This window comes from Argentina anserina, chromosome 1 (assembly GCF_933775445.1).
Source record: "Argentina anserina chromosome 1, drPotAnse1.1, whole genome shotgun sequence".
Classification (NCBI taxonomy): Eukaryota; Viridiplantae; Streptophyta; class Magnoliopsida; order Rosales; family Rosaceae; genus Argentina; species Argentina anserina.
Genome location: NC_065872.1, coordinates 13,987,314 through 14,275,671, shown reverse-complemented (window position 1 = coordinate 14,275,671; position 288,358 = coordinate 13,987,314). Strand labels below are relative to the sequence as shown.

General features: G+C 38.5%; 23 protein-coding genes, 5 non-coding genes and 2 pseudogenes across 31 annotated transcripts; 15 read left to right on the top strand and 15 right to left on the bottom strand.

Annotated features, from left to right (window-relative positions):
- Positions 1–9,878: 9,878 nt before the first annotated feature.
- LOC126798027 (G-type lectin S-receptor-like serine/threonine-protein kinase LECRK3) lies at positions 9,879–12,575 on the bottom strand. The gene is made up of 2 exons (XM_050524848.1): positions 10,687–12,575; positions 9,879–10,557 (listed from the first exon to the last, which is right to left on the bottom strand). The coding sequence occupies exons 1-2, from the start codon at positions 12,569–12,571 to the stop codon at positions 10,178–10,180; spliced, it is 2,265 nt and encodes a 754-aa protein (XP_050380805.1). The 5' UTR covers positions 12,572–12,575; the 3' UTR covers positions 9,879–10,177.
- Positions 12,576–37,125: 24,550 nt separating this feature from the next.
- On the bottom strand, positions 37,126–39,724 carry LOC126802416 (G-type lectin S-receptor-like serine/threonine-protein kinase LECRK3). Its single transcript, XM_050530045.1, has one exon. It carries the CDS (start codon positions 39,722–39,724, stop codon positions 37,247–37,249), a length of 2,478 nt encoding a protein of 825 aa, XP_050386002.1. The 3' UTR covers positions 37,126–37,246.
- A 2,502-nt stretch (positions 39,725–42,226) lies between these two features.
- Positions 42,227–43,216, bottom strand: LOC126802405 (uncharacterized). The gene has a single exon (XM_050530034.1). The coding sequence runs from the start codon at positions 43,214–43,216 to the stop codon at positions 42,227–42,229; it is 990 nt and encodes a 329-aa protein (XP_050385991.1).
- Positions 43,217–113,813: 70,597 nt separating this feature from the next.
- LOC126798046 (G-type lectin S-receptor-like serine/threonine-protein kinase LECRK3) lies at positions 113,814–116,330 on the top strand. 2 transcript variants are annotated; one of them, XM_050524879.1, is made up of 2 exons: positions 113,814–114,229; positions 114,326–116,330. In XM_050524879.1, the coding sequence occupies exons 1-2, from the start codon at positions 113,863–113,865 to the stop codon at positions 116,179–116,181; spliced, it is 2,223 nt and encodes a 740-aa protein (XP_050380836.1). In that variant the 5' UTR covers positions 113,814–113,862; the 3' UTR covers positions 116,182–116,330. The 2 variants fall into 2 exon arrangements, with proteins under 2 accessions (XP_050380836.1, XP_050380828.1); XM_050524871.1 differs by having other exon boundaries at positions 113,814–116,329.
- Positions 116,331–116,731: 401 nt separating this feature from the next.
- Positions 116,732–119,467, bottom strand: LOC126798038 (G-type lectin S-receptor-like serine/threonine-protein kinase LECRK3). Its single transcript, XM_050524859.1, has one exon. The coding sequence runs from the start codon at positions 119,389–119,391 to the stop codon at positions 117,049–117,051; it is 2,343 nt and encodes a 780-aa protein (XP_050380816.1). The 5' UTR covers positions 119,392–119,467; the 3' UTR covers positions 116,732–117,048.
- Positions 119,468–121,483: 2,016 nt separating this feature from the next.
- Positions 121,484–123,625, bottom strand: LOC126798263 (uncharacterized). The gene is made up of 3 exons (XM_050525181.1): positions 123,417–123,625; positions 123,216–123,304; positions 121,484–121,917 (listed from the first exon to the last, which is right to left on the bottom strand). Exons 1-3 carry the CDS (start codon positions 123,586–123,588, stop codon positions 121,783–121,785), a joined length of 396 nt encoding a protein of 131 aa, XP_050381138.1. The 5' UTR covers positions 123,589–123,625; the 3' UTR covers positions 121,484–121,782.
- A 3,433-nt stretch (positions 123,626–127,058) lies between these two features.
- On the top strand, positions 127,059–129,190 carry LOC126798180 (ethylene-responsive transcription factor ABR1-like). Its single transcript, XM_050525056.1, has 2 exons — positions 127,059–127,898; positions 128,344–129,190. The coding sequence occupies exons 1-2, from the start codon at positions 127,424–127,426 to the stop codon at positions 129,039–129,041; spliced, it is 1,173 nt and encodes a 390-aa protein (XP_050381013.1). The 5' UTR covers positions 127,059–127,423; the 3' UTR covers positions 129,042–129,190.
- Positions 129,191–129,763: 573 nt separating this feature from the next.
- Positions 129,764–135,053, bottom strand: LOC126798164 (26S proteasome non-ATPase regulatory subunit 12 homolog A-like). The gene is made up of 12 exons (XM_050525030.1): positions 134,905–135,053; positions 134,490–134,533; positions 134,183–134,377; positions 133,286–133,393; positions 133,106–133,210; positions 132,978–133,034; positions 132,680–132,876; positions 131,867–131,966; positions 131,011–131,123; positions 130,759–130,912; positions 130,587–130,664; positions 129,764–130,233 (listed from the first exon to the last, which is right to left on the bottom strand). Exons 2-12 carry the CDS (start codon positions 134,490–134,492, stop codon positions 130,015–130,017), a joined length of 1,329 nt encoding a protein of 442 aa, XP_050380987.1. The 5' UTR covers positions 134,493–134,533; positions 134,905–135,053; the 3' UTR covers positions 129,764–130,014.
- Positions 135,054–139,673: 4,620 nt separating this feature from the next.
- On the top strand, positions 139,674–139,797 carry LOC126805322 (small nucleolar RNA SNORD14). Its single transcript, XR_007673996.1, has one exon. It is a non-coding gene; the product is annotated as a small nucleolar RNA SNORD14 (small nucleolar RNA).
- Positions 139,798–139,887: 90 nt separating this feature from the next.
- Positions 139,888–139,987, top strand: LOC126805372 (small nucleolar RNA Z103). Its single transcript, XR_007674042.1, has one exon. It is a non-coding gene; the product is annotated as a small nucleolar RNA Z103 (small nucleolar RNA).
- A 90-nt stretch (positions 139,988–140,077) lies between these two features.
- On the top strand, positions 140,078–140,201 carry LOC126805321 (small nucleolar RNA SNORD14). The gene has a single exon (XR_007673995.1). It is a non-coding gene; the product is annotated as a small nucleolar RNA SNORD14 (small nucleolar RNA).
- On the top strand, positions 140,086–146,396 carry LOC126802398 (uncharacterized). The gene is made up of 12 exons (XM_050530021.1): positions 140,086–140,191; positions 140,407–140,582; positions 140,678–140,752; positions 141,380–141,729; positions 141,811–141,912; positions 141,983–142,142; positions 142,236–142,415; positions 142,550–142,684; positions 142,903–142,985; positions 143,907–144,000; positions 144,104–144,203; positions 145,933–146,396. Exons 1-11 carry the CDS (start codon positions 140,086–140,088, stop codon positions 144,191–144,193), a joined length of 1,551 nt encoding a protein of 516 aa, XP_050385978.1. The 3' UTR covers positions 144,194–144,203; positions 145,933–146,396.
- Positions 140,272–140,373, top strand: LOC126805371 (small nucleolar RNA Z103). The gene has a single exon (XR_007674041.1). It is a non-coding gene; the product is annotated as a small nucleolar RNA Z103 (small nucleolar RNA).
- Positions 140,450–140,572, top strand: LOC126805323 (small nucleolar RNA SNORD14). The gene has a single exon (XR_007673997.1). It is a non-coding gene; the product is annotated as a small nucleolar RNA SNORD14 (small nucleolar RNA).
- LOC126798213 (uncharacterized) lies at positions 146,238–147,928 on the bottom strand. Its single transcript, XM_050525108.1, has 3 exons — positions 147,847–147,928; positions 147,191–147,736; positions 146,238–146,894 (listed from the first exon to the last, which is right to left on the bottom strand). Exons 2-3 carry the CDS (start codon positions 147,714–147,716, stop codon positions 146,425–146,427), a joined length of 996 nt encoding a protein of 331 aa, XP_050381065.1. The 5' UTR covers positions 147,717–147,736; positions 147,847–147,928; the 3' UTR covers positions 146,238–146,424.
- A 6,764-nt stretch (positions 147,929–154,692) lies between these two features.
- On the top strand, positions 154,693–159,540 carry LOC126798110 (ubiquitin carboxyl-terminal hydrolase 27). Its single transcript, XM_050524953.1, has 10 exons — positions 154,693–155,178; positions 155,331–155,457; positions 155,591–155,691; positions 155,776–156,006; positions 156,408–156,476; positions 156,629–156,757; positions 157,375–157,512; positions 158,445–158,507; positions 158,745–159,062; positions 159,167–159,540. Exons 1-10 carry the CDS (start codon positions 154,912–154,914, stop codon positions 159,428–159,430), a joined length of 1,707 nt encoding a protein of 568 aa, XP_050380910.1. The 5' UTR covers positions 154,693–154,911; the 3' UTR covers positions 159,431–159,540.
- Positions 159,541–162,698: 3,158 nt separating this feature from the next.
- On the bottom strand, positions 162,699–163,391 carry LOC126798316 (uncharacterized). The gene is made up of 2 exons (XM_050525245.1): positions 163,254–163,391; positions 162,699–163,134 (listed from the first exon to the last, which is right to left on the bottom strand). Exons 1-2 carry the CDS (start codon positions 163,333–163,335, stop codon positions 162,962–162,964), a joined length of 255 nt encoding a protein of 84 aa, XP_050381202.1. The 5' UTR covers positions 163,336–163,391; the 3' UTR covers positions 162,699–162,961.
- A 9,567-nt stretch (positions 163,392–172,958) lies between these two features.
- Positions 172,959–176,396, top strand: LOC126802388 (uncharacterized). Its single transcript, XM_050530011.1, has 7 exons — positions 172,959–173,117; positions 173,844–173,974; positions 174,152–174,628; positions 174,802–174,899; positions 174,974–175,366; positions 175,475–175,610; positions 176,240–176,396. Exons 1-7 carry the CDS (start codon positions 172,959–172,961, stop codon positions 176,394–176,396), a joined length of 1,551 nt encoding a protein of 516 aa, XP_050385968.1.
- LOC126798062 (ethylene receptor) lies at positions 176,364–182,678 on the top strand. The gene is made up of 7 exons (XM_050524891.1): positions 176,364–176,481; positions 176,551–177,537; positions 178,255–178,623; positions 178,722–178,988; positions 179,127–179,254; positions 179,633–179,830; positions 182,011–182,678. The coding sequence occupies exons 2-7, from the start codon at positions 176,632–176,634 to the stop codon at positions 182,366–182,368; spliced, it is 2,226 nt and encodes a 741-aa protein (XP_050380848.1). The 5' UTR covers positions 176,364–176,481; positions 176,551–176,631; the 3' UTR covers positions 182,369–182,678.
- A 1,261-nt stretch (positions 182,679–183,939) lies between these two features.
- LOC126798273 (uncharacterized) lies at positions 183,940–184,808 on the bottom strand. Its single transcript, XM_050525192.1, has 2 exons — positions 184,687–184,808; positions 183,940–184,411 (listed from the first exon to the last, which is right to left on the bottom strand). Exon 2 carries the CDS (start codon positions 184,407–184,409, stop codon positions 184,065–184,067), a length of 345 nt encoding a protein of 114 aa, XP_050381149.1. The 5' UTR covers positions 184,410–184,411; positions 184,687–184,808; the 3' UTR covers positions 183,940–184,064.
- A 2,681-nt stretch (positions 184,809–187,489) lies between these two features.
- On the bottom strand, positions 187,490–190,381 carry LOC126798100 (pentatricopeptide repeat-containing protein At2g36980, mitochondrial). The gene is made up of 2 exons (XM_050524944.1): positions 188,004–190,381; positions 187,490–187,704 (listed from the first exon to the last, which is right to left on the bottom strand). The coding sequence occupies exon 1, from the start codon at positions 190,256–190,258 to the stop codon at positions 188,381–188,383; it is 1,878 nt and encodes a 625-aa protein (XP_050380901.1). The 5' UTR covers positions 190,259–190,381; the 3' UTR covers positions 187,490–187,704; positions 188,004–188,380.
- A 330-nt stretch (positions 190,382–190,711) lies between these two features.
- LOC126798135 (bifunctional 3-dehydroquinate dehydratase/shikimate dehydrogenase, chloroplastic-like) lies at positions 190,712–195,941 on the bottom strand. Of its 2 annotated transcripts, none has more exons than XM_050524983.1 (11): positions 195,908–195,941; positions 195,408–195,640; positions 195,139–195,244; positions 194,632–194,859; positions 193,316–193,662; positions 193,166–193,229; positions 192,889–192,997; positions 192,638–192,781; positions 191,484–191,632; positions 191,196–191,358; positions 190,712–191,111 (listed from the first exon to the last, which is right to left on the bottom strand). In XM_050524983.1, the coding sequence occupies exons 1-11, from the start codon at positions 195,926–195,928 to the stop codon at positions 191,068–191,070; spliced, it is 1,608 nt and encodes a 535-aa protein (XP_050380940.1). In that variant the 5' UTR covers positions 195,929–195,941; the 3' UTR covers positions 190,712–191,067. The 2 variants fall into 2 exon arrangements, with proteins under 2 accessions (XP_050380940.1, XP_050380949.1); XM_050524992.1 differs by having other exon boundaries at positions 194,641–194,859.
- A 1,558-nt stretch (positions 195,942–197,499) lies between these two features.
- Positions 197,500–197,859, bottom strand: LOC126798323 (uncharacterized). Its single transcript, XM_050525257.1, has 2 exons — positions 197,783–197,859; positions 197,500–197,671 (listed from the first exon to the last, which is right to left on the bottom strand). The coding sequence occupies exons 1-2, from the start codon at positions 197,850–197,852 to the stop codon at positions 197,502–197,504; spliced, it is 240 nt and encodes a 79-aa protein (XP_050381214.1). The 5' UTR covers positions 197,853–197,859; the 3' UTR covers positions 197,500–197,501.
- A 6,324-nt stretch (positions 197,860–204,183) lies between these two features.
- On the bottom strand, positions 204,184–211,558 carry LOC126798121 (crossover junction endonuclease EME1B-like). Of its 2 annotated transcripts, none has more exons than XM_050524964.1 (13): positions 211,291–211,558; positions 210,895–211,050; positions 210,732–210,808; positions 209,785–209,964; positions 209,549–209,702; positions 209,337–209,446; positions 208,560–208,735; positions 207,733–207,796; positions 207,498–207,616; positions 206,988–207,077; positions 206,411–206,525; positions 205,262–205,487; positions 204,184–204,503 (listed from the first exon to the last, which is right to left on the bottom strand). In XM_050524964.1, the coding sequence occupies exons 1-12, from the start codon at positions 211,544–211,546 to the stop codon at positions 205,314–205,316; spliced, it is 1,671 nt and encodes a 556-aa protein (XP_050380921.1). In that variant the 5' UTR covers positions 211,547–211,558; the 3' UTR covers positions 204,184–204,503; positions 205,262–205,313. The 2 variants fall into 2 exon arrangements, with proteins under 2 accessions (XP_050380921.1, XP_050380928.1); XM_050524971.1 differs by having other exon boundaries at positions 210,732–210,805.
- A 3,461-nt stretch (positions 211,559–215,019) lies between these two features.
- On the top strand, positions 215,020–216,602 carry LOC126802381 (anthranilate N-methyltransferase-like; annotated as a pseudogene).
- Positions 216,603–220,120: 3,518 nt separating this feature from the next.
- Positions 220,121–225,227, bottom strand: LOC126798332 (probable serine/threonine-protein kinase At1g54610). Its single transcript, XM_050525268.1, has 7 exons — positions 224,534–225,227; positions 224,043–224,327; positions 223,420–223,737; positions 222,852–223,073; positions 222,128–222,222; positions 221,180–221,273; positions 220,121–220,489 (listed from the first exon to the last, which is right to left on the bottom strand). Exons 1-7 carry the CDS (start codon positions 224,927–224,929, stop codon positions 220,121–220,123), a joined length of 1,779 nt encoding a protein of 592 aa, XP_050381225.1. The 5' UTR covers positions 224,930–225,227.
- Positions 225,228–226,075: 848 nt separating this feature from the next.
- On the bottom strand, positions 226,076–230,135 carry LOC126798156 (TSL-kinase interacting protein 1). Its single transcript, XM_050525018.1, has 7 exons — positions 230,050–230,135; positions 228,924–229,080; positions 228,498–228,715; positions 228,145–228,383; positions 227,419–228,031; positions 226,561–226,680; positions 226,076–226,456 (listed from the first exon to the last, which is right to left on the bottom strand). Exons 2-7 carry the CDS (start codon positions 229,048–229,050, stop codon positions 226,364–226,366), a joined length of 1,410 nt encoding a protein of 469 aa, XP_050380975.1. The 5' UTR covers positions 229,051–229,080; positions 230,050–230,135; the 3' UTR covers positions 226,076–226,363.
- A 16,614-nt stretch (positions 230,136–246,749) lies between these two features.
- LOC126798205 (UDP-rhamnose/UDP-galactose transporter 4) lies at positions 246,750–251,117 on the top strand. The gene is made up of 6 exons (XM_050525095.1): positions 246,750–246,913; positions 247,480–247,663; positions 248,635–248,819; positions 248,911–249,111; positions 249,478–249,639; positions 250,534–251,117. Exons 2-6 carry the CDS (start codon positions 247,537–247,539, stop codon positions 250,852–250,854), a joined length of 996 nt encoding a protein of 331 aa, XP_050381052.1. The 5' UTR covers positions 246,750–246,913; positions 247,480–247,536; the 3' UTR covers positions 250,855–251,117.
- A 5,756-nt stretch (positions 251,118–256,873) lies between these two features.
- Positions 256,874–261,108, top strand: LOC126789417 (systemin receptor SR160). The gene has a single exon (XM_050515570.1). The coding sequence runs from the start codon at positions 257,232–257,234 to the stop codon at positions 260,799–260,801; it is 3,570 nt and encodes a 1,189-aa protein (XP_050371527.1). The 5' UTR covers positions 256,874–257,231; the 3' UTR covers positions 260,802–261,108.
- Positions 261,109–281,481: 20,373 nt separating this feature from the next.
- LOC126802373 (2-alkenal reductase (NADP(+)-dependent)-like) overlaps positions 281,482–288,358 on the top strand; it is a 7,872-nt pseudogene continuing 995 nt past the window's right edge.

Below are 288,358 nucleotides of genomic sequence, written 5' to 3'. Positions count from 1 at the left end.
TGCCTACTAGCATGTCGGGCGTTCACAACGTCTTCCACATTTCCATGCTGAGGAAGTATGTACCAGATGAGTCACATGTGATCAATCATAGCACCATTGAAGTGAAGGAAAATGCCACATTTGTTGTCGAGCCGGTTCGTATCCTGGATAGATCCACAAAGAAGCTACGGCGGAGAAAAGTTGAGCTAGTCAAGGTGCTGTGGAGTCACCATGATGAGGGTGATGCATCTTGGGAGCTAGAGTCAGACATGATGACCAGATATCCACAGTTGTTTGTTGAGTGAGCTTGAATTTCGGGACGAAATTCCTTTAAGGGGGGTAGATTGTAATAACCCCAATTTTTCAAAACGATATTTGATTTGAAGTAAATTCTATAAAGTTTTGAAATTCATTTAAATTGAATTTGATTGTTTGCAAGTGTTACGAAAACGGAAACGGAAACGTTCCGAGAACGTTTAATAAGAAAACGTTACGTTTCCGAACGAATTTATCGACTTTTATTCCGTCGATCGTTTTCGAAAACTTTCTTCACGAAAGTTGTAGAGCTGGTCGATACGAGTTCGTGGATATGTGACGCGTTCTAATCGGACGACGTACGTAAAAGTTATTAACGACGGAAGTTAGTTTCCGATTTTGCGAGGGGGTATAAATAGGATAGTTTTGTGAATTAGGGTTTCCAATTCAGGAAACCCTTCCCTATCGTTTCGCCCGCCTCCCTTTCTCTCTCCCTCCCTCGCGACTCTCTCTCCCCTACCTCTCCTTCCAAGCCGGCGATTTCCCTCCAACCGCCTCCGTGCTTGACACCGCCGGTGTCACTGAGACCGCGCGACCACGACGCAGCGACCGGTAGTAGCGGCGACGCACCCCGAGCGGGGATCGAGCAACACCGACGGAGCTTGACCTCGGGCTCGTCGAGTTCGACGTGGCCGGCATCGCAGGAGCTCGGCGCCACCACCACGACCTCGCTCCTTCCTCCGCGACACGAATCTACCCACGGGAGACTCACCTCGAGCAGCGACGCCATCGATCATCCTTCCTCCGAAACCGAGTCTCACGGCGACTTTTGGAGCTTCACCGAGGGAATCAGACGGTCCAAAACATCGATAGAGGTAATGAATAGCTTCGTGTAATTGTTGTGATGGTTGTTGATGATTGTTGGAACGTTTTGGTTGGATTTGAGGAGATTGGTGGGTTGATGAACGCCGCCGGCTTAGGCGGCGCGTGTGGGTGAGTGAGGTGGCCAGAAGGTGTCCTTGGGCCGTGTAGGGGCGGAGGAGAAGGTGAAGGGACGAAATGGGGCGGCGGTGGCGTGCTACGCGCCGGTTTTGGGCTCGGCGCGTGGGCCCCACGCGCTGCCACAGTGAGTGGCGCGTGAGCGCCACGCGCGGCCTGCCAGAGGTGGCGCGTGCACTCCACGCGCCGCCACGTGCGGCGGCGTGAACACTGATTCCGAGAAGGGTATTTTGGTAATTTACTTAAGTACGGTAAATGTAAATGTAAATTTTATTTACGTACGGTAAATGTAATTAAATTTTACCTACGGTAAATGTAAATATAAATTACTTTCAGTAAATGTAAAAGTAATTTGTAAAAGGGTAATTTAGTAAATTTTATTTACTGAGATTGTATTTACATTTAAACAATACGTATACGTACAAAAATACGTATATAGTATTTATACGTACAGAAATACGTATGTAGTATTTATACGTACAGAAATACGTATGTAGTATTTATACGTACAGAAATATGTATGTAGTATTTATACGTACAGAAATACGTGTTAATTGTATATTTGTACAGTAATACTGAACAGTAACTTCGTAAAACCGAAAATTGCTGAACAGTAACCGATTATTACTGTTTCGGCATTTAAGGGTTTACAAAACGATTCTAAATTCTTTTCTTATCTTTTCAAGGTGATCGTTAAATCGAGGAAAGGAATTATCTTCGGGAATTGTGGAATTACGCTCAAGTCAATTAGGTGAGTAAAATCTCACATATTTACTAATCTACCCTCGCGGTGATTCAAGATTTTTACAAGAGTATTTAATAATGAATTACAACATGTATACAATTTAGTGGAATATATATATACTGTATAATGGTAATAAGTGCATATATATATAGTTCATTATATTATATACTGTTATTAATACATTAGAAATGGTTATTTCGATGACGGAAGTTTGTGTATTGAGCATGTGTGGTGAAATATGACATGTATAAGATATAGTGGACTATATATGTGTTGTATAAATGGTAAATAAGTACGAATATATATAGTTTGCTATATAATATACTGTTATGATTTTATTGTGATTATATTGAGCATGTGATTTGAATTGTACAATATGATGTGAGATTATTGTACGTGTTTGGCAAGTCGAAACCTAGCCTTTGGCCGGGCGAAAGTTACGATACAGTTAGAGCTCTAGTCTGTCTGTCTTAGTACTGCATGTGAGGTAACGGGTGGTTATCTGCTCATGGGTACTCAGATTGTTTTGGATGTTGGGTAGCGGGTGGCTACCCAATATCGGCGGTGTATTACGAGAGGGGTAACAGATGTGTACCAGCGTTCTTGGTACCCGTATTATAAATGCATTTGGGTAACCAGAAGGGTTACTTAATTTCTCATGAGAGTTTCTTTTCATATTTCTTTGGGACAACCAGATGGGCCGTCCATTGACTCATGAGTGCATTTATATTTGTTTGATTTGTGGATTTTCGTATATGCATTAATATGCGAGTTTTATTTCATTTTACTCATACGAGCTGTAAAGCTTACCGGGTTTGTGTTTACAATCCCGGTGCACCAATCCGATGGTGTAGGGGATAACTCTGCATGTGCTGATTAGTGGAGATTGAGCGACGACTCCGGAGGCTCGAAGTCGTTCGTACCCTACTTGCGGTGAGGTTTTAGCATGGATTTGTGTGTGAGAAATGGTGTGATTTTATTTGTGAGATTTGTGAGTGATTTGTGAGGATTATTACATTTCCATTTTATGTATGGATTATAAATTTGGGTTGTAATAATTGGTTTGTCTGAGTTGTATTGAGAACTCAGAATTGATCCGCTGTGACACTTTAATGATTTCCATTTTATTGAGATTATTTTGTGTTTAACGACTTTAGAATTTTGAGTTTTTAAGCTCGAAATTTTGGGGTCGTTACGCTATTGCTGTTTACGCTTGCTTGAATTAAATTCCATAACTTTATCAGATGCAAAGCCAGTTTTCCGTCCACCTAATGAGCATAAATGTTGATTATCAGCACCTAACTCTGGAGACTGACCCCTATTGCAGTTATCCTCCATAATCTGCAGGAATGGATATAAATCACTAGTCACATGTTGCAGTTATGACATGATTATATTACACAATTAATCTGTTTGTCCAGTTTAGTGCCAACATTTTCAAGTCAGTTAGCTGACGAACCTATGACATTATTAAATTGTATCATCTGATTGAACATATAGTGGTTGGCTTTGTATCCTTGCTTTAGCTTCCTAGATGGAAGTGTGTGTGGGTTGGGAATATGGGATTGATGTTAGGCTTAAACAAAAGGGTGTCCACCTGAAACTTAATTTGTAATTGAATCCTAAATTAAAACTCTAACTGCTTACAGATTCATTTGTGGAACTTCCTTTTTTGTTGTTGCTCGGAGCAGTTTCAGTGTCTGCTTTCAGTAATGTCTCGTGACATAAACGGCTAATCCAGGATTTACATGCTAAATTTTAATATGCACTGCTATAAACAATAGAATTTGCTATTTCCCTTAATCCCTTTGCTGCCTTTCCTGGTGTCATATTCGACATAGTAGCTGCAAAACCAAAGTTTAATGTTGTTTGACATTGTGTATGAGTATTAATTTTGTTTTTTACACGGTTAAACTTTGTGTTTTGTTGGACTGCTGGATCACACCCTTAAATATTTCCTGGTGTCATAAGTTTTTGTTGTTTGACTGTGTTTTTCTTTTTAACGTGTGGTCAAAAGGATTAATACTATTCGTATTGCAGAGTGTAGACTTATATCAACTGAACAAGCCACTCATGCCGAACCAGGAAAGGAGAAGAAGAACACCGAATCTTCTATTTCAGTATTGAGAACACCAACTCGTTTGAGTTGCAAGTCTTCATGTGGACGGTGGACCTTTCTCCATTATTTCCAAGGTAACTCGATATATGTAAATCGTTTCTACTTCCTATTAATTGAAAAGTCAAGTGTTCATTAGTTGATGCTTAGTTTCATGGTGTTTTATTTTCCTCTGGTTCTATTCTAAACTCTGTTTGTAAATTAAATGGCACCAGTATCTTTCTACAATGAGCTAATAGTGGGTGGTAGGAAAATTTCGACATCGTAGACTAGGAGTTGATAGATGCAGCATTAATGTTTTAGTTCGAGATACATGTTCTGATAATGCATGCTCTTGACATCACCAGATTTGATGCTCAAAGTCATCACATGTGTGATTAAGCTTGATAGGACTGCACGACAGCTATTCATGTTTCATTCAGAATTTAGTGCAGAATAGGGACTGAAAATTGGACAAAATGATGGACAGAAAATTCTCGTCCCTTCGAGTGAGCATTGAAATGTTCAACCTGTGTACTGTTTGAATATTCTAAATTTTGACGCACAATTTGCAGTAACTTGAAAAAGATACTCGTAATTGTTCTAAGCAATTTCTTTCAATGACCAAGAACAGAGTCCAGAAACATTACTGATACAAACATGATAACACATTTTAGGGATAAAGAAATTTCAACTATAGCCTAGAAGAGACTAATCCATGAACACATCAAATTAGCATGAAATTAAGAGTCTAGATCGATTGATAGATCTAGGTTATTCCTATAAGATCTATGTACACATGTTGTTGTAAGACATCAGTTGGAAACACATTCATATGAAACAATCATATGAAATAAATGAAAGAAATAATCAAAACTTCTTGTCCGATTAGGCATTGGGTTTGGATGGTCCTTCTCCAACTACTAATAATCATATGAAACAAATGAAACTATCAGATCTTTTAGTCATTTGTCATCAAAACTTATGAATCTATGAATAAACCATGATAAAAAGAATCTATGAATAAACAATAATCCCATAAATATTACCTGAGGAGAAGATTCTTTACTTACACAATCGTTCTCTCAAACTCAAAAGAATCTTGAGCCACTGCAAGCTGATGCTTGAGATTAAGTTCCTGCAAATAAGACATCCAACAACCATTTAATCCCACAAAATTGTCACTCTTATTCGAAAAGAAAAACAAAGCCAGCCGCAAACAGAGCCAGCAGCACACAAAATATCAGGGAAAAAATCAACCTGGAGCACAGAAAACACCAAACACAAACCACAACCAACAAATTGATTCCACAAAAATGGCAAAACCAATCAACAAATGACCAAACTAAACATAACCAAAGAAGTTGGAAAACCCATTGAAATAACAAAAGAGACCTAAACTGAATTTTAATCATTGCAAAAAGTACTGTAGACATATACTAATAAGATACAGATTCTGGTGCTAATCATCAGAATTGCACAATTCAATATGGTTGATTTTGAGATAATATACCAGAATCTAACATAATGGTGCTAGCTACACACTTCACATAATTTCATTTCAAAAAACAAACACTCTTACTGATATGGAACTTAACATTATAGAAATATTTTGGGTACAATAATAAGTTTGAAATTGCAGTGGGAAGAATTTATAGTTATGAATATCAAACATGTAAGTGAATCATCTGAATCTCGTACCTTGTAATATGAGTAACCGTGACCAACAGAGAGAGAGAGAGAGAGAGAGAGAGAGGGAGAGGGATTCCAAACACTTAATTGTTTCATGTAGACCCAATTGAGCTTACTACAAGAGAGTCACATAAACAACTTAACCAAATAGCCATTAGTGAAAAGAACGTTGGGACCGTATCTAGTGACCATCTGGTACACACTAAACGCTTGGTAAGTTGTGGGTCTGAAACGAATAAGTGTCGCTGCATGCAACATCATTATATATCCCCATGCAAAAATGGCAGGTTAGTACCCATAACCAAGTCCGAGCTCTACTGGATCGTGCAATGAATGAACATGAGGAATAATATGTTCAACGACGATCCCAGTAGATATGCAAAACGAAATCATCAAAGTCGTGGAGGTGAACTCCCCAACGGTATCCAATCAAATAGATTTGAGAGGATGGGGAGGCCCTTAGTATGATTATCATAGCTAAAAACTTAGCAAATGCAGCGTTCCTTGTGGAAAGCAAAGGACGTGTGACCAATGCGTCGATGCTCTTAACCTATACCATAAAAATACCGAAAAATGTCCGCATTCGGTTGGATAAGGTCCACTAATGTCACCTTAAATACTTTGTAAGAATGGAATGTTCTCGGTTGGAGCCTTAGCAAATAAGGACTTCCTTGAAATCTAGTAAGAGAACAAGCTTTGCAAAATGAGCGATGGACATCCGAGATTTCCATGGAGGCATTAGAAAACACAGGAGGCATCACAAGCTCCTGTGAAGGAGGGGATGCCGCCACCGACGGCCGAAATGTCGTGGAGCCACCGAGAGGGACAAGCTCGGCCTCACCGTGTGGAGCACGGGTGAGGTGGTCCTCCAATCGCTTCGTGAACATGAAAGCTACTGTTGCAGGGAAGTAAAGCCATGTTTGCATGCTAACAAAACTATTGTCAATGAAATTTCAAAGAACTCGAATCATCATATCTCGTTCAAAGTGACCAAAAAATGATCATGTCAAAACCGAGGAGATAGCAAAACCAAACCCATGATTCAAAGAATCGTGAGCTACATAAAGCTACTATTGCAGGGAAGTAAAGCCATGTCTGCATGCAAACAAAACTTTTGTCAATGAAATTTAACAGATTTATTCCTCTCCATTCTCAACACAAATATCAAGATGAAAATGTATCATTGGCATAAATGGCCTTTTAGAACTTAGCAAGACACGAAGATATAGAACACAATCTCTGCACGAGATCCGTAAAACAACTACCTGCGCATGGACATTATGGGTGGTTACGCAATTAGCAAGACACTCGATTTCACGGTGGGACATTGTCAAAATAAAATTAAGAGAGTCAACGACGCGGTGAACTTCTCTAGACAATACGCCGTAGAATATTGTAAGAGGGGGGGGATTGAGACAAAGTGCAAGCCCATCGAATGTATCACATGGCAATAGAATGACATTCTTCAACTTAAGAGTTGGAAAAAACATGGTATTGGAGCAGTTGAATACCAAACAATTAGGGTGGTAAAAACCATCCAATTGGTGCGGGTGGTCACCAATAATAAGAAAATCGTTTGAGCTATGAAATGACTTGGAGAAAAACCGGAAAATGAATCGGAAAACCATGTCAAAATAACTCAAAACCGGGTGAAATTTGGACTGGAAAATGTGGAAGTAAAAACTGCTGGAAATATGTCGGAAAAATGACGAGAAACGATGAAAAAATCTCTAAAAACTCACCGAAAACCGGCGGCGCCGATTGCCAGAAAAACCGGCCGGATCTGACCGGAAAGGAGGCCGGGGCTGCATGTTCGACAGGGGACGCCTGCATGAACCGTATGGTGGCGCCAGAAATGTCGGCAAATGGCTGAAAAGTGGCCAAAACGCCGAAACAGTAACCGGAAAAAACGACGTCAATTTTGATGTTCCGAGGTCCGTTTTCCAAATTTCAAGGTCGAAATTCACAATGTAGTGCTATTGGGGTCCCATGTAACCCAAAAGCGGCCAATTTAAAAATCACGTAAGTTGAAAACGTTGACCATTCATGCTAGGTTTAATGCAATTAAATTCTCACAAATTCATCTTGTAAACAAGAAATATGAGAAATGTTGAATATGCCAATATTTAATTCAACACAAACAAGCTTCCAATTCCAATAGATGACTTAAGCTAAAGTCGAGCAAGAAACATGGCAATGCCAACGTCATACTTGAAAAATAGTAAGCAGAAAACATAGTCAAAATAGATTGACTAATCAAAAGTCCGTAGCAACAAAATCTTGCATATCGGATCGGGCGGAGCCTTAGCCTGAGGCTAAAAAATGTGCTTACTCAAGAATGGACGAATGTTACGTTTCCATCTCCAAAATTCCCTCAAGAAATAGATACAGGTGCCAAAAATGGCATGTGTTTCTCGGATGTGGAGCATGGTTCCAGGTCAACTCTGGTAATACAATGTCATAGACGTTTATTGAATCACTTTAAGTGTGTCCCATATAATTTTTTATTTTTGGGATCTTTTGTGAGCAAATAGTGCTGCTTCAGAATAATGAATTTCAACTCAAATTAATGAATTTCAACGCATCCATGAGAAACGAGGGTTGTATAGGTTTCGAATAATCGAAATTATTCAAGTATGTAACCGGAATTAGAAGGGTTCTGATGTATATGGTCACAAAATAATCGATGCATATCAGCGATTCTCATGATCGCACCCAAAACAACGGTGTACTCATATAACCACACGAAATCGATTTCTTTCTTTAAATAATAACATGACTCCCCCAGGACTGTCACACGAAAAACATCGACCAAGAGGGAAATCATATCCCTCTTTGGTCTTATCGGCGTTATAAGAAAAGCCGGAAAAGAGACATGAAGAAGGCTAATAACGCCCGATAATTTATATATATATGTTCAAAAACAACAACTTTAAGAAAAACATACTTGTTGGTCTGCAAAATAGACTGCATATAATTAAATTGTTCTGCAAATCGATCGTCATGCAGGAAGCTCCTTGATGAATTGCTTTTCGTTCTTCGTTCAATGACATAAAAATCTTGTGAGGATACGATCGAAATTGCATGTAGATGACAAAAGGTATCGTCCATCTCGGCATGAATGTCATCACCATAGTACGACGAGTGATCACTTTTCCTATGCAAGCACGTGAAATATAGTGAGAAAACTAGAACGTGCAAATAAACGATTTAATAAATCAATAGGAAAAGAAGAAAAAATATAGTGTAAAGGCCCAAAGGGCGCTTGGGCTCGAACAACCTAAGGCCCAAATAGGAGTTGTTGGGATCAGTAGAAGGCCAAGACCGGGGCCCGGGTCGGGTCATGGAAGCCGGGTCGAGGTCCGAGTTGCAAAACTAGGCGACTGTGACGGCAGGAAAACTGAGTCGGGGTTGACGAACTGACAAGAGCGGTGGCGCGGTGCTGCGACGACATAGAGGGTGAGCATGGCTCGATCGATCTGGCACCGAGTTGGGCTTGGATCTGCAAAATCGGGTTGCTCGTGGGGTAGCAACTTGGAGCCACGCCAGAGGATCATCGAATGAGTGACGGCGTCGAAGGCCGGAGTCGCCGGATTGCTCTCGATGCCACAAGGCCGCTGGGTTCTTGAGACTCGTCGTTGATCAAGCGCTACTGCCGGAGCCACGGTTGAAGTCGAGCATGGTCTCGATGATGAATTCTGTCGTAGGAGTTTGTGCGTGCGGTGGCGACGTCGGCGGAACAAGAGACGCCAGAGGAGCAGAGCTGGATGGCGGTGCTACAGGGACAAGACTCGACGAACGCCGACGGCATATCAAAGAGGATGATAGACTGGGTGCCCAGAGAAAATTTCTGGGTGTCCAAAGGAGAAAACGAGTTCCTCTAGACAAGTTATTGTCGGGGTGCCTAAAGGTTTTTTTTTCTGATGATTTAAAAGAAGGGAGGCTGCCGGGGGAAAATATTTTTGGATTTTCTATGGTTCTAAAATTTCTGGTGGCCTCGTCGCTTAGACACTTTAAAACAAAGTGCATGATAACGTGTTTGAGGAGGAATGAAACGATAACAATAACGACGTAATGGAACAGAATGTAACTGTTTATTGATAATGGGGCCTATATATAGGTATTACATAACCTGAACCCCGTAGGATTCAGAGTCCTAATCTATTACAGAGATGCAGATCTATCTCTAACAGAAAACCTAATAAGACTAAGACACACACAAGGATAGAATAATAATTCTCCCGGAACATTTATTTGTATCTTAAATTCTTGATTCCTTTACACAAGGCCAAGAAACCTAGAAATATTATATAGAACATACATGTCCCAGAGAATACTGGAGAGAAGTCTAGCTTTATTTCTATAACACAGAAATGAGTAACAGAAACGATACTTTTTAAGCTAATGACGAATTACATAGACATTGTGGTTGGACATGGAGGAATAGCTACTTCAGTAACCCCTTGTAACATCAAAACTACAGACTTCATTGATGGACGCAGAGCTGGTTCATCTTGTATACACCATAATCCCACCTTAACCATTGTCTCCAAGCTCTTCTTGTTCACTTCTTCGCCACCCACAATAAGTTTATGCAGCTCTCTATTGACAAAGCACTTATAGACCCACGTAGAAAGAACTATCTCATCTGCTCTAACACTGACGTCCAAGTTCCTTCTGCAACACACAATTTCAAGAAGCACTATACCAAAACTGTAGATATCTGCCTTCACTGAAATTGGAGTGTTTTTTTGCCATTCTGGTGCCAAGTACCCTCTTGTCCCTCTTATCCCTGTAAAGGTCCTTGTTTGATCGGGCATCAGCAGTTTTGCAAGTCCAAAATCAGAGATTTTCGCATTCCAAAATTCATCCATCAGAATGTTTTGGGGCTTTATGTCGCAATGAATGATAGGGGACTTACATTCTTCGTGTAGATAGAGGAGACCTCTCGCGACATCAACTGCAATTCTGACCCTTTCATCCCAAGCTGGGTGCCATTCTCTCTTGAAAAGAAGATCTGCAAGGGAGCCATTGCTCATATATTCATAGACCAAGAGTCTTTTGGAATCCTCAGCAGAGTAACCCAGCAATCGAACTAAGTTCTTGTGATGCGTTCTTCCAATTGCTTGCATCTCTGCTCGAAACTCCCTCTCACCTTCTTCCACCAACTTTTCTAGTCTCTTCACTGCAATGAGTTTTCTCCCTTTGTTTACAGCCCCTTTGTAGACTGCTCCGAAGGACCCCTTCCCCAGTTCTTGCTTGAAACCATTTGTGGCCCTTTTCAGCTCGTTGTATGAAAAAACTCTCATAGTGAGTTCCTCATCCGCCAGGCCCAGATTCATATCAATCTCTGACAGCCTTTTGTACCTTAGAACTCGGATTTTGAAAATGTAAAATCCCGATATTGCAAGTGCAGCACATGAGAAGAGGATTAGGCTTAATGTTAAAACAAGAACGTGTAAGATGATGCTATTGCTTCTGACAACTGTAGGGGGAATCTCTACAGTTTCAGTTACATTGTTCGTGCTTTCACTGCTTGCTGTTACCTTGAAGAAAGCTGCGGTTTGCTCATTTAGGTCTCTTCTCACGTATCTAAGTGGTGGCTTTTGTTTCTTACATGTATATGGTTTGAACAGAGCTGCACCGCAATTGCAGTCCTCTAGACAAGACTTCTTACATTCATCCATGGTCATTGTGGCTGTAAAGTCAGGAGTATCTGCCCAGGCCATATTTTCCATGGTGAATATCTCATAAAAACTTGTATTCTCTTTCCCACCAGCTGCACATGCAGGTTCTGAATAGTTTCTTAAGCAACCCATAGTCCTGAGGTTGAGATCAGCATAATCTGATCCAGGAAGGCAAAGACAGTCCGGTTGGTCATCACTGAGTGTGCAATAGCTGTTGAGGCCACACACCCCATTAACATCGCAAGGATCATCTGGTTTGTACCACATAATAACAGGTGTTTGGAGCTTGCGTGTGTCAGGATCCATCTGATGAGAATACACCCGTAATACTCCGTTGACGCTAACAGTAGCCCGATATATGGTGTCAATGGCTGAATCATCACTCTGCGAACTGATGAATTCGTAAACTCCCGAGCTGTTGATTAGAGCTAGACTACCATCTGTACTGTTAAGATAGAGGTCAAGCTTTAAGTTCCTCCAAGTATCTGTGCTGTAGTAGGCGTCTGTGGGAGAGTTTTCAGAGTTAGCTGGGTACAAAACAAGGTTTCCATCAGTCTGCATGTTGAGATGAAACCGTCCTGTGGAGTGGTCAGCATCAGACAGACTGGAGACTAATTGACCGCCAGCACGCAGAATCTGACCACCCAGGATCGTATCAGTAGGATGATTGAAACTCTCCCAGACCACTTCATGGTTTGCGTTGTAAAGAACAAAATTTCCTGAGTCAAGCATGGAGGCAGATGAAACAGAACCGTTTGTTGCACTTGCGATGACTACTTCATGACTTTGTTTACTTGTTAAAACAAGCCTACCATCAGTGGCTAACTGCAGCTGTACTGTATTATTTGGTGAGGGAATTAGTGGGGGATCATCACGGTTTGCTGTCCATACCGTTGTGTTTCGATCTAAACCCACCAACCAAATTCCAACTGCGAAGCCACTTCCTTGCTGATAGAAGCCGAATTTGAACTGGCCAGATGCAGAAGGCCATGAACTGGAGTTAGTTTCTGGAAAGAGTGAAAATCCCAGGAATATGTGGCTTTGTTGAGCTCCTTCACATGGTGAATACAGTGAGAAGAGAACGATGGCAATGCCAAAGGAAACAGTAATCCTATACATGCTAGTTTGGATCATTTCGAGAACTCTCTCTTTGCTCTTTTTTTTTTTTAACGTGTGGTCAAAAGGAATGATATTCTTCGTATTGCAGAGTGTAGACTTATATAACTGGAGTGGCTTCTCATCCCAAACCAGGAAATGAGAAGTATTACACCAACTCGCTTGACTTGCGTTGCCATAACCAAGGCCCAGAAGGCTATATACATTATGAATTGTGCCCTACGACATTACGTAGTGATCTAATATCACTCGGTACATTGCAATCTACGACAAGTAACTCTCATTATAAAATGAGCACAAAATAAACCTACAACTACCCGAGGATAAAACAAGTATTCCAATAAACTCCTATAGCAAATATTACACATCGCCTAGAGACCGCAATTGGTGTACGATACATAATACCCAGAGTAAAACAGAAAGATCTACCAGTCGGAATAATTTAGGTGACACGCCAAAAGTCTACGTGATCCCCTTGCCCTTACTAGGGCAAACCTCCACCCCATTAGACCTCATAGGCAATTTCACACATGGAGCCAAAGGACCCGGCTGTTTTTTTGGCTTTGGGGCTTTGTTCTTGCTACCCAGAGTCTCCCACCATTCTTCTTCTTAAACGAAGCAATACGCGGCTCCAAATCTTCCTCGGTAAGTCCCAAAACTCTAGAAACGAGCCATGTTTGATGAAAACGATTGATGAAAACTATCGGATCTATAGTACGCCATGTCAGAGGACGACCAAGAAGGAAAAACTTATTTGCTCAGCGAACAAAGCCACCACCAAGCTTTTCCAAATATGTAACAGGACCACCACTCTTTTCCGATGCAAAGGTGAGAGTCCGGGCAAAACTTGTTCCCATTGTCAAGACCCCAAAATTTCAAGTGATAAACTCGAAATCGAAGGCATGAAATACTCTAAAACAATCTCAAATATATTGAACTCATCTTATAGTCACAGTGTATCATAACTAAGATCATAGTACGTCTCAGTCGATTTGATTATTACAAAACCAATTTATAATTCAAGTATTATAACAAATGGAAATGTAAAATCCTCTCAATCCTCACCACAAATAGAAATAAAACTTCGAAATCTTCAGAGTAGCCCTCCAATTCAGCTAATCCACACCTGCAGAACTATCCCTTACACCATCGAATAGGTGCACCGGGATTGTAAACACAAACCCGGTAAGCTTTGCAGCTCGTATGAGTAATCAACAGTATAACACACATAGTATACAAAAGAAAATACATATGATATATAAATATAAATGCACTCATAAGACACAGGACAACTCATCTGGATGTCTAATAATATCTGAAAATATGTGTACTCATGAGACATTGGGCAACCATTCTGTTTACCCAAATTACATTTATAATGTAATAACCCTAGTTTTTCAAAACAATATTTAATTTGATTAAATTCTATAAAGTTGTGAAATTTAATTACAATGAATTGAATTGGTTGCGACTTTATGAAACGAAAACGGAAATGTTTTCGGAACGTTTTAATTAGAAAAACGTTACGTTTCCGAACTAATATATCGACTTTTATTCCGTTACTCGGTTGCGAAAACTTTCTTCACAAACGTTGTAGAGCTCGTCGATACGAGTTCGTGAGTATGTGACGCGTTCGAATCGGACGTTGTACGTAAAAGTTATTAACAACGGAAGTTAGTTTCCGATTTTAGAGGGGGGTATAAAAGGAAACGTTGTGCAGTAGGGTTTCCATTTTCAGAAACCCGCTTCCTTCATTCACCCCGCGCCTCCTTTCGCTCCCTCTCACCCGAGCTCTCTCCCTCTTCCACTCGGCTTCACCACCGATCTCCCTCCTCAGGGAGACGTGGCCCTCACCGCCGGTCTAGGAGGGGTCACACCACCCCGCACAGGCGACCCTGAGGTCGACTCTCTCTCTCACGCCACGCCGGAGCTCCACCAACGACGCTGATTTCTGCAAATTTTCCTCCGCCGTACCCGAGCCATCTCCGGTGGTTTTAAAGCACTATTGAGGTGAGGGTTAGCTTAATTAGGTTGTTGTGATGCCTTGTTGTTGTTTTGTGGTTGTTTGGTTTCGATATGGAGGAGATTGGAGGAGAATGGATTTGGGGAAGATGCCGCCTAAGGCGTGGGGGAGCGTGGGAGGCGTAAGAGATGGTCTGAGACCGTAGGAAGGAGGAGGAGGAGATGAGGGAGAGTTTTGGGGCGGCGGTGGCGTGCTACGCGCCGGTTTTGGGCTCGGCGCGTGGGCCCCACGCGCTGCCACAGTGAGTGGCGCGTGAGCGCCACGCGCGGCCTGCCGGAGGTGGCGCGTGTACCCCACGCGCCGCCACGTGCGGCGGCGTCAACAGTGTTTCCGGAAGGGTAATTTTGTAATTTACTTACGTACGGTAAATGTAAATGTAAATTTTATTTACGTACGGTAAATGTAAATTTTATTTACGTACGGTAATTGTAAATTTAAATTACTTTTAGTAAAGGTAAAAAATAATTTTGGAAGGGTAATTCGGTAATTATTATTTACTGAGACAGTACGTACATTTGAATAGTTTTTGTACGTACATAAATACGTAAACAGTATATACTCGTACAGAGATACGTATTGGATGTATATTGTACAGTAATACATAAATAGTAAATACGTGAACAGTGTTCCGTGAACAGTAACAGCATTGTGAATAGTAATAGTGAACAGTAATTTCGTAAAACCGAAAATTGCTGAACAGTAACCGATTATTACTGTTTCGACATTTAAAGGTTTACGAAATGTTTCTAAATTCTTTTCTTATCTTTTCAAGGTGATCGATAAATTAAGGAAATGAATTATCTTCGGAAATTGTGGAATTACGCTCGAGTTGATAAGGTGAGTAAAATCTCACATATTTACGAATCTACCCTTGTGGTGATTCCAAGATTTTTGCAAGAGTTTTAAATATTGAAATACGACATGTATACAATATAGTGGATTATATATATATTGTATAAATGGTAATAAGTACATATATATATGGTTTGCTATAATATATACTGTTATGAATTCATTTGAAATAGGTCATTTCGATGACGAGCATGTGATTTTAATATGGGGTTTGTTAAACGTTTTGTCTTCGGACGTATTTATAAATTATGACATGTATATGATATAGTGGATTATATATATGCATTGTATAAATGGTAAATAAATATATATATATATATATATATATATAGTTGCTATATAATATACTGTTATGATTTTATTGTGATAATGTCATTTTGATGACAAGATATATCGAGCAGGTGATTTTGATTTGTACAATATGATGTGAGATTATTGTACATGATGTTAACATTGAGATTGTTAAAATGTGATTTGTCTTCGGACCTGATGTTTGGTACAATATGATGTGAGATTATTGTACGTGTTGGGCAAGTCGAAACCTAGCCTTTGGCCGGGCGAAAGTTACGATACAGTTAGAGCTCTAGTCTATCTGCCGGACATCGGGTAGCGAGGAGGTTGCCCGATGTCGGACTTCGGGTAGCGAGGAGGTTGCCTGAAGTCGGACTTAGGGTAGCGAGGAGGTTGCCTGAAGTCGAACGTTGGGTAGCGAGGAGGTTACCTAATGTCGGGCGTTGGGTAGCGAGGAGGTTGCCCAATGCCGGCGGTGTACTACGTGAGGGGTAACAGAGGTGTACCAGCGCTCATTACTACCCGTATTATAAATGCATTTGGGTAAACAGAGGGGTTACCCAATTGCTCATGAGTACTTTCATTTTCATATTTTTGGGACAACCAAATGGGCCGTCCATTTACTCATGGGTGCATTTATATTTGTTGATTTGTGGATTCCCGTATATATTGATATGCGAGTTATGTTTTTATTTTACTCATACGAGCTGTAAAGCTTACCGGGTTTGTGTTTACAATCCCGGTGCACCAATTCGATGGTGTAGTGGATAACTCTGCAGGTGTGGATTAGCGGGAATTGACGGACTGCTCAGAGAACTTGAAGTTATATATTTCTAGCTGGTGCGAGGATGTTGTGTGACTATTTTGTGAGGTTGTTGTGAGGATTATACATTTCCATTTGTTATAATGTTGAATTATAATTTGGTTTGTAATAATCGGTTTGACTGAGTTGTATTTTGAACTCAGAGATGATCCGCTGTGGCATTTTAAAGGATTTCGATTTCGTCGAGATTGTTTGGTGTTCTAACGACTTTGAAATTTTGAGTTTTTAGGCTCGAAATTTTGGGGTCGTTACATATAATACGGGAACTCATGAGACCGAGGTACTCATATGTTACCCCTCATGCAGTACGCCGTCAGATACTGGGAAACCCATATGTTACCCAATATCACAAAAATATGGGTACTCTTGAGACCCAGGTAACCCATATGTTACCCCTCATGCAGTACTCCGGCAGACAGACTAGAGCTCTAACTGACTAGAGCTACCAACACGTTCGAAGACAGAAAAACGTTTTAGCAAGACTCAAAGTTAAAACCACGTACAATACAATCCTCACATGTTATCGTACAACAACCAAGCAACTCTTGCTCAAATAAAATAAATATTGTGCTATAATTAACCTCATTTGGAAATAAGAACGTGACAATATATAATATAGCAACTCATATATATATATATATATATCGTATTTACAATTTATACACATACACAACCCACTATATCATATACATGTCATAGTTCGATCTTTTAAATAAAACGTAAATATGAATCACCACTAAGAGTAGACTCGTCATAGTGAGAAACGTTAATACTTTCCTGAGCGTGATTTCCATAATACCGAAGCAAATCCTTCACTCGTTTTGTCGCTCACCTAATTGAATAATAAAGTGTTTAGAAACGTTACGTAAAACCTCAGATGCTGAATCAGTACCAATGTTTACTGTTCAGCATATTACGGTTTTTACGTAATTACTGTTCACGTTAATATTGTTCATGTATTACTGTTCATGTAAAACTATTCACGTAAATACTAATCACCGATTTACTATTCAGAAATTACTTTTACAATTACTGCTCAGAAATTACTTTCACAATTTACTGTACATAAATTACTTTTTACAAAATTAATGTTTAAATTTTACAAGATAGGGTTGCGGGGTGAGAGAGAGAGAGGGTTTCCTATTTTGGAAACCTAGGGTTTCCCGGGGTAGGGAGAGAGGGTTGCGGGGTGGGAGAGAGAGAGAGAGAGAGAGAGGGTTTCCTATTTTGGAAATCTAGGGTTTCCCAAAACCTCCTTTTATACATTTTCTAAAATCGGAAACCAACTTTCGTCAACAATAAATTTCACATACGACGTCCGATTAAGGTGTGTGATTTGTTCAAAAATTTGTATCGACGAGCTCTACAACTTCCGTGAAGGAAGTTTTCTGAAATGAGCGACGAAAATAAAAGTCAACTCTCAAGTCACAAAAACGTATCGTTTTTTTCAATTTAAAATTTCCGAAGATGGTTCCGTGTCGTTTGACGTCATCGAGAAGGTGAAAAATGCGATTTATTCAATTTTCCAAGTTGAATAATTTCCAAAAATTCATACAATTCGAACCCGAAAATTCGAGGTATTACATAAATTGAAACAAAAGTGGAGAAGAGACGACAAAATAATGTATGTAATTTTAAATGGGGATAAGCTTATTGATTTCGAATGATGTGAATATCTAAACGTAATTGTAGTTCATAATGTTTGGTTACTAGTCTACGCAAGAACTGAAATATCCATAATTTTTTAGGCTTATAGATATATCTGTTACATACTAAACATTTTTCGATGAAAATTTTCGAAATTTTCTGATATTTCCCAATATATCTGAAAACTTTCAAAATTTCCAAATATTTTCATAATATCGTCACGTGTCAAGCCAACTTCAAATAAAATAAAAAATCACTGGTTAGGAGAATCGAACCTCTGATCTATCCTTTTGTAAGCACAAAGTTATAGTCAACTATACTACACCAACTTATTGTTATATATGACTCTTTTTATTATATATTACATTCCATGTCTCAACATTCACCTAAAATTGAAATAAAACCGAACTAGTTGTTGAGGGGGATCGAACCTCTTTGGTCTAGGAGGAAGCAATGATGGACCTTTTCCTTATGGGGGAAATTCAACATGCCTTATTCACCATATTTATTCTCTAATGAGATGAATTAAGTGAAAACATATGGATACAATCTGATGCACAATCTTCACAAAGCTATGGTTATGGTTAAAGTCGAGAAATGCTTGATCCAAACGGGAACTACCAATACCACAACCCACAGTTAATAACACACGACCCCTATGGTTGACATATACGTCAGTATATGCAAAATTAGAAAGTGGTATTATTTAATGATTATTATGCACAATATACTCAAGATTTTACTCAAAGACATGATGAAAATAGTGAAAATTATGTTACTCATAATTATTTATGTGGTTCTAAATGACTCATGTAATTTCATGTTTAATATATCATATGTAAAAATAGCGTGATGAGCTAGCCTCCCTTTGGGTAAACATATATATATATATATATATATATATATTCTAAGTAGATTTTTAATAATGTTCGACGATTATTTCACCTCAAATTACTATAACTCACTATAAACTAATAGTTATATAATAATTTTTATAACATATAGTAAATAATTGATCAAATAAACATTTCTGAAAATTTCATTCAAAATTTACATATTTTTATATAAATTTTCATCCATTTACTTAATTAATTTTTTAAATCGAAATTTCCAATTTTCGAATTCTCGATCTTTCCGTTCTCGTCAAAATTTTAGTCCTTAAGTCTACGTACGTTTTTCGTTACAACAAGAGAAGAAATTAATTCTACTATAGCGATATTCATCGGAAGTCGTCATATGGTCTTTTCCACCTTTAATAACGTACAGGACCCAACACCCAACTAGGAGAGGAGAAATAATTGATCATATTAATTCATAATTGACAGGGTTCCACCTTTAATAACGTACAGGACCCAACGAAGACTTCCCCCATGTTATATAAATGCATATATATATATATATAAGTTATTATTCAGAATGAATTTTCACTCTGAAATTACAGAATTAAGTTCTAATTTTAGCATACTTTTCAGTCAAATTTTTTCATTACAAGTGATTCAATATTTAGGTATGCTATTCAAGATCATCTCTGTAAAATTTCATCCAATTCAGTTATCGTTAAAGTATTCAAATTATATTAAATCAATGAACGAATTAAATCTGTTCAACGTAAACCGTTTATGTAATTCTTAATTTTTAAAGCTCAAGCCATTGTCAAATTGAATGAAACTTTGTAGAGATGATCTTGAATAACATACATAAATATTGAATCATTTGTGATGAAAACATTTGACCGAAAAGTATGCTAAAATTGGAATTTTATTCTGAAATTACAGAGTGAAAGTTCATTTTGAATAAGGACTATATATATATATTATATATATATGCCCTCAATTTCTTAGTCTTCTTCTGGATTTTCATTGTCATTTCGGGAGCGAGGAGCTATTTGTTTCACACAAACAGAACTGTGAGTGTGGTAATTCATTCGAGAACTATTTTGTCTGGTTAATCAAAGTTGAGAGGAGTATTCCCCAAATAATACCAAATGTATTCGCAGCAACTTGGCTAGTCTGAGCAGTTCATCAGTTTTAGCTTCTCACCAAACACACACACCATCCACACCATTGTATTCATATTGCCTTTGGTTCCAATTACTGCTCAATGCAGCAACGACACACTTAGTTAGTTAGTAAGTTCTTGTGGTAACTTGCTTGCATGGCTCTACTTCATAAGAACGTACGTAGAGATCTGTAAATACATGAGAACCAAACATTCATATCCTTTGTATCTTAAATTAATTACAGGTTTCAGGTGATAGAAGAAATCAGATTTTAATTGATAGTCACTCTTTACAAAGTATTTTCGATATGCTGGAGTCTGGAGAAACTTTCAAAGTGCACCTCATAAGATTTTTCATTGTCGCTCTCTACTGATCAAGGGAAATCTCATCTGAATTATGAGAATTTTGCAGATGGAAACTTTGAAGTAGACATTTCCAGTTCATCATATTCCACCAACTCAAATAAAATCTTGAAAGCCTAATTATGTAGTTTACATTTGTATAATTTTAGAGTTCAAAAAATTTGAGAAAATTAGAGATATACCCAATATTAGAGTCTCTTTTTTAAATCAAACCCACAACCAAATGTTTTTTAATCTAAACCCAAATTATTTTTCTACAAGCCCTTGCCCTTTTGATAATTTTAGTTTCCTTAATCATAGCATCTATTTATTGTACATGTTTAATTCAATTATTCCATTGATTTTTCATTACTATAAATGACTGAAAGATTTGATTTCAAATTTTTCCTGAGAAAAAATTTTGTATATAGCTCATATGAGAGTTTCATAATACAAACATTACTAAGTTTTTGTAGATCATACGAGAGAAAACAAAGGTTTTATCCATGATATATATGTTTTCTCAAATCTTTTCTTTTCGTATCATCGTACCATGAATTTTCGTGTGGTAAACCTTTTGTTGTAGGTTTCAGCTTTTCATTTTTTCACTCTTTACAATTAACTTATAGACAGAAACATGCATATTAGTATAAATTTCAAATTCAACCTATGAAAGAGATCTTTGGAATGATAAAATACCTAACAAATAGGTTGAAGTAAAAATTCCTAATAGAGATGTTAGCTATATATATAAATACATACCTAATTTTTAGGTTGTAATTAAAAATAAAAAAACCTACTAAATAGGAATAAAAAACTTATATCTCTACCTCAAACTAAGATTGTAAATAAATTACTGAAGTGAATAAAAGCTACCTATGAAATATAAAATTTTAAATTATAAAAAAAAAGGAAAGTTCAAATCACCATAAAGCAATTACGATTTTGAATCGATTTTAATTTAAAAAGCTTATGAATTCTAGACATGTAATTAAGAAAATGCTCCATTATTTCTAAATTTATAATTAGTAAAAGAAAATCTATAATTAAGGTTGTTAATGAGAGAACAATTTATTGATTGACTAATCACTAATTTATATCAGCTTTTAATAGTGGCATTTTGTAATTTAGATATAAAATAATGGTTATAATTTAAACTTGGGATATGACACTAACGTCATTACCCTCAACATAATTAGGCCTAATGATCCTCATCGCCACATAGGAGTGATTAAGTGCCTAATGATCCTCTTCACCACATAGGAGGAATTAAGTGCCTAATGATTCATTTCGCCACATAGGAGGGATCAACGCTCATACCCCACACAAGAGAGACCGAAACCATCACACAACATATGTCTCATTCGCCACGCATGAGAGACTTTAACCTACAACTACAACGTTGGTTGCCAAACCAGCGTCCTCACCAAGTCACACATCTAACTCACACATACCACAACACACTGATCGTGAACACAAACCACACTACAACACCCACTCACACAAGAAAGAAATGCAAGAAACAAATAGTGAATTCTGCATGAAAGCATAGTTCAAAATATCACTTAAGTAAATATAAAATGTATAATCCATGTATAAGTTTTAGTTCAGGAGATTACACCTAAAAAAAACGCAGAATATTGATTAGTGATTCCTGCATAAAAACATAGTTCAAGAAATCACTAAACACATATAAGACAAACACAAATGAATAATTAGTGATTCCTGCATATTAATGTAGTTCAGGAAATCACTAAACATACAATAAGAACACATAAATGAGAAACCAATACTACAACCCACAACATCAACACAATGATAATCAACATTTAACATAGTCCTTGACCATAAACCTTTTAAAACCATTTTATAAAATTTCATTTACTTACCTATGAACCGTAGTCGACAAGTTCATATTTTTTAAAACAAAACATATTTTAAAATATTTATATTAGTTAATGATCTAAGGACTACATTAACACAACCAATGAAAAACAGTAAACATAATAACATCACAACATGCCACTAAGACCACACCACAAAATCATACAACCACAAACACATCAAGACACCCACAAACAAATCCATTTTACCTTAAGGTACCTCTCTTACTCTCCCGGTCCCTTCCTCCACCAACACAACTCAAGAAATCAATAAAACTCACAAACGCACAACAACATTGCCGGAAGGTACATTTTATTCCATTCCGGTCAAAACACAAACAAACACTTCAACTATACACTTATTCCATTCACAAGCACCCAATTTATCGAGAGGTACATTTTATTCCCTCTTGGTCTCATCCTACATAATCAATATAAATCAACCAAATGCGCACAACATCTCAAAAACATTAAATAAACATTATATATATAAGCGATAATATATATATATATATATGTTTATCCTTTTACCAATTAGATAACCACATATATATCACCGAATATATACACAATCTCCTTATAAATTAAAAGCAAGTAATTCAACGAAATTTGTCTAGTTACCGTAACTAATATAGACATGAGGTTTACTCACCTTAAATCGGCTTTGCGACTTTTGCAATCTTTAATTGAGATCACTCACTTGCTTCGACGAACTTATGCGACATAAACATCACTTAGTGACCAAAACTAAACAATAGTACTTTGACTAATAAACTCCATTTTACAAGAATTTGTGTCAGTCAAAAATTAAAAGAAACCACTCAACCATTTTCAAGCTTACTTGGTTTACCAAAACGCTCAACACCCACATCAAAAGCCAACCTCTCGGCCTCTCACCCAAACATAACAAAAAATTCGCCAAACTCACAGCCAAACACACTGGCAACTACTACCGGCCACCACTTCCTCAAATCTCTCAACAACAACACAAAACACAACAAGAATCCAATTTCCGACAACAAATAACAATCAACGAATTCATTTAACATAAGAAAATGACCTATGTAGACACTCATATCGACGAGTACATCATAATGGAGTAAACCATTACTCCAAAACATGTCCCAACAGACCACCACATGCCACTGACAGTGGTGGCACCGCCACTAGTTCTGGTGACAACCAATGGTCACCATATTTCACCACCACAACCTCAACACCATTTTCATTAACTTTCTAGTTGACACCAAAGTCTAAGTCAAAGCCTAAACAACCCAATCAACGAAGAACATAAAATCGGCACTATTCACATACCAAAGAAATTGAAATTATTGATTCGGGTACTTACATTTTGATTTGGCTCGATTCCTTTGTGGGAATGTTACTAGCACTAAGACAACAAAACCCTCCAAGAATCTCCAACAGTAACTTCCGGCGGTTGCTACATCGTGTTTGGTTGTCGCCATAGTGGAAGACGTAGCTCAAAAGATGGAAATTGTTGAGCCCATCAGTTTGATAGGTGGCACAACACAAGGCGACGTCGGACGGTAGAAAAATCAACCGGATAAGATTTTTTAGTCGGGTGAATAGTAACCGAGCAGATGTTGGGAAAATCTAATTTTCTGATTTCTAATCTCATCTCCTTCCTTTTACACTCCTTCCAAAATTGGAACCAAACTTTCGTTGCTAACAACTTCCACATACAACATCTGATTTAAGCGTCCTACGTGTCTACGAATTCGTAGTGATGAACTCTACGACATTTTGAAGGAAGTTTCCTGAAAAGAGTGATAAATTAAAATTAGGTGAAATAAATTTTATCAAATAATACACTTTTGGCTCTCGAAAGCTATTTCTACTTCAAACAACGACAAAATAATAGGCGTAAAATGTGAATTTAATCAAAGTACCATTCCCTTAATTTCTGATAAATTAAAGGAAATTGTATTGAAAATTCGGGTTATTACAACTTCTTTGTCATTCTGAAAGCAGATTAATTGTTGGCATTAGCGGTACGTTATTCTCTCTCTTGGGCCTCCTTCCCAACTCCGAACCCTACAATATTCAGACAATCTTACATTACCGAAAAGTAGCGGTCGTAGAGACTAAACCTTTGATGTATGAAAAACTTATCTTACTTTTGAAGCAAATAATTAGTTGTTGTGATAAGACTAATCCCTTGTTAATCTGCTCAATTCAGCAACCAAACACCATTAACTTGCTTGCATGAATGAACATGATAAGATGGTAGGGAGTTAGGGACTCCAGTAAACTTGAATACCTGATGTCATTTCCTTCTCAAACCAATTACAACTTTCACGTGTTAGAAGAAGACATATTCCTTAAAAAGGAGCTAGGGAAAGCTAGGTATACCGCGACCAATATTCTCGTAGCTGTCTCTCTAAAAGCCTCGACTTCTAGGGTTAGGGTTTTCTAGGTTTTCTTGGTTGTGTGGCGCGTATTTCTCCATGGCAATGAAGAATTCTTCCTATCTTTCTTCCATGGCTGCTCGGCGCAGCTTGCAGCCAAACTCTCTCTTTCTAATGATGAACTAATCAATTGTGGCAACATGAAGTGTCCAAAGGCGGGTTTTGTTGCTCCTCAATTTTATCTCGTTGGAAAGTTGAATACGGTGCGATCTGCACCTTTTAACTCCTTCAAAGGAGCTATAAAGTCTATGTGGCATTTGAGTGATTCGGTGGAGATCCAAGTCCGGGGTCATCGATATCTATTTACGTTTCGTAATATGAAGGATGTTAATTGTGTGAAACAAGGTGGTCCTTGGGATTTTCAGCTTACCATGATTCTCTTGAATGACTATGATGGTTCTTCGATATCATGGTTGTTCCTGTAATACCACGATTTTTCGGGTTTGATTCGTATAAATTCTTGTAGATTATTAAACTTGGAATTTGAGTAAAAATCGCATTTATCTTTAAATGTTAGCAGGATTTTCTTTTGTATGCGATGTTTGTTATACTTTTGGTTTACCCATACGAGCTGCAAAGCTTACCGGGTTTGTGTTTACAATCCCGGTGCAGCTATTCAATGGTGCAGAATTTGAGGGCTTTCTCTGAAATTATTAAAGTTTACTTATTCTATTTGTGGTGAGGATTGAGAGAATTTACATTTCTATTTTTTATAATACTTGAATTATAAATTGGTTATGTATTAATCAAGTCGACTGAGTTATACTATGAACTCAGTTTCGATACACTGTTACTATAAGATGATTTCAATATATTTGAGATTGTTTTAGAGTTTTCATGGCTACGATTTTGAGTTTTATTACTCGAAATTTCGGGGTTGTGACAGTTGGTATCAGAGCGTAGGTTACGTATTTGGTGATCTATCAATAGCATCCAGGAGTGATAGCCCGACTGCAGCGGATCCCCATCACATGCTCTTCGGTATTGATATGTCAATGGGTATGCAAGAGTGTTAGGAGTCACACCTTAAGTTTTGGTCCTCTAAATAGAAGTGTTGTGATAATACTTGGATGATCCATCTTTCTTTAAATATCTTGATTAATATTTGTTCGATCTATTTTATTTGGGTTCAAGATTTTACATGTATTGACTAAGTGTTTAAATGTTTCAAGGTGATGAATTTAGAGAATGGCCGTGCTCAAGGCCGAGGACGGGCGAGAGGCCGAGGCCGAGGGAGGGGTGGAGGCCGAGTCCGCAATATGAAGAACCTCTATGAGGAAGTGGCACCATCGGTTGAGCAGGTTGAACCCGAGGCCGTCGTTAGAGACGAGGGTCGTGTGCTGAAGCTGATCAAGGACATGAGTAGTCTGTCAGCGCCATTATTTCATGGGCTATGAATCATATGGTGGCGGATCATTGGGTCGAGAGTATAGAAACCTACTTTGAGATGGTGATGTGCTTGAAGATCGAGAATAGGATGATAGCCACATTCTTCTTAAAGGATGATGCTATGGATTGGTAAAAGAGTACAAGACGGACTGTGGATGTGTCCACTCTGACTTGGGAGGGTTTTGTGGCACTCTTTCGAGAAAAGTACTTTCCATTGACAGTGCAGGAGGAACTAGAACTTGAGTTCCTTGATCTGGTGCAGGGAGATATGACCGTCAGGGAGTATGAGGCTCGTTTTGCACAGTTGTATCGGTATGACTTCATTGGATCAGAAATTCCTACGGGGACTTAAGCAAGAGTACAAGACCATCATATCACCACTTTGTCTTTCTACCAAATAGCTGATGTATGAGAGTGCCCTGAATTTGGAACAGGTGAATAAGACTCTTGGAAGAGATGTGGAGGCTAGGGATACTAGAGGAAAAGGGAAGGCAATCAGTTCAGACAATGGGTTTGTGAGACCGAAAAGTGGATCTTGGAAGAGGCTGAGAACCTATTACCAGACTCCAGCTAAGGCAGCATCTCCATCTGTTAGGACCGCAACTATCAGGCAGTTGGCATCAGTAAAGTGTTTCGTTTGCGGTGCGTCAGCGGGACACTGGAGTGGAAGATACCTTATCTATTTTTGACTAGCTGGCTAGAGCATTGTTTGAGCTAGAGCATCACATTCTTTTATTGCTAGTTCAGTAGTGGAGATATTAGGTTTAATTCCTATATCTCTTGGAAGCTCTTTATGTGTCACTTCACCTCTTGGAGTGTCTCTCGAGCTAGAGACAATCTGCAAGGCTTGTCCTATTGTGATCGGAGATAGAGAATTTTTTGCTTCTTTGGTAGTGATTCCGGACTACACCTATGATGTGATCTTAGGAATTGATTGGTTGAGGCCACAACATGTGTTGATCGATTGCTTAGACATGATAGTGTTTTTCCATTGTCCCGGGGAGCCAGTTTTTCGTTATCGTTGCCTCAAGTCAGATAATGCCATGAGAGCAGGAGTCTTGGCACATGTGGAGTCTGCGGATCAGGAAATAGCTATCGCAGACATTGTTGTGGTATCTGAGTATAGTGAAGTGTTTCAAGAAATACCGGGTTTACCTTCTCGGAGAGTTGTTGATTTCTGCATTGATATTGCACCCGGTATAACATCTGTGTCGAAGGCACCTTATAGGATGGGGCAGAAAGAGCTTAAAGAGTTGAAAATACAGATAGATGGGCTACTAGACCAAGGGTTTATAAGACCTAGTGTCTCAGCTTAGGGTGTGCCGATGTTATTTGTGAAAAAGAGAGATGGTTCCCTGCGGTTGTGTGTGGACTATAGGGAATTGAATAAGGTGACCATCAAGAATAGGTATCCTTTGCCTATGATTGATGACTTGTTCGATAAGCTTAGACGGACTACAATATTCTCTAAGATTGATTTGAGATCCGCTTACCATCAATTCAGAGTGAAGGAGGAAGATATCTCAAAGACGGCTTTCAAGACCAAATAAGGACACTACGCGTTTTTTGTCATGCCTTTCGGTCTGACAAATGCACCTGCCGTTCTTATGAGTTTGATGCACCAAATCTTTAGCCAATACTTGGATAAGTTTGTCGTAGTGTTTGTTGATGACATCATGATATACTCCAAGTCCCAAGAGGAAGTACCAAGATGAGCATGTGGTACATCTGAGAATTGTGCTGCAAACTCTAAAGGAAGCAAGATTGTTTGCCAAGCTTGAGAAGTGTGAGTTTTGGAAGGAAGAAGTTAAGTTCCTTGGTCATGTAGTCTCAAAAGATGGCATATTAATGGACCCATCAAAGGTGGAGGCAGTGAAGAGTTGGAGTCGTCCAAAAACCCCTACCGAGATTCGTAGTTTCCTTAGTTTGGCAGGTTATTACCGGAGATTCATAACCAAGTTGACCAAGAAGGATGTTCAGTTTGTGTGGACATAAACATGTGAGGAGGCCTTCAACAAACTAAAGACTAGATTGACTATGGCTCTAGTGATGACAATTCCCACTAGTGTGGGTGGTTATGAAATTTATAGCGATACTTCACATCAAGGCTTAGGGTATGTGTTGATGCAGCATGGAGGGGTGGTTGCTTATGGCTCTAGACAGTTAAAGATTCATGAGAAGAACTACCCCACTCACGATCTAGAGCTCGTTGCAGTTGTTTTCGCCTTAAAGATTTGGAGGCATTACTTGTATGGTGAGATATTTCAACTCTTTTCTGATCATAAGATTTTGAAGTATCTGTTCTCACATAAGAAATTGAATATGAGGCAGAGGAGATTGATGAAACTCCTTAAGGATTATGACTTCACTCTGGAGTATCACCCTAGAAAAGCAAACGTGGTTGCTGATGCCTTGAGCAGGAAACCGAGGGGTATGGTAGCTTCTCTTATGGTTCAAGAATGGCACATGCTTGAGACTGCATTTGAGTTGGATATGGTACAATCAGGAAGAGAACCAATGGTATTTCTCGGTAGTGTCTCAGTGCAGCCTATATTAATCTTAAGGATCATTCAAGGTCAGGCACAAGATAGATTCTCACTTGCAAGGTTGGCAGATCTTGTGGTGGATTCGCTTGATGAATGTCCATCCGAGTGGAGAGTTGGATCTGATGGAGGTTTGAGGTTTGGGACAAGATTGTGTGGTCTAGATTGTGCAGATCTCAAAGAGCAGGTCCTTCATGTAGCACACCGATCTCTTTATACGGTACACCCGGGGAGCACCGAGATGTATAAAGACCTTTGTAGGCAATTTTGGTGGAACAAGATGAAGAAAGACATGGTAGAGTTCGTATCGAAGTACCTTACTTGTCAACAAGTGAAAACAGAGTATCAGCGGCCCACGGGCATGTTGAAGCCATTGACTATTCCTCTTTGGAAGTGGGAACAAATTTCTATGGACTTTGTGACATGATTGCCTAAGTCCAGGAAAGGTCACGATGCAATATGGGTAATTGTCGATCGATTGACGAAGTCGGCACACTTCTTCTAGTATCGTTGAAGTACTTAGTGGATGTGTTAGGAAAGTTATATGTGGATGAGATAGTGAGACTCCGTGGAGCTGTTATTTCTATTGATTCTGATCGAGATGCACGTTTTACTTCGAAGTTCTGGGCTAGCTTACATAAGGCTTTGGGTACTACCTTGGACATGAGTACAACATTTCATTGTCAAACTGATGGTCAGACAGAAAGGGTAAATCAGATGATGGAGGATATGTTGAGAGCTTGTATGCTTGATTTTAAAGGAAGTTAGGAGGATCACCTGAGGTTGATTGAGTTTGCCTACAACAATAGTTACCAGTCTAGCATTGCCATGACACCTTATGAGGCTCTTTATGGTAGACCATGTAGATTACCAATCTGTTGGACCGAAGTCAGTGATGAAGCAGTAATGGGTCCTGAGGTGGTTTAAGAAACCACGGAGAATATCTCGATTATTTGAGATAGGATCTGAACAGCACATAGTAGACAGAAGAGCTATGCAAATTTAAAGAGGAGACATGTCGAGTTTGAGATTGACGATCATGTGTTTCTAAAAGTCTCTTCTATGAAGGGCATCATGAGATTTGGCAAGAAGGGAAAGTTAGCTCCGAGATATGTTGGGCCCTTCGAGATTCTTGAGAAGGTAGGAGATTTGGCCTATCGACTAGCTTTACCAAAGAGCATGTCTGGTGTTCACAACATCTTCCACATTTCCATGTTGAGGAAGTATGTACCATATCCGTAATTATTTATTGAGTAAAACACTTGAATTTTAGGACAAAATTCCTTTAAGGGGGGTAGAATGTAATACCCCGATTTTTCGGGTTTGATTCGTATGAATTCTTGTACATTATTAAACTTGGAATTTGAGTGCAAATCGCATTTTTTCGTTTTCTCGTCGATCTAAAACGAAACGAAACCGATTACAAAAATTTAAATTAAAAAACGTTACGTTTTCTGTGACTCGATAATCAACTTTCATTCTGTCGCTCGTCTCTAAAAATATTTTTCACGAAAATTGTAGAGTTAGTCGATACGAGTACGTGGACGCTTGGCGCGTCTTAATTAGACGTCGTATGTGAAAGTTATTATCGATGGGAGTTGGTTTCCAATTATGGAAGGCTATAAAATGACCTTTTTTGGAAACTTTCCAAAAAAAATCAAAAACATGTCTCCGGTGTCTCTCTCCTCCCCCTGATTCTATCTCCCGTCGCCGCTCCCTCTCTCCGACGATCTCCTTCCTCCGGCCACCGTGCACGACACCGCCGGTGTCGTTGGGACCGCACGACCGAGCCACGACGATCTGTGGAACCGGCGAACTACCCCACGCCATGACGCGGTGCCACCGAGTGAGGACAGTCCCTGCATCGACGAACGTGGTGTCGCCAGCGACGCAGGAGCTCGGGGCCATGACGGCGAGTCTTCCTCCTTTCCCCTAGGCACGATTCCATCGACGGTGAGGCTCGAATCGAGCCGCTTCAACTCTGATCTCCTCTCCCGATCCGAGATCTTGCGGCGGTTTCCGGCCGGCTTTGGTTGAGCTGAAGGTATGGTTGTGTCTCTCTCTTTGTGATCTACATTTTTCATGTTGGAAGTTTGTTGATTTGAGGAGTTTTGGTCAGAGGTGGTGTATCGTAATCAGTTGTACTGAATCGACACTTGAGATTTTATGTATCGTTCTAAACTCATTATCATGGTATTACGTGACCGAATAAATGAGTGAGAGAATCGCTCTTGGTGTCGTGGAAATTGCATTCAGGAAATAAGGTGAGTAAATCTTACTATGACGAGTCTACCCTTAACGGTTACTCATATTTACGTTTTCTTAAAAAGATCGAACTATATTACGAATCGAAATTTCAAAGTCGTTAAACACCAAACAATCTCAACGAATCGAAATCATTTAAAATGCCACAGCGGATCATCTCTGAGTTCAAAATACAATTAAGTCAAACCGATTATTACAAACCAAATTATAATTCAACATTATAACAAATGGAAATGTATAATCCTCACAACAACCTCACAAAATAGTCACACATCATCCTCGCACCAGCTGGAAATATATAACTTCAAGTTCTCTGAGCAGTCCGTCAATTCCCGCAAATCCACACCTGCAGAGTTATCCACTACACCATCGAATTGGTGCACCGGGATTGTAAACACAAACCCGGTAAGCTTTACAGCTCGTATGAGTAAAATAAAAACATAACTCGCATATCAATATATACGGGAATCCACAAATCAACAAATATAAATGCACCCATGAGTAAATGGACGACCCATTTGGTTGTCCCAAAAATATGAAAATGAAAGTACTCATGAGCAATTGGGTAACCCCTCTGTTTACCTAAATGCATTTATAATACGGGTACTAATGAGCGCTGGTACACCTCTGTTACCCCTCACATAGCACACCGCCGGCGTTGGGCAACCTCCTCGCTACCCAACGCCCGACATTGGGTAACCTCCTCGCTACCCAACGTTCAGGCAACCTCCTCGCTACCCTAAGTCCGACTTCAGGCAACCTCCTCGCTACCCGAAGTCCGACATCGGGCAACCTCCTCGCTACCCGATGTCCGGCAGACAGACTAGAGCTCTAACTGTATCGTAACTTTCGCCCGGCCAAAGGCTAGGTTCCGACATGCCACACACGTCCGAAGACTGGTCCAAATACATAAACACGTACAATAATCTACTCATTATTGTACAAATTTCATCACACACTCAATATATAATTCTCATCACCACTGTGATCATAATTCACAACTGAAATCCTAACAGTATATAATATAGCAAACTACATATATATATATATGTACATATTTACCATTTATACAATATATATATATATAATCCACTTTATTATATACATGTCATATTTCATAAACACGTCCGAAGACAAAACGTTTTAACAATTCTCCACGTCAAAACCACGTACAATAATCTACTCATTATTGTACCAATCGCATCAATATGCTCAACATATAATCCTCATCACCACCGTGATCATTTTCACAAATGAAATCCTAACAGTATATAATATAGCAAACTATATATATATATGTACTTATTTACCATTTATACAATATATATATAATCCATTATATCATATACATGTCATATTTCATAAACACGTACGAAGACAAAACGTTTTAACAATTCTCCACGTCAAAACCACGTACAATAATCTACTCATTATTATACCAATCGCATCAATATCCTCAATTCGTAAATAAGTGAGATTTTACTCACCTTATCGACTCGAGCGAAATTCCACAATTTCCGAAGATAATTCATTTCCTTGATTTATCGATCACCTTGAAAAGATAAGAAAAGAATTTAGAAACATTTCGTAAACCTTTAAATGCCGAAACAGTAATAAACTGTTACTGTTCAGCAATTTTTGGTTTTTACGAAGTTACTGTTCATGTATTACTGTACAAATACACAAATAATACGTATTTCTGTACGTATACATACTATTCAAATGTAAATACAATCTCAGTAAATAAAATTTACTAAATTACCTTTTACAAATTACTTTTTACAATTACTGAAAGTAATTTATATTTACATTTACCGTACGTAAAATTTAATTTACATTTACCGTACGTAAATAAAATTTACATTTACATTTATCGTACGTAAGTAAATTACCAAAATACCCTTCTGGAATACTGTTCACGTCACCGCACGTGGCGGCGCGTGCGGTACACGCGCCACCTCCGGCAGGCCGCGCGTGGGGTCCACGCGCCGACACCCCCAACGGCGCGTATCACGCCACCGCCACCCCATTTCTCTCCTTTTCTTCCTCCTCTTCCTCCCCACGGCCTCACGCCGCCCCTAGACCCTCCCACGCGCCGCTTAAGGCGGCGGTACCTCTCCATCACCTCCAACCTCCTATATCCACCAAAACATCACAACTCCACACAAAAATTCAACAACAACATCACAACAACAAACCTAGGCTATCCTCACCTCGATTGGAACTCGAAAACCACCGGAGGCGAGCTTAGATGCGGCGGTGAGAAAAACAGAAACTTGGAGGGCATGGGCTGGCGAGCTGGAGGGTGGCTGTGGGAGTCCTTGCGATGACGTTGGGCTGGGCGGTGCACGTCACGACGGCTCGGAGGGAGGCAGATCGGCGAGAGGATTTTCGGAGGGTGAGAGAAAGAGAATCGGGGAGAGAGAAAGAAAAGGAGGCGGGGTGAGAGAGGGAAGAATGGGTTTCCAATTATGGGAACCCTAACTGAAAACATTTCCTTTCATACCCCCCTCCAAAATCGGAAACTAACTTCCGTCGTTAATAACTTTTACGTACGACGTACGATTCGAACGCGTCACATGTCCATGAAATCGTATCGACGAGCCCTACAACTTTCGTGAAGGAAGTTTTCGCAAATGAGCGACGGAATAAAATTTGATTTTTACGTCGCGGAAACGTAACGTTTTTCTAAATAAACGTTTCGATAACGTTTCCGTTTTCGATTTACCGCTTCGCTAGCAAACCAAATTCGTGTAAATAAATTTCACCAATTTATGAACTTAAAAATAAACCAACATTCGATCCGAAAAATCGGGTTATTACACATATATATGAGTTGCTATATTTTATACTCTTACGTTCTTATTTCCAAATGAGTTTGTATTGTGGCAACTATATTTATATTATTGAGCAAGAGTCACTTGGTTATAGTACAATAACATGTGTTGATTGTTATATTGTATGCGGTTTTAACATTGAGTCTTGTTAAAACGTTTTCTGGTCTTCGGACGTTGTTGGCAAGGGTCGGAACCGAGCCTTGGCCGGGTGTCTGTTATGATTCAATGAGAGCTCTAGTTTGTTTGCCGGTGTACTGCATGAGGGGTAACACATGGGTTTCTTGGGTCCCATGAGTACCTATATTTTCGTGTGATATTGGGTAATAGATGGGTTGTCTATTATCTTTCACGTACTGCATGAGGGGTAACAGATAAGTACCTATGTCTCATGAGTACCCGTATTTTAAGAGTAATTTGGGTAAACAGATGGGTTGCCCAATATTTCTTGAGTACCTATAATTTCAGATGTTATTGGATAATTAGATGGGTCGTCCAGTGTTTTACGAGTACATTTATCTCTAAATGTCAACATTATTTTCTTTTGTATGCGATGTGTGTTATAATTTTGGTTTACTTATACGAGCTGCAAAGCTTACCGTGTTTGTGTTTACAATCACGGTCAATGTTTTAAAAAACTCGCCTCAAGGCTCGCCTGAGGCTTAAAAAGCTCAATGCTTAGTCGAAAACGCCTCGCCTTTCTGAAAAAGGTGTAGAGGTGCAAAAAAAGTTCCACTAATGAGCAAAAAGCCAAAAAACGCTCACCAAGGCGCCAAAAAACAGAAGAGGAGCCGCATCACAGAACCCGAAGAGATCAAAACTTCATCAATTCGATAAACTAAGAACACAAACACGTAGATCACGAAGTGGAGATGAGAATCTATACCAGGAACAACCCAATCGGTGGTCGGAGACGTCGGAAAACGCTGCAAATTCGCCGGAAGAAAACCCAGAATAGTCTGTGATTCCCCTCTTCGATTCTCTCTTCTCCGGCGGCGGTAGGTCGAGGCATGACATGGGGAGGACGGCAGAGAGGAGGAGGTCACAACGCGACTGGTGCGCTGGCCGGAGACGGCCTGACGGCGGCATAATCATGTCGGGAAGTCGTGTAGTCGTTGGGTTGCAGAGGAATGAGGTCGGGACTCGGGAGCTCAATCTGTTTTTAGGATAAAATGAAGCTTTTTTTTTTCTTTCCAAAATTAATTATAGCCAATTTACTGATCCAATGGCTAGAATTTAATTGATCAATTTCTACGGCTAAGATCACACCGTAACTAATTCCCATTTTCCAAATACATTCCTTATATTTCCAAACCTTATTATATTAACTTTGGAACCCAGAAAATTCTCCGAAAATTTCTACGTTCTCGTCGTAACGTATACTTTAATATCATGCTCTTCGATCAACAGATTCACTTAATCAAAACTCACAAATAATATTTTCGAGCATTTACTAATCTAATCACCGAGATTGTAAAATAATCACCATACGATCTCAACTTAGCTCGTCAATAATTTCGGGGCTTACAGTAGATCAAGTTATGTTGGTAAACTTTTTGAATTGTATGGTTCTAGACTTTTGTTACTTTACTTAATATATGTATGCATGACAATTTTTGTGTTTTATAAACTATTCTTCAAGTAATATGTATAAGAATAATAATTACACTTAAATAAGTTTATTTATTATTTTTATGTCGCAAGGCTTACGCCTTTTACGCTTTACGCCTTAAGGCTCTATACTCTCGGAAAAACGCCTTGAGGTACGCCTTAGCGTTTTAAAACACTGATCACGGTGCACCTATTTGATGGTGTAGGGGATAGTTCTCCAGGTGTGGATTAGCAGAATTGGAGGGCTTTCTCTGAAATTGTTGAAGTTTATTTATTTTATTTGTGGTGAGGATTGAGAGGATTTTACATTTCAATTTGTTATAATACTTGAATTATAAACTCGTTATGTATTAATCAAGTCGACTGAGTCATACTATGAACTCAGTTTCGATACACTATTACTATAAGATGATTTCAATATATTTGAGATTGTTTTACAGTTTTCATGGCTTCGATTTCGAGTCATACTATGAACTCAGTTTTAGAGTCATACTATGAACTCAGTTTGAGTGTCTGCTTTCAGTAATGTCTCGTGACATAAACGGCTACTCCAGGATTTACATGCTAAATTTTAATATGCACTGCTATAAACAATAGACTTTTCTATTTCCCTTAATCCCTTTGCTGCCTTTCCTGGTGTCATATTGGACATAGTAGCTGCAAAACCAAAGTTTAATGTTGTTTGACATTGTGTATGAGTATTAAGTTTTGTTTTTTACACGGTTAAACTTTGTGTTTTGTTGGACTGCTGGATCACACCGTTAAATATTTCCTGGTGTTCATAAGTTTTTGTTGTTTGACTGTGTTTTACTTTTTAACGTGTGGTCGAAAGGATTAATACTATTCGTATTGCAGAGTGTAGACTTATATCAACTGAACAAGCCACTCATCCCGAACCAGGAAAGGAGAAGAAGAACACCGAATCTTCTATTTCATTATTGAGAACACCAACTTGCTTGAGTTGCAAGTCTTCATGTGGACGGTGGACCTTTCTCCATTATTTCCAAGGTAACTTGATATATGTAAATCGTTTCTACTTCCTATTAATTGAAAAGTCAAGTGTTCATTAGTTGATGCTTAGTTTCATGGTGTTTTATTTTCTTCTGGTTCTATTCTAAACTCTGTTGGTAAATTAAATGGCACCAGTATGTTTCTACAATGAGCTAATAGTGGGTGGTAGGAAAATTTCGACATCGTAGACTAGGAGTTGATAGATGCAGCATTAATGTTTTAGTGCGAGATACATGTTCTGATAATGCAAGCTCTTGACATCACCAGATTTGATGCTCAAGTCATCACATGTGTGATTAAGCTTGATAGGACTGCACGACAGCTATTCATGTTTCATTCAGAATTTATTGCAGAATAGGGACTGAAAATTGGACAAAATGATGGACAGAAAATGCTCGTCCCTTCGGGTGAGCATTGAAATGTTCAACCTGTGTACTGTTTGAATATTCTAAATTTTGACGCACAATTTGCAGTAACTTGAAAAAGATACTCGTAATTGTTCTAAGCAATTTCTTTCAATGACCAAGAACAGAGTCCAGAAACATTACTGATACAAACATGACAACACATTTTAGGGATAAAGAAGTTTCAGCTATAGCCTAGAAGAGACTAATCCATGAACACATCAAATTTAGCATAAAGTTAAGAGTCTAGATCGATTGATAGATCTAGGTTATTCCTATAAGATCTATGTACACATGTTGTTGTAAGACATCAGTTGGAAACACATTCCAACATCAAACAAGAGAGGGAAGCTTTGGACACGGTGGAACTGGTATGTCCATTGTCCCTTCCAACATCAGTATTACATTTCTCATGAAAGGTCGCAAAGCTGGATCATCTTGAACACACCATAAACCCACTTTCACCATTCTTTCTAGCGTCTTCAAATCTACATTTTCATCCTCCTCAACAAGCTTAGCTAATTCTCCAGCAGCAAAGCATTTACTTACCCAACTGGAAAGAATTATCTCATCTGGTGTCGAAATATTTACTTCTATGTTTCTTCTACAACACACAATCTCTAAAAGCACGATACCAAAGCTGTATATATCAGCTTTCACAGATATAAGAGCATTGTTCTGCCATTCAGGCGCCAGATAACCTCTTCTAACCTGTTCAGCTGAACTCATTCCTCCTCCAGTAGCCGAGCTGATTTTTGTTTCATTCGGCACCAGCCTGGCCAAACCGAAATCAGATATCTTAGCCGTCCAAGTATGATCCAAGAGTATGTTTTGGGGTTTCAAATTGGAGTGAATGATATGGACACTGCATTCGTCATGTAAATAGAGGACCCCTTTAGCCACATCGAATACAAGTCTTACCCTTTCATTCCAAGATGAGTGCATTGTTTTGGCCTTAAATAGAAGATCTGCAAGTGAGCCGTTGCTCATGTAGTCATAAACAAGAAGCTTTCTAGAACCCTCAATACAGAAACCAAGCAACTGGACCAAGTTTCTGTGGTGAGTTCGTCCAATGGTCGTAATTTCGGCTCTAAATTCTCTTACTCCTTCATCGACCACCTTTTCCAGTCTTTTTACAGCAACAGTTTTGCTGGAACTGCCCCCAGACAGAGTTCCTTTATAAACAGCTCCGAAAGTACCTCTTCCAATCTCTTCCTTGAAGCCATCTGTAGCTCTTTCGAGCTCAGCGTAAGAAAATGATTGTAAAGTGAAGTACTCTGGATCAGCTAGTGCCAAACTCGAATCTTTCAACAGCTTCTCATACCTATGAACTCGATGCATGTATGTGGTGAAACTTGAGATGGCGAAGACAAAACACAAGAATGCAATGGAACCCAGACTGATAGCAAGAATAAGAATCAGACTATTATTCTTGCTTTCAGTTACAGTTGGACTTTCGGGTAGGTCGGGAGTATTGAATGGAGTATCCTCCATGTTTCTCGGTTGAAGTAGTTTGATGTAACCTTTAGAGGGTTTACTTGAATTTCTTTTGCCATATAAAAGCGGAATCTTGTATTTTCTGCAATTAGCATCTGTACTATTATATAGCACAGCCCAACAATTGCAGTCTCCCAGGCAAGAGTCACTGCAATCTTCCTTGTTTTGAGAAGGTGTTACTGAATAAGGATGGTTTTTCCACCAGATATTGTCCAAGGCCTCCACCTTGTACCGCAGCCGTGGCTCTTCATCTTCGGTGCAGCCATCTACGGTGAAATTATGATAGCATCCCAGAGACTTCTGACTGGCGTTGTTGTAAACAAATCCAGGGTAACATTTGCACTCCACTTCATTCTGCATGATTATTTCGCAATAACTGTTGAAGCCACAAATGCCTTGAATATCACATGGATGAAAAGCAGACCAAATTATCGCAACACTAGCCATCAGAAAGCTATGCAAGTACAATCTGAAATTCCCATCAGCATCGAGTGTTGCGCGGTAGACTGTAGTTTGATTGTCTTGTAGGTGCGAGCCATTTGCCAAAATCTGAATGGCCTTGCCACCAAGCTCATTTTCTATAACGAGAAATCCCGACATGTTCAGACTGAGTTTGCAATATTCTGTCAACGAGGTCACAGCTGTAAGATAATAAGCAGCAGAGCTGTTTGGCGGGTAGGCCAGAAGGTTTCCATTACTATTCATTGTCAGGGAAAATGGCCCCCTGGAGTGATCTGATACAGATGCACTTGATACCAAAGACCTGCCTGCCTCCAAATCTTGACCTCCCAGTATTGTATCCGTAGGTAAACTAAAGCTCTCCCATATGACAAAAGAAGTGCCATTATACAGCACAAAATTTCCAGAGTCGAGCATAGCTGCAGCTGCAGTTGTCTCTACTTCTTCTGGCTCAAGTCCACTTGTACCTTCTTCTTCTGAACTTGAGCCAGAAGCAATAGTGACTTCTGGGCCTCCCTCAGTTTGAAGCAAGAGACCGCGTTTTGTTAGTTTCAGTGTAGAGTTTGAGGAGACAGGGGGGTCATCTCGATTTGCAGTCCACACAACTGTGTTTTGTGGTGGATTAAGGAGCTGTATACCAACAGCAAAGCCATTGCCTTGTGGATAGAAACCAAAGGCAAAGCGGCCAGAATATGACAACCATGAAGAATTACCGAGGGCATCGGGGGTCAGATTGGAGCCAATGCGGATTAAATTGGATGTGGAGTGGTTTTTTTTAGCTTCTACATTATTGGTGATCAAGGTAATCAAAAGTATGAATAAAACCAGTACAGAAGAAGAAGAAGAAGAAGCCATGATCGAGGGAGGAGCTGTATAACTAAACTCAATCAACACGGAAAATCTCTAGATTGAAGAACACTCCACAAAAGTGGATAAGAGAAGACGACAAAATAATGTATGTAAATTTAAATGGGGATGAGCTTTATTGATTTCGAATGATGTGAATATCTAAATGTCACTCAACTTTCCTTTAAATCCATTTTGTAGTTCATAATGTGTGGTTACAAGTCTACCGACTTTTTCGTTACAACAAGAGAACAAATTGATTCAACTGTAGCGATCTTCACCAGAAGTCATCCTATGCTCTTTTCCACCTCATATTCTTGAAGTGATTGTTTATATGGGCGAAAATTCTTGAGTGCTTTTGCGTATCAATACTCTGTTACATCATTTTTAATTGGGGACTATTAATTACATTTTGCGGTCCTCATGCTCCTCTTTTTTTAAAATAAAAATGTCACATGAAAATGGTTGTTACGACTCCGAAATTTCAAGTATGAAATCGAATTCGAAACCATGAAAAACTCTAAAACAATCTCAATAAATTGAAATCATCTTATCGTCACAGCGAATCATTACTTAGTTCATGATACAACTCAGTCGAATTGATTATTACAAACCAAAATTATAATTCAAGCATTATATCAAATGGAAATGTAAAAATCCTCTCAATCCTCACCACAAAATAAAATAAGGCAATTTCGAAGTCTTCAGAGTTGTCTGTCGATTCTGCTAAACCACATCTGCGGAACTATCCCTTACACCATCGAATAGGTGCACCGGGATTGCAAAACACAAACCCGGTAAGCTTTGCAACTCGTATGAGTAAAACAACAAAATAACATGCATAGTAATACGAGAATAAATATTGAAACATCTAATTATAAATGTACTCATGAGTCAAATGACGGCCCATCTGGTTGTCTAATAATATCTGAAAATATAAGTGCTCATGAGAAATCAGGCAACCCATTTGTTTACCCAACACGTCCGAAGACAACAAAAATGTTTTAACATAACTCAAGTTAAAACCACGTACAAAACAATCATCACATGTTATTGTACAAAACCAAGTGACATGCTCAATTAAATAAATATCAATGCTATAAATGAACTTATTTTGCAAACGGAAATATGACAGTATATAATATAGCAACTCATATATATGTATCGATTTTACCAATTATACACATACATAACCCATTATATCATATACATATCATATTTCAATGTTTTGAAATATATGTAATTATGAATCTCCGCTATGGGTAGATTCGTCATTGTGAGATTTTACTCACCTTAGTTTCCTGAGAGTATTTCCCACAATACTGAAAGTAATTCTTTCACTCGATTAATCGATCACCTAGATTGAAGAAGTGATTAGAAACGTTACGTAAAACCTCAAATGCCGAAACAGTATTAATATTTTACTGTTAAGCAATTTTCGGTTTTTACGAAATTACTATTCACATATTAATGTCATCCACAAACACTACAACAAACTCATCCAAGTACGGGCTAAAGATTTGGTTCATCAAACTCATAAAAACAGCTGGTGCATTTGTCAGGCCAAAGGGCATGACCACAAACTCATAGTGTCCATACGGGGTCCTGAAAGCTGTCTTCGATATATCTTCTTCCTTCACCCTGAGTTGATGGTATCCGGATCTCAAAAATCAATCTTAGAGAATACCGTAGCCCCTCTAAGATGATCGAACAAGTCATCAATCCTAGGCAAGGGATACCTATTCTTGATGGTCACCTTATTCAGTTACCTACCGCAGGGAACCATCTTTCTTCTTCACGAACAGAACCGGTGCACCCCAAGGTGAGATGCTAGGTCTAATGAACCCTTGGTCTAATAGTTCATCTATCTGCACCTTCAACTCTTTAAGTTTATTTTGTGCCATTATGTAAGGCGTCTTTGACACTGATGCCGGACCGCGTACCATATCTATGCAGAAATCTACAACTCTCCGAGGAGGTAACCCTGGTATCTCTTGGAACACCTTACTATACTCATATACACAATGTCTGCAATAGTTACTTTATGATCCACAGATTCCACATGTGCCAAAACTCATGTTCTCATGACATTATTTGATTTGAGACAACGATAACGAAACACTGGTTCTCCAGGCCTATGGAAGAATACTACCATGTCAAAGCAATCAATCAATGCATGATGCCGCCTCAACCAATCAATTCCTAGGATCACATCATAGTTGTGGTCCGAAATTACTATCAAAGAAGCAGAGAATTCTCTACCTCCAATCACAATAGGACAAGCCTTGTAGATTGTCTCTGGTTCGAGTGACACTCCCAGAGGTGAAGTGACACATATAGAGTTTCCAAGAGGTGTAGGAATCAATCCTAACATCTCCACTACCGAACTAGCAATAAATGAATGCGATGCTCCTGTATCAAATAGTACTCTAGCAAGGTAGTCAAAAATAGATAAAGTACCTTCCACCCATGTGTCACGCTGACCCAATACAAACACTCTAGCTTGGCCTGCTAGTAACTGTCTCTGCTGATGTTCCTGTCTACCCTACGGAGGTCGGGTGCAGTCTCTAGCATATGTCCCAGTTGCCCAAACTTAAAGCAGCATGCTCTCTTCGATTTCGGACAAGTTGTGGCGTAGTGCCACATTTCATTGCAAAAGAAACACCTTACATAAGCTAATTGTTTAACATGTGCAATCCTAGTAGATGGCGATGCCGCTTTAGCCGGAATCTGGTAATGGGGTCTCGGCCACTTCCAAGATCCACCTCTTGGTCTTGAGGACCCGTTGCCTGAACTGATTGCCTTGTCTTTTCCTCTAGTATCTCTATTTTCCACATCGCCTCTGCGAGTCTTATTCGCCTGTTCCAAATTCATAGCACTCTCATACATCAACTCTTTTGTAGACAGACAAAGTGCTGATCTGATGGTCTTGTACTCTTGCTTAAGTCCCCGTAGAAATTTCTGGACTAAGGAGGTTGCACCCATTGGTCTGACAAACCAATACAACTGTGCAAAACGAGCTTCATACTCCCTGATAGTCATATCTCCCTGTACTAGCTCAAGGAGCTCAAGTTCTAAATCCTCCTGCACTGTAGCTGCAAAGTACTTTTCTCGAAAGAGTGTCGTAAAATCATCCCAGGTCATAGTAGACACATTCACTGTCCGTCTTGTGCTCTTCCACCAATCCATAGCATCATCTTTTAAGAAGAATGTGGCTATCATCCTCTTCTCTATCCTAGAGCACACCATCATCTCAAAGTAGGTTTCCATACTCTCAATCCAGTGATCTTCTACCATATGATCCAGGCCCACATGAAATGACGGCGCTGACAGACTACTGATGTCCTTGATCAGCTTTAGCACACGACAATCGTCTCTAATGACTGTTGCGGGGTCAACCTGTTCTTCCTGTGGCGCCACCTCTTCATAGAGATTATTCACATTGCGGACTCGGCCTCGGCCTTGTGCACGCCCTTCTCCAAATTCATCACCTTGAAACATTTAAACACTTAGTCAATACATGTGAAGTCTTGAATCCGAATAAAATAGAACCAACATATATTAACTTAAGATTTCCAAAGTAGGTGAATCATCGAAGTAAGATTCACAATACTTTACTAGAGGACCAAACCATAAGGTGTGGCTCCTAACACTCATGCGTACCCAACAACATATCAATACCGAAGAGCATGTGATGGGGGTCCGCTGCAGTTGGGCCATCGCTCCTGCATGATATTGATAGATCACTAAATACTCAACCTATGCTCTAATACCAACACTCACGACCTCAAAATTTCAAGTATGAAACTCGAATTCGAACCCATGAAAAACTATAAAAGAATCTCAATAAATCGAAATCATCTTATCGTCACAGCGGATCATTACTGAGTTCATGGTACAACTCAGTCGAATTGATTATTACAAACCAAAATTATAATTCAAGCATTATATCAAATGGAAATGTAAAAATCCTCTCAATCCTCACCACAAAATAAAATAAGGCAACTTCGAAGTCTTTAGAGTTGTCCGTCGATTTTGCTAAACCACACCTGCGGAACTATCCCCTACATCATCGAATAGGTGCACCGAGATAGCAAAACACAAACTCGGTAAGCTTTGCAGCTTGTATGAGTAAAACAACAAAATAATATGCATAGTAATACGAGAATAAATATTGAAACATCCAATTATAAATGTACTCATAAGTTAAAGGACGGCCCATCTAGTTGTATAATAATATCTGAAAATATAAGTGCTCATGAGAAATCAGGCAACTAATCTGTTTACCCAATTACATTTATAATACGGGTACTCATAAGACCTAAGTACTCATATGTTACCCCTCATGCAGTACACCGCCGGGCATTTGGCAATCCATCTGTCACCCAATAATCCCAAAAATATGGGTACTCATAAGCCGGTAACCCATTTGTTACCTCTCATGTCAGTACACCGCCATACAGACTAGAGCTCTAACTGTATCGTAACTGTCGCCCGACCAAGGCTAGGTTCCAACATGCCAACACGTCTGAAGACAACAAAAACGTTTTAATATTACTCAAGTTAAAACCACGTACAAAACAATCATCACATGTTATTGTACAAAACCAAGTGACATGCTCAATTAAATAAATATCAATGCTATAAATGAACTTATTTTACAAACGGAAATATGACAGTATATAATATAGCAACTCATATATATGTATTGATTTTACCAATTATACACATACATAACCCACTATATCATATACATATCATAGTTCAATTTTTTAAAATATGTGTAATTATAAATCTCCGCTATGGGTAGATTCGTCAATGTGAGATTTTACTCACCTTAGTTTTCTGAGCGTATTTCCCACAATACTGAAAGCAATTCTTTCACTTGATTAATCGATCACCTAGATTGAAGAAGAACTGATTAGAAACGTTACGTAAAACCTCAAATACCGAAACAATATTAATGTTTTACTATTCAGCAATTTTCGGTTTTTGCGAAATTACTGTTCACGTAAATTACTGTTCATATATGTAATGTCTACGTATTTCTTTTCATATACGAATTGTTTACGTATTACTTTTCATATACGTACAGTTTACGTATTACTTATCGAGTAAATATAAGTTACTAATTTATCTTTCAGAAATAACTTTACTGTACGTAAAATAATTTTACATTTACTGAATGTAAATTAGTTTTTACATTCACCGTACAGAAATAACTTTTTACAAAAGTTACTGATTAAAAATTTACTGTTCACGCGCCGCCAGATTGAAGCTAAGAACCCATAAAAGGCTCAAGTTGTAGCGACGGCTTCACGGTGGCGAACGGAGGCGTGTCGAGCTCGGGGGTCACTGCGGTGGACTGTGCGAAGCTTTTGGGTGAGGTGGTGCGAGTCACGGAGGTCCGACTAGTGAGATCGCCAGAGGCGATTTGAGGGAGAGAGAGAGAGTCAGGTGAGAGAGAGGGGAGAGGCTGTGGGGTAAGAGAGAGAAGGGGTTTCCGAAAAATTGAAACCATAATTCCCAAAATTTCCTTTTTATACCTTTTTTTAAAATCGAAAACTAACTTCCGTCGTTAATAACTTTCACGTACGACGTCCGATGAGAATGCGTGACGTGTCCACGAAATCGTATCGACGAGATCTACAACTTCCGTGAACGAAGTTTTCGGAAACGAGCGACAGAGTAAAAGTCGACTCCCGCATCGCGGAAACGTAACATTTTTCCAATTTAGATTTCCGACGACGGTTCCTTTTTCGATTGACAACGTCGCGAAGCAAAACAAATGCGGTTTATTAATTTTACAAACTCTATTAATTTCTAAGAATTCAATTTATTTGATTCCGAAAAATCGGGTCATTACAATGGTATACCGGTGTTATCCACTCGGATTATTTAAAATCTACCCGAAGATTAAATTGTTTTTTTACTAATATGGTATGTAGATGAGGGTTAATTTTTCTATTTTTCATCTTTAAAAGTATTCCATTATTTTTTACTCTTTAAAGAAAATATTTATTATTTTGACGTCATATATATTTAATGAATATTGATAAATAAACGGTTAGAGTTGGACCACATGAACAATTTTGAATTTGTAACAGAATTTTAAATATTAAGATATCTAAAAAATTATAATTAATCCTTTAGGTATTCAAAAAATTCCACAAAAATACATACGTGTTGCTAGTACCGTGCTCTATCAACTCATGCAAAACATTTTAGATAATTGTGTTTGTTTAACATAGCTCTCCTTAGGAGGGTATAGGGTATAAAGAGCTAAATATGTGGATCGAGAACCGAACGCTACTAAAAATTAGTGAATTTTCCACAACGGCCATAGTACTTTAGCGACGATATCATACGGTCGATTTTTCTAAATTTTTATTTCTCAGTATAGTTAGTTTATAATCTGACGCATTTACATATAACTTAATATGTAAAACATTCTTACGCGTTTCTGCAAAAAATAGTCGATTTATAAACCATTTACATATCACAGGTGCCCGAAAAATTCCGCAAAAATTCTTACGCGTTTCCAGTACCATGTTCTATCAACTCATGCAAAACATTTTGGATAATTATGTTCATATAAGATACCTCTCCTGAGGAGGGTATTACGTACAAAGAGGTAAACGTGTGGATCGAGAACCAGATATTACCTAAAATTAGTGGATTTTCTATCACGGCCATAGTACACTATAGTGGATTTTTCCAAATTTTATTTCCTCAATATAGTTAGTTTATAAACGGACGCATTTAGATATAACATAATATGAATGTTATGCAACATTAGTAGGCACGTTATGATTTACATTACTAAATTTCACAAAATAAAAACTTTGACCATTGGATGTGATTAAATTACTGAGATATTGATGCGGTACGAAAATCACTAAATTTTGTAATAGTTTGTGTTTCGATCTATGCGGTCCAGCCTAATTAACACACTACCTCCCTAAGAGCAGTCGTATCGCGCAATTAGAATTATTTTAAAACTTTTACATGGGTAGATAGTGTTAAGTGTCCTGATTGTGTGGTAATTTGGTGAATTTTTAGAGGGTGAGAACTATTGTTTGTGATTTTGAGAAAATGTTAGATCCTTCATAATTAAGTAAAAGTCAAAAAAGGGACACGCGGTGCAATTTTAGCCGCTTATTTGGCCATGTCATTTTGTTTTGATTATTTTTCGTGATTTCGCAACTTCTAAAAACATTTTAAAATATCATAATTGCTCGAAACATTCTGCAAAAATTCCTACACATTACTCATAGCTCCCATTAAGAGGGTATAGGGTATAAAGAGCTAACCGTATGGATCGAGGAACCAAATGTTACCGAAAATTGGTGAATTTTCTACCTCAGCTATAGTACACTATAGCGATGATATTCTACAATCGATTTTTCCAAATATTATCTCCTCAATATAGTTAGTTTACAAACTGACGCATTCACTTATAACTAATATGAATGTTATATAACATTAGTAGACACGTTGTGATTCACATGAGTAAAAATTATAAAATAAAACTTCGACTGTTGGATGTAATAAGGTTTCTGAGATATTGATAATTTGATATGGTACAAAATTCACTGAATTTCGTAATCGTTTAGGTCTCGATTTACGTGGTCAACACTAAATCCTTAAGAGTAGTCGTGTTGCGGGTTTAAAATTATTTTAAAATTTTTACATGTGTAGATAGTGTCACAACCCCGAAATTCGAGTGATAAAACTCGAAATCGAAGTTATGAAAAACTCTAAAAACAACCTCAAAATATATTGAAATCATCTTATAGTCACAGTGTATCGAAACTGAGTTCCAATACAACTCAGTCGATTTGATTATTACAAAACCAGATTATAATTCAAGTATTATAACAAATGAAATGTAAAATCCGCTCACTCCTCACCACAAATATAATAAATAAACTTTGATAATCTTCAAAGAAAGCCCTCCAATTCTGCTTATCCAAAATTGCAGAACTATCCCCTATACCATCAAATAGGTGTACCGGGATTATAAACACAAACCCGGTAAACTTTGCAGCTCGTATGAGTAAACCAATAGTATAACACACATCGCATACTAAAGAAAATACCAATGACATTTAAAAATAAATGTACTCGTAAAACATTGGACGGCCCATTTGATTGTTCATTAACATCTCAAAATATAAGTGCTCATGACACATTGGGCAACCCATCTGTTTACCCAATTGCATTTAAAATACGGGTGCTCATGAGACCCAGGTACTCATCTATTACCCCTCATGCAGTACACCAACTAATAATGGGCAACCCATTTATTACCCAATATCACATAAAATATGAGTACTCATGAGACCCAGGCAACCCATCTGTTACCACTCAGACTAGAGCTCTAACTGAATCGTAACAGATACCCGGCCAAGGCTCGGTCTCAACCACTGCCAACAACGTCCGAAGACCAGAAAACATTTAACAAGACTCAATGTTAAAACCATGTACAATATAACAATCAACACATGTTTATTGTACTACAACCAAGCGACTCTTACTCAATAATATAAATATAGTTGCCACAGTACAAACTCATTTGGCAATAAGATCATAACAGTATAAAATATAGCAAGCCATATATATGTATCGTATTTACTATTTTATACACATACACAACACAATATATTATATACATGTTATAGTTCGATATTTTTAAGAAAACGGAAATATAAGTCACCACCAAAGGTAGACGCGTCATAGTGAGATTTACTCACCTTATTGCGTGAGTGTAATTTCCATGACACGAAGAGCAATTCCCTCACACATTTTGTCGGTCACCTAATTACATAATAAAATTGTTAGAAACGATACATAAAACCTCATGAAAATATTGTTCAACAAATTAAGGTTTTTACGTAAATATTGTTCATGTAAAACCTCAGAAATTACTTTTACTGGTCATAAATTTCTTTTTACAAAATTACTGTTCAGAATTTACTGTTTTGTGAGGTTCACGGGTCACACTCCGGCAGACGCGCGTGGCGCTCACGCGCCACCCACAGTATTTACATGTGGGGCTCACGCGTCGCCCAAACCGCCGCGCGTCACCTCATACGCAGCTTGCAAAACGTTTTAACAAGACTCAATGTTAAAACCGCGTATAATATAACAATCAACACATGTTTATTTTACTACAACTAAGCGACTCTTTCTCAATAATATAAATATAGTTGCCACAGTACAAACTCATTTGGCAATAAGAACATAACAGTATAAAATATAGCAACCCATATATATGTATCGTATTTACCATTTTATACACATACACAACACACTATATTATATACATGAGGTTCATGCTTGAACAGTGAGAGAAGGACATGACCAATTGTAACAGGCACTAGCCAGTAATTATATTTCCTGCAATTTCCAGCAGAATCCGGCAGAACATCTTTCCAAAGACACCCCGCCCCAACTTGTAACTAAGTGCGTTTCGTTCGAGCCTGCAACCTCGTCACCATCAGTACCATTGTCTGTTTGCAAGTTACTATTGCTGCTTACGCTTGCTTGAATTAAATTCCATGACTTTATCAGATGCAAAGCCAGTTTTCCATCCACCTAATGAGCGTAAATGTTGATTATCAGCACCTTACTCTGGAGACTGACCCCTTTTGCAGTTATCCTCCATAATCTGCAGGAATGGATATAAATCACTAGTCACATGTTGCAGTTATGACATGATTCTATTACACAATTAATTTGTTTGTCCAGTTTAGTGCCAACATTTTCAAGTCAGTTAGTTGACGAACCTGTGACATTATTAAATTGTATCATCTGATTGAACATATAGTGGTTGGCTTTGTATCCTTGCTTTAGCTTCCTAGATGGAAAGTGTGTGTGGGTTGGGAATATGGGATTGATGTTAGGCTTAAACAAAAGGGTGTGCACCTGAAACTTAATTTGTAATTGAATCCTAAATTAAAACTCTAACTGCTTACAGATTCATTTGTGGAACTTCCTTTTTTTTTTGTTGCTCGGAGCAGTTTGAGTGTCTGCTTTCAGTAATGTCTCGTGACATAAACGGCTACTCCAGGATTTACATGCTAAATTTTAATATGCACTGCTATAAACAATAGAATTTTCTATTTCCCTTAATCCCTTTGTTGCCTTTCCTGGTGTTTGGGCCTAGAATAATACCCCGGTATTATCTACTCTTTAGGCTCGTGGACCGGTTGTTTGGGGAAAATATATCACAGAGCAAGATTACCTACCGTATTGGAATAGATTTAGGGGACTAACGTTGTATAAAATCTTAGTCGAATAAGGAAGGTGAATCCAAATGAACTAGGAGGTTCTCAAGACTTGATTCGCAAGAAAGAACAAATTGTGTTCTCTATATAAGGGGGTCGAATGTGCAGAATAACGCACGCAACGTCAAACAAACTATCGCGCAACCGCATAGTCAAAATCTCCCCACTAAGTAAAAGTCTGATTCGCTTCGGCAACCAAGTCTCCCATCGGAGCGGAGCTACCCAGATGCACCCCTCGCGCTGCATGTAGCAACAAGTCCGATTAACTTCGGCAATTTGAGTCAAGTCCATCGAGTCGCTAGCCCAGCTTCTAGCAAACACAAAAGTCTGCACTAGTCAGCAAATCTCATTCGCGAGAGAGTTCTGCTATTAACGACACAGTAGCTTTGCTTTTCCCCAAGCGGTCAAAAGTAAGCTCGGCCATCTACTTGAGGTGGAGTGAAAGGTACCTCATTCGAACTTCAGCGGTTTATCAGCAACTGCGGAGCAATCGTTTGAGAAGAAGACAATACGTGAGCGCGATCATTGTCAAACAAAGCAACAGTTGTACCTAACTCAAAGGTATTGGCACCCCAACAACAACAGAGAACGAAGGGTCGAACCGTCTAGGGTTCGGCACCGGGGCTTGCTGATTGTTCTCTGAGGAGGATCCGTTTTCCCAGCTCGAACATTTGGCATGCCCAGTGGGACAGTGTCAAAGATAGCAAGCCGGAATCCTTACTCGTGAGGATATCCCTCTTGCTCGAAACCAGAGGTTATAAGGCTGACAAATCAGATGTTGAGCTTGTCAAACTTGCAAGGAGGAAGAAGGTGAAGACTAAGAAGGGAAAGTTCACGCTTGGAAGTTCCAAATGGTCGAACACACCCGAGGTTGAAGCTTTACAAAAAGCATTGGCACTTCTTCAACCAAGCGGAAGACAAGAGCGTCAATATCAGTTCCGTCGCGAGCGGCAAGAGGAACATCGAGAAGAGTCTGAGCAGGAAGTAGAAGAAGGTCAGAGCCTTACCAAGGAGCAGGTTCAGAATATAATCCAGGAAAGTGTGAGGACCATTCATGGTCATGCTACTCCGAACATATCATATACAAGCCCATTCCCAGAATGGGTGTCAGCGTGTCCTTGGCCTTCGGGCTATCGTCCAATCAAGTTCCAGACTTTCTCAGGAGAGGGTTCCGAGAATGCAGCGGAGCATATATCGTGTTTCCATAGCAATTGTGGGCCATATGCATCTGATCTAATCTTCAAGATGAGGGCTTTCGGTTCATCGTTGTCAGGACCGGCGCTATCTTGGTTCTCCAAGTTGGCGCCAAGGTCCATTTTAGATTGGTCCATGCTTGAGACAATGTTTAAAATGACTTTTGGAAGTGTTGAGCCTGAAGTGGATTTGTCATCTCTGACTTCCATGTATCAACAGCCAATGGAGTCGGCAGTGGAGTTCCTGAAGAGGTTCAAGGTGCAGCAAGCAAAGTGCAGAACACCGCTCGCGGAACAGGATGCCATTCGCATTGTTATAAAGGGTTTGGAGACCTGTCAGCGGGCCAAACATCATGATGCCTACTTTTCTAGTATGGCGGACTTAATGAACAAGGTAGGTTCCTACCAAGTGTTCCTTAGGGAGATGGAAGACAGTGCTACAGTTCCAAAAGGTCCACCTGTATCCTATCACCCTGGAACTTTGAAACCACGTTATGCAGTTCCATCTGGAACTAAGAGGGTTTCAACTATCTACTCGCATGTAGATCCTTTCTACACACCTTATCCATACGAAGAGCAGTGGGTCGAGGAGGTAGATGATGAAGTGGCTGCCGTAGAGATAGCTGGACTACATGCATTGAAGTCTATGGCTTTGAAGATGTCCAGGGACCCTATCAAGATCTCTACAGCAGTGTTTACCAAGCCCGAATACGACTCATATACCTACAATGCTCACAAGGCTCCAGAAATTCTGGATGAGTTGTTCGTGAATGGAAGAGTGAAGCATGATACTGCAATGCCTACCGTGGCGCAGGTTGAAGGAAAGAAGTACTGCAAGTTCTACAATTTGTTCAATCACCACACAGCTGATTGTGTTAAGCTCAAGGATCAATTGTAGACGTGGATTAACAAAGGCATGTTGGGGGTAGACACTAAAAGAGCGGCAGCTTGGGTCGATGTTGATCCATTCCCTACAGTGTCAGTGGTGGAAGTTACACCATTGACAACACCGTTGAAGACTCATCGCCCTTCCAAGTTTACTGAGTATACTTATGATGCGTCATTAGCTCATAAGATCTTGGACAAGCTTATTGCTGAGGGTCAAACCATTGTACCATGGACCAAGTTCCCGGTTGTGGAAGAAGTTAAATGTAAACGGTATTGTAAGTTTCACAACGTTTGGACTCATGATACTCGTATTTGCATACATCTCAAAGACCAGGTACAGTACTGGTTAGATGAGGGAGTGTTGTCTTTCGCGTCGGATCCCGATCCGGTTGTGGACACAACAGCGAAAGGAGTGCCCCGTGGCAGGGGAGGTTGCCAGAACCAAGCATTCTGAGCCGGGTAAACAAAAGAGCATTGTCCAGAACAAGGAACAGAATGTCGCAAAGGCAAAGACTTATGTCCTTTGTAATCCATGCAAGAAAGAGTGTTCCATAAACTGTGATAATGTTGACAGACACGAGGAGTCGCGAAGGCATCGGAGGCCTCGCTCGCCAACAAATTTTTCCGAGAGGAAGATTCCCAAGAAAGCTAGAGTTCAGATAGACAGTTATGCTCAAGTGTTGAAAAGGCCACACTCAGATCTTGGTGGGGTCGCGAACGTTCTTGGAAGGCAGCGAGTTGGGGCGAATGCGCTGGAAACTCAGGCTTCGGCCGAGGTGCTACAACGGTCATACATATTGCCTGCCCCGAGGTCGTTAAAGCCAGATGTCTGGTACGTTCAGGAGCATGGAAGGGCTCTGGAGGCTACGAAAACTCAGAAAAGGAATGTACAGAAAAGATGAAGAAGGGCAAAGCGAATGCTAGAGGCATATAACCAAGGAGAGCTCTCTCGCGACCAGCTAGAGCAGCCACCTTGGCTGTTGCGAGAGACAATTGATAAGCTTAGTTTCAAGCCATATGTGCACATTCGCCAGAATGATCGCCACAGGAAGGAGCCATACCCGAGGGAAAGCGTTCATAATAGAATTGAACGACCAATGGAAACTGCTCATACACAAAGAGTTTCAATCCATGATAGGTTGTCTTACGCGTCCACTGACGGCAGATCAACAAACAGGCAACACGCACAAGGTGTTTCTGCTGAGCAGAAACAACAACGAAGTAGTGTTGCGCAGCCTGCGCAATCGAAATGGATGCCAAAAAGGTCTGTAAGTAAGCCAAACCATCAGGAGCCAGTTCCAGAAAGAACCAAGCCACAGTTTGAATGGAAGCTGAAGATCAAAGAACCAGTACTAGTGGTTTCAATAGTGAGAGAACCAACACTTGTGGTTCCAGAGGAAGTTGAGGCTGCGGCAGTGGTTATTCCTCCCAAGGCTCAATCACTAACGGAGTATCTCAAGAGCAAGTTCCCCTCACGAACGCCAACTGGGTCCATGCCGGATGAGAATATGGAAGAGTCAGGCGGTAATGAGCAAGGGTTAGAGTTTTCTGATCCAGAGGACGAACTGGAGGAAGGTTATGATGAAGAAATGACCGCTACCCCAGACTGCAACATGTTTAACCTCTGTCATGGAGATAGCTTTGAGGAAGGAAAACCAAGGCTATACATTTTTCCTAGTTGCAACATGGTGTTCAATTTGTCCTCGAAGTATGCTCTTCTACGGCCAATGCCATCTCATCTATTCATTGGAGGTGAGACGCAGACCCAGGAGGTGGGTACAGTCGCAGAGTTGTCATCTACAAAGGTGCCAACTGGTGAAAAAGACACGAGGGGAGAGGGAGCTGATAAATCTCACACGATGACAGAGCTCCAACGGTTCTTCATGATGTTCACAAAGTCTACGGCGACTATGACTCAGCACATTAAACCTTTATACATATCAGCTGAGATGGAGGGCAAGAGAGTGAACAAAATCCTCGTTGACGGTGGTGCAGTAGTTAGCATTATCACGGTGAAGACAGTCGAGGCACTTGGTTTTGCAAAGGCAAAGGTTCTCAGTAGCAATCTTAAGGTCAGGAGTTTTGCTGACAACTTAACTAAGACCTTGGGAGTTTTGATCCTCAAAGTCAAAATAGGACTTTCTGAGCTGTTCCAGACATTCTTCGTTACGGATTGCACCGCTCCATACAGCATCATACTGGGTAGGGATTGGATACATCGAGCTTACTGCATACCTTCTACTCTACACCAAGAAATGTTGATGTGGGATCCCGCAACTGACAAGGCAGAACTAGTGAGAGCAGATGATCGACCATACTCAGTCGCTTCCTGCATTTTGGATGCAGAGTATTATTATGGTGATATGAGGTTTTTGGGAGTTGTCGGGATCGATATTAAGGGTCGTCTAGTTGGGGTGACTTCTACAAAATTGACGCGATGGGGTTTAGTATAGGTTAAAACAGATATAAATCGACCTGGCTTCATCGTGAAAACAAAAAGTAATCATCCATGAGTACATCACTGCCCAAGGAACGAGAGCAGGCCTACGTGTCCTTTATCCAATGCTTATCGATTTACAGAGAGGAACAGGAAGCCTGGGGGACAGTGGCACTAGTTGAGTGCATTGAGGATGATTTGACTGAGGTTCAAGCAGAGGAGGAGTTCAACCAGCACCAGCAGCTTTGGATGACAATCCACCTAAAGTGAAGGATCGAGTGGAAAAGATCAATCTTGGGACTACAGAAGAGCCCATGGAGGTCGGAATAAGTAAACACTTGGATGAGGAACTGAGACAACGTTTGGTGGAGTTGTTGCAGGAGTTCCGCAATTGCTTTGCTGAGAAATTTGAGGACATGCCGGGCTTGTCACCAGATTTAGTTTGTCATCGCTTGTCCATCATGGAAGGGTACAAGCCTGTACAACAAAGTCCACGACGAATGAGTGCAGACACAGCAGCAGCAGTCAAGAAAGAGGTTCAGAACATGTTCCAAGCCGGTATTATCCGACCACCTAAATATTCTCAGTGGTTGTCGAACATAGTACCGGTACGGAAGAAAAATGGCAAGATTCGCGTGTGTGTGGACTACATGAATCTGAATGCTGCGACACCGAAAGATGTTTATCCCATGCCCGTGGCGGATATGTTGGTCGATGCAGTCGCAGGGAATGAACTACTATCTTTTATGGACGGCACAGCTGGTTATCACCAGATTCTTGTTTATGAAACGGATAGACACAAAACAACATTTCGATGTCCAGAGTTCACTGGAGTGTTTGAATATAACAATATGCCATTTGGTCTGATCAACGCGGGGGCTACATACCAGCGAGCAATGAACCTGATTTTCCACGATGTGCTGGGGGGCATTCTCGAAGTATATATCGATGACATGGTGGTCAAGTCTAAGAAGAAAGAAGATCACATCGAGAATTTGAGGTCAGTGTTCACTAGGATGAGAAAGCACAAGCTCAGGATGAACCCGGCTAAATGCATTTTTGGGGTTCGAGCAGGAGACTTCTTGGGTTTCATAGTGCATGAAAGAGGTATTGAGGTCGCAGAGGATAAGGCAAAAGCAGTTCTAGACACGCCGGCACCAAGGAACAAGAAGGAACTTCAGAGTTTGCTTGGGAAAATAAACTTCCTTCGACGCTTCATTTCTAATTCCGCTGGCAAAACCGTTGTCTTCTCTCCTTTGCTGAAGCTTAAGGAGGATCAAGAGTTTCAATGGGGACCTGCGTAACAGGTAGCTTTTGATAAAATCAAAGAATACCTTACTCATCCACCTGTTCTTCGACCCCCACGGCCTGGAGTACCATTGAAGCTATACATCTTAACGTCCCCTTATTCAATCGCAAGACTCTTAGCACAAGATGGTGATGGAGAGGGGGGCAAGAAGATTGAGCACGTAAGTTACTACCTGAGTCGGACCTTATTGGAGGCTGAAACTAGGTACTCGCCAATTGAGAGGTTGTGTTTAGCTTTGTACTTCGCCGGTACTAAGCTCTGCCATTACATGTTGTCCTTCACTACAGTGGTGGTGGCGCAAACTGATTTAGTGAAGTATATGCTTACAAAACCTATGCTTAGGGGTCGGATTAGTAAGTGGATCTTGGCGTTATCAGAGTTTTCTTTACAGTATACACCCTTAAAAGCACTCACAGGACAGGCAGTGTCCGACTTTTGTTGCATCATCCTATTATGGAGGACATTGAAGACCAGAACATGGTTATTTCCTTCATTCACACTCAGCCTTGGGTTCTGTATTTTGATGGTAGCAACACTGATCATTTGTCCGGAGCGGGTGTTGCATTGGTTAATCCTTCCGGAGTAAGACATTGTTACTCTTTTCAGCTAGAATGGAAGTGCACTAACAGTCAGGCAGAATATGAGGCCATCATCATTGGCCAGGAGCTGTTGCTTGATCTGGATCACCGAGGTAGAGGTATTAGATGATTCACTCTTAGTTATTAACCAGCTCAAGGGTGTCTATAAGTGTAACAATTTTACATTACTTCCTTTTTGGGAGCGAGCATCGGAATTGTTAGACCAATTTGCAGACGTGGTGCTTGACTATATTCCTCGAGAACGAAATTGCGCTGCCAATGAACTAGCACAGTTGGCTACGGCCATTCACTTAGCAGATGGCGTTCGCGAGAGGATTTTGAAGGTTCAGAGACGCACATTACCTTCCTTTATGGTAAGGAAAGAGGTTAATGACGAATAGTTGATGGCTATTATCGACACTATTGATGTGGATTGGCGGCAACCGATTATCTAGTACCTCACTGATCCTTCTGCACCGGTGGACAAAAGGGTTAAATGTTTTGCTACCAACTACGTCCTTCGAAGCGGTGAACTATTGCGAAGGGCAGAAGACGGTTTGTACATGTGATGCATCTATGGGACTGAGGCCAAGACGTGGTTACGAGAGGTTCATTGTGGCAATTGTGGTTCTCACCAAGCTGGTCCAAAGATGCGATGGCTCCTTCGCCGATATGGATTTTATTGGCCTACCATGCTCAAGGACTGCATCAGTTTCGCGCAGGGTTGCATTGAATGTCAAATGCATGGACCAGTCCAGCATGTGCCTGACGTTCCTCTGCAACCAATAATTAAACCTTGGCCAGGTCGCGGATGGACTTTAGACTTTATCGGGGAGATTCATCCCAATTCTTCTTTATAGAACAAGCACATTCTACTGGCCACATATTTCTTCACTAAGTGGGTCGAGGCTATACCAGTCAGGACGACATCTTCAGAGGTGATCACTGATTTTATCTTTAAATATATTATCACTAGGTATGGCCTTCCAGAATGTTTGGTGGCAGACAGGGGGGCAGGTTTCATGGCTGAAAAGACTCAGAAATTCTTGGCTGGTTATGGGATCAAGTTTCTGCATTCCAGTCCTTATTATGCTCAAGGGAATGGCCAGGCAGAAGCTAGCAACCGCGTCATTGTGTCTATACTCAAACGAATATTGGATGCAAATCCGCGATCTTGGCACACAGAGTTGGATCACACGTTATGGGCTTATAGAACTTCCAAATGCACTCCAACTGGTACTACACCTTATGCTTTGATGTATGGACATGATGCGGTACTTTCTATGGAAGTTAATGTTCAGTCGCTGAGGGTTCGCGAGCAGCACCAGTTGATTGGTGAGGACTATATTCAAGCTATGTATCAAGAAAATAAGGACTTGGACTCTTGCCGGATGGAAGCTCTCAGCACGGCTTTATGACAAACGCACGAGAGGACGCAGCTTTGGAGTTGGGGACTTAGTTTGGAAAGCTTGTTTGCCTTATGGTGAACGAGTTGATTGTCGTAGTTAATGGTCTGCTAAATGGGAAGGTCCTTTTGTGATTGATCGAGTAATGGGCAAAGGCGCCTACTACCTTTGCGACACTGATAGGAATGTTCACAAAAATCCCATGAATGGTCGCCATCTTATGAAGTACTTCCCTAGTGTTTGGTAGTATGAAGATCTACCGACAGCGGTGCAAGCAAATTAACTGGTGTTCGGACTTGGTGTTTCCTTGGTTCCCATTCCTTCAACCAAGTAAACATGGGGGTAACACCATGGATACTCAGTGCGATCGCGAACTCAGGAAATTTTCTAGATTCGCGAACGTTACTGACGGCCGCGAACGTTCCTACCGGTCACGAGCCCAGAAATTTTTTCTGAAACTTTATGAGTTTCTTAATCATGCTCCAGTTAAAGGAGAGGTCGATGCTTTTCAAGATTCCTGCCGCTTCCCAGATGTCGAGATCGAGCAAGCGGCGACCTTCATACCATATTCGCATGGCTTCGGAAACAATGGGCCATGCTCCGACAGGGGTCCCATGGAGACTGCGTACTTGCCATCCCCTGAAGGTGGCTGGGGTGTTCCTAAAGGCAAGCGGAGGAGTTTGCGAGCGGTGGTGGTAGGCGGTGTTGATGCGCTTTGGGATTTCGGCAAGAGAAGGGCCCAAGAACACAGTGTTGTCGTCAATCACTCCGATGGTCGTGCGATTGGTGGGTTCGTTGTTTGGATAATCGCGAAGAAGTCTTGCACCTGCCTGGGCATCACGTTGGTTGGGTTTTAGTGCCATTGTTGTCAGAGATTAAGAATTTCAAAAGAGGGCTTTCTGGGTTTTCTGATGATAGAGCAATCGGGTTGGATGGATTTTTTGGGTTCGAGAGCGCGATTTATATACGAACTGAAGGGGTTTCTGAAATCGAAACTGACGGGTTCGAGAAAGAGTCGCGTTTGCTCGATTGGAACTGGTTTGAGTTTCCGAAACCGTAAGTGTTTCTCGCGTACTTTAGCTCGAAAGGTTGTAGTGGTTTGAGGTGAAGTCGCGCGTCAGTTAGTAACGGGGGAACGTAAAACGTTTCAGATTATTTTAAAAAGATAACCGTTTGGGTTTTTCTTTTAGCCCTTTTCAATTTCATGGGGTCTTCAATTTCAAGGCCTGGGGGGCAATGTTTGGGCCTAGAATAATACCCCGGTATAATCTACTCTTTAAGCTCATGGACCGGTTGTTTGGGAAAATATATCACAGAGCAAGATTACCTGCCGTATTGGAATAGATTTAGGGGACTAACGCTATATAGAATATGAGTCGAATAAGGAAGGTGAATCCAAATGAACTAGGAGGTTCTCAAGACTTGATTCGCAAGAAAGAACAAGTTGTGTTCTCTATATACGGGGGTCGAATGTGCAGAATAACGCACGCAACGTCAAACAAACTATCGCGCAACTGCATAGTCAAAATCTCCCCACAGAGTAAAAGTCCGATTCACTTCGGCAACCAAGTCTCCCATCGGAGCGGAGCTACCCAGATGCATGCCTCGCGCTGTATGTAGCAACAAGTCCAATTAACTTCGGCAATTTGAGTCAAGTCCATCGAGTCGCTAGCCCAGCTTCTAGCAAACACAAAAGTCTGCACTATTCAGCAAATCTCATTCGCGAGAGAGTCCTGCTATTAACGACACAGTATAAGCTCTGTTTTTCCCCAAGCGGTCAAAAGTAAGATCGGCCATCTACTTGAGGTGGAGTGAAAGGTACCTAGCAACTCCGGTTGTGTATAGGTCATTCGAACTTCAGCGGTTTATCAGCAACTGCGGAGCAATCGTTTGAGAAGAAGACAGTACGTGAGCGCGATCATTGTCAAATAAAGCAACAGTTGTACCTAACTCAAACGTACTGGCATGCCAACAACAACAGAGAACGATGGGTCGAACCGTCTAGGGTTCGGCACCGGGGCTTGCTGATTGTTCTCTGAGGAGGATCCGTTTTCCCAGCTCGAACACCTGGTGTCATATTCGACATAGTAGCTGCAAAAACAAAGTTTAATGTTGTTTGACTTTGTGTATGAGTATTATGTTTTGTTTTTTAGACGGTTAAACTTTGTGTTTTGTTGGACTGCTGGATCACACACTTAAATATTTTCGGGTGTCGTAAGTTTTTGTTGTTTGACTGTGTTTTTCTTTTAACGTGTGGTCAAAAGGATTGATACTATTCGTATTGCAGAGTGTAGACTTATATCAACTGAACAAGCCACTCATCCCGAACCAGGAAAGGAGAAGAAGAACACCGAATCTTCTATTTCATTATTGAGAACACCAACTTGCTTGAGTTGCAAGTCTTCATGTGGACGGTGGACCTTTCTCCATTATTTCCAAGGTAACTTTATATAGGTAAATCGTTTCTACTTCCTATTAATTGAAAAGTCAAGTGTTCATTAGTTGATGCTTAGTTTCATGGTGTTCAATTTTCCTCTGGTTCTATTCTAAACTCTGTTGGTAAATTAAATGGCACCAGTATCTTTCTACAATGAGCTAATAGTCGGTGGTAGGAAAACTTCGACATCGTAGACTAGGAGTTGATAGATGCAGCATTAATGGTTTAGTGCGAGATACATGTTCTGATAATGCAAGCTCTTGACATCACCAGATTTGATGCCCAAGTCATCACATGTGTTATTAAGCTTGATAGGACTGCACGACAGCTATTCATGTTTCATTCAGAATTTAGTGCAGAATAGGGACTGAAAATTGGACAAAATGATGGACAGAAAATGCTCGTCCCTTCGGGTGAGCATTGAAATGTTCAACCTGTGTACTGTTTGAATATTCTAAATTTTGACGCACAATTTGCAGTAACTTGAAAAAGATACTCGTAATTGTTCTAAGCAATTTCTTTCAATGACCAAGAACAGAGTCCAGAAACATTACTGATACAAACATGATAACACATTCTAGGGATAAAAAAAATTCAGCTATAGCCTAGAAGAGACTAATCCATGAACACATCAAATTCAGCATGAAATTAAGAGTCTAGATCGATTGATAGATCTAGGTTATTCCTATAAGATCTATGTACACATGTTGTTGTAAGTCATCAGTTGGAAACACATTCATATGAAACAATAATCATATGAAACAAATGAAACAAATAATCAAAACTTCTTGTCCGATTAGGCATTAGGCATTAGCTCTTAGATAATTTTCAGATATGTGCATACAAATTTAGTGTTTGAATGCAGTCCCTAAGATTGTATTTGAGTGCTATCTTCATCATCTATATTGACACAAATCGAATCATGCCCTAAGTAGATTCGGTTTGTGTTAATTAAAGTGAGAAATTATGGAAATTTACATGTACCTCATGGTGGGTGACGCCACCGTAAAACATGTCTCAAACAAAGATTTAGTGTTTCAATGTAATCTTGTTTGATTTCTACCCTAAGTGTTGTTAAACTTGATTGCATACAATTTAGGTGAGGCTCTAAGTCAACCTAAACGTCAATAAAAATCTTGCATGATTAGATGTTCTCCTAAGGCTCTAATTGTATTGATATCTAAAAGTATGTAATCAGATGGATTAAAATGCATGATATAACCAAACTTGTAATTATGTGGTGCATTGGTGAATTTGGTTTAGTTTGATAAAAAGAAGTCGATAATGTAAATAGTAATTTAGGTTTTTTTGTCACAGCCCCGAAATTCGAAGGATAAAAATTCGAATTCGAAGCCATGAAAACTCTAAAACAATCTTAAATATATTAAAATCATCTTATCATAACAGTGTATCGAAACTGAGTCCACAACATGACTTAGTCGACTTGAATAATACATAACTAGTCCCTCACTATTATAACCAATGGAAATGTAAAATTCACTCAAGCCTCACCACAAACAGAAGAAAGAAATCTTCAGAGTAAGCCCTCCAAATCTGGTAATCCCACCTATAGAACTATCTCATACACCATCGAATTGGTGCACCAAGATTGTAAACACAAACCCGGTAAGCTTTTTAGCCCGCATGAGTAAACTAAAAGTAAACATACAAAACATACAAAGGAAATATGTCAAATAACATTTAAAGACAAACTTACTCATGTGACACTGGGCAACCCAACTGTTACCCAACATCATTTAAAAACATGGGTACTCATGAGACTCAGGTAACCATATGTTACCCCTCATGCAGTACACCGACAGGACTGGGCAAGCCATCTGGTTACCTAAATTCATGTAAAACAAGGGTACTCATGAGACCCAGGTACTCATCTGTTACCGCTCATGCAGTACACCGACGGACACTGGACAGCCCATATGTACCCAATGCCACTAAAAAATATGGGTACTCATGAGACCCAGGCAACCCATCTGTTACCCCTCATGCAGTACATCGGCAGACAGATTAGAGCTCTAACTGAATCGTAACAGTCACCAGGCCAAGGCTTGGTTCTGATAATACCAACATGTCCGAATATAGAAAAACACGTCCGAATAAAGAAAAACACGTTCGAAGATAAAAAACACGTCCGAAGACAGAAAACACGTTCGAAGACAGAAAAAACACGTCCGAAAACAGAAAACGTTTTAACAAGACTCAATGTTAAAACCACGTACAATAACAATCCACCCATGTTATTGTACTACAACAAGCGACTCTTACTCAAATAAAATAAATATAGTTGCCACAATATAATTCATTTAGAAATAAGAACGTAACAGTATATAATATAGCAACTCATATATATATATATATATGTATCATATTTACCATTTAATACACATACACAACCCACTATATTATATACATGTTATAGTTCGATCTTTTTAAGAAAACGTAAATATGAGTCATCACCAAGGGTAGGCTCGTCATAGTTTGATTTACTCACATTCACCATAGTCTATAATCACTAAAATCTTTTTCAAATCATTTATTAAAATAGCGTTTCACTTATCCATGAACCATAGACGATCAAGTTCTTGTAATTTAAACCAAAACATATATATTTTTTAAAACAATTTTTATAAACTAGTGATGCAACGACTATGGTGAAAACTCAAACTAAATTCAATAATTGTAACACTACTTCGATCATGATGATCATTGTGAGGTTTACTCACCTTATTTCCTGCGTGCAACTTCCGCGACACCGAAAGCGATTCTCTCAGCCGTTTCGTCGGTCACCTAATAGCATGATAAAATGCTTAGAAAACGATACGTAAAATATCAAGTGACGATTTCATTACAGCTAAATGTTGTTCATAAAACATTGTTCACAGAACACTGTTCTTGTTCTACTGTTTACATAACACTGTTCATGTTTCACTGTTTATAAAACTGTTCATGGCACTATTCACGTAACTGTTTGTGGTTCACTGTTTACAAAAACATTGTTCATAAAATACTATTCACATAACATTGTTCGTGTTTCACTGTTTATAAAATAGTACATTTGAACAGTGTTTACTGAACAGTACATTTGAACAGTGTTTAGTAAAACAATAAAACATGCGCAGTGTTATGTGAATAGTGTTTTATAAACAACATTTAGTTGTACTGAAAATCGTCACCTGATATTTTACGTATCATTTTCTAAGCATTTTATCATGCTATTAGGTGACTGACCAAACGAGTGAGGAAACTACTTTCAGTGACGTGGAAGTTACACGTAGGAAAGAAGGTGAGTAAACCTCACAATGATCATCATGATCGAAGTAGTATTATACTTATGAATTTAGTTTGAGTTGTCACCATAGTCGTTGCATCACTAGTTTATAAAAATTATTTTAAAAAATATGTTTTGGTTTAAATTACATGAACTTGATCATCTACGGTTCATAGGTAAGTGAAACGCTATTTTAATAAATGATTTTGAAAAGGTTTTTATGATTATGGACTATGGTGAATGTGAGTAAATCAAACGATGACGAGCCTACCCTTGGTGATGACTCATATTTACGTTTTCTTAAAAAGATCGAACTATAACATGTATATAATATAGTGAGTTGTGTATGTGTATTAAATGGTAAATACGATACATATATATATATATATATATATATATATGAGTTGTTATATTATATACTATTACGTTCTTATTTCTAAATGAATTATATTGTGGTAACTATATTTATTTTATTTGAGCAAGAGTTGCTTGTTGTAGTACAATAACATGAGTGTATTGTTATTGTACATGGTTTTAACATTGAGATTTGTTAAAATGTTTTCTGTCTTCGGCCGTGTGTTATGTCTTCGGGCGTGTTGCCATGTCGAATCCTAGCCTTCGCCGGGTGAAAGTTACGATACAGTTAAAGCTCTAGTCTGTCTGCCGGTGTACTGGCATGAGAGATAACAAATGGGTTACCGGCTTATGAGTACCCATATTTTTGGATATTGGGTAGCAAGTGGTTGCCCAATGTCTGGCGGCATACTACATGAGGGGTAACATATGAGTACTTAGTGCTCATGAGTACCCGTATTATAAATGTATTTGGGTAAACAGATGGGTTGTCCGATTTCTCATGAGCACTTATATTTTCAGATATTATTGGACAACCAGATGGGTCGTCTAATGACTCATGAGTACATTTATAATTAAATTTTTTCAGTATTTTTCTTTTGAATTTATAAACGAGTTATATTGTTGTTTTACTCATACGAGCTGCAAAGCTTACCGGATTTGCGTTTACAATCCCGGTGCACCTATTCGATGATGTAGGGGATAGTTATGTATGTGTGGATTACCAGAAATAGAGGGCTTTCGCTGAAGATTGTCGGAGATTCCATTTGTGGTGCGGATTGAGTGAATTATTCATTTCCATTGGTTGTGTATTATTCAAGTCGACTGAGTCATGATGTGGACTTAGTTTCGATACACTGTTATGATAAGATGATTTCAATATACTTGATATTGTTTTAGAGTTTTCATGGCTTCGATTTTGTGTTTCATACTTGAAATTTCGGGGTCGTGACAGTTGGTATCAGAGCGTAGGTTGTGTATTTGGCAATCTATCAATATCATCCAGGAGCGATTTCCTGACTGCAACGGACCCCCATCACATGCTCTTCGGTATTGATATGTCACTGAATACGGAGCCAGACCTGAAGGTTTGGTCCTCTAAATAGAAGTGTTGTGATGATACTTCGGTGATTCATCTTCCTTCTAAATATCTTGGTTAATAGCGGAACACAGGAGTAGAAGGTATCTTATCTATTTTGGACTACCTTGCTAGAGTACTGTTTGATACGGGAGCATCACGCTCTTGTATTGCTAGTTTGGTAGTATACGTGTTAGGGTTGATTCCTACATCTCTTAGAAGCTCTTTATGTGTTACTTCACCTTTTGGAGTGTCTCTTGAGCTTGAGACAATCTGCAAGGCTTGTCCTATTGTGATTAGGGGTAGAGAATTCCATGCTTCCTTGATAGTGATTCCGGACCACACATCTGATGTGATCTTAAGAATTTATTAGTTGATGTCACATCATGCTTTGATCAATTGCTTGGACATGGTAGTGTTTTCCATAGTCCCGGGGAGCGAATTTTTCGTTATCGTTGCCTCAAGTCGGATAATGCCGTGAGAGCGGGAGTCTTGGCACATGTGGAGTTTGTGGATTAGGAAGTAGCTATCACAGACATTGTTGTGGTATCCAAGTATAGTGAGGTGTTTCAGGAGATATCGAATTTACCTCCTCGGAGAGTTGTCGATTTCTTTATTGATGTTGTACCTGGTATATTACCTGTGTCGAAGGCGCCTTATGGGATGGGGTAGAACGAGCTTAAAGAATTGAAAGTGCAAATAGATGGCCTATTGGACCAAGTGTTCATTAGACCTATTGTCTCACCTTGGGGTGCACCGGTGTTATTTGTGAAAAAGAAAAATGGTTTCATGCGGTTGTGTGTGGACTATAGGGAATTGAATAAGGTGACATCAAGAATATGTATCATTTTCCTAGGATTGATGACTTGTTCGATCAGCTTAGAGGGGCTACAGTATTCTCTAAGATTGACATGAGATCCAGTTACCATCAACTCAGGGTGAAGAAGTTACATGAATGCTAACTAGTTTGAGTAGATAGATTTCCATCAGGTTAGAGACCTATCAAGAAGTCTTGATGGAGAGTGTTGATCCTGCATTGAGGAATATTCAGTGTTTCAATGCTGAGGATTGGATTTTAGTTATGCAACTAATCCAAATTGAGGCCCAATGAGGTTGAAGTATTGTTTTTAAGGTAAGGGATGTGAAGACCATAGGTTGGAAGTGATTTAACGAAAATTTTCATGACAAGCATGTCAAACATTATTGGTAATGGAGGGGTAGGGTGTGTGATACATCCTTAATTAGGTGATGCAATTCTTGAGTTGATATTCAAATTAGGTCGATGTTGTGTTTCAAATTGTCTTGGTTGGGCCATAGACAATTGATGTTACTCATTCTTCTTGGTTGATCAAGAAATCTAAGCTGTTGGGGAAATTTCATTTATGGCATTATGATTTAATTATTTGCTAGATAAGCATTTAATTGAGAACGCTACTGTGTCGTGAAATTAATCATTTGTTTGGTGTTGAGAATTTGAAACATAGTTATGTCATTGATCCAAATGAGACGCAGTGGTAGTAAAGTAATTCTATTGAAGGTAAGGAATGAGATGACCTTAGCTTAGTGGGGTTTTAATGAATTTTCGTGACAAGCACCTTCTAGCTGGGGTAAAGGAGCAGTTGAGGAACGAATTCTTCTTTCGAGTACAAATGGTGTTTAGTGTTGGAGACTTGGAAACTTAGTTCTCTCCATACATCAGGTTGTTTATTGTGGATAAGGAGATGTTAACTCAAGAGTTCAACAAATGGCTAAATTTTACAATAAGGAAGTGATCCTTTATTGCTGCTTGCAGAACAGTTATTTTGGCCAAATGTTTTGGCAATTGAGCAGGAGCATTTGGATTCTCAAAATAATTAGTGGCCATTAGGGGATTTTCATGAAAGTAAAGAAACAATTGCTTAGAGTGGTAGTGCATCGATAATTCTGAGTGAGTCTGGAAGAGATGGTGGACCCAACATCATATTTCTGTAGAAGTGGTTACTGAACTTATTAGTACTACAACTGTGGGGAAACCAATACGTTAGATGGTGCCACTAGGGTGTTTGTGTGTGGCCATTTGTCATGCCTTTTAGGCATGCATGAAGCAGGGGAGTAGGGTATGTCTCAATTGTGGTCGTGTTAGAAATTGTGCTGGAAAGTCCACCTAATTTTCATGTTCCGCTATCGGGAGATAAATACCTTCTTTGTTTGTCCTGCAAATGATGGCATACCACTCATAGAAGCATGTAGTTGTAATTGATTTCCAACTATAAGAATTGGTGAGGGTAGTAGGGTGCGTGATGCATCTCTCTTGTGGTGGTGGTAGAGGTTCTGTATTGTCTTGTCTGTGTTAGTCAATTCTCTGGTGAACTGTTCGAGAGTAATTCTTAGTCAAAGGTGGTGTTATGCTATGGTCGTAGACTCGTTGAGTTAGGATTCTTATCGTGTTGGCTTTACGAATAAGGTGTTTGTGTGAGCATCATGCACGATAACTTTTGGGATTTATAATGAGAGGATCATGAAAGGAGATTGTTTTATTGATCGGAAGGAATGGTAGGTTTGTGATTCTAGCGATGCATTGTGGTGAAGTCATGAAGGTATTGTCGTGATAAAGCACGTTTATTTGAAAACCACTGTGTGTGACGTAAGTAGTAGGCATGTGTTAATCATTGATTTGACTCATGTTAGATTTCGAGAGTTTTTGACCATGCTTAGTGGTAGGGGCTAACTCATGATGTGTTAATCATAGCTTGTTAATCGCAAGGGATTGGTGAATTACACAAAGGGGTATTTTGACGTCTCGATGCGGAGAACATCATTAGATTTCGGGAGGATCATCTATCGATGGTCGGGTTCCATTACAAGCATGCTAACTTGGGTGGCACACATGTGACTATTAATGCTAGAACATGTGACAGATAGTCTGTTTGGAAGAAGTTGGAGGTATGGAGTAGTTGAATACTATAATGGTCAGAGAGACTTGGAAAGGTCGGTTTCTAAGACTTGAAAGCGACATAGTGTAAATAGAGTTTATGTAATGTTGATGTGGGAGACCACTTAATCTCGAAACCTCATTATTCAATAGCATAATGAGATCTGTCAAATAAGAGAAGTCACCTGTAAGATTCGTTGAACTTTTTCGAAAGTTGGTGACATTCAAGACAATGATGCCTAGCTTCTCTCCTAAATACCCTACTGTGCAATATGTTCCTTTAAACTTATCTTGCCCTTAAGAGAAGACTATTAGAGTGGCGCCGTGTGACCATTTAGTTGAAGAGCTCACCTATAGTGGGGTGGTGAGAGTGGGCAGGAAGAGAAGTTGACATCGAGGATACGCTGGACTATACGAAAGCAAAGTTGTAAATTTAGTATACCAACTTCATCATCTAGCAGGGTCAAATACTTATTGTATGTTATGTGCCTATGCTAAGGTTGTACATCCTTGCACTCAATGTGTGTTATATAAGTAAATGCGGTTATGACCTGTTGGAATTTGGTTGAATAGTGAAGTTCATTTTTAGACTCCCTTTATTTCTTAAGGGTCTTCTTCTGCGGAACATCTTATTTTGAGTTGTGGTTCTCCATGAGGGGTGTTATTATGCTCATGGTTAAATTTTATTTCAGACACGATGAAGTTGTATAACACCATGATTGAAAAAAAGTGAGCTGTGATTGCCTCGTGGAGGTATCATAAAGAGAAAAATTGTTGGGGAAGGTGAATCAAAATTTTAGGAAGAAGTTAAGAATTAGTGGCTGATTAGTGCGCTTAAATTTCGAGACGAAATTTCGAGACGAAATTTCTTTAAGGGGGGTGTAATGTCATAACCCCAATTAGTTATATAAATTTCATTGGATTACTGTTTTCTTTAACATTTTGAAGTAGACATTTAAAGAAATGTGTTTTTTTTTTCAAGTTTGGGGGCATATGCATATTAGCATATACATTACATTACTTACATGCATATTCTTGTGGAAACATCTGTAGCGACCCTAAATTCTGAACCATAACATTTTAAAATTTAGGATGCTAACACTCTAAAATAACTTTAATATAATTGAAATTACATTACAATAGCTGAATATCTAACATCGAGTTTAAACAACCAACTCGATTACAACTCAAATCCAAACTCACTGTTTACAAGAAAGTAAAAAGTACAGTTTGACAAATCTCACAAAACCTGACTAAAAGGAAAACTTGGATCAAAAACAGCTCTCAGTTGTCATGTTGCCCACCCGTTTTGTCACAGTTACTAAGAAGTACCTGCAACACTACCCACTGCACCATTGATTGGTACACCGGGATTATAAACACAACCCGATCAGTTTCACAGTTGGTATGAGTAAACCAATATATATACTCAACGACATCAGAACTTATTCAGCACTATGTAAACAACACCATTAATTCACAACAACATTTAGTTCATAGACAAACAACATCATCACATTATCACCACGACAATAACACGTACAACATCAATATCTCACTACACTCAAACTCCACAACACAAAAACACTAATCACTCAGACTCCATCAACAACCACAACACTAACCACAATAACATCAACACCCTCAACAAGCTAAGGAAAGTAAAAGGTAATGCACAATGTCATTACCCTCAACATACTTAGGCCTAATGATCCCCTTCGCCACATAGGAGGGATTAAGTGCCTAATGATCCCCTTCGCTACATAGGAGGGATCAACGCTCATACCCCACATAGGAGAGACTGAAATCATCACACAACATAGGTCTCCTTCGCCACGTATGAGAGACTTTAACCTACAACTACAACGTTGGTTGCCAAACCAACGTCCTCATCAAGTCATACATCTAACTCACATACCACACACACTGACCACGAACATAAACCACACTACAACACCCACTCACACAAGAAAGAAATCCAAGAAACAAATAGTGAATTTTGCATGAAAGCATAGTTCAAGATATCACTCAAATAAATATAGAAAGTATAATCCCTACATAAGATTTAGTTTAGGAGATTAGACCTAAAAAAAACACAATATTTTGATTAGTGATTCCTGCATAAAAACATAATTCAAGAAATCACTAAACACATATAAGACAAACATAAATGAATAATTAGTGATTCCTGCATATTAATGTAGTTTAAGAAATCACTAAACATACAATAAGAACAAAGAAATGAAAAACCAATACTACAACCCACAACATCAACACAATGATACTCAACATTTAACATAGTCCTTGTCCATAAACCTATTAAAACCATTTTATAAAATTTCATTTACATACCTATGAACCGTAGTCGACAAGTTCATATTTTTAAAACAAAACATATTTTAAAACGATTATATTGGTTAATGGTCCAAGGACTACGTTAACACAACCAATGAAAAACAGTAAACATAATAACATCACAACATGCCACTAAGACCACACCACAAAATCATACAACCACAAACAAATCAACACACCCACAAACAAATTACATTTTACCGGGAGGTACCTCTCTTACCCTCCCGATCCCTTCCTCCACCAACACAACTCAAGAAATCAATAAACTCACAAACGCACCGCAACATTATCAGAAGGTACATTTTATTCCATTTGGTCAAACAACACAAACAGACACTTCAACTATACAGTTATTCCATCCACAAACATCCAATTTACCAAGTGGTACATTTTATTCCCTCTCGGTCTCATCCTACACAATCAATATAAATCAACGAAATGCGCACAAAATATCTCAAATACATTAAATGAACATAAGCAATAATATATATATATGTTTATCCTTTTACCAATTAGATAACCACATATATATCACCGAATATATACACAATCTCCTTATAAATTAAAAGCAAGCAATTCAACGAAATGTGTATAGTTACCGCTAAGGGTAACTAGCATAGACGTGAGGTTTACTCACCTTAAATCCGCTTTGCCACTTTTGCAATCTTTAAGTGAGATCACTCATTTGTTTCGACAAACCTATGCGACATAAACATCACTTAGTGACCAAAACTAAACCATAGTATTTTGACTAATAAACTTCATCTTACAAGAATTTGTGTCAGTCAAAAACTAAAAGAAACCACTCAACCATTTTCAAGCTTACTTGGGTTACCAAAAAGCTCAACACCCACACCAAAAGCCAACCTCTCGGCCTCTCACTCAAACTTAACGAAAAAAAATCATCAAACTCACTGCCAAACACACTGGCAACTACTACCGGCCACCACTTCCTCCAATCTCTCAACAACAACACAAAACACAATAAGAATCCAACTTCCAACAACAAATAACAATCAACGAATTCATTTAACATAAGAAAATAACCTATCTAAACACTCGTATCGACGAGTACATCACAATAGAGTAAACCATTACTCCAGAATATGCCCCAACACACCACCACATGCCGCCGACAGTGGTGGCACCGCCACTAATTTCGGTGACCACCAATGGTCACCAAATTTCACCACTACAACCTAAACAACATTTCTATCAACTTTCTAGTTGACACCAAAGTCTAAATCGACGCCTAAACAACCCAATCGATGAAGAACATAAAATCAGAACTATTCACATACCAAAGAAATTGAAATTATTGATTCGGGTACTTACACTTTGATTTGGCTCGATTCCTTTTATGAGAATGTTGCTGGCATTGAGACAACAAAACCCTACAAGAATCTCGAGCTATGGTGGCCGGAAGAGGCAGCGCCAGAATGCAAGGTGTAGCTCAAAATATGGAGATTGTTGAACCCGTCAGTTTGATAGGTGGTACTACACGAGGCGACGTCGGACGGTGGAGAAATCAGCCGGAGAAGATTTTTTGGTCGGGTGAATAGTACCTGAACTCGGGTGAACAGTACCTGAGCTGATGTTGGGAAAAACTAATTTTCTGATTTCTAATTTGCTCTCCTCTCCATCCTTTTACACTCTTTCTAAAATCGGAAACCAAACTTCTGTTGCTAACAAATTCCACATACGACATCTGATTAAAGCGTCATGTGCGTCTATGAATTCGTATTGATGAACTCTACGACTTTCATGAAGAAAGTTTCCTAAAAAGAGTGATGGATTAAAAGTCAACTCCTGGGTTAAATGAACTTAATTAAATAACACACCTTTAGCTCTCGAAAGCAATTTCTACTTCAAACAACGACAAAATAATAGGCGTAAAATGTGAATTTAATCAAATTACCATTCCCTTAATTTCTGATAAATTAAAGAAAATCGTATTGAAAATTCGGGTTATTACAACTTCTTTGTCATTCTGAAAGCATATTAAAGTTGGCATTAGCGGTACATTATTCTCTCTCCTGGGCCTCCTTCCCAACTCCGAACCCTACAAATATTCAGACGATCTGACATTACCGGAAAGTAGCGATCGTAGAGACTAAACCCTTGATGTATGAAGACTTATCTTACTTTTGAAGCAAACAATTAGTTGCTGTGATAAGACTAATCCCTTGTTAATCTATTCAATTCAGCAACCAAACACCATTAACATGCTTGCATGAATGAACATGATACGATGGTAGGGAGTTAGGGACTCCAGTAAGGTAAATCAGGCTAGGTTAACTTGAATACCTGATGTCATTTCCTTCTCAAACCAATTACAACTTTCACGTGTTAGAAGAAGACATATTCCTTAAAAGGAGCTAGCGAAAGCTAGGAATACTGCGACCAATATTTTCGTAGCTCTCTCTCTAAAAGCCTCGGCTGCTAGAGTAGGGTTTTCTAGGTTTTCTTGGTTGTATGGCGCGTATTTCTCCATGGCAACGAAGAATTCTTCCTATGTTTCTTCCATGGCTGCTCGGCGGAGCTTGCAGCCAAATCTCTCTTTCTAATGATGAACCAATCGATTGGGGCAACATGAAGTGTCCAAAGTCGGGTTTTGTTGCTCCTCGGTTTTATCTCGTCGGAAAGTTGAATACGGTGCGATCTGCACCTTTCGACTCCTTCAAAGGAGCCATAAAGTCTATGTGGCATTTGAGTGCTCCGGTGGAGATCCAAGTCCGGGGTCATCGATATCTATTTACGTTTCGCAATATGAAGGATGTTAATTGTGTGAAACAAGGTGGTCCTTGGGATTTCTAGTGTGCCATGATTCTCTTGAATGATTATCATGGTTGTTCCGCTTGATTCTCTTCAATATCATGGTTGTTCCGCTTGATTTTTTGTGGATTTGGGTGGATGTGCAGAACTTGCCAACGGTCCTGCATACCTCGACAGCGATTTAGAGGGTGGGAGAGACTGTTGGCCCTGTGTTGAAGATAGATACCCACAATTTCCATAGTGGGGTGGTTAGGGTTAGGATTTCTCTCCCTCTACATAACCCTGTGCGAGTGGAGCGGCGTCTGCGCATCTCGCCGGAGGAAGGATATGTTATCACAGTGATCTTTCGATATGAAAGGATGCTAGGTCATTGCCGTACTTGCATGATGATCGACCATGGTGGTATGGAGTACCCCTTGGTGGCAAAGACTGAGGAAAAGGATATGGAAGTACCCCATATGGATCTAGTGGTTCATACCGAGCTGGCAATGGAGTTTAGGGCTTCAAGCTCTCAAACCCTAGCTCCGCCGACAATGCTAAATGGAGACCAGCCAAGTCATCAATCTCCAACAGCTAGACGTCCAATCTTGGTGTGTGAGATTCAATCACCATGGAGATTGAGTCCAGTTTCGGGGAGCAAGCGGTGCTGTGAGGATGAGGGTGGTCTGTCGGAGAAGCGTGGCCGCCATGGATTGAAGATTAGGCCGACTAATCTAACACCAGTGAAGCTAGGGCTTACTGCAACGGCTACATGGGTGATAGGTATACGTCAATCTCTGGCAACGATTGGTCGACCTCGTGGACATCGCAACAAGAAGGGCTTTGCACGCAGGCAGTTGGAGTTGGAAGACTCAGCGGAGATGGAGATGACATTGGCAGCCTTTGTGAGGACTGTATTCCAAATGGAGGGGGGAAGAGGCTGCTAAGTCCGTGGAAGAGATGAAGCCGGTGGAGGATAGTGCCGAGCTCGGAAGATGTTGATAATGCTAACCTCCAGGAGGAGGCGGAGGGCGAGTGATCTCCTAACAACACCATGAAAGATCCTCTCTCTTTACTTTACGTTGCTTAATCTTTCTTTCAATGAGAGTACGCAATTGATGCCCTTGGCTCAATTTGTTAGATTGATGTTACGTTTCGAGAGAGAGTTACGTGCTTTAGCTTTGTTTTAGTGTTTTTCCGCTTTTTTTTTTTTTTTTACTTTTTCAAACTTTGGTTGTATAATAAGCGCGTTTTACATAGTTTCATTAGCTTGCTTAGGTTTTAGCTTATATGAAAGGTGTCATGTCACCTCTTGTATTTAGTCCTTGTAGCCGTGCATGACGTTGTTGTTACAACCCGAACCTTGTTCACTTTCTCACAGTTTTACCCTTATCATTTACTCATATCGACAGTCGTTATGAGTGTGGAGACTCAAAAAGTTGACTTTTAATTCGTAAGTTATCTGTGAAAACTTTCTTCATGGAAATTGTTGAGCTCAACGATACAAGTTCATAGCACATGGCACGTTTAAAACAGTTGTCGTATGTAAGTTATTAGTAACCAAAGTTTAGCCTCAAATTTGGATTAAAGCTTCCGTAAGGGCAATATTGGAATTTCACATTGACACCCTAATCTTTAAACTCTCCTCCCTTCTCTCTTAGCCGCACCTTTCCTCTTTCTCTTCCAATCTCTTCCCGGAGACGAAAAAGGAAAGGCTGAGCTAACAGCTTTGACCACTCCCAAAAACCCAGCCCCGTTGCCGCTGCTTCTCATGCCGGCATATGGTTCCATTTGTATTCACCATGTGCTTGAATTACTTTCAAGTAATTTGGGTGTGGGGTGTCTCAGTTGTCGCCAAATGAAGTCAATTCATTCCCCTAAAAAAACAGATTCCTTTTGTTATAGCTCTCATTCAGTTTCAAAGTGTACCAGATGATAGAGTGAGAAAGTGAATTTGATCCTTCAATCAGGACTGTGGTGCGATTAGATAGTACCAAAAATGGGAGACTGCAACTTAATTCCACCAACATCATTTCCTGTTTATTGAATCTATTCCATTTTTGGTACTTCAAAACTGCTCTGTACATATCCTTGAACCCATGCCAGCCGAATCAGAAACAAATTCAAACTAAAACAATCTTTCCAATTTGTATGAACAAGTGCAAATTTACCGTTGAATCAAACAGGTTGATTTGAAATCCCTCATCTTGTTAGTGGAAGTGTAATGTGCGCAGGCATTAGTTAATGAGGTTCATGATTGAACTGTGAGAAAATGACATGACTAGTTGTAACACAGTCCAGCCAGTATTTATATCTCCTGCAATTTCCAGCAGGACATCTTTCCACAAACACCTCACCCCAACTTGTAACTAGGTGCGTTTCATTCGAACCTCCAACCTCGTCATCAAAATGAACCAGAAGTAGGACCAAACTGAGATGAATTAGGTCGGGGTGGCTGGTGGTTTCGCACCTCCTACGAGTCGTCCGGCGGAAAAGACTTTCTGAGATTTACTTTTAAGTATCTTTATTCGGCTTACACTCAAATTCGGTAAGTGAATCCAACCCGTAAGGTTATGAAATAAAGGAAGTTATGAAATGGATACTCATAAAAAAAAGTAAATTGATCCCGGTCGAAAATTTTTGCGAAAATGGCTGAGGTACTATGTCTGTTTGCAAGTTACTATTGCCGCTTCCGCTTGCTTGAATCAAATTCCATAGCTTTGTCTGGTGCAAAGCCAGTTTTTCACCCACCTAGGGAGCATAAATGTTGATTATCAGCACCTAACTCTTTGTCATTCTGAAATCAGATTAATTGTTGGCATTAGCGGTACGTTATTCTCTCTCCTGGGCCTCCTTCCCAACTCTGAACCCTACAAATATTCAGACGATCTGACATTACCGGAAAGTAGGGGTCGTAGAGACTAAACCCTTGATGTATGAAGACTTATCTTACTTTTGAAGCAAACAATTACTTGCTGTGATAAGACTAATCCCTTGTTAATCTACTCAATTCAGCAACCAAACACCATTAACATGCTTGCATGAATGAACATGATACGATGGTAGGGAGTTAGGGACTCCAGTAAGGTAAATCAGGCTAGGTTAACTTGAATACCTGATGTCATTTCCTTCTCAAACCAATTACAACTTTCACGTGTTAGAAGAAGACATATTCCTTAAAAGGAGCTAGGGAAAGCTAGAAATACCGCGACCAATATTCTCGTAGCTCTCTCTCTAAAAGCCTCGGCTGCTAGAGTATTGTTTTCTAGGTTTTCTTGGTTGTGTGGCGCGTATTTCTCCATGGCAACGAAGAATTCTTCCTATGTTTCTTCCATGGCTGCTCGGCACTGCTTGCAGCCAAACTCTCTCTTTCTAATGATGAACCAATCGATTGGGACAACATGAAGTGTCCAAAGGCGGGTTTTGTTGCTCCTCGGTTTTATCTCGTCAGAAAGTTGAATACGGTGCGATCTGCACCTTTCGACTCCTTCAAAGGAGCCATAAAGTCTATGTGGCATTTGAGTGCTCCGGTGGAGATCCAAGTCCGGGGTCATCGATATCTATTTACGTTTCGCAATATGAAGGATGTCAATTGTGTGAAACAAGGTGGTCCTTGGGATTTCTAGTGTGCCATGATTCTCTTGAATGATTATCATGGTTGTTCCGCTTGATTCTCTTCAATATCATGGTTGTTCAGCTTGATTTGTTGTGGATTTGGGTGGATGTGCAGAACTTGCCAACGGTCCTGCATACCTCGATAGCGATTTAGAGGGTGGGAGAGACTATTGGCCCTGTATTGAAGATAGATACCCACAATTTCCAAAGTGGGGTGGTTAGGGTTAGGGTTTCTCTCCCTCTGCATAACCCTGTGCGAGTGGAGCGGCGTCTGCGCATCTCGCCGGAGGAAGGATATGTTATCACAGTGATCTTTCGATATGAAAGGATGCTAGGTCATTGCCGTACTTGCATGATGATCAACCATGGTGGTATGGAGTACCCCTTGGTGGCAAAGACTGAGGAAAAGGATATGGAAGTACCCCATATGGATCCAGTGGTTCATACCGAGCTGGCGATGGAGTTTAGGGCTTCAAGCTCTCAAACCCTAGCTCCGCCGACAATGCTAAATGGAGACCAGCCAAGTCATCAATCTCCAACTGATAGACGTCCAATCTTGGTGTGTGAGATTCAATCACCATGGAGATTGAGTCCAGTTTCGGGGAGCAAGCGGTGCCGTGAGGATGAGGGTGGTCTGTCGGAGAAGCGTGGCCGCCATGGATTGAAGATTAGGCCAACTAATCTATCACCAACCAAGGTAGGGCTTACTGCAACGGCTACATGGGTGATAGGTATACGTCAATCTCTGGCAACGATTGGTCGACCTCGTGGATATCGCAACAAGAAGGGCTTTTCACGCAGGCAGTTGGAGTTGGAAGACTCAGCGGAGATGGAGATGACATTGGCAGCCTTTGTGAGGACTGTAATCCAAAGGCAGGGGGAAGAGGCTGCTAAGTCCGAGGAAGAGATGAAGCCGGTGGAGGATATAGTGCCGAGCTCGGAAGATGTTGATAATGCTAACCTCCAGGAGGAGGCGGAGGGCGAGTGATCTGCTAACAACACCATGAAAGATCCTCTCTCTTTTCTTTACGTTGCTTGATCTTTCTTTCAATGAGAGTACGCAATTGATGCCCTTGGCTCAATTTGTTAGATTGATGTTACGTTTCGAGAGAGAGTTACGTGCTTTAGCTTTGTTTTAGTGTTTTTCTGCTTTTTTTTTTTTTACTTTTTCAAACTTTGGTTGTATAATAAGCGCGTTTTACATAGTTTCATTAGCTTGCTTAGGTTTTAGCTTATATGAAAGGTGTCATGTCACCTCTTGTATTTAGTCCTTGTAGCCGTGCATGACGTTGTTGTTACAACCCGAACCTTGTTCACTTTCTCACAGTTTTACCCTTATCATTTACTCATATCGACAGTCGTTATGAGTGTGGAGACTCAAAAAGTTGACTTTTAATTCGTAAGTTATCTGTGAAAACTTTCTTCATGGAAATTGTTGAGCTCAACGATACAAGTTCATAGCACATGGCACGTTTAAAACAGTTGTCGTATGTAAGTTATTAGTAACCAAAGTTTAGCCTCAAATTTGGATTAAAGCTTCCGTAAGGGCAATATTGGAATTTCACATTGACACCCTAATCTTTAAACTCTCCTCCCTTCTCTCTTAGCCGCACCTTTCCTCTTTCTCTTCCAATCTCTTCCCGGAGACGAAAAAGGAAAGGCTGAGCTAACAGCTTTGACCACTCCCAAAAACCCAGCCCCGTTGCCGCTGCTTCTCATGCCGGCATATGGTTCCATTTGTATTCACCATGTGCTTGAATTACTTTCAAGTAATTTGGGTGTGGGGTGTCTCAGTTGTCGCCAAATGAAGTCAATTCATTCCCCTAAAAAAACATATTCCTTTTGTTGTAGCTCTCATTCAGTTTCAAAGTGTACCTGATGATAGAGTGAGAAAGTGAATTTGATCCTTCAATCAGAACTGTGGTGCGATTAGATAGTACCAAAAATGGGAGACTGCAACTTAATTCCACCAACATCATTTCCTGTTTATTGAATCTATTCCATTTTTGGTACTTCAAAACTGCTCTGTACATATCCTTGAACCCATGCCAGCCGAATCAGAAACAAATTCAAACTAAAACAATCTTTCCAATTTGTATGAACAAGTGCAAATTTACCGTTGAATCAAACAGGTTGATTTGAAATCCCTCATCTTGTTAGTGGAAGTGTAATGTGCGCAGGCATTAGTTAATGAGGTTCATGATTGAACTGTGAGAAAATGACATGACTAGTTGTAACCAATGTTTTAAAAAACTCGCCTCAAGGCTCGCCTGAGGCTTAAAAAGCTCAATGCTTAGTCGAAAACGCCTCGCCTTTCTGAAAAAGGTGTAGAGGTGCAAAAAAAGTTCCACTAATGAGCAAAAAGCCAAAAAACGCTCACCAAGGCGCCAAAAAACAGAAGAGGAGCCGCATCACAGAACCCGAAGAGATCAAAACTTCATCAATTCGATAAACTAAGAACACAAACACGTAGATCACGAAGTGGAGATGAGAATCTATACCAGGAACAACCCAATCGGTGGTCGGAGACGTCGGAAAACGCTGCAAATTCGCCGGAAGAAAACCCAGAATAGTCTGTGATTCCCCTCTTCGATTCTCTCTTCTCCGGCGGCGGTAGGTCGAGGCATGACATGGGGAGGACGGCAGAGAGGAGGAGGTCACAACGCGACTGGTGCGCTGGCCGGAGACGGCCTGACGGCGGCATAATCATGTCGGGAAGTCGTGTAGTCGTTGGGTTGCAGAGGAATGAGGTCGGGACTCGGGAGCTCAATCTGTTTTTAGGATAAAATGAAGCTTTTTTTTTTCTTTCCAAAATTAATTATAGCCAATTTACTGATCCAATGGCTAGAATTTAATTGATCAATTTCTACGGCTAAGATCACACCGTAACTAATTCCCATTTTCCAAATACATTCCTTATATTTCCAAACCTTATTATATTAACTTTGGAACCCAGAAAATTCTCCGAAAATTTCTACGTTCTCGTCGTAACGTATACTTTAATATCATGCTCTTCGATCAACAGATTCACTTAATCAAAACTCACAAATAATATTTTCGAGCATTTACTAATCTAATCACCGAGATTGTAAAATAATCACCATACGATCTCAACTTAGCTCGTCAATAATTTCGGGGCTTACAGTAGATCAAGTTATGTTGGTAAACTTTTTGAATTGTATGGTTCTAGACTTTTGTTACTTTACTTAATATATGTATGCATGACAATTTTTGTGTTTTATAAACTATTCTTCAAGTAATATGTATAAGAATAATAATTACACTTAAATAAGTTTATTTATTATTTTTATGTCGCAAGGCTTACGCCTTTTACGCTTTACGCCTTAAGGCTCTATACTCTCGGAAAAACGCCTTGAGGTACGCCTTAGCGTTTTAAAACACTGGTTGTAACACAGTCCAGCCAGTATTTATATCTCCTGCAATTTCCAGCAGGACATCTTTCCACAAACACCTCACCCCAACTTGTAACTAGGTGCGTTTCATTCGAACATCCCCCTCGTCATCATCAGTACTATGTCTGTTTGCAAGTTACTATTTCCGCTTCCGCTTGCTTGAATCAAATTCCATAGCTTTGTCTGGTGCAAAGCCAGTTTTCCACCCACCTAGGGAGCATCAATGTTGATTATCAGCACCTAACTCTGGAGACTCACCCCTATGGCAATTAAACTCCATAATCTGCAGGAATGGATATAAATCACTAGTCAAATGTTGCAGTTATGACATGACTATATTGCACAATTAATCTGTATACTCCAGTTTAGTGAAACATTTTCAATTCGCTTAGCTGTGACGAACCTGCGTTTTAGAATTCCCGCCAACCTCTTCGATGGTTCTGTACCTAAATTTATCTGCTGACTTGACCAATTCCAACTCTCGCCTACACTCAGCCTGCAACCATTTCCTTTGCATAGTGAGTTAAAATTTATGTTAAAGTCTTGTAATCAAAATAACGAATAAAATTTATTCATCTCACCAATTCCCTCTTCAGCACTTCGGCTTCAGCTTCCTTAGTCTTGAGCGCCAGCTTCTGTTATACCCAATGATAAATGTTACAATGTCAATGAAGTGGACTTAGGCAATATGGCTAATACAATGCAATCAATCCAAATGTATTTTGATCTCCTAATTTGAGGCAGAACCCTCAGACAGTCCCTCTTCAGCCGCAAAATATTGTCTCGCGCCTTTAGCGACTGCTCTGTTGCAATTGAAGTCAGATCAGCAATCTGCCGAAGCAGGGTGTTGACGCCGTGTCGGCACTAACCTGTGTATAGATCACATCTCGTCACCTACTTAATTACGAGACCTAATACTGTATCCCAAACTAGATAGGGAATTTTTCCCAACCTAAACTGCATGAGCCAATCCATTTCGTATTCTTATCTGAAAGATTACAAAAAGAATTCAGCCGCAATTACCGCTTTCACATGTGGCGACAAAGAGACAGAGCTATATGTTATGCCCTGAGATACATCAACGTGATCACATCTGTATTCATCCCCGATCCCTACTAGGTTAATACTCCAAGGCGGCATCGTAATATCGCTCACCTCAACTGTTGGTGCAGTTTCTTTCCCCTGCATAAACGATTGCCCTTTGTCATCATTGCAGGCTCAAACCAATTTATATTCATCCATTCACAATGATATTGTTCTTTAATATTCCATATATAGTCACCAGTTACAAAATGAGAGCATTCCTGACCCAGATATTACAGTAGTACCTTAAGGTACATCAGAGTATACCTGCTTAAGCAATTTGGCTCTTGGCTCCCTCCCAACCTTGTTGGATGCATCCTTATCAGTGTCTCCCACACACTCAAATCCCCCAGTGCTTTCCACCGTGTAGCCATCTGCCCTAGACGTGCTGACTGAATAAGTGTGCATTGCACTGAGGTGTCCCATGTCTGGATTGGAAACCAAACAATTGGAACAACATGTATGGCAACAACGTGGTTGTGTTCGGGTTTGAATTCAGTAATAACGTATGTTTGCCTATTCTTATTGAGACGGATACAAGATGCAGCTAGGCAATTGCATCTGGTCTCTCGCTTAGCATTGCAAACACAGTCCTCTTTCTCCAACCACTTTGCGTCTCTTTTTATTTTCTTTATTACAAACCAGTCTTTGCTTTGTTATCCTTCCTCCAAACCCTGTCGAAACCCTTTGCAACCTTGTCTGAAAACCGAGTGCAGTGGCATACATTCTATACCAAATTTCTGTATCATCCAGAGTGGCAAATTCTCTCCCTTCTACATCATCCGTTGTCAATTCCGCAAAACTTTTCCCATCATGATTCTTGGAGGTAATAATTTCATACCCATTACTAACCCTCTCTTCTTGTTGTGGTTCAACTGAGTCCTTGTCAGCAGATTGGACCTTAGTGTATTGGCAATCACTTAAACTGGGACGCTCAAAGGTCATCCTTGAATAAACCAAGATGTCTGAAAGCTCTGTTTTAAATTTAAAAAACAATGTCAGTAAACTAAGCATCTAGGTTGAAACTATTAAGACTACAAATTAAAAATCGGTAACAGACAAGATGCTTCGAGATCAAACATTTTTGTCTAACCGCCTATCTCATTTGTTAATCTAGCCACAATACCTGAACAACATGAAATTCAAAATGAGGTAAAGCGATATAAGGGTGCCTGAATAAACATGCCAGTCAAAAACCAACACAATTTTCCTATAAATGAAACTCTTGACAAGATTGTAACGACCCCAAAATTTCGAGCTTAAAAACTCAAAATTCTAAAGTCGTTAAACACCAAATAATCTCAAATAAATCGAAATCATTAAAGCGTAACAGCGGATCACATCTGAGTTTAAAATATAACTCAGTCAAGCCGATTATTACAAACCCAAATGATAGTTCAACATATAACAAATGGAATTGTATAATCCTCACAACAACCTCACAAATAAAATCACACCAAATCACACACACAATCCACGCTGGAACCTCACAACGACTGGATGCGATCGACTTCGAGTCTTCGGAGTCGTCACTCAATCACCACTACTCAGCACCTGCGGAAGTATCCCCTACACCATTGAAATTGGTGCACCGGGATTGCAACACAAACCCGGTAAGCTTTACAGCTCGTATGAGTAAAATATTAAAATAACTCTCGTCTCATAAAAGACACAACTCCACATCAACACAGTATAATGAAAATCATGAGAAAACGAGCAACCCATCTGGTTACTCTAATACTTTCACAAAATGGTAACTAATGAGCGCTGGTACACATCCGTTACCCCTCACTTAGTATACCGCTGATGTTGGGTAACCACCCGCCACCCAACATCCAAAACAAGCTGAGTACCCATGAGCAGATAACCACCCGTTACCTCCATGCAGTACTATGGCAGACAGACTAGAGCTCTAACTGTATCGTAACTTTCGCCCGGCCAAAGGCTAGGTTCCGACTTGCCTCACATGTACAATAATCTCACATCATATTGTACCACACATCTCGTCCGAAGACAAATCACAATATTTCACATTTTCCGTGATAAAATCACGTACAATAATCTCACATCATATCATACCATTAAAATCACACATGCACAATTTTTCTGTCACCGAAATGACTATTTTTAATGAATTAATAACAGTATGTAATTTAATGAACTATATATATATATGTATTTATTACCATTATACTGTATATACGTAGTCCACTAAGTTATATACATGTTATAATTCATTAAATAAACACACTTGCAAAAATGTTGAATCACCACGAGGGTAGATTCGTAATTCAGTGAGATTTTACTCACCTTATCGACTCAAGCGTAAATCCTCAATTCTCGATGATAATTCCTTTCCTCGATTAATGAACACCTTAAAAGAATAAGAAAAGAATTTAGAATCGTTTCGTAAACCTTTAAATGCCGTAACAGTATTAATTGGTTACTGTTCAGCAATTTTCGGTTTTACGAAATTACTGTTCACAGTTCACTATTCACGGTTACTGTGCAATACTCAATTAATACGTATTTCTGTACGTATAAGTACTATATACGTATTTCTGTACGTATAAATACTATATACGTATTTCTGTACGTATAAATATTAAATACGTATTTCTGTACGTATAAATATTAATATGTATTTCTGTACGTATAAATATTAATACGTATTTCTGTACGTATAAATATTAATACGTATTTCTGTACGTATACGTACGATTAAAATGTAATTACAACTCAGTAAATAAAATTTACTAAATTACCCTTTTACAAATTACTTTTTTACATTTACTGAAAGTAATTTATAATTACATTTACCGTAGGTAAAACTTAATTACATTTACCATAGTAAATAAAAATTACATTTACATTTATCGTAACACTGTAAATTACCAAAATACCCCTTCAGTCAAAACTAATTACACCGCCTCACACGGCGGCGCGTGTGGCACACGCGCCACCTCCGGCCGGCCGCGCGTGGGGCCCACGCGCCGAGGCTAACCACGGCGCGTATCACGCCACCGCCACCTCCAGAACCACCCTCTTCCTTCCCTCTGCCTTCCCACGGCCTCACACCGTGCCTAGCCCCGTCTACTCGCCCGCACGCGCCGCCTAAGGCGGCGGTGCTCACCAAATTCTCCCCTCCTCCGATCCTACTCCAAAATCATTCCAAAACATCCACAATTCATCAACAAACACACACAACCAGTAATCACATCCATCCATACCTTGATCGAAGCTAGAACCTCCGATTTGGCCTTGGAAAAGCTTGGATCGCCGGTGAAGTTCGAATCCTTGAAGAGAACTCGGATTGATAAAGTCTGGCCTCCAAGTTGAAAACCGAGAGTACCAAGGTGAGGATCGACGTCGTACCGCCCTCCTCCGTGCCCTAGCTCCGCTGGTGAGGACGCGAGTTGTGGCGAGCTTCGGGCTGTCTCGAGGAAGCTAACGGCGGCGAGGCGCGATGCGGCGAGCTCGAGGGTGGCTGGGAACGTCGACGCGAAGCTCCTTGGACCGGCGGTGAGAGACACGAAGGCCGGAGTCGCCGGATTGAATCTAGAAATTTCCGAAGGGAGAGGGGGAAGTTTCGGGGAGAGGGAGAGAGAAAGAGAGGGGGAGGCGGAGAGAAATAAAAGGGTTTCCTGTTATGGAAACCCTAGTTAAAAAAAATTCCTTTTTATACTAGTTTCCAAATCGGAAACTAACTTCCGACGTGAATAACTTTTACGTACGATGTCTGTTTCGAACGCGTCACATATCCACGAACTCGTATCGGCGAGCTCTACAACTTCCGTGAAGAAAGTTTTCACAACCGAGCGACGAAATAAAAGTCGATAAATTCGTTCGGAAACGTAACGTTTTCTTATTAAACGTTCTCGGAACGTTTCCGTTCCCGTTTCGTAACGTTTGCAAGCAATCATAATCGGTTTAAATCAAACTTCACAACTTAATAAAATTTAATTCAATTCAAATAATGTTTGAAAACGAGGGTTATTACAATCTACCCCCCTTAAAGGAATTTCGTCCCGAAATTCAAGCTCACTCAACAAACAAGTGTGGATATCTGGTCATCATGTCCGACTCTAGCTCCCATGATGCATCACCCTCATCATGGTGACTCCACAATACTTTGACTAGTCCAACTTCTCTCCTCCGAAGCTTCTTTGTGGATCTATCCAGGATACGAACCGGCTCGACAACAAAAGTGGCATTTTCCTTCACTTCAATGGTGCTATGATCGATCACATGTGACTCATCTGGTACATACTTCCTCAGCATGGAAATGTGGAAGACGTTGTGTACGCCCGACATGCTAGTAGGCAAGGCTAGTCGGTAAGCTAGTTCGCCCACCTTCTCAAGTATCTCAAAGGGCCCAACGTACCTCGGTGCCAACTTTCCTTTCTTGCCGAATCTCACTACACCTCTCATAGGTGAAACTTTCAAGAACACATGATCACCGACCTCAAATTCCACATGTCTCCTCTTCAAGTCTGCATAGCTCTTCTGTCTACTCTGAGCGGTCCGGATTTTATCTCGAATGATCGAGATCTTCTCCGTGGTTTCCTGAACCACCTCTGGACCCATCAGTGCCTCATCACCAACTTCGGCCCAACAGATCGGAGATCGACATGGTCTACCATAAAGTGCCTCATAAGGTGCCATGCCGATGCTAGAATGGTAGCTGTTGTTGTAGGCAAACTCAATCAATCTCAAATGATCTTCCCAGCTACCCTTGAAATCCAACACACATGCTCTCAACATGTCTTCCATCACCTGATTCACCCTCTCTGTCTGTCCATCCGTCTGAGGGTGAAAAGCTGTACTCATATCCAAGGTAGTGCCCATCGCCTTCTGCAAACCACCCCAGAACTTCGAAGTGAAACGTGCATCTCTATCGGAAACAATAGAAACTGGAGCACCATGAAGTCTCACTACCTCATCCACATATAGTTTCCCAAGCACGTCCACTGAGTACTTCATCGACACTGGAAGAAAATGTGCCGACTTCGTCAATCGATCGACAATCACCCATATGGCATCGTGACCCTTCTTCGACCTAGGCAATCCGGTCACAAAATCCATAGATATCTGCTCCCACTTCCAAAGAGGAATAGTCAGTGGTTTCAACATGCCAGCTGGTCGTTGATGTTCTGCTTTCACTTGCTGACATGTAAGGCACTTCGATACAAACTCTGCTACATCTTTCTTCATACCGTTCCACCAGAATTGTCTGCATAGGTCCTTGTACATCTTGGTGTTCCCTGGATGGACGGTATAGCGTGAACGATGTGCCGTACGAAGAACCTCCTCCCGAAGATCATCACAATCTGGGACACACAACCTTGCCCCAAACCTCAACCCTCCATCGGGTCCAACTCTCTACTCAGAAGGACACTCATCAAGCGTATCAACTACTAGATCCGCCAACTTAGCTCGTGAGTGTCTGTCCTGCGCCTGACCCTGTATGATCCTCGTGATCAATGTGGGTTGTACTGTGACACTACCAAGAAAGACCCTTGGTTCTCCTCCCGATGGCACCAAATCAAACTCTGATGCAGCTTCTAGCATGAACCATTCCTGGACCATAAGTGAAGCTACCACGCCTCTCGGTTTTCTGCTCAAGGCATCAGCCACCACATTTGCCTTCCCCGGGTGGTACTCTAATGTGAAGTCATAGTCCTTGAGGAGTTCCATCCATCTCCTCTGCCTCATATTCAGCTCCTTCTGTGAGAACAAGTACTTCAAACTCTTATGATCTGAAAAGAGTTGAAATTTCTCACCATACAAGTAATGTCTCCAAATCTTCAGGGCAAATACAACTGCCGCAAGCTCTAAGTCGTGTGTCGGATAATTCCTCTCATGAATCTTCAGTTGTCTCGAGCCATAAGCAACAACTCCTCCATGCTGCATCAACACACAACCCAAACCTTGGAGCGAAGCATCACTGTAAATGACATAACCACCACCACTAGAAGGAATCGTCAACACTGGAGCTGTGGTCAGTCTAGTCTTTAGTTTGCTGAATGCTTCCTCACATGCTTCCGTCCACACGAACGGAGTATCTTTCTTGGTCAACTTGGTCAATGAAGATGCAATACTAGAAAACCCCTCAATAAACCTCCTGTAGTATCCTGCCAAACCGAGGAAACTACGTATCTCTGTAGGGTTCTTTGGACGACTCCAATTCTTCACTGCATCTACCTTTGACGGGTCCACTAGTACTCCATCTTTTGAAACAACATGACCAAGGAATTTGACCTCTTCTTTCCAGAACTCACACTTCTCTAGCTTGGCATACAGTCTCGCCTCCTTCAAAGTCTGCAACACTGTTCTCAGGTGCACCACATGTTCTTCTTGTGTCTTGGAGTATATCAGAATGTCATCCACAAACACCACTACAAACTCATCCAAGTATGGACTAAATACTTGGTTCATCAAACTCATGAAGACAGCTGGTGCATTCGTTAGACCAAATGGCATGACGACAAACTCATAATGTCCATACCGGGTCCTGAAGGCTGTCTTCGATATATCTTCTTCCCTCACTCTGAGTTGATGATAACCAGATCTCAAATCAATCTTAGAGAACACTGTGGCACCCTTGAGCTGATCGAACAAGTCATCAATCCTAGGTAAGGGATACCTATTCTTGATGGTCACCTTGTTCAGTTCTCTGTAGTCCACACATAACCGCAGAGAACCATCTTTCTTCTTCACAAACAAAACAGGTGCTCCCCAAGGTGAAACGCTAGGTCTAATGAACCCTTGGTCTAATAGCTCATCGATCTGCACCTTCAGCTCCTTAAGTTCATTCTGCCCCATTCTATATGGCGCCTTTGACACAGGTGTTGTACCGGGTACTACATCAATGCAGAAATCTACCACTCTTCGAGGAGGTAGCCCCGGTATCTCTTGGAATACTTCACCAAACTCAGATACTACCACAATGTCTGCAATAGATACTTTCTGATCCACTGACTCCACATGTGCCAAAACTCCTGATCTCATGGCGTTGTCGGACTTGAGGCAACGATAACGACACACTGGCTCTCCAGGTCTATGAAAGGACACTACCATGTCAAAACAATCAATCACAGCATGCTGTGGTCTCAACCAATCAATCCCCAAGATCACATCATAAGTGTGGTCCGGAATCACAATCAACGAAGCAGAGAACTCTCTACTTCCAATCAATATAGGACAAGCTTTGCAGATTGTCTCTAACTCAAGTGACACTCCAAGGGGTGAAGTGACACATAAGGCGTCCCCGAGAGGTGTAGGAATTAATCCTAGCATCTCCACTACTGAACTAGCAATGAATGAATGCGATGCTCCCGTATCAAACAACACTCTAGCAAGGTAGTCAAAAAGTGATAATGTACCTTCCACTCCTGTGTCTCGCTGACCCACTGCGAACACTCTAGCTTGGCCTGCTGGTAGCTGTCTCTGCGGCCGTTCCTGTCTACCCGGAAGTGGTCGGGTACAATCTCGAGCTATGTGCCCCACCTGCCCGCACCGGTGGCACCCTCCTCTCTTCGGTTTCGGACATGCTGAGGCGTAATGTCCCATCTCATTGCATCTGTAACACCTCACTGCTGCTAATGGTCTGACTGGTGCTGCCCTGATAGCTAGGGGTGGTGCCCTTGTCGGGGCCTGATAGTGGGGTCTTGGCCTCTTCCATGACCTATCCTTCGGTCCTGAGTGCTCGCTGCCTGTATAGACTGCCTTGCCTTTCCCCTTCGCATCTCTGTTCCCCACATCACCTGCTCGAGTCTTCTCTGCTTGCTCCAAACTCATAGCACTCTCAAATATCTGCTCCCGTGAAGTCAGGCAAAGGACTGATATCATGGTCTTGTACTCTTGTTTCAGCCCACGTAGATACTTCTGAGCTAAAGCAGTCGCACCCATAGGCCTGACATACCGATACAGTTGCGAGAATCGAGCATCATACTCTCTAATGGTCATGTCTCCCTGTACCAATGTCAGAAACTCCAACTCTAAGTCCTCCTGTACTGAGGCTGGAAAATACTTCTCTTGGAATATGGTGGTGAAATCTCCCCATGTGAATGTAGACACATCCACAGTCTGTTTCATGCTCTTCCACCAATCTAGAGCATCACCCTTGAGAAAGAATGTAGCTATCTTTCTCTTCTCAATCTCTGTGCACTCCATCAACTCAAAATAAGTCTCCATACCCTCGATCCAATGGTCAGCTACCATGTGATCTAGTCCCCCATGAAATGTCGGAGCTGCCAGTGCACTAATATCCTTGATCAGCTTCAACACTCGACCGTCATCTCTAACCGCAGGAGCTGGCTCATCCTGCTCCTCCTGCGGAGCAGCCTCCTCATAGATGTTCTCCACGTTGCGGACTCGACCTGTGGCCCTACCTCGACCTCGGCCTACCCGCTCTACCTGTGGAGCAGCCTCCTCATAAAGGTTCTCCACGTTGCGGACTCGGCCCGCGGTCCTACCTCGACCACGTCCTCTCGCCCGTCCTCGGCCCTTATCAGCGTTCATCACCTTCAAACAACGAAACACTTAGTCAATACTTGTGAGATCTCGAATTCAACTAAAACAGATTCAATAGGTATTAACATGAAATTTCAGGATATGATGAATCATCGAAGTATCATCACGATACTTCTCGGAGGACCAAACCATTAGGTATGGCTCCTAAAACACTCTCGCGTACCGGACGACATATCAATACCGAGGAGCATGTGATGGGGGCCCGCCTGCAGTCGGATCATCGCTCCCGGATGATATTGATAATCGCCAAATACGCACTTAGGCTCTGATACCAACTGTAACGACCCCAAAATTTCGAGCTTAAAAACTCAAAATTCTAAAGTCGTTAAACACCAAATAATCTCAAATAAATCGAAATCATTAAAGCGTAACAGCGGATCACATCTGAGTTTAAAATATAACTCAGTCAAGCCGATTATTACAAACCCAAATGATAGTTCAACATATAACAAATGGAATTGTATAATCCTCACAACAACCTCACAAATAAAATCACACCAAATCACACACACAATCCACGCTGGAACCTCACAACGACTGGATGCGATCGACTTCGAGTCTTCGGAGTCGTCACTCAATCACCACTACTCAGCACCTGCGGAAGTATCCCCTACACCATTGAAATTGGTGCACCGGGATTGCAACACAAACCCGGTAAGCTTTACAGCTCGTATGAGTAAAATATTAAAATAACTCTCGTCTCATAAAAGACACAACTCCACATCAACACAGTATAATGAAAATCATGAGAAAACGAGCAACCCATCTGGTTACTCTAATACTTTCACAAAATGGTAACTAATGAGCGCTGGTACACATCCGTTACCCCTCACTTAGTATACCGCTGATGTTGGGTAACCACCCGCCACCCAACATCCAAAACAAGCTGAGTACCCATGAGCAGATAACCACCCGTTACCTCCATGCAGTACTATGGCAGACAGACTAGAGCTCTAACTGTATCGTAACTTTCGCCCGGCCAAAGGCTAGGTTCCGACTTGCCTCACATGTACAATAATCTCACATCATATTGTACCACACATCTCGTCCGAAGACAAATCACAATATTTCACATTTTCCGTGATAAAATCACGTACAATAATCTCACATCATATCATACCATTAAAATCACACATGCACAATTTTTCTGTCACCGAAATGACTATTTTTAATGAATTAATAACAGTATGTAATTTAATGAACTATATATATATATATGTATTTATTACCATTATACTGTATATACGTAGTCCACTAAGTTATATACATGTTATAATTCATTAAATAAACACACTTGCAAAAATGTTGAATCACCACGAGGGTAGATTCGTAATTCAGTGAGATTTTACTCACCTTATCGACTCAAGCGTAAATCCTCAATTCTCGATGATAATTACTTTCCTCGATTAATGAACACCTTAAAAGAATAAGAAAAGAATTTAGAATCGTTTCGTAAACCTTTAAATGCCGTAACAGTATTAATTGGTTACTGTTCAGCAATTTTCGGTTTTACGAAATTACTGTTCACGGTTCACTATTCACGGTTACTGTGCAATACTCAATTAATACGTATTTCTGTACGTATAAGTACTATATACGTATTTCTGTACGTATAAATACTATATACGTATTTCTGTACGTATAAATATTAAATACGTATTTCTGTACGTATAAATATTAATACGTATTTCTGTACGTATAAATATTAATACGTATTTCTGTACGTATACGTACGATTAAAATGTAATTACAACTCAGTAAATAAAATTTACTAAATTACCCTTTTACAAATTACTTTTTTACATTTACTGAAAGTAATTTATAATTACATTTACCGTAGGTAAAACTTAATTACATTTACCATAGTAAATAAAAATTACATTTACATTTACCGTAACACAGTAAATTACCAAAATACCCCTTCAGTCAAAACTAATTACACCGCCTCACACGGCGGCGCGTGTGGCACACGCGCCACCTCCGGCCGGCCGCGCGTGGGGCCCACGCGCCGAGGCTAACCACGGCGCGTATCACGCCACCGCCACCTCCAGAACCACCCTCTTCCTTCCCTCTGCCTTCCCACGGCCTCACACCGTGCCTAGCCCCGTCTACTCGCCCGCACGCGCCGCCTAAGGCGGCGGTGCTCACCAAATTCTCCCCTCCTCCGATCCTACTCCAAAATCATTCCAAAACATCCACAATTCATCAACAAACACACACAACCAGTAATCACATCCATCCATACCTTGATCGAAGCTAGAACCTCCGATTTGGCCTTGGAAAAGCTTGGATCGCCGGTGAAGTTCGAATCCTTGAAGAGAACTCGGATTGATAAAGTCTGGCCTCCAAGTTGAAAACCGAGAGTACCAAGGTGAGGATTGACGTCGTACCGCCCTCCTCCGTGCCCTAGCTCCGCTGGTGAGGACGCGAGTTGTGGCGAGCTTCGGGCTGTCTCGAGGAAGCTAACGGCGGCGAGGCGCGATGCGGCGAGCTCGAGGGTGGCTGGGAACGTCGACGCGAAGCTCCTTGGACCGGCGGTGAGAGACACGAAGGCCGGAGTCGCCGGATTGAATCTAGAAATTTCCGAAGGGAGAGGGGGAAGTTTCGGGGAGAGGGAGAGAGAAAGAGAGGGGGAGGCGGAGAGAAATAAAAGGGTTTCCTGTTATGGAAACCCTAGTTAAAAAAAATTCCTTTTTATACTAGTTTCCAAATCGGAAACTAACTTCCGACGTGAATAACTTTTACGTACGATGTCCGTTTCGAACGCGTCACATATCCACGAACTCATATCGGCGAGCTCTACAACTTCCGTGAAGAAAGTTTTCACAACCGAGCGACGAAATAAAAGTCGATAAATTCATTCGGAAACGTAACGTTTTCTTATTAAACGTTCTCGGAACGTTTCCGTTCCCGTTTCGTAACGTTTGCAAGCAATCATAATCGGTTTAAATCAAACTTCACAACTTAATAGAATTTAATTCAATTCAAATAATGTTTGAAAACGAGGGTTATTACAAAGATGCACTTCAAAAAGCAAGCAATATATAAAACTTCCCAACTAAGATTCCACCTCTCTTATCCCTTGCTGCTCGAATGTACAAAAGATACAACACAAGCCCGCCATGGTATGTTGATGTACTTGTAAAGAAAAATTAAATAAATGCTTCCAGTGAGACAAATGAATGCAACTGACTGAATCCAAAGAGATCATAACTTACATCTATTACCGTTCAGGAATATAACACATCAACTGACATTCCCTATTCCCCATGAACAGTTCAAAATCAAGGCAAAATATATACACAACATGAATTTGATAGTCTGCTATAGCTTTACCATTAGAATGGTGGGTATCTAATACTATGCCTACCTAAAGTTCAAAATGTCTTTGATAAGACTAGTGCATGATGTCTAAACTACCACTACATGTGTAATAACCCTAGATTTTTTTAAAACAATATTTGAATTGAATTGAATTCTATAAAGTTAAGAAATTCAATTAAAATGAAATTGGTTGTTTGCGATACTTTGAAACAAAAAATGGAAATGTTTTCGGAACGTTTAATAAGAAAAACGTTACGTTTCCGAACGATATTATCGACTTTTATTCCGTCGCTCGGTTGCGAAAACTTCCTTCACGAAAGTTGTAGAGCTCGTCGATACGAGTTCGTGAGTATGTGACGCGTCCTAATCGGACGATGTATGTAGAAGTTATTAATGTTGGAAGTTAGTTTCTGATTTGGGAACGAGTATAAATAGAGTATTTTGTGATTAGGGTTTTCCACATTTGGAAACCCTCACTCTCTCCGCCTCCCTCTTTCCCTCTCTCTCTCTCGGTTCTCTCTCTCCCTCCCCGATCTTCCTTCCCACCTGCGACCTCCGCCTCCAGCCCGGCGTGTCGTGCACCGCCGACCCAGAGAGCACCGTGCGGCCCTCCTTAGCCAACCCAGAGGTCGACGCACTCACGCACGCAGCGTCGGAGCTCCACCAACGGCGTCAAGGTTCTGCGATTTCCACCGAAGCCTTCGCGAGCTCTCCGACGATCCAAGAGCTTGATTGAGGTGAGGGTTAGCCTAGGATGATTGTTGTGATGACTTGTTGAGATTTTTGTGGTTGTTTGATTCGTATAGAGGGAGATCGGAGGATGACGTTTTGGGGGGAGATGTCGCCGCCTTAGGCGGCGCGTGTGGGCGTGTGGAGGGGGCTAGGCGCGGCGTGAGGCCGTGGCGGAGAAGAGGGGGGAAAAAGGGAGAGAAATGGGACGGCAGTGGCATGCAACGCGCCGTCCCTGGGCTCGGCGCGTGTGCCCCACGCGCCGCCACGTGCGGCGGCGTGAACAGTGATTCCGAGAAGGGTATTTTGGTAATTTACTTAAATGTAAATGTAAATTTTATTTACTTACGGTAAATGTAATTAAATTTTACCTACGGTAAATGTAAATATAAATTACTTTCAGTAAATGTAAAAAGTAATTTGTAAAAGGGTAATTTAGTAAATACTATTTACTGAGATTGTATTTACATTTAAACAGTACGTATACGTACATAAATACGTATATAATATTTATACGTACAAAAAATACGTATATAATATTTATACGTACAGAAATACGTATATAGTACTTATACGTACAGAAATACGTAAATAGTATTTATACGTACAGAAATACGTATTAATTGAATATTTGTACAGTAACCGTGAATAGTAACCGTGAACAGTAACTTCGTAAAACCGAAAATTTCTGAACAGTAACCGATTATTACTGTTTCGGCATTTAAAGGTTTACGAAACGATTCTAAATTCTTTTCTTATCTTTTCAAGGTGATCGTTAAATCGAGGAAAGGAATTATCTTCTGGAATTACGCTCAAGTCAATAAGGTGAGTAAAATCTCACATATTTACGAATCGACACTCGCGGTGATTCAAGATTTTCGCAAGAGTATTTAATAATGAATTACAACATGTATACAATTTGGTGGATTACATATATGCTGTATAATGGTAATAAATACATATATATATAATTCATTATATTATATACTGTTATTAATTCATTAGAAATGGTCATTTCGATGACGGAAGTTTGTGTATTGAGCATGTGTGGTGAAATATGACATGTATAAGATATAGTGGACTATATATGTATTGTATAAATGGTAAATAAGTACGAATATATATAGTTGCTATATAATATACTGTTATGATTTTATTGTGATTATATTGAGCATGTGATTTGAATTGTACAATATGATGTGAGATTATTGTACGTGATTTTTAACATTGAGATTGTTAAAATGTGAATTGTCTTCGGACCTGATTTTTGGTACAATATGATGTGAGATTATTGTACGTGTTTGGCAAGTCGAAACCTAGCCTTTGGCCGGGCGAAAGTTACGATACAGTTAGAGCTCTAGTCTGTCTGCCTTAGTACTGCATGTGAGGTAACGGGTGGTTATCTGCTCATGGGTACTCAGTTTATTTTGGATGTTGGGTAGCGGGTGGCTATCCAATATCAGCGTTGTATTACGAGAGGGGTAACAGATGTGTACCAGCGTTCTTGGTACCCGTATTATAAATGCATTGGGTAACCAGAAGGGTTACTTAATTTTCTCATGAGCGTTTCATTTCATATTTCTTTGGGACAACCAGATGGGCTGTCCATTGACTCATGAGGGCATTTATATTTGTTGTTTTGTGATCTTTCGTATATTTTGATATGCGAATTATATTCTGATTTTTACTCATACGAGCTATAAGCTTACCGGGTTGTGTTTACAATCCCGGTGCACCAATTCGATGGTGTAGGGGATAATTTCGCAGGTGCTGATTAGTGGAGGTTGAGTGACGACTACAGAGGCTCGAAGTCATTCGTATCCTACTTGTGGTGAGGTTTTAGCGTGGATTTGTGTGTGAGAATTTGTGTAATTTTATTTGTGAGATTTGTGAGTGATTTGTGAGGATTATTACATTTCCATTTTATGTATGGATTATAAATTTGGGTTGTAATAATTGGTTGTCTGAGTTGTATTGAGAACTCAGAATTGATCCGCTGTTACACTTTAATGATTTCGATTTATTTGAGATTATTTTGTGTCTAACGACTTTAGAATTTTGAGTTTTTAAGCTCGAAATTTTGGGGTCGTTACAACATGCTTGCAAGAGGTCATTACTTGAAGGCTACCAGGGCTCCATTTGGTGACAATAAAACTGCCGCAGCTACCAAATAATGAGAATCATATTGATTATATACATATTAATAAATCATATAAGTCTTGCACAAAGACAGCTCATCAAAATAGAATCATAAAGTTCATATACACCGCCGGGCCATTGCTGATTCAAGTGTGGTTTTCATGAATTACCAGGTCTTGAGATTCCAATTGCTTAAAAAAGGTCAAGAAGAACTTTCTTAGCAAGTTAGCATAGAATTCTGATAAGCGGGATATAGTGAGGAAAGAATAAACCTATGGTTTAACTTACAAAGTTGAAGTAACTAATATTATAAACAGCATTTATCTCTACAAACTTCCTATAGCTGAATCACCTAGACAAGTACTGTTCTGAATGCTCTAATTCATTCGACAGCAGTGATGAATACCATGGATTATCTACAAATTGTCCAATAATTTTCGACTAATCCAACTACGAAACAAAAACAAATTCAGACATTTTGCATGCTGCACAGACACAATCCTCCTTAAAATGCTGTTCAAACTAGTTCGATTCCGAGTTACAGTGTCTGGCCACATCCACTCATAGACATCAAACCAACTGTCAACACTCAACAACAACAACACTGTGACAGTGTAATCTAGAGTTCTAACTTCTAAACACCTACAACATGTTCCCACAGAATTTATCATAAATCTCAATCATCTAAGTCAGTATTTCAATGAAGGAACAAAAACCCACCATGAATCAAAACTCAGTTTAAAATAGATAGGTAGATTGTAAAACTGAATCAGTGGAATCGAGAGACTGACCTGTTCACGCGCCGTCCAACTGCGGTGGCTGATAAGCGCCGATGACCCGTCGGAAAGTTCAATGCCTTTTGTCTCCGTCACTCCCTTTCTTTCCAATTTCTCCAGTGTTAGTCTCTCAAACTGAGATTTTTGATGGACTCTCTGTTTTTGCTTCAGCATTTTACTTTTTTTAAAGTTTTACACTATATTGTAAATGAGTTTATGCTCAAGCTGTCACACTGCAAAATACTAAAATATATATGAATTTTTTTTTTTTTTGTGAAGGGGGATTTGGAACGATCTTTATTAGACAAGAATTATGCGAGTCCTTGCCTAAACTTTTCACTAAATCCATTATGTGTAGGTGGTCTTCTACTATTATCAGTTCATAATGTGGGGTTAGAATAGGAGAGGTAATTGATAGATAGCAACCATATATATGCCTCATCATTTAGCCCGCATATCCGAAAAATCCGCGGAGGCCTGTAAACCCGACGGACTTTTACCCGGCCCGGCCCGCGAGAAAATCCGTCATAACCCGCTTCCGTGGGTAGAGGGCCGAGCTTAAATTAAAGGTGTGAAACGCGGCCCGGCCCGCCAAAAGCCCGCAAGGCCCGACCCGTAAAAGCCCGTCAAATAATAAAATATTATACATACATATTTTATTAGGTTTAGAATAAAACTATTGCATTATGATGCAACTATATGAAGGAAACTTCTCGGGATCGATCGACACCAGTAGATATGATCGGTATATATATTTAGTGACCATATAAAAATTTCATCTAATTCGGAACTGTTTAACCGTCGGAATTTTCGGTAAACCGAAAACAACACTAATATGTCATAAGGGAAAACTCATTTGTAGACACAAGAAATTTAATGAAGTAAATCATTTTTATTAAATGATTAAATCGACCAAGAACCCGACAAAATTACACACGTGGCCCAAAAGTCAACAAAGTCAGTACAGACCCGAATAAAATTCGCGTCAACACATAAATGGATGATCGTAATCAAAGCTACGTGATTCTGACTTTAATTGGAAATTGAATGTCATTTACGATCGAAATGGTAATCGGACATTTGATTGAATTAATAAATTTCTTTACGGTGATAATTAAATCAATTATTTAAATATGTTTAAATTAGTTATTCGCATAACTAATTTTAAATTAATCATAAAATAAATATTGATTTAATTATACAACTAAAGAAATATTATTATTAAAATATTCTATAAATAGAATATTCTTGACACTATAAAGACCCCTTTCAACATAAAAAGAGGGGGATTTCTGACATTGGAGAGGAAGAAAGCAATATCACTCTTGAGAAATCCTGAATTCTCCCAAATCCACGAAGAATCGTCAAGCCCCCAAATCGCTCGTTTTTCATCAAATCCAAATCCAAACTCAAGTCCACGAAGAATCATCAAGCGGCCAAATCGCTCGTTCTTCATCAAATCCAAATCCAAATCAAACTCAAATCCTCAAAATCAAGTGCATGCCACCTTTGAGCCAAATCACATACGGAGATAGAATCAGAGGAGTTCACAAAGATTGTAACCCCGCGCTTGATTATTAATAAATTACATTTTATTTGTACATGTTTCTGCACTCTTGTTTGTTTTCAGATTCGCGTTCTACAAATTGGCACGCCCAGTGGGACATTTTTGGCCTCTTATCTCCTTCTCCGAAGAAATCTTCAAATCCGTTTGTGCGATGGTTTCCAAGAACAACCAAGCCGTCCTAACGAAAAAATCCAAGTCCACAACCGCGAGGTCAAGCGGAGAGGCCGAGCCGATCAAGAAGTCCAACAAACATCCTCCAAATCAAAAAGTGAACCGATTGCCCTTGTCACCCGGAGCGTGGCTAGAGCTCAACCCACGACATTTATGGCGCTTGCTAGTAAGCCTCGTAAACCAGTCTTCACCTTGGAGAGGTTGGGAGCAATAAAGCATGCCTCTCAAAGTAGGAAGAAGCAAGTGTCAAAGGAGAATGAGTCAAATGAGAAATCTCTTCTACCCGTTCATGGTGATGGCCCTATCCTGGAAGACGTTTTCTCTGATGAAGAATTAAGCACCACGTCATACCATGGAAGTCCCAAAGAAGATGGTGATAACTTTTATTCTATGACATATGAATCCTCTTCTGACAATGCGCAGGTCTTGGTGACCGGGACATCCACAATCGAGGAGCAACTCTCCAATTTGTTAGAGATAGTTGAAAAGCTCACCCAAACGGTTGAAGAAAAGGACGTGCAAATCGCTGAGCTTTATAGCAAGTTGGGAGATCACGATGATGAGAACTCCACCAAGGAGTCGCCTGACAGGAGCAAAGTAAATGAAAAGGGAGAAACGTCTAAGAAAATGACGAATCGCTTGGTTCCTTATCACTCCAGCAATTGCAGGACATCATCACCAACTCAATTCGGGCTCAATATGGAGATCCTTCTCGTGACTCCCTCACTTACTCCAAACCTTACACGAAGAGGATCGATAGCTTAAGGATGTCGCGGAGGTATCAGCCACCAAATTTCCAACAATTTGAAGGTAAAGGGAACCCAAAGCAACACGTCGCCCACTTTTTGGAGACTTGCAGTAACGCCGGGACAGAAGGCGATCACCTGGTCAAGCAATTTTTTCGCTCGTTGAAGGAAAATGCATTCGAGTGGTATACAGATTTAGAGCCAGAGTATGTTGACAATTGGGACCAAATGGAGCGCAAGTTCCTTAATCGATTCTATAGTACAAGGTGGACGGTGAGCATGATGGAGCTAACTAACATGAAGTAATGAAAGGATGAACCCGCGATCGGCTACATCAATAGATGGCGCTCACTTAGCCTTGATTATAAGGACCGACTGTCAGAGGTGTCAATCGTTGAAATGTGCATCCAAGGCATGCACTTTGATTTACTATACATCTTGCAAGAAATCAAGCCTCGTTCTTTTGAAGAGTTGGCTACTCGAGCCCACGACATGGAGTTAAGCTTGGCAAGTCATAAGGGAAAGAATGAAACCCTGGTCGACCAACAAAAAGACAAAGTCTTCGGAAGCATATTTGACAAGGTTGTGAAGAAGCCTTCTAAAGAATCAATGGTCATCAATACTGCACCGGTTAAGATCTCTACACAGGATAAGAAAGAGTTCAATAAGGTGGAACCTCCTCAAACCTACGATAGGAGTAAATGCACGTTGAAGGAGATGGAGCGAAAGACGTACCCGTTCCCAGACTCTGATGTGGCGGGCATGTTAGAGGATCTGCTCGAAAATAAGATAAATAGAGCTTCTGGAGTGCAAACGTCCAGAAGAAATGCATCGAGTCAACGATCTGAAGTATTGCAAATATCATCGCCTCGTTAGTCACCCTATAGAGAAGTGCTTTGTTCTAAAGGATTTGATAATGAACCTTAGCAAGCAAGGGAAGATTGAGCTGGACGTCGACGACGTTGTTGAAGTTAATTGCACTACCATAACATTCGGGTAGTTCGAGCCAGTTTCACTTCATTTTCACCCGATGAAAACACTGTTCTGTTTCACAAAGGGGGAACACGAACATAAGAAGACCAAAGAAGTTAAAGAATGTCCTGCTTCCACGCCTATCCTCCAAGTTGCATCTAATGCCGATGATGAAGGATGGATATTGGTCACCCGAAGAAGAACTCGCAAAGGTATGATGTCAAATTCACCAATTGCCCGACCAAGTCAGAAGAAATCACCTCCACGACGAGAGGAGAATGGACGAGGACGTTTTGAGACGAAACAACCGAATGTCACTTCAATGGCCACAAGTTGTGAAGTTAGCTCCGAAGGAGACGAAAAGTTTGAAGCAAGAGAAATAGGTACAAGTCAAGTGTTAAAGAAAAATGAAGTGTTGAAACAATTGGAGAGTCTACATTTCCAACTTAGCCCCTCTGACATGATGCAATTGTCAAAATCAACGAGATGCGCACTTGTGAAAATGCTCATCGACATAGGAAAACACTCCACAAGCATGAAGGAATGTGGCGCGTGTGATGCATATTGTGATAACATTCACTTCACAGACGATGATCTCCAATTGGGCTCTAAGCCACACAATCTGCCTCTTTTTGTGACAGGGACATGCGAGAGCGGAAATTGAATTGCATGGTCATAGACGGAGGGTCAGCAGTAAATATCATGCCCAAGTCAACCATGTCTCAACTTGGCATCAACGTTGATGAGTTATCAATGAGTCGTCTCATGATCCAAGGTTTCAACCAAGGAGGACAAAGAGCGATAGGAATGATCAAGCTAGACATGGACATCGGAGAGCTAAAATCAAACACCTTATTTCATGTCATCGATGCAAAGACCGCGTACAACTTGTTGTTGGGACGACCATGGGTGCATGAAAATGGCACCGTGCCATCCACTTTACATCAACACTTCAAGTTCTATCGCGGATGTGTGAAAACCGTGGTAGGAGATACCAAACCATTCACAGAAGTTGAATCATACTTTGCGGATTCTAAATTCTACACAGATGAGGAGTCAATGAAAGAAGTCCTTCTGGTCAAAGTACCCTCCACGGGGAAAGCCACTAAAGTTAGGGAGAATGATGCCAAATTAAAAGACATTGAGCTTCATGGTGAAGTGTCGCAAAAAGTCTCATCTGAAGTGGCAACATCGTCTGCAGAAAGAAAATCCAACCATGCCTTTCCGGTCCTTCGCTATGTTCCGAAGTCTAGACGAAGGGAGGGGGAATCTCCATTTGTGGGGACAAAGTCACAAGAGTGCCCACGAAAATTAGAAGAGGATGATGTGAAATTGTTGAAGGAGGAGTCAACATTGCCATTAATAAATGTGAGTAACCAAAATCCCATAAAGCAGCCACTAAAGGGGTTTGTCAAACCAATTCAAGGTAAGACGGAACATGGATTGCTGCCCGTGAAAAGAACGAGATAAGGGTTCGATCCTAATGCATACAAGCTGTTAAAAAAGGCCGGATACAACTTTGGTTCATCAAGCAAAAAGAACGATCAAGCTGCAGCAAAGATGGCGCATGAGCTCGATGAGCCACAAAAGAAGTTAAGAGAGCAAGGGGCAACATTTGATTCTTCTAAAGCTGGTCTCAGTTTCGCTTCGAGCAAGCCAATCAGAATTTCAAGAAGAAGAAGGGCGGAGCGAGCCAATGTGCAACATATCAGTGTAAAGGTAGTTGAAGAGAAAAGTCAAGAGGTTCAGTCAACCCCTCGCATTTCGTCGTTCGATCGCATTCGTCCAGATCCTCGAAGAGCAACATCAGAATGTATTGAAGGATAAATCACAAGGGTGTCAATTTTTGACCGTGTGAACATAACAGCGAGTAGAGGTTCAGTCTTCAATCGCATTGGTAGTATAACCACTCGGCCTTCCGTATTCAAAAGGATGTCAAGTTCAGACAAAGATCAGAAAAAGTCAAACCTCATTCCGCGAAAGCCTGCATTGGAAAGGATCCAAGCACCTGAGGAACGACAAATATGCAAGAGGAAAACGACTTGTAGTCGAGCGGAGAGCAAAGAAATATGAAATCTTGTCCCGTCACGCATGAAGAGGCATTGTGTGTTGGAAGTGGATTCCACGGATCAACTCAAAGTGAAGCAACACACCATCATATTCACTAGCCAAAAGGGAGATAACAACCCCGGTAATGGCGGTGAGGATAACATTGTCCAAACCTATTATCATGTCACGGTGGTAGAAGCAGATACCATGGAGGAAAACGATCATGAAGATTTTGAAATTGAAGTAGACGAAACTCCTCCAGAACTTGAAGACGGGGGGCAAGCCACTATAGACGAACTTAAGGAGATTAACTTGGGAACAGAAGAAGACCCAAGACCTATTTTGTGAGTGCGTCTTTAAGTTTTGAAGAAGAAAAAGAATATCTTGATCTGTTGCTCGAGTACAAAGATGTCTTTGCTTGGACGTACAAAGAAATGCCCGATCTGGATCCAAAGGTAGCAGTTCATCGACTTGCTGTCAAACCAGAGGCTCGGCCAACCAAACAAACACAAAGACGCTTTCAAACATAACTTCTTCCTCAAATCGAAGCAGAAGTTGATAAGTTGATTGTCGCAGGCTTCATTAGAGAGGTTCAATATCCCAAGTGGATCGCAAACATTGTTCCTGTCAAGAAGAAGAACGGACACATCCGCGTTTGCGTAGACTTTCGTGAAATGAGGCGTGTCCAAAAGATGATTTCCCTCTACCAATCATAGAGCTCATGGTGGATGCGACAACCGGGCATGAGCCTTTGTCATTCATGGACGGATCATCATGTTACAATCACATAAGGATGGCCTTGAAGGACGAGAAACTCACTGCATTTCGAACTCCTAAAGGAATTTATTGCTATAAGGTCATCCCATTCGGGTTTAAAAATGCCGGTGCAATGTACCAACGTGCAATGCAGAAAATTTTCGGTGACATGCTGCACAAGTATGTAGAATGCTATGTTGATGATTTGGTTATCAAAACAAAGAAAAGAAGTAATCACCTGCAAGATCTACGAAGAGCGTTCGACAGGTTACGCAAATACCAGTTAAAAATGAATCGTTTGAAGTGTGCCTTCGGCGTCAGTTCCGGAAAGTTTCTTGGATTCATCGTGATGCATCGAGGCTTGGAGGTAGACCAATCCAAAATTAAAGCCATCCAGGAAATGTCAAAGCCAAGAAATTTGCGCGAGTTGAAAAGTCTCCAAGGACGACTTGACTTCATCAGACGGTTCATATCGAACTTGGCGGGCCGTTGCCAACCGTTCAGTCGACTCATGAAGAAAGATGTTCCATTTGTATGGGATGAAGCTTGTCGCAATGCCTTTGAGAGCATAAAGAAATACTTGGCGAATCCTTCGGTGTTAGGTGCACCTATTACCGGGAAACCTCTTATCCTTTACATCGCGGCTCAAGAGAGATCACTTGGGTCCCTTCTCGCCCAAGAAAATGATGCCAAAAAGGAGAAAGCCTTGTACTACTTGAGTCGGACCCTCACCGGACCTGAGCTAAATTATCCGCCGATAGAGAAGATGTGTCTTACACTCATCTTCGCCATTCAAAAGTTGAGACATTACATGCAAGCTTACACAATGCACTTGGTGGCGCGAGCCGATCCAGTTAAGTTCATATTATCTAAACCAGTTCTAACCGGACGCATGGCTAAGTGGGCGTTACTATTGAACCAATACAACATCATATATGTGCCCGCTAAAGCAGTGAAAGGACAGGCGTTGGCCGACTTCTTGGCAGACCACCCTATTCCAGCAGATTGGGAAATCTCAGATGAATTCCCGGACGAGGAAGTCTTCCTTGCAAATGTCCTCCCTACTTGGAAGATGTTTTTCGATGGCTCATCTAGGGCAGACGGGGCAGGGGCTGGTGTTATCTTTGTCTGTCCACAAAAGCAGATATTGCCTTATTCTTTCACTCTTGAGGAATTGTGCTCCAACAATGTCGCAAAGTACCAAGCATTGATCATGGGATTGCAAACAACATTAGAAATTGAAATCCAAAGTCTCGAAGTGTATGGAGACTCGAAGTTGGTGATTGATCAACTGCTCACTAATTACGAGGTCAAGAAGAAAGATTTGGTACCTTATTTCCAACTTGCCACATAACTCTTGAAGGGTTTTGATAAAGTTACACTCATACATGTGCCACGGAAAGATAATCAAATGGCAGATTCATTGGCAAACTTGGCGCGACCTTGGCATTGTCTGGAGACAAAATTTTGGACATCCCAATTTACCAAAGGTGGGTCGTGACAACAAAGCCTTCATTCTAGTGTGTCAGTTCTCATGTAGTGTCAGTTCACACTATTGATGTTGAAGATTGGAGGCATACTTTCATCGACTATCTTGAGCACAACCAGCTTCCTGAAGATTCGGAGCATCAAGCGGCGAGTATCGCGCTTCCTCTACTACAAAGAAACTTTATATCGGAGATCATTTGACGGAGTACTCCTTTGATGCTTGGGAAAAGATGAAGCGGTCAAAGCCATGGAAGAGGTTCATTCTGGAGTGTGTGGAGCACATCAGTCAGGACCAAAGTTACATTTTCAAGTAAGACGACTAGGGTATTATTGGCCCACCATGGTCAAGGATTGAATGGAATATGCACATAAATGTCAAGCTTGTCAATTTCATGCCAACTTTATTCATCAGCCACCTGAGCCGTTGCATCCAACAATTGCTTCGCACCCGTTCGATATCTGGGGAATGGATGCAATCGGACTCATCACTCCGAAATCATCGGCTGGTCATATGTACATCCTGGCAGCCACGGATTCCTTCTCAAAGTGGGCAGAGGCGATACCGCTCAAAGAAATAAAGAAAGAAAATGTTGTGGACTTCATTACTGGAAGCATTATACGACGTTATGGTATACTGATTTGCATTATCACGGACAACGCCAAGTACTTCTCGAATACCGCAACAGAATAGTTGAGCAAGAAATTCCACTTCAGGCTCCACTTCTCTTTGATGTACAAAGCTCCGGCAAATGGATTGGTAGAAGCATTCAATAAAACACTCTGTAACATTTTGAAGAAAACTGTCAGCAAGAAGCAGAGAGATTGGCATGAGAAATTAGGCGAAGCTCTCTGGGCTTATAGAACGACGTATCGGACAGCTATTCTCTTGTCTATGGTGTCGAAGCCATGTTACCATTAGAGAAATAAATCCCGTCATTGCGAATCGCTTTGCAAGAAGGTCTCACAAATGAAGAAAATGTCCAGTTGCGCCTGCAAGAGTTAGAAGCGTTGGACAAGAAGAGGCTTGATGCACAACAACACCTGGAATGCTACCAAGCTCGGATGTCACACGCCTTCAACAAAGGTGTTCGACCATGGTCATTTCAAGTTGATGATTTAGTTCTTGCTGTTCGAAGACCCATCATTATGACGCACAAGTCTGGCTCCAAATTCAAGTCAAAGTGGGATGGTCCTTACGTCGTCAGAGAAGTATACACCAATGGAGCTTACAAAATTATAGCGGAAGATGGTCTGAGAATCGGTCCCATTAACGGCAAGTTCTTGAAGAAGTACTATGCTCGAAAACATTAAAGAATGCTCTAAGTTTGCACGAGCCTAAGCTGCATAAGACAAAAAAAACAAAAACAAAAATGCTCCACGTCTGCATGAGCTTAAACTGCAAGAGGCAAAACAAAAACTCTTGAACTACGTGATGACTTGATTCCTTCTTTAAAAGGATACGTAGGCAGCTTGAGAATAATAATCTTAAGTTCAGTCACATCAAAATAAAAATAAGGGATTGTCCGTCAAATGATAGACAAATTCTTATTTCACTGCGTAAGTCCACTGCAAGACAGGAGTTGAACTGCCATAGAATGAAGCTTTAAAAGTGAATAACCCAATAAGAGAGGGATCCACTGTTAAAGTGGTGCCATCATGTTGCCCATTTTCAACATCGTCAAGGATAGTGATTGTCTCGTCCTTGAAACTTCTGAAAGCCGCCATGCTAAATGTAATGCGTAAAGCCTAAAACGCTTTCATTGAGTGATGTCAAGTCTATGAATTGAGAGCAGTCAAGCGATTAGATCGTTTACGTTCTTCAAACTCTTGAAAGCCACCGTGGTGAATGTGATGCGTAAAGCCTAAAACGCTTTTATTAAGTGTTGTCAAGTTTATGAATTGAGAGCAGTCAAACGATTAGGTCGTTTACGTCCTTGAAACATCTGAAGGCCGCCATGCTGAATGTGATGCGTAAAACCTAAAATGTTGTTATTAAGTGTTGTCAAGTCTATGAATTGAGAGCAGACAGCGATTAGGTCATTTACGTTCTTCAAACTCTGAAAGCCGTCATGCTGAAAGTGCTGCGTAAAGCCTAAAAGGGCTAAAACACTTTTATTGAGTGCTGTCAAATCTATGAATTGAGAGCAGTCAAGCGATTAGGTCGTTTACGTTCTTCAAATCTAGATCAACGTGTTTCGAAAGAAGTCGAATGGTTAGATTGACCGCAGCGCTCGAATTGTCGTCAAAATCCTACAAAAAAGTCAAAGTCAAAACATGAAAAAAAAACAAAAAAAAAGGGTCAAAGTCAAATGACCAACAAAAAAAGAGGTCAAAGTCAGACCCAAAAAAAAGTCAAAGCCAAATGACGAAAAAAAAAAAAGAAGGTCAAAGTCAAAAAAAAGGTCGTACCGTAAGCCTTCGGGCATGTCCGCACTGGATCACACCAGCCTATTTAATAAAGCTCACTGAGAGAAACCCAGAAAATTGCCACAGAAGCACTTACCCGTGCTCATGCAATTCGATCTTCGGCGACTCTATATCTCCGGTCGGCGCACCACCTGCATCACCACCATCTCGCCGTCGCCGTCCTCCCTCCGGCCTTGGATGGCCTCACCGCCGCCGGAAACAGGAGAACTAAAGGAGAGAAAGTGGGCTCTTTCCGGCGTCTCTGATCGCCTCTCCGGCCACCGTTTGGATCAACTCCGGTACTTTTCTTCTTCTCCTCTTCGTGTTAAACAAGTGTGTGTAATTAGTTCTTGGATTGGATGAAGATTTGAGGAATTTGGATTTTGGAAATTCTTGAAGCCGTGTTGTTCTTCGTGTTTCGATGGTAAAGGCTACTTCTGCTTGATTCTATTATTCTTGATACCTGTTGTGAAGTCTTGTTGTTAGCTTTCTGGATTAAATGGATCAAAATTCAAAATTTCTGCATATTGATTGTTGAAATGCATGAATTTTGCCGAGAAGCTATGGGCAAAAAAAAGGGAAACAGAAAACTACCTCGCATCCATGGCCTTCTGTTGCTGGAGTGGCAGAACGGAAGAACTCCAAGTTGAAGAGTAAGATAAAAACTGAACAGGTTATGTTGAACTAGAAGATCACGGGTGATTAAATAGAACTTCATGGAAGAATGCAAAAGCACGCTCAAGCAGACAAACATGCAGCTCATTAATGCAAGTAGAGAAAAAAAAACCAACACTGCTCAGCAATAAATGCTAGAGATGAATTGTCAATGATCATCAATAAATGCTCAAACCATACCAAATCAACACCAAATCAAATAAATCGACGGGAAATTTAGTAATTTCTCTTTGTGACGAACTAAATCTCGGAAGTCATAAGGAAAGATTACTACAAAATTTGTGGAGTCCCAGAAGCTAGCTCCACAAATTCTCCAAATTAAAGTACATACTTCAAGCTGCATTTTCGGCACGTGACGACGACATGTCTGCAGCACGACTTGAAGTGGGGGCATTTGTAGACACAAGAAATTTAATGAAGTAAATCCTTTGTATTAAATGATTAAATCGACCAAGAACCCGACAAAATTGCACACGTGGCCTAAAAGTCAACAAAATCAATTCGAACCCGAATAAAATTCGCGTCAGCACATGAACGGATGATCTAATCAAAACTACGTGATTCCGACTTTAATTGGAAATTAAATGTCATTGACGATCGAAATGGTAATCGGACATTTGATTAAATTAATAAATTTCTTTACGATTATAATTAAATCAATTATTTGAATATGTTTAAATTAGTTATTCTCATAACTAATTTTAAATTAATCAGAAAATACATATTGATTTAATTATACAACTAAAGAAACATTATTATTAAAATATTCTATAAATATAATATTCTTAACACTATAAAGACCCCTTTCAACGTAAAGAGAGGGGGAATTTCTGACATTGGAGAGGAAGAGAGCAATATCACTCTTGAGAAATCCTGAAGTCTCCCAAATCCACGAAGAATCGTCAAGCCACCAAATTGCTCGTTCTTCATCAAATCCAAATCCAAATCAAACTCAAATCCTCAATATCAAGTGCATGCCACTCTTGAGCCAAATCACATACGGTGATAGAATCAGAGGAGTTCACAAAGATTGTAACCCCGCGCTTGATTATCAATAAATTACATTTTATTTGTACACGTGTATGCACTTTTGTTTGTTTTCAGATTCGCGTTCTACACCGTTACTAAAATGCGAACACCGAAAGTTGTTTGCATATCTGAAATCACCTAATTTTTATCACCGATTGTGTGCGGTCGCACCAAGGAAACCCATTTGTCAAAGCCCCAGTCAATGAGGATTTTAATATGTCAAAACGCTTTTTTTTGTTAACTGTATGTACGAACGGTCAAACAATATCCAAAACGGACAAAATTTTTACGGGTTCCCTAAATATATATACTGATCACATCGATCGACCATATTTCGAACTGGAGTTATTGATCGCCGAAGCGTCTACTAATGTATCACAACCTTTATATTAGGTTTATACTAAAACTATCGCATTATGAAGCGACTATATGAAAGAAACTTGTCGGGATCGATCGACACAAGCCAATGTGATTGGTATATATATTTAGTGACCCAGTAAATATTTCATCCAATTCGAACTTCGTTTGACCGTCGGAATTTTCGATAAATCGAAAACACCACTAATATGCCCTAAAGGAGGACCTATTACAAATATGCGAATGCTGAAAAACGTTTGCATATTTGAAATCACCTAATTTTTGTCACCGATCGTGCGTGGTCGCAACGAGAAAAACCATTTGGCAAAGCTCCGGTTAATGAGGTTTTATTATGTGAAAACGCCTCTTTTTTTTGTTGACCGAAAATTCCGACGGTTAAACGAGGTCCAAATTGGATGAAATTTTTAAAGGGTCCCTAAATATATATATATCGATCACATCTATTGGTGTTGATCGACAATATTTCGAACTAGAATTTATTTGTGACTTTTTTTTAGAATGTTTTCAAATAATTCTTTTATTATTTCAAACCCTTAAATTAGAATATTATATTTTTTTTTCTAATACAAGTCCGCAATGCCCGCTTTAGGTGTGCGGGATTGGATCTTCGTATTTGTGAAAATACACGGCCCGCCACTTATTTAAATTTATTAAGGCCCGACCCGGCCCGGCCCGTTGACGAGCCCTAACTATATATATGAACATGACTATTTGTGTGACATATAAACAAGTCTTCGTTTTTCACGCAATTGATCTCTAGCTAGGTTTGTACATACACCATACAAAGTAATGGACAGACTAGTCCAGACTAGGAGCTGTTAGAGAAACACTTGGATTATTTTCTTGAGCAAGGTAAGCAATGCAAGCTCATTAGGACATGAGTAGATTCTGAAGCTATGGTACAAAGTGCCTTGGACCCTTGGTCAATCTGTACACAAAATGTAGAGTATACAAAGGGCTGCAAAAAACTCTTATGTGACAGAAGATGGTGATGTTGTTCTTTGAACAAGTAAAGGTTAGGTTTTGGTCAGCGTGGGGATAGCATTTCTGATTTCTCTTCAGCATGTCCATGGAGTTTTGCAAAATCCAAATGTAACGACCCTAAAATTTCGAGCCTAAAAACTCAAAATCTCAAAGTCGTTAGAACACCAATAACAATCTCAATGAAAATGAAATTATTTAAGTGCACAGCGGATCATCACTGAGTTTTCAATACACCTCAGAAAACCAATTATTACAACCCAAATTTATAATTTACATTGCGTAAGTTGGAAATGTAATAATCCTCACAATTTCTCACAAAATAGTCACACAAGCTGGAGATAACTAACTTCAAGCCCTCTGAGCGGTCCGTCAATTCCCGCTAATCCACACCTGCGGAGTTATCCACTACACCATCGAATTGGTGCACCGGGATTGTAAACACAAACCCGGTAAGCTTTACAGCTCGTATGAGTAAAATGAAAATATATAACTCGCATATCAAAATATATGAAAATCCACAATCAAAACAAATATAAATGCACTCATGAGTCAGTGGACGGCCCATCTGGTTGTCCCAAAGAAAACGAAGCGCTCATGAGAAATTAAGTAACCCTTCTGGTTACCCAAATGCATTTATAATACGGGTACCAAGAACGCTGGTACACATCTGTTACCCCTCTCGTAATACACCGCCGATATTGGATAGCCACCCGCTACCCAACATCCAAAACAATCTGAGTACCCATGAGCAGATAACCACCCGTTACCTCACATGCAGTACTAAACTGATATTGGGTAACCACCCGCTACCCAACATCCAAAACAATCTGAGTACTCATGAACAGATAACCACCCGTTATCTCACATGCCGTACTAAGCTGATATTGGGTAACCACCCGCTACCCAACATCCAAACAAACTGAGTACTCATGAGCAGATAACCACCCGTTACCTCACATGTAGTACTATGGCAGACAGACTAGAGCTCTAACTGTATCGTAACTTTCGCCCGGCCAAAGGCTAGGTTCCGACTTGCCTCACAGGTACAATAATCTCACATCATATTGTACCACACATCACGTCCGAAGACAAATCACAATATTTCACATTCTTCGTGATAAAATCATGTACAATAATCACACATCATATTGTACGTTTTAAAACTTTCACGATATATCCACAATAAAAATCATAACAGTATATTATATAGCAAACTATATATATCCGTATTTATTTACCATTTATACAATATATACATAGTCCACTATATCCTATACATGTCATATTTCATAAACACCTGAAAATTAAGTACGATAATCTCACATCATATCGTACTATTTAAATCACACACATGCACAATTTTTCTGTCACCTAAATGACTATTTTTAATGGATTAATAACAGTATGTAATTTAATGAACTATATATATATATATATATATGTACTTATTACCATTATACTGTATATATGTAGTCCACCAAATTATATACATGTTGTAATTCATTAAATAAACACGCTTGCAAAAATGTTGAATCACCTCGAGGGTAGATTCGTAATTCAGTGAGATTTTACTCACCTTATTGACTTGAGCGTAATTCCACAATTCGCGATGCTAATTCCTTTCCTCGATTTAACGATCACCTTAAAAGAATAAGAAAAGAATTTAGAATCGTTTCGTAAACCTTTAAATGCCAAAACAGTAATAAACGGTTACTGTTCAGCAATTTTGGTTATACGAAGTTACTGTTCACTGTTCACTATTCACGATTACTGTACAATACTCAATTAATACGTATTTCTGTACGTATAAATATTATATACGTATTTCTGTACGTATAAATATTAAATACGTATTTCTGTACGTATAAATAATAATACGTATTTCTGTACGTATTAAATATTAATACGTATTTCCGTACGTATAAATATTAATACGTATTTCTGTACGTATAAATATTAATACGTATTTCTGTACGTATACGTACGATTTAAATGTAAATACAAATTCAGTAAATAAAATTTACTAAATTACCCTTTTACAAAATTACTTTTTACTTTTACTGATGGTAATTTTAGGATAAAACCGTAAAAGTAAATAGTAAAACAGTAATTTTTCTGCCATGGGCATTTTTGTCATTTCACATCACAGTAAAATGGTAAAAAGGTAAACCGTAAAATGGTAAAAACAGGGGAATTCACCCCATTGTCTCCGATCACTACTCCGGCCTCCAAAAGCTTAATCTAACACTTCCAATTCGGTACACAACATCAATATAGCCTTCACAAGAACTGAAAAACATCAATTAGAGGGTTAGGAGCGGAATTGCCACCTGAAGAACTAAAAATGCAAGCCGAGGATGCTGCTCTGTCCTTGACTCCAATCCGAGTTGCTGCAGTCCTCCTTCTTCATGGCCACTGTCCCTTGGATGGCTGTGATTGCTTTTAGATCAATTAGGGGCAGAGGAGCTCTCAATTTCGACAAGAAGAAGGGTGACGGTGATGGTGGTGTACCGACGGTGATGAACCCAGAAAAAGGGGAGGAACAAGAGAGATTAGTCCCTGGTTCATCAAATTGAAATAAACATTAGATTGGGTATGAATAGTTTAGGCAAGCTCACCCAAAGGAGGAAGGAAAACATCGTCGAAATCCGCCGGGGTGATGAGCTTCCTCGGTGGTGTTCGACTGCCTTGATTTAAATCTCACCAATTCGTGGGTGCAACGGATGATCGAGGAACATGGCTTGGAAGAGGATGAAAAGGCGATCAAGATGGTGGTACTGCGTGTGTTGGGCTCGCCGGAGGGTGGCGCTAGGCGGAGGAGAAGGAGACGGCGTGGTCTCGGTGAAGGAAGAAAAACAGAAGGAGAAAAGAAATGAGGGAGAGTGAGCTCGGTCCGAGAGAGAGTGAGAGAGAGAGAGAGAGAGAGAAGCTCGGGGTCGAGAGGGAGAAGGAGGAGCTCGGGTCGAAAGGGAGAGGGAGGACCGAAGGAGAGAGAGAGGAGAGGGGAAAGGAGGGAGGCGGTGAGAGAATGAAAGAAATGGATTTCCACAATTGGAAACCCTAACAGAAAAAGTTCTATATATACCCGTTTCTAAATCGGAAACTAAATTACATCGTTAATAACTTCCACCTCCGATGTCCGATTCAAACGCGTCACATGTCCACGCACTCGTATCGACGAGCTCTACAACTTTCGTGAAGAAAGTTTTCATCAACGATCGACGGAATAAAAGTCGATATATTTGTTACGGAAACGTAACGTTTTTCAAATTAAGCGTTCCGATAACGTTTTCGTTTTCGATTCCCGACGTTACAAAATGGAACGAACACGATTTCATATTTTCGAAAACTTATAACTTTAGAAATAGTCGATTAACTCGTCCCGAAAAATCGGGTTATTACACCAAACATCTCAGAGATAGAAAGGTACAAATTTATCGAACGAACCGCATACCTTCGTATACGTCAAGAGTCCATTGATGAGTTTGGAAATGGTGAGACTGTAATGTCGTGTGGACCTTGTAAGATAGTTACCGCGAAATTGAGGAGATAATAAGATATGATTGATTCTTGAGAATGCAAAGTCTTTGATGACAAGTCCACACGCTTGGATTATCCAAATAATGTGAAACTACTGTCTACTGGTATGATATTATCACTTAGTTTTGGAAATCTAATGCAGTCCCGTCAATTCAATGAATCAAGAATAGTATTAAAAAACTTTATCATGGGAAGAAAAGTCTAGAGTGCTATCCCCCGCAAATCTAGACAAAGTGGTTAGAATTCACTTCCATCACTTTCAACTGCACGTACTGCAATTTCCAGGCTCTGCATAATGTGTAGACTTCTTTTTAAATTCGTAGAACTATTGGAATGTTGACTTGGCTAACCCAACTTACAATTGGTAGGAACCATGGAAGCATAGAGAAGACTTTGAATACTTGTTCACTTCCATTCAATCTTATATACCTTATGTTAAAGCAAAAACAAATGACAGAAAATATAGAGAAGTACCACCAGTGAGACATTCTTGCATGGCTTTTCTTGCGGCATGCCTTCTTGCCTTTGCAGTTTTTTTCAATGCTCAAGCACGATTAGTGCCATCTAATATAAGCCGTGGTTCTTCTTTAACACCCCATTCCAACTCCTCGTGGTTGTCAAGCTCCGGTGTGTATGCCTTCGGTTTTTATAAGCAAGGCAATGGCTATGCTGTGGGGATAGTACTTGTTGGAATCCCTGAAAAGATTGTAGTCTGGACCGCAAATCGTGATGACCCCTTGGTCTCGGACAATGCAACATTGCTCTTGACAGCAGACGGGCTCTCTTTGAAACCGACACAAGGGCAACCAATGGTGGCAAGTACTACTCAGGCAGTTTTCTCTGCTTCAATGCTTGATTCTGGTAACTTTGTACTATACAACTCTGATCAGGAAATAGTATGGCAAAGTTTCGATAATCCAACTGATACGCTTTTGCCGGGACAAACTTTGAGAGCAGGGTCACAGCTTTACTCAGCTAAATCTGAGACTAATAGCTCAACTGGCATTTTCCGTCTCATTATGCAAAAAGATGGTAACCTTGTTCAGTACCCGGTAGCTACATCAGATCCTTACTACGCAACTGGCACGGATGGAAGTGGAAACAATGTGACTCTGAACTTGGATGCTGATGGCCATCTCTACTTGGTGAATAACACCGTCACTATATTCAATATTACGAATGGAGGTATTACTACTGATCAGAGCAAATCTTATCTCATGAGACTTGATATAGATGGAATTTTTCGCTTGTATTCCTATAGTTTGAAGCAGAATGGAAACTGGTCAGTTGAGTGGCAATCAACATTAGATAAGTGTAACCCTTTAGGTGTATGCGGATTTAACAGTTACTGTGTCACAATGGATCTAAAAGCTGAATGCAAATGCCTTCCAGGATTTGAGCCTACCACCCTGGGGGATCAGACCTCAGGCTGTGGGAGGAATACGGTTGCGGATGTTTGCAATTCCGTGAATGAAAGCTTTACATACATCATGCAAGAACTTCCCAGCACAAGATGGGATAACTTTGCATACATGACTCTGTCTTTATCAGACAAAGAAGAATGCAACAAGGCCTGCTTGGAGGATTGCAACTGTGAGGCCGCACTTTTCGTAGGGGGAAGCTGCAGAATGCAGAGGCTTCCCTTGAGTTATGGAAGAAGACGGTTAGACACTTCAGACTCAGCTTTCATCAAGGTTGGCATTTCTAAACCTCCAGCTGCAGATAATTTCCTCAAGGACAAAAACAAGAGAAAAGGTCTAGTTGCAGTCCTTATTCTTGGAGTCCTATTAACTGCTTTTGGGACCAGTTTGTTGGTGATCTCTGTGTTTGCATTCTGGAAACCTAAAGTTTGGGGTTATAAAATGATGAATCAGCTCAATGGTGATGTTGAATGGAATGAGGATGAAGTGGCTCCGCGACCATATGCTTATGAGCAGCTAGAGAAGATGACTGATAATTTCAAGGAGGAGGTTGGTAGAGGAGCTTCTGCAACAGTTTATAAAGGGGTGATGTTATGTAGCCACAAGCTAGTTGCCGTGAAGAAACTAGAGAATGTTGCAGCTGAAGGAGAAAAAGAATTCCAGACTGAGATGAAAGTAATTGGCAGAACTCATCACCGGAGTTTAGTGCGTTTACTTGGGTATTGCCATGATGGACCAAAGAAGCTTTTGGTGTATGAGTACATGAGGAATGGATCACTTGCAGATATACTCTTCACACCTAAGAGGAAACTTTATTGGGAAGAAAGAATGGGAATTGCTCGCAACATAGCACGAGGGTTACTTTATCTGCATGAAGACTGTGATACACAGATCATCCACTGTGACATAAAGCCTCAAAACATACTGATGGATGAGTACATGTGCCCCAAAATCGCCGACTTCGGTTTGGCAAAGCTGCTTCAGCAAGACCAGACCAGAACCACTACCGGCATCAGAGGAACAAAAGGGTATGTTGCACCTGAGTGGCATAGGAAAATGCCTATAACAGTTAAAGCAGATGTTTATAGCTTTGGAATTGTGCTGCTGGAGATTGTATGTTGTCGAAGGAATGTGGACTGGAGTCTTCCTCAGGAGGAGGCTATCTTGGATGAATTAGTCTACCATTACTTCGAGAGTGGCGAGCTTAGCAAATTGATTAGGGATGAAGAGATAAACGTAAGGCAATTTGAAAGGGTGATTAAAGTGGCACTTTGGTGCATGCAGGATGAGCCATCGCTTCGTCCTTCTATGAAGAAAGTTCTTCTTATGTTGGAAGGGACTGTCGACATACCAATCCCTCCAAATCCAAGTTCTTTCCTTAATAGCATCTAAATTGTATGTGATCCTTAAGTACTGATGTAATCAAGAAACCAATTGATCGGCCTCGCATGTTGCTTAGTAATAATTGAAATAATCCACTTGTCATTATTCATTGTAAGACAACTGCTTTTGTGCATAATCTCAAAGTGGCTGCAGCTATGTCTCATACCAATCTTATGCACCATAGATCACAAAATGTTCCCTTGACATCTGGTGATCACATTTTGCCGCTGCATTAGAGATCGACATATATTGCATTCTTAACACAACTAGACAATAATGCAACGCACAACAACGTTTTATGGTATGAAATAGTCTCATTTGGGGCATTGCCTGATTGTTTCCCTATGAGAGATAAATTTAGCTGAGCCATGCCAAGTCTACACAAGTAGTACACAAAAAGAATTTTAACAAAAGTCCAGACCAACTTTCACACAAACACGGTGCAATTGAAAGTGATGGAAGTAAAAGTCGTTGATATCTTTAGATTGACACAGATAGTCCCATCTTATTCTCTCTTTCAAACTTTGAATATGATTTTGGATTCGAAGGACAGACCAGACTCAGTGGACCCGGTCATCATAGACTCATTCGTGTAACAACTGTCTCAAAGTCTTCTGCAGTTTCATTCTCAAAAAAAAAAAGTATTCTGCAGTTCTGAAGAAATTACAGATTTCTTGAGGCCTGAGTTATTACTTATCAAGTTATTAGAAAGTAGCTCATACCTTAGAAAGCTTTCCTATAAAGAAATTTACGAAGTAGCATAAACAATTATGATAACACAAGGACGTACATACAGAGAATGAAGTTTGAAACACTCCAATCTAAGAACTAGTTTTACCAGATCGATCAACTGATGAGCTCACAACTGTTGAGAATCTAGATAGTACTGAGAAATGAAACTGGACTAGGAGGAACTGGGATATCTACAGTCCCTTCCAACATAAGCAGAACCTTTTTCATAGATGGCCGGAGTGACGGCTCATCCTGGATGCACCATATTGCCACTCTAACCACCCTTTCCAACTGCCTTATGTTTATCTCTTCATCTCCAACCAATTTTTCAAGCTGACCACTCTCAAAATAATGGTAAACCAGATCATCCAAGATAGCTTCATCATGAGGAAGACTTAAGTCCACATTCCTCCGACAGCATACAATCTCCAATAGCACAATTCCAAAGCTATAAACATCTGCTTTAACTGTTATAGGCATTTTCCTATGCCACTCAGGTGCAACATACCCTTTCGTTCCTCTGATGCCGGTAGTGGTTCTAGTCTGGTCTTGCTGAAGCAGTTTTGCCAAACCAAAGTCGGCAATTTTGGGGCACATATACTCATCCATCAATATGTTTTGAGGCTTTATGTCACAGTGGATGATCTGTTTATCACACTCTTCATGGAGGTAAAGGAAACCTCGTGCTATGTTGCGAGCGATTCCCATTCTTTCTTCCCAATTTGGTTTACCCTCAGATGTGAAGAGTATATCTGCAAGTGAACCATTGCTCATGTACTCATACACCAAAAGCTTCTTTGGTCCGTCAAGACAATACCCATGTAAATGGACTAAATTCCGGTGATGGGTTCTGCCAATGACTCTCATTTCATTCTGGAATTCTTTGTCGCCTTCACCAGTTGCAACTTTCTCAAGTCTCTTGACAGCAACTAGCTTTTGGCTATTTGCGATCGCCCCTTTGTAGACAGTTCCTGAGGCTCCTCTACCAACCTCTTCATTGAAGTTATTAGTCATCTTCACTAGCTCTTCATAAGCATATGGCCGCGGAGCGCCATCTTCATTCCACTCAGCATCACCATTAAGCTCATTCATTCTTTTATATGCCCAGACATTGTGTTTCCATAATAAAATTACAGAAATCACCAATAAAATGGACCCCAAAGCAGTAAATGACACGCCAATAATCAAGAATAATTTTTTATCATCTTTCCTGCTTCCTTTGGGAACAACTGCATCAGGTGCTGGAGGTACAGAAGACATCACTACCTCCTTGATGAAAAGTATATTCGGAGTACTCATATCTCGTCTTCCATATCTCAAAGGAGGCCTCTGCTTTATGCATGTTGAACCATCAAAGATTGCAGCCTGACAGTTCAAATCATCCAAACAAGCCTGTTTGCAATCTTCTTTACCTGAAGATGACAGTTGCATATACGGCTCATTCTCCCATGTTGTGCTGCCCAGTTCTAGGATGGCATAGCTGCAGTTCGAATTCTTCAATTTGCAAACATCTACAACAGAGGAATTGCTCTCACAACCTAAAGTCTGATCTCCCGGGTTGACATATTCGAATCCAGGAAGACATGGACAGTCGGCTCTTGCCCCCATAGTAACACAGTAGCTATTAACTCCACATGCACCTTTAGGGACACATCTATCCTCTGAAGATGACCATTCAATAGACCAATTTCCTTTCTGTTTCAAATCATACGAATACACACGAAAAATCCCATCTGCATCAATTCTCGCAAGATAAGACCATCCTCGAGTGGCTCCATCAAAGAGATTTTTTAAAATTCCACCAGTATCATTGAGCAAGTAAAGACGGCCATTAACACCCAAATTTAGTGACACATTTGTTCCACTTCTATCTGTATAAGATGCATAGTACGCATATCGAGCGGAATAAGGACTATCATTTCCGGTGTCCACAGGATATTGGACAAGGTTTCCATCAACTTGCATAGCGAGGCGGAAAATGCCTGATGAGTGATTAGTTTCTGATTTAGCAGACAGAAGTTCTTTCCCTGCCAGTAGTGGTTGAGTGGGCAACAAGGTATCAGTTGGGTACCGAAAGCTTTGCCATACTATTGCACCACTGGCATTGTACAGCACAAAATTACCCGAATCCATCATTGAAGCAGAAGAAACATTGTTCTCCCCAATCACCAAACTTTGCCCTTGTGTAGATCTCAAGGCAATCCCAGCACTTGTGAAGAGCAAGCTGGCATTGTCCGAGACTAGTCCACCATCTCGGTTTGCAGTCCACACTACAGTCCTTTCCGGGATCCCAGCAACAACTATCCCCACAGCGAAGCCATTGCCTTGCTTGTAAAATCCAAAGGCATACATACCAGAACGAGACGCCCATGAGGAGTTGGTCGTAGGTGTTAAAGCAGAGCCCAGGCTTATATTAGACTGCAGCTGCTGTGCTTCAGCATAATTGAAGAAGGCAAAGGCAAGAAGATAACAAAGTATAAAAGCCATATCTCAATGAGACTGCTCTACCTTTTCTCCACACTTTTTTTTTTTCTCAAAACAGTACAGAATTGGTTGTAGTTTGAAGTTCTTAAGTTGCTTTGATATAAGACATAGTGATTAATGAACCTATAGGAGCTCGTTCTCTCTGTCGGAATGACTTGCTTTAGCCAAGTCAATGTCCCTTTGAAATGTCAAGATTCCACAAATGCGCGTCATTTGACAATGTGTCGATATAGTCTAAACTCTGAAACTTAATAAACACTAGGAACCTAAAGACAAGGCAAAGACTCGAGCTTCCAATGAACTAGAGAGTTGGGACAGCATTTCTTATGCCTTGACTGGGATGACATTGAATTTTCTTGCTCTGCAAAATGCCTAAATCACTAAATTATGGTTCCGATTTTCATTTCCAACAGGACTCACAATATCAGAAATTAAATAAGCAATAGTAACTTCAAGGCAGTAGGTCTTGAAAACAGATGATCCGGTATGCCGTAGAAACACTAACCAACAGACTGATTATGTGAACTATACCTACTATTTTACTCACCCCTCGCTGAATGTTTAATGCGAAACCTAAGACACAAACAGAAAAGAGGCAACCAAATATGAACCATATGCTATTAACCACCACTGTTACGGCAATTAACTTCCACCATGAAGCTCGTTGCCAGTGATTGGGCGGCTGGTATTTCCATTTAATAACCAGAAAATTGGGAGTGTAAGAGTTTTTTCAGGTGGGTGCAGAGATGGGGCAAATCTTCCCATTAAGATATCCCTATGCTATAGCAAATTGCATATGAGTGACAAGGTCCACCCTATCAGAGGTGGATGAGAGTAGAGGCATTAGAGAGAAGTGACTACACTAGCAAGCAGATTGCCCAAGAAACGTAAATAATGACTACCGAGGAGATTACACTCGCCCTAGAAGATGTGGAAGCTCCTAACTCTAAAGTTCAGAAAGTCGAAATTATAGACATCCAATGGGGTACATCTATCACTTGGAGCAAAGAGGCGCTGGGAGCTTATGGCAATGCAACAATGGTTCAAGTCTTGTTGAATGGAAAGATCTGGATATTTAAAATACTCGAAGAAGATGAACAAATCTAAAAGGGGTAAACATATTGCCGGATTTGATTTTACAGGTTCTGAAAACATCCGCAGTCAAAATCAACAATTTATAGAGTAATGGATGTATCATGACCTAATTGCAACCAAAATTGCAATGTAAATTAAAAGAGGCTAGACAAATCAGATAGAAATATACCTAAATTGGGGACTGGGCTTTTTGAACCTACAATAACTTAGTGAACTACAATTTCTTCACATCGTGGTTCCAACCAAACTGTAGAGAAACAAAGAACAAAACTTTTTGTTTCCCATGACCTCTATACCATGGGATATGTTAAAGGAACCTATCAAATATGCAGAGGCACCAATGTGTTCTGAACCACGGTGCACTTACTCAGTAGCTAAGGTCATGGTCACTTACCATTAATTTTTTTTAGTTGAAAGGAAGATAAGAACATTTAGGTTCAAAAATGAAATGATCGAAAATGATTCATCAAAACAACAAAACTAAGATTCATGTAAAGGACTACCTGAATCAGGGAAGATTCAAATGGGAATCGCCCTTAATTCTATTTGAAATAGCCTACCCACTAATTGCCATCTAGGATGAATGGCTGTTTGATTTTTGATAGTGGCAATTGGCAAACATAAACATTAGTGATTTGGTGAAATCAAATAAAGATATAAAACACATTCAACATGTGTTGATGAACTGCTCCTAGCAAGGTTTGGAAAAGGGGTTTGAATGTGGGGCAAGTACTTACCAAGATGCTTTCATCCTAGATCGATTGTTTTGAACTTTGGAGGGTGCAAGAGCTGCAAAGTCATCCAACTTCAACAATGATAACACCATGAAGTTCAGATTCCTTACAAAGCAGGTTTACAAAAGGTCAATGTTGCCAGCAATATAAGGGACAAAAAGAACATACAAGTCATTGCAGTTCATGTGTACAAACTTCACCAAGAAAAAGTACGCTGCATAGTATATCTAGATGTAAAAAATATATCTCCCAGCAGTTTATGAGATAAATGGGATAATTTAACATCAAGAATGAACAATGAAGGGAATAACATTTGAGGAAATTAACATGCAATGATGGCTTAACTGATTAAGTTTAAGCAGAATTTGCATTTATAAAGTAACCATCTATTGTAAACGACCAAACATACAATTCATGAAGCATCTAAACCATCAGCAGAAACTTTTCTATATATACAGATAAAATTGGACAAAACGTAGGACTTTGTAGGTGCTAACATCAGATAGAAGTTCTTGCCCGATTCAAGGATTAAATTTACATCCCTCCCACTATGCGGTCTCTCACTCTATGTGCTGCACTTTGAAGCTTTATCCAGAATGTCAAAAACACTTTGTAGAGTCATTTCCTCTACAATAACAACCTTGTCTCTTGATTTAGAGCCACATCCAATAGAAACCTGCCTTCTTTTTACACCTAAAACCTGTAATTTGAGAAGAATATAGATAAGAAGGTTTCACTTGTCAACACTGACACACGGCTAAACCAAGTAGAGGACAAATCATTTTATACAAAAATTATGTTACAATACATTTTATGACAATAAACATCAGAATCTTGAAGGCTATGGCTCACTCTGTGCCCACCCAATACAGAAACTAGTCAAACTACTGATCTACTCTTCATATGAAACAGACATAAACGTCTCATCAAACAGTATACAATATCTTTTCAGTATTTACAAGGGAAAATATAAATTTCTTCAGTATTTGTGTGCCTCTGTCTGTATGTATTATTTAGGGCATCTAGTATGTATTTTGTTCATGCACAAACACATTATCATACAGCAAACATTCAACCTAGTTTCCAAAGCCCTGGAAGACAGAAAAATATTTAACCAACCAAATTTCTTTGATACAGTGGATAAAAATCTACAAGAGTCACTTAAAACTTACCCTATGGTTTCAAGCAACTTTATTCTTAGCCACAACAATAAACCCATCTACATCATTGCCATTCTTAGTCACACAAAGTATGATTGTAAAATCAATACTACAATGACCATTCTGAAACATAACGAAAATCAAGCTCCACTGATGTGCCTTTACAGAATCATATCAAAGGAGCTTATTCCACCATTCGAAAGACCCCTTACCGCACTTCCCTCTATCGTTACCTCAGATATCAATTCACTTATATACACAACAACTCTTGCTTACAGCTACAAAAGCTTTCCGACTAAAAATCACTTTTTCTTGAATGAGAGAACAAGTACCCTTCAAACTTCTGCAGCAATATTCTTAACTACCACGCGCCCACACACCTTAGCTTGCCAGTTCCCACAACATATTCTAACCTGCCAATCTTTTACCCAACACTTATCCTTCTACACTAACCTCATGAGCATCCTATCGCACCCCGTACATGTCAACAAGCACAAAAATCTCCCTATTAGTTTATCACAATTCCTGTAAATATATAACCATGATCTGGAGGCCTCCGGATTGTTCGTACCGCTCATACTTCCCCTCAAGCTTTCATCACAAAAGAACCAGCATTCTTGTGTGGTGCATTTCAACTCTACCACTCTCTAGTCTCAACTGCTTAACATCACAATAAAAACCCACATACTCTCCTGTTGTGATTATTTACTATAAAGTAACAATTTTTCTCTCGCTCAACTCTATTTGTTTGTCGAAGTAAGTTTCATTATTACCTATCAACAAAAACAAAGTACGTATTTTTTTTTTCAACTTAGAGAGAGAGAACAAAAAAGCTTACGGAGCTAATGTAGTCGAGAAGGGCGGCGTTGGCTTCGCCGTCTTTGGCGGGCGCATCGATCTGCACGCCCAGAGCCTCGTCACTGAAATCTTTGATCCAAAAAAAAACAAGAGATTAGAGAAATGCGGGCATCCATTGATGATGATTGAGAATAGAGAGAGAGAGAGAGAGAGAGAGAGAGAGAGAGAGAGAGAGGGGTACCGGTGATGGAGGCGAGTTTGGAGCCGGGTTTGGCGTGGATGGTGATGGCGACTGAGGAGGGAGGCACGGATCGTATACAGGCCGGGAAGTTGTTGTTGGCGGAGGACTGAGTCGACTCGGCGGCAGCGTTGGTGGGTTTGCCTTTGGCCTTTCCCTTCTTGGCTGGAGGCATTGTGAGAGTTGCAAGAGAGTTTCTTCTCCGCCTCCACTCGCTCTTCACTTTGGCTAAAATTACATTTTACTCCTGCCCCTATACTATTATCACCGGTTACCGGTTCATGTTGTGAGCGGGTAAAAGTACTAATCAACGGTTTTACACGCTCCTATCAGTTGTTCATGGAAGAATCATTGATACAATTTGCATCATATGTAAGGGATTCATTGGTTCGGGCCAAATGTCACTCGGCTCAATTATTTGGATCGACTTATAGTGAATTATCTTATACAAGAGTTGAAGGCAATGTTTCTCCTTTTACGATCATGACATGGATAAAATAGATGTGTGCATCGAGAGTGTGATTATGTGATTCATTACTAGAAGATTTGAAGACGATATTTGATCTTTTCAACGTTCGTACATAGTGTTCTAGTCACTATAATCAGATAGTGCATAAGTTAGCTAAGAAAATATTTTATATTTTCGGTCAAATCTGTCTGGGTTATTTACTAATGTACTAACTGTTGATGCATCGGTTCCGTTACATTAAATATTACATGATATCGATAATCTATTGTATTATTGTGATTCTTTTCGGACAAGACATGTATTACATGTAGCTCTGTCTATAATCATGAATAATGAAACATCATAATTCGAATAAGATCATCGACCAATTAGAATCTCGAAATGGTAGCCGACTAGCCGAAAGGGGGATATTACTGATTGTGAAGATAAGTAAGCAAGTGTCCTAATACGGCAAAAGTCTCCACATTGCACCATGCCCTCATCCAATGCATCTATCTTCCGGCGGCCATTCAGGTTTCCCATTAGGGACAGCCTGAACTTCCGCCATATCTGTCTAGTCTGATCCTGCAAATGCTTCTCATACAATGCGAGACCCTCCAACTTTTAGCTTCTGAGTGCGCGCATCCAAACCCTTTTCACCATCTCATCACCAAATGAAGGTTCCATTCAATATTTCAACTCATTCCCTAAATCGTAAAACCGCGTCAACCTTTTCCTTCCCCTGGACTCAATCAGGTACAACTAATAATTACAAAAACATGACCAGGTTAATTTTTGGGGCCCCCACAATATGAATGTCGTAAATGCGTTTTTGACTGTAGTCAACGTTGACCCGGGCAACACCGACTTCGACCGTTTGTCTTTTTGGGTCCAGCCGGATTTGATTCTGGAGTGTTTCCGGCGGTCGACAAATTTCGGTCGGCAGAGGCGAATCTAAATTTTGTTATGTAATGTCAACATGGCAACATGTAGGTAGTAGTGATGATGATAAGAAAGAAAGAGATGGCCGATGGGCACTAAAAAAGTTCGATCTGAAGGACATCCATGTCAAATGTTACCAAAATTCGAAGTCGGCTTACTGTACGTGTGGAGGTTTGAAGTTTGAACGACGAAGCTCTGGAAGCTTTAGCTATTTCGAGCTTTGTTAACCAAGTAGAACAAGATGTAAAGTACAATTTGTATTTGTATTAGAAAAATAAATAAAGTGGTAATTAAAGGAATGATTTAGAACACTTGGGGAGTTGGGGTTGTGTAACAACTAACAAGTCTCTATCTTGGTACGTTTTTGGATGTAATGACTATCGTTTTCTTCAGGAATTTGACGGGCGTTTGACACCTATAATCGGTTATCACAAATGTAAATTTCTAAGAGCATCTGCAATAGTTTTGACAAAATTTCTCTAAAATGGAGAAACAAATGTCAAAATCTATAAAAGTTTTATACTCAAACTCTAACAGTTTTTTTTATATATTTCTGCATTTATTACAATTGAATAAAATATTATATAATCATATTTTTATACCCATAAATTATTTTATATATTTAATTTGCTAGTAATTGAAATAAATGATTTAAATTTTTTATTATTTTGATTTGTTGTTATTAAAACTTGAGTTATTAGAGAAAGTGTAGCATTTAATACTCTTGCTTATGTAAAAATTTGCATGTTGCTACAAATTTGGAGAATGAAATGCATAATCAATTCGAGTGGAAAAAATTTTATATTCCCCAAAAGTTCTCTTTTTTTCCAAAATATCAAAACTGTTAGAGATGTTCTACCGGTCAAACACAACTAATCAATTAACTTCATTCAAATCTAATCTGGATATGTCGTAATCAAAATGATTAAGTGACAGTCTTGGCAAATTATTATTTTATAATTATACAAAAGATGAACGGCTGTATAAGTTATGTTTATCTCAAAATTACCATTATACATAAAAAATTTAATATTATTATTAATTGTGCATTGAAGGTGATTTCAAGCTGCTGATCGATGTCCTTCTCAACCGTAATCTATCATACGCTCTCTCTGCGCTTGTTTGGTGTAACAAGATTTTCTCTTCTAATAGTTGATCAATAATAATAATAATAATAATAATAATAATAATAAGCATATTGTACGTATGATATCTAGTGGCAGAATCAGGAAGTGAAGATGGGCGAGACTGATTTTGAGGTTTTTACAATAAAAAGGAAAGACTAAAATCAGACCGGCTCTCAGCTGTTCATCTCAAAATTACCATTATACATAAAAAATTTAATATTATTATTAACTGTGCATTGAAGGTGATTTCAAGCTGCTGATCGATGTCCTTCTCAACCGTAATCTATCATACGCTCTCTCTGCGCTTGTTTGGTGTAACAAGGTTTTCTCTTCTAATAGTTGATCAATAATAATAATAATAATAATAATATTGTACGTGTTCCGGGAGAATTACTATTCTACCCTTATGTGTGTCTTAGCCTAATAGGTTTCCTGTTAGGAGATAGATTAGCATCTCCTTAATAGATTAGGACTCTGAATCCTACGGGATTGTGGTTTTGTAATGCCTATATATAGGTCCTCATATCATTCAATAATACACAATTATTTCATCTTGAAACAGTACGTATGATATCTAGTGGCGGAATTAGGAAGTGAAGATGGGCGAGACTGATTTTGAGGTTTTTACAATAAAAAGGAAAGACTAAAATCAGACCGGCTCTCAGCCAACTAAACCTACCCAAGTTTATCTAAATACGAGTTATCACGTCTGGACTAAAGCCCGATTAAAATTCTACATAATTCCTCCCCTGAATGGAATCTAATATTATGCTAATCTTCTTCTTGTCTCCCTAACATTCTCTATTTCTCCACACACTTCCGAGTTCCGAGTAGCCGAATCCAATATAACTAATGTTGTACAAGGTTCACATACGTACTGCATGTCGGCCCCCCTAGCTTCTGAATAACGACTCCATTAAATTAAGCTACGCACCGAATGGCGTCATGTTCTATTTGGTTCTCTACAACTATATATCAATTAATATCAACGTGATATATCTCCGTATCTTCGTCACGTTCACACATTTTTGCGTTGACTCCCTTATTGACATTACCAATTCTTATCCAATATTTAACGCACCTTATAATGTCCCCAGATTATTAGTTCCACGGTTTTCACACCCCCAATTCCCATCACTTATATAATTCATTTCGATGCAACAAAAACAAGAACGAGCTAGATGTTCTAATCTGTTACAATTACTTCGTCCTGAATTAAGCTAAGCTTCTGATGACAGCCCAGCAACAGAGACCGACCGACTTCAATATTTTCAACACACCACTGTCTACTCCCATGGCGGCGTTAAACTAATAATCCCTCCAATCTATTCCACCGCCTCCACAACTCGGTGAGCCTATATATTTTCGACGCCGGTTCAAACCCAACTTAGTGCCACGCCTCATACCGGGTCGTAGTCGTGTTTCGACAACGTGAAAGTTGATAAGCTTAGGCTAGGTTTGAAGTTTACGTACTTCATTTCCTTGTGAAATATATGTGTTTTCCAAAGGTGGCGAATTCCAGTAGAGACAGAGACGACGAGCGCGCCGCCGCGGCGGGGCAAGGAAATGAGACCCTACAGGGTGAAGAACAGAGAGACCTTAATGAAGAGTGGCTGCTATTCGAGCCGCTGCTGTATTCTCAGCAGCAACGACGAGGCGGTGGTGGCGGCGGTGGAGGGATAGTGGCGTCGTCGTCAAAGCTGTTGAGGTTGGATAGGGAGAGGGAGATGTCTGCTATGGTGTCGGCTTTGACGCATGTTGTGACCGGAGAGGAGCATACTCGGTTTGATGAAGTTGATGGCTTGGCTTCGTCGGCGGGGACTGGTTTGTGGGGCGGCGTTGGCAACAAGAGAGTAAGAGAGGAGGATTGTGATGGCCGTGGACAGAATATATCGGAGGTTTCAAGGCTTTGTAGAGCATTTGGTGATTTCCCACAGCAGGGCTCATCTTCCTCCTCTGTTTTACCAGGTGATTTTTTCTTGTTTAGTAAATTTTTTCACGTAAGTATCTAGTTCTAGTTATTGGATAGAAAGAAAAATCGTGCACGCATTCTATTGCTTTCAGATGAAGTTAGTAGTTAGTACTTTGAATGGTCCAACATTCAGGAAGATGTTCTCTTAATTCGTCGTGGCTTGCAAGATTGTATGGTATGAAGAATACACTAAAACTAAACAAGTATAGCTGTATGTACTAATGTACCATAGAATTATACGAATGAATATAAGTACGTAGTTAAGAATTGCACTCTTCACTTTCAGGCAGTGAAAGTTTCCTTGAACGAAAGTGATTCATCTGCATGGAGTTAGTCTACCACTATAATTTGAACCGATGTGTTTGAAGAGAAGAAATATGTCGTAAAGTTTTTAAGTGTTATAGCAATTGTGTGTAACGTTTGTTATGATGGCTTCTACAGAGAACTCGAACTCAAGAAATAGGAGTAATACAACCACACCAGCTATACAAACAGCATATGAATATAGCGCACCTCAAATATCAGAGCAACCAGTAAGGAGAAAATACAGAGGAGTGAGGCAGAGGCCATGGGGAAAATGGGCAGCAGAGATCAGAGACCCATTTAAGGCTGCCAGAGTTTGGCTAGGCACATTCGATACGGCTGAATCCGCCGCACAAGCCTATGATACAGCTGCCCTGCGCTTCCGAGGCAACAAGGCGAAACTCAACTTCCCGGAAAACGTCAGACTCCGATCACTGCCCTCATCAGCTGCAGAATATGTTAGTCCAATGACGATTCAACCTACAGGTTCAGGTTATTCAAATGCACTTGTGTCCGTTGCTACATCCACCGAGCCTGTTGTTCGCTCCCAAGTAGCAGTTTCATTTCAACAACAAAGGCCACCTATGAGTCTTTATGACCAGATGGTTTTATTATCTTCGTCTTCATCTCCATCTGCTACTACTTCTTCTTCCACATTTGCCTCCTCTGTTTCCTCAGCTTCTTCTTCTCCCCCACCTCCGGCCTTTTCGTCACGTTTTATGACTCAGGCAACGTCACCAGTTCATCTTAGACAAGCCACTGGCGATCAGAGTGACGAAGCTGATTTTTCAGTGCAGCAGCACCGATCAATGAGCTCCGGCCATTATACTTCCTAGACGATAGCTTTCACCATTTTTTGTTTCTCCTGTTTCTTTTTTTTCACTGAACATGATATGGTTTTCGGTTGTGAAATCCGTCACGTTCTGGTTATAGTTTCTGTATCATTCCCCTAGTGTTGCTCATAAATACAAAAACATTTAGTTTGTGATTCTGTTTTGACAAACATTTCTATATTAACGACTTGGAAGTGCTAACTGAATCAAAAACTTGTTTGGTATAAAGAGTGTTGTTCACATTAATGTATATGCCAGGGACTGAAATTCGCGGTCTCTTGGTACGTCAAATAAAGACAGAAAAAATGGAGAGAATTAGCAGATACCCAAAGATCAAGAATGCATAACAATAGAAAGTTCAGGACCAAACTGATTGAACCTGAACGTAAAGATCGAACGCACAAGGCAATATCTTTGATTCTGTGGCAAGGTCATAGAGTCAATATGGCTTAGAGAAGTGAAGTGGAAAAAACCTGGATGGCACAGGCAATGGGGCAGCATAGAGATGAAATATGATAGTAGACGACTAGACGACCATAGGGTGATATGAGTGATTGAGTGGTTAGCACAAGTCATGACGCAAGTTCATTTAGCCAAAGACGAGAAGAACTGAATCAGTAGTGAAGTATGAAAGGCCACCAAACGTCCAAACCTATTAATTAGCTACCCAGTAAAAAGTTGAAATGATAATTGCCAAGGAAAACACTAGATGAAATCAATTTACGAGCAAAGGAAAACTAGAAGAAATTTTCAGTTGCCTGCTGGCACGCCGAAAGCAAATATACAACAAGGAACTTAGTTCTAACATAACAAATAACTTGATACTTAGAAAGTTTGATAGTACACTAGAAGAGGGCTCTTTTCTCATACAGTCAGAAAAAACCACATCTTTGAAGAATGATTACTTAGAACTGCAACACTAATTTAATAGCATCATTGGTCTTGAAAAGAATAAAGACTTGCGACCCAAGTCTTGTTACACCTTCAGAACTGCCTTGTGAACCATGGTTTCTTTGTGTATTTGGTGGCAGCTCTTCTCAACAAGATCAAGCAGTGTCTCCAAGTTTGTCGCCCACGAATTAAGAACATTGTTACTATCTTTTGCAGTTTGGAAACAGATTATGCCTATTGGCCTGTCAATCTTCGCTACCAGCGCCTTGGACACAACCATTTCTGAGAGATGCTTCTCAGCTTCCTGAATAATTAAAAAAAGAACTTTTGTAAAGCTAGACTGAATATACAATAGCAGATTTCAAGTGTGCATGCCAAAAACTTTGATGGAAATGCAAAAGGTACATGAGCAAATGATGTACTAAGAACAAACAAACTAGTAGTCCAATCAGTAGCCAAAATCAGCTCACTGAATCACCTGGATCACAATAATTTTCCTTCTCTCCTCCTCCTATACCATTTTCCTAGTTCTTAGTCAACCAGTAAGCCTGATAAAACCCCTTTTCAACAGGTTATGCAATCACAATCATTGAAAAGTGGATACGGTCAATCGTATCTACAACAGAAATAAATATTATAAAGATAGCCTCTACAAACCTGGATACTTAGACAGAGCAGCTCTGCAAGTCTTTTCAAGGTAACCCTCGAGTAATACTTTGAAACAACTAGAATATTCTGCAAAAGAATCCCATGTCATAAATGTGATTGCAGACCAAACAGTGAAATAAAGGGCAGATATTAAGATGCGTGATGTCTTGGGGAAACTTACATGTTCAATTATCCTCTGCTTTAGATCTCCAGCTGCTTTGTCACCCAAAGAGCCACCTAGCATATTCCTCTCATTCTCAAACTCATCCTTGAACTTATTCCATAGAGTGGTCCATTGTATGACTTCCATAGTCTTCACTTGTTTCAATAGTAACCTACAAGAGAATAACAAGGAACACATCATACCTATTGCAGATGCAACTTTAATGACAAAAATAAGAGTTTCTGCCACAGATGCTACTGTTGAAAATACCTAAAGTATGGAATCTCAGAAAGATTCTTATCCTCCAGGGTGGAATTAAGTAGGCTTGACTGCATCGGATCATATGGTGACAGAACTAAGTACCAACAGATTTTCCTCAATATCTACAATGAAGAGCATGTTAAAATAGTTAAGCACAACAACAAAATTTTCTTCATCTACTCTTAAGCTGGTCCTTAAGTGTAACAGGCTTCACCAAAGTTTAGTATACCCAGAATATAACCTTTTTTTTTTCAACAAAAACTCAACATGATTATGCAAAGAAATTTAAAAACTCTCAATACGAACAAAAACAAAAAGTTAATGCAAAAAGAAACAGTCAGGTAAGGTGAAAAAAGAAAAGAACATGATACCCCTTACGAGCTTCCTATACACTCATTTTTACCAACTTGGATAGTTCTTCTTTCAAGAGGAACTTTGCAGATGCAATTTGCCCTTTTATCACTCATTGATTGCTTCGATGTAGAAGCCAAGATTCCAAAGGCAATAGAAACCATCAGAGAAAGACAAATGTTCTCTTTTTGCTACTCTCTTCTTTAGTAAATTTAGCATCATATCCTTACATTGGACAATGATAATTTACTTGGGTTTTGGTTACTTTTGGTGGCTAAAGAATCCCGTACATGAAGACTGATAAAAAAAAAAAGCAATTGAGAATTAAGAGGCCGAGAAGGTCACAAACAATATGGACATCAAGGTTACCTTATGCTTAGCTCAGGTTATCTGCTATCAAATTTCTTTACTTTTTTTTTTTTGACAACTTTACTTTTCAAGAAATTAGCATGTGCGTAACATTTCAAATGAGAAGAGCATGTCAACAGGCCAGATTAGAATAAAGGAGCTTTACCGGTATCCACTGGGCTGGATCCTCTTTAACAGAAGGGATCTCGTATATCGCCTTATAGCAACGACAAATCTCAAGGTAATCATTGTTATGTGAATAATACCTGCAGACAATAGAAAAACATGATTACAGTATATATAAAAACACCCATAATTTGAGGTACCCACAATCCAGATGAGTTAAAGAAACCTAAATAAATTTGAGCATAAAAAGGCTACTTAACTTGTAGCATCTGGAACTCAAAACAAGATATATGAATTCATCATCTCATACCTCAGTCTACACTGATAAATTCATCTAACTGTTACTGAACCACATATCACTTGGTAATTTTGTGTTGATAATACCTACTTCACAATATAAAACACTACGTTCTTTCAAACTGGTGCAGTTCAAATGGAGCTGTGACAGAAATAAATTTAAGTTCTTCCTAAGAAATTTAGGTAGGCTATTATTCGTGAACTTACAAGGGAATATATTCTATGAATTTCATCTCATTTTCTGCAACAGTGCTTTTGGAAACTCATGGAAAACGGTCATCACCGTAATAATATAATTACATATAGAGCTAAAACGAGGAATCCAAATGGTTCCCTTTTGGAACTCAAAACATCCATTGTGTCGATGTCATTGGCATTCCCCAAGTAGCAAGGTAGTTCATAAACACTACCCTAAAGGTATCAACACCCAAAATAACAGAATTTCAACAAGATAAACTGGAATTTACCTTCTTCCATAACATTTTTCATGCTTTAGCAAACTCAGGTAGGAAATACTGAAATAAGTAGAGGAGAATGAATAAGGATAAAAACATACCTTATCATTAATTCATAGTAGATCCGCTTCAACTCCAAGAGCGATGGTACATCAGCAGGAGCTTCTTCAACAATATTATCACCTTCTTTGGGTTTTTTCTTTTCTTTTGAAGCATCAACATCAAATACCCTAGGACTAATCTTCCTCGAAAGTATTTGAGCACGAACAAAATCCTGACGGTCTTCGCACAGACGAACCTACAAGATTGATAATCTTCAACTGAGTCGTATATTTAAAAAAAAAATCTCAACACCTGTGCTTTAAATTAATGACCAAGTAAAAGGAAATTGGAGAGTACCTGCTCAAGAATGAACGCAATCTTCTCAGTTTTTGCCATAGCACCAAATGTTTCAACCTGCAAAGCAGCTTATGATTTAATGACTGCTAGAAAATATCGAGAGGAGCGGAGGGGTGTAATGCACTCACTGCAGTTTCTTGCATCAAATCAGCAGCTTCAGCAATAAGCCCTTGCTCTTCCTTGATCTTTGCAAGTCTTTTGATTAACCTTGCTCTCTCAATTTCAACATATATCTAAAGAACATAAAATCTCATGTTACATAAAATCATATAAACTACAAAATGAGAAGCATCCCAGCAAATGCTTACCTTCCCGGCAGAAACATTATTTAGTGTTTTAATAAGCTCTATACGTGTTTCAAGATCAGGTGTTTGATCAATATATTGCATTGCTTGCTGGACCAATGCAGTTACGGCCTGCATAGAAACAAACCTGATCACAATGAAAATCATAGTACACAGACTTATGGAACTTTTTTTAATAAACTAATTATCCATGAAAAGAAAGATGTGTACAGAGATTATTAAGTTGTGCACCACACAATAACCAATACAGATTTGTAAAGAATGCTTTATAAGACGAGCGCCCTCGCAAACAAGTTTCCCCTTGATTAATTGGAACCTTTTCATAAAGGTTTTGTCTAACAAATGGTAGATAGATTCTGAACTGATACTTTAATTGTGGACTGATAGATGAATAAGGATTATATTTCTTTTTTTCTGTTCATGTGGGAGCTGGTGAATTACTTAAAAGCTCAGAATTTGGTCAGATTACAGGCTTAGGTTGGCTTAGGAGTAGGAACTCAAGTACCCAGAAATTCAGTTGCGACAATTGACTTTTCATTTGCGGTTAACATCTTATTTGGGCTATTGAAATAACTTTATTTTTAGACGTAGAATGATGCAAACATTGGATTTGGGAGTGCAGCACATTTAATGGCTATTGCAGACCCATCTGGGTTATTCCCCTGAACTTGGTATTCAAGGCATTGCAACTTCCCTAATTCTTTTCTTCTGATAGTCTACTTGTTTGATAACTTTTGGTCTTCCTAAACCTAGATCAAATTTGTGATAGTTGTTTTTCAGACTCAATGCCGGATGAAACGTAAAAGAGACATTACAACTAGCTATGTACTAAAATAAACTTAAACTTCACAAATTAAACAGCATATATGTGAAACAATCAAAAGTTAACTAATTGGTCACCTGCTTGAGCTGACCACGGCGCTTGGACAAGACGAGAATCTGGTCATTAAGAGTCTTCCACGCACCAGCTTTGAAGCAAAGCTCAAGAATGTCAGTGGCAGCCTTCTTGGTCCCTGCCACGTCACCAGCGAGCCTCATTTGCTTCTCCACATTCAGCAATTTCTCTATATGGGCGTCCAACTCGCTTCCTCCTTCCTGAAAAATCCAAACATTTCACATTAACCATAACAACTCAAACAATCAACAGCAACAATTTCAATAACTTCTCCTTTTCCTCTTCTGCATAAAAAGGGACCAACTGCCTTACCATTGTTCGAGATCAAGCCGTGAACACAAAACCTTCGCAAGACCCTGAAATAAGTGGAGCACATCAATTAGTGCCAAAGTAAAATTGAGTGTGCTCCATCCAACCAGTTAAAACAAACACATTGGAATACGAGTGTAACCTAGAAAACTGAGTATAGTAGCCCTAATTTTCTGAAGATTAAAAACACCTAAATCCGCAAAACTAATATCCTCCAATAATTCAGTTTGATTGGAATCTTCCAAGAAAAAGGAGACTTGTACGAAATCAATATCCAGTTCGTGTGAAATTCAAACTCAAATCGGCGAAAATTCTAGACGCCTCAGCCCAAGTACACGAGTTGATTCGAGTTGTCCAAAATTGAATAGCTAATTTCAGCTCAATTCGCGAAAAACATGAATGAAAGATGAAGCATTACCTGTAGGGAAGTAAGGCAAAGCAGAGAATTGAAAGGATTGCTGGATTGGTTTAAATCTGGGCTTTGTAGCTGTAGCTCTGCTCCTCACTCTCCTTTGTTGAGCGCAGTTGTGTTCTGACGGGAAGGGCCGGTTAAATTTTTTATCTTTAAACCCAACCCAAAGAAGAAACAACCCCTCGAACACGAAAGGTATTTATATTTTAATTTTTGTGTTAGTTTTCTTCTTCTCTTTCTTTATTTTCTTTTTTTTTTAATAAGGATTATCTTAATTAATGGAAGTATCGAATACATGAGACATAGAGTCTAAACTCCATATTATAAAAATCTAAAATACTATCATATCTACAAATATGTACTCAAATAGACACCTATTAATAAAGAATTACGCTAAAATAACGAGTTTATTTGCTTTGAATAAACGGTGACAAACTAGAAAAAGTAGTAGATATGTAACATGTTCACAAATTCTAATGTCTAATATTCCAGCTTTCCAAATATGTAGCATTTGGAAAAAATATTGAATGTCACATAGTCTCATCCTCCCATTAGGTGGCAACGACCATTTGACGGAAGAACTCGTTGACGACCTAGAGCTGACAAGACACATCAAGTGCCCACACCAAGACAAAGCCCCCCCCCCCTTCTCTTTTCTTATTATTGAAAGCAATATAAAAATAAAAACTACTAATTGATGCAGTATGATAGATACGAGAATAATTCAGAAAATAACAGTAACTTTATTGAATGATATGTGAGCCTATATATAGGCATTACATAACCACAATCTCGTATAATTTTGAGTCTTAATCTATTGCATAGATGTAAATCTATCTCTAATAAGAAACCTAATTAGGCTAAGACACACAAAATGGTAGAATAGTAATTCTCTTGTAATACTCCCCCTTTGTGTCGCATGCTTAGGTTGCATGGCGCACAATGTTGTCTTGGTAAAAACCTTGTCAAGCAAAATAAAAACTTCTTAAGTAAAACAAAAGCTTGAACAAAGGGAAAAAGAGCACAACACACCGTCTACATTTGATAGCATTATGTGAGGTAGACTTCATTTGAAGTTTATGAAACAACTCCCCATGATAAGTGTCATAAGCATGGAGTAAAAAGAACTACGTATACAACATATATTAAATGATTTTCAAAAGTGGTATTGGGCTAATGATTAATTACTAATCTCGCCACATATCCTTAAATCATACATGTTAGACATAGCCAAATTTTGATCTTAGGAAACAAGATTGCATAACAACTAAAAACAAGAGTTTGCAATGAAAATCAGATTTCCGCGTGGAATGACATTCACGCACTTAGATCGCCAGAACTTCTTCGTTATAATAGGTATGAGTGAATTGTAAAATGTTCTGGAAAGTAGACACCCGTGGCTTTCCAATGACATAAAGTTCACAACCTAATTTGAACGGAGCAATTCACAGTGTTCTGTTGAAGTTGACTAACTTGTAAATTCCCAGATAGAATTGTCATACTTTGCTAAAACAGCCACAACTCACTCAATACGACATATAGGTGCCAAAAATGGCATGTGTTTCTTGGTTGTGCAACATGCATCAAGGTCAACTTTGGTAAAACAACGTCATAGACGGTTATTTAATCACTTTAAGTGTGTCCCATAGAATTTTGGGATCTTTTATCGGTAAATATTATTGCTTCAGAGTAGTATGAATTTCAACTCAAATAAATGAGTACAAAGACCTTTGAATTATCGCCCATATACATCAGTTAAAGGAACTCAAAAATACAAATGATAGTCGCGATTATGACGCATCCACAAGAAACGAGAATTGTATAGGTTTCGAATTAACGAAACTATTCAAGTATGTACCCACAATTAGAAGGGTTGTGATGTATATGGTCACAAAATAATCGATGCAAAACAACAATTCTCATGATCGCACCCAAAACAATGGTGCACTCAGGCGACTAAACAAAATTGATTTCTTCCCTTGAAATAATAACGTGACTCCCTCAAAACCGTCACACGAAAAACGTCAACCAAGAGGGAAATCATATCCCTCTTTGGTCTCATCAGCGCTGTAAGAAGGACCGAAAAAGAGACATGAAGAAGGCTAATAACACCCGATATTATATATATATATATATATATATATATATATATATGTTTAAAAGCAGCAACTTTAAGAAAATCATACTTGTTAGTCTGCCAAATAGACCACATTTAATTCAATTCATCTGCAAATCGATTATCATGCAGGAAAGCTGCTTGATGAATTCATTTTCCTTGTTAATCTTCGTACTGATGACATAAAAATCTTTTGAGCATACGATCGAAAACGTGTGTAGATGATATAAGTATCATCCATCTCGGCATTAATGTCATCACCATAGTACGACAAGTGATCACTTTTCCTATGCAAGCACGTGAAACATAGTTAGAAAACTAAAGTGTGCAATTAAAAGATTAAATAAATGAATAGGAAAATAAAAGGAAAAAGAAATCTAGTTTAGGGCCATTGGGCTCGGAGGACTATAGGCCCAAAAAAGATATGTGGCTGGGCTGCTATCTGCATGCCGGGTCGGGTTCTTGATCTGTAGAATCGGAGCACGCTTGGACAGTGCTGGGAAGCGCGTGTTCGACGTTGGAAGCACAAGGCGTCGAGGAGGCTCGACGAGGGTCGAGGATTGCGAGGCGGTTCATCAAATTCAAGGGCGCCGGAGGAGCTGAGGTTGACGGTTCTGTGCAAAGGCGGCGACAACAACCTGCACGAAGGCAGCACTCAAATTGGGTTGACGACAAGGGAGGCCGTGTGGTGCTACTGTGTCGTCATCGATGCCACAAGTTGGTTGGGTAGGACAGACTAGTGTCGGAGACGCTGAAGGATGCTAGATCAGAGAAGAAAAAGGTTGGGGTGCCCATAACAAATTTCTGGGTGCCCTTATCAGTTTCAACTTCTTATTTTTTTTCTTTCTCTGACAACAATTGGTCGGAATAGCTTCGAATTCTCCGGCGACACCAAAAAGAAAAGGCTGCCGGAGGTAAAGAAACTAGGGCTAAGGGTTGAAAAAGTTTCTAGTGGTAGGGTCGTTGCTTAGACACTCTAAGACAAAATGCATGATAATGTGATGCAATATGATAGATACGAGAATAATTCTGAGAATAACAGTAACTTTATTGAATGATTTTTGGGCATATATATATGCATTACATAACCAAAATCCCGTAGTATTCAAAGTCCTAATTTATTATAGAGATGTAAATCTATCTCTAACATGAAACCTAATTAAACTAAGACACATAAAAATGTATAATAAAAACTCTTCGAGAACACTAATGTGAAAATAACATAAAACAAAATGCTTAACTGCCCTAAAAGGGCTATTTTTTTATTGACCCAGGCCACAATATAATGGACCCAATTCAAATAAAAAGCTCACCCCAAGGAACACAAAGACCATAGGCGGCCAAGAGAGTCCGGCCTGCCCCCACCATCACCGTCGCTGCCAGAGCGCCGTCAAAATCAGCCTTCTGGTCACGCCAAATTGTTGCCATCACGCGGGTTACAAAGCTTCGTGGAAGATGAAATTATGACCTAGTTTGCATTTGCAACGGTTTTGAGACTTGAAATGAAAGAACATTTAGTACTTAATATTGGGGGAGTAGCAAAGATGTTATTGAGACAGCTGATTTGCCAATTTGTTAGGAAACTTTTTTCCTAAAAAGTTTAGTTGCACAAGATCTCGGGATTGTGTATTTGAGCTTGCTTACCAAATGGGCAGATTTCTATAATCATAAATTCGATATAATTAAATGTCGATACATAATAACATAATCACCAATTTACTAAACAAGCACACAACCGGAAACCAAATCAAAGTTTTGGAGAGCCGATGAGTGTGGTGACTTCTCTTCATGATGAGGAGTTGTATGAGAACACAATCCAAAAGCCGTCGTGCGAAGAACATAACCTCAACCTTTTGTCCGGCATCAAATTGACCAAGAGCACCATAAAGAAAGTAGTAGTGACCAAGCCTTTTTCTTGTGATCGTATCTGAGCCGGAACTATTAGCTGCAATAAGAGCGACTGAGTTGCAGGATTTGAAACCTTGCTCGCTAACTTCAATCACATTGTGGTATTACACGTAATAAAAGACTATCGCCTATGTAAAACTTGAGGACTACTAGTTGTAACCAACTTGTATGATCCAATCTTCCGAGCCGCCGCCTCTATAGACAACACCAACATGTACGCCCCTAGATGTAACACCACAAAAAACCATTACTACTAAAATGTTGCTTCTCAAAGCCATTATAAAATCATATTGGTTAAAGAGCAACCGATTTAAGAGGAAATGTGAGTAACATATTGAGGAATCTCCTCGTATCAGAATCCAAGAGTGAAGTAGAGTATACGTGAACGTGTCCTTGACGTATGTGAGGAGAAAATAAAGTGATCGATGTCTCTCTTTTGCCAATTATGCTTTAGTCGGACTCGGGTTATGTATCTCAACAAGCCTTTGGAATTTGGAGTTAACCCATATTGGCCCAAGTTCTCAATTAATCTAGACGGTTCCATGAACCCAATCCAAGCCGTCTATTCCCACAAAACCCTAAACCCTAAACCCTACTGCTCCTGTATATATACAACCCCCTCTGTCCCTCTTCTCCTCATCCTCCGCCCCTCTAGCTCTCTCGTCCAATTCTACTCTAATGTCAGCCCTGGAGACCGACCCCGTAAATCTGCTCCCTGTGTTGTTGATTCTTAGTTGGTTTAGTATAATGATTTCGATGATGATAAATCTAAGGCTTGTTTCTCAAGAACATTCGCAGTTGCCGCCTAAGAGCTTTCGCCTTTCTCCGGGCTTGAGAGCTAATGCTGTTCTATCCTTCCTTGGATGTCTGAGATTGTTTTTATTTTTAACTTTTCAAGTTTCAGCCCGATTGTTTTGATTCCCAGTTTTCTTTAGTTTCATCGGTTATGTTTTATATAAATTGAGATGCAAGTGATGACTATTTCCCCAGATGATCGAAGCTGAACAAACTGTGCTATTACATCTCTGTTACACAGAGATACCAAGCCAGGTGTATCTGATCCATCCTCAATTTAGAAGTCTGTATTGAAGTTAAATTTGCTGTCTTTTATTTGTTAGGATTTTGCTCGTATGCGCCACTTTTGGGTTTGATTATAATCAATGATGACAAAACTAAGGCTTGTTTCTCAAGAACATTCGCAGTTGCCGCCTAAGAGCTTTCGCCTTTCGCCGGGCTTGAGAGCTAATGCTGCTTTATCCTTCCTTGGATGTCTGAGATTTGCTTTTCTAGTACCTTTACCTGCTTGCTTTGCTCTCAAATGGTTTATTACATATGAAATTACAATAGAGATGGAAGTGATGACTATTTCCCCAGATGATCGATGCTGAAATAACTGAGCTATTACATCTCTGTTTTAGACAGAGATACGAAGCCAGGTGTTTCTGATCCATCTATCATTGTTTTTTTTTCTTGTCTGTTTTTAGTGGGTGTTTATTTTAGAATTTCATTCATCTTCTACACTGTTGCAGCAATGATGACAATTCTAAGGCTTGTTTCTCAAGAACATTCGCAGTGGCCGCCTAAGAGCTTTCGCCTGTCGCCGGGCTTGAGAGCTAGTGCTGCTCTATCCTTCCTTGGATGTCTGACGCTGATCTTTTTTGTTTTTACTTCTATTTTGATGTTTATGTTGATATTGGTGAATTTTATTTTTCCATCCTACATAGTTAAGGAGCATCTCCTGTGATATCTTATCAGGTTCATGATAATTGGAGACCAGACTGTTCAATATTTCACAAGTGGGTATTGGAGATGCATCATGTTGAGAAGCAGGTGAATCGTGTTAGTCTAGATGTTTGGTCATGTGTATTACCCAGATTTATGACAGAAATAGTGCAGATGTATTGAGCTTCAGTTTATAGATCTCAGAAGATGTATTCCCCTGTTTAATTGAGCTTCAGTTTGTTGCTGTCTGTTCTACAATTTGTCATTGATCTAATTACTTCCTGCTATTAAATGAGACGCTTACACTGCCCCTTTGTTACCCTATGCATTGATCAACGCCGGCAACATATTACTAACAAAGGCTAGAAATCCACATTCGAAAATGAGAAGTTAAAAAAATTACAACACCAGCCTAATCAACCATCAAATTGAGATTGCTGGTTGGACAAGCAGAATCAGTATCTCATTCACTAATGCAAGTGAAACACCAGCGTGAAAAGTAACTGATAGATAATGTAGTTTATGCAACACTATTTTGAGTGTAAAAAATCATCTTGGCTTCATCACTTTTCAATTGCGGGGTGAAGAAAATAAGTTCATTAATTCAATTGTCAAGATCAAGGAACTTCATGAAGAAATTGTCACGTCACTAAAACAGCTAAAAGCGTATGAAATTTGCTAGTGTCAAATGCGACACATATATTTACTGTGGTGACTCACAAAATGTCATCGTAGGGGTTTAGCTCTGTTAAAAAGAAAGAAAGAGAGAGGCAAGGGTCGGGTATAAAGGCGAGGCCATTTTGGATTGAAAATTCTAAAATGGATATTTCTCTTGCTGTTGGAAAATACTGGAGAAGAAGCACAGCAGTGGCTCCTCTCGCTCTTCTCCAACCCCGAAGGACCTTCCGATCAGACTCCGCCTTAGAAGCTCTCTCCAAAGCCTCCGACGAAAACCTCCCCAACTTGGTCCTCTACAACTACCCCTCTTTCTCCGGCGCCTTCTCCGCTCTATTCGCTCACCTCTTCCACTCCTGCCTCCACCTCCCCTGCCTCTCCCTCCCTTTCTCCTCCCTCCACCCCTTCAGGTCCCACTCTCCTCTCCTTTCCCATATTGCCCTTCTATCTCGCTCCAATTTACTCTAATTCCACTCTTCTCTTTTTTACAGCGTCGATGATTTGTGCATCCAGGGATTGCAGCGCTGCTATCTCCTTGATTTTCTCGGCCCGAGAGGACTCGCCGCCGAGCTTTCCAGACGAGCTCAATGCGAGTGAGTTTAGTTTCATGTGTTTTGAGTATTGTACTAGTTGTGATTTGCTGATTCATGTCTTTATTTTTAGGGTGATTGCTTTCGATCACCGGAAATCTGTAGTGAAAGTGTTGCCGTCCGGGGAGGATTTCCCGGAGAATGTCGTGTTTCGAGTTGATACTGGGAAGAGTAGCTCTAGTGCCGTGTATGATTACTTCTCTGCTAATCTTGCCGAAATTGGATGCGATAATGTGAGCTGTGGATTTGGGTGTTTTGATTGTGGTTTTAGGTGTTTAGGTGAGTGGGATGTTTGAGATGATGTTTTTGGTTTTGTTGTGGATTAGGGAATGGGTGGAGGTTTGTTGGAAGTGGAGGAGAGAGAGCGTGTGGAGATGGTGCTTAAGTACATTGAGGATGGGGATCTCCGCCGGTGGAGCTTGCCGGAGATTAGGGAGTTTAATATTGGAGTTGGGGAATGGCGCTCGAAGTTGAATTGTTTAACTAATCCTTACATGTATGAGCAGGTTTGGAATATAATTGCAGTTGAATTTAAACACAAATGCACACTCTTATCGTCTGGGGTATCATGTTGGCTTGCTTGCGTTTTTTCTCGAGTTCTGAAGTCGCTATTAACCTGTGTAACTCAATCTTGATGCAGTTACTGGAGATGAGTGCTACGGATGTTATTGCTAAGGGGAAGTCCTATGTTTCTTCTCGACAAAAGGTGGCAAATAAGTTACTGGATAAAGCTCTGAAAATAAGGTTGGGCAGAGGATTTTATGGGGAGTGTCTGGTAATTCTTTTCTATGTTTCGAATTATTCTGTGGGTGCTACTTTATTATCATTTATGCACAATATCGGTTGCTAGGACAGTATCTATTCTGCCAGATGTGCAATTATGTCATGGCATTTATTGCATGATGATGAGGTTATTTAGCAACTCTACTTGCTGCTGGAATCCATCATTCTCTTTGCTGTTTGATTAACTAAGCGTATGTTTTTTCACTGAAGGGAGTGAGAGCTGATGGGAATGCCGAGTTGAGCGATGAAATTGGCAAGCAGCTTAGTGTGAAAAGTGTTGCTGCTGGTCTAAGGTAACTTAATCAAGAAAAGCGCCTTGTATTTCCATATAATCTCTACTTAAAAAAAAAAATCTGCACATACACTTAGATGCTCGCAAATACATTACATCTTGAATTGGTTTATGTATCTTCCCTGGCGTGATGCCATTAATTGGCCCCAGAATATGTACACTTCTAGTTATTTAGATGTTTTAATTGGATTGAATCTTTTACACAGTATTTCTACCAGATTTATGTTTACGGCTATTGCTTTTTGGTGGTTGCCATTGTAATAGTGGCAGAGATGAAATTTTGATGTTTCATGGTGTTAGTAACAGGTTTTTGGTTGAGTATTAATTGTTTGAGATGAAACAAATAGCTTTTGAAAGGCAAACCATCTTGAAATTGGTCAGAAAGAATTTAATGGCATTTGCATAGATGAGTCATATGTGAATGCAAATTGATGGCATTTCATGCACTGTTATGGATTTCAGTAATTGGAGTTTAGATTTCCTTTTTGAAGTCTTTGATGGCCTTATATATGCTATTGCCTGAAAGTTAAGTAGCTCTTTCTTTGCTTTCACGTACCATTTACAGTTTACTAATTTACTAAATATTTCATGGATTGTTTAAAACTGGATTTCTCTGGAATAATCATTGTTCCTTTAGGGTCCATTTAGACAATGTGTCCAATCATAAGGATTTAGCAGATACGGCCAAATTGGTATCTACTATCATTTTTCATTCTGCCTGTTGAGCTCCTTATTTTCTTTTCCTGACTTTCATTTTTTATTTTATTTGATGAAGTATGCTTCTATACTGAGAGATGAAAATACGAAAGAAAACTTTTGTCAATTATCAAAACCATTATATTGAATGTTTTGTAGTAGTACTCTTTCTTTTGAAATCATTCCATCAATTGGAGCCTAAGAGTAAATGCATTCTTGATGCAAGGCCTATTGGAGCTGTTATTTTCATGCACCGTAGAAACCTCAAAATGTGCTTAAGGAGTATGGATACTGCTACCGATACCTCTGAAGTCGCAAAGGTGTGGCTCCATTATTAGTTTTATCACATACTGTCTATGGTTCTGTAATGGTTGCTTATGTTGTCTTTCATGTTTAATAATGTCACTGACCTAATATGTGAAGGCATATGGAGGAGGAGGCACCCCAAGTTCTAGTTCCTTTATTATAAGGATGGATGAGTACAACCAGTGGATTTTAGGAAATTCAACATGAGCATGTCAAGGTGTGAAACACCATCCCTAAATTATTTCCCAAATTGTTGAATTACATGACGTTCTCTCACACTAAACGGCTACGCTTGCAATATCATCTGCTCCTGCAACCTTTTCATTTTTGGAGAAGAATTAAAAATTCTAAAATTTGAAACAGAAACATTTATTAGATGGCATGTTCAAGATAACATCAGTTTATCACATGTGACGCCCATAAAGCAGAAAGCCAGAAACTAATTGGATCCCATAGCGTTTGCACACATATCCTGATTAACTAATAGAGTCCTATTTGACTCCATCCAAATAATTAAAGAAACTGTCAGCATTTTTATTCACCTTGCATCTTATTGCCTCTTCTTGTTCCCTATAAATGCAAACCTAAAGAATAAATACTCACATTTCCAAGAAAAGAAAAAACACTCAATACTCCAGCTTGGAATGGTCACCCGCTCTTTTTATCTAAATGCCTCTTCTCATTCCCTTTCAATGCAAACCTATAGACTCAATACTTCAGCTTGGAATGGTCACCTCCCTCACCCCTGCCTTGAATGCAAAGCCAATTTAGGATTAGCATGAAGGAACGACTCGTCATCTTTGACAATATCTCCAGGATTATTGTCAAAAGTACTAACTTCCCCATGAGCTGCCAACCAAGTAAGTGCTTGAACCCTATATCAGTAATCCTAAGATGGAACCCCCACCCAATAAGGGTGGGTAGCTTCAAAACAGAACTCCTAAGATGGATAAAATCAAACAATAAGTCTATAACTCATAAGACCTACATAAGCGTCACTTAAAATTTTAAATTAAAGCCATTTTCACTCTCCAAGGAAACAAACGTGCACCTTCCAAGTTTACTACAGAAGAAAACTTTACTGTCAATATACTAAGACTTGAGAATTTACAAACCTTGCTTTTTCTGATATTACCTGCCTGACAGCCTTTATAAGTTTATAATCTGGGAAGCAATGTGTTTTAAGTTTTAACTAAATCCTTTATTTATTTTCTAATATATTACCCCCAACATACAACAAGTCCTTACAGGAAAAGACTAGTATTTTTGTCTTTTCACATGCTTTGAGTTGGATTTTTAACATGGGTCTAGACATCTTAGCCTTTATTTACTGCATACCTACTCAGATCATTCTATGTACTCCCCAAGGTAAATGCACAGTCACTTCTCATGCAAAGACTTGTTTCTTTCGAAGATCCTCATTCTGTTTACTACACCCGAGCCAATTTTATTACGTGCCTTCCTTTCCTGCACCGTGTGCAGTAGAATCTCACTCATTTTCAAGCACAATTTGATTCCTGAACACAGGTTGATCACTACAATAGCACCCGGTCAAGTCTAGTGAGTCTAATAGGTTCCGGCAAATATAAATATAATCTTTCTAATTTGTTGTCAATTACAGGGTGCGGGATATGGTAAGTGGCTTGTTGAAATGTTGGTTTGATTGTAGGGCTCAAGGTAATTAGGTTTCCCGTTGGAAGGAGATACTGATTCTCTGAAGTCTTTTGACTACCTCTTTGTTTTTCTTTAAACAATACCACTGTGATCATCAACCAGAAAATTAAATGTAGGTAATTTGAGATAGATTAATGTTTGGTTCTGCATTTGTAAAGGTCAGGCAATCATCATAATCATATTAGGAGTTACAGCCACTTGTTTCTGTTCTGCGCTGTAAAAAGAATAAAAATGAAGTGCATTTGCTCACAATTGCTTCGACTATACTGCAGAATTGAAATTCAATGCTATTGCGACGCATATGAAAATGGTCGTATTGTACTTCCAAGAAAGAACCTCTGATTGCACTTTCAAAGGGTTCAAAATATCTCACCGCACCTGAGATCACTGATACATCAGAGAAGACTTAATCGACCGTGGATTATCTCATGAAGATCACCCAATATTGGATGGAGTTCAGCAAGCAATGTGCTTTCCACAAGGTTGATGGTTCAAGCAAGGATTGGTGTATCAACTGAGCATACATTGCGGGCAGCAGCCGAGAAATTGCATATATCAAAATACCATCGGAAATTCAAAATAATTGGACTGTCAGAGGAGTATATCCTCTGAAATATTTCACCAAATGATCATATTGCATAATAATTAGTTAAACATACAGAAATAAACATGCGGGGCCTAGTGCATTGCCCCATCTTGGTTTAACATGATATGTGTGATCTCATTCGATGTCTCATATCTTGTTCTTTCTCTGGTGATAATCATCAATTACCCTGGATGGCAAACCCTGCAGAACCCCCAATTGAAGTTGATGCTTTTGCAAGAGACTCGTCACAGTTTCCACACCTCCATCGAAATGGTCGCATTCCAGCTAGACGATTGTAAAGAGCCTCGAGAGTTTTATTCAAATCACGAAATTTGCTGGTGTATTGAGACTTGAGATCATCTGTCCACTCCAGAATCGTGGGGTACTTGCGGATGTCATTTACTCCCTCCTCTATTAGCATTCTGAAATCCCTTAGTTCCCCAACCCGGAAATAAAGCGTCACTTCACTTGCTGCCGTCTTCGTCTCTATCAATCCAATTGTCCGGCGCGCCCGCCGATGCATTTCTTCAAGCCACCGAAACATTTCTGCAAAGTCCAGCCGTATGTCTGACAGGAACGCAGGGCAAGTCAGATCAGCAATTTCTTCTAGTCCAGCTACCAGACCCGCCCCTTCAATTGCCAATCCCACTGCCATAAAATTAAGAGTCAGAAAACCTTTAAACTTACTTCCACACGGTTCCACCACCACATCCGTTGATGTTAAATCGGAGAATTCCAACAACAAAGTCAAACTCATACAATTGATTCAAATCAATATATGTTCTTACGAAGGGCATGCAGTTCAGGCTAGAGAACAAAGTCCTGAGAGTTAACAGACTTACTTGATTCATTATACATGGATGTAGTTTTGTAAAATAAGGAAGTGTAATATTGAGCTACATATATATTGACCAGCAATGTTCAAATGCTTCCAAGAAAGTTACCTTTGTTTGCCAAATCCTTCTGTTCTTGTTTCTTCATAATGTTCAGTATATCTTTAACATTTTCATCCACTTCATCAACTTTTCTTTTGGTCCTCTTCACAACTCGACCAGTCTCCTTTGTCGAAACCAGGACCTCCTTCACAACAAGTGCTGACTGCAGGTGTAGTTTTCCCACCAGACTCTTAAGAGATGCATCCAATCCAACCAGTTGGTCGTTGTAACTTGCCTTGTAGAGGCTCCAGTATCCAACCTCCGACATCTCGTCAAGAAGGCTTTTGCCCCTCTCCAGTTCTTCTCTGAGTTCTTTTACTTCATCCTGACGGTCACCCAATTTGTTGTTCAAATCTTCCATCTCTGGAGTCACTGCCCTCAAATTCTCCACCGTGGATTTGACGCTCTCCAGGACGGGATAATCAAACATGCAGCACTTCCCGATCGATTTCAAGAAGGAATCACATGCCGATCCAAGCACCACTCCACCAGCACCCTCTGCAAACATCTTCGTTGCTTCCTTAACCATTTCCATTCTTCAGTAATCTTGTCAGGCTGCATCATATCCATTGGAAAATGTATCAGAAATTCAGATCGAAATTCGAACGATTTCATTCCATTAATTTCAACAACAACAGTAGTGTGTAACAAGTTAGGCAGATTACCTGGCTTGCTAGCTCGTGGATCGGCAAGGCTTGCTTGGTTTTCAGCAGGGAATGAAAGAGTAGAAACTTCTCTGAAAACCACTCTTTGCTTTGATGTGCTCTCTGTAATATCGTTTTCAAAGATAACTGGAGCTATTTATAAGAGTTTAATTACAACTGACCCACTAAAGGAAAGGTTAATTCACTTAATTGGTTTTCAATTTCATCCTTAACTATCAAATTTTTGCCATCCTATGTCTCAAGTTTAGGACAGTTGCCGATTTGGTATCTCACTGTTAAGATAACTGGGCGTATTTAGATCCGTATGTATTTCTATCAATATCCAAATGTGACCAAGGGCGTCCAAGACCCTTTTTTTCCCAGTGTTTTGTATAACCCTGCGAGATAGTTCAATATAGTGACATGAAAGTAAATCACATGTCCACTATCAGATATTGATCATTTCCAAATCAGATATATATATATATATATATATATATATATATATAACTTTGCAGTTGCTTTCTTGAGTAATATTGGAAAAGGTTCATTAGCCATGGCTATTTGTGTTATGTACCTGTACTACTTTGACTACATTAATCAATGAGTTGCGTGGTCTAGTAGTAACTAGTAAGTGGTTTGCGTTATGTTCATTATCTCATGATTCTCAGGGTTGCCTGTTTATATATCTACTAGAGAGTGTGGGAGAGTGGGTGATTTTTTTTTTGATATGATTATCTTTCCGATAAAGTGGGTAATTAGTTTATAAAAAATATATATAATTTATTGGACCATGATATCCTTGTTGATATATGAGTATTTTTGAAAGTTTATTTTTTTGTTTAGGGGCTGATTTTATAGTAGTAAAGATTTAGAAAGCTTAATTATGGTCCAGCGTTACAAAAAAAAACTGATAGCGGAGTTATTCTAAACCTATTTTAACATAAAAATAGAAAGCTAAAAATCAGGAATTTATGTGTTATCAGTTCATTCACTAGTTTGCAGTTTAGGTAAGACAGGCCAACAGGGTGGTCGACTTTATTTTGGAGATGAGATATGTATTCTTAAAAAAGTGCTTGCGGTGCGATAAATTTAAAGTGCTATAAATTCAAACTTTGATCTTAATATATATTAACAAATTATATCCCGAAACAACACGGCGACAACGATTGCTTGCGTGCTATTGAATCAGACGAAAGATAATAAAAAGACGGTTTCTGGGAAGCTACTTGAATCTGAAATGCCAACACTAGGATAATTAACAATAGCATTGGCTCATTGCTTTGGACTTTGCTTACCCGTTTTGAAAAGCAAGGCCAATTTACATTAAGAAAAGAGAAGGCATGCCAATGATGCCACTGATGCCTGATGGTGAGTGCGAGGAAAAGTTACAGATACTGCGGTGTGTTGAAGACTTGAAGTATTAAACCAAATTCAACGACACCAAGATTCTTGCGGTTAACGCTCACCACCTTTCATGAGCTTCTTAAGTTTTCCTCGACGATGACATATTGTCATGCATGAGCATCTTCCTCAATTTTAAAAGCGATCGATAAATTAAAAAAAAAAAGCCTCCGATCTTCTTTTAGATACTTGTTTCTAGATATTATGCCAGAAACAAACTGAAGTTACATTCATTTCCACACAATTTCCTTGACTGTTCCCTGTATGGTATTGGAAGGTTCAAGGTTCAGTACGCGCGTGTTGTTGCTGCAGGGTGGCATGTATATACTGGACAGAAGAAGATCATTGCTTTGAGAATATGTCACAATATTAGTTCTTTAGGGTTCCAATAGTATTGCCAAATCTGAGATCACAGATGAATCTAGGGATATCGACTTGGTCAATCACCTGCATGTATTTAGGACTATATGACTTAGCTAGTTTACTTAAGCAAGAAGGAGACAAGCACGATCCATGCACAGCCAATTAATGTGTGCTTCCAGCCTTCCACAAGGTTGATATATGGTTCCAGCAAGAAGATCTATCCTATGAACTTAATTAGGCATCATTGTAAGACAATGCATCGATGGATTGCATGTACCAAAATATCGTTTGAAATTTAACGTTATAAACTGAAATACGTACGTTAGAGTAAGCCACATCTCACTTTTATGTTGCAACGCATGCATGTAGTGGAATAGACAAAAATTTCAACCTAAATAATTACTACATTGAGGAAAAAATTTTGCTAACGTAATTGCTCCATTTACATATACCAAAGTAACCAAACTTTATAAATTACTTTATCAAGTGAATTTTTTGTTGTGAGCGTCGTATGACGTATACCCTAAAGACTTCATAAACCCACAAGTTAATTATCAATCCTTCAACTAGTCATTGGAGCAACGTGCAAGACCTACTAGGCTACCACTTTGGCAACTTTGGAATTCGAATCTAGGTTAGGGATAGAGAAAACCCAACTAGGCAAAAACCACATAATCACTTGCGGTGGTTACCTTATTATATTCATTTATTAGAGAAAATTTATCCGATTTGCCCAATCTCTATATTGAAAGAGAAATGTATCTATCATTAGAAACTAGAATGAAGGGATAAAAGTATGCATCTACTTCTTTTTTTTTTTAAAGAAGAAAAGTATGCATCTAATTGAACCAAAGATGAAGCTAAGAAAACATTACTCATTTGTAGAGTTTAATTAGGAGGGTCATTATGGTAATATATTAATATACTATATAGAAATTCAATTTAGAAACAAGTTGGGATGAATTTATGAAAAGGGTAAATGAACCCTCTCCAGCTCTCCCCCTCCGTATGCCCATGCATACATCATACATGTACAAATGTACAATGTGGTGCCATAGTCTCTCATAAAGGGAGTTAACTTGTGAGTTTTATTCACAAAAATAATAAGTGTTGCGTTTGAATTGTTGATTCGATAAAAAAAAATTTAATGGAAAATGCAATGAATAGATTAAGAAATAAGTTAGTAATAAAGCTGTACTAAAGTTTAATAGCTTTAGTAGCGTACAACAGTGGGCAAGATGGCTAAGGCCCGCCCAGACAACCGATGCCAAAAAAGAAGCATAGTAAAAATTTAGGCTGAGCTAAAGGTTCGAACTTCACATTTGGAAATGGGAAAAACTTGCGTACAAACTAGTATGTACGCGTGCGTCCGAACTTTCATTTATTTGCACACTTTGAGAATATAAATACATGATTTCAACCGTTCAAAAGTTTAGTTTATTACTAAAGATCATGTTTGCAAAAAATTGATGTAAACAAAAATCGTCTTCATAGTCGATTGCATCAAACAAATTGACGGTTGATCATGAGACTACTAACTTTCACCATAACCGTTCATTTATTTGATGCAATCGACAAAGCAAACGATTTTTGTTTATGTTGATATTTTATAGAAATGATCTTTAGTAATAAACTAAACTTTTGAACGGTTGAAATCATGTATTTATATTCTCAAAGTGTGCAAATAAATGAAAGTTCGGACGCACGCGTACATACTAGTTTGTACGCAAGTTTTTCTCTTTGGAAATTGGAACCTTCCACCTTCGAAGAGGTGTAGGATGGAGAACACGATATGGATGGCGAAGTTGTGGTCCTCGTGGACTGTTGGCTTTGGGGTTCTAAACTCTTGGGTATTTGGTTTAGGGTGATTGAAATTTTGGATTTAAATTGGAGGAGTTGATTAGGGTGGTTGAAAATGTTTTTAGTTGTAAACTTATAATTAGGCCAACATAAACATAATTTCACATCACCATGATCAAGTAATTACGAAGTCCATCATATTAGAGGACGCGAGCAACCTGACCCACCCGTGAAGTCCATCATATTCCGCATTGATGAACAAAGCGCGTTCAAAGCACCGCAACCCCAGGGACTTCTTACAAAACTTCAACTTAGGGAATCTCATGATCAAACGATCACCAATTAGCATTGAGGATCCTTAAAGGAGGTGACGGTGTTTGGGCCTAAAATAATACTCCGGTATTATCTAGACTATTTAGGCTCGTGGACCGGATATTTGTAGAAAGTATATCGCAAAGCAAGATTATCTGCCGTATTAGAATAGATTTATGGGACTATCGCCGTATAAAATTTGAGTTGATTGAGGAAGGTGAATCTAAATCAACTAGGCGATTCTCAAGACTTGATTCGCAAGAAAGAACAAGTTGTGTTCTCTATATAAAGGGGTTGAAGGCACAGAATAGCACACGCAACGTCAAACAAACTATCGCGCAACCGCATAGTCAAAATCTCCCAACGGAGTAAAAGTCCGATTAACTTCGGAAACCAAGTCTCCCATCGGAGCGGAGCTACCCAGACGTACGCCTCGCGCTGCATGTAGCAACAAGTCCGATTAACTTCGGCAATTCGAGTCAAGTCCATCGAGTCGCTAGCCTAGCTTCTAGCAAACCCAAAGCCTGCACTAGTCAGCAAATTTCATTCGCGAGAGAGTCCTGCTATTAACGACACAGTATAAGCTCTGCTTTTCCCCAAGCGGTCAAAAGTAAGATCGGCCATCTACTTGAGGTGGAGTGAAAGGTACCTAGCAACTCCGGTTGTGTATAGGTCGTTCGAACTTCAGCGGTTTATCAGCAACTGCGGAGCAATCGTCTGAGAAGAAGACAGTACGTGGAGCGCGATCATTGTCAAACAAAACAACAGTTGTACCTAACTCAAAGGTACTGGCACGCCAACAACAACAGAGAACAAAGGGCTAAACCGTCCAGGGTTCGGCATCGGGACATGCTGATTGTTCTCTGAGGAGGATCCGTTTTCCCAGCTCGAACATACGGTTCCAATTTAAATTAAAAAATTAACAAAAATAATAAATCCGATATAATCTGATATATCTCAATATATCTCCGTTATATCTTTATTTTACAAAACTGATACGATGCTGATAACCGCTATTTAGACCATTGCTATGAATTTAAGCTCTCACAATCAAGAAGATATTCACAACAGGAGAGTAGATATTATGGATTTATGGTGTTAGCAAGAATGAAATAAACTCAGAGTATATATATTCACAATGAGATAATCTCTGTAAAACAACCCCAATAATAACCGATCACAACAAGGTTGACTCTCGGGTGCAAAGGACGGAGGGAAAACAACACGCACCGGCATTTAGGGCTCCTTGAGTGGCGGATCCGGGTCATGTCTTAGTAAATTTAAATAAGTGATGGATAGGGTTGCGTCCGGTATTTTTACAAATATGAATATCCAAGCTTGTCCACCTAAAGTGGGCCTTGCGGGCTTCTGCGGACCGGGCTTTACGGGTTCGTATTAGAACAAAAAAACATAATACTCTAATTTAAGGGTTTGAAACAATAAAAGAATTATTAGAAAACATTCTTAAAAAAAGTCAAATAAATTGTAGTTTCGAAATATTGTTGATCGACACCAGTATATGTGATTAATATATATTTAGGGACCCTGTAAAAATTTCATTCATTTTGAACATGATTGGACCATCCGTACCTACGGTCAACCAAAAAAGAGGCATTTTGACATAATAAAACCTTATTGATTGGGGCTTTGCTAAATGAGTTTCCTTATTGCGACCACGCACGATCTGTGACAAAAATTAGGTGATTTCAAATATGTAAACAGTTTTCCACATTCCCATCTTGGTAATGGGTTCCCCTTAGGGCATATTAGTGTTGTTTTTGGTTTACCGGAAATTCCGACGGTCAAATGATGTCCGAATTGGATGAAATTTTAAAACGGTCACCAAATATATATACCGATCACATCGGATGATGTCATCGATTCCGAGAAGTTTCCTTCATATAGTTGCTTCATAATGTGATAATTTTATTATAAACCTAATATAAAACTTATGATATATTAGTTGACACTTCAGTGATCAACAACTTCAGTTCGAAATATAGGTGATCAATACCAGTAGATGTGATCGGTATATATATTTAGGGACCCCGTAAAAATTTCGTCCGTTTTGGACATGGTTTGACCGTTTGTACCAACGGTTAACTAAAAAAATACGTTTTGACATATTGAAACCCCATTGACCGGAGTTTTGCCAAATGAGTTTCTTCAGTGTGACTACGCACGATGTAATAAAAATTAGGTGATTTCAGATATGTAAACGGCTTTCGGCGTTCACATTTTTGTAATAGGTCATCTCTTATGGCATATTAGTGGTGCTTTCGATTGACCGAAAATTTCAACGGTCAAACGAGGTCCGAATTGGATGATATTTTTACAGGGTCACTAAATATATATACCGATCACATTGGCTTGTGTCGATCGATCCCAAGAAGTTTCCTTCATATATTCGCTTCATAATGCGATTGTTTTATTATAAACCTAATATAATGGTTATGATACGTTAATGGACACTTAGGTGATCACCAACTCCAATTCGAAATATGGTCAATCGACACCAGCAAATGTGGTCGGTATATATATATTTAGAGATCTCGTAAAAATTTCATCCGTTTTGGACATGGTTTGACCGTTTGTACTCACGGTCAATAAAAAAAGAAACGTTTTAACATATTGAAACTTTATTGACCGGGACTTTGCTGAATGAGTTTCCTCATTGTGACCGCGGACTTTTCGGATCCGCGGACTAAATGATGAGGCCTACCTGCAGTGACACCAAAAGAACCCGACCACTATCTCTAATAGCTAGAGTAGCACAAATTGATCGGAGACTTCGTTAGACATGGAGCAGATGAGATTCACAGATGTTAGTAGGCGGGGTACTAAGCAATTATATTCAGGTTTTAAGAAACTTGAAACAGAAAAGCAGCACAAGCACGCTAAATTTTTACAATGATTCTTTTACATTAATTTAAAACTTAGTTACTTGATAATGGTGATCTGAAAATTATGCGCATGTTGGTCTAATTATGAGTTTTCAACCACCCTAATCAACCAAAAAAAACCTCCTCCAATTTAAATCCAACATCTCAATGACTCAATCACCCTAACCAAAAACCCAAGAGTTTAGAACCCCCAACCCACGCCCAAAAGAAAAAAGAAACAAAAGCCAACAGTCCACAACTTCGCCAATTCATCGTGTTCTCCTTCCTAGTTCTTAGTTCTTATACCTCTTCGAAGGTTCCTAATATGAAGTTGGAAGGAGATATCACTCTAAACTCATTAGTTCGCCAGTTCCAACATGGGTTCACTTCACTTTCTCGTTCTTCACTTCGCTTATCTGTCGCTGGTCTTCTTGGTATTGCTGGCCTCGTTCTCGCTCTCAAAGACTCCAAATTGGTCAACCTCAGCAGCTTAAACTGGTTTTCCAAGGACCAACATGTTGAACCCAACTCGCATTTGGTACCTGGGTTGCAGAACCTCGGCAACAATTGTTTCCTTAATGTGATTCTGCAGGTATATACAACTTTTGAGCTTGTTGGTTTCTGTTGTTTTTGTTTATACATTGATACTGTCATATATTCTGATCAAGGTTCAGTGAGTTTTTGTTTTTGGGTTGGTGAAGTGATTGCTTTTAATTAAATTTTGAATCTTTGGAATTCTTTCAGGCTCTGGCTAGTTGTTCATACTTTCAGCCTTTTCTCCAAAAGGTTTTAGAGGAGTCTGAGGTCATGCCTGTTGAGGATGCTGCGGACTGTGTGCCGCTTACATTATCTCTTGCTGCATTGTTAGAAGGTTAGCATCAAACCTGGGTTGTCAAATGTCATTGTGTCTTTTGAAGATTATAGATTTCAGTGTTTTGAGCATTTTCTAATAGGAACATGGTATAACCGTATAAGAGGGGTTGAAATTTTTTTGTGTTTTGTAGAACTATGCGCAGTTGGTGGTGATAGAGTTGTGTTGAGTCCACGGCAAGTGATGCATGCGATAGCAAATTACATTGAGAACTTTGATCTAACAAGCGAGCAGGTGCTACTTTGCCATTCTGAATGTCAGATTAAGTTGGAAAACCCTATGCGTGCTGAATATCTGATACACATTCTGTGCATTTAGGATGCGGCAGAAGCATTTCTTCACCTTCTTTCGTCTTTAAGAGATGAATTTTCAGATTTTTATTGTCCAAATCAAGGTTCTATAGTGGAATTCTTAGTCTCGAACGGTAGGATTATTACTCCAAAGAGGATGGAGAGCCAAAGTGAGCAGGAAAAATGGCAGCAACGCTTCTTTGGACCATTTGATGGAATTCTTGGCAGCATCCTGACATGCCAAACTTGTTCATCACAGGTGATAATATGACTTTCAGAAGGAAATTGCTTTTGTGAAACACTAAAATGAATTACACAGTTGGCACTTGCCCTCATGTTTGTACATTTTTCCATTGTTCAATCAGTAAAACTACAGTGCTTGGCAGGAGTTTTAGCTGTTGATATAAGAGAATCAATCTTTGAACTTCTGCTAATTCCATATGCCTATCTTTTTTTGTTGGAAGTTTTGAATCTCATTTGTCATCCTTTTAAGTTGTCTTCTGGTCTTTAAGGCGAGAAATTTTGATGTATGAGTTTAGTCCTCAGAGATTTAATGTCCAAATTTAATTAAGGGGAATTCTAAAAGTACGATTTTCAATGTACTATCTCTTTCCACAGTTCTGGTCTCCTGTCCTGATATTAACCTTGTTATTCTTTCAGATATCATTAAATTTCGAATCTTTTCACAGCTTGCCTCTTTCTCCAGTGCTTGATGGTGGTGCCACAATTGTATGTGTACTGAAGACTTCACTCTTTGATATTGTGTATGTTTGAGCCTATCACTTGACTTTTTCACAAGAAATATTTTCTTTTAGAGAAATGATCCCATCGCTTTTTCTTCAATTAATTTCTTATGTCTTCTTATTTCTGTGAAATATTAGATGAGAGGATTTACCTTAGAGGATTGCCTGAAGCAGTTTACTGCTGCTGAGCGAGTTGAGAATTACCACTGCAGCCATTGTTGGCATATTGCTGCAGTCAAATATTTATTATCTATGGGAGGAAATGAGGTAAATTCATATCTAATTGTGATTATTATATTGAATCTAGAGAAATATAGGGAAACTGTATAGGATGTTTTAGAAACAGATAAGATCACATATTGTATTGGACCTATTGGTTGCTGCAGACAATTTATTAAACAGTATTGTTACTCCTATGACCTATCTAAGCACATATCTAGAACATAAGAGACCTTGTTTATAATGACTCATTTGTATTTCTAAATTCTAATTAGTATCTACATGTATAAAACCATTAAAACATGCTACCTCTTACATCATAGTTTACCCTGAAGTTCTGAATGCTACTGTAACTAACCTGTGCCAAACCCTAATAGGCCCTAAACCTTAAACAGATTAATCACTTTATTTGTTGAAAATTGAAAAAAGATGCTATATCTGAACAACTAAGAGAAAGCAGCTGGTCATTAATGTCCTGCCTGTTTTATACTTCTGGTAGTCCTACTCTAAGAGTTGTGGACTTTTAGTGTGTCATATTATACCCTTTCACCGGATTAGTGGATTTCACTGTTATGCTGGCCTGAGTCCGGCTCTTGATGTTCCCACACCTTTATATTGTCTGTTAGTTTCTCTAAATATCAGACTCGCTGTTGTTTTCATTTCAGGGTGCAATTGAAGAGATTGAGACTTGCCCTGAGCAAGATTCCTGCGAGTGTGAGAGACTTTTTCATTTAGAAACACTTCCATGGTTGAATAGATTTTCACATACTCAAAAGCAAATAAGTATTGCTCGCTGCCCGAAGGTCTGTATACCCACTATACTGATGGTTGCTTGATTTCAAATTATTTAGGCACTTTTCAGGATTCTATAAATGGAGGTTAGGTTCTGTTAGGAATGATATTGGGAGACATGATTTTATTCGATCTTTTTATTGGAAGCTTTGTTGCACACAAAAAGATGTATATAAGAGATTAATAATAATAACATACATACCTCAGCTGCAAACTCTGTTGGATCTAGATAATGACCATTGTAGGAGTAATAGAGGAATTGGAACAACGGGTGCAGACATTGCCATGCAGTCTTAACCTACTCAATGAATTTTCCACTCAGTTGTGCTCAGCCACTATTGCATTTAAATTTAAGGCTAGAGAATAACAAGGTAGTTGGATTTACTTATTTTCGTTGCTATTGTCCAGCGTTGAATCTAGATTCAATGGCAGTTCTGCACAACTGAGCACGTAAATCACTGGGTCGGGAGAACAGGACTGTATAGCCACAATTCATCAGTAAATTATTATCTAACTTATTTGATTATGTTCACTGGGATTTGGTTGTGGGTTCTTGTAAAAAAATTTCAATCACAATTGCTTGGATGAAAGTTACTTACAAATTAAATCAGAAAAGCAAGAGGTTTTCTCATTAAAATTGGTGACTCAGTATGGGAGAAAAACTGGAATGTTCCTTTACATTTATCAGGTTGTCCTATATCCTGTGTTGTTATAGTTGTAGCTCTCCTGAAATATTATGTTTTCATGTCATTCACAATTCAAAAATTATACAAAAAAATAACATGATTTGATTGTATTCGTAAAATTAAGCCTGTATTGGGAAGTGAGCTCTAGTTTTTTAACCATCACTACTGTAGAGCCCCATGACTTCATTTTTCTCAGAATTCTTGAGTTGTGCAGTTCAATCTCTAAAAACATCCTTGTTCTGATTGTTTACTTGCAGATTTTGTGCATTCACTTGAAACGTGTTTCAATCAATGTATTTGGCGAACTTGTAAAACTTCAGGTATGCAGGGTTCCTTTTATTCGATTAGGTCTGGTTCATGATTTTCTGTCATATTTTAAGAGAATTCAGTGTTCAGAATGGAATTTCAAACAGCTCAACATGTCTACCAAGTTCTTTTTCCAGTTGAGAACTTGTGTATGCTAAAGTGTCCTTTTTCTTCCTCTGTGTCACAACTGTCTTGCACATGTTATTTGATAATGCACATATGTTCCTTATTGTATTGATTGATGATTGTAGGGTCATGTATCTTTTCCATTGGTTTTGGACCTTGTAAGTTTCACAACAAGTGGGGTGGGAATAAAGGGGTGGGAGAAAAACCGGAAAACTGGGGGAGTGCAGCTACAAAGTGAAAACCCTAGCCCTCTGCCTAATCATTTTAACTTAGAGAATGATCCAAGAATGCTAAATATTGTCTTGGGGCTAGCAAGAGGAAGCACCCACCAACAAGATTTAGCTTCAGATATATTCACTGCAAACGCACAAGATTCAGCAGGAGAATTGAACTTTTTCCCTACTAGAGGCTTTTCAAAAACCCTGCATGCAGACACAAATCAGGTAGAATCTCCAATTTGGTTTTGCTTACATTTTTTTGTTCAATGTTGTGCTTAATGAACTTCAAATTCCTAGGTTGGGTATTGATGTATTTGTAACTGGTGCAGCTGAATAGGAGTCGCGAATCAGTTCATACTTGTTTGTACCGTCTTGTTGCTGTAGTGGAGCACTTTGGAAGAGCTGGAAGTGGGCATTACACTGTTTATAGAAGTATGGGAGCTGATTTATGTGGGGAGCAACCTGGTGATCAGTTCGATGCTTCTACGGCCCGCTGGTTTTCTATTTCAGATTCAGAGGTGTGCAGTGTCTCAAAGGAACATGTTCTTGGTGCAGAAGCGAGCTTGCTTTTCTATGAAAGGTATCAAGGCTAGTGTGCCTAAAAATCATATATTTTTTTTAGTAACGGAAACTGCATTTTGACCACAAAGCTCAGTGCTGATGCTTCAATTTTGAGTTTAGAAAAAACACGTTGAGATAGTAAGGGCAGTGCTAATACTTCTGCAACATGAGGGGGCTACAAATATCCCCAGTGAGGTTAGTTCTTTGACTACACAAACCTCAATTATGAAATTGTGACAAGGGGGAGTACTGAAATGTACTACGTTGTATGCTCATTATACCTCAACAATCAAATACTTAGCCATCCAAGGAAAGAGAAAACACAGATCAACTCAATTTTGTATGCTATTTGTGAGTTTGTTGAAGCCTCGTTGTTTTATCATATGCCGATAGTATCCTTGCAAATTTGTTGCAAGTTCTTTCAGACAAAAGTTTGGTTTGTGCTTTCAGAACTAGTTTTGATACTCAGTATATTGTTGTCCAAGGTTCTCTACCAAGTTTTTGCGTCATTTATCTTCTCTACTTAACTATTTGAACCTACATTGTTGCTTGTGTGTCGAACGAATTAAACGAAGTTTACCGTAGTTGAGATCTAAGCTCGGATAAGAAAATGACAGTTTCCGAACCTTGGGAAATGTCAGATTTGCATTATTCATCCCATTACTTTATTCACACTGAGTAATAAGCATTTGTTTACTATTATCATTTTCTACTTCTCTCCCAACACTGGGCATTTGAACCCAAATTTGGGACTTGAGACCCCATAAACCCAATTCCGAATCCCTAAAATCCTCATCACCGATCTTCAAATCTCATCCATTGTCCGTTTACTCCATTATCGATCGACGAAGACATAATGATGGAGACCTCCTACATCATCTACAAGCCACCAACCCAAGAGATCTCCCTCGTTATTGCTCTTCTCGTCACCAAAACGACGCCCGGGCTCAAATTGGGTTTACAACTTTAAAGTTTATGCAACCATTATAATTCAACTGTCATTACCCGTATTAGAGGTGAGTACGATGTTTCCAGGTTCTTCAGGATTTTATTACTTTCATTTCAGAGCTACAAATGTAGTTGTCTCTGTATGGCCAAGAAAAGTGTTATGAACCATTCAGTACTTTTTTGTTATTCTTCTTGAGCAGTTGTAATAGGTTGTTCTTGCCACTGCTAACATAGTTTATCATTCAAGTAAATTAGTCAATTATTTTAATTCAATACCAGAAGCACCTAGATTGTTGATTGAATTCTAATTAAAAATTATATATTGACAACACATTTTTCCTTCAGTACTACAATAACTTGGAGCATGTTCACCGATTTTATCAAGATAATAGTAAGTTTGGTCGCCCAGAGGACAATGGGATGATGACTATAGTGACTACCATGGATATAAGCTCCTGTAATACCGTTCGTATCTACTTTGTGTCAACTATGTGCTATGTAGATCTAAAGATAATGTATTTTTAATTTCTCTTTTGTGCAATGTTGAGCTAATACTCTCTGAAAACTTACATAAATGAAAAACAATTGTGCTAATCTTCATTTAATGGCTAAGATATTGAGCAGTTTTAGACTAATTTGTTGAAGAGATTTTGGGTTCTTGTATCTTTAGTATTTATTAAGCTGAAAATTGGTGACGTTCAATTAACTTGATAGAACAATATGAGCTAATGTACTCCCAGTGGGACACATTAACTTTAGAGAATTAGACTTTTCGTGGGTTTCGATTTTATTGGGCAGATAATGAAGAAGAAAATAGTTGAGAATGGAAACTCAGTGCAAATGTTGAATCTTTCTAATCCAAGGCAGAAGCTGATAGGTTCTGCCCTATTAGCAAGATTAGGACAATAACACTAGGAAGCAAAGAACTCAATAAGAAACAATCAAAAACATAAGATGTAAGCTGTAAGACTAGGATAAGAACGATGGTTTCTGGGCTAAGTATCCCAAAGAAACTCTATTTTGTAGATGAATAATTATTGCAAGCTGATTACAAAGACTCTAAAAACACATAAATATGCTAGTTAACAAACATAACCTAATCCTAATGAAAACATAAATAAATGATACAAGGACCTAAAACTGTAAGAAAACATAAAGACCCAAAACAACAATGAGAGATTAGTAGTTTATTTTAGGTCCATGTGACTGGGTTTATAATTGAAGAGGAAAATTTGTGGAAGAAGTTTACCCAAACGTTTTCTTGGCACCACTGGTTTTATATATATTTAGACCACGATCCCCATTTTTTATATTTATATTTACTTGTTTGGTTTATACTCTATATTGCTCTATAGTTATTTATGTTTTTGAGAACTTTACATTTGCAGGAATATGGCACCAACTTTTAGAGTGCACCAGGGACTTAGAAGGTAGCCATATAAGTGATATAAGTAATGATGTTACAAGCCTCCAAAACCGTTTTTGTTTCCTCAAATTCCATTAGTGATGTATTTTTATTATTACTGACTTTTCTTTATCTTGAAGTCTGAAGGAAAAATGGGTAAGGGAACTATGTTTTGTGTTAGTTAGCAATGTATTTTTAGATTGACAATTATAATTTAATGCAGAATTAGACTATTTAGTTATCTTAATTGTTTTACTTTTTTATTTTTTTCTACATTGATTTCGAGCTATATATTATGAACGAGAAGGATGTCATTTTGCTTTCATTTGTTTAAGCTAGATTGTGGGAGGAGCACCTAGTGAATTTATTTCACACTTGGAGAAATATATGCAGCTGTGGTAGAACACGGAGCACCTACTTTGGGCAGAGGGCTAACATAGCGCAAGAAAATCTGGTATTGCAATGAAAGGTAGTCAAGATGTAAGGGGCAAATGCAACCTGTTTATTTGTTGATCTTCTGGTGTTTAGTGATAGTTCTTAGTTGTAGAATTTTTGTTGTTGTAGTTAGTTGTTAAAGAATTGCTTGATAGTGAATTATTGGGAAAGTGTTTTTTGTTGTTGACAAGAAAGGGAAGTTGTAGAACAATATGATTATTTATTTGAATTGAAATAAAGATCTATCTCTCGATTCGAATTATTATTTTTTATTCCGACTGAATATCTTTTCAATTATTTTTTGAGTATGTTTTTATGTTTCTTTTTGACGCGAGTGTGTTTTTATTTTAGAGTGCTCTTCCTCTTCGAGAAACTTCTAGTCTCATCTTACAATTCGATTCCAACTAATTAAGGCCACATATAAGACTAATATATATATATATATATATATCTAACCAATCATATATCTTGATCTAAAAAACACATAGATTAATGCACTATCTGGTGATAATTTCATATTTTCATTCATGATGATTTCCAAAAGGAAACACAGTTCCGTATATATACAAAAGTAGTCTCCGTATAATTTACAGCACAATACCACAAGGTGTACGTTTATCTATGGCTTTGTATATTTTCTTTCAGCATGCATGTATAATTTCACGACTTTCTTTTGTTCCTAATTAACGAAATAGAAATGGGCATATATCGAGACTAAATTAAACTATCACTCTTTGAATCTATTTAGTACCTAGACAACAAAGATGCTCTATATTTAGTTGTGGATAGGAGGCTTTTTACTTGCCGGACTGTAATCCATAGCCAGTAAATCAGCACTCTCATCTGGCATTACTCCATCATCTTCTTTGATCCCATGTTTCAAGGCGTCATCATGGCTCATCTCATCACCTGTATAACTACTTGGCGCCACTCCCAAACTTCGTGCTGCTGCAAATTACAAAGCCAAGAGAAGATCAATAATTAGGGCTAGCTAGGTCTAATTTTGCATGCACTATCAGAAAGAGTTCGATCATCAACCGACAGATGGATTACAAACTGGAATTTACCTTCTGTAGTTGTGATAGTAATGAAGCAAAGCAAGACGAAAGCCACAAGAACAAGGTGCTTGTATCGCATCACAGCTGCCATCTCTAAGTATGTATTCAAGTATTTGCTGATCTTTTTATTAGATACTGGATAGCTAATCAGATCTCTTGGTTGTGAAATGGATATGGAGAGTCTTCCTTATATAGACTTACAGAGAAGGACGAACAGTATTTTGCTGGCAATGGACTGCGACGTAATATAATCGCTATTCTCTTGTGAGCTATCAGGTCGTGTTGAGTCACCATCAATGTCTCCCGCTGTCTGCTCTTGGAAAGATATGATAGCGTAGCTTAGACAAGACGCTCCTTGGCCTAATTGTATACACGTACGTAACACTCCTGCATGTCATCAGCCTGATTATGCATGGTAACTACTCAAGTAAATCAATGAAGTCGGCAGCGGCACGGTGCTAATTAAAGAAGACGATGCTCTAGACCTTGCATGATAATTGATGCTTGTTCTTTATATCTGGACGAAAATGCTGTGAATCAAAGAGCTAGCTAGGTAAGCACAGTTAAAGAAGATGGTGCCCTAAACTATATATATATATCAATGCTTCATTGCTTCTTTTGAATGTAGATGAACTATTTTGAATGGCGGATCAATTTTACAACGTGAAAATGTCAAGTGCCTGGTGAACCCACAAGTTTTTGCTTGACATGGTCACAGATTTTAACATGTTAATTAATACCTCATTAATCCTTCGTTACCAGCTAGGTTGAGGTTTAATTAGTTTAAAATTAGTGTTCAAAACCCAAAGAACTAAATCCTAATTAAAAATCTCCGCCCCAGCAATTTTGTTCCGATATATTGCATAATGAATTTTAATGTAAAAAGAAGGACATGCATGTTAGAAATTAACGAAGATGAGCGATAAGCATGAGCAGTTCACACGTACTCCTTTCCTCACGTCTTTACCATTCACGAGATGATCATCGATCTTCGATCCGCTCTTTTTTATACGTATGGTTGGTAGTATGTATAAAACATAAAAAAAATAATCGTCAAGAGGGTAAAATATTAAATATATTTCACAAAGCTAAATAATTACCATATACATAATCAGGGACTAGCTTGCTCTTTCTGTAACTCTGTTCGTTCCAATCGTATATATCCAAACGTAAAGTACTAGCTACATGTGAGTAGTTGAGCTCATTGTTTGTAATCTCGATCTGCAGCTATACCAGCTAGTTGCAGCTTGCTTGATTTTCTTGTTTTGCTTATTAATTAGAAGCTTTTGTTCTGAGAAACAAAACCGGGGAACAGCTTAAGCAGACCGAGCTAGATTTGTAGCTTTACGTACTTACTACCGATTTACAGCCTTATGACCCGGACTTAGCTTGCTTCTCAAGATGGAGCATAGCAATGTGGGCTGTAGGGTTTCAGAGGTACATGAAGGAGATAGTATTGTTTTTAGCCACAAAAGGTTCGCTGGAGAAGCTTCTTAATTGATTGGCTTGCTTTGATATAAGAAAATCTTGGCATATATGATTTTGATTTGATTATGCCATGTACTTGAACCCTAAACTATATTGATTGAAGAGGTAACAAGAGATAAGCACTCGATCAATTTAGGATGTAAGAACGAGAAACTGAAAACCCAAGGTTCGAAACTTGCATATATTCAGATCGACTAAAACACAAGAAGTAGATGCAGCGCGCTGATGGAGTTTTGATTGAAGCAAAAAAAAAACAGTAGATCGTTATAATCGATCTTCATATTAGTCATGGTTTACACATTATTATCATTCTAAATAATTGACATTTCTGGATCGAGACAGATTTCGCATAGCCTCCCGGCCCCTTCACACATCAGTTTTAGTCGATCAAGTAATGAGGACAAACTCAAAAATGTATCTGTAAACCAATTTTGATGAAAATAGCAGACCATATCCCCCACTAATAATTAACTAACTTCCAAATATACATCATCAAGTGGTAGCTAGATATTCATGCATCCGCTGAAGGATATATAAGTGATGAAAATGCTTCCAGATCATCCCGATACCCGGTGTTTACATATACAATCAAACACGGATTTTGTCCTAGTTAACTAATTAACTTCTGTTGTGTTTGTGGTTCTTAGACTCTTCTAGTCCAGGTATACTAATCAAAACTCAGCTACTAACACAAGTTTACAATCCAAACCCTAGCCTACAACTCTTCGTTCGCCAAAGATTTTGATTAACCTATTATGAAGATGCATGATTGACATCGAACACCAAAAACAAAAACAAAAACAAAAAAGACTTATGACTGAAGATTCATGAAAACAAGATAGCTAGGATTCACCAGTCCTATGAGAATAGGGAATTACAGCCCTAATTTGATCTCATTCATGATGAACTAGCTAGGGAATTACAGATGCATGCATGCAACTAAGGGTGGACACGCAAACCCGAAAATCGAAAAAAAAACATATCTGAACCTAAACTAAATCCGAAAAAACCGAAAATCGAAAAAAATCGAACCGAAAATAAAAAAACCAAACTGAACCGATTTATGTTTGGGTTGGATTTTGGGTTTAGTTCCTCATAAACCGAACGAAACCGAACCGACTCAAATAACCCGAAGTCAACGGTTAACGTCATCGTTTTGGTATATTCTTACTTTTCTTATTAAAAAAAATAAAACTAAAGCCACCATAAACCTAATTGATCTAATCAATCTTGCGGTCTCTCTCATCTCAGACAAAAAAAAAACTTATGGCCCTCTCTCTTTTTAAATCCTCACTCCTTAGTTTATCGCTATATTAAAAGTTCACTTTATTCTGCAAAACCAGTCCATATAACTCCTCCCTCCTCCCTCTTCTCTCTTCCCTCCTCTTTCAATCTCCAATTCCTGTCACTTATTTTTGTACCGTGACTCTAAAAATTGAATTATCTAATCAATGATTTTATTAATGTTTCATATCTTTAACGAATAAGTATCAATAACGGCTCACATGAGACGTGAAAGAAGACTTGGACATACCAGATGATCTACATGATGTACTTAGCGATGTTCAATTACCTAAACTCATAGGGAGTGCAAACATTTTTGTTCCTCTCTGATTTTAATACAGTAGAGTTTTTTATACTTCAGCTAAATATGCGTTGTGGAGATGTTAGAGTCAATTAGGTATGAAATAATCATTAGACCATTTGTTTTTCATCTTTATGTTAAATTTTATACTTTAAAATTAATATATAATATCACATATTTTAGATACGGGTAAAACTGAAAAAAAAAAACCGAACCGAGCGGATTGTGGGTCATAGTCTTTAAAATAGAAAAATCGAACCGAACCGAACCAAATTTAAAATTTAAGTTGAGTTATGAGTTTTGTTCAAAATCGAACCATATTAACCGGTGTCCACCCCTACATGCAACTAATTAGCTCATTGATCGAGTAGCAATGGATAAATTGTGGAAGAAACCATACATTAAATTATGAAGGGAGAAACCCCAACATAGATGGGACTAACATCGTTTTCAGATAAGGAAGATGAACGTTGTTATGTATTTCAATCACGTGGGAAGCAGATGGTTCATGCGCGGTCTATTTTTTGTCCCTTAATTGCTTTTGCTTGTCCTCAATTTATATGAACAATCACCAAACATGACCTGTACGTTTGCCATATATCAGAAGCACTACATAGAGCTTCATAGTGATCGATTTCGACGCAGCTGAGAATGTTAATAACGATAATCATCATCCCCAAACTAACAATAATCTTTTCTAGGGCTGTTGCTCTGTAATTAAGTTTTGTTAATTAGCTTTGTTGCGCGCTTCGGTCTCTTGCAGTTTGCCTTGACTTAATTAACAGCATGTATAAGGAAACAATCCCTAGTCTGATTGAATGAGCATGCAATATAACTTTATCGATGATCCACTAACTTCGAATTAATTTGTAGCTTGAAGGGCTTGACTCAACTATATCTTGGTCTAATATTTGTTTTTTTTTAAGATATAGGTACAAATCAAAGTAAAGTATCTAATACGTACAATCACATTTGTTACTGGACCTTTTTTGTACACCAATTTGTTTTTTTTTTCAATCAACTAGCTATATGAGGTGGTATTACTGAATGTCGATCTCTAAAGGTGGTATCGTAAATTCCTAATCTACAACGTACAATCTGAGATTATCTACCACACGTCCTCACGCCACCCAATTGCTAAAGGTACCACTTACTACAACCTCCACCTATCGTTTACTGGATTGATTATTTTTTTTGGTAAGAAATTGTGATATGTACGTTCCATTTGTTTACATGAGCTACATATGAGTTTAGACCTCTTATAAACCCATATCAGAGTTATAATGTAGATTAGTCTTTAGGGTACGTGGGCAATGCTTGGATTGCTAGAGGTTGTTATCCATGATCATACAAAGATCGGGAGAGGGTTCAGATTGAAACCTTATTAGTTGAATATCTTGAACAACAGATTCAACCTCGTGAAATTCATTTGGGTTTGTTCACAATTGATGACAAGTTTCAACCTCGGATTAAACAAATGCGTATTAAACATATGGATTAAATATTTGTGACACCTTATATTTTAGGTGTAAAAATAGTTTTGTTCTTCTATTTTTAAATTTAATCTGTATACCGTTTAACTCTTATTTTTAATAGTTTTGTCCATTCTGTTAGTTGACCGTCAAAAAATTCCGTTAACCCATTAAAATGTCTAGAATATTCCCAATTCAAATCAGATTTTTTTTTCTTTTCTTATTCCTTTTTAATTTTCTCTTTTGGTTTTTTTTGTTTTTCTTGTTTTAAAATCTAATTCATCATATGTGCTATCAAATATATACAATTGTAGTCAACACAAATTATCAAATTAATTGTAAACATCTTATAATCAATTGGATAATGCCTAAAATGACATGTGAGTGTCAGTACTCAAATCTAGTTAGAAACTTCATTTATATTATGATGCTCTACAAACATATTTTGATTATTTTCTACAATGCTAAGACAAGAAAGACTTCTACTATCATAACCATACTTTGATGCAAAAATATTTTCAAATTATTTATTTCCAACTTGATGTTAAGCAATTGTCATTAATTCTCCTCTTACTGCACAAGCAAATTAACAAAATTTCCAACAATGGGCTTGAGTGCTCTGACCAAAGGAAGAAAATAGGTTAAAAAGTAATGTTTGGAACTAAACATCTTGTCGTACGACAATGATTAGATTATAATTAGAAACAGAGTGCAATTACTAGTAATAAAGTTTTCAAGCAATGCATTCACTATCATTCGCTCTAAGTTTGAGTTTTGAAGCACACCTACGTGAGAAGAGTCATTCCATTTTATTTTTTTTACATCTGCTCCAAGTTCTCGCAAGCGTTCAATAAAATTACAAATAACTTCAGAGGGAGTAAGATCGTCATTCTCTTGTTTACAATTAATAGTTTGTGTTGATTACAATTATATATATTTGATAGCACATATGATGAATTAAATTTAAAAACAAGAAAAACCAAAAGAGAAAATAAAAGAGGCATAAGAAAAGAAAGAAAAAAAATCTTATTTGAATTGGGGATATTCTAGACATTTTAACTGCTTAACGAAATTTTTTGACGGTCAACTAACGAAATGGACAAAATTGTTAGACAAAATTGTTTTTACACCTAAAGTATAGGGTGTCACAAGTATTTAATACTAAACAGATTCAACCTCGGATTATTGTGCAACCATATCTCATATCGACCAATAACATTAACCGGACCACCTCGTCTACAATAATCCGATTGTGACGAAAATAAAGCAAAGTGTGGATTTAAGGAGTTTAAAAATATGGTAGATCATAAAAAAATCAATTTCTACAAATATAATTAGAAAAATAACAAACTATTTAAAAGTATCAGACAACAATTTAGTTTACAATAAACTCACTACATAATTTAATATAGCAAATAAGGACCAAAATTTACAAATAAGGACCAAATAATGGCAAGTTGACACATATCATAATTTATTTTACTTTCTTTACCCATCTTTGACCCATAGTGTATGATACCATCAATGGAGATGTTATATGATATTGTCAACTATAAAAACTATCTGCTACTGTAGAGTTAAAAGCCAACTGTTACTGTCGACTTGGAAGACACATGCTACTGTCAACTTGGAAGGTACCTGCTATTGTCGACTATGAATATAACTGCTACTGTCGACTGAGAAACTAACTGCTACTATGGTTTTTGCCTTTTTGGTGAGCAAAATTCAAAATTTCTCAAAACATATGAATATGGTACTTAAATGAGAACCCATGACATAAAGAACAACTTTATATACTGGCTCATCTCCAAATTACTGGTGGTTTGGCCGGAAAAAACTAAAAAAATAAGGAGATATAAACTTGTTATATATGAGGGTGGCATTTGATAATTTTTACGAAAATAAGGACATTTTGGATATTTTTAGATTAACTAATTAATCATTTTTGTTCAACTTATTTTTTGGGCTTGGGCTTATGTTATAATTTTATAAGAAATATGGAAAGTTAGTTTTTAGTAAATTCAAATATGGTCTGATACAACTAAGTAATTTTCTATTAGAAAAAAGTCGGGAAAAGTTTGAAAATTAGGATTTAGTCACTCATTCTATTTCATTAAATCGTTGGACATCAACTTCACTAAACTTACGAAAAATGCCATTGCTAGCTAATAACCAGCTTCACTATTTTCCTTGATTTTATCGCCTTCTCTGTCAAACTTCAATCTCGCCGTCACGTCCTCGACTCCAAAGCCTCGCCGGACCCTCGCTGTTGTCAACTCCAAAACCTCACCGTCCTCGGTTCATAGTGGAAGCCCGAAATCGCAACCCGTTCCTTCTTGTCCTCTTCCTAAACCTCAACCACCGTACCGCCGCCTCCCAATTCTCAGCAACTCTCGCGAGCCTCTTGGATCGCCTCGCCATCAAAGCTCCAAGCAGAAAAAGAGCCAGGCTGCCACCAAGGGAAACAGGTTCTTGATCAGCGTCACCGTGATGGCAATGCCGGCCCGATCCGGTCATTGTCAACGAGGCACTTGTGGCTGCAGTGATCAACACCGCCTTGAAATCCTATGCTCGTGATGGTCTCCTTCCAATTATCGGCTTCGATCTCAATGAGTTCATGCTCTACTGCCTAAAAACTAGTTGAGTTGATCGGAGAGGGGGAAAACGTTGTCGGCGGTAGGAGGATTCCTCGATCTCTGAGGGAGATGAGGGCATTATCCCTCTGATTTTCTCGATGCGTGGACTGATCTGGGAAGTGAAGCCTCTGAAAATACTTAGGTGCCTAGAGCACAATTATGGTGCCCAAAAGAAAAGTTCCATCACCAAATCCAATCAGCTGCCGGAGGAAGCTATGGTAGTGTTGACAAGAAGATGTTGACATGACTGACCTCAGTGACCTGTACAGTAACATACCACATCTCTCTCTCTCTCTCTCTCTCTCTCTCTCTCTCTTTGGCGCAAGTTTTTTCTGGGTTATTTGATTAATTGGTTGTATTTTAGTGCATGAAGTTATATTACTAGCCACGACATTAGTGTCACACCCAGTCACATATGCAGTCACACTATAATTACCAATCTGACTACTTGTATGATTGTGTGACTAGTAGTGTAACTAGTAGTGTAAATGATGAGTTTCTTTATCACATAAGTAGTCACACTTATAGTTACACTACCTCGTCATATAATAATGCTGGTGTGACTGGTAGTGTGACATGTAGTGTAGTTGATTAGTTTTTGTAACAACTACAAGTGTGACTGCAAATGTGACACATAATGTGACTGGTGGTGTGACTTCCAGTGTGAGTTGTGTTTTTATTTCCAGTTAGAACATAGTAGTCACTTTTCAGTCACACTAGTAGTCACAATGATAGCCACAAGTAAACAACGGTTAGAAAAAGTTGTGTGACTAGTGATGTGACTCCTACCGTGATACCGATGATTCCTACTAGTGTGGCTATTAGTATGACAACGTCAGAATCAATATGTGGATCGTAAAGTTGATTTGAGAAGTACAAGTCACACTACCAGATACAATGGCAATCATAACGTCGATATTTTAGCTACTAGTGTGACTGCAATCAGAGTCCACATATACAACATCACACTAACTCATTTTATACTGCTGAAAAACCAATCCAAAATCCACCGTACCAAGAACGTAGAATCCATTTCACTGCAAGTGTGACATGCCGAGAGAAATTTATAAATCCTCAAAATTATGTAAAAATTCAAAGGAGATCGGTATGAATGTGTTCCGAATCAAGAGAATAGTTAGATTTATGGAGCTTTTGGTTTCGGTTTCGTCAGAAAAGCTTGGAGCACCGTCATGGACAGCGGCAGCCCCTTTCGAGGGTTTATGCGCCTTATACGGTGGTCAATTCGGAGTGTGTCTGATATCAAATGAAAGAGGAAAAAGAGATATTTCCAACGGTACCAACCATGCTCAAATCCATCGCCGGACGACAAAGTTATGGCCGAAATAAGAAGAATAAAAAAAGTATTGTTTAGTACCAAATCAAATCTTATATTATAAAAAAGTTAAAGAAAATAATTCAATTAAATGATGGTCATCACATTTAATTGAAAATTACAAAAATGTCAACAAGCTCCAAACAAAATTAGAAAAAGTCACTTTTAAAATATTTTCCTGACTATTTTGCATTTTCTCACTCTTATTCTTCTTCTTATTTCGGTCATAATTTTGCCATCCGGCGATGGATTTGAGCGTGGTTGGTATTGTTGGAAAGATCTCTATTTCCTCTTCCATTTGATATCATATCAACTCCAAATCGATCACCATATAAGGCAAAAAAACCCTCAAAAAGGGTTGCCGCCTTCCATGGCGGTGCTCCAAGCTTTTCGGTGAAACCGTAGCCCAAGGCTCCACAAATCTAGCTATTATCTTGATTCAGAACACATTTATACCGATCTCCTTTGAATTTTTACAGAATTTGACAGATTTACAATTTTCTCTCAGCATGTCATACTCGCAGTCACACTGGTAGCTACAATATCGACATTACGACTGTCATTGTATTTGGTAGTGTGACTACTCGTGCATTTGGTAGTGTGACTATGTTTGAAGAAGAATAAGATGAAGAAGAATAAGAAAAAGAGAAGAATGATCGAAATAACGAACTTGTGTTTGCTATCATGTGACTTGTATTTCTCAAATCAACTGTATGATCCACATATCGATTCTGACGTTGTCATACTAGTAGTTACACTAGTAGGAATAAACGGTATCACGCTAGATATCACACCAATAATCACACTGGTAGTCACACAACTTTTGTAACCGTTGATTAATTATGACTACTATTGTGACTGACACTGTGACTGCTTCTATTCTAACTGGAAATAACAAACAAAAGTCACACTTGTACTAACACCACCAGTCACATTATGTGTCACATTTGCAGTCACACTTGTAGTTGTTACAAAAACTAATTAGCTACACTACATGTCACAATACCAGTCACACCAACATTATTCTTTGACAGATAGTATGACTATAAATGTGACTACTTGTGTGACAATAAATGTGACTACTGTAACTTCATCCAAACCGAAAGAACAAAGCCATGTCTTAGCTCTACTATAAAAAAGCCATGTCCTAAAGCAAAACGCCAACACCATTATTCCTTTCTTAGTTCTTAACTTTTCATTATGGAAGAAGAAGAAGAGACGTTTTCACCGTTATGGCTTCGACATCAGCAACCCAACACTCCCTGCTGCCGCCTCCGCCACTCCACCTCATCTCTTCTCTTCAGCTCCAACGCCTTCGTCCTCCTCCTCCTCGCCATAGCTCTTGTTTTTGTTTTTGTTGTAATATATATGGTTGTATGATTGTATAGGGCTATTAAGGGTTTATGGGTCAACCTACGATACCAACTCTCTTTAATATAGTTGAGGAAGGCTATAATTTATCTGTAATAAAATGTCAACCAAAAGATCACCAGAACCTTCCTTTTCATATTGTTTCTTTCTTCTAGGACTTCAAGTCCCAAGTCACCAAAAGTTCTGTTTCTCGATAAAAAGAAGCAACCTTGCTCTAATACAAAGATGAAAGAGAAGCAACTAAAGTCGAATTCAAATCGCTGGTAGAGTTCATTCTCCGATCAAATCAAGTTATTCAACCCTTTTGATATGCAAGTTTGTTCTTTCTTCCTCTCCTATGTTTTCTTCCCGTATTGGTGAATTGGTGAATTGTGATTTGTGAGTAGATTAATGATTCACTTTAATCTTTACTAAAATTATAGAAGATGGAGAGATTCTTAAAAGGAAAATCATCAGATTTGTCTTCCCCAATTATACAAACTGAAAGATCAAAACAGAGCTGTATTGAAATTAACTTGGGTGATCTTCCTTTTGATCCTGGATTAAAGATTAAAATGTCAGAGTATCATCCTGATCTCAGGGATAAAATATGAAGGGAATATATGCTAAGAGACCCATGTCAACCTAAAGATCATTTATTTATCCAAACGCATAAAGGAGAAAACAAACGGATGTTTGTTTGTGCTTGGTTTGATGAATTCTCAAATTGGTTAGAATACAGTGTCTCTAAAAATGCAGCATTTTATTTGTGTTGCTATTTATTCAAACCAAGTATTGGTGAACAAGGTGGAGGTGATGCTTTTTACTGGAGTTGGTTTTCAAAATATTAAGAAAAAAGAGAGATTGTATGCTCATGTAGGGAAACACAACAGTGTCCACAATCAAGCATTGCAAAAATGTGAAGCTCTGATGAATGAAAAGCAGCATATTCGGAACATTATCAGTCCATTTTTACATCAATCTCGAGTAGATTATCGAGTATGATTAGGAGCATCAATTGATTGCATTTGGTTTCTCCTAAGACAAGGGCTTACCTTTCGTGGTCATGACGAGTCGGAGAACTCAAACAATCAAAGTAACTTTCTTCAGCTTTTACAATTTCTTACTGATCACAATGAGGAAGTGAGAATTGTTGCATTAAAGAATGCTCTCAGGAATCTTAAATTTACATCACCTAGGATTCAAAATGACATAGTAAATGCTGTTTTTGTGGAAACTACAAACTCTATTATCAAGAATATAGGTGATGCCTTTTTCTCTTTTCTTGTTCATGAATCTAGAGATGTAGCCGTAAAGGAGCAGATGGATGTTACTTTTCATTATGTAGATAAAAATGAGTGTGTCATTGAATATTTCACAGGCATTGAACATGTTCCTAGTACCACTGCTATGTCACTAAAGAGAGCTATAAATGCAGTACTTTCTAAACATGGACTGAGCATCTCTAGGTTGCGTGATCAAGGTTATGATGGAGCAAGTAATATGAGTGGAACTCAACGGTTTGAAGACACTTATTTTGAATGAGAACCCGAGTGCTTTTTATGTTCATTGTTTCGCGCATCAGCTTTAATTAGCTCTTGTTGGTGTGGCTAAGAAACATGACATTGTAGGAGCTTTCTTCACATCAGTTGCTAGTATTGTAAATATTGTTGGGGAATCTTCTAAACGCCAGGATATTCTTCGATAAAAACAAGCTCTCAAAGTTGTTGAGGCACTTCAAATTGGAGAACTTACAAGTGGACAAGGACTTAATCAGGGTACTGAAATCAAGTGTGCAAGTGACACGCGTTGGAGCTCACATTATGGTACTCTTATAAACTTTACTGTCATGTTTTCTTTCATAGTTGATGTGTTGGATGAAATAGCGTATGATAAACATAAATCTGATCAAAAGCATGAAGCATATATTTCTTTGAAATTGCTGCAATCATTTGATTATATATTCAGTTTGCATTTGATGAGAATTATACTTGGCATAACTCATGAGTTGTCTCAAGCTCTACAAAGAGATGATAAGGACATAGTGAATGCTATGGAACTAGTGAAAGTATGCAAGGGACGATTGCAAACTAAGAGGGAGAGTGGATGGTCTTCTTTGTTAGAAGAAGTTGTTATCTTATGTGGAAAAGTGAATGTCAGAATTCCAAATATGGATGATCAATATGTATATCCGGGAAAATCAAGGCGTACAGCTCCTGAAATGACAAATATGCATTACTACCAGTTTGACTTCTTTTGTGCAGTGATTGATTTCCAACTCCAATAGTTAGACAATCGTTTTAGTGAGACAAGTACTAAACTTTTTCTTTGTTTGGCATGTCTAAGTCCTAATGATTCATATGCAGCATATGACAAGCAAAGTTTGATGCGTCTTGCTCAGCTTTATCCTAATGATTTTTCTTCCTCAGAGTCGTTATTATTAGAAAATCAGTTGGAGACTTACATTGAGGATATGCGATCTAATGAAAACTTTCAGGAATTGTAAGGGATTGCTGATCTTGCAAAGAAACTAATTGAGACAAGGAAGCATAAGACATATCATTATGTTTATTTGCTTATTACTTTGGCACTAGTACTTCCTGTTGTAATGGCCTCGGTTGAAATAGCTTTCTCTGTCATGAATAGTGAAGAATCGAATCCGTAATCGTATGTGAGACTAGTGGATGAATGATTGTTTAGTTGTATATCTTAAGAATGATATATTCAATTCCATTGATAATAAGTCTATTATTCAGCGGTTTAAAAAGATGGTACCTTTACAATTGTAGATGATTCAAAGTAGACTACATTTTGTTTCTTACTATTCTAGTGCTGTGCTTAGCTGAATCTTTTGTGCTATATATTGAACTTTATTTTTACAAGTTGAAAAGGCAGAGTATGGTATGTAATCTTTTACAACTTGTATGAATAATTTTGGATTGTAAAGTTCATCTTTTTTATTTATTTGCATGGCACCATGTATGTTTGAGTGACATACATAATACTTCCTGCGTCCGTCCGCCACTGCCCTCCAAGCATTGCCTGTGAAGCTATCATGGATGACATCCTTGGAATTGCTAGCTTTAAGGCCAGCTGTGCTGGTTAGTTTGTTTTGTTGCCTTTTGTCTTAGGCTTTTGGCCTCATTTGTAAAAGAAAAAGGAAAGTGGGAAGACTTTAGAGAAAACCCACCACAGAGGGAGACAAGAGACAAGAGACAAGAGACAAGAGACAGACGAGAAACTCAAAACACAAACAAAATATCAGTGCCTCCTCAATCTTCTCTGTAATCCAAGCAGCCTCTCTGCTCACAGAGCGAGAGACTCTCAACCCTCTCTAATCAAACCCCAACAACAACAACAACAACAACAACAGGTATAATTACCATCCCTGCCCTCCCGCTTTCTCTATTTCATTCTATTCTGATCTCTCTATCAAACGCAGATTCTCCCCGGCGGCCACGATCCAGCTGACGTCAGAATTGAGCCCGATTCTGTTAGGTTTTGACAGCATAGGTGGATTCAGATGGAGGCCTGCAACTGTATCGAGCCGCAATGGCCGGCGGATGAGCTCTTGATTAAGTATCAGTACATTTCAGACTTTTTTATCGCCCTTGCGTATTTTTCGATTCCTCTAGAGTTGATATACTTTGTCAAGAAATCGGCCGTGTTTCCCTATAGATGGGTGCTTGTCCAGTTTGGTGCTTTTATTGTGCTCTGCGGCGCCACCCATTTGATTAACTTGTGGACTTTCAACATGCATTCTAGGACCGTGGCCATAGTTATGACCACTGCCAAGGTCCTCACTGCCGTGGTGTCGTGCGCCACGGCGCTGATGCTTGTGCATATAATTCCTGACTTGTTGAGTGTTAAGACTAGGGAGTTGTTTTTGAAGAATAAGGCCGCGGAGCTTGATAGGGAAATGGGGCTGATTAGGACTCAGGAGGAGACCGGTCGCCATGTTAGGATGTTGACTCATGAGATTAGGAGTACGCTCGATAGGCATACTATATTGAAAACTACACTTGTGGAGTTAGGTAGGACTTTGGCGTTGGAAGAGTGTGCGCTGTGGATGCCCACGCGTACTGCTTTGGAGCTGCAACTGTCCTATACACTTCGTCAGCAGAATCCAGTAGGATATACAGTGCCCATACATCTTCCTGTGATTAATCAAGTGTTTAGTAACAACCGTGCCGTGAAGATATCACCGAATTCCCCTGTGGCGAGAATGAGGCCTCTCGCGGGAAAGCATATGCCTGGAGAGGTTGTTGCTGTTCGCGTCCCTCTCCTGCACCTCTCAAACTTCCAGATCAATGATTGGCCAGAGCTCTCAACAAAACGCTATGCTTTGATGGTGTTAATGCTCCCTTCTGATAGTGCAAGGCAATGGCATGTGCATGAATTAGAGCTGGTTGAGGTCGTTGCCGACCAGGTAAGGAACCACAATGTTGATCATTTCCTTTTGATATAACTGGTACCTCCAATGCCCAAATTGCAAAAAATGAATATTAGTCCTTTTTTTTAATAAGGGTCCCGTTTATGTTATTGTTATCTCTTTCTTACGATGCTTACGTTAATCACTCAAAATATAGATTAGGGATGTATAAGATGTATGCCCTAGTATTTATAATTTTCTTTCTATGCACTTTTGAATATGATGTTTCCCCTAATATTTCTTACATATTGATATATATATATATATATATATATATATATTTCAACATAGAAGTTTTCGCTTTGTTGGATTGGTAGTGCAGGGATTGAGGTTAATGGCTCCCCCCAGTATCAAGCTGTACCAATTAATAAGAAAATAATATATAAAAAATATAAAAACATGTGTGCTTCTGCTTAGGATGCACTTATTCCTTGTTAGGTTGAGGTTGTGATTGTTGTCTGACATCCTTTGGATTAGGATGAAGTCACATTAGCCACTAGGAAACTGTCATATTATCTGTAGCTTGATTTTTTGCTTGCATGAACCTTTATAGATGTCTTGCTTAAGAACAAATACACATTGTAGTACTTGATCTTCACATAGTAAATGAAATGATAAAAATTAAATTTGCCTTCTGAATACATATTGAACCATTTACTGCTTGCTGCATTGGTAATAAGCATCAGATATCTAATCTTATGAATTATTATACAGGTAGCAGTTGCTCTATCACATGCTGCTATCTTAGAAGAGTCAAGGAGGGCAAGAGATCTACTAATGGAGCAGAATATTGCCCTTGATCTGGCTAGGAGGGAAGCCGAAACGGCAATTCGTGCTCGTAATGATTTCTTGGCAGTAATGAACCATGAAATGAGAACTCCCATGCATGCAATCATTGCTCTTTCTTCGTTGCTTCAGGAAACTGAGCTGACACCGGAGCAGCGGTTAATGGTTGAAACAATATTAAAAAGCAGTAACCTTTTGGCTACCCTTATAAATGATGTATTGGATCTTTCAAGACTTGAAGACGGAAGCCTTCAACTTGACATAGCAACCTTTAACCTCCATTCCGTATTCATAGGGGTAATGATTTAGCCACATGAGTTCATTGGAATTCGATTGAAGCATACTTGAATTGATTTCTCTAGCTGTTGTCTTTACAAGAATTTTTCTTATTGCAGGTTCATAATTTGGTTAAGCCTGTTGCATCTGTTAAAAAGTTGTCAGTTACATTAAATTTAGCAGCAGATTTGCCGGTGTATGCTATAGGTGATGAAAAGCGCCTCATGCAAATTATTCTAAATGTTGTTGGGAATGCTGTGAAGTTTTCAAAAGAAGGGAGCATTTTGATTACTGCTTTTGTTGCGAAATCAGAATCTCTAAGAGATTTCCGTGCTGCTGACTTTTTTCCTGTTCAAAGTGATAATCACTTTTATCTGCGTGTACAGGTTAGTTTCCAAATACTTGATTGAAATCATTCTGTTTTATAGAAGATCAATCTTTTGAGATATATTTTTTGCTTTTATTGTTTTTATAAAATCTTTTGAAAGTTGGTGTGTAATTTTCATCATCTTTTTCCATTGCAGGTAAAAGATTCTGGATCTGGAATCAGTTCCCAGGATCTCCCGAAGCTATTCACCATATTTGCACATAATCAGTCATTAGCTACTCGAAATTCTGGTGGTAGTGGGCTTGGTCTTGCAATTTCTAAGAGGTACTTTACTTTGCTTTACCAAATTCAAGTTGATTTGTGTTACAGTCCAATTGGTTCAAGCCTAAAAAATAGAACCAAAGTTGGTTTACTCATGTGGTCAACCCCCTCAATGTACCTAGCTAGCATCTGCTAGAGTTTACTGCCTCATAGTTTAGGCTTCTACTGTAGGCGCCACTTTTAAGTTTAAAACTACGTAGTATCCAACAAAAATTTGCCCGATTTTCTAAGAAGCAGAGAAAGAAACAGTGCAATGAGCTTGTGACTGCTATTTCACCAACTTTTTTACATTTTAAGTTGTACGAGTGAGGATTAGTATTATAAAGAGTTTCTCCACAAGGATGGAGTTCTGATGTCATTTCCTTTGCATAATGTTTTCAGATTTGTAAATCTTATGGAGGGGCATATTTGGATTGAAAGTGAAGGTCTGGGAAAGGGATGCGCTGCCACTTTCATTGTGAAACTCGGCTATCCGGAGCGATCAAATGAGTGTAAGCTGCCTTTTGTGCCTAAGATGCAAGCAACTCATGTTCAAACAAACTTTCCAGGGTTGAAAGTTCTTGTCATGGACGATAATGGGTCAGTAACAGCCACCTTTCGTAGTCTTTTTATGTAGAGAAATTTTAATCAAGATCCAGTTTCATAGTTCAATAATGGATTTAGTCCAGTCACTATTTTCTTTGTTAATAACGGTCCGTTGAACATTGTTCTGTCCAATTTGCGCTTTCAAGTCAAGAAAGGAAACAACATAAATGACCTGATATTGGGAAGTTAGTTATTATTATAAGTTTTAATATTTGAATTCATGCAGTAAAAATTATAATGTAATCTGCTTGTTTACATGAGGTAATAGATATATTTTCACCTCACAAACAGAATATATGGAATTTATAGCATGAAGCTAATTGAGAGGAAGAAGGTGAAGAACATTAAATCAACCTAACCACAAGGTTTCATATAATCATAGAACTTGAAATCAACATAAAGAAATAACACACAAGATGGCAAATAATTCAGGAATCAATTTATGTACTGAATATTACTTTTTGTGCAAAATATATTAAACAATGGCATATTAGGAATGAAAAATTTAGGTGTCGAGTCAGCATAATAGGAAGAATAAATCCAATCTGGCACATTCAATGTAGGGGTTAATTACTTGTATAGTATTTTGCCGTTATTCATTGTTTGAAAACAGGAAACAAGTACGTTGTGATAACTAGGAATAAGTACAGCACACCTTGCTCTTTTTATGTCCAGATGCTTTTCTCGTACTTATATGTGCAATAAGATATAACGCTATGAGAAAGCTGAATTCTCAAGATTATTCTACGGCAACGTCATTTTTTCATTTTGTTAATGGGTTTTGTCAGGGTCTAAAATTGTTGTGTTTTTGGCTCATTGATGCATGTTGGAGAGTTAGGATTCAGTAATCAAATCCAGGTTTAGAAAGGAAAAAAGTTAGCACAGCTTTTCTATATGTTTTAGGAGAGTATATCTTCCAATATTCTATTAGGATTTGTGTTAGGTTTAGTAATCCTAGTCCATACTGTATCAGCAGCCTCTATTGATATAGATAGGGCTGCAGGGGGGTTTTTAGACAGAGTGACAGAAATCCTAAAGAGAGAGCTAAGGGTGATAGAAAGATAGGAGCTAGACAGGGAGGGGTTAAGGTCTGCAATAAGTACTTGTACCTAAATTCTTCAGTACTAGTAAATCTCTCAAGAAAGATCACAGTGGAGGTAGGCTTCGGCTGAACCACTATAACTTTGGTGTGTTTCTGTTTACTTTTCTTTGCTTATATCGCGAATAACTATTAAGATCTAAATGCGCTTATAACAACACGTGGTATCAGAGTTGGTTTATTTTGCGATGTCGATTGGCAAAGGAATGGCTGAGGCAGGAGAGGTGAGAGCGTCCATAAAGCTATTCAATGGCAAGGACAACTTCACGCTTTGGCAGAGGAAGATGAGGAACGTTCTGATAAAGGCTTAACCTTTATTAGAAGTGGTTAAAATCTTCTATTCTCAACCTTAAGCTTAGCTGAGTTCATTTCAAAACTTTTGGCTCGTAGATAAAGGCTTAAAGCTCAGGTACAACAATTTGCATATAAGCACTGACTGGGATTGGCACCATTACCTAAGAGTTCCCACTCTCCCATAAGATGGTTTTGATAATCACTGCCCTAGGCAGCATGTTTCAGTATTTCCTCCCCTTCCCTTGTGATAGTGCATTTTCATTTACTGCTGCGAACCATGGTCTGTGCTCTGGCAAGAACTTGTCGTGTGGTGCTTGATTCGGCCATGGTTAGACACACTTGGGGGATCTGCCAGTTTTCCAATTTAAATTCATATTTAACCATATTTACAGATCTAAAAAAGAAAAAGGAAAAGCAAGTAGAATATGGAAGTTAAGCAGTTTACTTCCTTCTCTTTTCCGAAGAACTGGGTGTGTTGAATAGTAAATTTAAGGGTACATATAAAACCGATCTAAGTTTTTATATTTATTCTCTTAGTTGAAGTCACTCTTATTGGATTGAAAGCAAAATAGGAGTTAGCCCTGATAGCAGTCAATTTATTCGGAAGAGGAACTTTTTTCTGATGTTCAAATTTTGTGCTCTTCTTTCTTCCCATTTCTTTTGAGACCATTATTAATCTTGGATATAAACAAGTTTTGATGTAATCAAGACATAGCAAATAATACAAACTAATTTAAGTTACTGACATTGTATAATCTGCTTTTTTCCATCAACTCTGCAGAGTCAGCAGATCAGTGACAAAGGGACTGCTTGAGCACCTGGGATGTGATGTAACAGCCGTAAGTTCAAGTGATGAGTTCTTGCAAGTTATTTCACAGGATCACAAGGTGGTATTCATGGATGTGTGTATGCCTGGCATTGATGGTTATGAACTAGCCGTCCAGATCCATGATAAGTTTACAAAACGTCATGAACGACCGGTATTAGTTGCACTTACTGGAAACATAAACAAGATGACAAAGGAGAGCTGCATGAGGGTTGGTATGGACGGAGTTATTCTAAAACCTGTTTCGGTTGATAAAATGAGGAGTGTTTTATCAGAACTACTAGAGCACCGGGTTCTATTTGAGGCCATGTAAGCATGCAGGAACATTGCTGCAGCTTAGAAAGTCTTCAAGGTAACTGAAAGTCTTCAAGCTATAGTTCCTTGCAGAAGCTATAGTGTTCTATTATGTACATAGAATGTGGCATTTTTATTCCAAGACAATAAATACTGGATTAATGTTTTGCTGGAGGAAATTGTATGTTAAAAGCTGTCTCCATATATGTATCCTCTTTCTGTGCAATAGTTACAAGATAGAAGCAAATTAAATGATGACCCATTAATGTTAACTGATTATTGTCTCACTGGAAGCATAGAGAAATGTAATATTTTCCTATTTTTTGCTAGTTTTACCGAGACAGCTAGCATTCTCATAATGAATGTGAAGCAGGAATAGTTTTATTTACTGACCCAGAATTTCTGCATATCGTGTCCTGGATAGATCAATTATATTAATGTAGCAATGTTTGTCAATTTAAGATTTCTCAAATTTATGGTACCATTTGGTCTATTTTCACTCTAGCAATGAGGTTTCGTCAGTGTATTAGTTACAGACTCGCTCAAACATTTTCTTCAAATAATTTGGTAGCATTCTCAAGTGAAAAGAGTGCGACCCAAGGCTCAAATAAAAAAAATTTCTTGATTCAAAAAATAATAATTTCCCTACAAAATTTCTCAAATTTAACCTCAATGAGAAAACTCGATTACAAAGTAATAGAAGGCAATTGTTATGGATTGCCTAAATCTTATTGAACATACCACGTTATGATGTTTTACTTATGACTGAACCCTACTTTTTATTGTGTATCGCAGAAGAAACAATGTTGTTTTGGTGTTTTAGGAGCACTTGCTCCGTTGCTCGCAGTGCCTTCTGAATTAGGTGCTTCATATTGCAGAAAGTTGAAACAACACGAAAACTTAAACCACAAGTGCTAAAAGGTTGTTTTCACACGCGCTAATCGGGTATATATCTATTTGATCAGAATCAGTAATCTCTTGCAGAATCTGGTGCAAAATTAGCCTCATAAATTTATAAGACTGTTGAACATGTTACAGCTGCAGAATGGGAAGATAAGCATGAACTCATAACAAAACATCCTGCTTTCCATATATCACATTATATCAATGAGCAACTATGTACCCTCCAAACTTGCTTGTTTCGAATTCAGAACAATAACCAAATGTTCTAGCATACAAGCCTAATCTGCGATCTGAGTGGAACAGTGTCTGAATTCTCTAATCTCATCATACAGCTGAAATTCGAGTCCTAATATATCTTATATATATTTTTTAAAACATCTCTAATAAGTGGGAAACTCATGCTGTAACAGATGTTAACGTACAGCTGAATTAAGTCTAGCCAATTCTAACTTGATCAACTACAAGCCTTATATATGTTGTCCTATCAAAGATTATTTTGCTTAAGTTTGCATCAGCAATTGTTTATCAGACTCACCAGAATGGGTTCTCCTTGCTCATATCTACTTCATATACCATCATAAACACATCAAACCATCCCAATGATGAACCGCTTGCATCTACGTGGTGAGATAATTTATAAGGAGCTTGCCCATGAATTATATATAATGGGAATCAAAATCAGAAATCAACCTGAAACAGAAGAAATGTCCATTGAATTAAGACCACAGCAATACATAACCGATAGTCTGATACACTCCCCGGTTGCAACAGCAAACTCTAGCAGTTTTCCCTTATTCTCATGCAATTCTTGATCAAAGGAGCTTAACCCCTGCTTTCACCACATTATCTATGACAGCTTTAACCTTGCCATGATATTTCTGTTCTCTCTTCAAGTGGACTGAAACAGCAGGGATGTTCTTGAGCAGCAGGCGCTCGCCTAATATCTTGCCAATCTTCGCAGCAGCAGCAACATCGCGATGCGTATCCAAGCTTTCTCTCAAGGCCCTCTCCTGAGAGCTTGCAGAGGAGGCAACAGTAGCAGTTGGAGAGTGGATGACCTGTGCAGTTACAAATCTATTTGTGAAGTGCATTTTCAGGACATAAGGCTTTAGAAACTTGGTAATGGTGGGCGGCCTGACTGGAGGAGGAACTACCATCTCTGTTAGCAAACAAATCCAAACATAAAAATGTGACTGGAAAACATTGAAGAGATTCTGTTAGCTACATAATAGTTGACACTAGTGTGATGGAATATTACAAACCCAGTTCAACATTGCAACAAAAACCTTGAAACAACACCCAATTTAAGCAAAGATTCAAACTTCCATACCCAATTGATTAAAAAATACAGTCCTGCACAAATGAGATGGCATATATATAGGACCCAATAAAATCAAACCGCGAATCAGAGTTTGAGAAGCAAGATTAGTTTACCTTAGGCTTATGGGCGATGGTCGGCAGAGGAAGGGAGGTGCGCGTCTGTTTTAGGAAGAGGCAGAGAAACGCCAGGGAGAAGAAGAAGAATGGTCTGCCGCGCGTCTGTTTTTAGGTTTTTGTTTTCCTTTTCTAAAGAAAATTAAATTTAAAATGGCAACCCAATTTATAATTTTATAGGACTCGACTCAAGATACAATATGAACATGAAACACCTTTCAATTTAAATTTGATCAGTTTTATATAAAATTCAAATTACCACCCCCTAATCAATTTGAATAGTTATTTCTAAATTGACAATGAATTACTTGTAACATGTTTAAATAATTATTTACGTACTGCTTTTTGTGGATTATGACATACGATTATGCACATCAGGTAACTTGTTGATTAGTAATTATTGATAACTAAAAGAATATTAATTAAGCCATGTTTTAAGTAATCGATTTTGATAGATACCTAAAACCAATACTGAATTTGATAGAAATTATTGATTCTAAAATTTTAGATGGTAATTGGTATAGCAAACTGAAAAACGAATGCAAATAGTTTTAAACAAGGTAATACCTATAACTAATACGAACTCATGCACGAATGACAGCCTTCGTCGTGTAAAGTTCTAAAGAATTGTGGTGTCTACAAGATGAGGTTCGTAGAAGACATGCCATCATTGCCATGCATATTAAACAGAACGTTATTAGGACTTTGGAATGATCAAAGTGATAGAGGTGCAATCTAAAGGGTGAAACAAACTAGTCACCACTCACCACTACTGATGCAAATCATGCAACCTTCAGTAGGCCATGAAAGACTTCCGGTTAATCTACTTCTTTATGCACCAAATTTTTCTTTATTTCAAGAATTCTACTTCCGATTCTTTGAGCTACAATCCTTCCTCTCAGCTCAGCTAGACAAGGTCAATCATGCAGAAGCAGTAACTGATTAGTAACAAGAATAGATACCTACACAATGATAATACAAGCGAGTAAACTAATATATTGGACATGCACATCTGCCTCAGTCCTATATGTACACTCTGAAAAACTGCAGGGATGCCACCGAAAGCACTTCCTCCACTACCACTACTAGCTAGAAATTTCTCATTTAGTACCTCTTTGATAGACTCCAAAAATCATCAGTGGCTTCTCTAAAGTCTAAACATTTATGGACGCCAATGTTCAACAGTGACATAATTTTCTCTTCCAATTTGGATTTGGATTCAGTAATCACAATCACCATCTTTCTTTCAAGTTCTACAGTTCATCGGTAGCTATGAAAACACAATATACACAGAACTGACAAAAGATCATCATGAATTTTTCGGTCTTAATTTTGTTCAAAGGCAATAGGCTGTAGGATATTTGAATCAAATGTTTCCTCTTTTTCTTGCGTAAACCAGTATAACATTTTTGGTTAACAAATTTGAAACGAAAGGAAATCGTATCATGACAACAAGAACTTATTGTACAGGTTTATTACTCAACTAGTCTTAAACATCCACAAGCTCAGTAAATCAAATAAACCCAACTGAACAAATGATTTTCAGCAATCAACAACCCCCAAAGGACTGACAAAAATCTATATCTGAGAAGGAGGATGAGTCTTTGGCGGGCTATAATCCACAAAATTTACTTCCTCAGTAATCCCATCAAGAACACCATCTCGGTTTGATTGAGACTTATAGTCCATGCCCTGTGGATGATCCCTTCAATTTCTGCTAGGTGATACTTGCAAACTCCTTGCTGTCAAGGAAACCCAAAAGAAGAATAAAAATCCCAATCCACAAAAATTAATACATTCAGACGATCAAAAATCTGAGACGAGTTATGTAAAGAGAAAGTTCAGTACGTATTTCTTTTACCACTGCTAGTAGTGACAGAGATCAGGCAAAGCAAGAACATAACAGAAAGAACAAGATGCTTGCATGGTATCATTCCCATATCTTAAAGATATGATGATCTGCTATGTATTATCTATCTTTTGCTGTATATATATAGACATGAAGATCTGGGGCAGCTTTATATGAATAATCCCACTTCTTATAAGGTCTGCAAGTTTCACATTACAGTAATACCCGACTCGATAGTTGACGAATATGATAGATTTTGATAACAAATGTTGTAATACAGAAGCACTTGCTCTTATTTATATATAGTGAGATGGAACAGTTGTTTGCTCGTACCCTCAGTATTCTAGCTGTAGAATATAAGTTAGGATCAATAATCTGACATGATTGTTTAGCATATAGACTCTGTGTTATATGACCAATCAGAATAGGTTTGGCAAAGTATATTTGACCAAGAACAGTTGGCAGGCTTGTCTTGTTATACCTATGCATAGAAGCAGCAGCATTATGAGACCAATGGAAATCCACATAAAACTATACTTATCCTTAATTCTTTATTTTCAAAAAATGCAAGAGATAAAATTGCACAAAGTATTTTACTGCACCCTTGATAACTTAGTTGATGAAGGTTAGAAGACATCCAATCTTCCTAGAGAAGTCGTAAGGTTATCTGTAAACCAGGGGAAGCCAAGAGAATGCCAAATCTATGGCAATCATGAGGAATATGAAATCAAATAAACCAAGGATAACGTATTCATGGTGAATATGAATAAAAATATAAGAATATGTAATCTTTCTCATCAAGGAAATTAAAATATTAAAGCATTTTTGTATAGTGTATTAATATGTAAGAGATAGTACTAAAACTGAACTTACCGCAGCCAGGTAGTTACAGCACATAGGCACCTGCCAGACGTAAATCATCACAGTGCAAACTGTGGCATTGTTATCAAGCAAGCAAGTACTATACATTTTGTAATTGAGTTTGAAGGAAGACAAAGACCTGTCATCGTGAAAACTACAGATTCAAATGTCATGACGACAACTCTCACATTCTCACAATGATCATTCGAGAGGAATTCTTGAATCAAGGAAAGTCTGACACTCTGACCCTTTGACCTTCTACTTGAAAATACCACCTCCTGATCCCTTAATTCAGTAGCCAACTTTTCCTGCGGCACAGATTCAATAGGTTTCAAAGAATCAGTCATATGACATGAGGAAGACTTGTAGAATGGCTCTCCATGATAAGGACTTTATGATAACATTATAAAACCATGATTATCATGCAACTTGAAATGTATATTCCATCATCCTGAAGACTGGGGAGTACAGCGTCCTCTATCGGAGTTTAACTGTGTCCATCATTTTATGGGTGGTTCACAGTCCTCAAAACTCCAGGACGCTTTAGAGCACAGATTAAGATATTGGTGTGAAAATGCATGAGTGAAATTTCCAAATGGTGCATTACCAGCAGAAATGTGGGGATTGGTTGGAGACACATCTATAGGCAATCACTGCCCTATGTCATCGTTGTTGTCAAACAGCTCGAGAAAATCACAGATGCTAAGTTTATGCTGGTGGGAGGACTCACTTCCACCTCTGCCATGAAAGGATTACTCTTGGTTATTGATAAGGGCTTCAATGATTCTCCTAAACGCCCCAGTGTTTCTCGACTAGCTGATCTCGCAGTAGCTTGTAGTTGCTGGCATTTTGCAACCATTAACAACAGTTCTTGGTATTCTATCAGTCACCATTCTTTTTGTTTGCGTCTGTTACAATTGGAGTATTTCTTCAACTTACACATGGAATGTGTATTTCTTAAACAGTCAACACATATTAGTTCCCTTAACTATTAGTATCTACAAAGGACGGATTCCTCATTTCAAAATTTATGTACTGTAGTATACTGTACACTTCATCCATAAATGGCTTAGAATTCTTCCCAGCAACAAAACACATTACCTTGTTTCTCACTTCTATCCAACTACAACCAGGCATTTTCTTCACCCCTTGATCTGCCATTCTCTTCCTAACCATTTCAGCTTCCTTCCATTGCCCACTTGCACAATACAAATTTGACAATAACACATAGCTTGTCTCATTATGGGGGGCTGCCATTTTCAGAGTATCCCCCAAGTATTTTCCAAATCCCAACTCCTCATGTGCAGAACACGCTACAAGCAGAGCTTCACCCGAGCTGATCTTAGCACTATATACTGAGGAAAACTTATCAGCCAGTTCCTTCGCTTCAGCTAAGTAGCCACCTCTTCCAAGAATATCCACCATACATGCCACATGATCCTTGTCGGGAGAGAGCCCATAAATTGTCTGCATTGTTTCAAAAAGTGCACGACTTTCCCCTATCAACCCAGAATGGCTGCAAGCCATCAACAACCCGATAAAGGTAACATTATCTGGTTTGACCCCATTTACCACCATTTGCTCAAAAACTTGAAGAGATTGGATAGCTTTTCCATGCAATCCAAATGCAAACAACATCGAATTCCAAGATACCAAATCTTTGTGCAGTATATCATGAAATGCACAGATGGACCCTTTCAGATCCCCGCTTTTAGCATACATGTTAACCAAGCCATTTCCAATAAACGCATATGCATGGAAACCACAGTGAATTATGCGACCATGAAACATTTCCCCGCATCCAAGTAATGCCAAGTTTGAACATGCATGAAGCACAGCAGCAAAACTACAACCATCGGGCTGGAGCCCAGTTCTCAACATATGAACAAAGAACATTGCAGCTTCTTCCCCATTTCCATTTCTTGCATATCCTGAGATCATAGACGTCCACGAGACAATATTTCTTTCAGGGCATAGCTGAAATACACGAAGTGCTTCATGTGTACTTCCCAGTTTCATGTAGGCATCAATCATCGCATTCCAGGACACCTGTGTCAGAGTTCCACCGGACTCAAAAACTTTCACCGCATTCTCCAGGCAACCTAAATCAGCATAAAAGCTCAAAACTGAGTTCTTCACCTCCACAAAAGAGCTCCACCCACTTTTAATAATCAAAGCATGCAGAATGCAACCACACCAAAACTCCAATGCATCTGCGCAAGCACTCATTACAGCACTGAAAGTCCACTGATCCGGCCAGCACAAACTCTCCTTCATCTCTTTCAACAAACCCAAACACAACTCCACTTCCCCATTTCGCGCATGCCCCACAATCATAACATTCCAAGCTACCTCCACTCTTCTAGGCATCAGATTAAACACTCCACGCGCCGCATCAGACTTTCCTGAATTCGTGTATGCAAACAACAAACTACACCAACTTACTTCATTCCTAAGTCTCATCTCCTCAAACACTCTACTAGCCCCACAAGGGGCTAAGCACTTGCCGTACATATCGATAAGCGCATTGTTAACTGGCAAGTAACTCCGGTAACCCAAAACAGTGACCAAGCCATGGAGTTTGGTTCCACATTTTAGCTCACTTGCCCCGGCGCAGGCGCTTAACGTGGCGGTGAAGGTAAAGTGATCGGGGCTGGTGCCGGAGATTCTCATGCGTCGTAGAAGCGAGAGAGCTTCGTGGTGGAAGCCGAGATGGGTGTAGGCGGTTAGCATTGCGTTCCAAGCAATGGAGTCTCTGTGAGGCATTTCGTCGAACAGTTGGCGGGCGTGTTTTATGTGACCCGATCGGGCAAAGGCTGCTATCTGCGACGTCGTTTTGATCAGTGTTTGAGTGCATTTCATGTCCTGTTGTTGAAGCAAACTACGTGATTGTCTGGTGAGGAAGACTGTGCCACAAGCTCAAAGTTGAAGCTCGGTTTAGGAAGTAACTACGTGTGAGGTCACAGACAGTGTTGCCGAGTTGGGGCAATAAGAGACAATTACGTGCGACTGTGTGAGTTCAAACTCATGCTTTTCATGTAATATCCACAAATGAAGTCTATAGTTTCAACCATTAACTGCATCAAAAATCTGGTTCGTTGAAAGATTGTTTAAGTTGGAGCAAATTCGTCGATTTATTTGACATGGTTTGAGCCAGATCTTGTCGTCGAGACACAAGATGAGAAGTGGTATGTGAGGGGTAAAATGGGAATAAAAGATGTACAAAAATTTGAGGAGGTATAGATAGCAAATATGGAGGTGCAACTAAACCTCCTTTGAGAATACAAATGTTCTACACAGAAAACAAACAAAAAAAACTATAAAAATCAGATGAATAGAAAAAATATCAACGACTGCTGTTCGTCTGCAACGAATGAGTGGTAAACATATCAAACTGAATAGAAAAATACAATGTTCAATCCACTTAAAAAATATGACACGCCGGTAATTCGGTAAAGTCTAACTTCACGTTTGTTTGAAGAATGTTATTAGACTCAGAAGCTCATAGCATACAGACACAGGAATTATGAACATATGATCATGGCAAACTGATTCACTAAAGTCTCTACAATTGGACCCACTACTATCTTCTGCATACAAGAAGGGTGCTTACTGACGCGGGGATGGATCTCATAACAAGCAAGAATTTTGACAACTTTGGATGACAAACCTCAAGAGGAACTCTCCACAACTTTCCTGAAGAGCTCCTTTGGTGCTGCAAAATACAGTCGAACTGCATAAGAGAAAAGATGATAAAACTATAGAATGTCCATCTTTGTGTAATATAACTAAATCTCACCAGGTAATCCAGTGAACCTCTCAAACTGTTCATATGCCTGTCCAATGAACATCTCTGACCCACTAACAACTATGGCACCAGACTCTTCGGCTTCCCTCAAGAGCCTGGTGATTTTGGGCGTGTAAACAGCATCAAAAACCAAGGCATAAGATCTTAGAGCATGCTGCAGAAACAGAAAACCAATTAACTAAAGAGGTCGGACGCCATTAATATAGTGTATGACCACATATATATCATGTAAGGCCACAACTAATCATTATGATGCGACAGAATGGGACGGACGGAAACCTTAGAAATGGGTGTCTCGTCAACTTTGGGATGCATTCCAATAGACGTTGTGTTTGCAAGAATCATGCCATCCTCCGGGTGGAATTTATCAAGATCAGAAATTGATAAAGCCTCTCCTCCAATTGTGTCTGCAAGTTCTCTGGCTCGTTCTTGAAGAACATAAGTAACCATATATCAAGATTAAAAAAAATCCTGGTTATTTGGATCTTGAAATGCAATATAGAAATGGACTGTAAGGAAGAAAGAAGAAGACTTCTCATAGCTAACAGGAAACCAGAAACAAGTGGGAATAAAAATGTTGAGCAAAAATATGAGGGTATAGCCCACTTTATGTGTGGAGGATAATAGAACACTTAGCAGCCAGATAATGCACACTTTAAAGGTTATGCAAAGATTTAATTCTTAGAGTAATAATTAAATATTAGTTGATCTCTCTCTTAACAAGAAAGTAAGAATGTTTACAAATTTGAATATGTCCCTCCGCTCCATCAAATCAAACTTGTTAAACATGAGCCTTTAGTTAGAAAAGAATTTAGGTCATAAGAGATATGTAAGCTAAGTGTTGCAGATGACACTGGAAGCTATAAACTGAATTTGTCTAGTGATGTCAATTATATGGGTCATTTACACTTTAAGGGTACTAGGAGGCAGCAAATAGACAAGGCTTGGGCAAACATTATCTTTTGCGCAGCTCTTTCACCTCACCAGATTTCTGAGATTCACATTGTTGATTATTCAAAAGCCGTATTATCTTCATTAACTGACTATCCCCTAAGTGCGGTTAGACTATGACATGTGACTGCGAAGAGCCAAGAAAACGTGGATCACAGTTAAGGTGTTGATCAGTATGACTAAGTTCATGGAACCAATGTCATACAACAAAATCCTACGATATTGAACCAAAAATAATTTTTTCTACCACATTTTTCCCATTTACAGGTAACCTTCATCTTCTATAAAAATGAGCAAGCATAGTAAAATTGACCCCTATGACAAAAAAAAAAAAAAGAGATAAATGAAACAAAGACCACTGTCAATTGATATAGAATGAAAGAGCACAAAAAAAAAAGTTCATATGCTTATACAGGCTATGGGAAAAAAAAAAAAAGGAAGAAGAACAAGAACAAGAAGAAGCTGGAACTAAGTCAACTAACCATAGGTGCGGTTAGCAATCACAATTCTTGATCCCTTCTGCTTTGCGCCATAAGCAAGGGCCTTGCCAGCTCCTCCAGCACCTATGACAACAAAGAGCCTACCAGCTAAAGGTGAATCGGTTACATGAGAACTGTTGAGTGAACCTGAAAAGGAAGATAGACAGAAACTCAGACACCCCTAGAGAATAATTCTTCATGGAATAAAGAAGAGAGAAACGAAGAGAAATTAGCTAGTAGAACAAGATTCAGACCTCGCAGTCCATCCTCTATAGCAGAGATAGCCCCAATGTAGTCTGTATTTAATCCATATAACTTTCCATCATTTGGTCTCCGTATAATGCAATTAATAGCTCCTATTGACTGAATATCATGATCCCGAAAGAAACGTTATAAGCAAGCATGGGTTAAAGTAGTGAATTATTTTACGAGTATAAATCAAAAGTCGGCGAACTAATTCAACAAAAATGTCAAAACTGGTAATATTAGAAAACTGATTTGTTCCTTAAACAAAAAAGATTTGTTCACTACCTTTGCAACTGGATCAACCTCGTCACAGCACTTAAGTGCAGCTTCCTTATGAGGAATTGTAACACTGCAAGGAAAACAGACAACAAGCTGTGATCTTGATGTAAAAATCTGTATACTATTATTCCTAATTGACTCTAAGAGATTATGAACCTGAAACCAGCAAAATCCGCTGATGAATATGTCTTGAGAAAATTGGCAACGTCATCCACTAGTAAATGTACGTAAACTCCATTAAAACCTACTGACTTGAATCCTTCATTATGCAAAATAGGCGACTTGCTGTGGCCAACGGGCTTTCCAATGATTCCAAACACTTTTGTGTCAGGCCCTATCTGTCTGAAATTGTACAAGTGCAAGATATCTTTGATAGTAGGTTGACCAGGAGCTGAAACTGCTCCTGAATCAATTGTGCCAAAGGTAAGATAACCACCAAATTTGGCGCAAAGTATCCGTGAAATCAAACCCCTTTCACCCATCACAAGTCCTATTATTGGTACCTGAAATTCCATGAAACAGTTACATGTTCTTATCTGAAGAATTATAAAGTGTGAAATTGCAATGACTCAAGGAGAAGCCAGTCCCTTAGGCACATCGTATTGTTTTTCTCTCTATCAAAAAATGTTAATCTACAAGACTACAACTGACTCTTTACTCCTGAGAAAAAAAAATCTTCCCGCCACTTATACCCCCTAGATGAACCCCCCATTTATTTGACTAGTAGGTTGTACTTAATTATTCTAGTATCATCAGAAATATTAGCAAATTACCATTGGTATAACAGAGAAATATGTATAGCACTACTCAACATGCAAACAATTAAACTACTACTGTGATCAAATAAAACATTGTGGTATCTGAGGTAGCCTAATATACAAGAATCACACTAGAGGGTCTGGAGAAGACTGATGTAGATGGCCTTATCCCCACTTGATGGAAGATCATCTTCCAACAAACCCACCGGCCTACAAGTCACCCTGTCGCAGTGCTAGTTGCCTTACTACAAAGGTTAAGATCACATTTTCAGAGTATTACTGCTATCATGATCATATACTTCATTAGAAGATCTTACATATTAACTAATGTACCTTTAAAACAGCAGGAAGCATGGTTCATTATAGACCATTGGTCTCTACAGGTTGCAGATTATTGAATAAGCCAGGGTATGCAAGGCTTGCTAGTATGAGGTATTTGGAAGGTCATGTTCATTTTGACCATTAGCCGCCAGTTGCAAAACAGTAGCCTTTATGTTGGGCTGAAGCTCAACTCACATTTACAGAATATTACTATAAGTACTAACATAAGCATATAAATTGCACATCATATATATCTGCACACATTGATTTTAAGTCCATCAACATATTGGTAATATATAGTTACCCACAAGAATAGTGATCTAAAGTTCAATTTAAAAAGGAAACAAACTCTGCACCAAGCTGAAATACTGCAATAAATAGCATACCACCTACATTGCTTACTTGAGAATGAACGGTTATTTGAAAAATGCGAGCTACGTCAGTGATATCCAAGGCAGTGGTCGCAATCTTCACAATATCAGCTCCAGTGGCCTGTATTGTTGCAACAAGATTGCCAAGAGCCTCAACAGATGGAGTTTCTTGATAGTTGTGAGAAGAAACAATAACTTTACACTTTTCAGGCTTCTTGTCATGTATGGAGTCAATAAATTCTTGAGCAACCTTCAACAGGGGTATAGTAACTTTAGTCACAGTCGTTATTTTAAAGTCAGAATGAAAAATAGATCAGTAAATTGTTTCAATTTTTACACTACGGCCACACTACTAACAGTAGCTTGTTCAAATTTTACAGGCAGGAGAATGTATTGAGGTGCTTCTTCAAGTATATGTTTCCTTACGAAAAACTGGTATTCTTACACCTACACAGATTCTTTTAACAAAAAACATAAATAAAAGATTAAAAGTTCAATGCTTTAGAGCATATAGTCATTAAGGTGATACCTGAAGCTCAACATCAATGTAATCTGCCCCCAACTCCATAGCTAACTGAAGCACATCTAGTCTGCTCTTTTCATCGCCATCATACTGACCACCTTCCCACTTCGGTCTAGGAAAATATATAATGTCAGATACCATATCCTTAGTTTGATCACATTCACACTCTCTGATCGTAACAATTCATAACTAGTTGTAATCCAACCAAGCTCTATATGCAATCATACTACCACAAAAAAACAACCTCAATAACATAACTACTACTAGTTATTTACCTATAAGTGAAAAGGGTGGGCAATGGGGATTGGTCAATTAGGGTCTTGACATCTCCACTGGAATCAAAGACCTTCAAATGATCCAATCTAATCTCCACAAGATCAGCACCAGCAGCTTTAGCTCTGCCCATTTCCACCACCATCTTGGCCACCGAATCCGCCATTATCGGAGCACATATTAGAGTTGCACTCCTCCTCAATCCCCCACCTCCCACCTCAGCTGAAGCAGCAACCTGAAACCCCATAAAGCACAGTAAAGTTCCAAACCTCCCCACATTCTAAAACCCAGAAAACACAGTAAAGTTTTAAACTTTCGAATTCTGAAACCCCAAAAACACAGTAAAGTTGTCAACTTTGGCGCATTTCTGGTGAATTTGATCCAAGAAAGATGAATACAATGCAGGAACTATGTAAAAGCTTGAGAATTTACACAAACTGAATCAGAATGATGGCAATTGAAGTAGTTGAACTGGGATGAGAGAGAGCGGGAAAGGTTTTACCGTAAGGTTTGGAGAGTCCATTGCTTTGGTTCGGTTTGGGAGCAAAGAAGATGCTGCTGATGAAGTCACAACTCACAAGAGTTTTAGGGGGTTGGTGAGAGATTTGGATTCTCTGCTATGCATTGCAGTAGAGTTCAGTATCACGCTGCCACGTTACCATAAGATTCAATCCAATGGCCAGTTGTGAAAAGTCTCCGAGACAAGAAAAAAAACTTGAGACCAGAAATGTTCACCACTTCACGTCTTCACCCCCTTGTTCAACACTTTTGCAAAAAATGTTCAACACTCACATTTGAATGGAAGTCTAATGATGAGGTTTCATTGTATTGGTATATATTTGCAGAAGGAATCTGGATTTTCAGAAGGGCTTGTTTTTTAATTTGGGGTTTTAGAAACTCGTTCATGGGTGTAAGCTGTTCTAACATTGGTTATTCGATCGATAACGTATTGTTATTGAAAGTGTATCTAGAAGTCTAGAACACCCGAACTTATTGTTACTCACCACTTCAAAAAATTTGGGTTTTATAAGTGCTCATCGAACTACAGATTCTTGGACGTGCAAAGTATTAGTGTCGGAGAGACATGGAGCGTGATTTAGACCATGTTTCTGCTAGAACACCCTGAAGTGTATACTGGGCGACAAATGAAGCTAGCATTACCATACCTTCGATTGTGATTTTTAGTTACTGTACGTCTTATCGACCGAACAAGATTAATTTCGTTCGATTGGTCCTAGGATCCTGACTAATTGCCTTATCCCCAGTTTAGTTACGCAACTACTAGCTTTAGACTTGATGGGAGTAAACGTTTAACAAACACAAGAAGATCGAAAGCTGGTACCTAGTAGAAGTCCAGTTGATTTCTGTCAAATAAACATAGCAAGGGAGAATATATAGAGGTTGTTTCCGCTTGGTTGTGGATGTTGCGGTAGTCTAGGAACTGGTGTTGGCCACCATGGGAGCACAAATGGGTAGAAGCAAGGAATATCAATTGGACCGATCTTTTCTGGTCAAAGATTGCATTCTTGAAATCCGCCAAACAAACAAGGCTTAAAGAGCAGAAGTTATGTTAAGGAAAGCCTCGAGGTACGTAATTCTCTTCTCCTGTCAATTTTCCTATGGTAAGCCATTAGTCGAAATGTTTTGTGTTCATTTACCAATGTTCGACTCTTCAATCAACTCCAAGCCTTCTTCCAGTCTACCAAAAGATAAGACACCGCCGTCATGCTGCTCGGGAGAAAACCCTAGCAGAGAGTCTAGTTAAAATGTTAAATGGCTTATATATGCCAGGAGCAATGAAAGCAATCCTGATATTTTAACAACATCAAATCAGACTCTTAGTATTTGACAACTCCATGAGAACTAGTTCGTATCAGTCTACTTTGCATTCACTCTGCAATATACATGTATACAGACACATATGTGTATTATATATAACACTAGCTGGTTGATAGAAGAGCCACAAAACGTCTTGTATATATGTTTACAAACTTCTTTCCTCAATATCAGTGCTCCTTTACATTATGACATGGTAAGTACGAAAATATTATAAGCTTTGTAACAGGTGAGAAAATTGGCTTCTCGCGATCGATCAATCAGTTATGAATTGGTGGTCTCCTCTTTGCTGGAGTGTAATCCATAGCATTCAAGTCCTCAGTCCCATAGTCAAGAGCACCATCTTGGCTTGACTGAAACTTGTAATCCATGGCTTTTTGTTGATGATGATCACTTTCATTGCCACTAGCTGCTACTCTTAAACTCCGTGCTGTCAAGGCAAACGAAAGAAGTATAAAAACTAGTCCCCGAAACATAGACATTTGGACGAAGATGTCAATCCTTGAAATTAATAGAAGACATCGCAGTTGAGCTAGCTTACCTTTAGCAGTGACAGATACAAATAAAACCGAGAGAACAACAGAAAGAACAAAGCCCCTGCGTGGTACCATAGCTATATCTTAAGGCTCTTAGTCTGGTTTGCAGAATAATAGTACGTAATACAAATGCTAGCTCTGGTGCTTATTATATAGTAAGATATAACAGTAGTTGGCCACCACGCAGCAGGACATGTACAGAAGTTTATAGTTATGGTGACAAGATGGTTTAGTGCATAGGTGGATTGGTGCTTGAAGCAAAAGACTTCGTTGTCTTCGAGCTTTGCCGTCAGAATGAGATCGAGAAAGCTACAGCTTTAAATTTGGGGACCCTTTTCATATTGAAGTACAAAGTATAGGGTCCAGATATATCAACATTTGTCCCCCTAAGTATGTCATTCATGACTTGAATATGAGGTCGACAATACTGGGAAATCGAAGCTAGAGGAGTTAATCCAGGGCCATATGTGTGCCGGAGGATCCGGTACTGTGTTCATAATATGAAGCTAGCTATCACGAAGAAGGTTTTCTTTAACTACTACTCGACAAGGCGATCCCTTATCACACCACCTTTAATTTCTTCGCCATCTGAATAATTGTTCTTAAATTCTCTTTTCATATCCTAATTATCCTCAGCTTTCTGCTTCCCATGGTCCTCACTCAGTGATTCTAATCTAATATTGAGTTCATTCCAAAACTGTTACTTACTAGAGTTACTTCTAAGTATAACCACTGTCGTATCCATCTGTTTATATATGCAAGCGAAACTGCATGATATAGGATATCTAATTGGTCCCTATCAGCTTGCCCATCAAACTACTAAAATCGCATGGAGAAGAAGCTGATAGGATTTAGGGTTTATTGAGTTGAAATGGAAAGCAAGAAAGTAAAGAGAGCAGAAATATTTGGAGGCTACATTGTGTTGATTCTCACTGTCTCATTGATTGAAATTGAGAGGGTACAACAAGTTTATATAGGATCGATAAGGCTACATATGTAGAATGACATTAAGGCCATTACAAGTAAATCCTAAAATGTGTAACATTTATTACATTCTTAATAGAAGCTAGAAGCAGTTAATAAAGAAGAGAAAACTGTAGCTACGTACCTACTTCTAACCTTCTAGCTAGCTAGACGTACACATGGCCGGCCCTGAGGGAGGGCAAGCAGTGTTCCTGCACTGAGCCCAGAGTCCAATTTGTTTTTTTTTCTATTTGCTCCTTTGTTGATTAATCTTTTATTCTTTTTCTTTGGTTTTCACAATTGCATTGTTTTCAACAAAACTTCATTTTTTTCATGCTTCCGCCGTCTTATTTTCTCTTAAATTGTTAATCTTCTCCTTTCATTATGAAGAAGATTAATAGCAAGAATCAAAGAGTTCGGTTGCCGATTGATGTTCTCCTAAATCAAAATTTCTTTCTATGCTACCTCTATAAATGGATAGACTTAATACTGATCATTCACAATTATTTTGATATTCTGAATTCAACGGATTCGGTGTTCAGTGTAACGACCCCAAAATTTCAAGCTTAAAAACTCAAAATTTCAAAGTCGTTAAACACCAAACAATTTCAACGAATCGAAATCATTTAAAATGCCACAGCGGATCATCTCTGAGTTCAAAATACAACTCAGTTAAACAGATTATTACAACCCAAATTATAATTCAATATTATAACAAATGGAATTGCGTAATCCTCACAACAAACTCACAAGATAGTCACACAAAATCCTCACACAAGCTGGAGATAAATAACTTCAAGTCCTCTGAGCGGTCCGTCAATTCCCGCTAATCCACACCTGCGGAGTTATCCACTACACCATCGAATTGGTGCACCGGGATTGTAAACACAAACCCGGTAAGCTTAACAGCTCGTATGAGTAAAATGAAAATATAACTCGCATATTTTTAAATAGATACGAAAATCCACAAATCAAACAAATATAAATGCACTCATGAGTTAATGGACGGCCCATCTGGTTGTCCCAAAGAAATATGAAAAGAAGCGCTCATGAGAAATTAAGTAACCCTTCTGGTTACCCAAATGCATTTATAATACGGGTACCAAGAACGCTGGTACACATCGGTTACCCCTCTCGTAATACACCGCCGATATTGGATAGCCACCCGCTACCCAACATCCAAACAATCTGAGTACCCATGAACAGATAACCACCTGTTACCTCACATGCAGTACTAAGGCAGACAGACTAGAGCTCTAACTGTATCGTAACTTTCTCCCGGCCAAAGGCTAGGTTTCGACTTGCCAAACACGTACAATAATCTCACATCATATTGTACCAAATCACGTCCGAAGACAAATCAACATTTTAACAATCTCAATGTTAAAATCACGTACAATAATCTCACATCATATTGTACCAAAAATCATGTCCGAAGACAAATTAACATTTTAACAATCTCAATGTTAAAATCACGTACAATAATCTCACATCATATTGTACAAATCAAAATCACATGCTCGATATATAAATCTCGTCATCGAAATGACATAAATCACGATAAAATCATAACAGTATATTATATAGCAAACTATATATATATGTACATATTTACCATTTATACAATATATATATAATCCATTATATCATATACATGTCATATTTCATAAACACGTCCGAAGACAAAAAAACTCGTCCGAAGACAAAACATTTTAACAAACTCATGTTAAAACCACGTACAATAATCACACCTCATATTGTACAAAAATCAAATCACATGCTCAATATTTAATTCTCGTCATTCGAAATGACCAATTCTAATGAATTCATAACAGTATATAATATAACAAACTATATATATATGTACTTATTACCATTTATACGATATATATGTAATCCACTATATTGTATACGTGTCGTAATTCAATATTAAAAACTCTTGCAAAATCTTCAATCATCGCAAGGGTAGATTCGTAAATAAGTGAGATTTTACTCACCTTATCGAGTCGAGCGTAATCCCACAATTTCCGAAGATATTTCATTTCCTCGCTTTATAGATCACCATGAAAAGATAAGAAAAGAATTTAGAAACGTTTCGTAAACCTTTAAATGCCGAAACAGTAATAATCGGTTACTGTTCAGCAAATTTCGGTTTTACGAATTTACTGTTCACAATTACTATTCACAGTCACTATTCACTGTCACTATTCACTGTACTGTTCATGTATTACTGTACAAATACACAAAATAATACGTATTTCTGTACGGATACATACTGTTTACGTATTTCTGTACGTATACATACTGTTTATGTATTTCTGTACGTATACATACGGTTTCTGTACGTATACATAATGTTTACGTATTTATGTACGTATACATACTGTTTAAATGTAAATACAATCTCAGTAAATAAAATTTACAAATTACCTTTTTACAAATTACTTTTTACAATTACTGAAAGTAATTTATATTTACATTTACCGTACGTAAGTAAATTACCAAAATATCCTTCTCGGAATCACTGTTCACGCCGCCGCACGTGGCGGCGCGTGGGGTGCACGCGCCACCTCCGGCAGGCCGCGCGTGGGCACACGCGCCGAGCCCAAAACCGGCGCGTAGCACGCCACCGCCGCCCCATTCCTTCCTCTCTTTCTCCTCCTGCCACCGGCCACTTCCATACCCTCTGCCTGACTCCTCACGCGCCGCCTAAAGCAACGGTTTTCTCCTATTCCCCCTATTTCTCCTCCTCCCCCGATCTCCTCCGATCCTCCACAATTAATCCAAAAACTCACAACAATAACACAACCACACCAAATCAAAACCACCCTTACCTCAATCGGAACCTTGGATTGTCGGATCGTCGCCGGAGAGCTCGAGAAGTCGTCGGTGGAATCGCAGGATCGTGGCGTCGTTGGAGGGACTCCGGTGTGGCGCGAGAGGGCGAGGCGACCTCGGGGTCGCCTGTGGGGGTTGGTGCGACGCCTCCTAGGCCGGCGGTGAGGGCCACGTCTCCCTGAAAAGGGAGATTGGTGGTGAAGCCGAGAGGGTGAGGGAGAGAGCTCGGGAAGAGGGAGAGAGTGCGGAGGCGCTGCGCGACGATCGGGGTTGTTTGCAGGAGACCTTGTGAGGCCGTAGGGAGCGGTAGTGCTAGACACGAAGGCTGAGGCGGAGGTCGGGGAGAGAGAGCGATTCGGAAGAGAGAGAGAGAGAGCTTGGGGAGGGAGAAAATCGCGAGGGGAGAGAGAGAAAAGGAAAAAGGGAGGCGGGGTGAAGGGAGAGGAGAGGGTTTCCAATTTTGGAACCCTAACTGATAAATGTTCCTTTTATACCATTTTCCAAATCGGAAACTAACTTCAAACGTTAATATCTTTTACGTATAACGTCCGATTAGAACGCGTCACATATCCATGAACTCGCATCGACGAGCTCTACAACTTTCGTGAAGGAAGTTTTCGCAACCGAGCGACGGAATAAAAGTCGATATATTCGTTCGGAAACGTAACGTTTTTCGATTCAAACGTTCCGAGAACTTTTTCGTTTTTCGTTTCAAAACGTCGCCACCACTCACACTCATTCTAATTTAATTTCACAATTTTATGGAATTCAAAAAAACTCATATATTGTTTTAAATTAGGGTTATTACATTCAGAGCTTTATATAATCTCCTATTTTTCTTTCTAATTTTGCCAATGAAAAAAGTTTTTTTTTAAATAAAAAAAATTGTACAATGGCCCTTTTTTTTTACGTGCACGGCCCTGGACGTACACCTTGCATCCGATAGGGACTGAAGAACTGTACGAGAGGAGGGACACATGCATGCCTCGATCTGTATGGTAAGGAGACCCTCAATTAGGAAGGGTTTCACTTGGATATAGATCATTCAAGCTACGACTTAAACACATGCATGCGCATGTAACGTACTGGTGTATATCTAGATCGCATGCATAGTAGCTCAAGAACACTCTGTGACCCTGATGTGGACATACGTAGCCTGCAGGTATAACCACATTGTACCTGGTGACAAATACAATAACCATATATAGCTTTGATTGTGACTTTAGTTACAATACGTCTTGATATTTCGACTGGATTTGACTGGCTAATTAATGAATTCGAGTTTGTACTGAACGAACAAAACGTACATGCCGACATGCAGCTAGCACATCCATAGCTTTTCTCAGCTGATCTGCTGGAAGAAGAAAGCGCACGTACTGTAAGAGATTTTAACTCTTGGAAGAAATAAACAGGACATATACTGCATTAACGAAAGGATGGACAACCAAGAGCGAATATATGCCAAAATGATCACATGGGACTCATCAAGCACCCTGACCAGGAAAGATGGTGAATATGGTGACCCTAGCTTGCTAGAGCCTTATCCCCAGTTTAGTTGCGTGTACAAACGCTTCAAACTTGACGGGATTAAAGCTTAAGATAGGGACATTTGATGCAAATGTGAAGAAGTAAGGTAGCTAGAACGCAGAAGTCCCAAACTATAGCCCTAGCTAGCTTCTTGATATATATCTTTTCTTGTGGTAATGATGTGAAAGTTTGGAAACAATTAGTAGTTCCAGATTTACTCGTATAAAGAGTCACAACTCATACGTCTGAGGGCCTAGATCCTAGTTCATATTCTCGAATGAAGAATGTCAATATTACGTGTTATACCATTTCTGCAACCTAAGATTCTAAGAACGAAAATCTCAATCATTTGTCTGGGTTCAGAACTGGTCGTTTTAACCAAATCTCATCCCTATTGAAATTTCGAGCGCTTCGTTCTTCTATTTTGTTCAACAAAAACCAGAAATAAAACGTTAGTATTTCTGGTTTTCACTAAATTCTCTACCAGTTAACTAAGTGTGGGGGGGATGATAGAGTGCTTTTCTCTCCCGTTGTCCAAATCAATGAAATCATAGTCTCTTTCCATCTTTGCTACTTCCAACAAATTGGAAGAGTTCTAGTCTTTCATCACCATCCGAACTCGTGTTTCTGAAAGTCATATAATACAAAATATGGGTTTTATCTCTAGGTAAACGATCATCATCAACAACTAGTATACTGATCGACAGACTGATCACCCAGACTGAGTGTCTGGATAACGAAATGTAGTTTGTCATGGGCAACGCGATAGGGTGCATGTCTTCACTTCTAATCCACATGGGAATATGTTGTATATTAGTGTGTTTATGTTTGGACTAATTTGGAGGGTGGCCAGTAGCCAGAAACGAAGTGCATATAGTCACTTTTTTGGCCTTAGCTTTCTATGTTGTTTGCAGGTCATTTTCAGAATTCCTGGCTTCAACTAGAGAAAGGTTAGTAGTGAACAAACTCATGTGTCTATGTTTGTTATCTGCACTACACTACTCGATGTGTACTAACTGATATCCACAAAATTCCTTTTATCAGCCAAAGCAATATCATCCATTAATTTAAAGGGTATTGTCCATCTAGGTCAAAGGGTAACCAGGCATGTAGCTAGCTGAAATTGAATGTCATATACTATCCGAAAAAAAAAATTGACCTTAAACTTCATCTAGAAGCAATATTGACGCTGCAAGCTTCACGAGCTTCTTTATTCTAACCTGAACCAGCAACTCTAAACTTATCTGAAGTTGGGTTACAACTAAAGCCAAAAACTCAATTTACGTTGCACATTAGTGAAATCATACTTGCATCAATAAAATTTGCAAGGACAGCTACAGTTCTTCATAATTCAAAACACAGCTTCTGGTTACCGTTGTGGCTTCTGTCTTGAACAGCCTGGATTCAATACAGGTATATCAGTTCAGTAGAACTCGATTGTGAGAATAAATAACCGAATTCTGCAGAAACAGTAGTTCTGATATTGATACAAAAATTATAATTTGCATATGAATCAAAAACATGTCACATATATAAACAATAAATCCAAACACTTCCCTTTCCAAAGAAAAATAATCCAAACACTGTTAAATTCAATCAGGAAAATGTAAGAATGATTGAGCAGATACAGCCATAAAGGTAATCATATTGGTTAACCAAGAAGAAACATGGATGTATGGCCCCAGTTTTCAACCAACAAGATCTCTCTTCTCTAATCAGTAGCAAAACGGAAAACTAAATCCCATTGTGTTTTTTGTGTGGAACAAATTTTCATTTCATAACACAGATTATGAACATTTATTGAGTCCTCACAATTTTAAAACACAAACTATCCTGAGATGATCAGAAACAAGAAATTGTCAAAGATCAGTCACTCAGTAAACACCTTACATACATGTATGAAGCAAATTTAACACTTAATAGAATGCATCACAAAAACAACCTAACTATTTTTATTTACTGGTAATAATGGTTAAATATTTCAAAGACTGCTGCAGATGCTTACAGGAAAAACCAGGTATGAATTCTATTTTTCTCAAGTAAATTTGTAGAAAGTTTGGTTTAACATGGCAAGAGCAACCTGAGGTTCCAAAATATCGAGGTGATATGTGTAATACAGAATAAAAATCGTAGACAAACAAGTCAAGAATATACACCTGCTTTTGTCCATACAAGTACGAGAATTTTGAGATTTGAGGAGCAATTAAGTCAATTGACCCTGAAAAAATCAGCTCCATCCTCAACATCATCAGTCTTTGTGCAGCCATTTTGTGCCATGAGTATTCTGTACACTCTCTTGGAACACACCTCACCTAATCTTCTATCACCACCAACTAGACCTTCTGTCATCAAGTCCTTGAGCAGAAATTCCTTTTCATGTACCTATAATTTCAACAGAATTAACACCGGTGAACGATGGCCATATATAGTCAATATTGATTATACCTGAATTCCATGGTTGTATTACTTCTCATAAAAAAAACGTATATCAGTTGTAATAACGAGGCATTGTACAGCAGTCTGGTATGCACTGTCCACAACATATATAGCTATCAAGTATAAAACCAATCCCACAGAACTTGAAGTTGGCAATAACAAACAGTAATTCCTGATATGCCACGGTAGACAAAGCAACCTGTTGCATTTCTTCATCTCCATTGGCTTCCAACAAATACGAGTCATAGGTAACCCATAAATTATGTCTTCAAAACAAGACTTCAAGTTCCTAATCAAAATTTGGTTTATTAAGGTAGTTGTCTGCTCTAGTTCCCACAGAAAAAGAAAAAATGTGTCTTTTGATCGTGTTAAGTATAAAGTTTATCTACATCCCATCCTCTGAGAAGATTACATAAACTTTAAACAACAGGATCAAAGCATACAATAGAGCAAGAAGTCCTTAGACCTTAAAAATAACTTAACATCCTATTGGATGATAAGTATCAGGGGATCATGGAAAAGGTGCACTTAATACATATACCTACCCATTCAAACTGGATGGATAAACTGCAGTGTTTTACTATTTTTTCTGTTTCTGACCAACTATATGACTATGAAGAGACTCTGTTCTTCCAATGCAATTAAATCCACCAAACTGGAAATTTACATAAGTAAAAATAAACAGGGGTAAAGCAGTTTATTTATCTTTTATATATAAAGAAAATCCCTTCTTCTTCTAAGACAATTAGATTTCAAATCCACCAAACTAGATATTTGCATAGATCAAATATACAGCGGTAAAGCAATCTAGATATCTGTTATTTAGTCGTCATACCCAGTCAAATAGGCATTCTAACATTTATACTTACTGACATATTTGGGTCCATGTATACACTCAACAGTGACTTCATGGTAGGATACTTCTTGCCTATGGCAATAGCAAATCGTGGTTGTACCTTCGGGATAGCTACCAAAGCCTTTAACCTGGATGCAAGAAAAAAATGTCAGTTACTGAAATAAAAAGCTCAAAGGTCTTTAACTTAAAAGAAGTGTCATACCTAGTTCATCATATCTATCTAGTTCTACTGAACCTAAAAGAAACATTTCTGGCAATATAGGGTCACAACAGCCAAATAGGGTTTCTTTAACCCCAGAAAGTGGAAGAAATGTTATCGAATTCCCATCAAGGAGACAAAACAGTGCATTTCAAGTAGAGCAGCATCACAACAACCAAAAGAGATTAAACAAAGTTTATTACCCAAACTATTTCCAACAAACCATAAATAACATTTTCCATAAAAGCTCAGTTTCATCTTATAATGCTCACCATCTCCACCATAGGAAGGCACATCTCAAACCTTTGTTCACCACTCACCAGTCTTTTGGATCTGGCTATCCTATATTTTCTATAATGATAAATTCATGTAATTGACATCATTTACTTACCATGAGCTCTTTTTTATCAAATGCCTGTCAACACAGTCCTTAGTGATAAAGGATCCATTAGCATTTACATCGAGTCTAGTTAACTTCTTCCTGCATTTTCATAATTTTGAAGGCAGAATCAGACACAGACCAGTTAATAGTGAAACTGCACACCCACTATCACATACAGACTCATAGAAACCTATTAATATACCAGATACAAGGAAAGACATCATGGTAGTCAATATGGGGTCCCAACTATCCCTCAGTGCATGGTGTATAGAGAAACAAGCAGTCAAGATTTTTAAATTTCCTAAGTTATGGCATAGAAACTTAAAAAGTAAACAAACTTTAGAAATATATAAACTTGAACATCAACTTAAGGGAAATACTCTCTCTGATATTGATATATGGATGTTAGAATCCAGGAAGGGAAAAAAAATCATTTCCAGTACAAGCAAATAGTAAAGCGTGATAACAATATGAGATGGTATTACTGTTAAGTATATGATTAAGGAAGAGTCCTCCTACCTGAAAAGGCAGGATGACAGGCTACATGTTAAGCCAACAACATGTTCAGAAAGTTCAGCCTCATCTTTGCACTGCCTGGAATGTACTTTGGAAAAGCTAGTGGTCAAATTTGCCAACACCTGAAACTAGACACAGTTAAGACACTTACAGAAACATATATCAGCTAGCCTGTACAATGATGGACATAAACCTTTTAAGTTTCAAAAGCACAAGCATTTTGTGTTACCAGCACAACCTTTTCAACCTTGTCAACAGTAGGGTGTCCCTCACGGCCTCGGCCATTGTACAGTTCTCCTTCCCTGACATGATCAACTCAATGTGATGAAGCACTAGATAATCATTATGCTAAAAACCAAAAAAGCACATATGACAAATATGACGAAAAACAATTCAGATACAAGACATGATTCAACTCCATTACATCGATTCCACGAAATGATTTTCTACTGAAACAGAGGTTCAAATATTGTACTAATCATCCATGGTGCCCAACAGTCTGTACTTATCAATGAGCAATGATTGCTTAAAGGGAAACCCAAAAAGCTTGATTTTCCTACGAATCTGTTCATTATCACTATCAGGCTCCTATATTAATGATCAACCATTCAAGTAAAAGGGACTTGTAGATCTTTAAGCTCCCCTATAAAGTTGTAAACAATCGTCAATCAAAACTATAAAGCTGCAGATTTATTTTCAATATATTTAAACAAGGGAGATACCACAGTCCAGTTAAGCTCTGAACCAAAGTAAGATTTAAATTTTTATAAAACACTTCATTTATAGGCATTTATGAATTAATGACCACATTGATGATATACAAAACATATCCTAGAGCTTTCCATGGGCCTTGGCCATAAAATCACTAGCATAATAATTGTACACCATCCGCATACTGCTTATTTAAATAATGAACCATCATGCAGCATTTCTCAGAAGAATACATGAAACACTAACAAAATAATAAATGAGCTAAATGACAGACGAAAAAATGAACAAAAAAGTACATCACATAGTAGCTAATTAATAAGAACTATAGTAACCTAAAATCTTCAGCACTCTCACCTTTTCCTAACATATGCAATCAGCTTATTTGTGAGGTAACACACTGTATATGATGGATAATGGTTTTGAACTCTTGAAACATGTTCCCGTAGAGATTCACTGATGATGAGTTTACAGAAGTCTTCAGCCTCATAAACAATCAATATATATTGAATCTCTACTCCTCCAGGAGAAAGCTGCAACAAGATATTGAGTTCAATCTGTGTTAGATACTTGTAGCAGATATATGAAAGCTGTGGATGCATATAGGACATAGTGTGCAATTACTCAAAAAGAAAATTATGTCATGTCAACTTTCCAGGTGGTTATATCAGGTATGCCTCAATGATTTGATGGGAGTCAATAAAAACCGGGTTTAGGGTTACTGAAAGGCAGCTAATATATAAACTTATAGTTACTGACATCAGTACGGTTGGTATGTTTGGTTCAACTGCTGTTGATGCAGGCGTTGGTTTGTATTTATTTCTTTCTAATGTGAACTCCTCAATTGATTGAATAATGCTATATTACCTGCAGAAGTTATTTCCTTAGAAAAAGAAAAAGAAAAAACAAAAATGAAGTTCATACATTTTTATGTAATTTATGAAATGAAGAAATCATATTCAACCTTGTGGCAGTTATTAAAAACAAATAAACTTCAAGCTAATTCCCAGGTTGCAGTCTTACATGATATACCACCTAGGGAGGCAGCATGATCATAAGCAACGAGCAGACAATAGCAATAACAACAAGAATAATCATAAACATCATCATCACATCAATTCCTTGAGCATTTACCTGTGAAATATGTTCTGGAATAGTCATTGTCCAAACAATTGATCTTTCAATTGGATTTGATGTTATACGGTATGTTAACCCCCTTTCGGCAAATCTTGTGAGCAGACTTCCTAATATACATATGTTAAACAACCTCTCAGAAAATATATTACAGGACATGAGATGCATAGAAGGCACAATCAACTTTTAACTGAGAAGGAGAATGTTGTCACCTCCAACAGATCCTGATTCAATTACTTTAGAATCAATTTCAGCCACTATGGATTTAAGTGCAAACTTCCCTTTTTCCCACCTTTGCTTTTCTTTCTGTAATTTTTTCATCTCTGCAGCCTCAGCTTTCAGAGCTTCTCTTTGCAACTTCTCTTCCTGTTTGTCATGGATATGAAAAAAGCTTTATTTTATTTTAATTAAAATAATTTAATCAAGTACAGATCACAAAGCAACTTACAAGCCTTTTTTGCTTCTTTTCTTCCATTAAGCGTGTCCTTTCCTCTTTGGTCATCTTCTTTCTTCCCTTTATTTCTTTTGTAACATTTTCTTTTTCCACAATAGCTATCGATTCTTTTCCCGGTCCCATAATGTTGCCCATTTGATTCATTATATTCTCATCGTCAAGACAGTCGAGAACCTGATATCATCATGTCACTAAACAATTTAGATTAAAATATCTCATTAAATATGTAAATATTGATGAAGGGTACACCACAACTACATTCAAATATGAAGCAAAGTGACATCTGCATTGTCTAAGACAGTTTACAGATATCATAACTGAATTCAGGGCATGGGTATATACAAAAGAATGGAATATCTAATATTATGTATCTAGACAACGGATAAACAGCAAGACTGCTGCTACAGTTAAACTATGAAATTGAAATCAATCAACACTCGAAATGAGCAGATAAAGGGTTCCTTCAGTCTTGATCAGTAATGCAAAATATAGCTTGAGATCTGAGATTCTGCTACTACAAAACTATAATCAGGTAATGCAATTTGTTTTTTTTTTTACATATTAGCTTTCTTTCACTTAAACTTCAAAAAGGCCGCATCCCAATCATAACGACTCGAAAACTAAAACAAGAATCAAACATATAAGTCATATCTAAAGTTCTCATAAAGCCTTACTAATCCGTATCATCACCATCAGTGATCATGCATTACCTATATTCTACCACACTTGCAGATCAAAAGAAGAAAAACAGGAAGCCCACTTCTTGACAACAGTTGTAAAAACATTTCAAACCAGGATTTGAAGACAATATGAACAGATCCTCCAATTCTAGTGTCAAATTGGTGGAAATAGAAGACAATTGATAATATAAAGCAATGCACCGCAGTTCCATGAATCATACAGGAAAAGGATATTAAAAGATCACAAATCAGTAAAGATACCTGATCAATATCACCCTGCAGAAAAGAAGTAGGATTTGAAGAGCTGCCCTCAAATGTATGCCCCAGCTCAGAATCTCCTGATATATATGAATCTGTATTTATACCAAGAGCACAAACATATACCACGAGAGAAATTATAAACCAAAGAGTAAATCATATTTACCAAATGCACTTGAAGACTCTACAAAACTGGGACTCCAATCCAAGACCTTAGCCAGACCAAAACCACCCGGCACCAATCCATTTTCCTTCCTCTTTTCCCCTCCACAACTACTTCCAGGCTCATTATCCGATTCCAAACATATCAAACCATCAATGCCTGAATGCGCAAACAAATATATATACAATTAGGATCGTCTTCCAAGTAAGCTAAAACATAATTTCACCAACATAACTTGCTTCAAAATCTGAACTTTGTACAAACCCAGGTAACTCTTTCCTCAAATTAACTAGGTTAGTTGCAAAAGTACCAAATAATGATCAAGAATTCCGAAGCCCCAAATCAGAAACCCTAATTCGGAAAATTGGGTAGAAATTACAAATGAGGAAATTTACCAACCTGAAAATTTGGGCTGGGAAGCTCGAGTGCATTTGACGATTGCGACGTCGGAATCTGGGGTGTCGGGGACGAAGTAGGCGGTGGATTTGGGGCCGGGTTTCAACAGGGTCGGGTCGTCGTCGAGGATGAGAACCGTGGGATTCGGATCCGGGTCGAATTGGGTTTTGCGTTTCTTAGAGGGGAAAGGCGGGAATGGAGATGAGGGCGCGTTGGGGTTGTCTTCTTCTTCGTCGGAGAGGATGATCGGCTCTGACATTTTGGGACTCAACTGAAAGAGACTGAAAGTCTTCGGCTTTTGAATAAGCGCGGGAGGGACTAATGAGTCTGCTTTCATATCACATTTTCTCCTCTCTCCATTTTATACCTCCTCTAATTACTACTCCAAATTCTTCTATCCACACGACGCAAGTATAAAATAGAAGAAGTTTTGCAAGGTTGTTATAATATTATTGCTCTTGATCATCTATGATTCATGTTGATGTGTTCTTGTTTAGTACATTTGGTAAATGAGTGTATGAGCTGCATTGAGTCATGTATCTTCTTGATCATTATTTTTGAGTATATGATAATAATAAAGATGTGCTTTTATTCATTCTTTTTTCATACATACCCCTAAATTCTTGCTTCTCGATCTTAGCCACACTCAAAACATCAGATGGTTTTGATTGACATTGAGCCAATCCAGTAGGGAGTGGAACGATGATGGAGATGATATCAATTTCTTCTATTAAGATTGAGAAGGGCAGAACATGGAAAATTAAGGGATATATTTGGATTGCTATATCTATTTAGACTTTAGAGATATCTGCCGGGTACATATAGAAGCACCATTTATCCATTTATACTCTTTGGATTTTTTTCCAAGGGCGTACTTCACGATTGGATTCATAACGTTGTTCAAAAATTGCTATGATGCTACACTCTTTTTTTTATGTGAAATCTTTTTATTTATTTATTTAACAAAGGAGGAGGACAAAAGAATCTGACCTCCTATATCTGATAAACTTCAATAATGAGGATAAACAAAAGCTCAATCCGGCATGTGTACACTCACACATGCAAAACCATAGATATAAAAAAAACCCCTAGCAAATAGCAAACCCTCACCCAGGAAACCCTTAATTATATGACGGGATGAAGCTGGTAGCATTGGTAGACAGTTGTGAGATACCAAGAATAGAGAAAATAGGCATATCATGATGCTTTTTGTAAGGATGAAAAGAATGCATATCAGACTCTCTAAACAATGTAAAAAATGACGTTGGGCTTCCAACACATTAAAAATATTACCTTCGAAACGCACCAGATTCCTAGTGATCCAAATAAACCAAATTAGATTACAGGAGACTAGAAACCAAAGTTGACGTTTAGGTTTTGGGAACGCTGAAACACCAACACCATTTAACACTTCATCAAGGGTACCCCAAGGCGAGAATGAATGAGAAAATAGAAGGTAAACTAATTTCCATAAAGCCACAATTTCATAACAATGTAAAAGAAGATGTGTACCCGATTCCGCATGATTCCACAAAAGGAGCAACGAGATGAAAGTGAAAAACCTCGCCATTGTAAAACCTCATCAGTTAGTAAACGCCCATGAAGAGCCTTCCAAACAACAAGAGTTTTGCGTGGTTGAATTGCTTTACTCCAGATCACTTTACCTCAATCTTTATGCTCACCATGATTTGAGAAGAAATCAAAAACTTCTTTTGCTGTCAGAATTCTTGAGGAGTGAGACCATAAAAGAGAGTCAGATGTGTCTGCATCCGGCAGAGCAATGCGCTCAATTTATTCTGATGCTTGAGGGAATTAAGAAATAAAATCTACTATGAGAGCCCAATGAGAATCAACAATAACATCATTCACCTTAGCATGAAATGGAATAGAGCCACTTACTCCAACACTAGTAGTAAGAGGCTCACCCAACCAATTATCTTGCCAAAAAGATATCCTCTTACCATCACCAACACTCAAATGAAAAAAATTTAGTTGTGGAGGTTGTTCTTCCAGTTATGCAAGCACTACTGAAAAGACCACGCACCACCAACTGCCCGGATGTGTTTATGATGAGTTGATGACTCGATGTCCAGGAGTGTGAAGGAGAGGAGTCAGAGGACCCAAAGATTTTTTATGAACTTGGCAACTGGTGCTCAATTTCAGATTTTCAGTGGCATCAAATGTGAATGTTTATATGGGGGTTATGGTCTTATGGAATTCATTAACTAGAGACAGGGTATTGCTTTCATCAACCAAATAAAATCACTCTTAAGGTTTTCAAACAAATAAAAACACTCTTAAGATAATGTACAAGTATAATGTGTATCTTAATTTGACATGAAAATGTGGGGGCAAAAGTAGGGAATTATTTAGCCGTTTTCTAAATCATCAATACCATTTCATGATTAATTTTCACTTTGACGTCAAACATGGATTGGTTATGCTCCTTATGGTACAATGTTTGATCCCGGCAGGTAGCAGTTCTAAGCTGATTAAGAGAAGAAGTACAGCATCATAAAATCAAAAATCATTATATATACATATACTTATCTTTATCTCTAAACCCTAAGCCGGCACCCAAAGCTTCACTAAAATGTAAACGGTCAAATCTACCTCTATATTAGTTGATTCTAATAAAAAATAAAAGAGATATTATAGTAAATATAAACAAGAAACCAATAAAAAAACAAAATACTGGTTACTCCTCCAATTTTTAGTAAGTTGACAATTTAGTTCTTCATATTTCAATTTCAACTGATCACTCCTTATATTTTCAAATTTAAACAATTTAGTCATTCCATTAAGTCTTCGTCCAATTGCACCGTTAAGTTGCTGACTTGACAAACATCACATAAGAGGGAAAAAACTACTTAACGGTGTAATTGTTTAAAATTTGAAAGTATAAGAAGTGATCAGTTGAAATGAAAACATGAATGACTAAACCGTCGAGTTACTAAAAACTGGAGAAGTGACCAATATTTTATCCTAAAAAAAATTAAATAATGAACATTAAGGACGTAGTAATTCTTTTACACGCGAGTTGCACAGGTCAATATGCTAGTACACTATGAAGCACGGACACGTGCTATGGGCACTGTATTGCGTGTCCGACACAGACACGTTTGGACACGCGAGTAACAGAATCGGACATGTGAGTGTCCGAATCAGACACGCGGACACGCACTAACTCATAATAAAAGTGAAAGTGCTTATGGTGAGATTTGAATCTTGGTCATCCAAAGCACTCAACAACTCCTCAACCATTCCAACATATTCAGTTTTTGTTATATTTTTTCACACTTTAATATGTATAAGGAGAGAAACTCGTGATAAAAATAAGAATGTTTGTGGTGGGATTCGAACCTTGGTTATCCAAGGTACTTATCAAGTTCTTAGTCATTCTAACAAGTTATGGTTTCATCATTTTAATGCACATTTTGACATGTATATACATATAAAATTCTAAATACTTTCAAATTTATAAATTAATTTTTAAATAAATATATATATTAAAAATAATATTTAATTAACGTGTCCACCACGATCCGTGTCCAAAAACATTATATATGTCGTGTCTACGTATCGAATCGTGTCCAATACGGACACTCGTGTTCGTGTCCGTGCTACTTAGCTAGTACATATATATGCGGCGTTACAAGAATACAAAACACATCAACCATCATGCTGCCGTGAGCTGCTAAATTGCTAATTAATTAATTTAATGGCACATAAATGTCTGAAACCCAGTTTGGTATGCCTAATGACTTAGGTAAATGTTCCCTTCCTTGAAACCCAGTTTAATTTGTAATCACTGGAAACTGAAAAGTGAAAACCAAAACCATACTGGCCTCTGCAGCAAAAATGGAAACAGTTGGGAGTGTTGATTCTAAAATAAAAAAGAAGAAGAAAGCAGCTTTGATCTTGCTGTTCAACTGATGCTCTCTTCTGTGCTGTCCATGTCAATGCAGTCGGCAATTGACCTAGGTCTATTTGATATCATCTTCAAAGCGGGAGCAGATGCCAAGCTTCCTGCATCAGACATTGCAGCCGAGATTGGCACCAAGAACCCCCGGCCAGGCGCCGGGTATGTTGGACCGCATCCTGAGACTCTTCACCTCTCACTTTGTGCTCAGTTCCTCTGTCATCAATGGCCAAAGGCTTTACAGCCACACCGCAATGTCCAAGCAATTTGTGGCTAATGAAGATGGTGCTTCCTTGAGCGCCATGATTGCATTAATTCAAGGCAATGTTCTCATGAACAATTGGTTTGTATTTAGTCCCCAGTATATTCACAATCTAAGACTGATCTATAAGCTTTTACTGATATTGAATAGACGCATACTTATTTATATACAAGTATATAACTGATTTGTATCTTGTACACATTTACATAACTAAATATACAGGTCACAAGTGAAAGGTAGTGCAGTTGTTGAAGGAGGAATTCCGTTTTATAGAGTTTATGGCAAACACCTCTTTGAGTTTTTAGAATCGGACCCCAAGTTTAATCAAGTTTTTAATTTTGCAATGATCAAGTACACCACTTCGGTTATGAGGAGGATTTTGATGTTGGGGGAGCTCTAGGGTTGGTTCTTAGTCTCATCACTTCTAGGTATCCTCATATTAAGGGTATCAACTACGACCTGCCCCATGTAATAAAAGATGATCCCCATTATCCTAGTATAGTCTCGGATTACATACAAAAACCATCATTATTATTCATAATGCGGAATGCTGTGCATACAGGTGTGGAACATGTAGAAGGAGACATGCTGTCATATGTTCCAAGCGGGGATGCCATTTTTATGAAGGTAGACTAACATTTTTAGTTTGATTCTCAAGCACTGCACCATTATGACATAATATTCATTTATGTTTATATTTAGTTTGATACGAAGTTGAATAACAGCAGACCCAAAAGCCAAATGGTTAGTTGGTGTGGCCTATTGAATATTTGTGGATATTTTGCAGAACATACTTCATGGCTTGATGGATGAGGAGTGCATAAAATTGCTGAAAAATTGCTATGATGCAATTCCACATAATGGAAAAGTGATTGTTTTGGAATTACTTGATTCCATTGAACCAAATACCAACTCTACTGGAAAAATCGTCTCAAAATGTTATGTGCTTATGATGACAATCCCAGGAGGGAAGGAAAGAACCAACAAGAATTTATGGACTTGGCAATTGCTGCTGGATTTAACGACATCATATTTGAATGTCCTTTGTGTTATCTTGGCCGATGTGATGGAATTCGTTGGGTAGAATTAGTGCATGTTTTTATCTATACATTTATAACCAGAATAAAATGAGCTAGGCAAAATAGATTTTTTTTTATTGAATGACCCTCAAATATTAAAATATTTTATAATAGTTCTAATCAAATCCTCTAAGCATATGAAATGAAGTGTTATTTAGTCACTATGCCAATTTTATGCCTTGAGATGACAGAAATGATAATTAGTTCATACTAATATTACAATTCCAACCAGAATCATGGCATGGAGACATACTTCTAACTCAAAGTCGGATCAATGGACCCAAACCAAGCCTAGAGTTTCAAAAAGAACGAAGATGAACATGACCCCGGTGGGTGCTTTACCCCAACAAAGGCACAACCTAACTTGTTTGGTCCCCCGTCACCACTAATTGATACCCAAATGACTAATCACTAGTGGCTTATCCTAATTTTATTCGTCACCAAGAAATTCCACCACTATATCTATGGTGGTCCACCTGTGCTCATGAATCATGATGATTCTATATATATCCCAAATTAGCAAAATCATTTTGTATTTGTGTACCTAATCCTCAACAATATAGGGTGTCACCAAGCTTCTCCACTATGAAAAATTTGTTTCTTTGTTGCTAATAGCTAATGGCAGTTGTTTGATTCCTTCATCTTGGAAGAGGCAGATGTCTTGGTATTAGTATAACTGTCTAAGTAAAGCATCGATGAATTAACAATGGCGTTATTACATGTTTAATAGGAGCACTTTGTGCGACGTTCTTAACATGTTTTCACCTCAATTTGTACTTTACTTAGCCCTTATTATTGTATTATTGAGTCATTGAGTCGTAGTAAGAGTCTTGGACGGTATTAGATGCATTTTTGTGCTTACATGAGTTAAAACGCATAAATTGGTCTAGAGTCATACTTTGACTATAAATCCTTATTAAGTTTTGAAACTAATTATCTCTTACTTATGATTTTATTTTCTTATTTTTAGGTTGAATTGAAGAGATAATTAAAGAAAAATATATGAAGCCAAGTCATGCAACAATTAAATGGAAGATGATCATTAAAGGTATAAAACATGGCATGATTTAGGGAATAAAAATGACATGTTTTAGGAAATAAAACTTGCCATGATTTAAGGGATTAAAGCATGTCATTATAATATGAGGAAATATGCAACTACCCTCCTTCTTTCCTCTATATATACATGGTTTCATCTCTCAAATAAAATCACTTCTCATTTGCATTCAATAGCCAACTTTTGCCAAAATACTACCTCAAACATCATTCACCAAAACAGCAAGTCATTCTTTCCCATATACAAATTTCATCTCCACCGAAATTACCATTGAAGACACACCTTCAAAGTTCCTACAACGTGTAATTCTCGCGACTCATCTCCACGGGTTTGTTCGTTTTTGATTTTTTACAATACTTTGTCTATGAAGATTGTAGCATGATGTTTGTGTGGGATTATTGTTTTGTATTAAGAATCGAAATTTTCAGATTGTTTTATTGGATTTTTGGACCTTTGCCGAATTGATGGTTTCTTATAATTAATGAGTTTGTATTTCTATTGTTGTGTTCTAATCATCTTTCTCATACTTTTAGATAATTTTCAGATATGTGCATATGAATTTAGTGCTTGAATGCAGTCCCTAAGATTGTGTTTGAGTGCTAGATTCATCAACCATATTGACACAAATCGAATCATGCCCTAAGTAGGTTCGGTTTGTGTTGATTAAAAGTGGTAAAAATTCTAGAAATTTGCATGTGAAACCATGTTGGGTGACGTCATACATGAAACATGTCTCCAACAAAGATTTGGTGCTTAAATGTAATCTTGTTTGAACTCTAAGTGTTATTGAATTCGATTGCATACAAATTTAGATTATGTGGTGTAATGGTAAATTTGATTTAAGTTTGTTAAAGAGAAATCGATCATGTAAATAGTAATTTAGGATTTATTTTAATTAGTAGTTAATAATCAATCTCAAACCCCCAATTATTTGTTAACACTAAAAGTTTAGAGTTCCCTTCAATGCCTCGAAAATAACGATCTCTGCTTATTTTATACTAACAATGATGTTTTACAGGATTTATTATAGACGTTTTAATTAACGATCTATCAATATCTAGCGACGTAACAAGGTTAAAATTCTAAGTAAAATTACCATAAATATGACGCAGTTTGACTAACGAAATGAAGTAATCTAAATTGTGGAGTATATGTCACTCTCTAACCTCTATTGTAATGCTTATTGCCCTCTAAGATCACATCGCATATACCTTGCATATGATATCTGTAAGCACTACTGTCCACGCACGAGTCCCATTAACAAATCATCTAATTCTTCGATCATCAAGACATGTCATGATATACCCCATGCACATCGCACTAGGTTGATTGCTTTGCTATTATAAGCACTAGTGCTAGTGTCCTACTTCTCCACCTTCTCATATATTTACTACTCACGAGAGGTCTAGTACTCTTGCAACTGCAAGTGCTCTCTATCTGCTTGTCATTTGAGCTAAGAATTCATATATGGAGAAAAGCAAGTCATTTTCTGGGTACTACTCAACTGGATATACCGAGGCCAGGTTCGGATTCGAGGATCGGAATAAATCTTATAGCTTCAATGGTCCGGTGGGCAAGGTAGAAGGGCTATCTTCAGCATCAGGGTCTGGCAGTAGCAATCCGAAGATGGAGAGAAGGAAGAGGGTGGCAAACTATAACATGTATGCCGTGGAAGGTAAGTTCAAGTCGTCGCTGCGGAACAGTTTCAAGTGGATCAAAGGTAAGTTTGTTGACAACTTCTATGACGAGTAGTAGTACTACAGTACTACTAGTGAACTAAACCAATTATCAAGCTTCTCTCTTTTTGTACTGTATATAGTTTGTTTTGTATGAGCATAAAACTATTGTGCTTCAAGACCTTAGTTGATTCTAATGATTCCTAAGGCTTGGATCCTTTGGAAAGTGTATGTCTAAGAAGGTTTTGAAATTCGAAGGCTTTAATTTTGATGGAGTTTGAATCAAAAGTACTCAATTTGCATGTTTGGAGATGCTCTTGCCAAATGATCAGTATGCTTCCCTTTTACATTTCAATTTCTTTCAAGGATCTTTTTTTAGATTTTCGATTTGGTATTTTGGCTGAACTTAATTCAGCTGTACGTTAACAACTTAACATCTATTACAGCATGCCTAAAAGTTGTGTTGTTTCTAACTTTGCAGAAATGATGAGAGGGATCTAAGAACAGCAAGGCACATAGAATAAAACAAATCTGGGAACATAACTTGATTATATAGATAAACAAAAATTTGGTGTATTAGCAACAATATCTGTTGCCCAACGAATCATTACACAACTACTTTTTGTGCCATCTCCTGTTCATTGCAAAACCAACTTTTATTTATGGAGAATTTTCCATAGGCATTCTGTGTGAAGAAAAGAAAAATGAAGTTACAGGCACAGAGTTAATTGTTTATGGCTAGGACAAACTCATGTAAGGGAAATTCATGACCAAAATACAGAGAAAACAAATTCCAAGCTTTTAGCCGTAAGGGGTAGAAAGCTGTGTTCTGAATGCCTATACTTTATCAAATCCAAAAAATTTCTCAGGATCAAAATTTCGGAAGTCCAGCGTTGAATGAGATCTCCGGTATGTACCGCCTGCAGTGGGGTTGATGATATCTTTTATAGAGGCCTGTAAGAGGGTGATGTTTTTTAGGACATCAGGATTAATGTTCTTGAGAGCATTGGGATGACCCTCAGTGCTTGGAAACCTTTTCTGATGAGAACGGATTATCGGGGAAAGAGATGCATTCAAGTTTTCGTGTATGGAGGGTCTAAAACTGGAGGAAGTGCTGCTGCCTCCTGCACTAGTGTTTGCCATTTCTTGGCTATGCATGCTTCCCATTTCTTGGCTGTGTGTACTTCCAGTTTCCACATTCTTTTCCTGAATAATGTAGATAAAGCAACAAGGTCATAAATCTACAAATGATTTACCTCAAGTAATATCAGTATTGTTATTTCACATAGAAACTGAAACTAAAATAGTTTTAAACCAAGTCTAAGTAATCTATTAAAAAGGAAAAGGTGAAGGAATTACTCTAGTCTATCGGAATAATTTTCAGCTCTCACTTTCCATGTTATCAGACAAGCAATTCCAGTCACAATGTCAATCTTAGATGAAGTATCAGTCATTATCAACTCTCAGTCTAGTGTTTATTCTTTTTTTTATTTGGAGAAAAAAACCATTCTCACTTTTTTTTTGGATGAAAAGCCATTCTCATTATGAAATTATAGTTTCTCCTATATAATATACTTGCAACTGCTTCCAAAGGAGGCACCTAATATAAATCCATAAGGCATTGCGAGCAAGTGCTACTGGAACCCCAAAAGAACATTGTTTCTTCTGCCAAACACAATAAAAAGCAGTTCTGAATGAGACAATGGAATCACCAAAGCACTATGGAACAAGCCTATGTGATGTACTATGATCAAATAGTCTTTTTTTTTTTTTTTGCTAAAGCACATTTGATCCTGTCGAACTTCTGAAATAGATGTACTAAACCCGAATGGGACGTCGTCCGTCAACTCAGATAAAAAGTCTGCTTTAAGAGACTTGTCAATGTGCAAAACTTACCTCATTCGAAGGTCCAAATTCCCCTCTTTCCTGGACCTTTTGCTGATGGAAATCACGGTTTGTCTGAGACCATTGCCTTACTTTGTAGATCCTCCTTATATTGGATGGAAAAGCACAATTAGTTAACACATATTAAGGTTGTTCAGATTCCCTTGTGTTATGCAAAACGTAGTACGACGTGTTAAGATATTTCTTAAAACACAGAAAATAGAAATTGAAAATATTTTCAACTTTTACAAAGAGAAAGTGAAAACTTCAATTTAACGTTTTCACTTCTTCATTCTCTCATTTTCATTTATAAAACTTACTTTTAAAAACTGTTTTTAAAAACGTTTCCCAACAGGGGTAAATTTTCGTCGAGGCAAATTCAAATCCATGTCCAAAAGTGGCTGTTTCTTTTAAATATGGATTTTATGATTCATTACCAATATATATATATATATATATATATATAGAGGATCAAGAGCGGATGTCCGTAAGTGCGGCAACGACAACCGTGATTTCCATCAGCAAAAGAGGCTGCTTCCAGCGACCGGCAACGTGCAACAACAGCGCGGATGGTGTCGGTCGTGTTCCCCCTCCCGGCGCTCTTGTCTATGTCGGACGGAGCTCCATCGCCAGCCCACGGTGGCCGGAATCGCGAAATTTCGGCACAGTGCCGAGAAACTTGAATTTCTTGAAATTTCGTGATTCCAGCCACCATGGGCCGGAGATGGAGCTTCGATCGACACAAATAGGAGCGCCAAGAAGGGGGAATGCAGCCGGCACCTTCTGCGTTGTCGTTGCGCATCGCCGGTCGCCACAAGCGGCGACATCCGCACTTACGGACGTCCGCTTCATAACCGGCTTGTATATATATATATATATATATATATATATATATATGATTTCTTTGATAGCAATCAAAATGGTGAAAGTAGATTGCATGGTAGTGATTTATTAGCATACCTCTTCCGATCCCTAGTTTCAGCCGGATCATCCACCTCTTTATACAGCACAGGTAGAGCTGAAAGGTCACACGCCAATGGACTTGAACTAAAGAACTGAAGGCGGAAAATGATATTAGAATAGGTAAACAAACATGTTGGACCGAATTAGATCAAATAAAATAGAACAAAGTGAAATAGTTGGCCTAAAAATTTAGCTTTTTTCATTCCATTTTCCGTAAGATCGACCAAATTTCAACTAATAGATCAAATTAACATGGAATTAATGTACTTGAGAGATGAGATCTTACTTGACAACTTCAGCAAAAAAAAATTTAAACAGTAATAACATGGCATGTTCCATTGAAATCCCATGAAAAAACAATGTAAGCAGTTGCCAAAACAGATAAAGGATAGACAGCTCTAAAGTTGATGATGATCCTCCCTACCCTTTCACATCTATATAACAATGGTAGCGATCAAATCACTGTCAATTACAATGAAAATTATGTAGGTTATTCCCTTAACCACAAGCTCTTAGTTAATTGAGGACCAAATTCATGATTAATGAATTCTGAAAAAAGATTACGTCCTACAACTCTGACTATCTTAACCATGAATATCTTCTTCTTTTTTATATATGCTTCTTATGACCATGTTCAATTCAATCCGATAGAACAGACGGAATAAAAAGTTGGTAGAGAAAAATTGATTCCAGAAAGAAAACAGTCCTTATTAATACTTACTTCGCATTGGAGACTAGAGGCAGCAGTGCCACGAGATGTTGGGTCAAGAGCAAGAAGGGTTGTCAACAGACCAAATGATGGTGTTGAAAAGTCCCTGAAAAATTCTTCAAAACTAGGTTTGTAATGATGTGGGGGTCGGAAGCTTGTTGGTAACTTCATTTTTTTCCAGTAATCATCCGAGGGGGAACCACAAAGCTTGAAGATTCTATGAAGTTGCTCAACCTGAATATACAGATGCATGAGAGACTAATAGACTAAAAAGTGCCGATAATCAGATGAAAAGGGATGTTCCAGTAATTTTTAGCTCCCGTCATAGAAGGGATGTTCTTGTTGAAATTTGAGAAAGAGATAAAATGTCAAAACAACTACATCTCCTATGAGGGCAATTGATGCAAAGAGAATATTGATTTACTGGCATGTCATAATTCCATTGTGCAAAACTGCAAATTAATCAGTTTGGAGAACTGCAAAATGATTTAGTTTCACAGAAAATCTCTAATGATCAATTTTGAGTTCCTAATGTTGAAGATGATGTGTAAGAGGACAACTATCATCTAAAGCATTTTACCTCAGTCCTCCCAGGCAAAATTGGCCTTCCTACAAACATTTCTCCCAGTAGACATCCTGCACTCCATAGATCAATACCAACACCATAATCTGTAGAGCCTAACAAGAGCTCCGGGGCTCTATACCAGAGAGTCACAACTCGGCTCGTAAGAGAACGTTTTTGTTTGGGAGGGAAGAAGTTTGCTAGCCCAAAATCTGCAATTTTGAGTGTTCCATTTTTGTCTATTAGCAAGTTTGAAGGTTTAATGTCTCTGTGTAGAATTCCTTTCTCATGGCAGTGCTGGAGACCAGAAAGCAGTTGCTGCATGTAACACTTTACCTGTAAAGAAAAGCCTCTCAAGTAACTCCAAACAAACCTCTACCTAGTGGTAAAACAGTTATAAACTTGGGAACTGATGAAGCTGATTTGCAACAATTAGAATTTAGAACCTCATAAAAAATATTTCTACCATAACAATATAGTCATCATCATAATTTTTCAACCTCTTCTATTAGAAATCAGCAGTCACTGTTCCAACATCACCTATTCCTGATCGATTGAGGAGCTCCAAACCTTTCTCAATAGTGTTTCATGAGTATAAGCCAATAACTAACTGTGAGTATGAAGAGGGTGAAATTATGAACCTGAGGTTCAGTGAGCCGTCCTTCAGGGCGTGAGATTATTCTAGTCAAGTCATGTTGCATGAATTCAAAGACCAAATAAAGACTATATTGCATCCTCGATGTGGCTAGTCCTTCAAGCTTGATGACATTGGGATGATCAAGCTTCCGTAGTATCATTATCTCCCTCGCCATAAATTTGATGCTCTCTGGCTCTGATGTGTCAAAGCGGACTTTTTTCAGAGCAACAATCTTTTTGGTGTCTCTATCACGAGCTTTGTACACATTGCTGTAAGTTCCTTGGCCTATCTGCACAAAACAGAAATATAGTTCCATTTAGACCCGCTCATTCTCTTGCCCTCCAGGCAAATGCATGCAAGCAAGATATAGGGCCTGTATATTCTATCAACTTTTTCTAAAACTGATTCCAAGAATAATGTAACTGGATTTTGCTGAGAATCTGCATATACATATGAAACTGAAATGAAATGATACGTAAAAGAAATGAGTATAACATAGAGATTGAAAATTTCCTTAGCAAGCTTGTCATATGAATCAGCACTCTTGGGAACCAAGCCATCCAAAACATCTGGAGGCACATTCTCAACAAGCCACTTTGGCCAGCCATCCACAATTTCATCATCATCAACTCCTCCAGTCTGCTGCACCGTAAGCCTTCCTGAAACATTCACTTTCTCTGTCTCTCTAGTAATCGCACGGTCTCCACCCTTCCCTCCTCCACCATCAGCCTTGACCTCGGAATTGGCCTTCACCGCCTCCTTTCCAGGGCCTTTCAGGCCAAGGAGTCTCCCTTCCCCACCTCCCTTGACATACCCATGATCAACTTTCAACTTGTCAAGGCCATGAGAGCCATGAGTTGGGGAGTTGGTCTTGGCAAGTACACACCCCATCAAGCCTCAAGAAGCAGCAATTAGTCTCCGACTCAGTGTTTGACGGTAGCACCTAGGTAACATGGTAATGGTGAAAGTGGGTAAAAACATTGGGAATGTGGAGATTGATGGTGGCAAGGTTTGATTGAGACTGCCGCCCCTTGGCCGGCACTGCATGGACTCATGCCAGAGGGAGAAGGCTGTCATTGATCATTGTTCGGCTCCGTTTACTCCGCCATGAGAATTTGGGGAATGAGAAATGGAAACATGTTCTCTCACTTGTAAATTTCTCTTTTTCCTTCTCCATTCTCAACAACTTCGACTGTTCTCAAAGAGAGACCGGGATGGGAAATTGGAATGCTAAATTTGGCAGGTAAATGGATTACTGGGATTTACGGGTGCACAGCTTAACAGTTACCACCAGCCAGCAGGCAACTCACACCCACATTGTAATTGGCGCAATTCATTAGAAAAATAGAGAACCAATGGACTCCCGTATATACTCGATTTTTCTTTCTTTTTTTTTAATCAAATATCATTACGATTTTCAAATTAAAAAGGAAAACATCCAGAAAGGCATGATGCAACCACTCGATTTTTCTTTCTTGAGAAACACTAAAAGTCTAAAATGACTAAATCATCAAGACTTCCACAACGTTTTTGAACTTTAGTCTAATCTATTTACTATGTGGGAACTGACAGAAACTGAGACAAATAGTCCATCCTGACCTACATGCACTACAAAATAGACGAAGTCCTTTCATGCAAATTTTGGCACAAGTGCACAACTACAGTTTACCCTGCATTTCTATAACTGCAACTCCATATTATCTAATTCCATTTAGCAAGGTACAACAATAAACTGTTCGACACCAACTCCAGGACACCTCTTCAACAATTGAACAGAGAATGAATTAACACGTTTTAAAGTTTAAACAGAGTACTAACATTGGGATTCTTGAAGCTAGCCTACCTATCCAAATGAAAGTATAAAGCAGACGCTATGACACCTAAAATCTCTATTCACACACCCTTTCAAATGTTCTATTTTTTTTTAATTGGGTGTGTGAATAGACAAAAATGGTGTGTTAATAACATCATCATTCACTAGAAAGATACATGGGGTGTGTCAATGTAGAAAAATGGTTTGTTAATAGCACCACCCCCTTCAAAAACTTGCACGTTGGAAAGTAATGCAAATGAATCTTCGGTTCAAAACAGTAGATGGAACATATTTGACATGACTAGAAGCCCTGCAATTGAAATGAACTTGAAATAATTATGTGCCATGAATCATTAGGAATTCAACTGATTTCTTCAAATCTTGATATATGGTTTTGTATGGCATTTTTTCTCTTTAACCTTTTAAGAAGTCTGAACACGCACTTTAACCTCATGATGTCATAAATTCCTGGATTTGGAATCTCCATCAAAAGGGTCTCTAGTCTCCAACTGCTAGTTAGCAAATCCACTGATGCTTGTACTCTCTGCATTACACAGATTCTGGGAGACAGGAAGGCCAAGATCAAAGGGTCCCAAAGAATCAGTCTGTCGTGCAGCAGCAGATAAAGAAAATTAGCTTGTGTAATTTTTTTATGGTGTTGTACATAATTTACATCATGTTATATCAATCTGATAAGAAATTTAATTACCCATTTGATGCCTGATAGCCCAAGGCTCCGTTCATCATTATTCAGATATGAACAATTCATCCGTTCTGTACTAGATTCTTGCCGAGCATCATCTTGCTGAAGCTCGGGTAACCTATTAGCCTGGAAAAAAAAAACCCATCACATGTGAGGTAAAATAGACAACTTACACTACCACAAGAAGAGCCACAACCTTATGCTGTTTCAAGCATCTAATCTCATGACTAGGGATCCGACCAGAAGTTTAAGAATAATACTAGCCCTCGTGTTTGAGGCTTTGAGCATATGCAAGAGACTAAAGAATGTAGTCTATTTATGTAAATAAGCCAACGTAGGGGAGGTCTAACGCAGAATTGCTTTAATGATCCCTCAAAAAGTTCTAAAATATGCGAGGCAATTACTTCTCCCTTAAATCTTAAATGTTGTTATTCACTTATTCCACTACACATCACCTTGACCCCTCATTTGACCAAGATATCAAGATTGAATCGCTGCCACGTACATAAAACTCCACAAGATATGAATCCTAAGTCTCAACATTTCAATACCTCTTTTTCCGTCAGAACTTTTCAATTTCTTTAAGCATTCTCCACAGCCAATTTTGAGGTTATCAATCAAAGCTAATAAGTGGCTGATACGAGATCCAAGTTTAACATTAGTATTTAGTCCCCCATATCAGATTGAGACATGTAGTACTATAATCATGTATAGATCTACAGATACACGTAATGCTTTTTGTGGCAAGATTACTGTAAAGAAGACTGAGAGGTACTCTATTTTTAAATCTAGCAGATTGAAGCAGCATAGATTTATGCACAGCTGTAGAACAATTGAACAATAAGCAAACAGAATGACGCAAACCTTGGCTGGAAAAGGGAACTTGAATAGTTTGAAACCAGAATTATGGTTAGAACCTTCACAACTTCCTCCAAAACCCAAAACATCTTTTCCCTGAGAAACCTTTTGAGAAGGAAATGCATGACAGGTTTCTTCAGAATCCAAAATTGATAAGCATGAATCATGAGTGGGCGGCTTAACACCGTGAGAAATATCAGTAACTGAATGGCCTGGCTGCAAGCTTGGATTGCTCACAGTTGACTGTGCACCAAAACGATTGATTTTTCCCTGTAAAGATACTTCAGACAGGATACCACCAATGCTTGTAGATGGACAATCAGTCCACAAGTCAAATGATTTTAAATCACTCTTTACGTCCATAGGATGCAGGGTGTTAGGCTTTTCTCTCTGGTTTGTATTTCCATCATTGCACTTAGCCTGTAAGGATGCTTCGGAAAGGAGGCCTCCAATGCTTATGTTAGTTTCGGTATCGACAACAATATCTTTTACTTCACATGCATCCTCTGCAGCGGTGATAATATCTCTCTTTATGTCTTTCGATTGTAACTTAGACTTATCATAAGCTGCTGTAGAAGGCTTGTCACAGGTTTTGAGTTCAGTAGACAACCAACCATACCTTTAAAATTACATTATGTCAGATACAATAAAACATTAAAACAACTTGCACAATCTCTATTTCTGGCTAGATTGCACAGCCCTCTCCACAAGACAAATGAGTAAAAATTGTACCTTAAGCGAAAAACTTCAGGGCTTCCAACAGCTGCATAGACATCTCCAGCACAAGTCTCACCATCATTCAGAGTCCATCTTCTGCTGCTAGATACACTGTCATGTATCCTATATGGAAATAGAACCGGCTCACCAACAACAGCACTTACACTCCCCCATTTGCTGATAAGGTGCTTCAGAACAGAAGAGATCTTCTTCTGTGCTCTAAGAGTGAGTTCCAAATACGGATGAAGTCCACCCTAGAATGAAATGGAATAAAGCAAAACGAAACATAAATCTAACGTGACAAAGTATATATGCTTTCAAATAAATAATACTGTTCTCATATCCAAAGCTTCATCATGGAAGAATACCTTTTCCAATTTTATTCGAATGCCTTCATTTACAGGAAAAAGCTGCAATTTGATCTTTGACTGAGGAAGAAGTGGTTTCCCTCCATAAATGCCATAAAAAGGCAGCTTCTTTGTTGGTTCTGAAAGCTGTACATCATCAGAAAGCTTCAAATCTAACCCTTTAGCTGTTTTGCAAGGTGATGAATGCTTGTCTACTTCCTTGAAGTCGCCATCATTCCCTATAAAAAAACAAATAAGGTGAAATTAGTAAAACAAAGTACCCAAAATATCTGCAATTCCAATGTGCATGTCTTTGATATGTTTCTTCATATGCAAAGTTATAAACAAACTACCCAAAATATCTGCAATTCCAATGTGAAAAGGAACTTTCTCTAGAACTTACGGTTCAATATTCAAGCATGCTGCTGAGAATAAGATTTCACTTACCTGGTTCTCTATAACTGTGTCGTGTAGTTCTCCTAGTAGATTTTTGTTCTCCCATGCCACCTTTACTTGCTCTGCCCCTTATAGGAATCTTGATCACTTTCGAGTTTCTCTGGGTAGAAGCTTTCATTTTATTTCCGCCCTCCAGTAACTTTAGCTGCTGTCACAAAACATTTGTAATATCACCAATATGTCTCTTAGAAAAACCATGATAGATTGGCAGGCTTCAACAACATTATCCAAAGCTTGCTCAAAACCAACTTCTAAATTATTTGCAATCATGTTAAAAGGCAAGGCTGATTTATCTTACTGGTGTAAGCACAGCAATGTACATAGATTATAAGTTTAACAATATTCCCATTAGTCTATTTACCATTATCCTTCTGTATCAATATCAAAGCATAGTACATACATTAATCGTATAGCGCACTAATGTCACACTGCCCCTTCTCACATATTTGCTCCTCAGATTTGAGTATTAAAAATATAAAGTCTCTTGTGCCTAACAACCGTGGAAGAAAAGCAAAAGCATCCACCCAAACGTCCCCAAACACAAAATCCAAGTTTGAAAAGTCGAACAATTTCTAAACAAAAACGCTGCATTGATCGCTAAGAACCCCAAATAAACTAAACCAAACATCCCTTGTACTCACCGATATTATAAATCATAAAGATATAACAGCTAAGCTAGTGAATCACAACCTAATTCCCACTTCCATCTACAAATGGCTCTCAACCCAATCATTTAATCCAAGCACCGGTGGCCAAATTTACGTATACATACCCAAAACTGAGACCAAAACGCCAGAAATTCCAGAATCTAGGGTTTCGAATTCGCGCACAAAAATCGTATACAAGTTAGAGCAATTCCGATTTCCGAACACTTATAATGGATTAGTGGCATATTTAACCCCAATTGCACATACTTGAAAGCCGAATCTTAAACGAGAGCACTGAAATCCGATAACTAAAACTATAGCTGGTGAATATTAGGCCGATTGATTCCGTTAAATTGAAGAAAACAACGAAGAATTAAAAGAGTAATAAATTGAAAATTGAAACAAACAAAAAACAAAGGATTATCCGGACATGATAACCAAAACGTAGAGATTATTGAAGGTCTGCGTACCTTGAATGGAACCCTAGCGAAGCGGAGAGAGAGAGACGGAAGCGAAGAGAGTGAAGAAGAGAGAAAGAGAGAGGGAGAGACCAAAATGTTGGGCGCGAATGAGTTTTGGGAAATTTTTTGAGCTCCTTTTGAGAGTTGCCGCCCTAAACTGGACGGTTATTTATAAGCATCTCGCACGTGTCAAACTGAATTTTAACTTCTGAACTTGCTAGTACTATTATAATCAAAATTCTATTTTTCAAACAAAAAAACGCATGTGAAAATAAATTAACACTCTTACATCATATATAATATATATTGTAAAAATATATTATATAATTCATGAACGAAAAAGTAAAAGTCAATATCAGAAATTCAGAGTAGAAAAAAATTATTCCAAATAACTCTCCTGCATAATTTTCAAAATTATGAATTAAGTAGTTATCTTATTTTCAGTTGAATTCTAAAAAGAAAAGAATTTTTCACACACGTTGTGTGTGGGCTGATGCTAGTTAATTTTGATTATAACTCGGTTGTAAACTTGTAATTTTTTTTCTTGAGATAGCAAGCCATATCTAGGTTTGTTTAATTGTTTAGCAAGTCAGTAACACACGGTAGCACACACACACTTAATGGATTGCTCCTCACCTCCATCCACATCCATCAAACTATTTTACACATGTCATTTAACATTAATCACACTAACCAATGTTACTCAATATAATTAATCTTATTAATTTTATAAATCTTATCTTATCTTATCTTAATTTTTTTTAAATCAAAATATCAAATTCTAATAACTCATTCCATTTATGTTCTTGTTTTATGTTTTTCTTTAAAAATTTTCCATGTTTACGTGATCAACTTGCAAAAAATATATAATTAAACTTGAATTGAATTTTTTTTTTCAGAAGCTTGTTACTCTCTTTTTGAAAGAGATAAAATTCTAAACTGAGCGTTGGTAAATATTAGACTTTGATTCTTTTTTACTTCAACAATGAAAATTATATTTGATTTAATATTTTGTTTAAAAAAGATAGATAAAATCATAAAATAATAAAATTAATTATATGGAGTAACTATGGTTAGTGTGGTTAAGATTAAATAACATGTGTTAGATATGTGGGTGGGTGGGGTCCGTGGGGATGGAGATGGGGAAGTACGGATGGGGAGACAAATTTGTTTTCCACACTTAGTTGCTTAATTATGGACTTACGGGTTGGATGCCGAACTACTCTCTCGCCGCATATAATTCTGAATTTGTGGGAATTGGGAACGGGTCGTCACGCATGGGCGTTTATGCTAGCTAGATTGCTCGACCATCCTTACAATATTAAGTGGGTAGTTGTAAATTATATTGGGTCGTGTTGTTTTATATGTTTATGTTCTGGGTCCAGATTAAAAGAAGACACGCTTTTTTTACACAATATTTTACGCCCTTTTAAAGTATATTCAATGGTCATGATTAATTGTCTCTATGTCGTTAGGATTATAAGCTTTCCTAAAAAAACAAAAAATAAACTAAATTAATTTTATTTTTCTTATTGAAAGAAAATAAATAAATAAATAAATAGCATGTGGGATTAGAACAAATCTGCATCATTTTCATCTGCCCAAATTACAAGGAGCAAAAGAACAGAACTTAATGTCTCTTCGTTTGATTTAAAGAAAAAATAATTCCAATTTTGAAACATAAATCGATAATTGACAACCCCAATCCCATGATTTCATTCATCCTTTCCTTTTCTTTTATTGAGATGAAAAATGCGGCTATGGTAGAATGAATTTGAGCAGTAAATATCTTCGGCGTGATTGACGTGTGCCCTCTACTCCTTATGCAAACTCATTCTCTTGAATATGCCATCTTTGAGTATCTTGAAAACTTGACTTCCACCCTATTTAGAAGATGATCGACTTTCTTGATGATTTGTTAGTTCTCTATGTAAAGAGAGTATGTTGATAATGATGATGTGGTCGAGAAGCTTAGAAAGTTGGGATTTAGGACCTCAATCAGACCATGCAAGTTAGTTAAGTTTTATAGTTTTACCATCATTATTAATTTAAAAGTGTGCGATGAGACTCTCATTGGATTATAAACTTAATCGAAAGGTGCCTAATTGTAAGTTACATAATTTTATTCTTTGATAATTTTTCTTCTTCTAGGTATAATACTATAATGATCATGTTTAATCTTAATTAAGATAATCTATTTATCTCAACCATTTATACTATTAATGTACCTATTAAGTAGGGCTTAAGAAATAGAAAACCTAATGACCTACATAAAAGGTTGATTATAACGATATATATATTGTAATATATGCTTCCGTGGTCTCTGGTATCAGAGCCGTAAGAGTTGTAAGTAATCAATCTCTGCTTTTTAAAACTTCTTAGTCCCCAGGTGGAGGCTCTGCCTCCTAAGCGTGGATCCTAAGTCGATCTATTTATTAACACTTCTCAATCCCCGATTGGAAGGCCTAGCCTTCTAGAGTGGTCCTTGAGTTGAATCTTTAAATCCTCTATTTATTGTGCTACTTGTTTGTTTTTCTGCTTCTATTCTTAAGACTTTAGGAATTTACTTCTTTTTAATGGGTTTCTGGGTTTCCTTCTTCTCCAACCAAACAGTAAGTTTTCCAGGTCCAAACACTAAGTCCCAAGTGAGGCATGAGCGGATGCGGCATGAGCGGAGCAGAGAAGAGTGTTACCCTTAGGTCTAAGTATCCTGAAGTCAATTCTCTACCATTTTAAGTCTAGTACCAGATCCCTTCCACCTAGCACAATGAGCAGACTTTTTAGATCCAATTCAGTCTCCTCTCGAGGGTCTAGTTTCTCCTTGAATAGGATCCCAGACATTGTTAATGAAGAACAGATCGAATACCAGTCAAATGATAATATTGACCCTAATGATTGGAACATACCCAGAATACCTACCAGTGAAATTTATAGGAAAAAATGGAATCTTGCAGCCTTTAAAGGAGAACATCACATTAAATCAGTAGAACAAGTTTACGCCTTGAGTAAACAACATGAAACTTGCCAACTTCTCAGTCCAGATTCAATTAAAAAACATCAGAAAGATGGTCACCATTTCCTTCATATTGGCTTAGTTCAAATTGGTATTAAACCTTTAACAAGACTTGGTCTTAATGCCTCTATTCTCTTATGTCTAAGAGATGCAAGATTTACCAACTTCACTGATAGTACCCTTGGTCTAATCGAGTCAAGTCTTTTTAATGGACCAGTTCACTTTAATTGTTTCCCAGACTTTTCAATCAGCCTAAGTGACCCTCATATCTTAAAAACTTTAACTTTAAACATTAAAACCTCAGGATACAATATCCTTGAAGGAACCCAACCACTTGCTTTAATCTACCGAATCCATTACAAAGTTACTGGCACAAATATGAATTTTCAAGCCATTAATAGAAGTCCTAAGAGCCAAACCTTGACTATTCAAAGCAGTCAAAATAATGCAAACATCACTGTCCCGCAAACTATCAGATGGTCGGATGTTCATCTTCCGGCTGAATGGTCTCTTACCAATGAATATCAACCAACAAATACTCAACGCAATCTTTCTGATTTAGATTCTATTCGTCAATACAATGATGGAACTATAAGAATTAACTTCCAAAATTCAAAAATTAGCAGAACTCCAAGAATTCAAGAAATAGGAAGTTCTTCTAGGCATTCTTTTGCCACTGCCAGGCAATCATTTGCCGGCTCAACCACTGCAGATTCTACGTCTCGCCGTGATCGTGACATAGAACTTGATAATGTCATCAGAGAAATTCGAATAAAAGAATTAGAAGAACAAGTTCAGAATTTAAGAATTAACAGTATAAGGACAAATGAACAAGTCAGCTACCCAAATTATACTGAAACTGAAAATAATAATAATACAACTGTTGAAGAAAGACAAAACTCTCCAACATCCCCAACAGCTTCAGATTTTATTGTAGTTCCTCCAGAAAATCCTCATATAAATACACTTAATCAACCATTCAAAATCGATTATCCTAAATTAGATACTCATTTGAAAGCTAAAGAAAATATCCTTAGAAGAAACCTTTTTAGAATGAAATTTCCTTTTGAAAATCAAAGAAAACAATTATTTAAAGATTGGCAAGACTTGATGCAAAAAACAAAAAATGAAATATTCTTTCTTGATTTCCTAGACCAATTAAATGGACATAAAAACATTCAGACTTTAACAAAAACAAAATGGCAAACTGTCCTTCCTAATTCAACCCAAACTAACACTATTTCCTCTAGTCATCCTCCTTCAGAAACCATAGTTTTTAATCATAAAACAAGCCCAGTTTTAGCTTCGCCTTTTAAAAATCCTTCTGATGATGCGAAAGTTAAGGAACTTAACCCAGATGCTAAAAAGATTATTGAACAAAATAATTACACAAATAATTACCTAATTACTATTGGAGAACAATTAGACAAAATAGAAACAACACTTGATCATGTTACATCTAAAGTTCATATTTTACCCAGCCCTAAAACAGAATCTCCAATAATTCATTTCAATAGTAAACCTATTGTCGCGCCTACAAATTCAATCCAAAAAATAGAAAAATTATTAAAAAACCTAAAAAATGAACCAAGATCATCTAATACAATTTCTGTAATCAATACAAAACAAACTCTTGATTCCACTTCTGATAGCGATTCAACCATAATTTCTCAATTAGACAAGGCATTCCAAACTTTAAATATTGATCGAATAATGCGACCAAAGAGGCAACATTTAAGAAATTGGACCGAAAGGCCACTTCCAATAGACATCCAACCAAGCACTCATCCAAACACACAATTTGCAGTGTCTTCTGACAAAACATATGAATGGAATATTGATAATTTATCAGAACAAGAGATATTAAATAAATTACATCACATGTCAATGGCAGCAAATAGTTACATCACAAATCACAACTTCACACAACCAGAAATTATTGATATCCTATCCTCTGGGTTCACCGGAATGCTGCATTCTTGGTGGGAAAAACATCTCACCGCTGATGCAAGGTCCGATATTAAACATGCAATACAGTGTGAACCAGATGGAACCCCAATCTTTGACGAACGTTGTAATATGGGGGTTTCAGATGCAATAAATACCTTATTCTATACAATCATTCAACATTTTATAGGTACTCCGAGTCATATCACCTCTCGAATTCATGATCAACTCAGTAACTTAAAATGCCCAACCTTAAGTGATTTTAAATGGTACAAAGATGTTTTCATATCCAGAGTAATGCTTCGAGATGATAGTAACCAGCCTTTTTGGAAAGAAAAATTCATAAATGGTCTTCCCAAACTCTTTGCACACAAAATTAGACAAGTCCTCAGTAATGAAACATGATTTATTAATTATGATTCTTTAACCTATGGAAATATAATTACAGTTATACAAAAAGAAGGCATGAAAATGTGTATTGATATGAAACTAAATTCCCAACTAAAATCAGAAAAGAACATAGCCAAGTATGAATTAGGAAACTTCTGTGAACAGTATGGTTTACCTTCTTTACCTCCCTCTAGAAGGAGAAAGTCATCCAATAAATTTATTCATCATTCCAGGTCTAGTCGTCACAAACCCTATATCCAAAGAACAGAAAATTTTGAACCAGACAAATTTTATTCAAAAAATAAGCCAAAGAAAAATTGGAACAAAAACCGGAAACCTTACTCAAAGAAAAGATCTTTTGATAAAAGTAAAACGAAGTGTTTTAAATGTCATAAAACCGGACACTTTGCAAATGAATGTCAGGTTAAAACTACAATAAACCAATTAACACTTACACCAGTTGAAAAAGAGAATCTGATTAAAGTTTTAGAATTAAGAAATACAGATTCAGAGAATGACATGAGTGAAGATATTAGGTCTTTATCAGGATCCTCTTTTTCAGAATCAGAAGAAGGATCTTCCCCCTCTCAAAAAATCACCTTTGGCTGCAAAGATGCTTGTTGTAAAACAATTAATGTCCTCTCTAAACAAGAAGAACAACAAGAATTATTAATTGATTTAATTCCTAGAATTGATAACCCTGACTTAAAAACTGAGTACCTCAAAAAACTAAAAAAATTAATTACCCAAGAAGATGTTAGTAAAACTCCCTCACCAAAAGTCAGTCTTACCTCAACCTTTGATAGGTTCAATAGAAGTAAAAAGGAAATCACCATCCAAGATCTACAACAAGAGATTAAGAACATTAAAATAGAAATTCATACTTTACAACAATCTCATTCTAAGCTTATGGACGACAATATAAATATCAAACAAGAATTAAATATTATTAAAATAAATGAGGCATTTTCTAACTTAGAAAGTCCGCCAGTTAATGAAATATTAGATGAAGAAAATAAAATACCAAAAGATGAAGAAGTTTCTGAACACAATATTCTTAGTGTTATTAATCATATTCAACTAAAAAAATGGTATACTACTATCCAACTTAGGATAAAAGACTTTGAACTCACAACAATAGCCCTTGTAGATTCTGGAGCCGACCTCAATTGTATCCAAGAAGGTTTAATACCTTCAAAATATTTTGAAAAATCTAAAGAATCCCTCAGTTCAGCAAATGGTTCAAAAATGAATATTAAATATGAAATTCCTAGAGCACATATCTGCCAGAATAAAGTTTGTTACAAAACATCATTTGTCCTAGTAAAAAACCTAACTGATAGGCTCATCTTAGGTCTACCATTCATTACCTTAATTTACCCTTTCCTTGTTAATTATGATGGGATCATTACTTACCCTTTTGACGAACCGGTCAAATTTAATTTTCTTTCAAATCCTGAAATTCATACTCTAAAGGCACTACAAGAAAATTCAGTTACAAAAACTATCAATCGTATCCAGACAAAAAATAAACAAATTAGTTTTCTGAAAGAAGAAATTAATTTTAAAAGAATTGACAACCAACTTCAAGACACTACTCTTCAAAGTAAAATTAAAAATTTCGAAGAAAAAATAATTAAAGAACTGTGTTCTGATCTTCCTACGGCATTTTGGCATAGGAAAAAACATATCGTTTCATTACCTTATATAAAAGAATTCAACGAAAGTAATATCCCTACCAAAGCTAGACCAATACAAATGAACCATGAAATCATGGAGTTTTGCAAAAACGAAATTAATGAATTACTCAGAAAAAAAATAATTCGACCTAGTAAATCTCCTTGGTCATGCGCCGCCTTTTATGTTCAAAAAAGTGCTGAGCTTGAAAGGGGTACTCCTCGTCTGGTCATCAACTATAAACCTTTAAATACAGTTTTGGAATGGATCAGGTACCCTATTCCCAACAAAAGAGATTTAATCAATAGACTAAATAAATCAGCAGTTTATAGTAAATTTGATATGAAATCAGGATTTTGGCAAATCCAAATCAATGAAGCTGATAAATATAAAACTGCATTTGTTACTCCTTTCGGCCATTATGAATGGAATGTGATGCCATTTGGTCTTAAGAATGCTCCCAGTGAATTCCAAAATATTATGAACGACATTTTTAATCCTTACAGTCATTTTTCAATTGTTTACATCGATGATGTCCTAATCTTCTCTCAGTCTATTGATCAACATTGGAAACATCTACACCAATTCTTTTCTATTATAAAAAACAATGGTTTAGTAGTATCTGCTTCAAAGATAAAGCTATTCCAGTCAAACATTAGATTCCTAGGATTTAACATCCACCATTTACAGATCCAACCCATTAACCGAGTTATCCAATTTGCAGATAAATTCCCAGATGTCATACTAGACAAGACCCAATTACAAAGATTTCTTGGATCATTAAATTACATAGCGGATTTTTATCAAAACCTCCGAAAGAAATGCAAACCCTTATTTGACAGGCTAAATAAAAATCCTCCTCCATGGACCCTTACTCATACATCTATAGTCAAAGAAATCAAAAGTCATGTTAAAACATTGCCGTGTTTAGGAATTCCCCTTCCAGAAGCTTTTAAAATAGTTGAAACTGACGCTTCAGACATAGGATATGGTGGTATACTTAAACAACGAATTTCTCCTACCCATCCTGAACAAATTGTCCGTTTCCATTCCGGAGCCTGGAACCCGGCCCAATCTAATTATAGTACGATAAAAAAAGAAATTTTATCTATTGTCTTATGTATCAGTAAATTTCAAGATGATTTACTAAATCAAAAATTCTTAGTCAGAGTTGATTGCAAAAGCGCAAAAGATGTCTTAGAGAAAGATGTTCAAAATATTGCCAGTAAACAGATTTTTGCCAGATGGCAAGGAATTTTAAGTATTTTTGATTTTGAAATTGCATTCATAAAAGGAAGTGATAATCATATACCAGATTTCCTAACCCGAGAATTTTTGCAGGGTTCATCATGCGACGGTTCAACTCTCCCGGCTCCCACAGGGCCGGAAAAGAAATAATAAATCTTGAGTCACCATCACCAGTAAAAAATGAAGTAAAAGATGAAAACCCCAAGTCATCCTCGTCTCTTAGCCTCGTTCCTCATACAGGTCATACCCTTCTACCAGTCACGAACAGATATAGTCCACTAGGAACTACCCTTAGTCAACCAAAGCCCAATTACCAGTCAGCATTAGTCAATGATTATGACCCTTTCAAACTCCAAACAGCTCCACCTCCCCCGGCGTATGTTCATCATCCGAAATCATCACCTTATCAGCTTAGGGCTAGAGAATTTTGTTTCTTTGCTGAGCCATCCCTAATACAGTTAAAATCACCAATTGCCATGGCCAAACTCTTCTATGGCCCAATCAACCATTATCCTCCTGGTAAACCATTATCTTTCTACCACAATTGTCTCACTACTTCTGAGTCAATATCAATTAAAGCCATTTATGAAAACCAAGATCCAACAAAGAAAATTCTGTACCATTCCCTTTATATTAAAAAGGTTATCCCATTATCTGATTGGGGTTTTGATGCTTTCTCCAAACACCCAACCTTCGAATGTACTTATCACGATTATATTGATGCCTGGAATAAAATTTTCCTCCATCAAAAACAAGATTTCAGTCACTCTTGGTTTATCAATTTTGACAGTAGGTTCATCCGCCAGTTCCCTTTATGGTTCGGTGAATGGTGGGAGTACCATGGTGCCTCTAATGATATTCTTCCTCCTGTCCTACAATCAGCAGTAAAGAAATTTGAAGTTTCAGTTCCCCATACTACTTATGAAGAAAACTTTGATCCAACACTCATGTTCATATCAAAATACAAAATCCCTTGGATCTTAAAATGGAATTACGATCTTCACAATGAAATTTGTATTTCCAGAAACTATCTAGTTAAATGGTGGGACAAGTTTAACACTGACAGAATCCTCACCCAGTTTGAAAAAGAATTTGCAGACAATCCTCCCGGACAAGTTACAGTTAAAACAGCTCCGGTCAATCTCCAGTCAACACATGGTCAGGTCACAATTAAATCATCCCCTGCAGAAGTCATTTTGGCCCATCAGCCGTTTGCAATAAGCCCAGGCCAGGCCAGCACGGCCCAAACAACATCCTCTTCCAGTCAGAAGAATAAGTCAAAAAAGTCCACATCTTCAAAATCAACCTCCACCACAGCATCAGAGCTACAAAAAATGGCTGAAAAACTTATGCAACAAGCAGTCACTTTATCACAACAGGCTACTAATCTTTCAGAAACTGAAGATAATGAAGATAATTGCTCCTCATCATCAGAAGCCCATAGTGAAGCCGCCCCGAGTCAACCAACCAGATGGGCTGATTACCAAGATAGTCAAGACCCATACGAACTATAGATAATCCAGCATTAGCAAACCCAGTCAAGATTCAAGCCCAAGTCAAAGATCTAAGCAAAAGTCAAAATAAGCTTTTCCACCGAAGCTACAGTCACTCGACAGAATACTATTCATGAACAGTGACTTTTTACTATTCAATCACATGTCAGACAGTCCACTATTCAGCAACAGTCAAAGTCAACAGTAAAAGCAGATTCGTTCTCCTATATAAGGAGGTCCTCTCCTTCATTAGAATCACCCCGGAATTTTCCAATTCCTCTCTTCTCTCCCTCTCTGGACAATCCGAGAGCTTCTTCATTGTAATAGTTCTTTTAATTCATGCATAAGTTCTTATTAAGTCAGTAATCTTTAGTTTCCATTCTGTTGTATTAAACCTTCTGTAATATTATGGTCACCTAGTAACAATCAATAAAACATTGTAATATATATATATATAAGAACTATTACAATGAAGAAGCTCTCGGATTGTCCAGAGAGGGAGAGAAGAGAGGAATTGGATCTAAAAAGTCTGCTCATTATGTTAGATGGAAGAGATCTGGTACTAGACTTAAAAAGGTAGTGAATTGACTTCAGAATACTTAGACCTAAGGGTAACACTCTTCTCGGTTCCGCTCATGCCGCATCCGCTCATGCCTCACTCGGGACTTAGTGTTTGGACCTGGGAAACTTACTGTTTGGTTGGAGAAGAAGGAAACCCAGAAACCTAGTAAATAGAAGTAAATTCCTAAAATTTTAAGAATAGAAACAGAAATACAAGCAAGTAACACAATAAATAGAGGATTTTAAAGATTCAACTCAAGGACCATTCTAGGAGGCTAGGCCTTCCAATCGGGGATTGAGAAGTGTTAATAAATAGATCGACTTAGGATCCACGCTTAGGAGGCAGAGCCTCCACCTGGGGACTAAGAAGTTTAAAAATCAGAGATTAATTATATATATTGAACCTTCACTCTGAAATTTTATAGTGAAATTCTAATTTTGACACATTTTTCGGTCAATTTTTTTCACCATAAGTGATTCAATATTTAGGTATGCTATTGAAGATCATTTGTACAAATTTTCATCCAATTTAACAATGGTTTGAGCTTTTAAGATCGAGATTTACACGAACGGTTCACGTTGAACAGTTTTAATTTGTTCATTGATTTAATCTAATTTCAATACTTTAACGATGTCCGAATTAGATGAAATTTTGTACAGATGATCTTGAATAGCATACCTAAATATTGAATCACTTATGGTGAAAACATTTGACCGAAAAATGTGCCAAAATTAGAACTTCACTCTGTAATTTCAGAGTGAAGGTTCACTCTGGATAGGGACTGCGTATACCGGGTTACGGTGCCCAACTACGCGCTAACCTAGAACCCACAAAGGGTGTTAGTCGATTAAGACAGCAGGACGGTGGTCATGGAAGTCGAAATCCACTAAGGAGTGTGTAACAAATCACCTGCCGAATCAACTAGCCCCGAAAATGGATGGCGCTTAAGCGCGTGAACTACACTCGGCCGTCGGGGCAAGTGCCAGGCCCCGATGAGTAGGACTGCGTATATATATATATATATATATATATATATATATATATATATACGCAGTCCCTATCCATAGTGAACATTCACTCTGAAATTACAGAGTGAAGTTCTAATTTTGGCACATTTTTTGGTCAAATTTTTTCACCATAAGTGATACAATATTTAGGTATGCTATTCAAGATCATCTGTTCAAAATTTCACCTAATTCGGACATCGTTAAAGTATTGAAATTAGATTAAATCAATGAACAAATTAAAACTGTTCAACGTGAACCATTCGTGTAAATCTCAATTTTGAAAGCTCAAACCATTGTCAAATTGGATGAAACTTTGTAGAGATGATTTTGAATAACATACCTAAATATTGAATCGCTTATGGTGAAAAAAATTGACCAAAAAGTATGTCAAAATTGGAACTTCACTCTGTAATTTCAGAGTGAAGCTTCACTCTGGATAGAGACTATATACATATATATATATATATGGCAATCATAGGTCACTACTACATAAAACGTTTGGGATGTCGTTAGGAAAGCGTCATAAAAAAGACTTTCCCTGAAAATTAACAAAGCCACCCATTAGATTAAGTTCCACAAAACCAACTAAAAATCAATACAATAGACCACCACTATGACTTTGTACAAACATGTATTCTATAGAGAAAATAAGACTCTCATATGTCGATTTTTTCTATTTCAACTCATACATCCCTAGTCTAACACTTATTATAGAAAGAGGAATAAAGTAGCAGCTCAACCTTATCAATAATGTCACTGCCTCCAAACATTGAAACAGAGAACATGGCCAACCGGTCTACAAATGCATTCGCATCAATGAAGCAGCCACTGTGAACAAATAAACATAAAACTAAGGACTAAAGGGAGGGACAACTTTCATTTAAAAAGAAAAAACTAGGATAACAAACAGAGTCCACCAAGCTAACAAACAAAAGGAAAAAACACACAAAAATATCAAAAACACAGGCATTCCAATGAAATAGAAATACCAATAACACTACCTTCATATTGTGAAGAATGAAGAGATTTACACCCAAAGAGACCCAACAAAATGACCCATATGCCATATTGTTAATTTCCATATTATACAAAAATAGTTTGAATCAAAGATTATTCAAAAACCCTAGATAAAAATATTTAAAATCAAGAAATGTCAATAGAAACATCAAAATCTATGATACAGATATGTTATATAATCTATGAAACCCTAAATCAGTAAATCTGAAAAGGTATTACAAGCCCAGAAGCAACATATACATGAAATTATATACATTTGATGAGTGCAGTCTATCAAAGGACGAGAGAGAAGCAATATGCGTCGAGAACAACAAGAATAGAATAAAAGAAAAGGATTAATATCAACAAAAACCACTCTCATGCGGTTGAGAAGCTCTATAGGCATAGAAGAAAATTCTCAACACTGAATTTGATATCTCAAAGTCACTACAAGCCACATTACAACTTACTAATTTACAATCACATTTCAAACAGTTATTGAGAAATTATGGATTGAGAACTGGAAAAACTAGTCCAATTGTTTGAAGAATGAAATGTAATAATAAATCTGATCACTAAGTGATTATTCTCATTTAGATAAGAAAACAATTATTTTCATGATAACAGTCTAACAAATATAAGGAGTAAGTCTGGTACTCTAGTACTAAAGACTCGCACTATGTGAAATCAGAGAATACAATGTTGAAGCCATATAATGTTCGATCAGAAAGAATCACCAACTGTCTCACAACAAAGCCAATTCTAGGATCTAATGAACTCTCATTACTATAATTCTACCATTGTAATCAGTTACATATCCCAAAACCAAATCAAACATGAGTGAACAAAACTTGAACTTTCTTTCTTGATGGATAGAAAACAATAACTTCCACAAACATTACAGACAATAACCCAAAGAATAACAACAAATCAAGTAGATTCGAGATGACGTACAACTTACTAATAGGCTAGTTTTACAACCCTAGCAGCCTTGGGTGGTGGAGCTAGTGAAGGAGCTCAGGAGCTGCAACGCTGATTCCTAAAATCCAAGGCGAGTTAAGAGATTCGAGTGATTAAAGGCGTCTTACTTTGAATTTGGTGGTGAAGAAGTCGAATTGTTGCAAGAACTTGGAGATCGAATGGCACAGAGAGCTTGAAGCTCCGTCAGTGGTGGCTCGATCTCTTAGCCTCGATTGATACCTAAGCTTCTGGGTCGTCCATATTCATGGATGTGTGACGAAAGTAATGCCACATGAGAGATCGCCAGAGGCGAAGGCTACATGAGTTGCCATAGGCCTTCGATTTTTGGCTAGTTTTGGTTGAAAGAAAAAGCTATATCGAACGGTGGTGGTGGTGATATGAGTTGGTGCCCATAAAAGAGGGTTCTAGGAGTCGAATAGAGAAGAAGGATGGAGGAGCTGCCGTGGAGGAAGAGAGAGAAAGGGAGAGGTGTGCTTTGAGAAGGAAGGAGAGAGGAAATTGGGATTTAGGGTTTCTTAAAATGATAATTGGGTACAGAGGAGGGGAAGAATGGGATGTGATTGTAGATCGAGTTGAAGACGACTTGAACTTGGTTTGGTTAATATATATATATATATATATATATATTTAATAATTTAAATAAGGTCTATTTCTAAAGAAGAGAAGACAAAAACGAAAAAAAGAAAATATAATTCGGACAATAAAATTTTTGGGCGCGGTATTTTAACTTTTTGATTAAATTTTTTAATCACAGTTTTATAATTGTTGTGGCTCATGTTAGAGTTTGGGACACTTGTAAAATGCCATAACATACTATTTGCATGACGGTTGATAAACGTCACGAGAATAGTTCTTATGACAGCTAACAAATATCATAAAAACATTTTCTATGACGTTTAAAAAAATGTCATACTTTTAATGACTATCCATAAAACATCATTAAAAACTAATATTTATAATGACATTTAATAAACATTATAAAGTTAAGCAAAAATTTAAATCCATGACGTTTGCCTTTTTCAACGTCATGAAAACAATATGTAATGACGTTTTAATACATTTTTATTAAAACGTCATAAAATTTATGTCATGAAAGGCTATATTTGTAGTAGTAGGTATAATGTAATAGAAAACCTAATGACGAGGTATAATAAAAATTAGAGTCTAATACAGAGGTGTTATATGAAAATATTCATTAGATAAACTTCCTATATACCAGAGTATTTGAAACTCAAGTCAACTAGAAATAATACTCTAATTATTTGAGGCTAAGTTATGATTCTACCTTATATATAGAAAATAAATTCCTTAGCACCTGACTTTACAACAAATTATAGGAAACAATCCATGATTCTAGCAATAATAATTAAATTGATTGAGACATAAAATTTGTCAGCATTACAAACCCACCCCCCCCTAATCATGGTATTTAAGATATAACGTCAATTAAGCTTATTTATTATCTTATGTTATAAATATTAAATGGTGGCATTTTGTAAATTTCATGAAAAATAAGACATAAAATATATCATAATTGACACATTTTAGATGTCTACCGAAAAAGTATATTTAATAGGTTTTATTTAAAACATATCGTGAAAATTGGGTGTAATTCTAAATCTCCTTAAAACTTTTTTAAAACCAAAATGACCAAAAACTCACAAGTTCTCAAAGCAAGAGTGTCATATCTCCATCTTGGTCACATTACATTTCACAAAGCCACAAAAGCTGACCACAAAGTGTAAGAGAGTCTCTTACTTAAGGGTGACTATAAGAAGCTACACAATTTCGAACCAAAATAAGTAATAACTTGAGGGGATGTAAAGATTCACTAAAATAATGTATAGGATTCAAATTAAGCTTGAGCTTTAGTAAGGGTATCTTATAAGAGAAACAAATGGATCATCAAACTGCTGAAGTCAATAATGAACGTTATGTTGATGAGCTAGATCAAACTAGACTCGATGGATCAGTGGACAGTGGTTTGTTAGGCAATTCCAAGTAATATTAAGACTTTAGGAGACAAAATGAGGGCACCAAACTTTAGAATCTTGGAGCATAAGAAGAAGCATATAATTAGGAGGTTGAAGTCGGCACATCATGAATGCAAAATTGGGGGCTCACCAAACCCATTCCAATCAGTACATGAACCATAGAGAAAAGAACAAGAAATGACTTTTTGGCACAAACAAAGCAAGAAGCACCATCTTAAATACATTAAGATTTTATAACTCTGTAATAATCAAATACATAATGATCAAACTAGTATAAACATTCATATCTTGCCGAATAATAATTTTCTAGGAGGGTAGAGTAGTATTGGATACTATTTTATATGGTTTAAGATAAAGTCTCACCTACGTACGTCAAAGAATTATCAAGTAGACTATATCATTTCCATTATTATGAAAAATAACACTGAGGTCACGAGATATCGAACTTTCAGATTATTGTAATTAATCATGTGAATGCTGCATATATTGATCGTTAAATCAACTAGTCCATAATTCGCAATCCATATAAAAAAAAAGCGAGAGACCAATACGAAAAGAACATCACATAAAAGATAACTCAGACGAAATCATCCAATACGGCGAGCATATCAATCAAACAATTGCGCCATCAGCCTCCGTGAGCGTAACCTAGTCCTATCCAACCTACTTAATAACACTCTTTCAAAAGACAATCACCAGTTCAACACTAAAAGTTACAATTCCACCATACACCGTAAGTCCGTAACACAAAAAATAATATAAAATGAGCATTGTGGATGCCCCCTCCCCCTCAAAAACACCATGACTCATCTAATTCCAACCCAACACAACGCCCCTAATGCATGTGTATTTCCCCCAAAAATTCATATTAACCACGTGGTATTTCCAGTTTGGAGTTCAAAATAACCAAAATTATAATCCAATAATGCCCTCTTATCTCTTTAAATCAGATCACATATCTCTATTACCATAAAACCATAGCTCTTCAAAAATCACTCAATTGTGAACTTCAATTTGTCCGCATATTACTTCCACTCACAAATAAATTGTCAAGAATATTAGGAAAATTCTACTATGGAGTGATCCATTATATGGAAACACTAAATAGTGTTGATATAAAAAAATTTAATTAAAAAATTGACTTCAAAATGTAATGATGACTATTAGATTGTGAGAATTTAAATTTAAATGATGAAAATTTTTTAGCTCCATATAATAGAGTATTCCACCGTAGACAAATTCAGAATACTATGGTCAAAACTTATATAATTTAATTAAAATATAATATTTTCTCAAATTTTAAACACCCACTTCTCAAAATTGTAAACTTCCCAGTTTCTAGTTTAAAATAAAAACCCAAAAAATGAAAGATGAAAAGAAGAAGAAAAACGTGGAGAAACAGTTTGTTCATTCACTTTCTCTCACAGTTTACGTCTCTCTATCTGTCCATTAATGGCGAGGACGGCGCTCTCCAACTCCACAATTCACGACGTTCTCTCCTTATAACCACCGCGATTTCCCAGGCCCATTCTCTCCTCCTTTCTCCATCTTATTCGTCTCTGAAGGTTCGTTCTCTGCTCTTTCTCTGTCTTCAGCTTCATCGCGCCTTCTCTGTTTTTAGCTGTAGCACATTTTGCCGGGAAAATCAGATGCCGGAGATGCAGAGTTTGGATTTCCGGCTTCTGATTCTCCCAGAGTGTTTGGATTGGTGCTTTTGAGTTGCATCGAGTGTTTGATTTTGATTTGATGTTGGTTTTGTGGTGGATCTAGTCGGGAGTGGCTGTGATTTGGATCAATTTGACCCTGGAGATGAATTAGGCAGTGGTTTCTGTGTGGCAGAGTAGCTCTGGTGCTTGATTAACGGAATTGCGTTTCAAATCTGAGATCAGCTTGTTAGTTTTTATTTATTTAACTAATTTAGTGTTGTTTATGACTCTTTGGCTCTGTGGTTTGTTTTGAAGTGTGACACTGTTGATTTGTGTTGCCGATTAGTTTTTGGAAACTGTTGTTGCTCTGATTTAGCTTGATCATTCTGGAAATGAGAATGCTTTTTGTTTGATTTTGATTTTTGTTGTGGTTTTATGGATGGAACTAGTGGTGACTGATAGTTTTGTGTGCTTTGTTTGTGAAGACTGGGCGGTGAGGAATTCTATCCTTCTAGGGATCAGTTGGGTGATATTCGTTGAAGATGAGTGCCGGCAAAGGTGATCGGAAGGCGACTCTTGACGCAGCATCATGGTTGTTCAATGTGGTCACATCTGTTGGAATCATTATTGTCAATAAATCGTTGATGGCCAGGCATGGTTTCAGTTTCGGTATGTTTATCTGTTCTGCGTGATCTTGTTCATTTTATTGCCGATCTAATTGCTTTTGGTCTTGAAACTTTTCGTCCTTGGATGCTGTGTAAAATGTAGTTATGCATTCTCTTTCCCCAAGTACATGTAAAGTATGGTGATACCAGAGCCATAATTGTCTCAATGATATATTACTTGTACAAACCATTGAGTAAGGGGGATAATTAGGGAAACTTCGGAAGAAAATGTGAATATGGCATGAAACAGTCCAATCACTCTATACATTTCCTTATTATTTGAGTAGCAGTTTAATATTTGTAAGGACGCAACTCATGAAATCCAGTAATGGAGAGATAAATTTCAAGAACAGTTGAGTTGGTAACTTGAATTTGACTTTGCATAAATTTATAGTTGTCATATGCCTTGCTTAAATTAGACTAGTGAGAGGTTGTGCCTTATCAAATGACATATAAGAAGGGCTCTGCACACTACTTTCACAGTGAAAGGACCAAATCTAATGTACGGACTTAAACATAGATGGGCACTGAGCAGAATGATATATTATCTAACAGTTATGCTGATAACATATAAGTCTCCAAATAGTAGTTTACCAGCGAACATTTCTATTTGAGTTTTTGCATCATATGCGTAACTTGTTAGGTTAATTTATATGATATAAATGTAAACTGAGAGCTAGAAAGAGATCGGATTATGTACTAGTTGCTATCTATACACTAGATTTCCTATCCTCAATAGAAAAAGTCCACCATTTATTTGTGGAAAGAAAAAAAATTAGTCTCATGAATGCCTGGCGAGGAGTAATATGGGATAATCTGGGGTACATATCTATGTGTTATACAGATGAACGCCTTCAACTGTTGTCATGATTCATAGTCTGAAAAAAGTGCTGATTCAAAAGAAACAGAAATTTATTTAGGAACGCATTTCCTAAAGATTTTCTTACATCCTGACATGTTCTCTATATACTGCAGCCACGACATTAACGGGTCTGCATTTTGCCACAACAACCTTATTGACACTTGTACTTAAGTGGCTGGGGTACATCCAGCCTTCCCAGTTACCACTGCCAGAGCTTTTGAAGTTTGTTTTATTTGCTAATTTCTCCATAGTTGGGATGAATGTGAGCTTAATGTGGAACTCTGTTGGATTCTATCAGGTGTGCGCTCATAAACTTGTACTGCACATACTTATTCTGATTTTCTCATGTACTAATAATTTTCATGTTTTATTTCCATAATATATTTCAGATCGCGAAATTGACTATGATCCCAGTATCATGTTTTCTAGAGGTTGTATTGGACAAGGTGCGATACTCAAGGGATACGAAGCTTAGCATAACATTGGTTCTCCTTGGGGTTGCAGTTTGTACTGTTACTGATGTGAGTGTTAATGCCAAGGGTTTTATAGCTGCTTCAGTGGCAGTTTGGAGCACTGCCCTACAACAGTATGTAAGTAGCTCGTAAACTTGATTCATGATCATATGTACTGCTTGAGAATGGAATGGTTGGGAGTCCTTAAGAGTTACACCTGGCCTCCTAGGACTGCACAGATCAAGTTTCAATCTTGCTGGAGTTCCATATTTGTATATATATTTTTTTCTAACTTGTTTTGACATTATAAATGTTAACATCCTTCAACCCGCTAACTGCAATACAATAGGCATCCTTGAAAAAGTGGTTGGGCCTGGTTATATGTATATCAGGGCCAGTCGTTAATTCTGTTCTCAATATGTAATATCAGATTGACTTGACTCATGTTTGTTGACTCCAAGCCCCTACATTTGCTTGACATTTTCAATATCTATGTTTCTGCAGTATGTGCACCATCTTCAACGGAAGTACTCTCTTAGTTCTTTCAATCTGTTGGGACATACTGCCCCAGTACAGGCTGCATCTTTGCTGATATTAGGCCCCTTCGTGGACTACTGGTTGACAGGAAAAACAGTTTATGCTTATGACTATCATTTTGTATCAGTGGTGAGTTCAAATATGATAATTGCATTATTGTTACATTGCATGCCTTCACATATATACGGGTACTCTCAGAGCCTCTACATGTGTATGTCTGTCAATACTCAGCAGTATGCGTTCAATTCTGATGCTATTTGCATATTTTGTTAAATTTAATTCCTTTTTTTGTGTGTGTTTCCCTCATATGTTTCTAAGCATATACCTTGCTAATAATGCTGGTCTAATCAACTTGCCTATTTAGATTCATTGCATTCCCTGAGAAATTTGCATCTCCATATATCTAGATGATTCTATTTGCTAGATAATATATTGCTTTGATTTGTAATGCTATACTTCATGATATTTTCTGTCTATAATGGACAATGGGCAGCTCTAATCTGGTGAACCTAAAACTCTGTTCTTGGCAAATTCCATGAGAATTTGTGGTGACTTAGTGTTGGCATTATCATTTATTAGGAAAGAAAATTATCCTGCATATATCTGATTTGTATCAATCATTAGGAACCAATCCGTATAAGTGCACCAAACCATTTGCCACTTTAAGCCACCGATAGTGCATGAATCATTATCATAGTTACCTTTCACAATCTTGATAAAAACCTTTCTATTACAAACCTTCATTTATTGATGTATGTTTCTCCTTTGAGATAACAATGTGGAATAAGATTCTTTCTATTACAAACCTTCATTTATTGATGTATGTTTCTCCTTTGAGAGAACAACGTGCAACATTTCTTATTCCTTTGGGGGTTTTGTTTTGTTCATCATACATCATACAAGATAGGATAGCTCTACAACATAGAAAGCTGTAAACATGTATGTCTTTGAGCATTAATTCATGTACAGCTACCTGTAACTTGTGGCATGTTTATTAATTTGGGTTAATATTGGTTTCTGCAGTCATTGATTCTCCTATCTTGCACCATTGCGGTAGGAACCAACCTCAGCCAGTTCATATGCATCGGCCGATTTACTGCTGTGTCATTCCAAGTCCTGGGTCATATGAAGACGATTCTAGTCTTGATCTTAGGATTCATATTCTTTGGGAAAGAGGGTCTCAATCACCAAGTAGTGTTAGGTATGTTCATTGCAATCATGGGAATGATATGGTATGGCAATGCCTCATCCAAACCAGGAGGCAAAGAGCGTCGTTCCGCTCCAAGCAAATCCCAGAAGAAAGGCGCTGTATCAGAGTCCTCTGAAGTGGATGACAAGGTATAGAATTTCAGTAAAAGGCTGTGCCAATAGTGGGAGAATATTGAATGGAATAGAGCATATTAGGTCAGCTGATTTAAGGAGCTTGTTCACATCTACAAGGCAAATCCCTCAATTTTTATACTCTTCCTTTTTCTTTTTTTTTTCACCATATTTGATATTTGTATTCTTGAGTTTACCAAAGTGAAAGATAAGTTGCGTGGGTGTAAAAGTTACCTTGTACCACTATAATTTTTTACATTAACTTATTATAAAATTAATTTCAGAGACCATCTGTCCTCCATTCCCACCCTATTTGCTTGTATGAACTTTTCTAGGTATAGTGAGATCCTACTCCATTTTCTGGTTTGGCATCACCTTTAATTAGTTGTACTCTTTGGCCGTGTTTGGCAGACCAGACTGGATTGGATTAGTATCCAACACTGACTTGGATTAGATTGGGAACAGATTGGATTTAGAGAATTCCAATCTTACTAGATGTTTGGAGAACCAGAGACAAGTTGGATTTCATTTCATTCTTCCTTGAATTGATATTAAAAAAAAAATTTAGACGATGGAGGTGGAGGAGCGTAGTTGGAAGTGGGGACCGGGAAAGGAGGGCGGAGAAGGAGGAGGAGGAGGAGGAGGAGGAGGTGTCTTAGGCGGAGATGAGACCTGCTCCTGGTCTGGCGACGATGTTTCTGTTGGCACGAAGAATCTCATCTAACGACGTTGTGTTGGCAATGTCTATGAGCTTGAGTGCGTTCTCCACTGATATCTCGAATGGGACGGAGTCGTCGGCTCTGGAGTTGGCTAGGATCACAGGAGCTAAGTCAGCTAACAGGCGGCAGGAGAAAACGATTGAGCCTCTCCGAGGTTTGAATTGGTCGTCGGGTTTACGAATGTGAGCCGGGCCGGGACGATGGATTGGAGGCCGGGGGAAGGAAGAGCCGGCGGATTAGATCGGCAACGGAGGATTTGACGATGAGGGCAGGGAAGGCGGTGGTAGTGAGAGGAAGCAGCGGTTGGGGGCGGAGAAGTTCCTCCTTGAGAAGATTAAGGAGGTTGGGGTTACAAAGAGGCTAGAGAGACGAGCTCGTGTTGCTGGGTTGAGTATTGAATCTGAATTGATAACTTAAATCCCACCTGTTTAGCATGATTTGAAATAAAAGTCGGACAAAATTTAAGTTTTCCGGTAGCAAGAAATCTCAACTTTTTAGCCGGATAAAATTTATCACGGCCTATATGTATCATCATTCATGAGCATTGAGGAATTGTAAGAGCATATTAAATGTCTCATATATATGTTTGGTAGATTTAGCATATGAAAAACCCAGAATTATTGATGCTCCTTCCTTTCTTTTTTCAGCTTCACTCAATTGTGGTCCCAACTCCCAAATCACATCTAGATCTGACTATTTGGCAGCACCCTCCATTATTATAAGATATACTACTGTTAATGCCAGAACCTGTCTCAAAAATATTATGGATTTGAGATATGGGGAATGATATGTTTCATTACATTCATACATATTTTACTAGAAAAATTTATTTATACCCTGCATTGCATTTCCTTGGAGCCATCTGGGTTTTTTCTTTTCTATTTTAGTATCAGAATCTGTGGGAAAAAATTCCCAAGTATCAGAAAATAGGTGTGTCCTTTGTTCAAAGTTGATGCGTGAATGCAAGTACATAACAGCATTGAAATGAAACGAGGGGATTTCCAGCCTTTATGTGGTTGTGTGTAGATGACTTAATGTTGGCCCTTCACCAACTTCACTGTTGCTATTTGCACTTATGCTTATGGAGGGCAGCTAATGCTGGATTGGGTTTAGGGGGAGATGGTACTGTAAGTGTAGAGCATATGGAGGAATACAGTTGTTAAATGATGTAGATAAGTTTGTGCAAAATGAGAACTTAAATTATAAGTCGGGTAATCAATTATAATGGCTCGATCTCCAACGTTAAAGGCTCGAAATTGTACTTGAAAGTAACTTGCATAATACACTTTTTCTAGAATTTACTTAAAAATAGAAACATATGATACAAATATGATAATTTATGATGTAAACCCAAAAAATGAAAATTTTGTTTTGAATAGTCCAAAAGATGAATTTATAACGTAGAAGAGTTTCTTTGAACTTATGTACATTTTGAGAAGCACGTATAAAGATAAATTTGAATTCCCTTTATTTCTGGATTTCAATTTCAAAGTATGAGGGTACAAAAATACTTGTGACAAGAATAATTTCTGATGAAGACCCTTTGAATAATCATATACTGATAGAAAAATCGATGCTTTATTTCTCTGATGAGTGATGGGCACTGTATTGCTACATGCTATATTTGACCATGATTAAGACCATTTTTGAATCATATAGTGTTTGAAGCAAATGAACACAAATGACAAAAGCTCATAAATTCAAGAGAAAACAACTTTAGCTGTATCTCTCTCTTAATTTGGTGCAGCTGGGTTTTGATTAGTTAGTTCATCATAATTGAAGGGGCACAACCCCTCAATCAAACTGAAAATAGTCTCTCGATGATAATTTAGTGGAGGGGTCAATACTCTCGTGTGGCAATAGGGTTTTTCATTCTCATTTTCCAATGTGTACTTTGTGTTTTTTTTATACGAAAAAAGAGAGACATAGAAAATGAATATGGGGCCTATTACATTACTTGATGACCCTCATCTTTCTCCAACCAAACATACATAATCACATATTAATCATAAAAAAATCATCATTAACACCAATTAGTTGACTCTGCGCTTAGATCATTGAAGCTTCCCCTCCTAACTTTCTATTTGTTTTGTCTTATGATTAAATAGTTTATATACTAGATTGCTCTTTGATCACCAAATGATCATCATTTTTATTTAGATTCTACGATTTCACTGTCACAACTATTCTCGCATGATTTCTATTTTGCTTATCAAGTACAAGTATATTCCATTATCTCTTTGTTATTATTTTCTGCTTCATTTTTTCTCTAAAGAAGGGATTATTTTGTTGTAGGACAACTATCACATAGGTTCTAGTTTGCTCATACGGTATAGAAAGTCAGAAACTCATACATATAAATTACGGTAGGGAACATAAAAGATAAGCTAGCTCATAACAACCTCAATGACTACTACATATATGGAGCTTTCCAGCATCATTATCAAAATTAGTGACATGTTCGTTTGCTTATATTGATTTTTAGTCACTTCCTATGATGTTGTGTTGTAATCGCGTTTTCTCCGTTAACCATACATTAATGACCTGAGCTAATAGTCTAATACTGTTTCTTGTGGGGCCCACAGCACCTAAACAATAATTGCTACGTGCTTGTGCACGTGTGGGGATGCTTCGCCTAATTTTCTTTCCCCGTGCGCACTCGTGTGAACCACACCCGCCGCCATCACCCCCCCCTTTAATAAAATCCAAATCCAAAACAGTAACTATTAGGCCGTAAACAGTAACTATCTCCCTCACAAATTCTCCATAAGCTTTGCTAGCGTTACAGTGACAGCCTGGCCACCCCTGTCGGTGACGCTGGGGTCAAACCCCACCCCTCCCGTTGGTCCACGTCACCACCTCAGACATCGGCACGTGTTCATCGCTCCCCTCCTCGGTCCCACCCCATCCCCCCTCCCCTCCAAATCAACCCCATCAATAATCATTTCCTTTTTAAATAAAAATAAATAGAAAAACAATTCTTCTATTTTCAGTGCCCATATTTACTCATTTGGATGAGAAGCTCATCACTCCCGCCCGGGCCCCACTCGAATGAAATACATGGTGGGCCCTCGAGAGAGAGAAGGAGCGTGTGACAGCGACAGACTAGATGATCAAAGGAAGAATTTTAGCGCCTTCGAGTGACAGCTACGAGAATTATACCCGCCGGGGATTAAACGACACGTCGTGTGATGATGGCAGCTTCGCGCGTGGTTTAAACGCGCGAGGGAGAGACGGTGGGGGTGGTTTTTACTGGAGGGCCATTTGGTACGTCAGTCGAGTCAGTCTGGTTTTTTGGTTAAATCCGGATGTCGTTAGCAGAAGTCGGTAACTTTTTGTTTGGTTCTTATGCTTTTTTGGGGAGGAAGAGACAAAGTGACGGTGGGTTAACTGATGGGTATTATGTTCGGAAATTTTTTACTGCCTTTGGTGGATCCGGCCACGCAACCTTGTTTGTTTGCTTTCTCACTTTAGAAACGGAGAAAGGGGAAAAAGGGAGGGAGAGATTTGGGGAGCCCTAAATGTAGATGATGATTTAGAAATTGGCACCGGCATTTTGGACGACTAGTGACTATACTTGAGAAAGAGGATGATAATTTTTTTCGGAGTTGTAGTTTTTGTAATGATCAATATGTTCTTGGCATGAAGTAAGGATGAATCTTGGCATTTGAACCGATTGAGTTTTTGAATCATTTGGTGTATAGTGTTGTAATAATTTTTCGTAAATTGACTTTCGGTGGCGTGTCACGAATTGAGGATATAATAGAGTAATGTGTATTTTAGAAGTATGCGTGCGCGAATCACGACTTTTATTATTTGATATATTTTTTTCTTTTCTTTGCAACAACCATATGGTAGTATTTTACGAAACAATTGTCATTTTAGCTTATGTCGGCTTTACTTATTGATTTTTTCTTGGTGTTGTCATTGCTTCTTTGCTTAAATATTTCTTGTCTTCTCTTCACGTATGTTGTTCTATGACTGCATTCTTTGCATTTCAAATTGAAATACTAATCGCCTTATTTACTATATATATGTATAAAAAAAATCTGAAGTCACTCAGGTCAATATCTGTTTGTACATTATGTTCAAAACTTTGAGGCTTTGAGCTACCTCCTGTTAGTTCAAGTCACTTTTTTGGGTCAAAAAACTGATTCCTTCTATTATCCTAACTGATTTATTTTGGAATCACATTGTTATTCCCAACGTCACAAAAATTTCACCTGGGAGTTTATATTGTCTTAAATACCCTCACAGATTTCAGCCTACCCCTGTCACCAATAACGGGCATTTATGTACTATTCTCTACTTTGTAGTCTCTCTCCTAGAGTTACTACTAGATCCGCAACACAACAACCGGTTGTACTGACAGTACAGTCAATTCTGCCCTCAGCAGTTCAATGTTGACCGTCCGAATTTACTGACGAGTCATATTGATTGGCACCTAGGACCCCCCTGCGTAAGGTCACACACTGCAACTCACACGTACAGTTACTAATAATTACACAGTCAGTTTATCTCATTTGTATCTAAAGCGCGTGTACTACACATGCCAATGAGATAGTCTTTAGCCGAAGCGTTATATATACCGTGCTGTCCCGAGCGTGAAAGTATTGTACTGGGGGCCCTTTTTTGTTCATTTCTTTTGGATTATATTAGGACACGTTCCGAGCCAGTTTTTTAGAGACACGAGCGTCTGTAGCAAGGTCGAGCTTACCGACCGAGGTAATATTGTTTGGTCACACAAAGGACGAGGTTATCTGATTAAAGAACGATGATATCGTGCACCATAACTACCTAAGCACTATAGAATCGAAACTGAAATTTTAAGATATTCTCTTCAGGGGGTCAATGTAATAGTAACATATTACACGAGGTTAAGACTTTTTATCTCCCTTGATACCTATTTTTCATACAATGAATAATGCTTACTTCTCGCATTCAAATATTTTTTGTTAAGTGATGTGTGAATTTTGTTATACTAAAGTAATGGCTAGAAGTGAGAATGAGGTCATCTCATATCTATTGGTAATTGCAACTCTGAGTTTAATTATTATGGTGATCTAAATGAATACTTTACTAAAATGAAAAACAAAGTGGGAAGCAATAAATTAAGAGATGGAATCTTGATAAATTGACAGTGATAGATCCATCCATGTTTTTCCGATATCTCACGTACGCGGAAAAAGCCAGAAAAGCTAGAGAGACAACCCCATAAAAATTATAGTTCCATCATGCATATTGCATAGAGAAAGAGAGAAAAAGAAAGAATAATCATCATCTCCATTTTCTTAATTAAACAACCCACAACCTTCATTCTCTTAGAGAAACAAAGAAACCATTTTCAGTTTCACAGAGAGATTAAAAAGTTGACGGGGGATTATCTAAGAGTTCTAATTGCAGACAAACAGCCAGAGAAGACTGAGATAGAGAGAGAGAGAGAGAAGAAGGAGAAGAGAGGGAGAGGGTCACATGCCATGTGAGTAACCCTGGCTCTGTCCACTTTGATAAATACCCTTCTCACCTTCCTCACTCAGACTTTTGACCCAGCTGAGGTATCATATCACCTTCTTCTTCCTTCTCCTCTCTGAGCTCTCTCTCTTCTCTAATGGCAGACCTCAGCACCTGAACCATAACCCATCTCTCTCTCTCTCTTTATCTCCCCCCTAAACCTGTCTAAAAATGAAACCCCACATGCCCATTTCCCACTTCTTCTTCCTCCTCCTCCTCCTTTTCTTGCTTTCTGTTACTACTCCCTCTTCTTCTTCTTCTTCTTCTACAGCCTACAAAGACTCCCAACAGCTCCTCAGCTTCAAATACTCCCTCCCCAAACCCACCCTCCTGTCCAGTTGGCTCCCTGACCAAAACCCATGTCTCTTTTCCGGCGTCTCCTGTAAACAAACCCGCGTCTCCTCCATCGACCTCAGCTTCCTCCCCCTCTCCACAAACCTCACCACTGTCTCCACTTTCTTAATGACCATTGATTCCCTCCAATCCCTCTCCTTGAAATCCGCCTCCCTCTCCGGCCCGGTTTCTTTCTCTCCGAAATCCAAGTGCAGCCCTCTCCTCTCCGCCCTAGATCTGTCCCACAACACCCTCTCCGGCCCATTAACTGATGTCGCTTTGTTAGGCTCATGCTCCGCCCTCAAGTCTCTCAACCTCTCCTCGAACCTTCTAGACTTCAATGCTAAAGACCCGGCCCCTCGCTTCGGGCTCTCCCTCCGGGTCCTCGACCTCTCCTTCAACAAGATTTCCGGCCCCGCCCTGCCGTGGATCTTATCCAACGGCTGCGGTGAGCTCGTGAAGCTTGTCCTCAAAGGGAACAAGATCACCGGCGACGTCAGCGTCTCCGCCTGCCAGAAGCTCGAGCTTCTCGACTTGTCCTCCAACAACTTCACGGCTGAGATTCCGTCTTTCGGGGAGTGTTTAGCTCTCGAGCGCCTCGACATCTCCGGCAACAAGTTTTCCGGTGACGTCGCGCGCGCTCTTTCTTCCTGCTCTCACCTCACTTTCCTCAACCTCTCCAGCAACCATTTCTCCGGCCTCATCCCGGCCATTCCCGCCGAGAAGCTCGAGTTCCTCTCCCTCGCCGGAAATGACTTCCAGGGCACAATCCCGGCCAGCTTGCTCCGGTCGTGTGAGTCTATACTGGAGCTAGATCTTTCCATGAACAATCTCTCCGGTACAGTCCCCGACGCATTGAGCTCATGTTCTTCCCTCGAGACTCTGGACATTTCCGACAACTTCTTCTCCGGCGAGCTCCCCGTCGGGACTCTCCTCAAGCTCACCAACCTGAAGAGGCTGTCTCTCTCACTCAACGACTTTGTAGGCACTCTGCCTCGGTCTCTCTCGCAGCTTTCGTACTTGGAGAGCTTGGATCTGAGCTCCAACAATTTCACCGGGTCTATTCCGGCCTGGCTGTGCGAGGATGCAAGGAACAACTGGAAGGAGCTTTATCTTCAGAACAACAAGTTCGGCGGCACGATTCCGGCTTCTCTCAGCAACTGTAGTCAGCTGGTAGCGCTCGATTTGAGCTTCAATTACCTCACGGGGACCATCCCTTGGAGCTTGGGGTCTCTGTCGCAGCTGAGGGACCTGATCATTTGGTTGAATCAGCTCAGCGGCGAGATTCCGCAGGAGCTGAGGAATCTCGGCGCGCTGGAGAATCTCATTCTGGACTTCAATGAGCTGACGGGGACGATTCCGGTTGGGCTGAGCAACTGCACCAACTTGAGCTGGATTTCGCTGGCGAATAACAAGCTGAGTGGCGAGATTCCGGCGTGGATTGGGAAGCTGCCGAAGCTGGCGATACTGAAGCTGAGTAACAACTCGTTCCATGGGAGCATTCCGCCGGAGCTGGGGGACTGTAGGAGCTTGATCTGGCTGGATCTCAATACGAACTTGTTGAATGGTCCGATCCCTCCGGGGCTTTTCAAGCAGAGTGGCAACATTGCGGTGAATTTTGTTGCTTCGAAGACGTACGTGTATATCAAGAATGATGGGAGCAAGGAGTGCCACGGAGCAGGGAATTTGCTCGAGTTTGCTGGGATAAGGCAGGAGCGATTGAACAGGCTTTCGACCAGAAACCCCTGCAACTTCACTAGAGTGTATAGAGGTATTCTCCAACCAACATTTGATCACAATGGGACCATGATTTTTCTTGACATTTCGCATAATAGGTTGTCGGGTGGCATTCCGAAAGAGATTGGGACTATGTATTATCTCTACATTCTAAATTTGGGCCATAACAATATTTCTGGAGCAATCCCAGAAGAGTTGGGGAAATTGAAGGACCTTAACATTCTTGATTTATCTAGCAACAGCCTTGATGGAAGCATCCCTCAGTCTTTGGTTGGCCTTTCCATGCTGATGGAGATTGATTTGTCAAACAACCGTCTGTCGGGTATGATTCCCGATTCAGGCCAGTTCGAGACATTTCCTGCTTACAGATTCGTGAACAATTCAAACCTTTGTGGCTACCCCTTGACTCCCTGTGGAGCTGCTGCTACTGGGCTAAATGGAAATGGGCACCACAAGTCTCATAAAAAAGCGTCCCTGGCAGGAAGTGTGGCAATGGGACTGCTCTTCACCCTCTTCTGCATCTTTGGTTTGCTTATTGTTGCAATCGAGACCAGGAAAAGGCGAAGAAAGAAGGATTCAGGTCTTGATGTTTATGTGGACAGTCGTTCCCATTCGGGTACTGCCTGGAAGCTTACAGGTGCCCGAGAGGCATTAAGCATTAACCTTTCCACGTTTGAGAAGCCACTTCAAAAGCTCACTTTCGCAGATCTTCTTGAGGCTACCAATGGCTTCCACGATGAGAGTCTTATAGGTTCTGGTGGTTTTGGGGATGTATACAAGGCCCAATTGAAGGATGGCAGCATTGTTGCCATCAAGAAATTGAAACACATCAGTGGACAAGGTGATCGTGAATTCACTGCTGAAATGGAAACTATTGGGAAGATCAAGCACCGAAACCTTGTTCCCCTCCTTGGATACTGCAAAGTTGGAGAAGAACGGCTGTTAGTCTACGAGTACATGAAGTACGGAAGCTTAGATGATGTTTTTCATGACCAGAAGAAAGGTATCAAGCTGAGTTGGTCTGCACGGAGGAAGATTGCCATTGGGTCTGCAAGAGGACTGGCCTTTCTTCACCACAATTGCATTCCTCACATCATTCATAGGGACATGAAATCGAGCAATGTCCTTCTCGATGAGAACTTAGAAGCCAGAGTCTCCGATTTTGGAATGGCTAGGCTTATGAGTGCAATGGACACTCATTTGAGTGTGAGCACTTTGGCAGGCACACCCGGTTATGTTCCTCCAGAATACTACCAGAGTTTCAGATGTTCTACCAAAGGGGATGTTTATAGTTATGGTGTAGTATTGCTCGAGCTTCTAACAGGAAGACGTCCTACGGATTCAGCAGATTTTGGTGACAATAATCTTGTTGGTTGGGTGAAACAACATGCTAAATTAAAAATAAGTGATGTTTTTGATCCAGAGCTCATGAAAGAGGATCCGACCCTTGAGATTGAGCTGTTACACCACTTAAAGGTAGCTTGCGCATGTTTGGATGATAGGCCATGGCGCCGCCCTACGATGATTCAAGTCATGGCAATGTTCAAGGAAATCCAAGCAGGATCCGGGATGGACTCCCAATCAACCATAGCCACCGAAGATGGAGGTTTCGGTGCAGTTGAAATGGTTGAGATGAGCATAAAAGAAGACCCTGAACCTGGCAAGCAATAGCTTCAAAGCTTAAACCAATTTTCAAGTGAATTAGTTGGAAGAACGAAGAAACAAGAAGGTGGGGATGGATGATGTGCTGTAAGCTTCCCCAAAAATTTTCCCTCTTGTTTCCAACTGCAATTGCTGTGGAGCTGCTTCTGTGTCTCTACTTCTGTACCATTTAGTGTATGTAATCTTTTCATTTTATACATAGAAGGCTGTTTAACTTGTTATAAAATGTGTATATCAACAGCCTCAGTTGCTTCATGGTTTAAACATTGATTCTCAGTTCATCTCCATTAGAGTTGCATTGGATTCAGATAAAATCTTCAAAAAAACATAAACAGTTGCATGTATCACTTCATTGATGATGACTAACTGGACAGTCTTTTTGGCACTTTCCTCCTAGCTTTCCTCCCAAGATACTAGCTGATTTGTTTGCATTACTCTATCTTGGTACCCCCAAATTTTACTCAATTATATTCATGTAGCGTGCCAAAACCATGTGCCTTTGATATAATTCCAAGAACAAATACAACAATACTAATAATGAACGCCAACTAGTTTCACTGATATTTATCTCCCATGTATGAGATGATGTTTCAAGTTTGAAATTTTAAAAACGCAGCCGAGATATTTGCTTTGTTTTGTCTACTAATTTTGTTTTCGAAAACGACCAAACATGGATCGGAGTTGCAAAATACACAACATATAAACCGATCGAAATCGCGATCCAGCCAAAATACATTGCATTTTGTCTGTAAATTCGAATTCATAAAAAATCAAAATCAAAGAAGCAAAATATTTAACATCGACACAAACATATGGCACACATGAAACTCAAACGAACCCACCAAAGGGACTTTGTACATGAATGCAAAAATCCCTCATTACAAAACAAGATAACGAGGGTATATAGCTAGTGGACCATTTCTCTCTTAATTTGTACATGAATGCAAAAATCCCTCATTACAAAACAATAAACATTTTTCATACTTATTAAATTTTGAAATTAAAAAAAAGGATCAAAGTATTTCCCAATTCACACATACCCTCTTGTATGATTTGAATTTAGAACCTAATAGGCAAACAACCTATTTCCTTTGAAGCATGAGTCTAATTGTCCTTTTCTTTTATGGGAGGGCTAGTGCGGCCACCCTCAAGATTTCATTAATGAAACTGTCGAATACAAAGGGGACGTGAAGTCTGAACCCATGATTACAAAGACCTAACATAATATCAAAGATCTCTACAAACAAGTACCCAACAAAGCACCAACTAGCAAAGAGTACTACTCTAATAACGACTCTATTTGCTTTGAAATAATGGTGACAAAATGGAGAGGACGATAGATATGAGACCCTAACAACAATGAAGCAGCAGTTACATATCATAATATCTAATACAACAGCTCTCCAACTATGTTGCCGCCGGACGATCAATCCGACAACACTTAGTCTCACCCTACCACTAGGCGGTAACGACTATTTGACAAAACAAGGAACTCACTGCCTACCTAGAGCAGACAAGACATATTGAGTGCACACACTGACACGAAGCCCAACTCCCCCTACGACACTGATGTAAGGAATTATTAAAAAAAAATAACAAGTAAAAACACGAAATAAAAAAATAAGCAGATTAGGGCTCATAAAATGATCCAAACTCTTATCATTAGGCCCAACAAGGCCCAACTGAAGCCTCAAGGCCCACAACCGAAGATGAGTCAAGAAGGCCCAAAGATTGGACCTAGAGCTACACCGTCGTTGCAGCGAATCCACCCCCGGTCCATCCCCCATCTCCTTGCGCCGCCGCCCTTGGCCCCTCATCGCTACTAGAAAGAACTCACCAGCAGAGAACCGGCCGCCAACACTGTAATATCCCGAAAATTTTATAATTATTTTATAATTATTATTCGGAGATATTTAAATTGGTGGTGATCCGATTATATAATACGAGGGAGAAAACGAAAGTGTTAGATCGATTTATACACTGAAATGTTACCGTGACGGGTCAAGAGTTGACTTTTTATCCGTTAGGATTCTCTGAAAACTTCATTAATATAAGTCGTAGAGTTCGTCAATACGAATTCGTGGACATGCGGCACGCCTAAATCGGAGTTCGTATGAAGAAGTTACGAATCAAAATGTATTTGGACATTTTTGGAAAATAATATAAATAGGGGAATTAAAGAGAAAAAAGGTGAGAAAAATCAGAAATTCGGATCAGTACTGTTCACCCCGAAAAAAATCCACAAAAAACTCTCCCCGAGCGGCCGACTTTGGGCCACCAGATCTCCGCCGTCCGGCCACTATAGAGCAGCGCACCTGTCACATTTGAAAGGTTGTTACGTCCCTTGTCGATTGGTGGCAGCGCCACCCGCTATCTCGCCGCCGTTTGGGAGCGGTGAAACCCAGAAGTTCCCCCGAAAATGCATATTTTTCCGAACTTCAACTCGTGGGATCTCCCTCATTCGTCAATCAATCGGTGAGATTCTTGTCCCATTTTGAAGGTCTCCTTCCATACTATAAACCCTCTAAAAGATTTAACCCAAATCGTTGTGTGCTAGGAGAATCGAATAAAAGAAATCATAGGTTTTAAATTAGAGCTTTTCAGTTTTTGTTAAATTGAAGTGTTTAGGCTAAGAATTGGACTTTGTGATGAACTAGAAAGTGGTTATGAATGTGAACAATAATTATTAAACAATATTTGTGAACAATGTTCTGTAAACAGTGAACCCGAACAGTGTTATGTGAAAACAGTAAACACGAACAGTGTATGTGAACAATGTTTTATGAACAACATTTAGTTGTAATGAAATCGTCACATGATATTTGACGTATCATTTTCTAAGCATTTTGTCATGCTATTAGGTGACCGACGAAACGAGTGAGAGAATCACTTTTGGTGTCGTGGAACTTGTACGCTAGAAATAAGGTGAGTAAACCTCACAATGATCATTATGATCGAAGTAGTATTATAATTATTGAATTTAGTTTGAGTTGTCACCATAGTTGTTGCATTATTAGTTTATAAAATTATTTTTAAAATATGTTTTGGTTTAAATTACGTGAACTTAATTGTCTACGGTTCATGGATAAGTGAAACGTTATTTTAATAAATGATTTTAAAAAGGTTTTAGTGATTATGGACTATGGTGAATGTGAGTAAATCTCACTATGAGTTGTGTATGTGTATAAAATGGTAAATACGATACATATATATGAGTTGCTATATTATATACTGTTACGTTCTTATTTCCAAATGAATTTGTATTGTGACTATATTCATATTGTTGTGCAATAGTCGCTTGGTTGTAGTACAATAACATGTGTGGATTGTTATTGTATGTAGTTTTAACATGGAGTCTTGTTAAAACGTTTTCTGTCTTCAGACGTGTTGGCAGTAATTGAAACCGAGCCTTGGCCGGGTGTCATTTACGATTCAGTTAGAGCTCTAGTCTGTCTACAAAGGGTAACAGATGGGTTGTCTGGGTCTCATTAGTACCCATATTTTTTTAGTGACATTGGGTACAGATGGGTTGCCCAGTGTGTCGGTGTAGTACATGAAGGGTAACAGATAGGTACCTGGGTCTCATGAGTACCCATGTTTTACATAATTTTAGGTAACCAGATGAGTTGTCCAGCGTCTGTTGGTGTATTGCATGAGGGTAACAGATGGGTTGCCTGAGTCTCATGAGTACCCATGTTTTTAAATGATTTTGGGTAACATATGGGTTGCCCAGTGTCACATGAGTATGTTTGTCTTTAAATTTTATTTGTCATATTTCCTTTGTATGCGATGTATGTTTACTGTTGGTTTACTCATACTGGCTGCAAAGCTTACCGAGTTTGTGTTTATAATCCCGGTGCACCAATTTGATGATGTAGAGGATAGTTCTGCAAGTGAGGATTAGCAGATTCGGAGGGCTTATTCTGAAGATTTCTTTCTTCTGTTTGTGGTGGGGATTGAGTGAATGCTACATTTCCATTAATTATAATATTGAAGTATAAACTGGTTATGTATTATTCAAGTTGACTGAGTCATGTTGTGGACTCAGTTTCGATACACTGTCATGATAAGATTATTTCAATATATTTGAGATTGTATTAGAGTTTTCATGGTTTCGAATTCAAATTTTTATCATTCGAATTTCGGGACTGTGACAAACACCCTCCACCACCGCACCCTTAGAACATGAGTGCCTCGATATTGGCGAAACATATCCACCACAGATCGGAGCAGCACCGTCCTTCCCCCCAGATATGTCTTCAGTTCCCCTTCCCACAACCACCAGAGCAAACAACCCAACCGCTGTCGCAAGGCCGAACCACCCCTGCCACCATAGACCCCCATCATGTGCACACGCCTCCACAATCTGTATCACAACCACAACCCTCCTCAACCCTCATCTCCGATCACGAGCCCAAAGCACACCACCTACAACTCGTCTGACTGCACAAGCCGCACGCCAACGAGGCTAGAGGCCGATGCCATCGCAGCCGTGCAGCCGGACGAGACACAAAACGATTAGCGAAAACCTCTCTAAACCTGAGCGCGTGCAGCGCATACTAGGTGAGAGACTTTTTTTGCCCTTACTATATGTTACAACCATCGATTCAACCTCGCATCAAATTAGAGTCTAATTGTCTTAATAACATAAATTTTTATTTTCCATTACCCTTTTTACGACATGATATACACATAAATATGACCAGCCGTATTTATATCATTGTAAAATTTTTAAATTTAGGATTTAAGTAGATTTTATGTTGTTTCCTTGAAAAAAATGGATCTGATCGAGAAAAGAGAGGCATAACTATACTCACTTCTTTATCACTTGACATAAGGGTCGTCTTAATTAATAGTCCACTGAACAAAACCCTAGGGTTTGAGCAGCAGAGCGACGGTGACTCTAATGTTTGCCGGTTGGAGGACGCCGTCCAGTTTTAGGCGTGTGCAGGGGCGAGGAGCGGCTAGCTTATAGATCTCTTTGCAGTACTTTGAGATTGGAGGTTGGTACGTGGCTTTGCTTTCCGTCAATCTTCGTGGGGAAAAGTCAATTAGTTTGGAGGTATCGATCATTTGGCAGGGGCTGTGGATTCTGAGATCAAGACGTAGATCGATGACAGAATTGGCTATATGTGGTGTTGGTGCTGGTAGGCAGGTCGGAGCCCATGTGTTTAGCGGTGAAAAAACCATGGTTTTACGGCCGGGTAAGCCACCGGACTGAATAAGCGGTTGGAGATTACCTGCGAATAATTCTAACAGAGAGGTATTTGAGTGATGCGTGAGTTTGGGACTTTGGGTTTTCTTGGGGAGTAACCTCATAAGCTTTTAGGTCTTAGATCCTTGCACAAATTTTTTCAGGATATGTGAGTTATTAATAATTTTTTTATTTTTTAAAAACAACTATTGTGCTCACATGCATGTTGAACTAAATTAGCTAGAGTTGCCCTAAGTCTCTTATTTGTAGGCCAAAGATCGTGGGTGAAAGGTCATGAATTCAACTGAAAATAGACTACGTTGTGTATCATGAACCATTTCGTGAAGTATGTATCCGGTCTATTGTAATAGGGTTAACACCATTTTTTTACTATTAACACATCATTTCTCGCATGATTTTTTTTATATAGATGCATCAATACCATTTTATGTGGAATGTGGTGTGTTAATAACAAAAAAGGGTGTGTTAATAACATCACTCTTGTAATATTCATAGTTCCATCAATCAATATTATTCACATCCAATAGTATTCTAAAGTAGTAGTGACGTTGGGGTGATTTTGTACAGAGTCTGCTAGGATTGTAAATTTGTTCTTAAGCTCCCCTATAGTAGAGTTGGGCTGTTGTGGTGGCATGATGTGTATTGGCATGAACTTCTTATGGCTTTAATTTGGACGTCAATGTAAGGATTTAGGTTATTGGATTTGCATTTTTGTCCTGAAAGTCTAAAATCCAAACTGAGGGTTGTGTACTTTTTTTTTACCTTCTACACTATGTCCAAACTTGTAAGTGCCGAGAGCAAGACTGTAGCTTGGGCCTATAGCCCACAAGCATGGTGTGATTAGTCAAACGATTCTGTAAATTTCGCCCTTTTTAGTGTAATTAATTTATAGACATGCACTCATGGTTTTTTTTTTTTATAAAACAAAGAACTCGAATATTACAATGAATCTGTTGTGAGTCGAACTCACGAACTCTCACGTACAAAGCGAAGACTGATGCCACTAACCCAATAGTACCAAGTGGCACTCATGGTTTTTGGAGTATGCATATTCGTGATTTTTCGGTGTCAACAAATATGCATTTAGCTAACGATAATTAGTTGTACAGAACTATAACCGACGTATGACAAGCTGATCTATATATCATCGCAAGGATAGGTCTTCCACATTTCCTGATTCGTAACAATGTAACGATAACTATCTTCCACACGTAACGTAAAACCTTACAACCCTAATTTAGAGGTTGCGCGGGTCACGAGGGACCACGTGGTCGTCTCCAGTGGCTCGGGGTTTGCATGCATTCTGGGATTTGTGGCTTCTCCTTTTCAACGTATTAGGGCAAAAATTGGAATCAATCAAAATTAAGATGATATTTTGGAAGTATACGACTACAATATGCTGCATGCATCGATCATTAGTGAGAGATAACCAAAGTTAAGGGGTTTTAACGTACAAGTTTGTAGGTCTCACGTGATCCTGTTGTTTATGTGTCTCTGCCTCCTCCGATCCTCCTCACGAATTTGTTTTGATTAATGGAGCCAGCTTTGTCTTGTTAATTGTAATAATCGTCGTGGAATGGAGGAGGAAGAAGAACACTGAAGAAGAGTCCGAAGTTGGTGCAATAGGAGTTGATGAACGTGAGCAAGTTGGTAAAGGTGGCAATGGCATGGAATGGAAACATAGGTGAGTATTCTAACTTCCCCAACGTGCAAAGTCGATCTCTCGATCTCCATATAAGTCTTTGATATTTCTAGGCACTAATATATCTCCATATATGTCTTTGATATTTCTAGACACTAGCTATTAGTGAACTGTTTCCTTAACATGTCATAACATCAAATATTTATGGCAGCTACTCTCTTTAACCCTTCATCAGTACGTTGGTGTAGAGATTGTTAAAGTGATGATCCCCAATTTTAGAATTATCTAGCCATATAGTTTGTGAATGAACGAAGACCGATCTAATTAGAAACTGTACAGACCTGCATTACACGTCAAGGAATATAAGTATATAACTACCGACCGTAAGTGATATTCATTCAGAAAGCTTGTTTACATAATCATAACGATCTATCGAATACGTAGTACCTTTAGTCCTTAATTTAGTATCCTAATCCTTACGTCATTAAGGCGTACCCCTTTTTATAAATAGCCGAACGTGCATCTGGTTTACAAACGAATCAATTAATTATTTATGTAATCACCAATTATATACACCCGATGATTAGCTTAATTAGTTGAGATAATCTCAGAATATATATTTCACACAGTACAAACTACAAAGGTACATCGATCGTACCATTCATATACATCTCTCAGGCCGTAAGCATAAATGCATAATTCCAATCAAGATGCTCGCAGAATTTGTATTACTCTAATTAGGAACTTCAAGAGTTGCATAGAGAGCCAAACTTTGTACTCGTGGTCGTGAATCTGTTCTCAAAATTTGCATGCCAGCTACCAAAATTTGCATTACTATAATTATATGTGCATGTTTCTCGGGTCAATGGTAATAGTTTAACTCCTACGTTCTGTTTAATTCCAAGTGTATCGAGTTGGCAAAACAAATAAAAACCCTAATTTTCTTTGTGCCACTTGAATGATGTGCCCCTCGGGTTTGTTCGGCATAAAACAAAAACAGCATGACATGAATCCATTCCCAACTCATTCCCTTTTAAATACGGGAGCAAATAATTTCAGAAAACTTCTAATTTCAAAAGGTAAAAGGACATCTCATTTGAAACCCACGAGGTTTAAAACTGAATTGAATAGCAGATTCTGTATTAGGGTTTGGGTATACCACCAAGTTCTAGCTAACTTATTAGTAGCATGACATAATAAGAGTGGGATCCTGATCGATCTGTTAAACAAATTGAATATATAGGCAATATAACACACACACACATATATATATATATATATATATATATATATAGAGTCTCTATCCAAAGTGAACATTCACTTTGAAATTACAGAGTGAAGTTCCAATTTTAGTACACTTTTCGGTCAAATTTTTTCATCACAAGTGATTCAATATTTAGGTATGTTATTCAAGATCATCTATGCAAAATTTCATTCAATTCGGTTATCGTTAAGGTATTGAAATTAGATTAAATCAATGAACGAATTAAATCTGTTTAACATAAACCGTTCATGTAAATCTCAATTTTGAAACCTCAAACCATTGTCAAATTGAATGAAATTTTGCAGAGATGATCTTGAATAACATACCTAAATATTGAATAATTTGTGATGAAAAAATTTGACCGAAAAGTGTGCTAAAATTGAAACTTTACTCTGTAATTTCAGAATGAAGGTTCACTCTGGATATGGACTATATATATATATATATATATATATATTCTCAAAATGTTGTTTCTAGTATTTTCTGTCAGTTTGAATGCATAAACATCATGCATCTGCTCGATTTAATTAATGAAGTAAGATCTGTTGATTGTTGAACTTCTTCCAACCTATATAGTTTAAGGCGCTAAACCTTAATTTCAAGCTTATATCGTTTTAGTTCTTCATGCCCTTAATAGTAGTTAATACACAAGTCCCGGCCCATTACCTATTGACTACAGCGTCAGTGTTTTCTTGTGGTCAATGTAATTGCAGGGAGAGATGCTTCTACTTATATACTACTGGTTTTGGCAGGAGTTGTCTCTTTTTGAGGTTGGCTGTAAAAAGTATCGAGGTTTTTGGAATAGGCCAGTTAAGTTAGAGCTCGATTAAAATCGTTATGATCATCGATAGTTTGTTAATGGTTTGAATCAATGACTAAAATTTCGGTGAGAACGGAAATATCGAGGATCCGAAAATTGGAAATTTAGGAGAAATTTCAATTTTAAAAAATAATTAATTAAATTGATGGAAATTTATATAAAAACATGAACAAAATTTTGAATGAAACTTTGAGAAATATTTATTTGATCAATTATCTACTATATGTCATAAGAAATTATTATATAGCTATTAGTTTATAGTGAGTTATAATAATTTGAGGTGAAATAATCGTCGAACATTATTAAAAATTTACTTAATTTTGCATATACACTGCAAGAAAAAACTGAAATTGTGAGGAATGAAATTCCTCATAAAATGTCTATATTCCTTATTGAATATAATGAGCGAGGAAATTCGTTCCTCACAAACTTTCCTCACTTAAACCCCCTCAAGGATTACTATATTGAGGACTTTAAGTTTCCTCACAATTTAGCTATTACAAGGAACAAAGATTCCTCACATATTGATGGTTGCGAGGAATGGACATTCCTCACATATCCACAATTGCAAAGGACTGATATTCCTCACAAATTAGTTAATGTGAGAAACAAATTTTCCTCATAAATTAGATATTGCAAGGAAGCAGTATTCCTTGTAGTTAAGATTGTGCCAGGAAATTTTTTCCTCAGAATATAAATTGCGAGTTGTCACTTTCTTGGTTTCATATGTTACAAGAGTCTTAAAATAGACATACAATTCATTATATAGATAAACAAACACACAATTGAGTCATCTAATCTGCGAAATTATATAAAACTTAGTGTATCTAGTTACCACATAATTGTTCATCAACACTGACTGCAATTTCAAAAGGATTCAAACCAAAATATAAGGCTAAACAGTTCTTTAACTACATCAGTGGAATATGAAATCTATATATTTAATGAACCCAAGACTTTCTAATCCTCCCTACCAAGCAAGTCATCATCATCAGGGAAGCCACCAAAAAAGTCACATGAGAAGTCATCCATACCTTCTACATCACCAGCAACATCATTGATGTTGTTACTCTCATTCAATTTGTTAAAAATTGCTCGGAACATGGATTTCAACATCGCATTCTCGGATTCCAAGGTACGTACAGTTGATGAAAGTTTTTATAGATTACATTTCATCTCATTCCACTCAGAATTTGTTGGCATTGAAAAAGACGACGCGATATCCAAGCGTGAGAAAGCACCTACACCATGAACCTTGCCCTCTTTTCTCCCACACTCCTCAGCCATAATAGTGATCTCGTCATTTAAAGTCACTTCTATAGTTTCAATAGAAGTATCTTCTGATGCCTTCTCTATGAGCTTTGCCTTCACATCAACTCTCTTCTGCTTCATTTATTCCTACAAGAAATGAATGATATTACTATATATACACACAGTATAAAAGCTTAGCAACATACCATATACTAAACATAATGCACTACCTAAGATGCCTATATTCATCACTTTGTGTAAATTACTCAATTAGTGTGATCAATTTAGAAACTATGCATACAATAAGATACAAATCTCAGACTTAACAAAATCTTGTAAAGCTTGATTCTATTTAGTAAGAATTTGAACTAACATATGACTGATTACTTACATGTTTCACTCGTTTCGCCTCACTCACCCAGACTCTGCATTCTGGTACATGCTCTCATAATTGTCTATAAATGATATAGGCTTTCCACATTCCTGCACTTGAAAAAAAAGGAGTAATTAAGTAAGAGTTTAACATAAAATAATGTCTCATCGACGACTAATATTTGATTACCTTTGCTGCCTGCAAAGCATGCTGAATAAATGGCATTGCACCACCCCTGTGGGTACTTTCTTGCTGATTCCGTTTTGAGCATTCATAGCACAACTCCTTAATTAATGAAACAAAGTTATCAACATAAGCATCAACTTTATCATATGAACTCATTTCCAGGAGTGTACCATGAATTATAACTATGCTTACCATGTATCCTTCATTGCTAAAAACTTGATCACATAACCAATGTCAATGCTCTACAGGGCAGCTATTCCAAAGGTCTGGGTCATGCAGCTTGGCTTGTGCCCGTTCATATGTTCCACCCTTCTTGTAGTGAGCATGCAATTTATATTTAAATTGGGTGTATGCTGTAGACATAATTGTGTCTACATATGCAATTACTTTTGGGTGAAGAAGATCGACTTCAAAAAGTGTCTACATATCAAATAAATGTGGTGTTATCAATGAAATAATATTTCAGAACTAAATATAATAGACAAATAGTCATGTTAGAGTTTCAAACTTACTTCTAACTTTTCACGCAATTTTCTTTTAATCTCAAGCTTTATCTTAGACCAACCTTTGTAACACACTGGAGCATAACCTCGAACAATGATTCCAATCTCATAAGTGAACTTCCCACTAACCAGTTTATCACTAGGAACCCAATGATCTAGGTCCCAAATAATAACCACCTTATTTCCTCCATTTGCTGACACTAAATCAAGGGTTCCTTTTCCAATTGATTTTCCACGCTTTCGTTTTGAGCACAAAATTGAACCACTTGATTCCTCTACAATAGAGTAAATAACAAGTTATAATTTAGAAATCTGCATAGCTTCTTACAATTTTGTTTATATGATAGAGTTTAAAATGTATAGGTCTTCACGAGTAAATTCACCATTTTAAGTCTATGACCAAAAATCAACATATGTTCTCTAATGTTGTAGTAGGGAGTCCAACATTTAACCTTACATTTCAAATAGTGGGTAAAGTGCCTTCATTTTGACTTATTTGATGCTGAGGTGCTATCTCTTTATTTGGTGAATTAGCTCGAGATCCAAAAGCATCAGGTGATTGATGAGTTATTTCTGCAATATTATCTACTACAAACTGGTTAGCATTTACAGAGAATTTTTTTAATACTTTATTTAATATCTTTTTTAAATCCAGAAAATTATTAGACTTGAAGATAGCTAAACCTGAATTCAAATTTGTGGAACTTTGATTAGCTGCTTGCTTTTGAGGGGGTATACTCACTCGTACATGAGTTGTAGCTTGAGTTGGCTGTGGGGCAATAACACGGTGATTAACTAGTTTAACAGGGTGAAGAGTTGGTGTTGTTTGAGAACCTGGTGTGGGCTGAGTTCTTCCCATAGGTTGAGAAGGTGGCGTGGGATGATGTTTGGCTGCATGTTGAGAAGATAGTGTGTGTTGGGATGCTGAACTTTGTTGCATAGCTGGAGTAAGTTGAATTTCAGGTGGTGGGTGAGAAGTTGTTGCGGAATCTGGAGGTGCCGGGCGATTGAACTTAATCTTCCTGATTTTTTTCCAACGAGTTGCTGGTAACTCTGATTCCATCTGCACATAAAAATATCAAATAAAAAATAATACAATTAAACGTCATATTCAACCAAAATATATCAATATATATCACTTATCACATATCATATGCAATGCATAGCACGAATACCTCATCAAGAGTACTGTAGACATGTAAACATAAATATATTATTAGATATCAGATAAACTACAATTCAATTTAAACAACTTACCAATATGGTGGTGATACTAATAATCACTATCATTCTCACTACCTATACTAACTTCATTTTCACCTGATGATATGACATCTTCCATAAGTGCATCATCAATAGAATTATCAGTACTGAAATCATTATCACTTTCAACAGTTCTCTCATTACTACCCCTGGTCAAAATAACAATTTCAGCTTCTACATCTTCTCTATGTAATGATTCACAGTTCTCTTCATCATCCACTTGAACTTCCAAATTACCAATCTCATCAACTTCTTCATCAGACTCTTCATTGCTGTCATCTTCTTCTAATGATACTTCATTTTCATTGTCTTCTCTCTCAAGAACATTCCAAACATGTCTACACTGAATTGTCTACACCACTTTCCAAGGATAACCCAACTTTGGGTTATCAAGATAAAACACTTTACTTGCTTGTGTTGCATAAACATAGGGATAATTATTATACCATAGAGTATTCACATTAACAGACATAAGATGATAATCCACCTTTTTCTTTTGTCTGATGTGTTATACCAATGACACTGAAAAAGAAAGACATGGTAGCCACCTTGAAAATTAAGTTGGACTACACTGATCAAACTGTCATAGAAGTTAAAGGGTTTTCACCATGTGATCCAAGAGTAACAACCCCACTATCTTGTGTAGTGCGAGATCTCTCCATCTGTTTTACCACCCACCGAACACCATTGACAATACACCCTGAGTAATGGAGACTACCATTGACAATAAATTACCATTTGGCTCATCAACTAGCTCATCAACCTCTATGGCCATTGTATCTCCATGTTCTCCTTGTTCTCCATGGTCAGTCCATCTCAAATATGCAATTGACATTCCATGATGCAACAAATGGACATGTGTAACATGAAGAGGCTGCCAACGTTTATTCAGACACTCCATGCACGAACATATCGTCTCATTCTTCTCATTCACATGGTGTTTGGCAACCTCCATAAAAGATCTAACCCCTTCTTTATATTCTTCACTAATTCTGTCCTGCTTAAGTATCCAATACCTATCCATTTTGACTTAATTCCAATCTGATCAATATAGATATGTATTACCCAACTTACAATTTATTTTATGCATTGTTCAATTAGTTGCAATGAGATCAATAATAAAGCTAATAAAACAAACAAATAAAACTAAATCTAATAGCAAATGTATATCTATACATCTTAATTGTTATGTTTCACCTATCAAGTGTCCAAAATAAACTTAAAAATTAGTTATATAAGTTTGCAGACGTATTGGGGATGTTATCTTACTATCCATGTTATAGCCATCAACTTTCTAAGTTTTCAGATTCATATTATAAGCCAAGCATGATTAGTTTTCAAAAGTAACACTATAAACTATAGAGACATAAGTTTTCAATATGAAGATGTAAACAATAGAAAGTGCATTTATGTTTCATATCAGTTCCATACTAATTATTAAGTGCATGTAACTAACCTTGAAAAGCAAGCTAACACAATGAGTTGTTAATGTGGAGGTGGCTAACACTCGTCAATGTCCTGGGTAACAAAATAATGATAGAGTTAGCATATTACTAATAATGGTAATTTCATTATAAAGAAATGCAGTAAGTCTCATTGACGTCAACACTATTGCATCCCATTAAAATCCATGACTCACCACTACTATAAGAAATGCAGCTTTGAGATTTCGACGAGCTTCACAGCAACCTCTCCATAATCAGAAACAAAAAATCACTTGTCAAGAAAGAAACATTGGAATATACTAACCACAACATAAAAGAAATCAAATAGAGATTACAGCCAACAAAGAAAATCTGAAAATTTAAGATACATAGCTAAAAACTAGCTAAAAATTAATACTAAAGATTAAGTTTAAACCAAGGTATCTTAGTACTAGCAACATCCACAAAAGAAATTTTCATAAAAAAATAAATAGCCACTAACGAAATAATACAATTTCAAAGATTAAATGGAAAAGAAAGAGTTGGGTTTTAGTATTCTACTCAAATATATAGGTTTCAATCGAGTTCAATTAAGGGGAACAAGACAACCCAGATTTCAAGTTCAATCTTGTGGTGCGGAGTCCACGAAAAAACTTTAGAGGATTACATCAATATTCTTCCAAGCAAAAAGTTTGGGTCCATGTACAGTTCAATAAGAACAACCCAAAAATCAGACAAAGGAGTGAAACAGAGACTGAAAATCCTAACCCTCATATCATAATCTAGTTTGTGAGTAGAAATTGAAATTGGAGACTACCTTACACTGGTGAACATGGCCAATCCCGAAGGTGGCCGACAGTAGTTGAAGGTCGACGCCGGCAGTCGAAGGTGCTTGTCAGTGATTAGTGAAGGTGTCAGCGATGGAGCGATTAAGAGAGAATGCTAAGAGCTTGGTTGGCCTATGGGTACTTTAATCTAATACTTTTTGCTTATATATATATATATATATATATATATATATATTTTACGGTGCTTTAGTAAGGAATGTCTATATTTCCTTGTATTGGCTTTTTGATGTGGCCCATATAGCCCCGTCAAAAACTTTGTGATGAAATTGAACTCAAATTGCAAGGAAATTTTGGCGCAGAACTGTGCCGCCAATTCCCACCACATAAATACCAAGGAAACACAATATTCTTCACTAGAAATGAGAGTTTGTGAGGAATGATTCATTGCATATTTTCAATCAAGTGAGGACTTTACATTCATAGCATATACCAACTTTCTACGAGGAATTTTCAATCCTCACAAATAATTTCCTCGCATATTACATAATTTCTTGTAGTGATACTGACTTATATACTATGTTACAACCCCAATCTTTTATTTTTGTAAAATAGTATTATCGTCAAGATTTTTGGCACGTTTGTAACCGAAATCCGATTTTAATATTTTGGAGTTCGGATATCCTCGTAAAAGTGTTTCGTCAGAGAAACACCCATTTTGGAAAGTTACTATTTACGGGGGGTTTTTATAAATTGGGGAAAGTTGCCATTTTGGGAAAGAAGAAAAAAAGAAGAAGGGAAAAACGCAGCAGCCGCGCCTCCCGACCCCGCCTATTCTCCGTCGTCCGGCCAAAGTGGGCCGCCGCACGGGTCTCTTCTTGGAGCTTGGAGGGTCGCCGATCGATCGAGGTAGGTGGCGCCACCCCTAGCTCCACCGTTTGGGAGCTACGACGCCGAGAAGCTCCGACTGCCACTTTCCTCTTTTCGTCAGAACTCCCTCCTCCGGCCACCATAGGCCGGGATGCTTGGTGCGTTTTGAAGGCCTCGTTCCATGCTTCAATCTCACCGAAGGAATTGAACCAATTTGAAGGGTAAGTGATCGAATCGACGAATTGAATTTCTAGGGTTTTGAATTGGGGGTTTTCAGAAATGTTGAAATTGGACGATTTAGAGTTGAAATTGGTTGATGTTGTGAACTAGAAAGTTTTAGGAATGTTATTTGGATTGTGGTGGTGAAATTTGGTAGCCATTGGTGGTGGTCGGATTTGGCCGGCCGACCGCTACTTCCGGCGGCGCCAGGGGCGGCTGCCGCCGTGTCGGAGAATTTTCGATGGCATTTTAAAGCTTTTTGATGGTTGAGGATATTGTAGAAATATTTGTGGAATTTTTGGAGGAGTTGTGGGATAGTTTGGGCGACTATTGTCCATATTTTATCCGAAATTAGGTTGTGGTTTAACCCGTGAATTGGGGAACTCGCAGTATTAGGATATTAGAATATTGTGGGAAGTGTACGGAGGTTGTTAGTGGAGTTGAGAAATTTTTGGTGGAAGAGATAACGGTTTTGGGCGAGTGAGAGTTGTTGTTTTTCGTTTATTAAATATTACCGGGTTGCGGTAATTAATTCTTTATGTCTCTGCAACAGGAGGCAGAGAGACTCGAGTTGAGGAAACTTCAAACCGACCCTCGGCGTAGCTCGGTTACTGTGAGTGGACTTTTATTTTGAATTAAATGCATGCATAAATATTTATATTTAAGTGATTTTGGCGTTATAAGAATTCAATTGTCTTTCTTGGTTATCTATATAATATTTCCTTTAGTTGTTTTGGAAATAAGTGTGAGATATATATATATATATATATATATATATATATATAACGTCTTATTTGATTTAATTAGAAGTTGTGGGTTTTTATCCGGGAACGGGGTTCTCGGAAATTGTTGATTATATTTGAGATTTATATGTACGGTGGGGAACTGTACTCGTTCTATCTATTATTCATCCGGTATCCATTTCTTTAATTATTTAAATGGGGCACGATCAACAGATAAGAATGATTTTCTATTTTATTCCGGATAAGAATCATATTCCATTCTTCTGGTATCCTCTCCTTTAAGCTTATAAAGGATGTATGATCAACGGATAAGAATGTTGTCCATTTTGTGTGATTTCGCTCATTTATTATCTTGTGACTAGCGGGGCTAGTTCACTTAGTTATTTTTCTGTAGCCATACTTTGAGATGATTATGCTAGCATAAGAATTCACTATTCCGTTTGAGAGGCGATGCCGCTCGGGGAGGCAAGGTTATTTAGTTGGCACTGATATAACGACTCAATACCCTCTTCGTGAACATGACGCGACGATATTGAGAATTTGAGATTTGATAAATGTATATATATATATATATATATAGTTCATATCCAGAGTGAAGCTTCACTTTGGAATTACAGAGTGAAGTTTCAATTTTGGCACACTTTTCGGTCAAATGTTTTCACCATAAGCGATTCAATATTGAGGTATGCTATTCAAGATCATCTCTACAAAATTTCATCTAATTCAGACATCGTTAAGGTATTGAAATTAGATTAAATCAATGAATGAAGTAAAACTGTTCAACGTGAATCGTTCGTGTAAATCTCAATTTTGAAAGCTCAAACCATTGTCAAATTGGATGAAACTTTGTAGAGATGATCTTGAATACCATACCTAAATATTGAATCGCTTATGGTGAAAAAATTTGACCGAAAAGTGTGCCAAAATTGGAACTTCACTCTGTAATTTCAGAGTGAAGCTTCACTCTGGATAGAGACTGTATATATATATATATATATTCTGGCCCGAGGGGCATATGGTATGACATTCCTTATTTCATGTTGACTAGCAGGGTTAGTCTATTCCTTTATTTGTTTGACATCCTTTATATGACTAGCGGGGTTTAGTCCTATTTTAATGAGAATATTTCTATTTATGAAAGCTTTTTAATTAAAATGTGCATGCATTGGATTTTCTTGGTATAAAAGGAAAATGGGGAAGTATAAAATATATCGTTATTTATTGATACTTGATTTTGTCCACTCACTCTAACATTTTAAATGCTTTCCCCTGGGCCCTTCGTTTTAAATGCCCTGTTCGTAGGCTTACAGACGTCCTATAGCTACCGTGAGGCAGCGTTCTCTTCCGCCGACTGTCAGACTGTAGGTTACCTGTTTAGCCTACAAGTCGTTTGATTTCCTTTATGTCGTTTAGTTGCTCTGATACGCTGAATTTATTTGGATGATTTTCTGATGTTTAAGAGGTTGGATTTAAGTTGTGTAACTAAGTTTGAATTATTTGTTATGGAAGTTGGATATGGTTGTATGTTGTTAGAAATGCAGATTTTCTTACAGGTTGGGTTGGCTACTCCTAAGGGAGGCTATGCCGATTTTTGGATAGGCCCCCTTTGTTAGTCCCCGCACGACTTATTCTTGATATTAAGTTAATATTTGGGGTGGGTCGTGTCATACTAACCATAGGGATCGTGGGTGATTGAATGTGGGTTGTGATACTGGTAGTTCCAATTTGGATCAAGTATTTCTCGACTTTGTCCATAACCATAGCTTTGTGAAAATTATGCATCAGATTGTGTCCATATGTTTTCAGTTGATTGCATCTCATTAGAGAATAAATATGGTGAATAAAACATGTTGAATTTCCCCCATAAGGGTAAGGTCCATCATTGCTTCCTCCTAAACCAAAGGGGTTCGATTCCCCTCAATAACTAGTTTGGTTTTATTTCAATTTTTGGAGAATATTGAGACATTGAATGCAATATATAATAAAAAGAGCCATATATAACAATAAATTGATGTAGTAAAGTTGACTATAACTTTGTGCTTGTAAAATGATGGATTAGAGGTTTGATTCTCCTAATCAATGATTTTTTATTTTATTTGAAGTTGATTTGACACGTGGAGATATTAAGAAAATATGGGGAAATTTCAAAAGTTTCTAAATATATCAAAAAATTTCCGTCGAAAAATATTTGGTATGTAACAGATATATCCATATGCCGAAAAATAGAAATTTTTGCGGAAATATCAAAGAAATTATGGATATTTTAGTTTGTATAGATCCTAATTATTCTCCGAGAAAAAAACGAGAAAAAAAATATAGTGTGTCGTAATGCTAACACCACTTACGTTTATTAGTGTACGTTTATTATGATCAAGAAGCAGTCGCAAGTGACAAATAGACAAACATCATGTACATTTTGTTTTGGCCAGTAAATAATGGGGGGATTGTCCAGGAAGAAGAAGATCGATCGAGAAATTATACAATGAGGTGGGGCAATTTAGTTAAATTTTCATACAAACATAGGAAATGGATTCTCAGATATATCATTCGATTTCATTTTCTTTGCCAGTTATTTGGTTTTGTCTTATATTATGCATGATTGGTGGAGAAGTTTATGATGGGCTCCAAAGTTGTACGAAAAGTTTCACCTCTTAATGGTTTGGATCAACTTTTCTGAGAGGAAATGGAAACTGGATTCCAATTTGAGTGAATGAGTGAAAGTCTGTAGGGATGCATACAATACCAAAATAATGCATGGTATGCTTTGATTCGAATCGAAGAATATAAATCATTGCATCATGGTTTCAGAAAGATATTGGAAAAAGAAAGCCAGCCAGCTCTTGATGATTGCAATCGATCTGCTGCTACCCCTGGATGATCTTAGACATGAGAATCCAAATTATATATATCATAGCAAGGTGATGATGATATATTATTAGTTACTGAGAAAACAAAGATCATCATCTGGTTTATTATATTTTTTCGTATAACAAAAAAAGATCATCATCTGGTTTTCTTGTTGCTTAGCTAGCTATATGTACTAATTATATGTATAACCAGTCACGGAGGAGTGGTATAAGATTGCCCTGAACCACCGCCAGGTAACTTTTCCTAGTAAGCTACCAATTGTAGTATATAATTGATATTTGTCTCAGACATAACTACATGCATATATTTTACTGATCGGTATTAGGTGTGAAGTATTTATCAAAAGACGTGTTCAATTACGTACGCGGTTTACACCATCCTTGCATGCCCTGTGATTCTCTGGTTTGAAATTCTCCGATCTTGAACACATACCATTATGTGTGACTTATCTATCACTCCATCAGTCACGCAAATAATTGATTTTCAAATCGAAAATGAATGAAATCATATACCGAAACTAACATATATTTACAAGGGAATCAAGAGAGTGACACTACACGACCTTGAATTGGTCCATATGGTATTAGCTCGTGGTATGATCTTCATCTAATCGATCAGATATACACGAACGTCATTTGCATTGTTTAATTCCCAGTAGTTCCATTTATGGAAGTCTTGTACTCTTGATTCCTAACCATATGCATAAACGTACAATCAAACGAATAACCAGTCAAGAAGCAAAGTGTAGCTCTCATAGCACGTATGGTAATTATTTAACAGCCCCCTATGTGCTATTACGAAGCTTTCAACCATCTCTCAATAAAGCATTCGTCTCCAACTAGCTAGTAATAAATTAAGAAGCAGATTACCAGATCAAGCTATATATGTATATGTAAAAACTCCAATTATGTTGCGTACTTGCGTTAGCACATTTGAATTAATCTAACTGTATATCTAAGCAACAAGCTAAGAGAGTTCGTCGACATGAGTACAATTGTCAATGCCGTTCAAATAAATTAAAAAGCCCATTCTCAAAAAAAAAAAAATTTAAAAAGCCAACTCTTTCACCCACCCTTGTAAAATTATCAACTTATAGACCGCTTCGTATCGGTGGAAAGAGAAATTATTATATATACTCACCACATATCCTACGTAGTGTATCTTCTTAATGTTATTGATTAATTTTTACAGTGATTGTTTCTGACTAGTTCTTATATGTAAATAAACTTTTGCCATTTTCACCGCGTGCATGTCAAATATAACATGACGTAATATGATTGGTTGGGTGGTGTGGCGGGTACACAAAATAATTACTCTCGATGGAAATTATAAATAAATTTGTTTTACCAGTTCCATTAGACTACTGAAATTTCTTTTAATTAATTTGTGACATTGTGTATGATACTATAATCAACAAAAACAAACTCGTAAGAACTTACGTACATTATAGCTTGTCACTCTCCAGCACGACTGTCAGTCTCAGGTTCAAGCTTCCTACTGTCACTACTTCTATTTCAAAATCAAATGTGCCTGCTGTTATAGTAAAGAACCTCTCTTGTCTTGTGATCCCTACCAACGGCTTTTCATGAAAAAGCTCCAGGGAGTTAGCGAAGTCATTACTTATACACCCGGCTCGGTAAGCAGATTTTCATCTCAATATTGATATATTTATCAACGTACGTTGTAGCTATAGTCTGATAATAACTAGCGAAGCCCACATATCTTGATCATAATTAAGCATGTACGTAATATACAATAATGATCGAAAATGGATTCACTGGATTGAGATTTAAGTTTGTATGTTAATGATGAATTTATTGATTGACTTGAAATAATTGGTATATATGCATATAATTGCAGCCAGTGTATGGGTATGGAGTGGCTGAAATTTTGGACTCGCAGCACCAAGATTTCAAGGAAGGTGACTTTGTTTGGGGGACTACCAATTGGGAACAATTCAGCCTTATAACAGCACCCACTTTCTTACTATGCTGGAATTCTTGGTATTACTAGTTTGACCTCGTACGTAGGTTGTTACGAGGTTTGTTCTCCTGAGGCAGGAGAAATTGTTTTCATCTCAGCAGCAGCCGTTGCTGTTGGTCAGCTTGTTGGCAACTCGCAAAATTAAAAGGATGTTGTACTAAGGAAAAGGCAAGCTGAAAATTCCTTGAAATTTCTGGATTTAACAAGTATTGATATTTTAAAATGCATGTAACATATCTCTCTGACATTCTGTTTTACTACGGTTTAGAAAGATTCTATGGCACGTTTACTTATTCGGAATGGAATTAATATGGAATAAGAATCAGAAGGAATGTGAGACGGAATGGAATAATATGGAGGAATAGGAAAGAAACTAGTTACGATTGTTGTTGTTTACTTGTAATAAGGAATCATAATTAAATTTAAGTTAATTACCAAAATACCCTTTTACAAATAGGAAAAAACTCTCTCTTTAGTGTTTCCTTTACAACACTTGATCAAAATATGTATTTAAGTAGGTCATTTTGTACCTATGACTAATTAAGTAGAGGTTTATTAAGGTACTATGTATTGTCTACATGTCAAACCAAACACAACTAATATAAGTAGAGGGGTAAGGATATTTTTGGAAGAAATGTTCATTCCCTTCCATTCCCTCTCATTCCCACCTCTCCCATTGGTATTACAATTTCATGACTTTTCCGGAATTGGAATGAATTTTGGAGGTGGGTCCCACCACAAATTCCATTCCTCTTGGCAAGTAAACGCCGGAATGGAATTGATTCCAGCGGAATGCAACTCCATTCCAAGTAAGTAAACATGCCACTATTGTGTTGTGCATCAATGCATGGTATCCAGCATCATGCGGCCGTTATTGACTTGTGAGTGAAATTAGAGAAATAATATTAATTATGAGCCCACATTATTTCACAAGTGAGATTAGAGAAATAATATTAATTGTTAGCCTCACACGCGTATGTATTGCACATACATTAATGCACCATAGAGAAACCCATAGTAGTCTAAGCTGACTATAGAAAATTAAAAATTTCTGCTTAATTTCTAAGATATGTCGATATCTGAGTTAATTTCTTAAACATCGTTTTTAACAGAGTTAGAGAATCTCCATTAGGTAAAATATATATAATTATTAGTTGATTAACTTTTTATAATACTGTACGTGTCTGTATGTACTTGCAACTTTGACTACATGGCACTTTTATATTTCCTTCTGCCGCAGTCGTTAAAGCAATCAACATGCATATCGATCCTTCATTATTTCAATTCCATTCATTAATCAATATACTGCATGCACGCATCTTCCTAACCAGGTTGATCTGTATTTAAAGAAAAAGTTGGGGTTCGATGAGGCTTTCAACTATAAGGAGGAGCAAGACTTGGATCTGGCCTTAAAAAGGTATACTTACTACATTTTCGGAGAATAAAAAGAAGCTATTGTAAAACTGAAACGCAACATGCTATGTATTTGATACACGGTGAATTGTCATGCAGCTACTTACCAGAAGCATCGATATTTACTTTGATAATGTTGGGGGCAAAATGCTGGATGCAGTCCTCCCAAATAGGAGAGCCCATGGACGAATTGCAAGTTGTGGAATGATCTCGCAATACAATCTTGATCAACCGGAAGGGATAACAAATTTGATGCACCTCTTAGTCAAGCGTGTAAGCTTCCATGGATTTACAGTTCGTGAACACACTATCATCTATATTCCAAGTTCTTAGATTTCATTATGCCTTACATACGACAAGGAAAGATTGTTTACGTAGAAGACATAGTTAAAGGCCTCGAGAGTGCTCTAGCAGCACTGTTTGTGTTAGCATGAATGACTCCGTGAACCACGAGCGTGATTCTCGGAGGGAATTAAGGAGAATTGTTGTTAAAGTGTATCCTTAGTAGATTATATATAAGACTTAGTTTGTATAGATATATTAAGAAGTGTAATATACAATTCTTGTTAGTATCAGAGCAGTGCTCTGTTTTTCTGGGTTTTATTTTTACGTTTTTTTGCGAGCTCGGCACTGTGGCGCTATCGAACTCCGGCTCACTCCCATGTGATGAGAACTCCGGCTCATGTAACGTGACGTGCTCCTCCGCTGCCGTGCTCCTCCGTTGTTGCAGGCTTCATCTAAACCCGACCGGACTCTCGGCCCTCTGCGCGCCTCCTACGTCGCCTCCCGGCCTTTATCGTCCAGTGGCCCTCACTCAAGCTCCGGCGTATCAAGCTCCGGCTCTGGCGTTGCTGTCGCCATTATCCAACGGCTCTCGCTCAAGCTCCGGCGTATCAAGCTCCCTTCCGACGCCACCGTCCCTCCGATGTCATTGGAAACGGTGTTGCACATTACCATCCCGACCCGCTTCTTCTCGTTCGTTTGGGGTACTATCCCGACCCGACCCGACCTGCCCGCACAGCTCAGATTCCGATCGGGCCCAAATCAGATCCGAACGAATCCGACCCGACCCGGCACCCGACTCGACCTGACCCGAACCAGATTTGATAGTCTTGGTTGACAGTGCAGGTTCACCGACGGTGCACGTACACCCAAGACAGGTTCATCTCCGGTTTTTGTTTGGTGTTTTCGCTGTATACCTCCTGATTTTTTAAATTGTCTTTCAATGGGTTATGGAGACGATGTTCAGAGTTCTCAGATCAATGATGTTCCGACATTTGAAGTATCTATCAAGAGTTCTGATAGTGGTTCCTTTGGGGGACCAAACTCAATGGGACCAATTTCTGTAAATGGAAGAGAATTATAGCAGCTCATCTTCGAGGCATGCACTAATGAGACATGTAACTGGAGTAACTAAAGCTCCTAGTGCAGATGATCTTGTTGCATACACTAAGTGGGACGACGATGATGGTCTTATCATGTAAGTCTTGTGGAAAGTTATGAATGAAGAGATCGTCGATCTGGTGGAGGCATGTGATACTGCGCAGGCAATATGGGAGACACTGGAAAGCTTATATACTAATGACTCTGATTTCATACAGGTTCATGAGTTAATGTGCACAGCTTTGACGATGCAGCAGGATGGGCAACCGATGACGCAATATTTCACCAAACTAAAGAATATTTGGGCTGAGATTGATGTGAAACGTCATTGCATGATCAAGAATCAAGAGGATGTTGTTTGGTACCACAAAGAAAAGGAGCTTGAGCGAGTTCACCATTTTCTGAAAGGTCTTGATGCAAAACATAACAGTGCGAAAGGGGAATTACTCCGAAAGACCGAACCCCCTAGCCTAATTACAACTTTCACATATATCCGTAAGGATGAATCTCAACAGGAGAGTCTTCATCAGACACAAGTTGAAGTTTCCAGCCTCACAGTCCGTGCTAGCTCTCCGGCACCACTTCCGCAAGCAACTTCAGCTCCCTTCATCAGCGCAGACCGCCACCAGGCTTCGGGAATCAGCCCCGCCCTCCTTGCTCTTATTGTCATGATACTAACCATCCTCGTGTGACCTGTTGGAAGCTGTATCCACACCTTAGGCCTAAGCGGCCTAATTATCGTCCCCCAGCAAAAGCAGCTATTCAATTCGTCCAAGAACACGAAGGAGGAGCAATACCTACCGCATCCATAGCGGGTCGTGGCAAAATTGGTATGACTTTAAATATTTCTAACTTTATTGGTTTTGATACATGGATTATTGATTCTGGTGCAACTGATCATATGACTTATGACAACTCTTATTTTTCCATATTGTCTCCTCCACCAGTACCCTATGTTACTAATGCTAATGGTGAGGCCTTCCCCGTCTTAGGAAAATGGTCAGTTCGTATTACTCCCACAATAGAGCTTCACAATGTGCTATATGTACCTGCTTTATCTCATCATTTGATATCTGTTCCCCAATTGAACACTGATGCTAAGTGCTCTGTGACATTTTTTCCTATGTATGCAATATTTCAGAATCTTCTCACAGGAGAGTTAATTGGTCGGGGGTATCTGAGGGGCCGGTTGTTTCATCTAGATCAGACATATGCGGGGGAGAAACCAGGGGTACAGTCTCGGACCACTTTAATCTCCACTTATGACAAGTTAAGTGAAGTTTGGTTATGGCATCGTCGCTTAGGGCATCAATCCTTTAGTGTTATGAAAAAATCTATGCCTACTTTGTTTATTAGTGTGGATGAGTCACTTTTACGTTGTGAGACATGTGTTTTGGGAAAGAGTCATCGGTCTACTTATTCTCCTAGTACTTCTAATAAACGTATTCTTCCTTTCGAATTAATTCATTCTGATGTTTGGGGACCCTCCAAAGAGTTTACTGTGTCAGGAATGCGGTATTATGTCTCATTTATTGATGATTGCACCCGTCTTTCATGGAATGTTCTCCTTAAAACTAAAAATGAGGTTTTTCCTGCTTTTCAAGTCTTCTATACCATTATCCAAACACAATATAATGCCACAGTTAGAGTTCTTCGTTCTGATAAGGGGGGGAATATGTGAATTATGTCTTTCAGGAGTTCCTTAACACACACGGAATTGTTCATCAAACAATGTGTTCTTATACACCTGAGCATAATGGAGTTTCTGAAAGGAAAAATCATCATTTACTTGACATGGCTCGGTGTCTTCTTTTTAGTGCCCATATGCCCAAATACCTTTGGGGTGATGTTGTCATCATTTCCGCCCACCTCATTAATCGTCTTCCATCTCGTGTCTTTCAGGGAAAAGTTCCATATGAGGTGCTTGCATCTCATGTCTCCTTACCCTCTTTTCATAATCTTCCTGCCCATGTTTTCGGTTGTGTTACTTTTGTCCATCTTCTAAAACACCAGAGGTCTAAGTTAGATGCCCGAGCTGTTAAGTGTGTGTTTGTTTGGTATGGCGGACATCAGAAAGGATACCAGTGCTATCATCCGCCTACGAGGAAGTACTATGTAACTATGGATGTTACTTTCTTTGAGGACATAAGTTATTTTCCCTCTTCCGATACTGTTCTTCAGGGGGAGAATTCATATTTTGAAGAGTTGTATCATAGAGAGGGGGAGACAAGTAAGCCAGTAGATATGGTGACGGGATCAATTGAGATTACCAATGTGTCAGCTATACCGGCACCACCGGGTGATTCCAGTATAGTCAATCTAGAGATTCAGGTACTGGAAGATGACAACACAACTGCCCCTCATGTCTCCCCTACTACTATTTATACACCTGACCAATGCTCTCCTGGTACAGAATATCACTCATCTGATGTTAGTCATTCTATTGGGACTAATACTAGTGAGGCTAATAGGAGACAATATGTCCTGCCAAATAGCCAACAAAAAAATATGAATCTACCCTTTAGGGTAAAGCTAAGTATCTTATGGCAAATTTTATGTCTATTAAAAGATTGTCTAAGTCATATGAATCATTTGTGAATCAAATATCTACTGTATCAGTACCTAACAAAGTGCAGGATGCATTGGAAGATCCAAAATGGAGGAAAGCAATGGAGGAAGAGATGGAAGCATTACAAAAGAACAATACTTGGGAGCTTGTATCTCCACCACATGACAAGAAGACTGTGGGATGTCGTTGGGTGTTTACAGTGAAACATAATCCAGATGGGGTCAGTGAACCAGTATAAAGCACGCCTAGTAGCAAAAGGGTTCACCCAGACATATAGCATAGACTATGATGAGACATTTGCACATGTTGCAAAAATAAACAATATTCGGGTATTGCTCTCTTGTGCTGCTAGCTTAAACTGGCCACTTAGACAGTTTGATGTTAAGAATACATTCCTTCATGGAGAACTCACAGAAGAAGTGTACATGGATCTTCCGTCGGGATATGCGGCAGCTTCTCCAAGTAACTTTGTATGCAGATTGAGAAAGTCTTTATATGGTCTTAAACAGTCACCTTGTGCTTGGTTTGGAAGATTTTCACAATTCATGAGGAGAATTGGCTACAGACAGAGTAATTCAGACCACACATTATTTCTCAGACATCAACAAGGGAAGCTAACAACCCTAATTATATATGTTGTTGATATGGTAGTTACTAGGAATGATACTGTTGAGGTGGATAAATTACAGAATCAGCTAGCCACAGAGTTTGAGATGAAAGACCTAGGTACACTCAAGTACTTCTTGGGCATTGAGGTAGCCCGGGGAAGTGATGGTATCTATCTGTGTCAGA

Excerpts from the sequence above, each read along its gene's own strand:
- LOC126798027 (XM_050524848.1), bottom strand. The coding sequence starts at position 12,571 with ATGTATAGGATTACTGTTTCCTTTGGCATTGCCATCGTTCTCTTCTCA. Across the intron at positions 10,558-10,686 it reads CCTCTATCTACACGAAGAAT|GGATAAGAGGGACAAGAGGG; the intron begins GTAAGTCCCCTA and ends GGACCTTTACAG.
- LOC126802416 (XM_050530045.1), bottom strand. The coding sequence starts at position 39,724 with ATGGCTTCTTCTTCTTCTTCTTCTGTACTGGTTTTATTCATACTTTTG.
- LOC126802405 (XM_050530034.1), bottom strand. The coding sequence starts at position 43,216 with ATGTTTCAAGGTGATGAATTTGGAGAAGGGCGTGCACAAGGCCGAGGC.
- LOC126798046 (XM_050524871.1), top strand. The coding sequence starts at position 113,863 with ATGGCTTTTCTTGCGGCATGCCTTCTTGCCTTTGCAGTTTTTTTCAAT.
- LOC126798038 (XM_050524859.1), bottom strand. The coding sequence starts at position 119,391 with ATGGCTTTTATACTTTGTTATCTTCTTGCCTTTGCCTTCTTCAATTAT.
- LOC126798263 (XM_050525181.1), bottom strand. The coding sequence starts at position 123,588 with ATGCCTCCAGCCAAGAAGGGAAAGGCCAAAGGCAAACCCACCAACGCT. Across the intron at positions 123,305-123,416 it reads CAAACTCGCCTCCATCACCG|ATTTCAGTGACGAGGCTCTG; the intron begins GTACCCCTCTCT and ends TTTGGATCAAAG. Across the intron at positions 121,918-123,215 it reads TTCTCGACTACATTAGCTCC|GTTTTAGGTGTAAAAAGAAG; the intron begins GTAAGCTTTTTT and ends CTCAAATTACAG.
- LOC126798180 (XM_050525056.1), top strand. The coding sequence starts at position 127,424 with ATGTGTTTTCCAAAGGTGGCGAATTCCAGTAGAGACAGAGACGACGAG. Across the intron at positions 127,899-128,343 it reads TTCCTCCTCTGTTTTACCAG|AGAACTCGAACTCAAGAAAT; the intron begins GTGATTTTTTCT and ends TGGCTTCTACAG.
- LOC126798164 (XM_050525030.1), bottom strand. Across the intron at positions 131,967-132,679 it reads TACTATGAATTAATGATAAG|GTATTATTCACATAACAATG; the intron begins GTATGTTTTTAT and ends TATTGTCTGCAG. Across the intron at positions 130,913-131,010 it reads TCTGAGATTCCATACTTTAG|GTTACTATTGAAACAAGTGA; the intron begins GTATTTTCAACA and ends ATTCTCTTGTAG.
- LOC126802398 (XM_050530021.1), top strand. The coding sequence starts at position 140,086 with ATGACAAAACTAAGGCTTGTTTCTCAAGAACATTCGCAGTTGCCGCCT. Across the intron at positions 142,416-142,549 it reads ATCCTTACATGTATGAGCAG|TTACTGGAGATGAGTGCTAC; the intron begins GTTTGGAATATA and ends ATCTTGATGCAG. Across the intron at positions 144,001-144,103 it reads ATACCTCTGAAGTCGCAAAG|GCATATGGAGGAGGAGGCAC; the intron begins GTGTGGCTCCAT and ends TAATATGTGAAG.
- LOC126798213 (XM_050525108.1), bottom strand. The coding sequence starts at position 147,716 with ATGGAAATGGTTAAGGAAGCAACGAAGATGTTTGCAGAGGGTGCTGGT. Across the intron at positions 146,895-147,190 it reads GAAGGATTTGGCAAACAAAG|TGGGATTGGCAATTGAAGGG; the intron begins GTAACTTTCTTG and ends ATTTTATGGCAG.
- LOC126798110 (XM_050524953.1), top strand. The coding sequence starts at position 154,912 with ATGAAGTTGGAAGGAGATATCACTCTAAACTCATTAGTTCGCCAGTTC. Across the intron at positions 157,513-158,444 it reads GTATTGCTCGCTGCCCGAAG|ATTTTGTGCATTCACTTGAA; the intron begins GTCTGTATACCC and ends GTTTACTTGCAG. Across the intron at positions 158,508-158,744 it reads GCGAACTTGTAAAACTTCAG|GGTCATGTATCTTTTCCATT; the intron begins GTATGCAGGGTT and ends TGATGATTGTAG.
- LOC126798316 (XM_050525245.1), bottom strand. The coding sequence starts at position 163,335 with ATGGCAGCTGTGATGCGATACAAGCACCTTGTTCTTGTGGCTTTCGTC. Across the intron at positions 163,135-163,253 it reads TACTATCACAACTACAGAAG|CAGCACGAAGTTTGGGAGTG; the intron begins GTAAATTCCAGT and ends TGTAATTTGCAG.
- LOC126802388 (XM_050530011.1), top strand. The coding sequence starts at position 172,959 with ATGGAAGAAGAAGAAGAGACGTTTTCACCGTTATGGCTTCGACATCAG. Across the intron at positions 174,629-174,801 it reads AATATGAGTGGAACTCAACG|GATATTCTTCGATAAAAACA; the intron begins GTTTGAAGACAC and ends TCTAAACGCCAG. Across the intron at positions 174,900-174,973 it reads AATCAGGGTACTGAAATCAA|TTGATGTGTTGGATGAAATA; the intron begins GTGTGCAAGTGA and ends TTTCTTTCATAG.
- LOC126798062 (XM_050524891.1), top strand. The coding sequence starts at position 176,632 with ATGGAGGCCTGCAACTGTATCGAGCCGCAATGGCCGGCGGATGAGCTC. Across the intron at positions 178,624-178,721 it reads TCCATTCCGTATTCATAGGG|GTTCATAATTTGGTTAAGCC; the intron begins GTAATGATTTAG and ends TTCTTATTGCAG. Across the intron at positions 178,989-179,126 it reads ACTTTTATCTGCGTGTACAG|GTAAAAGATTCTGGATCTGG; the intron begins GTTAGTTTCCAA and ends TTTCCATTGCAG.
- LOC126798273 (XM_050525192.1), bottom strand. The coding sequence starts at position 184,409 with ATGGTAGTTCCTCCTCCAGTCAGGCCGCCCACCATTACCAAGTTTCTA.
- LOC126798100 (XM_050524944.1), bottom strand. The coding sequence starts at position 190,258 with ATGAAATGCACTCAAACACTGATCAAAACGACGTCGCAGATAGCAGCC.
- LOC126798135 (XM_050524983.1), bottom strand. The coding sequence starts at position 195,928 with ATGGACTCTCCAAACCTTACG. Across the intron at positions 195,641-195,907 it reads TGGACTCTCCAAACCTTACG|GTTGCTGCTTCAGCTGAGGT; the intron begins GTAAAACCTTTC and ends ATGGGGTTTCAG. Across the intron at positions 194,860-195,138 it reads ACATTGATGTTGAGCTTCAG|GTTGCTCAAGAATTTATTGA; the intron begins GTATCACCTTAA and ends CCCCTGTTGAAG.
- LOC126798323 (XM_050525257.1), bottom strand. The coding sequence starts at position 197,852 with ATGGTACCACGCAGGGGCTTTGTTCTTTCTGTTGTTCTCTCGGTTTTA. Across the intron at positions 197,672-197,782 it reads TGTATCTGTCACTGCTAAAG|CACGGAGTTTAAGAGTAGCA; the intron begins GTAAGCTAGCTC and ends TTGCCTTGACAG.
- LOC126798121 (XM_050524964.1), bottom strand. The coding sequence starts at position 211,546 with ATGTCAGAGCCGATCATCCTCTCCGACGAAGAAGAAGACAACCCCAAC. Across the intron at positions 211,051-211,290 it reads TTCCCAGCCCAAATTTTCAG|GCATTGATGGTTTGATATGT; the intron begins GTTGGTAAATTT and ends TTGCGCATTCAG. Across the intron at positions 207,797-208,559 it reads ATTGCATATGTTAGGAAAAG|GGAAGGAGAACTGTACAATG; the intron begins GTGAGAGTGCTG and ends TGATCATGTCAG.
- LOC126798332 (XM_050525268.1), bottom strand. The coding sequence starts at position 224,929 with ATGGGGTGTGTACTTGCCAAGACCAACTCCCCAACTCATGGCTCTCAT. Across the intron at positions 222,223-222,851 it reads CCTCTAGTCTCCAATGCGAA|TTCTTTAGTTCAAGTCCATT; the intron begins GTAAGTATTAAT and ends TTCCGCCTTCAG. Across the intron at positions 221,274-222,127 it reads GAAACTAGGGATCGGAAGAG|GAGGATCTACAAAGTAAGGC; the intron begins GTATGCTAATAA and ends ATCCAATATAAG.
- LOC126798156 (XM_050525018.1), bottom strand. The coding sequence starts at position 229,050 with ATGAAAGCTTCTACCCAGAGAAACTCGAAAGTGATCAAGATTCCTATA. Across the intron at positions 228,384-228,497 it reads TTCGAATAAAATTGGAAAAG|GGTGGACTTCATCCGTATTT; the intron begins GTATTCTTCCAT and ends ATTTCATTCTAG. Across the intron at positions 226,457-226,560 it reads GGCTATCAGGCATCAAATGG|ACTGATTCTTTGGGACCCTT; the intron begins GTAATTAAATTT and ends GCTGCACGACAG.
- LOC126798205 (XM_050525095.1), top strand. The coding sequence starts at position 247,537 with ATGAGTGCCGGCAAAGGTGATCGGAAGGCGACTCTTGACGCAGCATCA. Across the intron at positions 247,664-248,634 it reads CAGGCATGGTTTCAGTTTCG|CCACGACATTAACGGGTCTG; the intron begins GTATGTTTATCT and ends TATATACTGCAG. Across the intron at positions 249,640-250,533 it reads ACTATCATTTTGTATCAGTG|TCATTGATTCTCCTATCTTG; the intron begins GTGAGTTCAAAT and ends TGGTTTCTGCAG.
- LOC126789417 (XM_050515570.1), top strand. The coding sequence starts at position 257,232 with ATGAAACCCCACATGCCCATTTCCCACTTCTTCTTCCTCCTCCTCCTC.